We start from the raw sequence: 287817 nt of genomic DNA, 5'->3' as shown, positions 1-287817 counted from the left end.
TTATTTACATATATACTTCAATACATTATATACTTAAGTACATTATTTACTTATTTACATTATATACTTATATATATTATATACTTAAGTACATTATATACTTCAGTACATTATTTACTTAAGTGGATTATTTACTCAAATACATTATATACTTAAGTACATTATGTACTTCAGTACATTATTTACTTAAGTACATTATTTATTTAAGTACATTTACTTTTTTACATTATATACTTATATACATTATATACTTAAATACATTATATGCTTACTTACATTATATACTTAAGTTTATTATTTAATTAAATACATTATATACTTGAGTTTATTATTTACTTTAGTTCATTATTTACTTAAGTATATTATATATTTAAGTACATTTTTTACTTATTTACATTATATATTTAAATACATTATATATTTAAGTAAATTATTTACTTAGTTACATTATAAACTTAAATTCATTATATACTTACTAACATTTTAATCTTAAGTACATTATTTACTTATTTAAATTATATACTTTAATACATAACATACTTAAGTACATTATTTACTCAAGTGCATTATTTACTTAAGTACATTATTTACTTAAGTACATTATATACTTAAGTACATTATATACTTAAGTACATTATTTACTTATTTACATTATATACTTTTATACATTACATACTTAAGTACATTATATACCAACAATATGTATAGATTTCTCGCTATTAGAGTGAGCTAATAAACAAAACAATGTTTCTGTCGCTAAATTGAGCTTAACCGCTAGTAACATTAAAATTTATGACGCTTACCCCTCCTAGATATATCAAATTAACATGGATGGCAGTCGTTTTCGAAACGAGCTGCTTAAGCAAACTGCAGGCGTCGCGACGGGTTCAATAAACTCTTAAAACGGATGATCTTTAATATACATAGCCAAAAAAAGGAAAGATTCTTAATGCGCAACGGTTTTTACGGTTTTGAATCAAGAATAGACAAAAGTAATGTCATTGTCGTATTTTTTTTAAATTCCAGTACAAGTTAACTCTTGACTGCAATCTCACCTGATGATACGTTATGATGAAATCGAAGAAGCGGGCTAATTTCTACGCGACATCGTACTGTTATCATCATAACAACCGATAGACGACCACTGCTGCACATAGGTCTTTTGTAGGGAGTTCCCAATTCCACGGTACTGTGCAGCTTTGAGCCAGCGGCTACCAGCGACGCGCTTAATGTCGTCTGTCCTACTCGTTGGGGGTCGACCAACGCTGCGCTTACCAGTACGGGGCTGCCATCCCAGCACCTTAGGAGTAGGACCCAAACGTCCATACTTTCTCCGAACTATGTGCCCGGGCCATTGCCACTTCAGCTTTGCGACGCGTGGAGCTATGTCGGTAACTCTGGTCCTTCTAAGAATCTTTTCATTTCTGATTTGATCGCGTAGATATACTCCGAGCTCTCTCCATCGCCCGCTGTGTGACTCTGAGCCTTCTTATGAGGCCCATAGTTAACGACCATGTTTCTGAACCATAAGTCATCACTGGCAACAATGAATATAGTGACAACAACTGACAACAATGAGTCGGCAGTGCAAGAAGAAGGCACCAAAATAACATTTTTTTCCACTTGCCTCTGCTCTGCCTGCCTGTCTGTCTGTTTGTTCCAGCTAATTTCTAAAATGGCTGAACCGATTTTGACGTGACTTTTAATGGCAAGTTGACGTAATGGTAGTTGATGTAAAAAGGAGTAACTCAAGCTACGCTTATTTTAGAAAAAATCTTTTATATTTTTTTTTTTTTTTTTAAGTATATAGACAAGTGCTTGACTGCAATCACACCTGATGGTAAATGATGATGCAGCCTAAGATGAAGCGCGCTTGCCTAGAAGATGCCTATTCACTCTTGATTTGATGGTACCCAGATTATAGGTATCAGGGAAGACGGAAGATGGGAGGGCATTCCAGGCCTTTGCGGTGCGGATCAGAAAGGAAGAAGCAAAACGCTTCGTACGTGTTGATGGTATTTCAACCACGTAACGGTGCAGATTCTTTCGGTGCCTCGCAGTTCGATGGTAGAAAGGAGATGGTTTGACCAAATCGAATAGCTCCTGAGCACACTCTCCGAAATGTATCTTGTAGAAAACGGCCAGACAAGCAACCTTGCGCCGGTGTTCAAGGCTTTGAAGTCTACTGACTACAAGGTCGTTGCCAATGAGTCTCCTAGCACGACGATCCACCGAATCCAAAGCATCGAGCTGGTACTTGGCAGAGCCATCCCATAAATGGCTGCAGTACTCCATGCACGACCGGACCTGAGCTTGGTACAGGGTTAGAAGCTGTTCTGGCGCTTAACTTTGTTGAGGATGCCAAGTTTTTTGCCAGCAGTTTTAGCTTTGGACTCGATGCATTGTCCAAAGCTTAGATTGGACGAAATGCTGATACCTAGGAGCTCAATACTATTCGTGATTGGCACAGATACATTTCGGAAAGTCGGAGTTAGGGGGAACGGACTCCGTTTGGCGGAAAACAAACACGCTTGGGTTTTGGAAGCATTAAACTGTACCAGATTAGTGTCACCCCAATCGGACAACTCGCTTAAGGCCAGATTAACGCGTTCCACCAAGGCCTCTCTGAGCACAAGAGTTTCGTCTCCACTAGCTCGTGGACTGGACATGTATCTAACCGTCACAGTGCTGTCATCTGCATACCCAAAGATGCCGGGTTTTAACAGATCATTTATATGCAGCAGGAAGAGCGTAGCGGAAAGAACCGATCCCTGAGGGACACCAGCGTTGATGGCCATTAGGTCAGACGAGGACCCATCGACGACAACCCGAAAAAATCGTCCACTCAAGAAATCAGCGATCCAGTTGCAAAAACTAATGGGAAACCCGTAGGCTGGAAGCTTGTGCAGAAGACTTTCATGCCAGACTCGGTCAAAAGCTTTCGATACATCGAGTGAAACGGCGAGCGCTTCACCGTGCTTATCCATGGCTTCACCCCAGATGAGCGTGGCATACACTAAAAGATCCCCTGTTGACCGATTTCGTCGAAAACCGTACTGACGGTCTGACAGGAGTTCGTTGTTTTCTAGGTATGCCAGAAGTCTGTTATTAAGTACACGCTCCAGACTTTTACATAATAAAGAGGTGATAGCAATTGGTCTGTAGTTAGATGGGTCGGCACGGCTACCCTTTTTTGGAACGGGTTTCACGTTGGCAATCTTCCAAGCTTTCGGGACCTGAGTGGTTTTAAGGGAGAGGCGGTATAAACGTGTTAGAATAGGAGACAATTCGGGAGCACAGGTTTTAAGGACCACTGCTGGAATTCCGTCTGGACCACTGGCTTTATTCACATCCAGATTGCGGAGCACTTTTAAAACCTCACACTGTCGAATGCGTATCTCTGGCATGACAGAGTCACAAAAAGGTATGGTTGGTGGTGAGGCACTTCCTGAATCTAGCTGTGAATTAGCTGCAAACAGAGATCCTAAGAGGTTAGCTTTATCTGTTGCAGTAAAAGCCAGAGACCCGTCAGGTTTCAAAAGGGGTGGCAGCGAAGGACGGCAAAAATTCGTTTCGATGGACTTCGAAAGGGACCAAAAAGCTTTACTACCACGTGGATAAGAAGATAATTTTGCCCCGATACGTATGGTGCGACTAAAACGAGCTCTTTTTAGTACCTTCTTGTAGGACTTGGCGGCTAAGTTAAAAGCTCTTATATCATCAAATCTTTTATATCATCGTGAGATTAAAGAAATTAAGGACACCTAAACAAAACTTAATTGGAAAAGTTCTACTTAAAAACTACACCCGATGTTTTTACAAGCATACGCAACTTAAAACCCCGATTTGAAGACAAAATCAAACGCGGGCGAACTCGTGTGCAACAGCTAGTAAACAATGAAAATAAACACATTAATTTCATACTGTATATTCTTGACGACGAAAGAGCTTTTTTTACAAAAAGAAAAACTGACCTTGTTGTAAAAAAAAAACGAGAAATAAATATTTTCTACTTTTTCCACTAAATTTTCGTCGGTGCCACAGAATACACAATCGAACATAAAACCTCATCCTTTTTTGAAATCGTTTAAAAAGAAAACCATTTGTCAATGTTATCTGAAATTAAATTTACTCAGCTCGTGACGAGAGTTACTGAGAGCGTGCGGTAATTAGCTGAGACGTAGATAAGGACTGTTAACTTGTTGAAATTCAGCCCCGAGGCTAAAGACTTCAACTGCCCAAGTAAACTAACCTACTACAAATTACAAACTAAAGTATTAAATAGCTTTTGCCTGCGTTCATCGCCCGCGTTTTTACGGTTTTTTAAAATTCCCTGGAAATTGTTTTCTTTTCGCTAAATAAATAAAAAGCTCATGTTAGTGTCCTTCTTTTTACTAACCCTAGGCGAAAAATTAAGTTGAATGGCTGCTTATGGCTACTGCCTAGGACGTAAATGAAGGGCAAACAAACACACTTTCGCATTTATTACTTCATCACCGAACACCAACAGCCCCACTTATCTATCCGATCTACAGTAACTTATCCAAGATGATTGAAGTTTACTACAATAGTCTTAAAAAATTAAATACACTAACAATTGCATTCAGAAATTTGGAAGCAGAAAACGCCGCCGCACCTCACTGCTTACGCTCGATATAGGATGCTCCTTACTACACCTAACTTAACCAATTTACTTAGGCATTGTATTCTGTCGTTAGTGAAAACGGGCATATGCCCACAAATATAGGATTAAGATTAATTTAATTATGTTAACGAAATTATTTAATAATTGTTCCTATTTATTTTACCCCACCTATTGCCACTTCAGCTCCGCAACTCGTCGGGCCATGTCAGTAACTTTAGCAAATTGATATGTAAACGGAATTATAACCCCATTACGATGTAGTGACTCGTGTGGTAATTACGTTACCGCACGCCTTCTTAATAATGTCGGGAATTGAATCCGCTACGTAATCACTGCCTGGGTATCTTATACGAGTACTAAGTCTATCAATAGCAGAAAGTATACATATGACATTCTTATAGATTCAATTTTCGCAATTTAGTGGTGATGTTAGGATAGATAATAAATGAATATACCTACTTAGACACTTAAAGATTTGCACGTCGTAGACTGCAACTAAACATAATATTGTGTCATGTTTAAGCAAATAAATGAAATGAATAACAAATCGTGGTTACTACACGATTGATGAATTCCTTAACGAAAAGGCTGCTTGAAAACAGGCCACTCCGCTCTCATCTTTCAGAAAATAGAAAAATTCTAAAGATTGTTAAACTTTAAAATTATGTTGGAAAAGAGCAATCTGCTGATTTTCTTGCCGGCTCTTCTCAGTGGAATCTGCCTTCCGAACCGGTGGTAGAGTCACTACAAACAGACTGACTTGACGTTTCAAAAGTGCTTATTAGGCCTACTTGAAACAAATGAATTATGAATTTTGAATTTTTTTTTTTAATTTTAATTTCAATGTTTTTTTGACACAATGCACTGCATTAAACTGTAATAAAGGCTGAATGTGGGTTCTGTATTTTCTTAATTCTTTACCTTGTTATTATTTAACTGTATAATATGTGTGTCGTGTCTGTTAAATAAATACATGTACTATTAAGTTGCTAGTAAAGCGCAATACGTCACGAGCATGTCGAGGACATCGGAGACTCGGGCCCATAAGTGTTTTCCCTAACACAAATTGTTCAAAAAATGAAAGTATGGTGATGATAAGCGTGCAAATATTTTCCTATTTTCCTCGCGAAAGGGCGTTTCTTTACAAAACGCCTTAAAAGTGTAAAACTCGAGCGGGTCCGTTTCTAATAAAAGGCAAATTTTGCAAAATCTTTAACGAGTTTCCGAACAGTTGCAAGCTTTCGCGTTGTTCTTAAACTTTTGTATCGTATCAAACAATTGAATTTCAAATTTTTCCAACGCCTCGGGCGAGACCAGCTGCCGCAACGTGTTTTAACTTTTTCGACAATTGTTTGACGACTGCGGTGGAACAATTCGCTTTTAAGACACGTGCTTGATGTATCAATAAAGTGTTTATTCGTTAAGTAAACAAAGATACTATTTATATAGTGATACGATCGACCGTAGTAATAGGAAGTTCTTCCTACGAGAGAGTGCTCGTGTTCAGAGACAGGTCTAATCATCTTTGGAAGTTGTAACTGCTTCCTTGTATATACGAGTAAATACGAGTATATTTGAAATTTCAAAGTTTGTAAAATTGAATATACATTTCTTCAAATCCAAACGTGACATAATTCATTTGAGTTCACATTTGCAAGCTCTGAGAAACAAAGATAAACTGGTTTTAACGAGAGTGCATCAAACCGCACTATTTAGCAAAAATTGTTACGCTATGGCAATAAAAATCTATAATAAACTTCCATCCAAGCTCAAAACACTTTCAATAAAACATTTAACGCAAAAGTTGAAGAAATGGTTGCAAGCGAAAAATTTCTACTCCGATGATGATTTTTTTCCAATATGACAAAAACAACTGTTACATATTTATTTTATTTTGACATTGAACACGAATTTTCAATTAATGTTTCTGATTTTTAATTTTTTTTACTCTTATTATAACAGCATACGTAATAATACAATAATTAATGTACAGTATTAAAATTATAAATAAAATAAATAAATATATTACGATAATACACACATCGCCGTCTAGCCCCAAAGTAAGCGTAGCTTGTGTTATGTGTACTAAGATGACTGATGAATATTTTTATGAATAATATACATAAATACTTATAATATACAGATAAACACCCAGATAGGCTTAAGATCGTACTGCGAGCCTTAATAAGTTAAGCTGGAGTAGATGTCCACGACCTACAGCCACGAGGTCACGACAAAGAAGCGAGATAGATCTTTATTTGCATAATACACACGTTAAAATAGATGTCATTTAAATATCAATTACGAAGTCACAGTGTATTGCCATTAGCGTGCAAATATTACAAACCATTGGTTGCAATTAACACATAGAATCAAATTTAAAACATTTTTTTTTTTTATTTGACGTCCGACTGGCGCAGTGGGCAGTGACCCTGCTTTCTGAGTCCTGGCTCTTGGTTCGATTCCCACAACTGGAAAATGTTTGTGTGATGAACATAAATGTTTTTCAGCGTCTGGGTGCTTATCCATATATTATAAGTATTTATGTAATTTGTTCATAAAAATATTCATCAGTCATCTTAGTACCCATAACACAAGCAGTGGCATGCACTCCATACATTTACAAAAGCACTGCATACCCTAAAATTTATATAGTATAACTCGTATAAGAGGATGATTTTGCCGTTTTATGCAAATTTCCTGCTGTGTGCATACCCTGGTAAGAAACCCAGTGCACGCCACTGAACACAAGCTATGCTTACTTTGGGGCTAGATGGCGATTGGTGTATTATCGTAGTATATTATTAATCAATTCTACAGCTTTATCGATATTACCAGTGTTCTGATACATTCGAGAAATATATTCTATTTCGCTGTTAAAATATTTTTAGTTACAAACCGAGGTGAAACCGCGCAGGTTGAAGTTAGTCTACAATAATATTAAAAATGCACAAGCGAATGAGCAGATTTTTCTAAAATAGCTACACAGAACATAAGTAAGACATCGTATCTACTATACAATATCTTACTTATGACATCGTATCTACTATACGATGCCTTATGTTTTGAAATTCATAAAATTATTTAATTAAAATAAAATGTCTGCGTCCAAACTGGGTGTACATATGTTACATTATATACTCGTTAATAGATTTATTTTATTTTTTATTGTATTTTAAATGTAAAATTATGTATTGTGCTGAATAAAAATTTCCATTTCAATGGAAATTTTCTTAAGAAGTTCTTTTGTTAAGATAAATAGGTAAAGGACTTTTCAAGAAGTGTTAGGATGGAAAGATAGATTTCCAGCGCGATTAGAGTCTCATGTGGTAATTAAAATTCAATTTTACAAGGATACGTTTAAGGTGGATATTCCTTTAAGCCATGACAGCTCCCTACCCCCATACATTTGCTTGGGAAATCAATTCATTGTAACAGGATACCGGCTGTAGGTATAGATATGACCGCATAGATGGGTTGTGCAACCATCAAACTGGAAACATACGGGCTATGAACCTGTACATATTATAGACCTATATTTTCGTAAGAAGCACGGTTTTTATAGATTTTATTTTATACTTAGGTACCTGGTGGCATTAAAGCCTAGCTAAGGGAAATTTGTAAAAATTAAAAGTTTCCAAAATAATCAACAAGTCAAGATTTACCAATTACCAATATAATTGGTAAATCACTCATTTACTTTAATTACTACAAATTTTTAATGAAAAGTAGCAACTTCTGCTTAAAACTAAAACAATATTTAACTTTTTTAAAACTCGATCTTACTCTCGATGTCGGCCTTATCTACTAAAAAGGGTAAAAGACCTATAGTTCAAACTATCGAAAATTCAACTTATAATTTGTAAATTGGTATTTTTGAGATCAATAATCATACAAATTACCCGCAAAAAATTAGCTTCTGCCCGCGACTTCGTCTGCGTGGACTTCAAAACTGTTTCTAAAGATTCGTTCGTTAACAATTTTTAATCCCATCATTGGAACTATTCAGAGATCGGTATAGAAAGTACATGTCCTTTTCCATAGCATAGGTGACATGCATACCAAATTTCAAAGCTGTCTGCCCGCGGCTTAGGTCGTAAATAATTTAAAATTTTCCCTCAGGAACTACTTAAGGAATCGAGATAAAAGGTAGCCTATGTCATTTCCTTTGTCAAAGGCTACATGCTTGCCAAATTTCATCCAAATCCGTTAAGCCATTTTTGCGTGATTGAGTCAAAAGCATCCACACTGTCACATTTATAAATGTGTGTGTGTGTAATTTAAAATTAGTGGGATAATAATGCAAATGGCACGCCTGCACGGCTAGCCTGGGCAATTATCTTCCCGGGGAAAGGATAAAAAATTATCTTCTCCTTATCATCTCCCAGAGCACTGTGTGGAAATAATAACAATATATCCAAGTATGTTTCTTCTTAGTATGGTGGGATACGACCGGTGGGAACTGAGGCGTGATCAATCTAGTGCAGGGCAAAACAAGTGACTCCTTTATGTATGGGTCGATAGGTTTGTATGTACCGGATGGCTATGCCAGTGCGCGTCGTCGTCATTTGTTTGCTTAACCATGCTGAAGAACTAAATTGACCACGCACGCCCCACTGACTCGTGCGCTACGCTTGCTCAACGACGTAACTCATAGTAATTCGGTAACTCTCTTATAACATTTTTCCAAAAGCCAATTAAAATGTTATTAGATACAGAGTAGGTAATCTAAGATATTAATTATATGTTTGAATGTTTTGTTTTTATTATTATTTCGAATTTGAATTTTTGGTTATTGTTATTACTGTTTTATTTTTAATCTGAATGATATAAGTCTAATAATAAACGGGGGTAAACTTCTCCTATTATTCCCTCTATACAGGCCTCTTTTCTCATCGGAGAAGAGGTATTAAAGACCCACCACGATGCTCCATTGCGATTTGGCGGGCTTTGACCATTTTTATCACAATATATTAGTTAATAACTCATACTGTGATACAAATCGTTAACAGCTTATCGTGCACAAGGAGGCTCAGACTAAACCATTTTCCTAATTCCGGACTGATACTGAGAATTTCTAAACAAAAAACCGACAACTAATAATTTTTGTCCCGACCAGAAATCGAATCCAGGACCTCGTGATGCGTAATCCGTTGAACTTATTAACCAGCTCAGCAATTTAAATAGTCCAGGTAATATGAAAATAACCACATTTTCTCCTAGCGCATATGTATACGGCGTTGTTAAAGGAAGGTTTATTACAAAGTTAATGAATTTCTTTATGGCGAAGTTGAATACAAGCGTGTCCGCTTTCATCTCGAATATTATGTAAAATGTTCAGGAGTATTAGGTACTTTTAATTAAGTTAGGTACTTTTATAGAGAAGCTGCGTATTACATGAGGTTTGAAGGCCGATTGGCGCAGTTTTCAGCGACCCTGCTTTCTGATTCCAAGGCCGTGGGTTCGATTCCCACTACTGGAAAATGTTTGTGTGATGAGCATGGATGTTTTTCAGTGTTTTAATGTATATTACTATTTATTTATGTATATTATTCATAAAAAATTTCAGCAGTCATCTAAGAACCCACAACACAAGCTAGGTACGCTTACTTTGGGGCTAGGTGGCGATGTGTGTATTGTTGTAGTATATTTATTTATTTAATCTATGTATAGTTCATGACATGGTAAAAAAGATTTGCTATTCGTGAGATGAACAAAAAGTTTCATGTTCTGAGACAAGATTCCTAGCCTATATTATATTAGCGATATATATAGTATAGGGCCGTTTGATTTGCTGTCTTTGTTATTTCAGTTTCAATCTTTTTCTCAATTCATACGAACTGATCACGCCTTTATGATTCCTAGTGATTTTCTTATTGGGTATATTCTTTATATCTCCGATCAGATAAAAATAGCATACTATAATTCTAATATTGCCTTCCTGGCAGGTCATAGCAGGTTAAAATGGATACCCGTGTGTTTTCGTGACCCGATTTCATCGGAGTGCGCTTTATTGCAGTTTTTATACATACACGCGTCAGCGCGTGACGTCGGCTGGACTCAGGAGTGTCCAGAGAGTACTTGCGGCTATCTGTGGACGCCTTATTAGCGTAGTGGGGTTTTTTAAACGATGACAGAAAACACCATCTTAGAAACTATTGTACTGCACCTATAGGATAGCTTTTGTGCCATAAAACAGACGGTTCTCATCGGATTTGTACAAAATCTTAAAAAACGCGGACGTCAACAGCTAGCCCTTGCTAATATTATAAACCAGCTGTAGCCCGCGGCTTCGTAAGGCTTGGCTAATCAGGAATCCAACGGGAACCATAAATTTTCCCGGGGTAAAAAGCAGCCTATGTATATATAGGGTATAACCTAGCTCCATTCCAAAATTCAGCCAAATTGGTTCAGTAGATATTGCGTGATAGAGTTACAAACATCCATCCATCCATACAAACTTACACATTTACGTGTTGTTATTTATTGTGTTTTTTGTCTTTTCTTCGCGCTCTATCTAGGCAACCAATCAACTTGATTTTTGGCATAGAGCTAGTTGGAAAGACGGAGAGTAAGATAGGCTATGGTTTATCCAAGGAAAACAAACGGTTCCGGGAAAAAAGTCGGGATTTCTAAAAAACCATAATAAGTTTAGAAAAAGAACACACAACATCCAATAATAGAGCTGAAGAGTTTTTTATTGTTTGAACGCTGAAATCTCTAGAACTGCCTGTCTGATTTCTTACTGACTAGTTTGCACTGAATACTGCACGAAGATCCAATTGCTTTGAAGCCGAGCATAGGAAACAAAGGCTATTTATATGTCCCTCGGAAACGTTACCCAGAAGTTTTTCCGGGATAAAAAGTATCCGTTTCCAGCCAGCTTTGGTGGTGCAAAATTACATCAATATCAGCGCTGTGTTTGAGACAATCATAGTTAACAACAAACAGACAATCGGTCACACTATCCAATTAATAATATAAGTATGGGTTAACATGAATGAATGAATGATTGAATTAATGGATGTAAAAGAATTTAAAATTTACTAATAATTTATTTATTACAACAGTAATAAATAAACATAACAATAAACAAGAATATTTAGAGATATTTAAAAAACTTTGAATTTTTATTCACTTGGGCTATTCACAAATGATCCTTTTGAAAATATTGGAAATAAATAATCCTAATTGATTAGGATATTTTTGCCACCAGCTCGCGTATAAGTCAAGAAGCGTAGAGTATATGACATATACTTACGACCAATCAAATAATTGTTTTTTTAATAGCGGAAACCACACAGACGTCTGACGTAAGCGTTACTTCCGTTAGAAAAAATATCTAAGTTACTCCCTAGTGGCGCCTAAAAAAGATTTACTTCAAAAAAAAAAGAGCGTTAATGTAGAAGGTACAATTTTACGGGCTTATCGCTATATACCGATCTCTTCCAGGGAACCGAAAGCGTGAAAAAGAGGTTTATGATTAGTAAAAGGAATTGACGGCAGGCAAAGTCGCCGGTCGCAGTTAGTAAACAACACGAGCCCGCAGTAAGCTGACTAATAACTCCGCGTCGAGAGCCCTCTCTCTAATGAGAGGCCGGCGATGGACCTCGCTCCGGGGAATAGCATATTTTGTCTGTTTATATTCTACTAGAATACCAGAAACTTTATCTGCGTAGAATTTCTGTTATGCCGCGAGATTAAGAAATTCTCTCGAGTAATGTCCGTAGTAGTAGAGGAGCTTTTTGTGACAGTTTGTTTCTGCCGCCAAGCTACGTTCCTGTCTGAAGTGGTTGACGCTGTAGTAATAATAATATTTTTATTGCCAGATTTTAAGTATACAAGGTGTAGTATAGTCAATTTGAATTGTGCAATTTACAATCAGCTACACAATGGCATGCAATGGTTTACATAAAATTCCACCACAGTAAACAATATTTTTTGTCAAATTTATTACATTTTATAGTCTAGGAATATACATAATCATAATATTTTCAATTTTAATGTTATTATTACCAAATTATACGGAATTAATAAGTTTTAATTCAAAAAACTCTTTAAATTAAAACTTAATAATGAGGTATAATTTGTGTCAAATGTCATAAAAATTGTAAAACAACACTCAGGTTGATGGACAAAGGAAGGTACGTTGCAGGACTTGTTCCTTGCATACCCTGCGAAGTTTTTCTCCCTTTTATAGATTATGGTTTTCCATTTCCCACCAGCAGGCTTGAATGGGCAGGAGACAATCATGTCCGCGGGGAAAGCATAAAAATGTATCTTCTACCACAGCTTTATCAAATCTCAAAATCAAGTTGAAATAATATCCAAGTAATATATATGTAACTAGCGGACACTCGCGACTTCGTCTGCGTATGAGTTAATGTATGTGCGTATGTCTGATGCTAACATCGTAATCATCGTGGCTAGCTATGACTATGATACTGAGTTAGTAAGTTGTCATTGTTTTAGTTGATAAACATCCATCCATAAATCCATCCTCACAAACTTTCGCATTTATAATATTATGGTATGCATGTATTCGATCGTTGTCCCATATGCCTCGCTACTTGCTGTTATCTGTGAAGAGTTATGTCCTTTATCTCCGACAATATTTATCAGATTTTCATTAAAACTAGACACTACATGTTTTATAGTACACACTTTCAAATAAAAATAGAATTATTAAAGTCCGTTCAAATTTAACGGTGCTATGAAGTAAAAATTATAAAAAAAAATATCCCGTTTCCTGGAGGAAACTTATTGTTTATCGGGATAAAAGGTGTCCTATATGTTGACCCGGAATATCAGCTACCACTATACCAATTTTTTTTTTAATCCGTTTAGTACTTATCGCGTGATGCTCGGAAAGACAGACAGACGTACAAACAGACAGACAGACAAAAATTAAAAAAAAATCCTTTTTTGGACTCAGTATCGATTATAAAGCATCCCCCGGTCAAAATTTTCAAAATATATTAAATGTACAGAAATCTTCCAGTTACAGTTTTATAATAAGTATAGATATAGATAATAAACAGCAGTAAACTTCTCCTATTCCCTGTTCCCGAGCTTTAGCAGGTGGATGTCAGGGGATATAATCGGTGATATAATTTTTGTCCCCTGCCCGTCCTAGCCCTGCAGGTGAACCATCGGATTTGAGCTCTAATATTTACTGCATAAAAAAACAAACTATAACGAAAGCTAAAGCACATAAAAGTCAAAATACTTTTATGGATATAACTTGAACTATAAACTCTGTAAACTTTTCCCCATCGCGGGTGGAGTTTTTAAAACCTTGTGACATATGATTTTATTTTTAAACTATAGCATAATGCCAATTTTCATGAATACAACTTGGAAAATAAAGGACTCGCGTACAAACTTCCATTCCCCATCACAAATCATTATTATTATTAAATTATTTATTGCTCACACAAAAACAAAATACGAAAAGAAACACAATAGATATAATTAAAAAAAAAAACTAGTTTAGGTGTGCAAAGGTGGTCTTATCGCTAAAGCTACACACGCGGAACACATGTTACTTATTTCCAACCATAAGCTATTGGAAATAGGGTGGAATAGTCCTTGCAGAGGACTGAGCACCCGTCTGGCAATAGCAGGTGTCCCATCATTAAATATATATATAACCATAAGCTAAATTCTTGTATGGCTTTAATTTTAATAATACCAGACTTTCAATCAAGAATTCTTCCACTGTTAAACCCCTTTCCATTATTTTAATAAGGAACTGGGCTATTGGTTATCTGTAAGTCAGGACATAGCATTATATAGTCACATATAATATCTTTTGTTGAAAACTAGAACTAATCAACGAGCCATTTCAATGGTTGAATCATCGTCATCATCATCTCAACCACAGGACGTTCACTGCTGAACATAGGTCTTTGAATGAATACACTTTTATTATTCACAAAGTCAAAAATCGACCCCTTGTGCTTACATCACGAGGTTTCCTTTTTTACCTTTAAAACTTTAATAACAATAGATACGTATGTACCATATCCATCATCATCTGAAGCTCAGACCTTGAGTTATTATTATTTTAATGATAAACTTCGATGCGCGTAATTTATTCCTATCATTAAAATAGAGTGCTGTGGTACATCGAAATGGTTTCTTAATCAAGTAACTCTAATGAATAGTCTATGTGAGAAATTTTTATTATGCTTTTGATAATAATGGACTTTTTAATACCTTTGCTCCAAAAGTTGTAGTTTTTTTAGCTGTCTCTTGCAGCTTTTTACTAAGCTTTTTATTTATTAAATATACCGAGCCATATATCCAAACAAAGAGTTTGCATTCAACTATAGGCACTAATAAATGCGAATATGTGTTCGTTTGGCTGCCCTTCTTTCACGCAGCAATTGTCGCATTGGAATAGTAAAGTCGAGTAGATACTCAGTTGACGGTTCCGTCATACGATTGTGCGGTAATGTGATAAAATAATTGGCATCGGAATTACACGGAGGTAGGTGCATGCGTCAGAATCTCTATTTATATAATTTTAGTTCAATTGCTAGTCCGATTACGTCATAGAATCATCAATTAGATTTTAAAAAAGGAGACAATCAATATTTGTAGTTTTAAAGCTTTTTGTACAGAGCTCGTTGAGGGAAGTTTCTACTACCGCCACGCTTTTGCCTATAAACAGAGCATCACTTCACAGGTTATGAAACTTTCGTAGGTGTCAAATTCCTATCCCTATCCCTACTTCTTTATATATATATATATATAAAAGAAAGTCGTGTTAGTTACACTACTTATAACTCAAGAACGGCTGTACCGATATGGCTGAAAATTGGTGGGTGGGTAGCTTAGAGCCAGGAGACGGACATAGGATACTGTTTATCCCGTTCGACAGTGTTCCCGTGTGAGTTGACATAAAAAGTCAGTTACACCATTTATAAATCAAGATGGGCTGGACAAATTTTTATGATATTTGATTTTTTGGATTCCTCTTAGACCGGAATAGGATAATAAGTATTAAAATAATAACATTCATAAAAAAAAAATTATGCGCGGTACGAAGTTCGGCGGGACAGCTAGTATATTATAAATGTGAATGTAAGTTTGTTTGTTACGCTTTCACGCAAAAACTACTAAACCGATCCTCATGAAACTTTGTACACATATTTTTGGAAGTGTTAGAAGTAATATAGGATACTTTTTATCCCGACATTAAGCTCGGTTCCTTTGGGAGAGGGGATGAGTATTTGACGATTTTACACCATAACTCCGACAAATTATAACCAATTTAAATAATTATTTTTGTACTATAGAGGTTATAATATGTGTTTAATTTTGCCCAAACTGTGGTTGGAAATAAAGGACAGAACTCCTCAGCGGACAGCAGCAAACCCCTCATTTAGGGCTTAGCGATATTGAATACTTTAAATTTTTTTAGAACTACAACTAAATTTAATGCATCACTTGACGTTTCAAAAGTGCTTATAAAGTAGGCCTACTTGAAATAAATGAATTTGAATTTGAATTTGACATCAAAAACAAAATCAAACGTAGACGAAGTCGCGGGCAACAGCTAGTATTATTATAAAAAAACTGTTTATAAAGAGCTACCTCGTTGGTCTAGAAAGGATTTAAATAGTCACGATTAGATGGTATATGTTTTTTTCTTCCTAGTTTGTAAGTTACGAGTTATAAAGCTAAAGTGGTAATGGGCGGGCCACGGACCGATGGATGATTGGAGGTCCCAAGAAGTGGCAACCCCGCATTGGAAATCATGTAGTGTTGGTAAACCGTCCACCGGTGGACAGACAACAATTAAGTCGCAGGACACACCCATTGAGAGACCGTGTTTAATCAAAGGATCAACAGGTGCAGATTGCTCAAAGTAGAGCTCAAAAAGTAGGTAGTTTTAATCCAGCATTTGAAGCGGTGATATTGATATTGGGTAGGTATCGACTTCACTTTGGGGGGCCAACGCACGTCTTTCCTAAGTTATGTGCGTTTTAAGTAATTAAAATATCACTTGCTTCAACTGTTCTTTGCTATGGAAGAGTTAGGCTTCCTGACACAGGCATTTTGATGCTTACTCGGAGATCTCCACAAATCATTTACAATGTAAGAAACGAAATAAACGATTTTTATTCATTTTTTTTTTCAACGGTGAGGAAACCTGCATGGCTGAGAGTCCTACATAATGTTCTCAAACGTGTGTGTAGACCACCAATTCGCACTGGGCCAACATGGTGGACTACAGCTTTAACCCCTTCTCACTGTGGGAGGAGACTCGTGTCGGTAATGTTTTTATGTGAATCCAGCACTGCTAGATTTTTAAAAAAAATTTTTTATAATGGCTCTCACAAAATTATTTTTATTCAGTCAAGGAATTTTAAGTTCACAAAAATATTTGACTAGATATATATAGGTATACCGACGTTATAATTAATATTATGTATTTTAGTTTACCTTAATATTTGGACGTCGATGTGAACGACAAAATATCCGTCAAACACAACATGATAACATCTATATATATAGTAGTGTTTAAGTACCTACCATATTTTTTCCAAATAAAGAATTTGAACTTGAATTTGAATTTATTTCAACTAGGTCTACATTCTATGAGTACTTTCGGAATCGGTTTGGAAGGCAGATTCTACAGAGAAGAAGCCATTAAGAAAGTCAGCAGTTGTTCTTTTTGATCAATAATTTTTTACTTTATTTTATTCAGTTGCCACATATTATTTTACATTCACGGACTTTTTCATAGAAATGCGTTAAATATAGACCTATCGTGGTTCTATATTTTATAATGTTTAAGTTTGTTCGTTACTTTAATGGTTCTTGATAATTTATCTTTATGAAAGTGTGATTTACAGAAGCTGAAGTTTACAATCAATTAGATTATAACGGAAAGAATGCTTACACAATCGTGACACAAACTTTCATCCTAATGAAAAATCTTAACATTCTTTTTCATTAATAGGACGTAAATCATAGCATTCTTGAGTTTTTTCTATCTTGTGAGATGGCGGAGCCGGATGCCTCCAAGCCCAATCTTGTCACTAAAAAGTTCAGTAATTGTATAATAACCTCGCTGTAATAAATGTGTTTTAGCACATTGTTTAAAACTTATGCAGAAGTACAATAAAAGCCTGAGAATTTTTGAGCATCGCATTACAAATTGATGGCCGTGATTTCATGCGTTTGGAACTTTTTTATGGTTTGTCCCATATAATTTTCCGTTCTACGACCCGCCAAGTCTTACCAACTGCCCGTTGGTCAACTTGAAGGGACGTAGCGTGACGTTAAATTGCTTTTAGGCTTCGTCATGATTGAAAATAAAATTTCCAAAATCAACTGGTAAGTCCAGAGATTAGCAAGGTAATTTTAAAAAAAACATACTTATTATTAGTATAGATTAAAAATAAAAAAAAAACATAATATGGGTTCATTGAGAATTCTAATTATAACATAATAAAGGCGTACCTACGTTTCAAAATCCAGAGAATAAATTTCAAAATCTAATAATAACATAATAAAGGAGTAGGTATATTATAAACTACAGAAAAGCTACGAAATGACATCTCTAGTTTAGTTCATTCATTTTTGAAATAATATTGTTAGATGGCGTTAAAATAAGTACTATATTTGGTATGGTGATATTCCTTCATTGATACATGGCGGATTGTAAACCTTTAGTTGTTAATTTTTAACCATCACTTCACTACAGTGGGATATGTATGAAGATCATAAAATGTGTCCGTTTTAGGCCTATTTGAATAAAAAGCTCTCACTTTGAATATTTATCACTGATTAATTCAGTGACGTACACATTTAGTGAAGAGATTTAATTTAGAAGTCTTTATAGTGTTGTTTGTTGATAGAGTACCAGATGCGAGCTCTCAGGATTTCTTTTTTTAATATACAGTGGTGACTGCAATCAGACCTCATGAAGAACACATGCTTTATCATCATCAATATCATATAAATCCTTTCGTCTCCTTACAATGAGAAGGGTTTAGACCCAAGTCCACGACGCTAGACCGAAGTCCCAGTGCGGATTGGTGGACTCCACACACCTTTGAGAACATTATGGAGAACTCTTAGGCATGCAAGTTTTCTCACGATGGTTTCCTTAACCGTTGAAGCAAGTCATATTTAAATTTCTTAAAACGCTCATAACTGAGTACGTACAACGGACGGTTCCAGACCAACCAAGTGTGGAGAAGGCCCAGGAACAGAAGAAACTTAGACAAGTAAGAGGTACGTGCTGGGATTCGAACACGGCCCCCCGGAAGTGAAGTCGAAGTCCTACCCCTGGGCTACCACGGCTTCCTTTTTTTTTTTTTTTTTTCGCTGGGAAATGCGTTTAGGCATCCCTGCCGGAGGCTACGGAGTTAAACTGCGCAGCCTCCAGCAGGGTATGTGGGACTCACTGGCTGGTAAAACATCAGCCAGAATACCCACTAAAACCCAGCGGAGCCGCCTGCGCCCAAGTTGGGGCGTCAAAGGATTGCGGTCGCATGCAACTTTGACGCCCCGGCGCGCTCGTCGAAGGCACACGATGGTGTCTACGGGGGCGGCATCAGGTGCGCATATCTGCGCCTCCTGCCACCTGTTCTCCTTCTTCGGAGGGGAAGAGCATCAGCCGCCTGCTCTCTCTCCCTCTCCGAGGCCTCCTTCAAGCCCATTACGGCTTCGCAGAAGGAGGCGACAGTAGACCATCCTCCTCACTGCCGAGCATCAGATTGATAATACTCGGCAGCGAGAGGTTACCGTCCAGGAGTGACACCATCGCGTGTCTTTGTGGCGCCCATGACGCGCATAATGCCAAAGTGTGGAGCGCCGTGTCTTCAGGCGCGCCACACTCATGGAAGATCGGCGAGGCCTCCCTCCTCGCAATCCCGTGCAAGTATTTACCGAAGCAGCCGTGTCCGGTAAGCACCTGCACGAGGCGATACTACAGCGCGCCATGACGCCGCTTCAGCCACCGCTCCAAGTGGGGTCGGATGCCCTCCACCGTCCAGATGCCCGCTACTGGGGACTCGAGGTCTTCTCTCCATCTCTGGACCAGGACCTCCCTCCCGAGGGTACGGAGTCTCCCAATTTCCTCAAGTCCTGGTCTTTCCCCTCGAGTCCTCATGCTTGACCGGTAGCGGTGCACCTGTGCGAGCACCTCCGCCTGCAGGTCCCACGGCGGGTCGCCAGCGAGGAGTGTGGATGCCGTCCAAGACACCGTACGGTAGCCCCGGATCGCACGCACCGCGATTACGCGTTGTGGTCTCCGCAGGAGTGTGATATTCTGCGGAGTCAATGCGTGCACCCATATTGGAGCCCCGTACAGCGCCATACTCCTGACTATCCCCGCGTATAGACGTCTGCAGGCTGAGTTTGGCCCCCCGACGTTGGGCAAGAGCCTTCCCAGAGCGGCTGCCGCTCTAACGAGTCTAGGCGCAAGCAGCTCAAAGTGTCCTCTGAAGTTCCACCGGCCGTCCAGAGTGAGTCCCAGATACTTCATCTGGGCCTTTATTTCCACCGGAACACCTTGGACGGTGATTTGAGCACCTCGTGGGGGACCTCTGCGTGGGCCATGGAAAAGGAGGGCCTCGGTTTTGGGAACCGACACCCTTAGTCCCAACGCCTGGATCCTCCTTACGACAAGGGACGTGCCCACCGTAGCCAGACGGGACGCCTCCGCGAAGGAGCCCCCGCGGGCTGTGACAAGGGTGTCATCCGCATAGCATAACACCCCCATCCCAGGCAACACTGGGGCCCGCAGGAGCCAGTCAAAGCCGATGTTCCACAACACCGGCCCCAGAACCGAACCCTGCGGCACCCCATTGAGCACCTTCCGTCGATCTCGCTGGCCGTCACTCCCCGTCCAGAATACCCACCTATCCTGGAGGTACGACTCCAACAGCCTCCTGAGATATGGAGGCACTCCATGGTACCGGAGCGCCTCGAGAAGAGTCTCAAAGGGGAGACTATTGAAGGCGTTCGTGACATCCAAGGAGACTGCGAGAACGACGTCCCCCTCGGCAACTGCCTCATCCGTCAGGACATTCAGCGACTCAAGAGCGTCAATGGTGGAGCGTCCCGCCCTGAAGCCATACTGCTCCACCGAGAGCCCTGGACCGACAGTTTCCAGGTGCCCAACGAGCCGGTCAGCGAGGATCTTCTCGAAGACCTTCCCGATCTCGTTGAGCAAGACTATCGGTCTATACGCCGACGGAGCGTCCAGCGGTCGCCCTTCTTTTCGGATGAGACACAGCAGTCCCTCCTTCCAAGACTTGGGGAACTGTCCAGCCAGTAGACACCGGTCGAACAGCTCTCGGAGTCTTGCCTCGAGGAACTCCCGGGTCATGTATATGACCCGACCCGGGATGCCGTCCGGTCCAGGTGCCGTCTTCTTGGAACGGAGGCGGCCAAGGGCTACGTCCATCTCCTCCCCGGTAATCAGCGGGACAGAACCGCTATCAACCAGAGGGGCGGAACCCCTTGCAGCCTGGGGTACCAGGGAGGACATCGTTGGGGGGACATGTCCCCGGGAGTCCGGGAAGAGTCCCTCAACTACCCGCTGCAAGAGCTCCGGCTGGAGGGTCTGGGTTACCGGGGGGGCCCTGGTTACGGAGCTTCCTTCTCGCAACGCGATAAGGGCGTCCCCAGGGGTCTCTACTCAGGCCCTCCAGCAGTTCCTCCCGAGCCCGCTCCTTGGCGCTGCTTATCGCCAATTGAAGGGCCCTCTTGGCCAGGCAGTAAGCCTCCCGCATTTGCTCCTCCAGAACTCGGTCCAGTCCGTTCCTCCTACGGCACCGGACATAGTCCCTACGGGCTCGGTGACTGGCAGTTCGCAGGACCGCGATTTCGTTCGACCACCAGTACACCCGTTTACAGCGGCGCCATCCACGTGCCCTCGGCATTGAGGAGTCACAGACCTCGGTGAGGTCCACGCGCAAGCGTTCCACCTGCTCTCCCACACTAGTGTCCATTTCAGTTCTGGGAGAGGCCCATCGCCTGATAATAGAGGCCTCTCTGACCAACTCCCGGTCCATTTGAGTAAGACACCAGCGAGGGAAACGATTCGGGCCCTGGGGGGGCAACCATCGCGGCAACCGGGGATGTTGAGACCTCAAATCGGACATAGTTATGATCCGATAGGGTCTCAACCCCGTCTTCCACCCTCCAGTTGGCAACTCTGTCAGCAACCGAAGGGGAGGCAAAAGACAAGTCCACAATGGAACCGCCCTGCGCGCGGACACAGGTGTGGGCTGTCCCCCTATTGAGTAGGTACAAATAGTGTATAAAAAAAAAAACTCATTGTGCAGTTTACTAGGCTTCACAAAATTGATAATTCATTCAAGGGCAATTGTATATTATTTTATAACAAACTAGCGTACCCAGCCCGCTTTGCCGGGCTAGATTTTACTTTATTTTATTTAAACAATAAACTTACATCATTAAATTTTTAATTTAAGCCTCATAATATATTAAATCATTTATTTCTCTCCGTATTCATTCTCTTCTATTCTCTTCTCGAGCGGGTAAAGCTCATTATATACACCCATGTACACCCAAAAATAGAATATCATCATAGTAAATAAAAGCTGTAGTTGACAGTTTGACAGTTCAAAAATAGGAGTGCTCCGATCATCAACAAACTTTACAGGATTACTCGCCAGGTCAATCCGGAGATTCCCTGAAAGTTTCATTGAAATCAGTCCAGCCGTTTCGGAGCCTATACGGAAAATGCCCACACAAAAAAAAAATATCCGGCTAAGTTTGTTGTGGGCTCTTCTTAGACCAGGAAGCGTTTGGAACCCTCGTAGCTGTAGGTTTAAGTTGGCGTACGAAGTTATCACCATCCCTTTACAATTATGTAAACATATTTGTACGAACGCTTCATAAGTGCATGTGATAGACCTACATGAACAAACAAATTCAAGGGAAGAACCTACTACAACGGTGACAGGCGTGTAAAGTCCTCAAATGCGCACTGGGTCCGTGTGGTCTTCGACCTAAACCCTTCCCACTGTGGGAGGAGTGTGCCCTACAGTGAGCTGGTAATGGATTTATATGATGACTAACTTAAACTGTATCTTATATAACAACGAACCTTTATCAAAATAATAGTGTATAAAGTCAAAGTCAAATTATTCTTTATTCAAATAGGCACATAGATAGCACGTTTGATGCGTTATTATATACAAAATGTGTACATAGCAGTGAGTAGTGATGGCGATAACTACAATCGTAAACTTAAAACTAAAGCTACGAGGGTTCCAATCGCGCCCTGGTCTAAGAAGAAGCCCACAACAAACTTAGCCGGGTGTTCTTTTTGTTATCACCATCTCACATTGTCATTAGAAAATATAGTATAGATTAGTGAAGGCCCATAATTCCCATTAGCGGTGTTTATATTTGATAAGTCCACCAATCCGCACTGGGCCAGCCTGGTGGAATACGGCCTTAACCCCTTCTCATTGTAGGAGAAGACCCGTGGCTTGTAGCGGGCCGGTACTGGGTTCATGATACTTAATATAAATTCAACTATTTGAAGCGTCTATAACAACAACTAATGTTATAATAACTCATTTGATCTTGCCACACAAAACTCTAGCCTGCACAAGTTATTTTATTTTTACAATTTGTTTTAATTATCATAATAATTGTTTTGACTTAACAATTATTCATTGTAAAGTCAACATCTCCTGAGGATGCTCCGGTTTCGGAGCGAAACGTGCGTAGAGGGTATATTGCCGAAGAAATTATAAATTACACCACACAGATTCTCCTGCTTTTCGCGGAGTTTAGCAAATTAAGCTTAATTTTGATAATATATCATGGATTTCCGCAAAGTAACGCCTGCTTCTATCCAATATTTGTTTTAATACTGAGCGTTGTCTTGATAACATACCCTTCTCTCACGTGGCAAAAACAAACGATTGACGTGATTTGCATTGCGATTCTTTACAGAGCAGTGAGACATATAAACTACGTTTCGTATCAAAAAATTAACAGTTCATAGGATAGATACAAAGATAAATTATTCTTCTCTATGCTTAAATTATTAATAATATTCTAAATGAAGACTTACTATTACAGTCACTTTTTTTATGATAACTTCTGCCCGGGACTTCAGAAGTGGGTCTAAAGCTTCGCTCGTTAGCAATTTTTAATACGCACAGGAACGATTTGAGAGATCGGTATAGAAAGAACATGTCCTTTTCCATAGCATAGGTGACATGCATACCAAATTTCGAAGCTGTCAGCCCGTGGCTTAGCTCGTACACAATTTTCAATTTTCTCTTAGGAACTTCTTAAAGAATCGGGATTTAAGGTAGCTTATATCCTTTTCCATGTCAAAGACTACATACGTGCTAAATTTCATCCAAATCAGTTCAGCCGTTTTAGCTTGATTGAGTAACAAACATCCACACTTTCCCATTAATAATAGTTGCGGTTATCAGCTAGGTTAGGTTTTTTATTCCCACGGGAACTTTCTTATTACCCGGGATGTTCTTTTCTATATAAAAGGCTACATGCATGCCAAATTTCATCCAAATCCGTTCAGCCGTTTTTGCGTGATTAAGTTACAAACATCCAAACTTTCACATTTATAATATTAGTATGATACTAAGTAGAATTGAGCCATGCTAATGTTATAAATGTGATGTGTATTTATTTGTTTGACCTTTCTTTACGCCTTTACTAAGCAACTAATCAACTCATTTTGTAGCCTAGAGCTAGGTGGACGGAGAGTAGCATAGGCTTCTTTTAATCCCAGGAAAACAAACTGTTTTCACGTGATTCGTAAAAAACCTTATTAAAGTACAACAAAAATGAATAGCAATATAAAAAGTGACCCAAGAGCTGGCGCTTATGTAGCTTAATGAATAGCCTTGCAATTCAGAAGGGAAAAAGCGAGAGCAGCGTCTGGGGCACCTTGCCCTTAGGTGGCCATTATAATGGTGTATATGGAATAATGGTGTATCTTCATGAAAATAAATATATATATATTTATTTTCATGAAGTTATATTGTATATTTCTTGGCAATACGCAGCATACTTTTATCCAGAAAATACGTGCTAATAGTTTTTCTTTCACGCAGCAACTTTTGCAATGATAAGGGTGTAGAGATGCAAGCGGGCATAAAACACATAGTGTTTATGAACTATAAAAAATTTACGACTGTGAATTTCAATTTACATCGCTAATGAAATTCTACAAGTTTAATTTTTATGAACTGTTTATTTAATTTTAAATAAACGCCTGATATGTCAAATTGTAACTATTTTAAAGCTGATACGACTTTCTGCAAACACGGTTTCGCAATAAATGGATTACGAATAATGAAACTGAAAAAAAAATGAAATTTTAATTTAATTCATTGCTCATTTCTGCTCCCTTTTAAACACGACTTTGTCGGCGAGGATTCTTTGTTTAGGAGTAAAAACTAATCATGAAACTATTTCACTTTCTGCACTTTTTACTGTCTTTATGAAAAAAATATCACGTCAATCCGTTGCTGCGTGGAAAACAGACAACCATTCTTTACCAAACATTTCCGCATTACAATATCATTGTTAATTACAATTTTTATCACAATTAAATATGTAGTTATCCATTTAAACTTCAAATATTAATAAACCAAAATAAGGTATATATCATAATAAAACGAAATTTGTTATTTACCTTTTGAAAAATTAAACTAAATTAAATCAAAAATGTCTTTGATAAGACCGCAATTTTTTATTATCTTTTTTAAAACAGTTTTTTTATTATTCTGTCAAAATAACATAAGACTTTTTGGAACTAAATTAAACTACAACGAGACGTTTAAAGAAAATCCAAAGAGCAATATTTCGCAAGGATTCGCAGAAGATATAAGTTTGCAATGCGGATTTTTTTTAAGTTTTTTTTTAAATATAATTTAATTTAAGTTTGGATTAATTTAATATTTACTCACATAGGGTTGTCAGGAGGCTGATTAAAATCAATTAGGTCTAAGCACACGTTCCACACACAATACACTTCAGTTCTATCACTATATAACTTAGGTCCAATCCGTGAGGAACATATTGCGTTTCACTTGTCTACTACCGCGTAAAGCTCGCAAAAACCGCCATGTTTTTTAATTTGAATTTGGTATAGAACACGCCTTGAGTTAATTTTTTTTTCTTAATTATTTCTCTCCGCAAAGATGCACGCTATTTGGGCGGTCGGAACACACAGCGCCGTGCGCATATCCCAATCGTCACAAACTTCAGTCGGTCTCATCTGCGCATGACTACAACTTCAGGTCACAAGCCTGACCTCATTTTGAATGTAATGAATTATTTTCGAAATGGCAACGCACTGTACGCACGCTTTGTATCTCCTTTTATATAGGTTTTTTTGTTTTTACAAGCCGCCATGACAGACTTAAGACCTAAATAACGAAAGAATGTTTTCTTATAATTAATTTACGAGGCATCCGGCTAATTCTGATTTATGGCTTCGCGTTCATTGGAATGAGCCCAATATAAAACGGACACGTTGATTTTTTTATAAGATGTCTTCGTTTTATGTGTTTTAGACAAATCAATTAATTCTTAAATATTATAGATTAAGCGATATGTAAGAAATATCTTAGTTGTATTTATAAGGCACCAAAATAGCAATATTAATTAGCCTATAATTATATCAATGCTTGGCACAGAACTTTCTTGATAATAAGCGAGAGGGATATAGAACTTACAAACACCATGCTATTCTAATGCCGGTTGGCGGGCTTATGTCAAGAATTCAAGACTCTTTTTAAGGATTATTATAAAATGATTTTAGTAAAAGTCCACCAATCTGCACTAGTCCACCCATCTGTACTAGGAGATGGGCAGTGCCGTGCACTCCATACATGCACAAAAGCACTGCATACCCTAACATTGATATATAACTCGAATAGGAGGAGAATTTGTGCCGTTTTATACAATTTTCGTGGTGTATGCATACCCTGGTAAGAAACCCAATGCACGCCACTGCAGATGGGTGAACTGCGACTGCGGCCAAAACCCTTCTAATGTTTGGGAGACCCTTGCCCTATTGTAGTCCGGTAATGGTTTTATAAGATGATTTTTTATATAACTACAACTTAGTTCTTGCCTACAAACTCACCTGATGGTAAGTCATGATGCAGTATAAGATGGTGCGGGCTACCCTGTTAGGGAGTAAGCCAGTTAACCCATACCCCCAAATGGTTTGTACGCGATGTCGTACCGGAACGCTAAATCGCATAGCGACACGTCTTTGTCGATAGGGTGATAACCACGGCCCAAGACTTCCAACAGACCAGAACAGAGAAAATTCAGAAATTATAAATTCTGAAAGTGACACAGGGTGGCACCTGCTCCCTACGTGCCCTGTAAAGTGTTGCTCTGTGTATAGGCGATGGTACCACATACCATCAGGTGGGCCACCTGTTTGTCTGTCAATTATTATATACTATAAAAACGCAGATTAAGTTTTAACGTTGACCCTCTACGATATGCGTAGAGGCTCAATTTATGTTGTAGACGCCTACATTGCCTCTACGTCGTAGAGGAATAGTGATTTTATTTTTATTTATTTATTAACAGCACTAACAACACGCATTTTACACCTTTTTAAATATAGCACGCACACAAAAACATGGACTGATATGCACATCAATAACAAGTGCACATAGCATTGACAAAGCGTCGTGTAAACTTAATTTGACAAAAAAATTAATGTTCGGTGATTTAGAAGCTCCACAACAATATACACGTAGCAGAGAACCAAGTCTTGGAGGTTTTCAATGCTTGACTTGATTTTTTTATCCATATATAATATACCATTAGCTAGTACTTCGCGTTTTATATTTTAGTCTAGTACTAAAATATAAAACGCGAAGTAAAAAACGTACTACACAGCTAGTAACAGCTAGCTGTTACTAGCTGTGTAGTACGTTTTTTTTACAAATCAATTGGGTTTCCACGTGATTTGTAAAAAAACGTTAAAAAAAATTACATTTTGGTTTCCTGGGATGCAAAGAAGCCTATGTTACTCTCCGTGCTTTGAACTATCTCTATGCCATTCTAAATTCAAAAATCAAGTTAATCGGTTGCTTAGTTAGGGCGTGAAGGAAGGACAAACAAACATACCAACACTCTCTTTTTTTTTTCTTTTAATTTGAATTATTTATTTGGAACAATGAACTTTCACATTTGTTTTATAAATATAACCTTTAACACTCTCTCGCATTATAATACTAGTAAGAATTACCCCAGGAACTATTTGAGTTACCGATCTGAAAACTAAGTCTCCATAATGTGTCAAAGTCGAAGTCAAAGTCAAAAATATCTTTATTCAAGTAGGCCCAGGTGGCAATTTTGATGCATACATAAGAATTACACGGTAGTGAGATGATGGCGATAACCACATTCGTAAACTTAAAACTAAAGCTACGAGGGTCCCAAACGCCTATGTTTCTCTCCGTGCTTTTAACTATCTCTATGCCATTCTAAATTCAAAAATCGAGATAATCGGTTTCTTAGTTAGGGCGTGAAGTAAGGACAAACAAACAAACCAACACTCTCTCGCATTATAATACTAGTAAGAATTACCCCAGGAACTATTTGAGTTACCGATCTGAAAACTAAGTCTCCATAATGTAAAAAAGACCTACGTCTTAATATTATTTGCTAATAGTTGCTTTTGCTGCTACGTACCAGTTTTTGTGGTCTTAGAAGTGGAAGGTCCCGGATTCGATTCCCGGCGGGGCAACTTGGATATTTGAAGTTTCAGAGTTTTTGGTTTCAATCGGTCCGTGGCTTATTTACATCCTAACAACAAAGAGGTGCCGCCAAGCAATTTATCGTTCCGGTACTTTGCTGTGTCACAATCAAAGGTCACAAATAACATGGTCGTCGTTATCCAACAAAAGGATTTTATAAAAAACTAACATCCAATCCCTTAGCCAGTTGTATAAATATAAAACATGCATACTAGTAAGAAAAATACTTACCGAAGTCATACATACACAAATTACTTCTAAAACTAAATAACATCTAAATACGCGAAATAGGCATACATTAAGATTACCCAGGACTAAGTATGGCATTAAAATTATACAAGTTGAGGGAGCACTACTATACATTAGTCTACCTAAAGAGATTTTCTTGCGAGAAAACTTTTAAGTCATTTAAAATTAAGTTAAAAAAATAATTGTTTAATTTTTTTTTTAAAGTGCCACCTTTTATTTTATTTTACTAACGAAGCTGTTATTAGTTTAAGCTACTAGTATTGTACCACACTAACTATAAAATATGAGAAAATATAAGATGCATGTACTGCAACGAAACGGATGATGCAATGCACACAATTTTTAATTGCGTCAATTGGGACAAGGAAAGACGAGAAATTAGTGAGGAAATCGGAGAATTTAACGCTGAAAGTTTGGTGCATAAAATGTTGAAGACGGAAAAAAACTGGGTGACTGTCGCAAAGTATTTAGAGACTATTATACAGGAAAAGGAGAAAGAAGAAAAGAGAAGAAAAACAAGTCCATGAAACATTTTCAAAATCGTTGTCGTGTTTTAGGCCGAAAGGTGGGTACACGGTCAACGAGGTGACAGGGGGGGTTTTAGCCGGTAAAAGTCCGGCACTACCTAGCGCTGCGGGTGTCCATGAGGATTTCCCCTCCTGTGTAGGAAAAAAAAAAAAAAAAAAACTATAAAATATATTACGACTTCTTTATGTTAGTTTTAATTTCTCATTAAGCGAAACTGTTGTCTTTTGAGAATAAAATGTCTTAAACCTCATCAGAAATTGTTTAATGCAGACGAGGTAGCGGGCAGCCATTTGGTTAATAATCCGTTGTGAACTTGTGAGAGAAACTTCGGACAGCAAACATCATGGAGGCAAATAAGTTACGTAACATGCTATACAATTGACTAGATAACGTCTATCAAATTATACAACGAGATGGGTCTGTATATAATTGTGCCGTGTGGTGACGGCAGATCAGAATACAGTTGTCACCACCCCTCCTCCCCTCCCCCGGGTGGCGTACGAGGTGACTAAGGGAATATAATTCTAGATTACATAAAATTCATAATTCGTTTAAAGGAAATTGCATACAATTCTACATTAAACTACCAATTGACATCTTGGAGATGTCTCTTAAAAAGTTCAAAGTTTGTATTAAACGTGAGCTTATAGAAAAGTCCTATTATAGTATAAAGGAGTACGTAATCGATAAAAAAGCTTGGGTGTAAATTATTGCTCTAACCAGGTTGCTCTTCTAATAATTTTAAATAACATTGTGAGATGGTGATAACAAAAAAAAACACCCGGCTAAGTTTGTTGGGGGTTTCTTCTTAGACCAGGACGCGTTTGGAACCCTCGTAGCTTTAGTTTTAAGTTTACTAATGTGGTTATCGCCATCATCTCACTACCGTGTAATTCTTATGTACGCATCGAAAGTGCCACTTGAATAAAGATATTTTTGACTTTTACTTTAACGGAGAACGGGCAGCAGTAGTAGACCTTTTAGTAACAGAGCTCGTCCAGGAAATTACTACTAATAGTTTTAAAAGACAAAATGAGATGATGATAACAAAAAAAATAACAATCGGCTACGTTTGTTGTGGGCTACTTCTTAGACCAGGGCGCATTTAAACCCTCGCAGCTTTAGTTTTAAGTTGACGAATTTAGCTATCGCCATCAACTCACTCCTATGTCATTCTTTACATTTAATGTACGCATCAAAAGTGCCATCTATGTTAGGCACATTTGAATAAGGAAATATTTGACTTTGACTGTGACTTTGAATTTGATTATCATCATGCTTATTTCTACCGCTAAGGAGCATTGTTACAATGCTGGGTTCCGTTTTCAAGGGCGTGGTTGTCGATGAAATTACAGGTACTTGAGGCTTACCTTGATGGACACAGGGCCGCATGTTACAGGACATGCTGCTCGCATGCCCTGTGAAGTGGTGCTCTGTGACGAACGACTAAGACACCGGGAGGTATATTTGCATCGTTCGAGTCGATGTAGGACCGAAGCGTATCGATAATGCAGTCGTATTCATAACGAAATACCCATCAACTCAATGTCATGACCATTACTTATTAATCCCCACTAATATTATAAATGTCAATGTAAGTTTGTTTGTTACCCTTTCAAGCGATTTCTACTTAACCGATCCTCATGAAACTTTGTACACATATTCTCGGAAGTGTTAGAAGTAATATAGGATACTTTTTATCCCGACATTAAGTTCGGTTCCTTTGGGATGGAAGTGCTTGACGATTTTACACCGGCAAATTATAACCGATTTAAATAATTATTTTTGTACTATAGAGGTTATAATATGTTAAGTGGTTTTTGCGTGAAAGCGTAACAAACAAACTTACATTCACATTAATAATATTAAGTAGGAGTAGGGATAGGGATACGGATTAATAAATATAACATGTCAAAACTTTGTACACATATTCTTGCAAGTGTTAGAAGTAATATAGGTTACTTTTTATCCCGACATTACTATAAAGGTTATAATATGTGTTTAATTTTGCCCAAACTTTGTGCACATCTAATGAATATGGTTGGAGATAGAGGACAGAACTCCTCAGCGGACAGCAGCTAACCCCTCATTTAAGGCTTAGCGATATTGAATACTTTGAATTTTTTTTAGAACTACAACTAAATTGAATGCCACGTCAAAAAACAAAATCAAACGCGGACGAAACAAAATCAAACGTAGTAGATAATATAAATTTGTTATTTATTATTATTATTTGATTTAAATACTTGATAAGAATTTAATTGAATGAACATTGTAAAGACATAGTTTTTAAGAAATCTAATTTGCATGCCAATCGATGGCGATTCTAGCACTATTATAATATTGTACCTACCAACTATGTAACTCAATCTGCAAACAAAGAAATTGAAATTGAAATATTACTATACGCTTTGAAGCATCCGGCTCTACTTTCATCTCTTAAAATGTAAAATGTAAATTGTTGATGTTGAAAAAGAGCAACTGCTGAGTTTCCTGCCGGCTTCTTCTGGGTAGAATCTGCCTTCCGAGCCGGTGGTAGAGTCACTAAAAACAGACAAACTTGACGTTTCAAAAGTGCTTATATTAGGCCTACTTGAAATAAATGAATTTTGAATTTGAATTTGATGATGAATGATGTTACATGCCTAGCTGGCAAACCATACGCCATTTTTCTCAGTAGAAATGTAAGCTTTTTACAATTTACATTTGACTGCAATCTTATCTGGTGGTACTGGTATCTAAGGTAGACCACTAGTCTAACATGTTGGGGGTAGGGCAGTTACATTTAACCGAAATGGATTCCCGACAAAAGCTAAAGCTAACATCCATATGAAGATTGTTCGCCTCTGGTCCAACCATCGTGACCACACGAGAAATAATTCAGAAATAAAAATCCCAAATTGCCCCTGCAGGACATCGAAGCTGGGACCTTATGAAAATTAAGCTTTATTTTCATAATATAACATGGATTTCCGCAAAGTAACGCCTGCTTCTATCCCATATTTGAAGTTGGGACCGTATGGTATGGTTAGTGTTGCCCAAATGCAAGAACAAGACGAGACTTAGCCAGTCTTGGTCTTGGTCTTGCGCCAATACACCTGGTCTTGGTCTTGGTCTTGGTCTTGCGCTCCCAGTCTTGGTCTTGGTCTTGGTCTTGCAGCAAGAGTCTTGCAAGTCTTGCAATTACCTATTAGTCTATTACTATTTATTAAAGTTTACTTTAAATCTTAGAAAAACGTATTAGAATTGGAACATTGTGAGCTTGAATTAACATAGCCATAGTAAAGATCAAGCAGATTAATAAATAACTGAAGATTTGATAAGAAATTCGAAAAATCAACTGACCTATATGTCGTTTTCCATGGAAGTAACTGTTTCTTAATAAACATTTATGATTTATAAGCTTACATTTGCTAAAACATGTAAAAAAACAAATTAATTACAATAACTTGACTGTATTTTAAAGAACAATACTTATCTGTCTAGAAAGAGATTGAACCCTCAACTTATAAGAAATTTAATAAAAGAGTTTTACGATTTATCATTTATTTGAATAAAAAATAAAATACAACACAAATCAACAGCTTTATCATTAGGTTATGATACTTTATATCAATTCTTTTGACCAAGAATTAATACAAAGTAACCATCTGGCTGACTCATCACTTAACCTATTTCTATGTTTTCTAATTACTAATGATGCTTTAGAAAATAACCTCTCAGCAGGTACTGAAGTTGCAGGTATTGAGAGAAAATCACGGGCCATTTTCGATAAAATCGGATACTCTGTCTCATGCGTCCTCCACCAATCTAAAATCACCAATCTGAAACTTATTTATTCTTTGGAACACCTGTAGGTACTCTTAAAATTCGAAATTATTTTGCATGAATAGTGTCAAATGTTATGATTTCGGCGCGGCGGCAACGATTGTTTTAGATTTCAAAAGAAGCCGCCGGCGCGTGTATCATAACCATGTACTTCCGAAAAGCGGCAAATTTCTTTGAGAAGTAAGTACAAAACCTTTGATGCCGCATTATCAAAGTGCCGATGGTTAAAACATAACTATGCATGCACTCAGTTTGATTTTAATAGATATTTTTTTATTCGCTATGTTTATGGTATTAGTCGTAATGCGCATAGGTCCAGTTTTTCATATTCTTTGATATAGTTTTTTGCGTCTCATAGAATTCCTAAGCGTACCTACCTACCTATACACCGAACTGTTACACCTAACTACTCCGTGAAATAGCGCTAAGTCCTAGCTGCAAGACGCAAGAGTCTTGCAGGCTATGTCTTGTTCTTGCTCAAGTCTTGCACGGTCAGTCTTGGTCTTGGTCTTGCTAAAAATACGCGGTCTTGTTCTTGGTCTTGGTCTTGCAAAAACGCAAGAACAAGACCAAGACTGCAAGACCAAGACTGAATTTGGGCAACACTAGGTATGGTACATATAAGACCGTAGCGCTGCGCCAAGGAGGTCGTAAAAAATTGGAAATAAATATATGTGTATGTATTACGAGAATATGACTGGAATCGCCAGTCGAACCTATTTTTTAAGCATGATGATGGTAAATTTCTGTATCGATATTCTTCATTACAAACAGACTATTCGAGCAGCCATCAATCAAATAAATTGGGTAAGCTTCTAGTTAAACTGTTAGTTACTAGTATAAAACTATTGAAATATTAAACATCTGTGTTATTTCACGTAACGGCTCGTTAATTATAAATGTATGTACTTTTTCTATTTATATACCACTTCGTGAGAAATGAGGAATTATTTCTACAAACAAAACGAGCTTTTGCACGTGACTTCGCCCCCTTTTTTGGCCTATTATAAATCCCGCGGATTCCCTCTTTTTTGTACGGGCTAATAAACCTATTTCCGTTCCAGGATCACAGCTGTATGCAAAACTATTTTGGAAATTATTTTGTGTACCTATGCTTATATTTTGAAACTGACACCTGAACTGCCACTATGCAAAAATACGTTAATAATACAAAAAAACAAAAACAAATGTTACGAGAGCTGTGAACTTTTCCGGGATGGATGTAACGTGCTATCCCCTGTACAATATTTTATCCAAAACCATTCAGCCGTTCTGGCCTGATTGAATAAAAAACATCCATACAAATTTGCGTATTTATAATATTAGTATAGATTCAGATAGATAGATAGATATTTCTTTTTTGTTTTTTTTTTAACCTTTGTCTTCGTTAAACTATGATTAATTAGGAGTAAGGTGTACTAGATAGTTTTTAGTATATTCTAGCTTTAGGTACATGTTAGCTTTTTATAGACAAGCATTAACTCGCCAAATAAATGCTTAACCAGTTTGGTGACAAAAAAAATTATGTAACATTTGTGCATCTTTTGTTATATATATTTTTTTTTAATAAATAAATATACTACGACAAAACACACAACGCCATCTATTACTAAAGTAAGCGTATTATGTTATGGATACTTAGATAGCAGATGAATATTTTTTATGAATAATATACATAAATACTTATAATATAAAGATAAACACCCAGACACTGAAAAACATTCATATTCATCGTACAAATATTGTCCAGTTGTGGCAATCGAACCCACGGCCTTGGTCTCAGAAAGCAGGGCCGCTGCCCACTGCGCCAATCGGCCGTCAAAATTTCACGCATATAAATAGTTTGCTTTAGAAACCTTTTTAACCTGGAAAAATAAAGGGTTCCTGAGGGATGTACAACAAAAAAATTATGAAGACGATGTCACGCGCAACAGCTTTTATACTCGTATCTATAAAAAAGTAGCAAGCGAATAAAATACGGCGGAAGGCAGTTTTTTTTAATAAGGCTTGAACTATAATTAATACAAAATAACTTACCGGGTAATTAAGGCCACCATGTTCTTGACAACACAACACAAAACACAACGCTCCGTTATAATGAACCACTGTGAACTCTCTTGAAAAATCTTGAGCAAACTGAACGAGATTCCCGCAGATATTTTTTATAAACCCTCCGAATGCCTGCCTATACACTGATTCATAATTTGGAATACTGACAGAAATGTGTACACTCATAATGATAACATTTGTGCTAAGTCCGAAATTCCCGTATTTGTCATTGTTGAATCACCACAAACTTCAATTACACTTTGGAGTACACGCTTTTATTCTCAGAAAGATTTCACTATTATTTTATAAAATCATACTTCGTTAACGGTAAATGAACAGTTTTCAAAAACTTTACATCAATGTAATAGCTCTTATTTGATACAAAATTGTGCATTTGCTATTAACCTAATAAAATAATTTAATAGGTTTAAATAAAAGAAAGAGGACACGTCTTAAATTCACTGAAAGCTTGATTATTATATAAAATCCGGTATTGTATTTATGATATTTGCACAAGTGGTCTATTTTGAGAATAGTCTAATTCTCTGATGTTTTAGTTTAAGAATTTCTTCACCATAAACTGCTGCTGGTAAATATAATTCGTCTTGATTTCCTTTTTTGAGGTAAATTCTCAAAACACAGATATAATTCTGTCAACTAATATGACAAATGCTGTCCTTTAAATTCTACAATACTAACAATGTTATCACTCCAATTAATTCACTCTTAATGTTGATTCACGATCAATTGAAAGTTCGGATCACGGCTTGTGCACTTTCGGAAATTTCGCATTTTATTGTATCATATAAGATAATGAACTAGATACGTTAATTTTAACTTTACTATAAATATGGATAATAATTCTCAGGTTTTTTCACAACAGTTTTATCAACTTGTTTATTATAAGATTAACAAAAACTGTGCGATAGGTACGTTTTTAAAAAGAACTATGGTATCGTAATAAACCTCGTATACTAAATTGGGCGCACTATATCACAAGTGTAGTGAAAGTTTTCGATTCGTTTGTATCGGTCACTCGTGGAATATTTTTATATTGAATGCACGTCTATTTATAATGGCGGTGCTGAAGATCGGTGGTAGCTGGAAGCGGTGGTCGGAAATAAACGCGCGCGTGTCGCACCGCGCGGTCGAATGAACGCGATCGAGGCGGTAACACTAGAGACGTGATAGCTTGGTTTGTCGATAATTTTTTACGTCATCATCACCTAAATATATTAAAAATAATAGTGCAATAAAATATCGCAAAGGGCGATCTGGTTTTTTGCGCAGTTGGAAACTTGCAAAAAACCACACCATTGTTTCCAACGAACAGCATAAAGCTGAGATTTCGGCCATTGGCTGTATTATTAAATGATAAAGTTGTAATTATTTAGTGAAAGGAACTTAGGGAATGGCAATAAGCTTTTTTTATTATTATTTAAATGAATGTCCTATTGCTAACCTTAGTTATAGACTTCAGCTAGGTGTCATAAGAGATACATAAAAAAGTTGAACATGTCTAAAGTCTAAGAGCACCAAGCAACTTCATCAATATTTTGGTTGAAACATAATTATTTAATTTACATGAGGACAAGAAGATAATTGATTAATATTTGTTTCATAAATGTGTTGTCAAGAAAAGTGTAGTCCATTTATTCATCGCCAACTGTTCCCAAAAACAAAAAAGATAGGCGCGTGGTTACTAAACCCAAATAAACGGCTTTTTTTAATTTTTTTTTTTAGAAATAATGACTAAATCATGAAGAAATTTTCATTAATGATGAATACACTTTTATGGTACATCAAAGAAAAAAGTAATTAATTACAGAGATATAATAAGATACAATTTGGTGGCCTTATCGCTACATAGCGATTTCGTCCAGGCAACCAAAAGCGTAAAAGGAAAAAACCCAAATTGATATAATATATCATTCACAGAACAACAAATAGTTAATACTATTACTATACTAAATGCTAATAATGCTAATAAATTTTAATTAATTATGACAAATTTCTGAACAAGTTACGCTAACGGAAACATCGAAATGAAAGTTACGCTAGCGGAAACATCGATATGAAAGTTACGCTAGCGGAAACATCGATATGAAAGTTACGCTAGCGGAAACATCGATATGAAAGTTACGCTAGCGGAAACATCGCTATGAAGATTTATCGACATAGGTCCAGCTCTATTCCGTCGAAAGCTCCTAATACGTGGTTTGGTCATGCTACACAGTATTAATAGAAAACATAATTTTTTAACGGTGTAATTAATAGCGCGCAGTAATGGCTTGTTTTACCGGTAATCGGTGGATAAATCTTGTTATATTATAAAGAGGTAAAATTTATTTGCATATAATATTATAGGGGCGAAAGCCTAGTGGTACCGAACTGCGAGGTACCGAAAGAATCTGCACCGTTACGTTGTTGAAATACCATCAACACGTACGACGCGTTTTGCTTCTTCCTTTCTGATCCGCACCGCAAAGGCCTGGAATGCCCTCCCATCTTCCGTCTTCCCCGATACCTATAATCTGGGTGCCTTCAAATCAAGAGTGAATAGGCATCTTCTAGGCAAGCGCGCTTCATCTTAGGCTGCATCATCACTTACCATCAGGTGTGATTGCAGTCAAGCACTTGTCTATATATTTAAAAAAAAACTTGATTTTACGGTGAAGGAAAGCATCGCGAGAAACCCTGCCTGGAAGTTCCCCAGAATGTTCTCAAAGGCGTGTGAAGTCTACCCATCTGCAATTGGGCAGCGTGGTGGACTGCGGCTGAAATACTGTTCATTCGACGAGGAGTGCCGTGCCCTGTACTGGGCCGGTAATGGGTAGGTGATAATTTAAACAGGGAACTGGTCTCGCACTGATTATTTCATAACATACTCGTATACCACAGATATTCTATTATAGCGTAAGGACAAACATTTAAGAAAACAATATAAATGTGAATGTAAGTTTGTTTGTTACGCTTTCACGCGAAAACTACCGATCTTCATGAAACTTTTTATACATATTCTTGGAGGTATTAGAAATAGCATGGTATACTTTTTACATTGAAAAAAAATCTTACGTAATGTAAAAAATGTTTGTGAAAAAATCTCATATATTACTATAGGTGTAGACTATAAAGCAGTACGCTGCCTCGCAATATTACGCGGGCGAAGCCTCAGGGCAAATCTAGTAATATAATAAATAAAAAGAGCATAAAATCCGAAATGATGACCCGAGCTGAGATCCGAGAACTCGCAGGCCCTCGGTTCGATTCAATATCATCGAGCCCTAGGGCTCTTATCATACAAAGCTTTTGCGCTCGACCCATCTCCCGGTGACGCTTTTACAACCCTTAAGGAGGCTATTAGCTTCTGTCTTTCCGAAAAATGAAGATGATAAAAACTCAATGACAGAAACACGACGTAGTTCATGAGTGATGAAGTCAATGACAGAAACACGACGTAGTTCATGAGTGTTTTAAGAGATGGCGTTGAATTATTTGTTAGTTGAATTACAGCTAAATGTTTGTTTGAATAACTATATATACTTACTGATTTATATCGACTTATTGGAATCCAATAAGAATCGTCGATATAAAGCAAGCGTTAACTGCCAAACGATGTCACCTTATATATATTTTCTAGCACAAATTTGTAAAACCATCCCTTGATCTTATAACTGCCAACTCAAAGTTTTTGTTATTCACGTTTATTTATTAGATAAGTTAGTACATATTTTACAAGCTTTTATTTCGATAAAAGCAAACGTTACTTTGCGAAACTTCATGATATATACTACAATGAATATTAGCTTAATTTGCTTTATTCCGGACGAATCTATAAAATTGCATAAGTGTGTTAGAGCGTAACTTGCGTAAAGTATTTGAAGTATAGTGTAGTATATTCTTAAAGAAATAAACTTTTGAGTTTCATTTTGTTTGCTTCTTAACGATTTGGCTCCGAGAAAGAAATTTGTCGACGCCTCGTTTACGATTTCAACACGTTTGATTTCACCAAGTTGTAACTAATTATTGCCATTAAATAATTACACATCTCACAAAAACAGTGTGTTATACGTATAATTTACTAATTAATTTAAGGCGTATATGCGTTTCTTTTCTGCTTATTGTATTGAATTTCTCTGCTTCTCTATAGGCGGTAGATTGATGTAGTGGCCAGTGTCTTTGCTTTTTGAATATTCATGTAAGAGTATATTATTCATCTAACCATTCATGTAAATTATTGCTATAACCAGGTTGCTTCTTTAATAGTTTTAAGTGACAATGTGAGATGGTGATAACAAAAAAATTAAACAACCGGCTAAGTTTGTTGTGGGCTTCTTCTTAGAACAGGGCGCGTTTGGAACCCTCTTAGCTTTAGTTTTAAGTTGACGAATGTAGTTATCGCCATTAAGTCACTCCTATGTTATATTTTACATGTACGCATCAAAAGTGCCATATATGTGCCTATTTGAATAAAGAAATATTTGACTTTGACTTTGACATCAGTTATCTTAGTACCCGTAACACAAGCTACGCTTAATTCGGGGCTAGATGGCTAGGCCATAAACATGTTGTGACGTTACTACAAGATTAATTAATAAAGTATTGCTTTAGTAGTACTTTTTTGCTTTATTTAATTCATAATAATACCTATCTAAATATTTATTGTCGGCTCTTCTTGGTAGAATCTGCTTTCCGAACCGGTGGTAGAGTCACTACAAACAGACATACTTGACGTTTCAAATGTGCTTAAAAACATTAATGTTCATCACACAAACATTTTCCAGTAGTGGGAACCAAACCCTTGGACTCAGAAAGCCGAGCCGCTGCCCATTACGCCAATCGGCCGTCAAATTATAAGCATTTTCATATACTGTATATTATTTTATGTGCTTTTTTTAAACCAACGAAAAATATATTTTTATAGGGAAATAATAATTACAAACTAAAATTAATATTCACCATAAATATAAGCCGTCTAACTGTTCACTTATGGGCATGGTACCCAAAATGCTGGCGCTAATGCCCCTTTGAATTGCTAGACTTAGCCGTTGGGCTAAATAAGCGCCAGCTCTTGGGTCTTTTTGGGACACGATGTTAATAAAATTTTTCGTCTCCTTTGACCATGGGCACAGAGTCTCAAACGTAAGCGCCGCAAAAACGTAGTCATTAAAAATAACGGAGTATTTACGGCTCTTAAGCATTGCTTTTTGTGCTGATGCTGCTGTAATGTCTTATTTTCTTCGAACACACATCCTTATAAGATGACTAATTGGCGACTAGACGGCGACGTGACTGATGTGTGGGAGTGAACCCGAATATGTCCAACATGACAGATACTTTAAAAAATATGTATGTTTTCTGTTACCTAAATCATATCTAACAAGTTTTATAAAAAAAATATTAAAATTTTTCAAAGACATCAACGCCCACGGTTTGCTATATTTTTTGTGGCAATGAACATTTTCTGATGGAGTTTATGAGTTATGATAACGACGTCGCGGACAGATGTGACAAGACATACAAACTTACTAGAAAATTGAGTAAAATTCCTTCTAGTATAAGAGCTAGTGCAATGTCAGTAATCAGTTATCGGCATTGTCAAATATATCGCTGCTCACAACCTCAAAAATGCGGCACTAGGGTTTATTTTCTATTGATTATTTAAGTTATGTTTAATTTCATTTCGGCAACTAAAAGTTGCAAAAATAGTGCAAATCGAAAAATGCACTGAGCGGTCACATCGTGTATTAGTTTGTAATGTTTTGAAATCGAATCCAGTCATTTAACACTCACTTATGGGGCCACTCCGTCTCGCGTCCTGCGGCTAGCATATAAGAAGTAAGTGCAGGCTCTCGGACTATAAGCCACATTAATTTAAACAAAACCCCATTTCCTCTGAGATTGTATATAATGTATTTGATATACCTAATTATAAACTATAAACATCCTGTTGGCGGTCTTGCAGTTTCAAATATTTAGTTAAAGTACGAGTATATGATTTATATCACACTATTTAAACATGCTTTACTAAAACGGGCATTCACGACTACCATGGCGTAAAACAGTATTATTTTAATATTGTTGACGCTCTTTTTTCCGAATTATGATCCTTTTTAGACAGGCTTAAAAAAGCAATCTGCTGAGTTCTTTGCCGGCTCTTCTCTGTGGAATCTGCCTTCCAAAAGTACTTATAAACTGGGCCTACTTGATATAAATGTTTTTTTTAATTTTATTTTGGTTAAAGAGATTGAACTTTCGGATCCAAATCGGAAATGAAATGGACAGCGTTCTGAAAACTACGTGATATATTTTGGTCTAGAATACCTCAATGCCTGAAGACCAAAGCCTTCGGACAGTTCGTGTTGCCAGTGACGACTTATGGCTTGAAAACGTGGTCGCTTGCTATGGGCCTCATTTGAAGGCGCCTTTGACTGACATTTCGCGATGCTAAAGAGATGGTGCGGCACAAAGCTCGGAGAACCGATGGACGTTCGGGTCCAAAGATACTGGAATTGCAACCCCACACCGGTAAACGCTGCGTTGGTAGACTCCAGGTGGATGGATGACATCAAACGAGTCGCAAAGAGCAGCTGGACCCAAGCGGTATGAGTCAGTGGTATTTGAAAATCGCTACAAAACATTGGATAGAAGCAGGCGTTACCTTCCATGATATATCATGAAAATTAAGCTTAATTTTCTTTACTCCGCGAAAAGCAAGAGAATCTGTATGGTGTAATTTATAATTTAACTAGCTGTTGCCTGTAACTTCGTCTGCGTTTGATTTTGTTTTTTGATGTGGCATTAAATTTAATTGTTGATCTAAAAAAAACTTAAAGTATTCAGTATCGCTAAGCCTTAAATGAGGGGTTTGCTGTTGTCCGCTGAGGAGTACCGTCCTCAACCACAGTTTGGGCAAAATAAACACATATTATAAACTCTATAGTACAAAAATAATTATTTTTAAATCGGTTATAATTGGTCGGAGTTATGGTGTAAAATCGTCAAGCACTCATCCCCTCTCCCAAAGGAACCTAGCTTAATGTCGGGATAAAAAGTATCCTATATTACTTCTAACACTTCCAAGAATATGTGTACAAAGTTTCATGAGGATCGGTTAAGTAGATTTTGCGTGAAAGCGTAACAAACAAACTTACATTGACATTTCTAATATTAGTAGGAATAGAGAAGTAGGGATAGGGATACCAAACAGATCTTCGGCAATGTACCCTCGACGCACGTTTCGCTCCGAAACCGGAGCATCCTCAGGAGATGTTGACTTTACAATGAACAATTGTTAAGAATAATAATTATTCATTGTAAAGTAGGATTGAAGAAATTATAAATCACACATCCATTATAGAGAACTCCACACACCTTTTGAGCATTTTGAGCACTCCAACATTATGGAGAACTATATGATGTGCTCGGTGTGTGTACGGCCTTAACCCCTTCTCATTGGGGGAGGAGACCCGTGCCCTGTTGTGGGGCCGATAATGGCTTGATATGATGATGATGAGATACAGTCCGAGCGGAGCACTCTGCATTGCCCGCGTGTGTTCTATAGATAAGTTATGGCCCCAAAAGGTGGTCGTTTTGGAGCCATAAGCCAACAGCAATGTTCGAAACCCCTGACCTTAAAGCAAAACAAATGATATGTGATTTAGTGTTCCGGTGCAATGTCACGTAGGAACCGATTAGGGGTATGGCTACCATACTCCCTAACAGGTAGTGGCGTGCATAGAGGGTATGCACAGGGAATGCAGATGATATAAAATGAAGAAAATCTCCAGTACGAGTTATTAAAAACTTAGGGAGAGGCATTGTAAGAGTTATAGAAAGCCTACCGTTCTCCTCTTCCTCTCCTCTTCATTTTGTATCATCTGCATACCCTGTGCATACCCTCTATGCACGCCACTGCTAACAGGTTAGTCCGATACCATCTTAGACTGCATCATCACTTACCACCAGGTGAGATTGCAGTCAAGGGCTAATTTGTAATGGAATTAAAAAAGAAATTGAATTTTCATAAATTACTCACATAACTCCGATAAGTAAGAGATGCTTATCTAATTCATGGATCTAACTCGATCTAAAAGGGAAGCCCAGGTTTAAACCACAAGGCCTCCCCATCACCAGTTACTATAGTCGTAAAAATGTAATAGGCCCGTTTTGACATTTGTGCAAGACCATAGAATGTAACTTGGAACGAAACTGAAAGAAATAAAAAAATAAAAATCAATTACATACAGTGTTTTAAAAAATACGTAAATTTTTATGGGACGTTAAATAATACGAAAGAATATATCGCGAGTATTCTTTTTGCGCTTACTTCATAGTAGCATGCAATTTATAATTGTTGCGAAACGTTCCGAAAACAGTTACGTTCTCAGTCTTTTTTTTTTTTATACTAGAGCTGTAACCATTTTTTTACTGAATATCGAAATTAAGTATTGTGTAGTTATTTTTACTGCAACGAATGAGCTTGGTTCTCAAAAAATGGGTTCTAAATAATGAGTCTGAGTTGATGTATCTGACCAAGCGGCACATGACTGAAGCGTCCCCGCGCGCACTGCGCAGTTTTTCGTTCCTCATCTTGTAAAGTTGACTGTGCGCTCGTTTAAGTTTGATATATATTGTTTACTATAACGTTAACTATGGCTCTTCTATTTTGGACATTAATTTAAACATAGTGATTTGACTCGATTTTTGTGTTTGTTGTTATATAGTACTAACTCTGTTTCAACATGTTGAAAAGTGGACGTATAATCAACAGCCAATCACGCGTATTGGTTGTGAAGTTAAAGGAATACTTTGAACGAACGAACACTTTACAATACATAATAATATCAATCCAGTACTGATACAAACTTGAATTGATTTATCGTGAGTATCGAGTACAGTCTTATGGTTCCATAACTAGTTACGTCGCGATGACAAATGTCAAAACGGGCCTATTACATTTTTACGACTATAGTGTAGATATATTCATTTATAAGCGGAGTTCAATGAGTATACCAACATTTAGCATTCAATTAACTTGTTAACGCAAACAAGAAAACAGCAAGAAATAAGAAAACACACGCACGTGTAAAAGTAATGCCTATTGTAAATGTGCAATAAAACGCCGTGTGTAACCCGAGGGACGGTTTACAACTTAGTGCGCGCACACACGGGCGGCAAAAAGTCTATATCGGTACAATATATGTATATACGCACCACCTACCTATTTTCTGTATTTGTTTTTTTCGGCATTGGTTGCCAGGAAGAAATCGCTAGGAAGCGATAAGGCCGTCAAATTGTACCTAAACGTTGTTTTGTTACACTTTTTTTTTATATAAATGATGAAGATGTGTGTATTGTCATAATACACACATATCAATCTAGCCCCAAAGTGAGCGTAGCTTGTTTTATGAGTACTAAGATAGCAGATGAATATTTTATGAATAATATACATAAATACCTATAATATTCACATAAGCACCCGACCATGGAAAACGTTCACATTCACCACACAAACATTTTCCAGTTGTGGGAATAGAACCCACTAATCGGCTGCACTAATCGGCTGTAAATCGGTTATATGTACTTCTTGTGGTGTGCAATAAAGTATATTCATTTATTCATTCATTGATTTTAGATACCTGTCTTTTTGGTCTAGTAGTTAGCATTTTTGGCATTTTTTATTGCGTTCTCAAAAATTAAATATCTGAGACAATCGACTTAATAATAATTTTTTAAGAAGAATTTGATAACAAGTTAACACTTCTCTGCAATCTGTGGAAGGTGATGACGCAGTCTAAGATAAAAAAACGACTCTATCTTGACAAAAATATCAGGTTTTATAGCTTCCTGAACAATTGGCAGACTTTTATTTAGATGCCTCATTTTTTGTATTGAAACTGGGATGTAGCAACTTTTCGTCGCCGGATACGTCGCTTATGTGTACATTTACTTACAAGCGCATGCCGAGAATAGAGCGAATGTCTGTACATTCGACGATAGCTCATAAACCGTACAAACGACTTAATGGACGCCGAAATAAGACGTAACAGAAAAGTTTTACTGAGCGCATTCATATTATGTATCAGAAGAAGAAATATATTCAAAACCCGCATTCATAAGCCACAAAGTAAAAGATATTGTGAAGATACCTAAAAACTGCCACTTTGATCTAGTTGTTTGCGTGTTTAACCCAGGTTAACTTTGTCCTGGGTTGCATTCCCGAGGCGGGTCGAAATTCTTGGGTATTGGGTTTTTCGGTTTAGCCCGTGTGGCGACGGCAGATCAGACAGTTGTCACCACCTCTCCCCTAACGGTGGGTGTCGTACGAGGCGAGTAAGGGAATATAATGGAGTACGGGGAGCAGCTTTTTCAGTGCTACTACTACCATTCACTGCGATCACCAACCCCTCTGCCCAGCGTGCTGATAATGGGGGGGCCTTTAGTCCAGCTGTGGACTGTGACAAGTTAAATACATTTGTTCTCAAAAGAACCACAATAGTTCACATACGTCGAGAATCCCTATCCCTATCCCTATCCCTATCCCTACTAATATTATAAATGTCAATGTAAGTTTGTTTGTTACGCTTTCACGCAAAAACTACTTAATCTATCCTCATGAAACTTTGTACACGGATACTTGGAAGTGTTAGAAGTAATATACTTAGGATACTTTTCATCCCGACATTAAGTTTGGTTCCATTGAGAAAGGGGATGAAAGATTTTGACGATTTTACACCATAACTCTGACAAATTATAACCGATTTAAATAGTTATTTTTGTACTATAGAGGTTATAATGTGTGTTTAATTATGTCCAAACTTTGTGTAGATCTGAATGTGGTTGGAGATACTCCTCAGCGGACAGCAGCAAAACATTTAAGGCTTAGCGGTACTGAATACTGATTTTTTTTTTAGAATTACAACTAAATTGAACGCCACATCAGAAAACCAAATGAAACGCAGACGAAGTCGCGGGCAACAGCTTTTACAATAATAATAGGTTGGGGAAAAAGTCTTTTCGCATTATAGTATGTATGAACTTGTAATAAAATCTCTTTGGCTTTATGTATCTGGCTGGTTTTGGTATCATTAAAAGTTTAAATTTTAAAGAAGACAATTCCAAATTCAAATTAGGAGAATGTTTGATTTTATTTGTTTTTCGTACTGTAATGATGAGTGAATCTAATGAAGAAATTCGATAAATTTTAAAACTTTACTACAAAAAAGGTAAAAACGCAACGAAAAAAAATTGCGATGTTTGTGGACCTAATGCAGCGTCTGTGAGAGTAGCACAAATTTGGTTTTAAGAGTTTTCAATCCGGAAATTTTGGTGTCAAATATGCACCTCGCCCTGGTCGCCCTATTACGGATAAAATGGATGCCATTTTTGAAAAAGTGCCATTTTTGATCAGGTACCCTATAAAACCTGATAAACCCCATATTGAATATGGGGTTTATCAGGGTTGTATTTAATAAATGCTATTTGATTTGGTACTAACTGACCAGCGCAACTTCGTCTGCACCAAGTCGGTTACCATCGGTTTCAATATCTTAACAAAACCTAAAACCTAATTTCAGCGCCACCTACCGGGTCCAGTTTTATTTCCTTTTTTTTAATGCCTTTCAGGAACCTTTCCTCTTACACTTAAACTTTTTGGTATGGTATTAAAGTTCAAATTGACTTTTAATTATTATTACGAATCGTTCGTAGCAGTACAGAAAAGTGTTGTTTTAAGACTTTTTTTAGGGAAGTTTTCAAACTTTTCTCTGTGTAAGCACCATCTTCGTATTTCAAGGAATACACTAAAAAAATAATTAGCGAAATCGGCTCAGCTGCTCTCGATATTGGCGCATAACAACTTATTTAGCGATTCACTTGAGTAGTACTACTACTTAGTAGCAGAAGTAGCTAAAACTTGAGGCCAAAGTAAGATAGACATAGAAGATTTATTCCGAATATTTTCAATCTTCATCGTTAAATTGTAATTCATACGCCTTAACCCGTTTTAAAGAAAAAAAAACTCAACGGAAACGGAAACGTTTTCAAGTAACATCGCCAAAAAAAGGTTGTACTACCTCCCATTTTCACAATACAAACTCTTTGGTGATTTATTTCTAACTGACACCGGAAGCAAATATTTCAAACTGCAAGACATTCTTTTTGACGCCATCTCGCACATCAATCAATATCAAATTTTCCGTCCACAACAAAATCAAAATTTCCCTACAATAATTCAAGATTACTACAGTAACTTAAAATAAACCTTTCAAGAATTAATTGGTAAGTATCAAAATGCTATATATCCGTTAGAGTTTAGACTACATTGAAATCTTTCCCGCATTGTATGGGCAGGGTACTCGGCACACATAATATACTTTAAGTTCGGAGAGTGTTCTCAGGTCAGAACTGCGGGTGGTAAGTAGGGAAATCAAATGTATCATTATCTAATTAGTAATGTTTAAGAAGTATTTGATCTATGCAAAGTACTACTAAATAACAGATTAGGTAGAGTCACTACAAACAGACTGACTTGACGTTTCAAAAGTCCTTATAAACTGGACCTACTTGAAATAAATGAATTTTGAATTTTTGAATTATATTGCATTTGATTTTTCTTCTTACTACCAGCGGGGTCTTACGCACACGGGTTTAGGACGTAGTCCACCTCGCTGACTTCAAATGCTTTTGAGAATTCTCAGCAAGCATGTTTCCTCGCGATGTTTTCCTCCACCGTTAAAGATAATGATATTTAATTGCTTAAATTAAGAACGCACATAACTCCAAAATGTTACGGTGCGGGAGGTCAAACTCGGTCCGAAAGGAAAGCCCCCCACTAAACCCCTTTTTCCCATCAAATAAGTCTTTATTTGATTACTGCGTTGTTGAATTTGACCCATATCAATTGTTTCTTATATACAAAGGTGCCTTATCTTTTTTTTTACCTCAAGTCTGCCCCTGACTGCATTCTCACCCGGTGGTAAGTGATGATGCAGTCCAAGATGGTAGCGGGCTAACCGGTTAGGGAGTATTGTAGTCATTACCCTAATCGGCTTCTTCACGGTATCGCACCGGAACACTAAATCGCTTAGCGGCAAAGCTTTGTCGGTAGCGTGGTAACTAGCTACGGCCAAAGCCCAGCCCAAAAACCAGAGAGAAATCTAAAATTATAATAGCCGCTGCCAAGAACCGAACCCGGGACTTCCTACTTAAATTCACAGCGGTCACCGTTGCGCAAAGGAAGGGAAGTCGTCAAAGTCTTTACATAAGTTAATACCACGATTTGTAAATGAACACTACTAATTTCTCCAATTTTATCCTTCTTTTAAAATATAGGATTATTGATTTCCTCGCACCATAGATTGAATTCCTTAATGTGTCAATTTATTAGCAAAATAACATAACAATACCAAGTAAGGTGCATATTTTTTAATATTTTGAGCATTATGTCTAATTAAAAACATAGAAGACGCCCCGCGCACGTCTCACTTCACACCCGCGGAATGTTGCTATCACACGAACTTTTCCCATTTTCCACATTTTATGGTAAAAGTTAAGAACTTTAGAGGTAAAATAATTACTGTCAACTGGTAAAATATCCGTAATCTATAGATTTATTGTCATCGTTGTTATTGTCAAAAATATCCATACAATTTTTAACAAATAACAACTTTGCTAAGCAACTCATTACTGATATATATTGAATATAATTTGACGGCCGATTGGCGCAGTGGCCAGCGACCCAGTTTTCCGAGTCCCAAGCCGTGGGTTTGATTCCCGCAACTGGAACATGTTTGTATGATGAACAGGATTATTTTTTAGTGTCTGGGAATAATATGTATTTTAAAAGTATTTAAGTATATTATTCATAAAAAAAATATTCATCAGTCATCTTAGCACCCATAACACAAGCTACGCTTACTTTGGGGCTATGTGGCGGTGTGTGTATTGTCGTAGTATATTTATTTATAAAAAATATATATATATATAGAAAACGGACGCACTAAAGTGGAGTGACTTTTGATGATTTCATATTAATCGTGTACACGGTTTCTGTATGTTAATTCTCCGTCCCTACCTTTAAAGCGGACTTTCATCTCGAGGCAGTATCACTGGTGTATCGAAGGTACAGGTAGGTGTGTCCGCAGATAGCCGCCATGGTCTCAAGAGTACCATGGGCCTGATCCGATGTACTCTATTGCTGATATCCGCTGACCTCGCTTGGATTACCGGTGCTGTCGGTTGCACCAGGAAGGTGTACATCGCTTGCAGGGATCCTGCGCCCTGTGGGAAATAAAAAGTGGTGAGCTATCATCAGAAATCCAGCCTTCAACCGATCATAAATTGTAGTTTTTATTTGTTACCTAATCCATCCTACTTGCTTTTGTAATAAAAATGTATTCATTCATTCATTCTATTCCCAACTGATCTGAGCGCCAAAATGCGAATTGTTCCGGCTGCACCTTTCTTATTTGAAGTAAAATGTATGCCTTTTATCGTTCCTTCCCCCTCCATCCTCATTTTATTAATAACAAAAATAGCATAACATATTAAGATGTATTGTTATTTTGGGTACCCTTCAATTATAGCATTTTCCGTAAAAACTTAATAAAAGTCAACAGGCCGCTTAGAAATATTTATTTATTTACTATGAGAATATGCAAAACAATCTAAATCACAGAGGCAACACAAACTTCCACGGACTCGTTAAGTTTGCACTTCTGTGAGGTTTATTATTTTACATTAATTTATCTTTCCAGGTACGCCATGGCTAAAATCAACTGGGCATTCCTTTATTCGATGCTGATAGTTTTGCTCTCCATATTCGCTACTGGATCTGGTTGTTGTAAAAAGAATATCCCGTGTACGGGCAGAGCTCCTTGCAGGAAAGGACCGTATAGAAACTGAGCAGTTAGCAAATATCTCTACTTGAATAACCAACAGCTTCTGGTGAAAATCTACAGCAAAATATAAACCATTATGAATTCAGAAAGTTCAGAAACCTTTATGATATGAAAAAATGTTTAAAAATGAAAAGTATGGAACGAAAATCTCCCGTGCACATAATGTTACAAAACGATTTAAAATATATTCCGAACGACATGGCAATTAAAAGTGATGCTCACAATATTAAAATTAAGTATTTAAACAATGAATTCAATAAAACGGGAAATGGATTTTATACAATAAATGATAAAGATGTTTTGCAGCAATTCTGGAAAGCGGTCAGGAACAGTCACAAAGTTCAGGCCAGGACACAAGCCAAAAATGTTTAATAGTGCTAAAATATCTTTAGTTTTTATAGTAATACACTTTGTATCTGTAATGGACGATAAGGAATAAATTATTATAAGTTTTATATTAGCATTTTATTTTGTCTGAGTCCAGTGCTGTGGGTTCGATTCATCACCTGGAAAATGTTTTCAGTGTCTGGGTGTTTATCTGTATATTATAAGTATTCATATATATTATTCATTAAAATATTCATCAGTCAGCTTAGTACCCATGACACAAGTTACGCTTACTTTGGGGTTATGTTTATTATTATTGTGTAGTTGTATTATGTAATTGAGAAATATTGTTCTGGGTCAAATTCCACCTTTTTTGTGTTGCATTTTATTTTATACTTCTCAATTGCAGGTTATCTTCGTGGTGGAAGGGCTCAAGTCAATCTTTCTCTTTTACAGGCAACATCCAAGAAACAGAATGGATAAATTTTGAAAGTCTCACAATCCGGCTCGGCAACATTTGGAAATTGGTGCAGCTCGCATAAAAAGTTTCCTCGCTTACAACTTCTGAACAGCTCAATAGCAGAAGCAAAGTCCTAGATCTAAGTAAGTGTCGTTTCTATTGCCTTTGAAGTTTTATATTAGAGGTTATCGCACACGTATAAACTTCAACTCCATTCCAACGAACTCTAATTCTATCCATAAGCCATCAAACTGGCTGGATAAATGAAACAAACCTTCGATTAGGAGAGTACAAATCGCATAGAGTACAGGCGTCAACAGAACGCTAGATCGTTACCGCGATGAGAACCTCCGGTAGGTCAACTCTGCTGCGGCTCTTATGATCGCTGATTGGATTTCAGTGCTTCTTTTCCAGACAAGCAGATTTTTACCTGCGTATGGATGTAGTCCGCGTGCGGGCCGTCCGTACCCTAAAATTTTATTTATCTTTTTTTTACCGCACGGGCTGCATACATGCGGGACGTGTTTAATTCTTAAAGCGCGAACAGGCCCGCAAGCCGGCAGAAAACTGTATTATAGGAAAAGGATTTGTGTGATAAATATACATATTTTTCTATATATTATAAGTATTTACGTATATTATTCATAAAATTATTCATCGGTCATCTTAGTACCCATAACACAAGCTACGCTTACTTTGGGGCTAGGTGGCGATGTGTGTATTGTCTAAGTATAATTATTTATTAATTATATATTTCATGTGAAGGGTTCGCAAGGGTTGTTTGTACGGGGTTATTGAGAGGTAAGCGGGGGCGACCATAAGATGGTTGAAGTAACGTACGTAAACCCGTACCACTTTCGGTCCCGTTTTCTTTTGCTCCCATTTCACGTTGTTTTTACGATTCCTATTTGTGTCCGGGGGAGTGGGGAGTAAGGGGAAGAGTGACGATAACACCTAGTCAACCCAAAATGTCAACCTCACCTGCTCGTGGTGCTCCCTGCTAGACAACAGACGAGGCTCTGGCGACCGATCAGTGGCGGGATATCCATACTCCCGTCCGGGAAACTGGATGGAAGAGGCTGCAGCGGCCTTGGAGCTATAAATAACTCCTAAAATGTCTGGTGCAGAAGGCAACGGGAAACCACTGCACTATGTTCCCAAGAGAGAAATGGTAGATCGAGACTCAATGGTCATTTTGTAGTTGAGATCTCACCAGGACCACGATCTTCAGTGATGAAGGAACGACCATAGAGAGAGAGATTTGTGTCCGGTTACAATAGGAATACCTACTGACAACTCTAGTTTGGACGATGGTGATACGTTTCAGACGGTTTCAGAGTTGATGTATTCGCGATAACCTTAAGTTTAAGGATCAACATAACGTAGTCTTGGTTCAAATTTAAACTGATGTTTTGTCGGTTTCAGCCGTTGACGTATCATGCAAGTTTTGCGACGGCTGCTCGCAGTCCTGGCTTTCCTAGTAACCGTCCTGCAACTCGTGGCTGCTTGTGGAACGAAGAAGATCCCTTGTACTCCAGAAAACCCACCCTGCAAGAAATAAGGTGGACTGCTGATACATATAAACGAATAAAATAAATAAATATGCTACGACAATACACACATCGCCACCCAGCCCCAAAGTAAGCGTAGCTTATGCTGTTATGCTGTTATGGTAATTAAGATGACTGATGAAGATTTTATATAAACAATTTTATGTATAATGTATATATACATTATACATAAAATTGTTTATATAAAATCTTCATCAAATAAATACTTATAATATCCATATAAACACCCAGACACTGAAAATCATTCATGTTCATCACACAAAGATTTGCCAGTTGTGTGAATCGAACCCACGGCCCTGGACTCAGAAAACAGAGTCGCTGCCCACTGCGCCAATTAATATGTAGCAAAATGAATTTTGGAGAAGTTATTAAATCGTAAAATGTTACAATTTACTTTAAGCATAAATCATACCAATTGCATAATCCTGTGTGTTTATCTTTCCTTTATATCCTAACTGAGCAACCAATAAACTTGATTTTTGGCAAGGACTTAGTTGAAAGAACGGAAAGTAAGATATACAATTTCTTGTCCCAGGAAAACAAAGGGTGGCCACGAATTTATATAAAAACCGTTTGCCAAACACATATGGAAAACACGGGCAATAGCTAGTAATATAATCCTTACAAATATTTTAAAAAATTCATGTTTGTTCGTTCGTTACATATGCTTTACCGATTTTGACGATTTTTTAATAAGATAGCTTAGATCTTGGAGACGGAAATAATATTATAATGCTTTCTATCGACAGCCGTTTGGCGCAGTGGGCAGCGACCCTGCTTTCTGAGTCCAATGCAGTAGGTTCGATTCCCATAATTAGAAAATGTATGTGTGATGAACATGAATTTTTTTCAGGGCCTAGGTGTTTATATGTAAATTATAAGTATTTATATATATTATTCATAAAAATATACATCAGTCATCTTAGTATCCATAAAACAAGCTACGCTTTCTTTGGGGCTAGATGGCGATGTGAGTATTGTCGTAGTATATTTATATATTATTTTTTTATTTATCCACTGGCTACTATCAGTTCTCGTGGAATATTTGAAAGAAGCTAGTATAAGGTATAATTTATCGCCATGATCGTAGAAACCTGACGATATTGCTGTTTTTCAAACTTTTTTTTAGTTATTTTAGCCAATTCAAATAACATACGATATATTTTAATCTTACAAAAATAACATAAATAAATTTTGTTTATAAAAATATTCGTCTACGACGATATGAAAATTCGGTTCAGGTTGGTTTGAATAAAGGAAGCTTTGACTTGACAGCTGTGTTCATGCTATGGACAAGGCGTTCGTCCAAGAGTTGATAGTTCTGCTGGTGACGTTGCTGCTGTCGTACCTGGAGTCCTGCCGTGCCACCTCGTACACCAGCTGCACGGACCACGAGGCCAAGTGCAAGAAGTGACCTTCAACCACGCACTCACAATAAGGTGAAATTTAGCGTTGGTTCTAAACAAACGTGTTAGATGTAGATTCGGTTACCTGTAATCCGCGTCGAGACGTAAGGAACCGGGATCTGTATCTGTATTCGTACGCGTCCGCGGTCATATCAACCACGTAGGGTTGATATGACCGCGGACGCGTACGAAGCGCTTTGCATCCTCGTTTCTGATTCGCACCGCAAGGAATGCCCTTTCGGCTTCTATTTTGCCCAGTACTACAATATAAGTACCTTTCGAATCAAAAGTGAACAGCCATCTTCTAGGCAAGCGCGTTCCGCCTTAGGCCGCATCACATAGGATCAGGTGTGATTGCAGTCTAGCGCTCGTTTTGTCAAAAAAAAAATCAAAATTCATTTATTTTAAGTAGGCCTAATATAAGCACTTTTGAAACGTCAAGTCTGTCTGTGTGTAGTGACTCTACCACCGGTTCGGAAGGCAGATTCTACCGAGAAGAAGCCGGCAAGAAACTCGGCAGTTGTTCTTCTCCAATATCAACAATTTACATTTTACATTTTGAAATTCATTTTCCTATCTTGTGAAAGATGAAAGCGGAGCCGGATGCTTCCAAGCAACCTTTTCATTAAGAAACTCATCAATTGTATAATAACCTCGCTGTAATGAATGTGTTTTAACACATTCTTTAAACTTATGCATTGGCAGGTCCAAAATTACCTTAGGAATCATATTATAAAAGCGTATACCTACTCAATCCCACAAATGACTTCTGCACCTTTCGCAGACGATATGCAGATGTCACTAATTTATGACCATTTCTTGTAAGTCGACTGTTTATATCCACTTTTTGTTTATAAAGACTAATATGTTGTCGTACAAATACTATATTGTTGTAAATATATTGTGAGGCTACCGTAAGTATACCTATTTCTTTAAATTTTTCACGGAGGGATTCACGTGATTTAAGTTTATATATTGACCGTACAGCTCTTTTCTGCAATATGAATATAGTTTCAATATCAGCAGCTTTGCACCATAATAAGATCCCGTTCATAAAAATATTCATTAGTTATCTTAGTACCCAAAACACAAGCTACGCTTACTTTGGGGCTAGATGGCGATGTGTGTATTGTCGTAGTATATTTATTATTATTTATTTTAGTTAAATAAAATTGAAAATGTAAAAGCTGTTTAGACTGATAATAATTTCTAAAATAAGGGTAGGACTTCGGCTTTTGGGGGTCCGAGTTCGAATTCCAACACGTACCTCTAACTTTTCTTAGCTATGTTCGTTCACTCGCTTCAACGGTGTAGAAAAACATCGTGAGGAAACCTGCATGCCTGATAGTTCTCCATAATGTTCGCAAAGGTGTGAGGAGTCCACCAATCCGCACTGGGCCAGCGTGGTGGACTTCGGCCTTACTGTGTTCTCATTGTGGGATGAGACCCCTGCGCTGTAGTGGGCCGATAATGGATATGATGAGGATATTAATATGAATATTTAAATGTACCTGGCGAACTGTTAAATTTATTTTAATTCCAAAATTGAATACCTAAACATATCCAAAATACATAGGTAAGAAGCAGTGAAAGCGCAGTGGGTAGGAGCTCGACTTCACTTTCGGGGGGTTCAGTTCGAATTCCAGCACACACCTCTAACTTTTCTAAGTTATGTGCGTTTTAAGCAATTAAAATATCACTTGCTTCAACGGTGAAGGAAAACATCGCGAGGAAATCTGCATACCTGAGAGTTCTCCATTATCATCTTCAAGGAGTGTGGAGTCCACCAATCTGCACTGGGCCAGCGTTGTGGACTACGGCCTTAACCTCTTCTCATTGTGTAGTGACCGGTAATGCGTTGATGAAGTACGTTTATCTATATCGAATCGTTGTCCTTTTGACTTATAAAAGAAGCTTACGGTTGAAATCATCTAAGAACCCATGTTCGTTCAACCTTCAATATCCATGTAGAAGCCGGATTCCTCTGCCTAACAGCCACTCATTTGTAATGATATATTTCACGTGCACAGCGCACTTCCGCACCAAGATCAAAGCACCCTTTTTCCGGCTACGTGAGTAGTGGATGGACAAGAAAATGAAATATAATTGGGTATACTACCTACTACCGTTTGTTGAATCCCTAGTACCATTGTTTGATGACGGCAGTTCAGAACCCAGTTGTCACTACGTCTCCTCTTCACGCTGGTACGAGGCGACTAAGGCAGTATAACTTAGAACGGGCAGCACCGTCTTCAAATTCAAAGTTCAGATTCAAATTTACAGACAGTGGCGTCCATAGAGCGTATGCACAGGGTATGCAGATGATATAAAATGAAGAAAATCACCAGTACAAGTAATAAAAAACTTAAGGATAGCCATTGTAATAGTTATAAAAGCCTACCCTTAAGTCATACTGGAGATTTTCTTCATTTTATATCATCTGCATACCCTGTGCGTACCCTCTATGCACGAAGCTGATTATTACACGTGCAACAATTACAAACTATTATATTTTAAAGACTTAAGTTAATTATTAAAAACTAGTAGTATTCTATGCTCCTGTCATGCACAAACCCTCCACTTGGGAGAAGACTTTTTAGTCCACCTGTAGACTGTTACAGGCTAATGATTGATATACATTTGGCCCATCTAGGTGTGTCAAACTAACTATTTGTCACTCAGAATGCAGTTCCTGAACCCGTTTGTACTGGTGTTCCTGCACATTGCGGTGTCTATGTTGGAGCTGTCGCGCGGCTGCCGGCGGAGTCGCAAGCACTGTCAGGACGCGCACTGCTTCCCTTGCAACCACTTCGGCGGACCGAAACTACGAGCTTCCAATACCAAGGTGCAACAGAGGTTTTTGTGGCAGACGGTCAGACCAAGTCCGGGGAAGTACTATAGTCATTCTTATTTAGACAGCCGATTGGCGCACCCTGCCTTCTGATTCCAAGGCCGTGGGTTGCATTCCCACAACTGGAAAATGTTTCTGTGATGAACATTAATGTTTATTAGTGTCTGGGTATTTATCTGTTTATGATAAGTATTTTTATATTTATAAAAATATTGATCAGCTATCTTAGTACCCATAAACAGCTACGCTTACTTTGGGGCTAGATGGTAATGTGTAAATTGTTGTAGCATAATTATTTATTTATTTATTAGTATAAGTATATATTATAAGTATTTATGTGTATATCTTATATGTATAAAAGAGAAAGTGTGTGGGTATGTTCCGTATAGGCTCCGAAACGGCTGGACCGATTTCAATGAAACTTTCAGGGAATCTCCGGATTGACCTGGCGAGTAATCCTGTAAAGTTTGCTGACGATCGGAGCACTCCTATTTTTAAACTGTCGAACTGTCAAATACAGCTTTTATTTACTATGATGATATTCTATTGTTGGGTGTTACATGGGTGTAGATAATGATCTTCGCCCGCTCGAGAAGAGAATAGAAGAGAATGAATACGGAGAGAAATAAATGATTTAATATATTATGAGACTTAAATTAAAAATTTAATGATGTAAGTTTATTGTTTAAATAAAATAAAGCAAAATCTAGCCCGGCGAAGCGGGCTGGGTACGCTAGTAACATATACATTTAACGTGAGTTAAGCTTAAAAGTTACAGGTGCTTGCTGGGATTCGAACTCGGCCCCCCACAAGTGAAGTCGAGCTCCTACCAAATGGCTAGAAATCTTACCATTATTGAATTAATAGCTAGCGGTCATGGACCTTCATGTAGGCTTATTTGCAAGTATCGTTAAGTTTTACGTGATGGGCTTGTATGGAACATTCCCAAAGTGCTTTAATTTTTCCAACGGGCATTTAGGCCAGGTTATTCAATAGTTTTAAGTTACAGACAGTCAAAAGGTGCTATATGATTCATTCTCTGGTGTTATTACAGTAAACAAACAATGCAGTGGCGAAAAATCTTAATTTTTGCACTCCTCATACTGTGCCATTTGTGCACCACAGCAGAAGCCTGCGGCCGTAAACGGAAATGTCGGAAAGGATGCCTCGTACAAAAGACCCGTTGAGATTTTGAAAAACAAGTAAGTAGCTGATGAATAAGTATCTAGTCAAATATTTCCGAATTCGAGTCAAAACAGTGTTGTCGTTATTTATAAACATAGCATCACTTTACCGTGCATCCACAACGCAGTTAACTTTTGCAAATGTTACTCAGCAACATCGACAGCAAAAAGTTATTTATTGTTACTAGGTTGTTGCCGTGTGTATATGTTATTCTACATTGCCAAAAACAGTTAACATTCTCTAACAATGTTTAGCACTAACAAATACTTGGTTATTTGACGGCCATTCTCTAACAACTCGACTGGCGCAGTGGGCAGCCACCCTGCTTTCTGAGTCCAAGGCCGTGGGTTCATATATTTGTGTGATGAGCTCGTATGTTTTTCAGTGTCTGGGTGTTTATATGTATATTCTAAGTATTTATGTATAAAACAAAAATGTGTTAGTTACACCATTTATAACTCAAGAACGGCTGAGACCCATTTTTATGATATTTGATTTTTTGGATTTCTCTTAGCCAGAATAGGATAATAAATATTAAAATATAACAATTATAAAAAAAAGAATGATCCGCGTTGCGAAGTTCGCCGGGACAGCTCAGCTAGTTATTCATAAAAATATTCATCAGTCATCTTAGTACCCATAACACAAGCTACGCTTACTTTGGGGCTAGATGGCGATGTGTGTATTGTCGTAGTATATTTCAGGAGTCGGCTCCATTACACTTTTCTATAAGGAAGGCTAATGCAGCATTGAGATTTTCATGATTTATGAAGGCTAATCATAAACTTTGTTTCAGAAAAAGAAATGAAAATCTATCCGAACTTACATGAAAAAACTACCAATTAGTAAACTGTAACTCGTTTCACAATATCAATAAATATAATTTATACAACAAACAATCGTTATTTGATTTACAAATATCTTTAAGTTACCAAATAGAAGAGTATTATAACATCATCATCATCATCAACAACCCATTACCGCCCCACTACAGAGCACGGGTTTTCCCCCCACAATGAGGAGGGGTTATACCCGTAGTTCACCACGCTGGCCCAGTGCGGATTGGTGGACTTCACACACATTTGAGAACATTATGTAGAACTCTCAGGCATGCAGGTTTCCTCGCAATGTTTTTCGTTACCGTTGAAGCAGCAAGTTATTAAAACGCACATAACTTAAAAAAGTTTATAGTTTCGTGCTGGGATTCGAACTCGGCACCCCGAAAGTGAAGTCGAGCTCCTAACCACTGCTCTATTACCGCTTCATAGAACATGGCTTTATAAGAACATAGTAGAGTTTTATCCCCAATTCCCCGGGTTGGGTTCTAGCGTGTTGATAGCGTAGCTTATCCTTGATAAATAGGCTATCCAAAACTGGAAGTTTTTCAAATCGGACTGTTGGTCCGATTTCTTGAGATCATCGCGTTCGCGCAAGTAAACAAACAAAATCTTCTGCTTTATATATATAAGTATAAGATTAAACACATTATCACATGACTCTGGATGTAGGAAGATGTAGCGGTCTCCACATTACCGAACTAGATGGCGCCACAAAAATCCTGCATCGCGCTAGCGAAGTGTTCACAAAAATTGACTATAGGTATATACAACTTCCAAAGATGAATGTGCGGACTTCGGTCCCCGAGCACGATCTCCCGCTCGGAGGAAGATCTTCCTATTGTTACGGTCGAGCGTACAAAGAATTTAAAACCGACTCGTAGATCGTTCTCCATAACGTTCTCAAAGGCACACGTGTACCAATGCGAACTTGGTCAGCGTGATGGACTACGGTCTAAATAAAACCCTAAGAGGTGACCTGAGGGTAGGGTTAAAGCATTGTACGAATGATTAAAAGCCTATCTTAAAGTTTTTATAACTCGTTCTGGAGCCAAATAGGCGATATAATAATGCTTTCCAGTGTCTCGTTTTATTTCCATGAAATAAGTTAACAGGTAGACATAAACATACTACGACAATACAAACATCGCCATCTAGCCCAAAGTAAGCGTAGAATATAGCGTAGCTTGTGTTATGGGTACTTAAATGACTGATGAATATATTTATGAAATATAAACATAAATATTAATACTTATATACATATAAACACCCAGACACTTAACAATAGTAAAAAGGAGGTGGGCGGGGCACAAAGCTCGGGGAACCGATGGACGTTGGGGTTACAAGGCCTAGCGCCTTGGCGACCCCGCACGGTAAACGCAGCGTTGGTCAGCCCAACGAGGTGGACAGACGACATCAGGCGAGTCGCTGGGAGCCGCTGTAAACAAGCGGCCCAAGACCGTGGATTTTGGAACTCCCTACAAAAGACCTACGTCCAGCAGTGGACTTCAGTCGGTTGAAGTGATGATGGTGATGATGATTCTATTTAATATCATCTGCCCGCTTTTTTCATAGTAATAATTGACGGACCTAGTAGGGGGCTCACCTGATGGTCAGTGGAAAACCATCGCCTATAAACAGCAACACTTCACAGGGCATGCAAGGAGCACGTCCTGCAACATGCCGCCCTGTGTCCATCTATTTGAGGCTTAGGTGCCTCTAGTTCCACCGGCAACCGCGCCCTTCAGACCGGAACACAGCGTTGCAACAATGCTGCTTAGCGGCAGAAATAATCATGGCGATAGTACGTGACAGAGTAACGCGAGATCTACCTGAGATCATCAGCCACTATCCCGGAAGTCCTCAGCAACCTGGGCGGTATGCTGGGATTCTGGAATGAGCTTGGATGGCTGGAGTAGCGAGCAACAGCGGGAAATTTCTACGTACAACAAGCGAAGCGCTTACGTGCGGAAACTGCCCAGAGAGAAGAAGAAGAAGAAGAAGTACTTCCTTGGACGAGCTCTGTCACAAAATGCTCAACTACTACATATCCTGTATTTAGCACTGTGGTGGGTCTGTAATGGGTCGGCATGTTGTTGATTGACAGTTTTGAGTTGGTAACGTTTCGACAGATTTTCGTTTCGTCAGATTTTTGTTGCGACAGTAAGTCACAATCACAGGGAGCGATAGATTGAGTTTAAGAGATATATTTTATACAAGCTTTCATTTATTAACTAGCTGTGTCCTGCGGCTTCGCCCGTGTATGTTACGGGACGCAGAGGTGCTACATAGTACAATCTACCTCAATAAATGAAATACTAAACGTAAAGATATTTTTTAATTTTTCTGGTAGTGCCAAATATAAAAACCTAGGACGGCTTTGTGCCGCTTGCATCCAGCGATTCGTTTTAAGTAGTCTGTAGACTCCGTGGGTATTACGATTTCCAGTGAGAAAGCTTGAGTCGTTTCTGCTTTTCAGTTCTCAGCATATAAGAAAGGAATAATTGGAAACTAGCTGCTGCCCGCGACATCGTTTGCGTGGACTTCAGAAATAGGTCTAAAACTTCGCCCGTTTACAATTTTTGATGCTACCACGGGAACTATTTGAGAGATCGGTATAGAAAGTACATGTCCTTTTCCATAGCATAGGTGACATGCGTACAAAATTTCGAAGCGGTTTAGCTCGTAAATAATTATCAATTTTCCCTCGGGAACTACTTAAGGAATCGGCATAAAGGTTAGCCTATGTTCTTTTCCGTGTCAAAGGCTACATGCATGCCAATTTTCATCCAAATCCGTTAAGCCGTTTTTGCGTGATTCAGAAAGTGTGGATGTTTATCCACACTTTCACATGTATAATATGGCTAACGGAAAAGTTAGAATGAACAGAATAAATAAAATATAATAAGGCCAGTATAGTTTATTTACAATCCATTACAATAGAGTTTAAAGGCTACAAAACTATTATCTAAATAAAACATACATAAATGACGTTATAACAAGTCTTCATATCCTATAGCATCTCAGTATTATAAAGGTGACTTTGATTTTGTATGTATGGACGCGCGAATGGCCTCTTTACACTCACTATACGACTCAAATGATGTATTGGATGAATAAATACACTTGGATTGTATACCTACACCATATAAAAATAAACATTTATTTTTATGTCTTACAACTATGAGGCATACATTTCATATATATTTAATTAAATATTTCAGTCGTATTGTGTGTAAGGGCCATAGTTCAGCCAAAGATTTCAATCGTAGGTATGCTGTCATAGAAAAGCTAAAACTCTTTGTATGTTTAGTATCAGTCAGATTTGCTGAATTTATATAATTAGTAGTTCAAGAGGTTAACGCGTTCTAACACCATGCAAACAAAAAACAAACTCCTGCCCTACTTTATTAATATTAGATTGCCGGAGGCGTTCTTTTCAAAAACTTCACGATACACATACACATATCTAGCGATTTAAATCTATGAAGCCTAATACAAGATTTCTTCGCTCGCAATCGAGGAGTGTCGTTTTCGCGTATCAGTCGTAAATCACATTTTACAAACGTACTTTACGTACGTAAAAATTTAAGCATTTAATTGTATGCGAATTTGAGCTTTGAAAATAAGAACAATTTTACTTCGATGTCAACTATTTCCATACTCGAAAACGACACCTCTTGTACTACAGCTATTGGTAAAGGCACTTCAGAAGATCGATGTCGGTTAAATTCCTACAGACTCCGCAACTGTTAGTTAAATTCAAAGTCAATCTTTTAAATTGGACCAATAACAACCATTAAACTGTAAATTTAGACCAATCAAACTGCGCTCAGCTAATCGAAAGTATTTTGATCACAGCAGCACAAAACTCAGTTTAAAGTCCAAAATTATTAGTCAATCTAATCCAAAATCTTGAGATGGCAGATTAAATTTAGTTGTGCCATCCTTTTCCTAAACTTCCCTAAAAATAAGGATAGCATATTGTTCAGACTTTGCCTTTGCCTTCCCTGGGATTGAATTTGACGGTCTGTGTTCGATCACACGCATCTCAGCACCTTAAACCTTTTTAGTGTTATGTGCTTATTTAATTAAATCAATTAAATGCCACTTGCTTTAACGGTGAAGCCTTCATGCCTGAGAGTTCTACATAATATTCTCGAAGGCGTTGAAAGTACCAATCCGCCATTTTATAAATTTAAAATGCATATCATTTTCTTTTTCGGAACACACAGGATTTGAACCTGCGACCCTCTGGCAATCGCAGCCTGAACGCTTTAACCAATTAAGCTACGGCTCTCCTACCGTCGATGACGAAATTCGTAAATGCCTATTATATCAGTCTTATAGCGACTGTAGCGTCATCTAGTAGGAAACATTGCAGTTTCGATATCAAAGGTCCATATTACAGTGAGACACGTTTGAAACAAGAGATGTGCATTGCTTTTTTTATAATTTTTACGTTATTATTAACTTCGGCCTAAGCACTTTTTATTCCAAGACCAGATACTTGTAGTTGACAGAAGTAACAAGCCATTATCGAAGGGCTAGATACTTCTGATGACGATCTGAAGATTTTGGAATAGATTGATTGTTAATTGGTCGTGGTAAAACGAAAAGGATACAACTCTAATTTAGGTTCTTTGGTGTTATTTAGGGTCCCAAAAATTCCGTTACGCCGTTGACATGTGGACACTTTAACTCTAGTTATCTTACTTTTACAGTCCATTAGTTCGTGGCTTTTAGAAGGTTAGCAGTGGCGTCAAAAGGCGGCGTTAAATGTCTCAAAGCTACCAAAAAGACGTCAAAATTAGAACTTCATTATTGTATCTGTTAAAAAAAATGGTTAATTCATGGAAATTATACAAAAAAGAAATAGATGAAAAACTATAGAAATTAAAACACAATACCATACTTTACAAACTCTATGATCATATAATTCTCAACAGATTAATTCTAATTAATAATAACAATTGAATACAGTCGTCTTGCACTCGTCATATACAATGGTCATTCACCCCGCACAGTGGCGTGCATACGTGTGGTGCACGTATATGCGTATGCACAGGGTATGCACTGAGCGGTCAGATTGCTCGAACGCGTTGGATTGAAAAAAACAACTGGTGTACAACAAATATGGTGGTTTGACAGTCTGTAAACGCAAAACGTCGAAATATGAATGAAATTATTTTCTTTTGAACGAATTTGTGAATGATCTCAATAGTATTACGATTGCATTTAAAATTTAATCTCAAGCATGTACAATCTAGATTAAATGGACCAAAATCAGAAAACAAATTGCGTGATATTTGCCCCACGAAAATCTCACGTATTTTATGAACGCCTCCTAATATAAAATGGAAAAAAAAACTCCAGTACGGGTTATACTCCCCCCTGTGTCGTCGAGCCCTGGGGCTCTTCTCATGGCGGGCTTTCGCGCTCGCCCCACTCCCCCGGTGACGCCGTAGCAACCCCTCAGGTGGTTGTCGGCAAGTGTCCATCCGAAAATCGAGTAGAAAATATCGGGTTATAAAAAACTTAAGAAAAGGCATTGACAGAGGTATAAAAAGCCAACCCTTAAATATTTATAACTCGTACTAGAGATTTTCTTCATTTTATTTCATCTGGGTACCCTGTGCGTACCCTGCATGCACGCCACTGACCCCGCATCATCATGATCTGACAATACAGTGTTCTTTTTCACAAAATATTTCTATCTTGACCCTTACTACCATCGCTTAAAACAGTATTACTTTGAAACGGCAAATTCCTTTTACGTGTTTTGTTCGCCGTGTTGTAATGACACATCAGAATACAGTTGTCACCAACCCTTTTCTTCCCGGTGTCGTACGAGACGACTAAAGGAAAACTACCATCTACTGCGATCTCTAACCCGTCCACCACACCACAAACAGCGTGGTGATTCTGGGCAAACCCTCCCATGTTTTTTATAGGCTATTGATGAAGTATTTTTTTAAGCAACATAAGGTCAGCCCTTAACAGAGATGCAGTCTAAGATTGTAGCGGGCTCACCTGTTAGGGGTACAGTAATATTAAACTTAATACCCAACATTTCTTAAATATAGTTCGGGCGGAATCTGACTACCGGGTAGTCAATTTCTGCCCGTGACACCCAATTTGACATCTCGTACGTACGCAGTCCGGTCGTGATTACGATCCATGCAACTGGGTCGAAATATCGACAAATCCAAAAATATTATCGTGGTAAATACCCGTTTATCTATGTTTAAGAAATGTTGATTAATCACGAAAATTTTAGTTTAAAATCTATAATTATACCCCAAATCGGTTTGTACGCGGCGTAACGGAACGCTAAATCGCTTGGCAACACGCCTCTGTCTGTAGGGTGGATAACTTGCCACAGCCAAAGCCTCCCACCAGACCAGACCAGAGAAAATTCCGACATCTCTACCCTCCCACTCAAGACCTCAGCGATACCGCTGCACCACACAGGTCGTATAAACGTCTTAAGAATATGGACTATTATAATTCAGAAACAAAACATCAGCAATATTAAAATAATAATAATTTAAGCGTTCGTAGTAAGGCACTTGTTTTAACGTGACACTACTTTTAGGGACTGTTTCTCTTACATTTGAATTATCACTATGCACCTTGGAATCGTATTGCACCTTACTCCAGGACAACGGGGACTTTGGTCTGTACTCTTACAAGATTTATTACTCTGTTTACGCATATCAAAACACTGTAGTGGCAGCGTAAACTGGAACTTATCAACCTTATGTTAAAGCTCAAATTCGACAACAAATATTAAGGCAGCTCTCTCAATAGAGTTGGTAGGATTAGCAACTCTAAAATAAGTAAAATAACTTTCAATTTACTTTGACGTGAAAGCACAGTTTTTTATATCAACCAGGAATTGTTTATTAACGATCCGTCAACATGGCTCTCGTCATGGTCTTCTTCACGCAGCGGTGGGTGAAGAAAAGGGTTATCGCCATCATCTCACTAATATGGTCTTCATTTAATGTACTCATCATAAGTGCCATCTATGGGCCTACTTAAATGTAGATATTTTTGACTTTGACTTTGACTTTAAAGCTGATTGATAAAGGCGTTTCTTTCTTTTAGTTTAAAAATAAGCATAAAATTTCGCTTCATATTGAAATATTCATCTTCATACCAAAATACACTTAATATCAATCACGTTAGAGTCGCTAATTGTGTACTACCGGTTTTTTATTTACAAACAAGAAGAACAAATCTATACTAGGGCAAGCTAACATTACTCAGGAATAAAAAAATATCATAATAATTTTTATAATAATGATATAGTAACGTTGTTATTGTCAAACAATATCCATACAATTTTAAACAAATAACAACATTGCTTAGCGACTTATCAAGATATTACCGTTAGATTTAGTAAAGAAAATGACCGTAACGCAATAATATGATTAGCTCACTTATAAAAAGATGGAGGATCTTAAATCTGTGCGTTAATTTTTTTGCCGATTTCGCGTAAACTATTTTGGTTATGCACGGAGAATTGACAAAAGCTTTTTGTCCTCTTATCCTCTCCCCGGGGTGAAAATGCAGCGTGGGACAGGAGACCATTTCCTTCCCGGGGAGAGGATGGGATTCACAGCTTTTTTCAACTCTCTTAGAATTAGCGCACGTGTGGAAATAATATCCATATAATAAAATTGAGAAATAATAAACGGGAGTAAACTGGTCCTATTCCCAGTTGCCTAACTTTGGCAGGTGGAAGCGTTAAATATATGCCTTGTCAGGGGATATAATCGGGGGATATAGTTTGTTCACACCACTCGCTCGACGCTGTCGTATTAAATAGCCTAGTATTTAAAGGTCGAGTACCTCGATACATCCTATAGGCTTAGCGGGTAAGGAATGTATCTTAAGGCGTATCTGAATAAGATCTATTTTTCTAATATTGCTATCTCGCTCTAACGTATGATGGCGTCCCTGTCACTCACCAGAGCCTGTGTATCGCGAACCATAGAGTATAGACTTGAATCGCACCAAAGTTTGATTTTGCATCGCGTGGTGTGAAAAGTAGATCATTCAACTCGGAGTTAAAGCTGCCTTCGTTTTGGGCGCCCCTAAACCGTCGCTACACTCGGGATTTATCCCGGCGCCCTTAAAGTGAAGCAATGTCGCTTTAACCCCTCGTTGAACAATCTACGATTGTCTCCCGCCCACGCTAGCTGTGCAGCGGTGAACTCCAAAGGCCGGGGATGGCGGTTGGAATTGAGCCCGTAAAAGTGGTTTCGCGTGTCGGCAAGTCAGTACAGCGGGTGCTATAGAAGCGCGCGGATCTCCTTGTGTATGTGGCACAGGTAGTCGACGTAGGAGGAGCTGCCGTCGACGCCGCGGTCCTCCACCAGGAAGTGGCGCAACACCGTCTCCAGCTTGTCGTGCTGGCGCATCACCGTTAGCTACAACAAGTACAACTCGTCATGACCACCGCGGAACGGAGCGGTGACCGCCGGTAGGACTTCGACTCCACTTTAGAGGTGGCCGTTCGCAGCACCTCTTACATTTCAAAGTTACGAGCGTTTTAAGCAATTGAAATGTCACTTGCTTCAACGGTGAAGGAAAACGCCGTGAGGAAAGCATGCCTGAGAGTTCTCCATAATGTTCTCAAAGGTGTTGCGGAGTCCAAACAATGTTTGTCAAACGCTTGGAGGCACGTTGCTGTAAGTACAGCGGTAACTAGACTAGACACCGCTAAAGCCTTACACCAGACCAGACCGGAGAAGATTCTAAAATTATAAGTTAACAAATTGCCTCTGTCGGGGATCGAACCGAGAAACTAACGCTTAAAACCACAGCGCAGCACCAGGGAGTTCCTCCAAATATGTAAGGAAATATCTTTTCCTCAAAGTAAAAAACCACATTAACACAATTATGAAAATATTAAAATGTATGCACGCTTCCAAAGTGACTTTGAGTTTTATATTTAAATAAATAAATAGTTTAATTTTGAAAGCTGTTATCTTTTAAAACCGAATACATAAATTAAAAAAAAAACCTCAACCAACCACCCCAAAAAACTTATTCAAACAAAATCAAGCCTGAAGCATTTGTGATCCAGCATTTTGACCCATTTTCCATTAACCCAAAAAAAAACAACCAAAAATCCGGCGTATGAAACGAATAATGCGTCCCGACGTCTGCCTGATCATATAAATAATATTGAGTTGACATAACTTTGTGACAACGCAGTATGGAAATTAAAAAAAATACTTTACTTTCTTATTACTTTAAAATTTAAAACAACGCGATTGAATGGACGATATAACAAAGTAACATCATCCATTAAGTATATATGAACGCATTTTTTGATAAGGAAAATATGTTCTTTAGACAATTCAAGGTCGCATACAAATATCGAAGCGGTGATAGCTCAGTGGTTAGGGTTTCGGCATTCTTTTCGAAACCGGGAAACGAGTTCGAGCCCCGGCACGCACCTCTTAACTGTAAAGACTTATGTGCGTTCTAAATTTAAGCAATTTAAATATCACTCAATATAACGGTGCAGAAAAACATCGAGTGGAAACCTGCATCAAAAATACTCACTCCAATTTGCCCAGCAGTGGGACATTAATGCTGATTACAATGGTGATGATGATGATGATGGAAAACACTTCGGATGTGCATTACGCTATCCCAAAATCAGAGTTCATGCAAAAGCCACAAGTCCCAGAAACCCGGAATACAAACGCCTACATCATCTTCTGGACAGCCTTATGAATGCTCATCAAATGCTCAACATAGGACTCGGAGCCGTCCAGGCCTCGGTCCTCCACCAGCAGCCGCCGCGCCAGGGCCTCGTGCTTATCGTACTGGTGGACTACCGACAGCTGCGTGCATGCCAGCGCGTGCAGGCGAACCAAGGTCATACGCAAACATGTCAAACAATACCATACGTGTAAGGAGCATATATCAATCATATATATATAGCAATCAATCATTTACTATGAATCCCGTTAAGTTTTGTATTCTATTCCGGTAAAATATAATACGGGTAACCGATATCCGGTAAAATATAATACGGGTAACCGATATCCGGTAAAATATAATACGGGTAACCGATATCCGGTAAAATATAATACGGGTAACCGATATCCGGTAAAATATAATACGGGTAACCAATATCCGGTAAAATATAATTCGGATAACCGATATCCGATAAAATATAATACGGATAACCGATATCCGGTAATATATACTACGGATAACCGATATCCGGTAAAATTTAATACGGATTGGTTCGGAACCACTCACTGAATACGACGCAAAGAACAAATCATGCCTGAACTGAAAAAGTGCCCATTTCTTGCGGTTTCCTCACCGCATCGATTACTCAATCGGCCGGTCGATTTGAGTCACAATATACTCTTTGCACATATGATAAAACAGTACTCTTAAGTTAAGGCGTCCAATCAGAAGATGCGTCGGTTAGAGCGTCTCTTGTGATTGGTCGCTAAGCTTTGCACGTTAGCATTCGTTAAATTCGTTTTGGTGTATAAAATCAGTTACGTCACAGAAATCAAGACCTCATGCTCCTTATTTTAAAGTCTAATATTCCGTACTAGTGGCTTTACTCCGACTTTACAATCTATTTATCCGCAACAAAATCTTGGGTGCATCATCATCAATCTCCCCGGGGAAAGGATGAAAAATTTTCTTCTCACATTAGCTTCTTCAACTCTCAGAGCGGAAATAATATCCAAATAACATATGTGTAATAATAAACGGGGGTAAACTTCTCCTATTCCAAGTTCCCATGCTTTAGCGTTAGTTATATTCCTTGTCAGGGGATATAATCGGGGGATATATCGTGTTGTGGGTATGAACAGGATATACAGATGATATAAAATGAAGAAAATCTCCAGTACGAGTTATGAAAACTTTAGGGTAGGCTTTTATAACTCTTACAATGCCTATCCTAAAGTTTTGTATGTCCTACCGTAGATTTTTTTTATATTTTATATCATCTGCCCGCTTAGTGCATACTGGTGCTTATTATGCAGTCTAGGCGTGCATTTTTTTACCGGGACATGCATAGAGCCGAAAAATGGCAGATAATTGAAACATCCTTCTCCTATATGAGTAATTAGGGTATTTTTAATGAGGTTATTAAATTTTATACACCAATTATCTGATTAGATTTTATATATTTCACGGTTTACAATGCCAAGTGCCAAGACCCAAGTCCAATTCAATGCAATTGCCGATTTATTTATATTTTATTTAAACAGGAATATAAACGGCCTTGGCTTCCAGTCATTTTATTTGACATCTCTACTCGCCCATGAGTATACAATCTAAACAGATCTCTAATAGTCATAAGTTTCACTTGGTTATCCTCATATATTAACTCCGTTTTGAACTATTTCTGCTAAATAAATAATAAAAATAAAATAAAAGTAATTAAAAAAAAAAGGTATGCAGTGCTTTTGTGCATGTATTAAGTGCACACCACTGAGTCCAAGATGGCAGCGGGCTTACCTGTGTCTGTCATAAAATGACTTACCCTCATTGCATTCTTTCTTTTGATCCTCGTTTGGAGCACGAGGTCTCTGACAGCGACGCTCGTGGGGTTGTCGAGTTCGGGCAACTCGCACACGTGCGTGTCGACGTGCTGCGGCGACGCCACCCCAAACACCTCGCTCACCCACTCGCTGGACGCCTGCGATCCCACCCATATTAGCATGTGGACGCCATTTTCTGCGGGACGGAAACATACAATACAATTAAACAATGTGTAAAACACATTTCATACAGCGAGGTTACATATTACATGTATATTAGATGAAATTCTTAATGACAATGATGATGGAAAAGAGCAACTAATGAGTTTCTTGCTTGAATAGAGTCGCTACTAACAGACATACTTGACTTTTTAAAAGTGCTTATAAATTAGGACTAATTGAAATAAATGAATTTATAATTCTGTTTATATTGAAAATAAATAGTAAAATCAAATAAGCCTTTTTTGCGAGATAGATAGACATAGGTTACAGAAAGTACAAAACAGCAACATCAATTGCACCGGCTTACCAAGTAAATACACACCCATCTCAGTCAATATCAACCCATCTGGCTCATAACCTACACATCTCGCTCATCAACCACACCAACTCACACATGGAATATATACCCATCTCGCTCATTACGCGCATCAATTAACTCAGTAAATATACACCCCTATCGCTTATCATCCTTCACTAACTCACTCAGTAATAATATACAAACGCACACATTAAATATTCACCCATCACGATCATCACCAGAAAAAACTTACTCAGTATATTATATCAACCCATCTCGCTTATCAATCTAACAAACTCACCCAGTGTGTATATATATCCAGATGGATATATATACACACTGGGTGAGTTTGTTAGATGAACTAGATAGTTCATGAATCCCATCAACTCACCCACTTACGCTCACTCACTCATCATACGCCCCAACACCCGCACCAAGACCCATCTTGCTAGTCACCAGCACAAACTCACCCAGTAAATACACACCCATCTTGCTCATCACCAGCACCAACTCACCTAGTAATTTTCCACCCATCTCGCACATCACCAGCACAAACTCACCCAGTAAATATACACCCATCTCGCTCATCTTATCGACGGAGGCTCGCAAGGGTTGCGGCGGCGCAGACGGCAGCCCGTCGAGCGGCAGCAGTCGTGGATACGTGTACACGAGCGACAGTGACACGTCGGCCGTCAGCGCGCGGTACATCGCGCACGAGCGATCGTCGCACGTTATGTCTTGACCTGGGTGAAAGATTCATCAATATAACCACAGTTAATGCCCTACTGCTAAGCATTGACTGATGGGTAATTGAATATTTACTATTAGATTTTCGATGCATACCAAAGAAAACGTACAACGTGCCCAAGAGCTGGTTAAACTATAGGATATGAAAGTAGATACGCAATTTCTATTTGGAACATATTTTCTGGCATACCTCCCGCTATAGCATCTGATCGTAGCACACAGCTTGTATACAGCGGTAGCAGTTTCATGGATTCCGGCAACACCAGCTGCCCCACCGACGACGGAGAGGCGCAGTGTCTTCGGTAGGCAGCCAGAGATTTGGCACATCTACTCGTCAACCCTTCCCTCACTTGTCTTGGAGTGGCTTCCCTGAGCGCCCAGACAGCTGGAAGAAACAATACAATATGATGATGTTTTCTGATACCAATTTTCTGGCCATGTCCGGCCTGATTGGCCAGAAATTCAGAATTATAACAACAAACCAAAGACAGCAAGTCAGAATAAATAGATCTCAAGGCATTTCAAGGGGCTTCCGTGGTCGATCTATAAATATTGCAATCCGTGCCTTCTTACCAGTTGTTGCGTATGAACTCACTCGACTCACTTCACTTTCGGGGGGGCCGAGTTCGAATTCCAGCACGCACCTCTAACTTTTCCAAGTTATGTGCGTTTTAAGTAATTAAAATATCACTTGCTTCAAATGTGAAGGAAAACATCGTGCGGGAACCTGCTTATGTATCAATTGTGATTAAAGTTTTGTAGGTAAACAAGAAAACCTCGTGATGTCAGCACCAGGGGTCGATTTGTGACACTGTCGGTGGATAATGAAATGATCTTACCTTACTTGCTTTATGATTGGCTGCCACTATTCCATTATTGAAGCGTTGATAGCCCAGTGGGTAGAATTTAAACTTAACTTTCGGGGTGGGCGAGTTCGAGTACCAGCACGCATCTCTAACATTTCGTTTTAAGTTATTTGCGTTTTAAATTATTTCAATATCACTTGCTTCAATGGTGAAGGTTCAAAAACATCGTGAGGGAACCTGAATGCCTGAGAGTGCGTGCGTGCGTGCGTGCGTGCGTGCGTGCGTGTGTGAAGCTACCTTGCTTAGTGAGGAAGTTGATGCAGGTGTCAAGCTCGGTGGCGCGGTACACGTCGGCCAGCTGGTGCGCCACGGCCAGCGCCAGGTTGAGCACGCGCAGGCGGCGCTGGCCGCTGCGGTGCGTGTACAGCAGGGCGGCTTGCACGTACACTCCGTCCTCCGCCGTCAACTTGTCGTCGTGCTTTATTTCCACTCCTATCGCCTTGTCAGAGTCTGTTGACAGTTGAATTGTACTGCATTTATTTCAGACAACCAAGGTCCGTGTGTTAGTAATTCACAATAAACTTAATATCTAAAGCTGACATCCAGTGTGCTTTAAATGCACTATCCTGCCTGTCTGCTAAAACCGTCAGATCAATATTTTAGCTGCTCTCGATCCTACGATTGAGGGACAGCGAAGAACCCGACAACTCTGTTCTCCGCAAACATATCAGACGCAGTACGGTATCGAGGCAGTCCCAGCATTATCCTGAAGATATTATTATATTGGACTCGAAGAAAACTCACCGATAGCAGCCAATTCGACATCAGTTGTGTTAGACATGAAGAAATGGCCATAGAATTCCGTAGCACGCACTCCCGTCGACGTGCGCACGCGCATGACCGCGTCGTGGCCCGTGGGCCGCGTCACCGTGCGCTTCACATCCCACGCGAGCCGCGCGCCGTCCGTGTCTGCCTGGATACAAGAGTAATTACCATACTGATATATTTACCTTTGCTAAACATAATAGGCATGATGACAATCAAATAAAATTACAAAAATATTGTGTTTATCTAATAAGACTCATGTATGTGGAACGTATTTTTATTTATATTCCAAACCACCGTGGTATTTTTTTTCAATGAATAAAACTGTAAAATCTAGCAATCATTTTGAAATTTCTGACCTTTAATTTCTGCAAAATAAAATTTCTGGAAATGCTTCCGAAGATCATAGAGCAGTTTTTCAAAATTAGTTATCATGCCTACTCTGGCTCAGAGTCATAGAGACAAAGCCAGTCAGTCTATATTTAAGTTAAATGCGTATTGTTATTTATGTATTTTTATTGTTTAAAAATCACACATTTTTGTATAAAAGTCCCATTAATTTGAATGCTATCAATTTTCGAGGTATAAAAGAGTATAGTGATATTTTAATTTCATAAAACGCACATAACTTAGAAAAGTTAGAGGTGGCCTTAACCCCTTCACAGTGTGGTAATGGGTTAATGTTGTTGATGATGATGATGATGGTGATGGAGGTAGTGGTGGTGTTGGTGGTGGTGGTGGTTGCGGTGGTGGTGGTGGTGGTGGTGGTGGCGGTGGTGGTGGCGGTGGTGGTGGTGGTGGTGGTGGTGGTAGTGGTGGTGATGGTGTTGGTGGTGGTCGTGGTGGTGGTGGTGGTGATGATGATGATATGCACAAACACACTCACCACGAAGTACGTGTACTTGTGTAGCTGTCCGCCCGTGAGGCGCGGCAACTGGCCCAGCGTGGCCGCGTCCGCGTACGCGTTGTTGCACACGAACAGCTGCACGCACACGCCCGCCGCCGAGCACGACTGCCCCAGCTCGTTGTACGCCGTCGTCTGCGGCACTGCGGGGAAACGGGCGAGTTTTGTTCATTAATAAAAAAAAAACGTGTTAAAAAAGTTATAACTCTTTGGCGTAACAAGCTAAAAATCTTTTAAAAATTTTTATCTTACGCCTTATTCTAAGTTACGTTAAAATATATTTTAGATTCCCGTGCTGCACTGGTTTCTTCTAGCTATATATAACTACCTGCTCCCCGCGGTTTTATCCGCGTTGAATCATTTCGTTGCTTCGTAAGGACGTAAATGAAGGTTGATATTTGATGCAAAAATACGAATGTTCATAAAATGCACTGTAACTAATATAAGTCATAAGTGCCATTTAAATATTACGTAAGCAGATTTATTACAATTATTGACCTTCCCCCCCCATTTCGTCAGCAAAAGTAAGGAAAGCTTTTTCTCCCTCTTCCCCTACTTACATAAATATTGGTTATACATTTTTCTTTTAATGTGAGTTGCAATGAAACGTTGCTGACGTGCATCATCTACATCAAAGACCTCACCCCCCTCCCCCCACCCATAGTGCTTACGTATTACTCGTATGCCCCCATAGTAGTAATAGACTAACTCAATATCTGCTTCTCTTTCTCCGTTCCCAGTAGTTTCCTGTCTTCTCTGTTGATCAGCTTCCCCGGCGCGTTGTACGTGGGCAGCGACGTGTGGAACACCAACAGCTGGCCGGACGTGTCCGCCGCTTTGAGGGCTTCTAGACCAGCCTGAGGACATATTGATTTTCTTTTTGCATCATATTGATTTTGTTTTTTTTTTTATTATGTTGTATATATAATATAGTACGACAATACACACATCACCATCTGTTATGGTAACTAAGATGACTGATGAATATTTTTATGAATATTTTTTTGTATATAAATACTTATAATATACATATAAACACCCGGACACTGAAAAACAATCATGTTCATCACACAAACATTTATTTTTTTATTTTTTCGAGTCGTGGGAATCGAACCCACGGCCTTTGACTCAGTAAGCAGGGTCGCTGCCCACTGCGCCAATCGGCCGTCAAGTTAATATTGTTAAGTTATAAGGATGTAGTGTTTGTATTATATTTGTTATTTATCAAAAACTTGCCCATAGAGTATACAAACACTACGTCAGACCATGTCGCTGTCTGTCCGTGAAAACCGTGTCCCTACTGAAAATCAGCGCTGCAGTATTCCTTGGCAGTTACTTACTGCCATGGTGCTGTGGCACAGAGCTAAGTAGGTGACCCGTTGACCGCAACGAAGCAACAGACTCCTAAATTATTGTATTTTTTGTAGTATGTTGTAAATTATTTGTTGTGGTTAATAAATATTTTATTATTATTACCATTTATTATTATAGGTAAGAATAGGTTACGTCAATGGATACCTGCACAGCGGGTAACAGAATGGTTTCCGTTTCCTTATTGTTCTGGAACATGACCGGCAGTTGCTGTAGCAGAGCTTGCAGCACTGGCCCGCTCTCCTCCGCGGTCTGCAGGAACCCTTCTAACAGCGGCACAAACATGTCACCCACGTCGCCGACGGATAACATTTGCGGTTGCGCCAGCGTACCCTGAAAACATATTTTTATGACAACTTTTAATTTCATTTATTCAGAATATTGGTAAGGGTGCAGAATTGGTACAATAAACATGGTGCCGCGATAACTGTTGCAGTAGTATAAACTGCGTCGCAAAAATTAAAGCCCACCTCCAACAATAAATGTATGGTACAAATAAAACAAAAGTCGAACATAGCAAATGCCAATAAAAAAACAGAAATAGAGTCAATTAAACAAAGATAAATAAAAACAATGATTAAGTTTCAAAAACAAAAAAAAACAATAAAAACATGCAGCGACTTATTTAGTGTGCGTGTGTGTACATGTTGCAGTGTGTGTGTGTGTGTGAGTGGAGTGTGTGTGAGTGTGTGTGAGTGTGTGTAGGAGTAGGAGGAATCATTTTATTATCTTTTCTAATATAAACTTACAAAAGAAGAGGTTATCGATTCGGATGTTAAAATTTATTTTAGTGTATGCAGAGCATAACTCCGCCATATCTGACCATTCTAATAGGTACTGCTCATCAACCACGCAAAAAAGACGGGGTGTAATATTTATTATCTATTTCAAGTAGGCCTAATATAAGCACTTTTGTCTGTCTGTTTGTAGTAACTCTACCACCGGTTCGGTAGGCATTTTCTACCGGCAAGAAACTCAGCAGTTGCTCTTTCCCAACATTAACAATTTACATTTTACATTTTATCTAATATATATAACTAATATATTTATCTAATATATATAACTAATATATATATATATATATATATATATATTTATATATGTTTTTACAAAGTATTACCTTAATATTATAGAAGTGCACAGTTGTACTGTATGTGATAAATCCAACGCGCGTCCAACTCTTGCCCGTCTGTTCGTCTTTCGGCATCGCCTGTAAAAAAAAAAACATTATTTTATTATAGACTAGCAGTTTCCAGTGGTTTTACTCCCGCTAACTAAAGGTTGTAATGTTATATTGATACTTTTTTTTTGATAGCAATAATTGACGGGCCAAGCAGACGACCTGCGTGATGGTAAGTGGAAAACCATAACCTATAAATAGCAACACATCGCAGGTGTCCGTCAACCAGAGACGTGGGTGTTAAGTCTCATGTGCCTGTAATTACACCGGCAACCACCCCCTTCAGACCGGAATACAGCATTGCAGCAATGCTGCTTAGCGGCAACAATTTTACGACCTCCCTGGCGCAACGGTGAGCGCTGTGAATTTACGTAGGAGGTCCTGGATTCGATTCCTGGCAAATTGCGAATTTATAACTTCTGAATTTTCTCTGGTCTGATCTTGTGGGAGGCTTTGGTCGTGGCTAGTGACCACCCTACCGACAAAGATGTGCGTTAAGCGATTTAGTGTTCCGAAACCGATTAGAGGTCTGACTACCACACTCCCTAACAAGTTAGCCCACTACAATCTTAAACTGCATCATCACTTACCACCAGGTAAGATTGCAGTCAAGGGCTAACTTGTAGACGGTTAGAAAAAAAAATTTATACATTTTTTTTTTAATAGCTTCAATTAAACTCGACATACCTCGATGATATCCATAATGTTGTCACATATTGTTTGCACTAGGCCGTTCTTGATCGCGTTGTAGGAGACGTCGATCACGAACACGACGGCAGGTGGGTTTGGTAACGTGTTATTCTGGGGAACATAAAGCAAATATAAAAAAAAAAAATTGGATGAGAAGACACAGATGGGTTGGTAGGATTTCCCTTCTTTTACCACTATAGTCGTAAAAATGTAATAGGCCCGTTTTGACATTTGTGCAAGACCATAGAATGTAACTTAGAACGAAACTGAAAGAAACAATAAAATAAAAAACAATTACATACAGTTTTAAAAAGTAAGTAAATTTTTTTGGGTCGTTAAATAATATCGCGAGTATTCTTTTTGCGCTTACTTTATAGTAGCAAGCAATTTATAATTGTTGCGAAACGTTCCGAAAACAGTTACGTTCTCAGTCTTTTTTTTTTATACTAGAGCTGTAACCATTTTTTTACTGAATATCGAAATTAAATATTGTGTAGTAATCTTTACTGCAAATAATGAGCTTGGTTCTCAAAATGGGTTCTAAATAAAGAGTTGATGTATCTGACCCAGCGGCACATGACTGAAGCGTCCCCGCGCGCGCGTTTTTCGTTCCTCATCTTGTAAAGTTGAATGTGCGCTCGTTTAAGTTTGATATATATTGTTTACTATTACGTTAACTTTGGCTCTTCTATTTTGGACATTAATTTAAACATAGTGATTTGACTCGATTTTTGTGTTTGTTGTTATATAGTACTAACTCTGTTTCAACATGTTGAAAAGTGGACGTATAATCAACAGCCAGTCACGCGTATTGGTTGTGAAGTTAAAGGAATACTTTGAACGAACGAACACCTTACAATAAATAATAATATCAATCAAGTACTGATACAAACCTGAATTGATTTATCGTGAGTATCGAGTACAGAGTCTTATGGTTCCATAACTAGTTACGTCGCGATGACAAATGTCAAAACGGGCCTATTACTTTTTTCCGACTATAATAGATGATGCAGCTTACGATAAATAAATAAATAATTATAATAATATACAACGACAACCTTAACGCACCTCTATCTTTTCCAAGTGATGTGCGTTTTAAGCAATTCAAAATATCACTTGCTTCGATGGTGAAGGAAAACATCTTGAGTTCTACATAATGTTCTCAAAGGTCAGGTTTATCATTTAAATTTCTTTATAACATGTCTGTCCTTTTGTATATCATTGTATCTCTTGTTTTGTTTGTTTACCTACCTTCATTTTAATGTATTTTGTTAAGTTTATTTTAATTGTAATGGCAGAGCGGAGTCTTCTGACACAGCGGTAGTAATACTACTCTTAAAAGAAGGCTTCAGCGATATATTGATGCCACTTTGTTTCATACCGAAATAAACTTTTTTTTTTTTTTTTTAAAGGTACGTGGAGTCCACCAATCCGCACTAGGCCAGCGTGGTGGACAACGGCCTTAACCCCTTCTCATTGTGGGTGACCCATTACCGCCCCACTACAGGGGTAGTGAGCCGGTAATCGCCATCTAGCCCCAAGGTAAGCATAGCCTGTGTTATGGGTACTAAAACGACAAATGAATACTTTTATGAATAACATACATAAATACTTATAAAATACAGATAAATAAAGACAATAAAATTATATTCTATTCTATTCTATTCATAGATATGTAGTCTCGTATTGAAAATAATTCTTCATATTAATAGCGTAGCGCCATCTTGTGTCGAAATGCAGAAGATTACGACGTTTAGCGCCATCTTGTATCGATGTGCAGTTTTTAGTAAAATGTATCTATTATTGAATATAAAGTTATAATTTTCAGTTCAATCCTAATTTCTGTGCAAATAATGTATAACTTTATTTTTTGTAAGCAACGATTCGCTTAGATGGCATGTCGAATACTAGAAAAAATGTTTTTGGACTCGATAAACACAATGTCAAGCGCCATCTTGTATCGGAAAGCAGAGTTATTTGGTTAAACTTTTCTTGTTTTTCTCATTGTTCAGGACATTCAGAAGCCTTTTTATAGAATATACCAACATTCATTGCTGCACATTGATTTTAATTTCCTTGAAATTTATTAAACAGGAATTTGATGAGGGATCGGCTGGCGGCTTTAGCTCTATTGTAGATATGAACAAAAAAATATATGTCGCAGCGGGAAATGAGTACGGACACTAAAATGAAACGCAAACGCGCCAGCTAGCGGCTATCATGCATCAACAGTTTTGGCGCGCTTCGACAGAGTCACGGGACTGTCCTACGTTTCTCTTAGTGGTTATTATTTTAAAAGTTTGCTATTACGATATTAGTTAAATGTGTCTACACTGATGTAAGAAGTTAAATTCAGTGTTCGAACAAAGCGAGTCAAATTTAAAGGTGTTCTTATTGCACGATACCTGAAAATTGCCCACACGATGTCGGACGGATCAATTTAAAATCCGCCCGATCCTACATATATAATCAACTAGCTATTGCCCGCGCTTGTTTTGGGTTTTAAATATATTTTGGGATACTAAATCATAAATTAATATTATAAAAAATTGATATCCAATAATTTTTTTTTTTAGGTGGACCATCCGTGTCACTTAAGGTTTGAAAAAAATAGTTTACGACCGATTCTCAGATCTACCGAATATGCAGAATATCGGTACAGCCGTTTTGGAGGAATGTGTCCCCGAACACTATGACACGAGGATTGTATAGATTACAAGAAAAAACTTACCCGACAGTATTCTTTGGTAGCGACAATTTCGTAAGTCCCGAGCGCCATTTCAGCGGGCAGGCGGCCGTACTGCTGCATACTGTTGACGTATTGCGTGTACTCCATTGGCACTGCGGAAAAATTACACTTACATTAGATTTACACTTATATTTTTGAAGTGAAACATCTATAGGCCATCTATAGTAAACCTGATTTTTAGCGTGGCGACACAGGCCGTGGCGACGCATCGCCACGATATATCACTATATGATTGAATTTTTGTATTTCGTATATAGCTGTAAAAATTAATGTTAGTTTTGTAATAAAACAGTCATTATTAACCGACTTACAAAAAGGAGTGGTTATCGATTTGGTTGTTTTTTTTTCTTTTTTATTTGTGGAACACATTTGGAATACAGAAAACAATTTCGATGTTTCACATCTGCCAGGCGTCCCATGACGGCTCACACGTTTTTTTTTTATTTTATTTGTGTATATTTTGTTTATGTATTCGTATGCAGTTATTTGAATGTAGGTACATAATAATTTTACCACCTATTTGTTCTCGCTCTTGTTGTCCTAATCCTGGCAGAGATCGCTTTTAAGGCCGCCTTTTGTATTCTACTCCAGTCTTTGTGTTTCTCTCTATTCGTTCTTTATTTTCCTAACTGTGTAGTGGTGTGCAAATAAAGAGTTTTAATAAATAAATAAAAAATTTACAATAAGCATAAAAGAATGCAAAAAAAAATTAATTTTTAAAAAAATATGCACTGCTGGAATATTACATTTAAATTACAAAATTATTATAATTTGGAAGAAATCGCTATGAAGCGATAAGGCCGCCAAATTATATAAGTTGGTTGGTTATACTTTCCCTATTTTATGTACTTTTTGTGGTGTGCAATAAAAGTATATTCATTCATTCATTCATATATTTACTCTCGTTAATTAAAATATTAAATGATGAAAAACTCAAAGGAAAGACTAGCATATCGAAATTAGTATTTTTTTGTGTGTAATTCGTTGTTGAAACTTGTTAAACATATTTTGCCTGGTGGGATTTAGTGTTTACAACTGGAAAATGTTTGTGAAATGAACATGAATGCTTGTCAGTATACTATAAGTATTTATGTATATTATTCATACAAATATTTATCAGTTATCTTAGTACCCATAACACAAGCTACGCTTACTTTGGGGCTAGATGGCGATGTGTGTATTGTCGTAGTATATTTATTTATATATAGATAGATAGATAGATAAAGTCTCTATTGCACAAATTAAAAGTGAAACAAGAAATAAAATATATATATATAAAATTCGCAAAGGATAAGACCATCCTTTTTTTAAAGATTTTGTTATGTTGTGTTCTTTTATGTTGTATTCTGTGTACGGTAGTGATACTCTGCGAATATTGAAGTTTTTAAACTAAGATTTTCTTGGTTAATCAACATTTCTTAAAAATAGTTCGACGGGTATATACCACGATAAAATTTTATGGATTTGTCGTCCCGTACCGTCGTGACCACGATCCATGCATTGCATGCATGCATCCATTTGGGTCTAAATATCGACAAATCATATTTATTATCGCGGAATGTACCCGTCGAACTATACTATACTATCGCCGTAAGGTGTTGGAACGGCGACCCCGCACCGGTAGGTCGGCCCCCAACGAGGTGGTAGCTGGGAGCCGCTGGAGCCAAGCGGCCCGGGACCGTGTATTGTGGTACTCCCTACAAAAGACCTATGTCCAGCAGTGGACGTCAATTGGTTGACATGATGCGGCTCACCCTCGGAGGTGGCCTTGCAGAAGGCGCACTTGAAGTGGCGCGCCGCGTCCAGGAACTTCATGTTGGGGCACATGTAGGCCTTGCAGCGACAGCAGCGCACGGGGCCCATGCCGGCCGCGCCCGTCAGCGCCGCGAAGTCCAGCAGCGGCGGCTCGGCCTCCGCGCCCACCGGCTCCGCCAGCGGGGAGACCTGGGCGGCGGGACAAGGCGTTGGACAACGATCAGCGAATCCACGATATATTATGAACATTTTATTTCTATGGTGGAGTGGAGTATAGTGTTACAGTAAATTTATAAAGTGGGTAAATAATTAAACTTTTGATATTCGTGACATTGAGTTAGTGGGTATTTTGATATAACTGCATTATCGATGCACCTCAGTCCTACATGGACTCGAACGATGCAAAGATACCTCCCGGTGTCTTAGTCGGTTATCAATAGTCAGTGGCGTGCATAAAGCAGTTACATGGCATAAAATTGAAAAATGCCCTCCAATACGAGTGATATAAAATAATTTGGGTATGCAGTGCTTTTGTGCATATATGAAGTGCAAGCCACTGAGTATAGTGGAGTATTTGGTGTGGAGTAAAAGGATTGAAGAAATTATAAATAACACCATGCAGATTCTCCTGCTGTTCGCGGAGTATAGCAAATTAAGCTTCATTTTCATAATATATCGCCGGTAGAAACGAAAGTGCGTTACATTTGTATCGCAGTATTAATTCTTATGAAAATAAATAGCTTTATCATCAAGGGTATTTACATAGCAAAAAGTTTTTAATTCATTCCAATCGGAATTTAGAAGTTATAAAAATTAAGGACTCCACTGAAAACAAAAGTTCTTTTTAGATAATTTATGATTTTTAAAGAGAATTTTAAAACAATCTTGAAGAATTTACAATTTGAATTAATTTTAAAGTGAATTTGAATTTACTCAGATAAAATATTTGGGGAACGTCCACATTGAATGCCTCACTTCTTTCAAATAAATTGCTTTAAAAATAAAAACAAACGCGGAAGAAGTCGCCGGCAACAGCTAGTTATATTATATAGAGGTCTACACCTAAACAATACTTAATTTTAAATTTTTTTTTTTATAAACTACACAAGATTTTTTTGACCTTACAAACAAAAACAAATGCGGATTGCGGACGAAGTCGCAGCACCAGCTAGTCGTTTATAAAGAGTTATTTGTTACTTTCAAAAATAACTACATCCAGTCGATTTAGCAAAACTCAATCGTAGCTCCTACAACCTTTTTTAAAGTCGGATAGAAAAGCGCACATTCGCAATTTATAACTTCCTAACTCTATTTTTAGCTTTATATTACTTTGAAGGCACGTATAGCTAAATACGTACACTTGTAAAAAAATATTTCTGAATTGACTCAGGTCTAGTAACTGTTATGGACGAGTACGGCATATATAGCCATTCTGCGAGAGACAAACGATAGCGCGAGACAGGCTTCGTAAAGCGCCATCTGTCGGACACTTAACGAATCAAACGTCAATACATGTTTGATAAAGTTAGTATTTTTAAAATTGAAAAAGCTGCGGGCGTTTTACTAAACACTACATAATGATCGTTTCCATAAAAATATGTTTTTTTTAATACTTAATGTTAATTTTTAACGAAAAATAATCATGTGTTTTAGTAATACTGTACCTGTAGAGACGAAAATACTTTAACATTGGTTGGAATAGTTCAGCACACTCCAAAATGTATATTTTAAAATAAATCTTTTATTCTTCATTTTATTAAGAGACAAATTTAAAACAAGGTTAAATAATGAACACATATGTAAAAAAAAAAATCATTTACGTAGTTATGAAAATAGACTGTAACAATATGAATAATAGAAGGAAAAATAAACTTGTAGTGCAGTTTACTTGGATACATGAAATTGGTTATTCGTCTCAGGAAATTGTATATTATTTTATAACAAATTACCAGATGCATTCTTTGAGATGTCTATTAATAAATTTAAAGTTTACATATAACGTAGGCTTACGAAAAATCCTTTTTTAATATTAAGGTAACGATAAAAAACCTTTGGAGCTGAATTTTCTTTGGCTGTGAGATGGTAATGACCAAAAAATATACAGTTAAGTTTTTTGTGGACTCTTAAATAAAGCATGGATAATGTTATAAATTAACGATAGTTACCACAATAACTATCGTTCTATTGAACTGTTGCCCGCGACTTCGTCTGCTTTTGTTTTTAAAGCAGTTTATGTGAGAGACATGAGGCATACAATTAAGGAGAAGTTCTTCTGATTTTTCTAAGTAAAAAAAATCGGGTATTTATCTGTGTATTTTAAGGAATTATGTATATTATGCTTATATTAAGCCTACTGTAATAAATTAATTTTGAATTTGAATATGTGTATTAAGATAGCTGATGAATATTTTTATGAATATAATACACATAAATACTTATAATATACAGATATACACCCAGACACTGCAAAACATTAATGTTCGTTACACAAACATTTTTCGTGGGAATGGAACCCACGGCCTGGGACCCAGAAAGCAGGGTCGCTGCCCACTGCGCCAACCGGCTGTCAATGACCAAAACATATACGCATAAAAGCACTGCCTACCCTATTTTTCTAATATCGTATGGGATGACTTTTAGATTTTATGCCATATTTCTGGTTTATGCCTTCCATGTTCCCAGCATGCTATGATACTTACAACTAAGCAGAATGGCATCGTGGTCTGCTTCAGGAGATCGGCTGTAACCGGCACGCTGTACATGGAACTCCTTATATACCTTGGACCTGAAATAAACAATTTTAAGTGAGTAGATAAATCAATGGAAGCGGTGATAGCGCATTTGGCAGGAGCTCGACTTCCCTTTAAGAGCTGAGTTCCTCAAGTTATGAGCGTTTTGAATAATTAAAATATCACTTGCTTCAACGATGAAGGAAAACATCGTGAGGAAACCTGCATGCCTGAGAGTTCTACATAATGTTCTCAAAGGTGTGTGGAGTCCACCAATCCATACTGGGCCAGAGTGGTGGACTACGGCTAAAACCCCTTCTCATTGTGGGAGGAGACCCGTGCCCACTATAGTGGGCCGGTGAGATAAATCAATAGAGACAAAACCACGGGTATTTTTTTTATTGTAATAATTGATTGACAAAGCAGATGGCCCGCCTGATGATAAGTGGAGAACTATCGCCTAAGAGCAGAGAAACATTTTTATAAATATAAAATATTACCATTTATTTCAAGTAGGCCTATTCATTATCTAGTTAAATGAAGTTTAATTACATATCACAAAGAAATATTTCTACATAATTAAATTCGGAATACTAATAGACTCATTATCGGACAACCGAGTTTCAGTCAACATTCAAATTTGAGATTTATGTACAATTAAATCACCCGAATGTGCCCGCAGACTTTGACATTTGAAAGTGTCAAACCTTATAGCTAACTTCAAGGTGTCAGTTTTTTGTGACGGTGTGCGCGCGCATCGTAAACATATACTCTCATCATTTTTCCCTCGCGCGTCAAAAGAAGTATAACTTCAAAAATTCCGGAACACAGGATTTGAACCTGCGACTTTCTAGCAATAGCAGCCCGAGCGCTTTGACAACTAAGCACGGCTCTCTTAAAATTAAAAAAAAAAATTATATTTTCTACAAGTGTAGGTAAAAACACTATAAAAATTATAAAATTAACGGAGTAATATCTTAAAAGTTCTGCCATTACGATATTAGTTAAATTCAGTGTAAGAAGTTAAATTCAGTGTTCGAATAAAGCGAGTCATATCTAAAGGTGTTCTTTAGAATTGACTCGCTTTATTTTGATGTTTGACGAAATTGCATGATGTTGGACGGATCAAGTCAAAAACCATGGTCGTGGGTTCGATTCCCACAACTGGAAAATGTTTGTGTGATGAACATGTTTTTCAGTGTCCGGGTGTTTATCTGTATATTATAAGTATTTATGTGTATTATATTAATAAAACAATATTCATCAGCTAACTTAGTACCCATAACACAACCTACGCTTACTTTGAGGCTAAATGGCGATGTGTGTGTGTGTATTGTCGTAGTGTCGTAGTACATAATAACACCGGCAACCGCGCCCTTCAGACCGGAACACAGCATTGCAGCAATGCTGCTTAGCGGCAGAAATAAGCTTGGCAACAGCACTTCAACGGACGAGCTCTGTCACAAATAGATCTACTGCTATGAAAAATTCTGTTTATCATCATAATTACAACCAATTTACTGAGTTAATAAAGCGCTGTCGTTTTATTTCGAAGGTCCCGGTTTCGATTTCCAGCAGGGGCAATTTGGGAATTTATGATTTCTGTATTTTACTCTCGTCTGGTTTGGTGGGAGGCTTCGGCTGTGTCTGCTTACCACCCTACACAAAGAGCCGCTGAGCAATTTATCTTTCATGTTATGGGTTTAATATTATAACTGGCATATAGCAGCGGTTTAAAATTCAGACCTCTGCATATCAGACCAAAGCCTGGTTTCTTTGCTCTGATATGCCGAGGTCACTGCCACTGCACCACGGAGGTCATCAAAATTGATTGACTGCACATACTGGCATTTCCCTTGTCGTCTACAACGAAGTCGGTGGTGACTAGCGGTGGCACCAGACCCTTGTCGTTAGTCACGAACACTCCCCCGCGGTTCTGCTGGTCATCTGCCATCACCTGGATCTGGAAAATATTACCATCCATATTAGTATAACGTACATTAAAAAGTGAATTTGTTTGTTGGTTTGTTACTCTTTGTGACAGCTCGTCCGGGAAAATACTATAGTCAGTGGCGTGCATAGAATGTATGCGCAGGGTATGCAGATGATATAAAATAAAGAATATCTCCGGTAAGAGTTATAAATACTTAAGGATAGGCACAGTGGCGGTACAAGCCGAAAAGCCCGGCTTGCGTTACAATAAATCTCCTATAATAATTCATACTTGATAGTAATGAGGAAATAAAAAAGTATGAACTTTGACTCAATAGTGTATTACAATGGGCGATTTCCGAACGCAGCGGTACAGAAATTTCCGAACGCAGCAAACTTCCGAGTGGCGGCGATGGAATGACAAAATATCAAGGTCGCGCACGAAGACCTCTCGCTGTGTCTCACTCACTCTCGTCGGCTTGCATGGGGCTTATTTTTTACTGCTTCCACCTATAGAAATGTTAGTGTTTTTAGCAGAGACAATCTAAATCATTTAATAATTTATATGGACATAAAAAGCAACATTACGGGTTGAACTTCGTCAGGATGTCAAATTTGAACAACTTCACACTTCTCCGATAGAGTGTTGTGATTCATAGTTTGAAGTTTATTAGTGTTTGCTTGAGTTCGAAAAAGTGCATTTCATTGTTTTTTTTTCCATTATTAATTAGAGTAAATTTTATTAACAATGAGTTCAAATTGTGTGGAAATTGTTTCTTGTGGCGGGCTCAGGTGTGTGCAAACGTTAATTCATGAACAAAAGGTAAATTATTTAACTTTTTTGGAAAAAAAAAACAGCTAATAACATCACCGAAACTTTTTAAAACTAGTAAAAATCGTTAGAGGCAATTTAATAGATCGTTAAACACTCGTTGTACTCGTTGGGTTGTAAATTATATTGTCGGTATTGCATATTTTTTTCTAATGAAAAGAACGTTAAGAACGCGGCTGGTTACAAAGATTGAAATAACTTTTCAGGTGCTATAAAAAGACACCAGATTTACACATAAACATTTGAGTGCTGTTATTTTTTTTTTTTTTTCGGCAAACAGCGCATAGATACTTATTTATCCCACCAATTATCAATTGAAATTTCCAATCATAATTCGCGTTTTGACCATAATCGTAGTGATTTTCAAAGATTATTTGATATTGTTTGTCATTTGGCAAGAACTACCTTTTAGAGGTCATGACGAGTCCAATAGTTCATTAAATAAAGGAAATTTCGTAGAACTTCTCTTATTTTAGAAAAACATATGCAAAATCAACTAAGCGGCAAATCCGAGCCGAGTTGTTTATTTAATAAAATTCAAAATGATATTATTCATTCCGTAGCTGATGTAATTAAGTCTCGCGTCGATTTTAAATTAATTTGACATCACTTGTTTCGGTTATTATCGATGTAACTCCCGATTTTAGCAATAGAGAACTCTGTTAATGTGTCTGAAAGTCGTACGTCGGACACACTTTAATATATTTTTTTAGGGCTTGCCCATCTTTAAAACCCTAGGAACGCATTAAGTATTTATAACTCGTATTATCCATTTTTTTCATTTTATATCATTTGCACACCCTGTGCATACCCTCTATATATATTATATGTATATATTTAAGTAATGCAATATGTATTTTATGGGTATATGTATATATGCACTACCTAACTTTTTTCCGTAACTGTTTTTTATCTTCGCCATTGGTTGCCTGGAAGAAATCGCTATGTAGCGATAAGGCCGCCAAATTGTATATATTGTGTTGTTATACCTTTCTTTTCGTTCTATGTATTTTTTGTGGTGTGCACTAAAAGTATATTCATTCAAATATAACGGAAAACAAGAATACATTGAGCAAATTAGATAGAGGGAACAGTTTGGCGGTGTTATAGCAACATAGCGATCTCTTCCAGGCAACTCTAAAGAATATATGTTACATTTTTATTCTGTGGTTGTCTTACCGGACTCGGCATTTGGTCAGGGTCGAGTCTCTTCTGCTGTGGCTGCTGGTACTGCGAGTTGTAGCTGGGCTGCTGTGCCGGGAAGGGCGCGTAGCCTTGAGCGGCCATTGGCTGTGGAGGCTGTCCCGGCATACCTGGAAATTCGATACCTGTTTAAGAAATCATCAGTATGCCTGGCAGATTTGAAACCACGATACTATTTTGTACAAAGAATAAAATTTCATGATTCAATAAATTCATTTATTTCTAGTAATAGTAGTTTAGGTATAAGCTTCCATACCTAACATTTGAAACGTCAAGTCAGTCTGTTTGTTGTGGCTCTACCACAATCGGTTCCCAAGGTAATTGTAAAAAAACCGTTATAAACGCGGAAGAAATCAGGCACTAGCTAGTAAACAGTGGCGTGCATAGAGGGTATGTAAAGGGTATACAGATGATATAAAGTGATGAAAATCACCAGTACGAGTTATGAAATCTAAAGGGTAGCCATTTTGTAACTCTTATAATGCCTCCTTAAGTTTTTTATAATTCTTACTAATAATCCCTACTAATACCTACTAATATTATAATTGTCAATGTAAGTTTGTTTGTTGCGCTTTCACGCAAAAACTATTAAACCGATCATCATGAAACTTTGTACACATATTCTTGAAAGTATTAGAAGTAATATAGGACACTTTTTATTCCGACATTAAGCTCGGCTCCTTTGGGGGAGGGGATGAAAGTGTTTGACGATTTTACACCATAACTCCGATAAATTATAACCGATTTAAATAATTATTTTTGTACTATAGAGGTTATGTGTTTAATTTTGCCCAAACTGTGGTTGGAGATAGAGGACAGAACTCCTCAGCGGACAGCAGCAAACCCCTCATTTAAGGCTTAGCGATACTGAATACTTTTATTTTTTTTTAGAACTATAACTAAATTTAATGCCACATCAAAAAACAAAATCAAACGCTGACGAAGTCGCGGGCAACAGCTAGTAATATATAAATAAATATACTACGACAATACACACATCGCCATCTAGCCCCAAAGTAAGCGTCGCTTGTGTTATGGGTACTAGGATGATTGATGAATACTTTTACACAAATACTCATAATAACATTCAGATAAAAACATACACTGAAAACATTCATGTTCATGACACAATCATTTTTCAGTTTTTGGAATGGAACCCACAGCCTCGGTCTAAGAAAGCAGGGTCACTGCCCATTGCGCCAATCAGCCGTTTGGAATGGAGACATATTATACCCCGGATCAACAAATTATGGGTGGCGTATTAAAACTATAGTTTATTTAATTAAAATTTGACTGTACAAATATAAATCTAGAACTTACCAGGATAACCTGCATGTTGCTGTGCAGGGGCCCCATATCCAGGCTGACTTCCCGGGGGAGTTTGGTACTGCATCTGCTGGTTTAATGGTGGTGGCATATGTGGAAGCCCAGGCATTGGTTGATGCTGATTGTACTGAGAGTTTGGTGGCATTCCTGGCTGAGGCGGCAAGCCAGGCTGTTGCATGCCCGGTTGTGGGGGTAGACCAGGTTGGGGCATGCCAGGCTGATGTTGCATGCCAGGCTGCTGAGGCATACCAGGCTGAGGTGGTAATCCGGGTTGTGGTATACCAGGCTGAGGCGGCATGCCATGCTGATGTGGCATGCCCGCCTGATGTTGCATTCCGGGCATCTGCGGCATACCATGCTGAGGTGGTAATCCAGGTTGTGGCATGCCAGGTTGTGCCGGCAGACCTGGCTGTTTTAAGCCTGGCATTTGACCTGGCTGAGGGGGTAACCCAGGCATTTGTCCTGGTTGAGGTGGTAATCCAGATTGAGCAGCTTGGCTAGGGTGTGGAGGTAAACCAGGTTGACGCTGGCCCATTTGGCCTGGTTGAGGTGGTATACCGGGCTGATTAAAGCCAGGCTGAGATGGCTGACCAGATTGAGGTAAGCCAGGTGGCGCACCAGATTGGTTTGTAGTTTGCTGCGGCGGAAAACCAGACTGTGGCCTGAACTGACCAGCCTGTTGCATACTAGGCTGGGTAGGTACACCTCCAGGTCCAGGTGGTAATTTTGCCTGTTGCAAAGGCTGAGGAGGTCCCGGTTGGCTAGGCATTGGCCCAGCTTGTGAAAATCCACCGGGAGGGCCCGCCATTTGTTGAGATTGGCCTTGATTAGGGGCTGGTTCTGATGGAGGGCCTTGACCAGGCATTTGAGGAGGTCCTTGAGGTCCACGACCAGGTCCGGGAGGAAACCCTTGAGCAGAAGGTTGTTGCATCCCTGGTTGACTAGGGCCTCTCATTTGACCAGGTTGAGGGCCTTGGAATCCCTGCTGTGAGCCACCCATTTGAGGAGGCATACCAGGCTGTTCGGGTTGACCAGGTCTTTGAGGCCCAGGGGGCTCTTGAAATTTGGCACTACCTGAAGTTGGAGGAAATTGCCCAGGTTGGTTAGATTGGCCAAAACTTGGCTGAGGGCCTGGACCAGGTGCTGAAGAAGGAGGAAGCACATTTTGATTAATGGTAGGGGGGAATTGCTGATTGCTGCTTACTGGAGGCCTACCTTGAAAAGGTTTGGCTCCTGGAGGCAATTGGCCAGAGTAATTGGATGTTGGAGGAAAGTTAGGAGGGTTTTGACCAGGTGGCAGCTGAGATACAGGGATATTGGGAAACCCTTGGCCTTGAGTTTGCCCTTGTGGTCCATTTATGTCCATGTTCTGCATCTTTCTGGACATATCCAGTGGCCCGTTAGGTGATTGGCTATACACATTCGCGTTATGGACACCATTGTAGTCTTGAGATGGTGGGAAGCCCAAAGGATTGCTTGGAGCATTATTGTTTTGCCCAGGTGGTGGGTACTGTGGATTCATCATCTTGAGCGAAGCTTAATTATCTGGAATGGTATAAATTTAAATATTAATAAATAATAAGTATAGGAGAAAAGAATTACTTACACTTTGCACTAATGAGACTGCAAATCTATCTATATTTTAGCATCCTACTACTGAACACAGGTCTGAGAGGATTTTAGAGCACCAACCCGCTTTGCTTCTCCAATTAAGTTACATGTGGGCTTTAAGGATTATTATCATAGTTAGTGATAATAACAGAAACAACAACTGCTTGAATTGTTCCCTGAGGCACAAAGGTTAACACCACCAATTTTGTATCTTCAGGGTGGTACAATACCTAACCCAGACCAATGGGACAGTTAAATTTGTGAATAGGTATTATAAAAATCAACTTAACAATAGGAACAAGTATTTCTAAGTAGGCCTATCTGAATAGAGAAAGTGTACTAGCAATCAATTAGTTGAACAGGAAACATAATCATTAATTAATTAATCAACCACAAAACTCTATAACTTCAAAGATTTGAACTAAAATACAGATTATGCGCCTTGAAAATAAACATATTTACTTCAGAATAGCGATTCAGTGTTTTGCACACTCTGACATTTGAAAGGTGCTGAAGAGTGAAAAAACACTGAATACCTATTCTTACATTATACAACAACTCACAGGCCTGTGAATTGTTGTATAATGTAAGAATTGGTATTTATTTCCAAGAAGTTTTTCAAAGCAATTTAAGCCATGCTGGTAAATCTCTACGGAAACTATCCAACTATGCGGGAGATATAATAGGCAGTGCCAGTAGAGCAAGTGCAGGGCCTGTAGCATATTCTTTCAAAGAGCCCTTGATCTGCTCTGGGTTTGTATGTATGTGACCCTCTTATAATCTCTATTGAGCTCTTGTTTGATTGTCCTAGTAGCAGACGTTTCACGTTTTTGTGGCATCAAAAAAACTTTAACATACCACATATTAATAAGTTTCACTCAAAAAATTACACTCAGGCAAAGATGATGGTGCGGGCCCGTAGCATTTGCTACTCTTGCTACCTCCGTACTAGCACTGATAATAGGGCATAAATATTAACACAGGTAGAGTGCACCTATGCCTTGTCTCTCATAGTCTGATCAGATCGCAGATCCGTTACAACCATAAAAAGATCAGGCCAGGACCTATGGCAACATGCTGCCTAAGGCACAGAGCTGAATCACCACCAATTTGCAAACTTTAGACAGGTACTCCGAACTTCTTGATAGAAATCCCCTATACTCATTCATTAGCGGACCAGGGGTCCAAACCTAGGGCCTTGAGATCCACAGTCATACATGCTAACCATTAGATTGACAAGGCAATTAATATTGTAATAATGGTAATATAAAACACAGCAGTTTCATTTACATCTCATCACTCAACCAGTCTTAGGAATAGGGTCCCAAACATTATGTTAACAATGGTGTCTTTAATGATGTTGCAAATCAGTCTCTAAGCTTAACATAATATACAGGTGTAAAAGAAATGCTGTCTTCTTACAATATTTCCCTGCAGAAAACGATATGTTAAAAGTTGTATATACAACATAAATGATATTGTATATTGTATAAGGAAATAAATGATAACCAGATTTGTTATTTATAAACGTATTTAAGAGTTTCTGAACTACTGACACAACTGATATCAACAATTCATTTTAGAGATAATAACAGTTTATTAACATATCTTTATGTCACATATTATAAGGAAAACTAAACACACGTCGATGAAATATATATAGGCTACTGCGTATGAATGTTAATTGAATAAAACAGTGCTACATCATACCAAATATATCGTCCTAACCGTAAGTTGCACTTAATTAGATGACCTATCAATCCATCACGATTATGCATTCAAAAACCCTTTCTAACACAAAACTTCGGATTTGATATGGACATGTACTATTATTCTCACTAATTACATACGTAATTGTGTGTAATTCAAACGCAATTGAAATAAAATTGCGAAAAAATATAAGCACAACTTTGACAGCTGCTGTCCCAATTTTTGATCGTGAATTACGCAAAAGTAAACAATGATTGTGATAATTATTTTAAGCCAAATACGAAGAATATTATGTTAAGATTTTGTACTTACTGTTTTTCGGTTATTTTTTTACGAAATTAGACAATAAAAAATATAAACAACACACACACATCTATTGCAAGGAATCACGGGCCACGTATTCTTATAGTGTTGTCAGCGATAGACCGCTTATGTGGAACTTTTCAAATTTGACAATGACTGCGTTTAACGAAACGTAAATTTGGGATTGTAAAACACTCAGATATTAATTTACTGTGTTTAAATGAGTGTCATATAAATTTGTATCTAAACCCTTTGTCTGAATTAAACTAAAAATGTGTTTTGTTAATATTTTATATATTTGTTACTAAAATATCTATGAGTGTAAGGGAACGGTTTTTGAAACATGGCAAGTTAAAATTGGTCTGTCAATTATTGTGTTTTGGTTTCAGAGGAAATTAAACTTTATTAAACGTAATGATAACGTTCAAAATGGTTTTTTATTATAAAGGCTGGTGTACATTGCTATTGAGAAATTATTAACTAAGGAAGATTGAATCATTAAGATGCGTTCGACACCTATTGGAGTCTCATTAATAAATCTAGTACAATGAAACCATGTAAAAATTCTGGATAGGCCAATCTATGTTTTCTCAAATACTTTGTTCTAGTTTTTAGGAAAAGGAATATTAAAGTATTTAATTTAAATATTAATCAACAAGCCTTCGCTAGTTGGTATACGTCGCGTCAGCCGGCAATTCCCCAAGTAGATTCCTTGGAGGCCTAGAGACACGCCCCTTGTTCTACGCATGCGCGAATAAACATTGTCTAGTGATGTGAAGATAATTTAGGCTAGCTATGAAGTTTCAGAAAGTATAGACTTTAAGGTAATAACGATCATGTTGATCGAAATGAGAACCATCTGAACGTATTGGACACGGGACAATCGCGCTAATGTTACGAACTTACCTGTTAGGGGTATATCAGTTATATAAAACCAAACTCCAACTATTATCCCCCTACGAGCTGAAGTCACTAATGCGAAAGAGTACCGCGTTGAAATCCTATACCAGATTGGTAAACTCCATCCTAAGTGACCTCAAGCGGTTCAATAATACATAAGCGTTATAATAAGAGTACCTATCAATTAAAATCTCTTTTTTTATTTTCATTTATCATATAGATTTTGTAGTTTCAGTTTATTATTTGGTAATGATAAAATAAAGCAATACCCATCCTGGCACGCAACTCACTCAACAACATTTTTATTATTCATAAAATGCCTACATTTAAAATGGGGCCAATAAATATAAATAAAATAAATATACTATGACAATACATCCATCGCCATCTAGTCCCAAAGTAAGCGTAGCTTGTCACGATGAATAATTTTTATGAATAATAAACATAAATACTTATATAGATAAACACCCAGACACTGAAAAATATTCATGTTCATCACATAAAATATATTGTCCAGTTGTGGGAATCGAACCCACGGCCTTGGGCTCAGATAGCAGGGTCGCTGCACACGGCGCCACTCGGCCGTCGAATAACAATAATAATTATTCACACACGCTGATCTCTCTGGCGCAGTGTTGAGCGCTTTGATCCGATACGAAGGAGTTTATTTTTTATTAATTATGTTTTCTCACTTTTTTATATAATAGGTGCTATATTAATAATTTAAGTTACAATTTTAGAATAAGAACAGCCCTGCTATTGCGATTTGATACATCAACGTAAATGTTCTTCCTTAACACACTAACTCCTGAAATACCAAAACTATTTTAGACACCCCAAAATGTTATCGATACGGTCGCGGTATAAAATATATTTATACCCTATCGATAACATTTAGTCCACACAACACTGTCCTGAAACTCACCCTCTATCGATTCGCCCCGGCAGAGCCTAATTTAGTATATTTGCTGAAAACTGTTCGAGCTTTTACAACTTATTTTATAATCGTTTCACTCAAAACTATATCTTAAAATTTAAGTAATAGAAATCAGTTTTAACTAACGGAAAAATGTTTATACAGCTTTTATTTCCAATAGCCGTTGTGTAAGAAGTATTGCGTGAAATCAAACATTGTGCCGTAATGTTAAAGTAGTAGAGTTCATTTTAGTATAATAACCGCAAACGGATAACTTAGACCTGTGCGGAGCTGAGGTGGTAGGAGAATAGGACGATATGATTTTGAGGAAGTGTTTTTTGATGTTTAATTCGTATTTTTTATGTATCGTGAGGATTTTGTGACCGACAAACTGTGAAAGCGTGTAATAAAATATTATTTTACAATTATATACTAAGTGTAATGGGAAATATGAAGATGTCAGGTGAGAACCATTTTTGGCTGAGTAGGTACCTGGTAATTGATTTTGCAAATATTCTCGTAAGGAATAAGGATCGTACTTATGTCAACTTAACTCCTCACGAGAATTACATAGTTATGGGATAGAAGCAGCCGTTAATCTGCGGAATTCCATGATATAGTATGAAAGTTAAGCTTAATTTGCTATACTCCGCGAAAAGCAGGAGAAACTATATGGTGTCTTAAAAATTAAACATTGTAAAGTCAACATCTCATAGGATGCTCTGGTTTCGGAGCGAGACATGCGTAGAGGGTACATTGCCGAAGATCTGTTTGGTGTAGAGTATGAGGATTGAGTTGGACTATGGAGTTGTTGTCTTCTGGAAAGACAACAACTCCATAGAACGCCTTGTTTTGCAGGGCAAGGTAGAAGGCACTGGAGCGCGCGGTAGGTTATCCATGCGATGGACCGATCAGATCTAATCTGTAGTGGGAGGTCAGGTCATGAGTGTATCAGACTATCTGCAAATGACCACTCTGGGAAGAGTGTTACGACAAAGAAGAAGATATGGATTGAAGAAATTATAAACTACTGGATAGAAGCAGGCGTTACTTTGCGGAAATCCATAAAATATTATGAAAATTAACCTTAATTTGCTATACTCCGCGAACAGCAGGAGAATCTGTATGGTGTAATTTATAATTTCTTCAATTCGTATATGTACCCTCTACGCACGTTTCGCTCCGAAACCGGAGCATCCTCAGGAGATATTAAGTTATGTTAAGTGAACTTAACAATGTAAAGTCAACATCTCCTGAGGATGCTCCTAGTTGTTGAAGTTGAAGTCCTACCGGCCTATCACCGCTTCTTTATTACGTTGATTATTATTACACCTACAGATATTATTTTGGTATTATTTCCACTCGCTCGCTTTGCTAGGAGAGTTGATAAAGGTGCGGGGGAAGACAAACATTTTGTCCTCTGCCGGGGGATAAAAATATCTCATGTTAGCCGTTCTGGGGAAGTAAGAATGCTGATCGCTAATTGACACGTTAAAACCGGAATCAATTGTGAAAGTTTTTATCTTAACTAAGGGGATAACTTCTGGCCCTCTCGCCTTGTTGTCGCCAAGAGGGTAAAGTAGTGTCTTGCGCACAGCATAACTTAATTAAAGCCGGGTAATTAATACTAAACGTTGGTGACGCTTATTTCAATGCCAATTTGGAAATGACGGATTAACGTGACGCAGAATAATATTTGTAATTGCACTGCACAGAAGTAGATAAATGGCGAACACCCTGGCACAGTGATGATCTCATACGTCGGAGATTCATCTTTGTGAGTGGTAATTTCAGAATATTCCCTGAGCTGGTCTGTTAAGAGGTTTCGGCTGCGGCTACGGGACCTGCCGCTAAACGATTTAGCTACTAGTACGAGGCCGCGTATAGGTTGATAAGGGTTCTAGGTTTAAAAAGCCAATAGCAGAAAAGCCCGCTACCATCTTAGACTGCATCATCAATGAACACTAACAGTGAAATAAAAAAACTTATTTTCCAGCTTTTCACCCTCAAATCCTCGTCACCCTTCTGTCACTGAGCCTAGTAACAGGAGTACCGCAGAAGCCAAATCTGGACGCTATCTTGAACCGCCGCACTGACGTCTACATCGCCGGATTTTTCCCCTTCGGCAAAGGAGTCGAGAACTCAAATACTGGTATCTTTAGATAATGCATCTAGCGTGTTTATTTATTGCTACGGTCAGCTAGGGACTTACTAAAAATAAAATTGTAAAGTTTATTCTTATTCAATACAGTACAGTAGGTAGTTACACAATCAAGGGTCGTCACTATGGATCAAGTCCACCATTGTCAACCCATTAAAGACTTCATCACTTGTCTCCTTACAGAATGAAGAGGGTTTTGGGCCATATTCCACTACGCTGCCCAAGTGCGGATTGGAAGGCTTCAAACGCCCTTAATAACATTATGGAGAACTCTCAGGCATGCAGGTTTCCTCACGATTTTAAGGGGGGATCTAACTCCGTACCCCCGAAAGGCAAGCAGAAGCCTTACCAAGTGGTTTATTCAGCACAGGCAAAAGATATTCCAGTTTAGTATTGTACATATTATTTTCGATAGATTTGTATAGTTTGCTACTATTTTAACAGCTGTCCACTTTAATTTAACTATATTTTGTTCACTAAATTGGTATCATGATAACACAACATACATTGTGGCAACCCTCGTCACTATAAGATGCCATTATAACTAGTAGATTATTGGAAGAGCTAAGTACCAAAGCTATGGTAAAACCGCTGTAGGTCGAGGCGTGATGCCGAGCGTGAAACTGGCGCTAGACCACGTCAACGAACACGACTCTGTGCTGAGGAACTACCGGCTGCACATGTGGTGGAATGATACAGAGGTGAGAACTGTCTGGTTTTTTTATCAATGTTAGCTAGAATACAATTTCTCTTTAACAACTAAGTAAGTAAACTGCTATGTTAACATTTGTAGTAGTAGAGCTTTATGAACAGAGCTCCGCGGGGAAGTACCCAGCTTATTTCTGCCGCTAAGCAGCATTGTTGCAATGCTGTGTTCCAGTCTGAAGGGCATGGTTGCCTGTGTTATCACAGATAGTTGTGGGTTAACAGCTACGCCTCAGGTTGGTGGACAATAAGGACGTGTTCCTTGCATGTCCTGCAAAATGTTATTTTTTAGCGGTAGTTTCTCACTGACCTCCAGTATAAAATATAATATATCTAGATTTAACTGTCTTGAAAGCCTCAAATAATAGCATCCCTTGCTGACAACCCAATCTATCATAGCTAGTGAAGCTCCAATTCCTGGATGAATATTGATGATCAAGAGAAACGAAATGATGGAGAGAGATGGTATCTTTTCACTTACGAAATAAAGAGACTAGCACGGAAGTTTCAAGAAAACAATATAGTGATCACAGTGCTTTCTGATTTTGTACTTTTCCACTATTAGCTTGAATGTTCCATTTGGGAATCCATAAATCAGGCAATAAAAATAACTGAGATAATCGCCATATAATAATTACAAGTTCAGTGCTCAGCCAAATGCTGTTCTGTACTCTTTAAATGTTAAAGCCTACATCTAGAGGTAATTTTAAGGACTTGATGGAACAAAATTTGTTAACAGTGCAATGCAGCAGTAGGAGTCAAATCGTTCTTCGATATGATGCACAGCGGACCACACAAGCTCATGCTATTTGGAGCTGCCTGCACTCACGTCACTGACCCAATAGCAAAAGCTTCTAAACATTGGCATTTGACACAGGTAAATATGAGTTTATCTAGATCTTTTTTCTCAGTGGGTAATTGGTTAACAGGCTTCTTGTTTTTATGTATGGCTCTATTTTGGGTTATTTCTGGGTTCTGTTTTTCTTTTTCGAAGACTTTGCCTTTATCAGAGGATGTTTCTGAGATTATTATGCTTAAATGGGTATAACTTAGAGTTTTAACCATCGCAAGGCATGTTCCATTGGTAAATTTTATTGACTTATGCACTAGTTAGATCATGTTCTACAAGCTAATCCGAAATACCGAGACCGAAATATTCGTGCTGCTTCTGAAAAAACATTTTAAATTTAACAAATTCGAAAAGTTAAAAAATGGGTCATGATTAAAAAGTTTAATACAATATGCGCAACATTTTGTTGCAGTAGCTGGCCAACCTCCTTTCGTTACCAATTCGAGTTAATGAAGCTTTCAGACTCTTTATGCCTATGTGGTTTAGAAAGGTGACCTGCATCTAGCAGTGGGATATTCATAATACTAATGATTATGTTTTTGACAGTTAACAGTTGTCCATTTGTTCATTTAACTCGTATACTTACAGTTATCCTATGCTGACACACATCCCATGTTCACGAAAGAAGCATTCCCAAACTTCTTTCGCATCGTACCGTCAGAAAATGCTTTCAACATGCCGCGTATCAGATTGCTGGAACACTTCAATTGGACAAGAGTTGGCACGATCTATCAGAACGAACCTAGATATGCTTTGGTAAGTCAAAAATTCAAGTTTAAAATATTATTTATGTTTTACACATTGCAGAACATTGATTTAATATGTTACGCTGTTATGGATGCACTTAAATATGTTCTACGGTAATTTTAGAAATTAGATCGTATACTATTATTTGTCTCTAAAAGTTCTCTAAGAGTTCCACTGGGCTCAGTTTTGTGACCAACATTGTTCATCCTACATATCAGTGATAATATGTTGTTTATTGGCTGTAAACATCACTATAATTGTTACAATGTGTATAGATTGAAAGGATAAGAATAATTATTATGATGTCACATATATAATTTAAGTAAGTTTTACAAATAAAAAAATCTACGCCTGCGAAGCTGAAGCTCTGCTGAAGAAGTAGAGAAAATCGCATGATAGTCATTTTTTTATAAGTAATTTTTTTTCTGGGTGATTTCGCTCAGTGATCAAGCTGCCATACGATTATTTTATTTAGCAAGATTAAAAGAGATTTAATAACTTTATTTTACAGGCACACAACCGTCTCCTATCTGATTTGGACGCTGCTAACTTCATAGTAGATGAATCTCAGAGTTTTGCAACTGAAGTAAAGACGGCACTGTCTAAGCTGAAAGAGAAAGATATCAGAATTATATTGGGCAATTTCAATGAAACTTGGGCACTGAAGATATTCTGTGAAGCGTACAAGTGCGTATTTTACACTTTAATTCCAAATAGTCAGCTACAAAATATTTCGTTTCCAATAAGAATTTGAATTCCACTGTTTATTCCCTTTGATTTAAAATTTTGGATAAATTGTAAAGTAATGTGACGAAGTGCTCATATTTATAAAGTCTTCATATAAAGCGCAGCGCTAAATCATATCAGTTAAGAGAATGAGATTAAGGCAAAAAACGGAGAATGAAAAGGATAGGACGATGAAGGAGATTTTCTTCAGAAGTTGGAATTTTAAAAGAGATATCGCGATAAAAATTCTCTGTTTTTTCAGACTGGAAATGTACGGCCGCGCCTATACTTGGCTCCTACTGGGTACTTACAGCAGTAAGTGGTGGACCAGACGAGCTCCGTGTTCACGAAGGGAGCTAAGCGCTGCCCTTGATACCACCATCCTAACTGATCTGCTGCCGCTTTCCACTACCGGCGAAACGACCGTTTCAGGAATTGTAAGTAACCATTTAACATTTATCTGTTGTCTCTGTTAATACGGCATTTTGCTGCTGGTTGATTTACTGTTCTCAAAGTTATTCCAAACAATGTATCTCTTTAAAAACTTATATTTTAGCAGTTCCTTTTTCCCTCAATCCAGTTTTTTTAATTAGTCTATATTATGTACACGGATTCTGCGGAGACCGTAATTTCTATAAAATAATTTTGTGATTCAAAACAAGCCACAAGAGTGGGCATATTAAAAAGATATAAAAATATATTAGCTATATTATTAATAGACTTCTAAAATATATTTTCAGACTGCAAAAGACTACCAAGTTGAGTATGATCGGAGAAGAGGAGTAGAATATTCCAGATTCCATGGTTATACATACGACGGTCAGTAGTGCCTATATTTTGTTAAGAGTGACTAAAACTACTGTCCTCTTTTAATACTAATTATTTGAGTACACAAGTCAAAGTCAAAGTCAAAGTCAAAAATATCTTTATTCAAGTAGGCCCATAGGTGGCACTTTTGATGCGTACATAAGAATTACACGGAAGTGAGATGATGGTGATAACAACTTTCGTAAACTTAAAACTAAAGCTACGAGGGTTCCAAACGCGTCCGGGTCTAAGAAGAAGCCCACAACAAACTTAGCCGGGTGTTTTTTGTTTTTTTGTTATGTATCAAAAAAAACAATCACTTGTTTACATATAGTGATAGCGAACGCAGGAAAAATGAATTAATGTATAAGCCACATTCCACAGCGTTATTTGGGAATAGTATTTTCATTATGGCGCCTAAAATATACAACAAATTGCCAGCGTCACTAGCCAACAGAAACATAAATCTTGTAGATTTTAAAGATAAGATAAAAAAATTACTTATTGGGAAATGTTATTATACCATCCAAGAATATTTAACAGACACAATATTATAGGTTTGACATTTACAGTGATTATAATTTGACATGAATAATAATATTTGTACTTTTGATATCACTCTTAAATTTTATTCTTATTTTAATAATATCGATTGATTTAAGATAGTATTATTATTGTATAATTATTGTACGATCATATATATTTTTTGCATGCCATCTAAGGCGGATTGTTTGTCCCTATGTTTTGTGTACCTACTAACAATGTAATACCAATCTGCAAATAAACGATTTGATTTGATTTGATTTGATTTTGTTATCACCATCTCACAATGTAATTTTAAATTATTAGAAGAGCAACCTGGTTAGAGCAATAATTTACACCCAAGCTTTTTTATCGATTACGTAGTCCTTTATACTACAATAGGACTTTTCTATAAGCTTACGTTCAATACAAACTTTGAACTTTTTAAGAGACATCTCCAAGAACAAGTATAATTTGTCTCGTTGCCAAATACAAATTAGACTTATAAAAGAATCATAAAACGATACGTAATTAATGCTGTTAGTTTCGAAATTTAAAATTAAACATTATTAAGTATAAATATAAATAACAGTCTAGCTCACTATAAAATAAATATACTACGCCAATACACATATTGCCATCTAGCCCCAAAGTAAGCGTAGTAAATTAAAGTTTCAATCCCTCGGTTTTGCCCGAGAATAATGTTTAACCGCAGAAATATAATTAACTTTTTCAAATTACATATCGATAGATTTAGTAGTTAGTGAAAAAATCGGCTGTGACAAAGTTGGATCATAAGGATTCCATTGCTGAATTTTGGTGCGGAAATCTAAAAACGACGTGATAAATGTTTCAGGCATATGGGCGATGGCGCTAGCAATCCAGACAGTAGCGCATCGTGTGAAGTTAAAGTATAAAGAGAAGACAGTGCAGGACTTCAGGTATCGAGATAAAGAGTGGGAGCAGCTGTTTCTGGACGCGTTGAGCAACGTCACCTTTGAGGGTGTAACTGTGAGTTTCTGTTCTTTGTGGCATGTTTTGATGTTTTTTTTATCTGATCTTTCCTTTTAAATTTATGAGATTTAATACTGAATGATAGATGTTTAACGGCGTGTGACTAAGGAAATATAAAGGGGAGCGGGCAGCAGCTGTGCTACTACTAGCATCTACTGCGGTCACCAACCCATCTACCCAGCTTGGTGATTCTGGGCAAATCCTCCAGTTCCTCCAACTGCTTTTTGAGGACCTATGGTCGACTACACCAATTTCTAACCTAATCTTTCTAGTTTATCTTCAGACATAATATTTTTAGGACCCTTATCTCCAAATATTTAAGTATATTCTTGTTATCTGGATTATTTCAGGGTCCAGTACGTTTTTACGACAACGAGCGCAAAGCGTCAATTCTACTGAAGCAGTTCCAAGGAGAGCAGATCGGGGAAGTGAAGGTCGGAGAGTATTGTGCGGAACGGGATCGACTGGACCTTGGCAGCGGGGACCCATTCAAGTGGGTTGGAAAGTAAGTGCATCTTAATAATGCTCCATACTTGGGCAAACTCAGCTCTTATGCGAGTGGCTTCTTAGGAGATGAGGATAAAAATAAATACCATGCTGATGATGAAAGCTGATAGAGATCGTTTACAGATTATACAATGTGACCCATAATTTGAAAGTTAAAAACTGCTATAAGGATATTTAATATTTGTATAAGTTGAATTTGATGGCACTGATTTAGAATACGTAACTGAAGAAAATGTTGAAAGCAAAGAGTTATCCATACAGTTAAATTATCTACGCAATTGTTACCAGAACAATCAAACTTGTGCCAAAAAGGCAATGCCCATTTTTTCAATTATTTGAATTAAATGTTTAAACTGGCTTCATCTTGGAGACATTTTAGTTCTTCCCTATTTACATAGCAAGTTTGCCAGATTAGCCGTAAAAATCTAACAACACAAATATGTTTCAGGAATCCTCCAAAAGATCGCACTCTTCATCTAATCGAGCATACGCAAGTGAACATCACACTGTACGCGGTGGTCGTGTTTTGCTCCGTGCTTGGCATCTGTCTTGCTACTGGCTTCTTAGCTATGAACATACATTTTAGGAATCAGAGGTTACTATGAGTTTTTTTTATCAACTATTTGTACCCAGTGCCCAGTAAATCTGGGTCCAATTATTTTCAAACCTTTCAGAAACCCATTGAAATATATACGCAAAATTTCATCCAAATCAGTCCAGCCATTTATGAGGAGACAAGTAACGCGGGCCTCATAAGAGGGCTAAGTGTCACTCAGCGGGCGATGGAAATGTTTGTCAGGAGACCCGTGGCAAGAGGCGGGGTGGGGACAACCATCATAACCATAGCCATCTTTGACCTGGACATATGTGTGTTGTAAAATGTACTTAAATTTAATAGAAAATCAATTTCGAAATGTATGTTATGTAATGTAATGTTTTTTTTCTAGATACATCAAAATGTCCTCTCCACACCTCAACAATTTGATCATTGTGGGATGTATGCTCACGTACCTCAGTGTTATCTTCCTCGGCCTTGACTCCAGTCTCAGTAGCATCGGTATGTGCATTTTTTTATATTCCTTAGCCTTTTGCTATTTTCAATCCTGTTTTCATTCAAAAATATCTTTGTGTTCTTTCTATCTTGTATCGGATCGAAGGTAACATTTGAAGTTAATAATTAAAACTGATTTGTTATTAATCTAGCTGTCCAATCCTTAACGATTGGTTCCTAAATAGTTAATATTAAAAATTGAATTAAAACTTAGCACTTTCGATTCGCATGATGCTGGCACTTCGTCACGCTCATAATCTCATCGTATTCATTAATTCTTAGGTCTTTCTCAGGAAATACCACGAGGAGGTAATAGCTTGCACCACCCACTCCCAGCTTGAGCTTCGACCCCGGGCAGAATGGAACCCGCTAACCAAATTTTGGGAACTAACCCCCTGTTTCTTGTAGATTCTGAGAAAGACCTAGGCTTTTTTCTAGGTCATCGGAGTCGACAGCATGTTTCCAAGTTTTGGTTTCTTTTCCTTCTATCCATCGCTTTTGGTGGTATACGTGATGATTTTCGTATTGTTCGTAGCTTTGCCATCCAGTGTTTGTAAGTACTTTGATGTTTTCGCTTTCTTTTTACCTCTGTATGTCTGTTTTAAAGTGGCATTTACATATTCAATCATCTCTGGAATCACCTCAGTTGAATTCGCTTTTGCTAATAACTTGTATCAATCAATAATAATGCATGTTCATACATACTAAAGAATTATATAAATGTATTGTTTATGTGTTTAAATTTTTTACTACCCAATTAAAGATCGGTTTAGAGGACTAACGCTAAATTATTTTATACAGCGGCGTTCCCGTACATATGCACCGCTCGCGCTTGGCTATTGATGGCTGGTTTCAGTCTGGCATTTGGCGCGATGTTCTCAAAGACCTGGCGCGTCCACTCTATTTTCACAGACGTCAAACTTAATAAAAAGGTACGGAATGACATTAAGTTTTCAATTTTAGTTTAAAATTGATCCCTAATTGGATTATTTTTAACCATACTAAGTTCATAACTATAAAACGTGTAACCGAATTACGAAGTAATGCTGAAGGATGCATGAAAGTAAAAATAAGAAGCATAGGTATTTATTATTCCACACAAACGAATTCAAAACATTCTAAGAGTTTACTTTGGCAGCCCTAGTAAATTAAAACACCAACACGCGCACAGTACCGACGCTATACTACTCGTACCTAATAAAGAGACAGGAGTCACTTTATTTTAGTTTTGCATGTGATGTTAGGGCTGTATCTGATTTCTTTAAGAAAAAAACTATGATAGCGGTTTACTCAAAATTTTGGTTTCGTCTTTTGTCTTTTGGTTTATCTTTTTGTTTCATAGATAAGTCTCAGTGACACTGCATAATGTAGGTATCCTTAAAGCCTGTGAAGTATTATTTCGGTTTTCATTTACACTTTGTATAACTATAATGAATCTAATTCAATATCTCCAGATAACAGAATGTATTTAGTAGTGCGATCCTTTTCCTACTCTACCCGTTTAATAAGGAAAGAACTAATTAATTTAATAAGCCATCTGAAGATTCTAGTATAGAATGATTATTAACATCGAGCTTAAGTAGAAATCCGACAAGATCTTAAAAATAAATTTGTTTTTTCAGGTAATAAAAGATTACCAGTTGTTCATGGTGGTGGGTGTGCTGTTGTGCATCGATCTGATCATCATGACCACTTGGCAGATATCTGATCCATTTTACAGGGCCACTAAACAAATGGAAGCATACGTAAGCATACGATTACGAATAATAAATCTAAAGAGATCGTTTTTTTGTTAAGCGAAAGGGCAAATTTTGAGAACTACCTACCATCAGAAGTCCAGCAACAAGACAAAAAAATTTACAGCAACAAGACAAAAGCTGTTATCAGGACAGCTTGAACCCCCCCCCCCCCCCCCAGATCGTAGAGAAGCTTGTATAGTATTGGGTAGCTAACGGGAGGGTGGGCCTAGAATAGTAGATGAAAGGTTGTAAGAGAAATTTTGAGGAACCGATTGGTAGCTTTACAAAAAAGCTCAGATCTAAATTCAATTTCGTAATCGTTTTTTTTTTGTAGCCTCATCCCACAAGCGAAGACATAGTCATAGTGCAAGAGAACGAGTACTGTCAGTCAGAGAGGATGCCAATATTTATAGGAGCCATTTACGCGTACAAAGGTCTTCTTCTGGTAAGATTGACATTGAATTCTAAATCTCACTAGCTCAGTACCGATAGCATACATTTACTTTGACTACTGTTTAAATATTGTATAATTCTTTAACTTGCACTCTCCATCATTATCTGAAAGCTTATCCATTTCTTCATGTCTCTAATATAAATTTAATGAATTCAGGTTTTCATTGCATTACCCACTATAAGATGTATCATTGTAATCTTAGGACTGATTAGGTATTATAAGCATGAAAGCTAACTTTATTATCACACCCACGGCTAGCATGGGCAGGAGACAATTATATCCACAGGTAAAGGATAAAATGTATCTTCTCCCACAGCTTTATCAATTCTCAGAGGAAGTGTATTATTAAACGGGGGTAAACTTCTCCTATTCTATGTTCCAGCGATTTAGCAGGTGGGCACGCTAATTATATTCCTTGTCAGAGGATATAATCGGGGGATATAATTTTTATCTCCCGCCCGTGCTAGCCCTGCTGCTGGTATGGCTAGTCACCTTTTATTTTATATATTATAGAGGCGTGAATTTCTTTATCTTTTTGATTTACCACTTTATGATTTTTTTCTTTTCAGGTATTCGGAGCATTTTTGGCATGGGAGACTCGACACGTATCAATCCCCGCTTTAAACGACTCGAAGCACATCGGCTTGTCCGTTTATAACGTGCTTATAATGTGTATAATGGGCGCACCTTGCGCATTGGTAAGACTTCGTGATTAACTTTCATTTGAAGATAAACCTTAAATAAGCCTCAATCCTTTTGCATCACTTTCACACATTTGTCAAATTATACGGGTATAAAATATTTTATGTTTTGGCTCAAAAGTTTTATTCTTGCACTAGCGTAAGCGTTCATCCGCGTAAGAGTCCACCTTAAAAGGTAGACATATGTTGTCAGGGATTTTGAGACGAACAATTCTGTTATAATTTGTTTTTATTGATACTCCGCTACTATTTGTCGTAGCGTGATGTTGTTTATCCTATAGCCTATCGATAAATGGACAATCTAAAACAGAGTTTTTTTTTAAATCGGTTCATCAGATTACAACTTACAACCTCACAAACTACCTCTTTGTAGTATTTGTATAGATATAAATAAGTTAAACATTTTTTATTCCAGTAAAAATTAGCCCTTGACTGCAATCTCATCTCTTGGTTACTGGTGATGCAGTTTAAGTTGAGCGGGCTTACCTGTTAGGGAGTATGGTAGTCAGAACCCTCCAACCAGCCCATATCAGAGAAAACTCAGATATTATAAATTCCCAAACTGTCCCTGCCGGGAATCAAACCCGGGACCTCCTACTTAAATTCACAGCGCAGACCGTTGCGCCAGGGAGGTCATCAACACATTATTCAAAAGAAACAAGACAACTGGTCTCTGAGAAGCTTATCTTCCCCGGCACTAAACCTGCGTTATGTGTGACAGGAACCTATTCTTTCTGTTTCTTTCTAGGTGCTGGCCGATCATAAGGATGTTTTATTTGTGCTGATCGCAATCTTCATCATTTTCTGCACAACGGCTACTCTGTGCTTAGTTTTTGTACCAAAGGTAATTCTTAATTTTAACTATTGCTAGACTAGCTGCGCCTCGCGGTTTTACCCGCGGTTAATAAGTCATTTAATTGCTTTGTAAAGGGAAAGATTTTTTTGTGGTTCGCTCGCTGAGTGATTCTGAGCCTTCTTATGAGCCCCATAGTAAGCGACCACGTTTCAAATCCATAAGACTTCGGATTTCCTATCAAGGGCCGTATCCTATATCGATAAATGGACAATCCAAAACAGAGTTTTTTTCCAATCGGTTCCTCAGATCCGTAGATTAAAACTTACCATCACACAAACTTCCTCTTTGTAGTATTTGTATAGATACAAATAAGTGTAACATTTTTTTTTATTTGAATTTATCTTGTAGTGGAATAAAAAAATAAAACAGTGTGTGTGTAACCTTTACGCGCGATTGTAGTAAAACTTTTAATATTATTTGTTGATGAAAGAGTAAAATGTTCCTGGAACTCCGACATTTCATTTAATACTCCCTTTTTCATTCTATATTCTATTTAAAATTCATTAATATAACTTTCACATTTTATAAATATTTTCATTTTTTAAATAGAATAATTATTGAGAGTAGAAAATTGAAGCACATGTCAATATAACCTTGTCATTAAATATTGTAGAATGTCGCAATCGTCAGAAAATTTATCAATAATTATTTATTACAAAAGTAATAAATAAACAAGTTTATTTAGAGATTTTCAAAAAAATTAGCAATTTAAAATATTTTTTTGAAACTGTTTTTATTCACTTTGCTATTCACAATTGATCCGTTTGAAAATACTGGAAATAAATAATTTTAATTGATTATGATATTTGCCACTAGCTTGCTTATAAGTCAAATAGCGTGGAGTATATGTCATATGATCATCATGTCAAACAATCGACGTCCACTGCTGGACATAGGTCTTCTGTAGGGAGTACCACAATACACGGTCCCGGGCCGCTTGGCTCCAGCGGCTCCCGGCTACTCGCCTGATGTCATCTGTCCACCTCGTTGGGGGCCGACCTACGCTGCGCTTACCGCTGCGGGTTCGCCATTCCAGCACCTTAAGACCCCAACGTCCATCGGTGGACTGTATGACATATAGTTACGAGCAATCCAAATTATTATTTTTAAAGAGCGGAAACTACACAGACGTCTGACGCAAGCGTTACTTCCGTGAGAAAAAAAATCTGAGTTACTCCCTAGTCGCGCCTAAAGAAGTTTTAGTTCAAAAATGGAATGGGCAGCTACAACCGTTCGCAGCTGCTGGAACTGCGGCGCAACGGCTCCGGCGGCACGGGCGGTTCCCGCATCCGCGCCACGCTGCGGCCCGCCGCGCCGCACGACTGCCGCGAGCCCGGGCCCGAGCTCGAGCGCCGCCTCAAGGAGCTGCGCCAGCACAACAACCGCTACCGCCGCACGCTGCAGGCCAAGGACAACGAGCTACAGGTCCGGGCCCCTCCTCCGCACTCAGTGATTGCGCTTGGATAGAAGCAGGCTTGACTTTGCCAATATCCAAGATATTTTATGAAAATTAAGCTTAATTCGCCATACTCCGCGCAAAGCAGGATAATTTGTATAGTGTAATGAAACAAATAGATCTAGGCAATGTATCCTCTACGCATGTTTCGCTCCGACACCGGAGCATCCTCAGATGTTGACTTTACAATGAATTGTTATTCATTTCTTCACCGCCCGCTTAGTGACTCTGAGCCTTCTTATGAGGCCCATACTTAGCGACAATGCTGCGGAACCATAGGTTTAACCACTGTTCGACTGTTCTTTGGTTTTAAGGATATAGACAGAAGAAAGGCAAGACATAGTAAATATAGAAGTACCTAAGATTATTTTTTGGCGCCTTGAAAAACTTATTTGAGTACTAGAGTTTTTAATGACAAAGCTTGACTACTAATTCATATTCTTGTTTCCTCTAGATGCTGCTAAGCAAACTGGGAAGTGACGCTAGTTCAGAATCATCGGTCAGAGATTCAAAGTCTCCAGCCACGCAACGGACACGATTGCCCATTCCGAGAGAAACCGTCAGTCACCCGGGTAAAACTTGTATTCTGATGCTTTATTTAGCTGTGGGTACGCACATGAATAGATCTGTAGATAACGGATAGATTGAATATTGAAAATGGACACTAGTCGCCGTAGAATACCAAGGTTTGCAGGTTAAACCCTGCTTTAAAAATACTAAAGGGTTACCGACTATAATATCAGACAGTATAGGTAATTCATGATTATTTTCTCATTTCAGAAACTAGTGATATAACGTCAGTGTGCAGCCTCAGCGCATCAGCTGGCGCTGAAACTGAATACATCGGTTTGCAGAATCATCACTCAGTGGAAAAGTAAGTTCAATAATTATATTTATTTATTTATTTATAGCCTTTTCAAGAATCTTATCTTACTGATCATTTACTTATCGAGACACCGGTTACGCTTGATTGTTTTGCTTTGCATAGGCCTCCCCAGGTTCTTCCATGCTTCGCGATCATAGGTTTTCCTTGTCCACAGAGGTCCTGCTGTCGCTCTCAAATCATCTTCCCACCCTCGGAATGGTCTTCCCCTTCTTCTCTTACCGTCTCTAGGATACCGCTTTGTTATATCTTTAGCCCAATTTTCTTTTTCCCATCTCATTAAATTTAATATACTTAATTAATGACAATAATAAGATATATAGCACAGGAAAAAAACCGTAGTAATGGAGCATTTTGTGACAGAGTTCGTCCGGGGAAGTACTATCGCCATGCTTGTTTCTGCCGCAAAGCAGCAATGTTGCAACGCTGTGTTCCGGTTTTCCACTTACCAACAGATGAGCATAAGGCAGTCGACTTACTCCGTCAATTATTACCTCAAGCTCACGGATAATCAGGAATTCTACACCGAAAAAGTCGCGGGCATCCGCTTAAGTCACCCTTAGGTGCACACAATTAATATCCTTTTCTTATAGGCAGATTTATATAACAGTTATTGTAAAAACTTCGCCTTTATAAATCAAATGTAGCATTATGTTATGGATAGTTATGGAGAGTAGGAATGTATTTCTGTCTGACTGAGACCTGATTACGTATAAATCGTGGAAAAGATTTTGGGAACCTGGAAATAAGCGCAGACGGTCCCGCGATTTATTTTGATTTCATTTTCAGGGCAAATCAAACTTCATCGCGGACGAAGTCGCGATCAACTGCTAGCCTAGCTAGCTAAAAAAAAATAACAGAAAAAAACCAGTAGGACTAATGGAATTATGAATTTTAAAAAACTTGCCTCGACTTTATTGCTTAATCTTAAGAAAAGCACGAATTTTAAAATTAACTGATTAAACGTTTAACATCCAACTTAAAATCTCAAACTTAATTTCAGGCTAAAGCCAACTGCTCCCCCAGAACCCGTAAAAGAAACACTGAAAGAGCCGCTGAAGGAACCCAGAAAGGAGCAAACCAAGAATGTTTCCTTCAAGAACCACCTGGACTACACGAGTCCACCTTCTTCGAAAGCTGTGCCTGAGAAGGACCAACTTGCCAAACTGCCTTACGGATGGTCCTCTGAAGTAAGCGACTATTTAAGACATTTATGACACCACCTGAATCGTATATCCTTACTAATATTATATAAGCGTAAGTGTTTTTTTTTGCTTTTTTGTCCATCCGTCCTTAAAGTCAATAAACTGTATTTTTAATCTTGATATTGAAGTAGGGTTAGTGTTTAACTACTAATAAATTGCCTTGAGTTGATTAAGTTGTTATGTTTAACTACGTATTCCTGGGTTGGAATCCTGGTTCGGGCTAAAAACTTTTATGTACTGTGTTTTCTGTTAAAGAGTTTTCAGTAGATAATTTTTTTTTTTATCCTTTCCCTGGGGAGAAAATTGTCGCCTGCCCATGCTAGCCGTAATGTAGCGATAAAGGCCAAATTGTAAATTCTTTCTATGGTATTTGCATTTTATAATTATTTCTATTTTTGTTTTCTGTGTTGTGTACAATAAAAGTATACTCATTCATACAATTATTCTTGAAGTTGCTGTCTTATAATATACGGTTATTGTTAACTGTGATCCGGTTTCAAATGAGAACTGGAATTTCTTCTAGGAACCATCAGAGCCTCCGAAGCCGGTGGAACTAGCTAAAGCAGAAGCTAAGACCATTCCAGCAATCAAAACCACTGAAATTCCCAAGTCGATGCCAGCTAAAGTGCAAGAACCCATGTACTCGAAGGCAGCGACTCCTAAAGTAAATAAGGTACTTAGCTCTATGTACAATTACATTTAGGTACCCAGCTGCATGTTAGCGGTGATAGCCTAGTGGGTAAGGTATCGGCTTTCCTCACGTGGAGACCGAGTCCGAGTCCCGGCACGCACCACTGACTTTTCAGAGTTATGTGTGTTTTTAATTTAAGCAATTTAAAAATCACGGTGAAGAAAAACATCGTGAGGAAACCTGCATGCTTGAGAGTTCTCCATAATGTTCTCAAAAGGTGTGTGGAGTCCACCGACCCGCACTGGGCTAGCGTGGTGGACTACGGCTTAAACCATTCTCATTGTGGGAGGAGACCCGCTGTAGTGAGCCGGTATTGGGTGATGATGATGATGATGACCCATTGCCTAATCTGTACCCAAAACTGTAATCAAGATTTTACGTGTACATTACCTATGTACACGTAAAATCTTGATTCTTCTCTACGGCATGTAAGAAACAGTAAATACACATGAAATGGATAATTAAGAACTCTTTAAAATTGAAGGACACTTAACTTCCTGTGAGTCTTTTTGAGGTACGGCGGTGAGCAGTGGCGCGCACTCCATGCGTGCACAAAAGCTCTGCCTACCCTAAAATGTTTGTATAGGTCATAAATGCAAAGGATTTTTCCATTTTTTGGCATCTTCCTTCTTTATGCATACCCTGGTCAGAACCCTGTGCATGCCACTGGCGGCGAGCCGAGCAGGGCAGGGGAAAATCGGGAGTTTTTAATTTAGAATTTTCTCTTAGACACCCGAAATGCAGAAGAAACAGACAAAAGCGAGCGACACGAAGCCGCCGTACAAGACGGCTCCTCGCGGCCACCGGCGCATGTCGAGTGTCAGCGCCGGGGCCTTGCTGGCGGAGCTCATGCACGTGCCCGTGGACGAGCACGAGCCGCCCGCGCCCGCTGCGGCGGAGCGGAAGGCCATAGGTATGAGGATGAGAAGAACCATTACGTTGTGTCTTTTAAGTTTTATGCACACTAATTGTTTTTTTGACGGCCGATTGGCGCAGTGGGCAGCGACCCTGCTTTCTGAGTCCAGGGCCGTGGGTTCGATTCCCACAACTGAACGATATTTGTGTGATGAGCGTGAATGTTTTTCAGTGTCTGTGTGTTTATCTATATATTATAAGTATTTATGTATATTATTCATAAAAATTATTCATCAGTTATCTTAGTACCCATAACACAAGCTTGACTTTGACTAAAAAATACTGTTTCCGATGCTCTAAAATAGATCCACTTTTTGTGACAGGCTCGTAAAGGGACTATGGCTATGATTCTGCCGCTAAGCAGCATTGTTGCAATGCTGTGTTCCGGTCCGAAGGGCGTGGTTGCGATGTAATTACAGACACATGAGGCTTAACACCTACGCCTCAAATTGATGGGCACAGGTCGGCATTTTGCAGGACGTGCTCCTTGCATGCTATGTGAAGTGCTGCTGTGTTTTTAGGCGATGATTTTCCACTTACCATCAGGTGCGCCATCTGCTTTGTCCGTCAATTATTACGACAAAAAAATTCGGTCCTCTAAAAAAAAGTTCGTTCTTTTGCTGTAAGTCCTATCTACAAAGGTTGCCTGTAAGAGGTTGCTTGCAGCAATAAGGCCGCCTTTGCATGTCTACTTTGTGTACTGTATACTCCTTACTGTTTCTTTTCCTGTATGTTATACGTGCAATAAAGTAAAGTGTTTCTTCTTCTTCTTCTTCTTTTTCTTCTTCGGTCCGAAGGTCCCCCGATGTCATTGAGCCCTGGGGGTCTGCTTATGGCGAGCTTTAGCACTCGCACCAATCCTCGATGACGCCGCTCCAAACCTTAAGATGGTTATCAGCTGCGATCCTTCCGCATGGCGTGGTGGCCAGTGTAATTACAGGCATATGAGATTTAACACCTATGCCTCAAGTTACACACACAGAGTGTCACATTAATAAATAATAATAATAATAAATAAATATACTACGACAATACACACTACAATAAATAAAAAAGATTGGCTATCAGGCATAAAGCAGGAAGATGGCTTAAAATAACAAAAATCCTCCTCCCAGACGAGTTATACAAGCATTTCGGGTATGCATAGTTTTTGTGTATGTATGAAGTGCCCGCCACTGGCCATCAGCTTGGTACTGTATAAAATACATTACATTGATTTGGAGTTTCTAAATATTGTCTACCTAATTGTAAACTTACTAAACCTATTTTTAGGTCAGGAACGTGATCCACCTAAGCCGAAGCAAGAGCTAGAAGATATTCTGGATATAGACCACGATTACTCATCAACGGAAAGGAAAAAATCATGTACGAAATTAGTTATCCCTAGAAATAAAAACATACAGAACCCTCGTTCAACTACTTGGACACAATGTTATTAAGGGCTAACATTGAGTCCAAAACCAGTGGAAACGCCCCACGCACGTCTCCACACACGCCACACCCGCGGAATGTAGCTAGTTCAAAAACCTTTCTTTTATTTTCACATGTTATGGTAAACGTTTAGAACATTGGAGGTAATATGGATAGAAGCAGGCGTTACTTTGCGGAAATCCATGATATATTATAAAAATTAAGCTTAATTTTCATAATAACGTAGAGGTAAGACTGTCAGTGCTAAATGAATGAAATGATAAACCGCCTGTGCGAGTTACACTACTAAAGAAGAAGGGTTTTGAAGCTTCAATATCAGTCGTGTTTCTGTATGTTCTTGATTCTGGGCCTATATCATTATTTTTGTACCAATATTCTTCACTCTCTATCTATAACAACATGATAATTTTATTAAAACTTAAACCATTAGCTGAGTTTCTTGCCGGCTCTTCTCAGTGGAATCTGCCTTCCGAACCGGTGGTAGAGTCACTACAAACAGACTGACTTGTCGTTTCAAAAGTACTTATAACTAGGCCTACTTGAAATAAATGAATTTTGAATTTGAATTTGAATTTGAATTAAGAATCAGCTAAAGTAAACGCAAAGAATGTTTGACTTGAGTAGACTTAAATGTAGTTTCACTAATATTTTTGGGGACCTGACTTAGAATAGCAATACAATTAAATTTCGAAATAAATAATATCCAGATTTTTTACGAATTTACATAAATAATATTGACTGATCTAGATAATATGACTCTTTTAGGTCAAAGAAGAGATTCGGAGAAGAGGAAAAAGGAGAATTTCATTGTTGTACAAAGTGACTTGTGGGACACCAACACATTCCAATACACTTGCCAAAAATCCCCGCCAAGTAAGTTGATGTGTTTTAACTTTAAAACCCGATTGTTCTTCAAAATTTTACTTTAATTTTCGCGGGTAACAATTTGATTAAACGTGTATATAATCAAAGTTTGAAACAAGTTCTACCACACGTTCCCTTGATTCTTTCGGCTGATATTATTAAAAAGTTCAAACGATGCATTGGATTAAAATATGCGTTACCTACTGGAATGAGACAATATATGATGAAAATGAAGCTTAATTTGCTGAGGAGAATCTGTATGGCATAATAAATATTATGCCATACAGATTCTCTACAATCTTTTACACCGCACCATCATGATTGCTAAAATTTACTTTACAATTATTGATTGTAAAGTCAACATCTTCTGAGGATGCTCCGGTTTCGGAGTGAAACGTGCGTAGAGGGTACATTGCCGAAGATCTGTTAGATTACCAGCAAACCAGTCAAGTCGCACTGTTGACAAGTTTTATTGTTAAACTATTTTATGAATATTAAGGTTACGGAAACAATTACTTTTCAACCGACTTAAATAAAAGGAGGAGGTATTCGACTGTATGTTTTTTTAAGAATACACAAGCATGTTTCATTTTAACTTGGGAGCATTCTCAGCAGATATTACTAACTCTTACAGTAACTGCTTTAGCTATTGAGAGTTGTACTTGTACCAATCAAATATTTAACTCGACTCTATGTTGAAGGTCACGCCCATTCCCCCATGCAGAGGAGTGTTTCGGAGAAGAGTCGTCAACAGTCATCATCATCACCTCACCACCAAAGGCAAGATAACTCTTAGATACCCAAAAGATTAAATTACAATCTCTTTTGACGTGACAACGTTTTATAATTCGATGAAGCCGGCTGCACGCACGAAAAAACATGACGTATGCGGGGTTACCTCGTTCTGAGGCGTTCCATTCAAGCCTTGAAGTGCAAGCGAGAGCGCGGAACGAGCGACAAAGAGGCACAGTCGGCCTCCGCGTTCGACATCTGTCTCTCTCCTACTTGAGTGAGCGATGCGTCCGCGTGGACAGCTTCTATACAATAATACATTTATATGTTTTCGGCAAGGATGAAGTGCAGTGAAAAATGAATGTGGTGTCAATTGTTTATAGCAACGATAATATCTATCAAACAAATAAAATTAAAATTTTCTTTTGAAAAATGCAACCATTCCATCAGTATTTTCTTACGACGTTGTCACGTTCAACTATCGTCAGTAACCCGACTTTACAGACAACCAAATTTTTTTCCTGATTGTAAACCTTATGCAATATATTTCCAGAGAATCTGATAGAACTTCAGACAGAAGAGCTTCTAACACCTCCATCAACCATGGTAAGAGTTCTATCTTCAATGTTTATCGTTTATCTAACAAAGAAATTCAGCTAACTGGAGAATTTCGATGACCTCCCTGGCGCAACGGTGAGCGCGATGATTTTAAGCAGGATTCGGGAATTTATAATTTCTGATTCTTCTCTGGCCTGGTCTGGTGGGAGGCTTTGGCCGTGGCTAGTTACCATCCTACCGACAAAGACGTGCCGTTAAGCGAATTAGTGTTCCGGTGCGATTTTGCGTAGAAACCGATTAGTTTCATGACTACCATACTCCCTAACAGGCTAGCACGCTACCATCTTAGACTGCGTCATCACTAACCACCAGGTGAGATTACAGTCAAGTAACTAACTTGTAGACGAATAAAAAAAAATCTCTCAATCTTCTGATCAAGATGTAAATTAAGTATCATCATCAAGAGTAATCGTATTCATCTGTTTTTATAGCTGGTGCAGTGAGAGTTGGCACTCCAGAAGGCTATCGGGAGTCAGAGACACTTCGTATGACAGATCGACTTTCTAAGGTAATTATCCTTAGTCATATTATAAGCGCGAATATTTGTTTTTTCTTCACGCTTTAACTAAAAAAAAATATATAAAAAACGTGTGTGTACTCTTGTACACGCTTTAGAATTTATACTTATTTGGCGTAACAAGATAAGTCTTTTAAAAAATTTTATCTTTCGCCTTATTGCAATATATTTCGTGTTTGAAGTAAAAGTTACACTTACAATAGAAAAAAGGTATTGTTTGAATTATTGAATGTTAACTGTCAAAATTTGTTTAGAAAAACTAACATGTTGACTAGAGCTAACTTCATTGTGGCGGCTTTTTGTGACGGTGTGCGCACGCATCGTAAAAATTTACTCTCTCCATATTTCCCTAACGCGCCAAAAGAAGTATAACTTCAAAAAAAATATTTTTGGCATAGAGTGTTTTTATCCCTGGAAAACAAATCATTCCAAAGGGATTCGTAAAAAAACCGTAGTAATAAACTGGTAATATAACAATTTAAGAAGAAATTTCTGAAAATCCAGTGCATAATGATAATTAACAACATTCAATATTTATAGCGTCGAGGTTCAGAATTCCCGCAGCCCGTTAGTACACCTCCTCATCAGATACAAGCTAAGAGAAGACAGTCTTCTGCTCAGGTATCTAAAAGTTAACCTTTATATTTCACTGACTTTTGCATGTTCACTTTTTTGTAATGTCCCATATAATAATGATTGATTAATAATTATATTATGATTTTAAAATTTCAAGAATGCAGGAATTGAATATTTACCTAAATAGTCGTATTAAGTCAATAATCTTAAAGGTAAGTTATTTGTAAACATCCATGATTTTATTCATTATATATTTATGATGTTTTTTTTAGTAACAATTTCTACAGTTAGTTAAATTACAAACAATCCGACAATCAACCCTTTGCCGGCCCTCTACAGGGCACGGGTCTCCCACGGGTCTCGTCCCACAATCAGAACGGGTTAAGGCCGTAGTCCACCAGGCTAGCCCAATGCTTATTGGCGGAATTCACACACCTTGGAGAACGCTCAGGCATGCAGGTTTCCTCACGATGCTTTTCTTCATCTTTGACCTAAGTGGTATTTGATTCCTTAGAAAACGCACATAACTTAGAAAAGTTAGTCGGCCCCCCGAAAGTAGTGTCGAAATCCTACTCACTATCACCGTTTAAAAAAAAACATTTATGTCTAGTATAAAATAATACGTTACACGTCTCTTTTCCGTGATTTCAGATAAGAACATATCAAGAAGAAATGGAAGAAAATGCCGAAATTGCACAACGAAGGCTCGAAGACCTGCCCAAAAAACTAGTATATGAAAAATCTATACAGGAATCCAAAGAAAGCATAGACAGAAAACCTGAGCCAGATATCATACGGGTTTCTAAAAAACAGGAATCTCCGAAGAGGGTGGTTCAGGACCCTGATACAATAAGGGTTACTAAGGGACAAGAATCGCCCTCGAAACGGTTAAGGCAAGAAGCAGAACCTTTGAAAAGGGCGAAGGGAGTGGGAGATTCGCCGAGGTTGACGCAGGCCACTCAGAGCCGGCCTGATCATCACAAGAGCAGTCCTAATGTTGCTTCGAGGCACAAAGTTGGTAAGTTTAAAAACACCAATCTTTTCAACACATTTGCATTGTCAGGCTATTTAGTTTTTCCGGATCATCTCGAATACTACAATATATTTTTATTTCTAGCTAATCAAATGAGAATGACTTTTCCGAATGTAACGCAGGGCAAAAACAAAGATTCCTGCAATGCAAAACTTTTAACTCAAAAGTTGCCATTTTTTTTTTGTTGAACCTATTCAAGCGTGTAAATGTCAAGTAGCTTGATTGAGACTGACATTCGTTCGCTAGACGACTAATATTTTTTGTGGGGAATTTTGTCATTCGGACGGATTGATGAGGTCTTCTGCGTAAATCATTTCAATATTGATTTCGACAGTCACCAAAACTTCGTAGCTATCTAAGTTTAAACCATGATTCCCACACGAGTTTTTTTTTTGCAGTTTCACCAGGCCAGAGAGACGAACGGAAATCAGCTACATATTCCCGAAAGGATTCCAAACGACAAGAGTCGACAGAAAGAAAGATGTACACCGCTAGCTCAGAGTCTGAGTTATTCGAGTGCGCAATCCTGCCCATCTTCCACAAGCTCCTGACCGAAAGACACAAGAGTCAGCCGCATGGACTGAACCTCAGCTACGGGGTCAGCTGCCCAAACATTTCCATCAAGTGTGATATTGTGGAATATTTATAAGTTTCAAATGTTTCTACTCGTACCGGTAATAACAGTGTCTAATGTTTTTAAGTTGTGGTTTGTTAGGCAATGGCGGACCCGTGCAGAAACATTTTATTTACAAAATATTTTCGGTGCCCGCGCCACGTCCGTAATTTGTCTCTCCGTTTGTGTCTCCGTCACCGGCCACATATGCTGTTTGTATCATCTCTGCTCCTCTACGTTTATGATAGGCGGGGTTATGCTGTAGCTACTTTATAGCATTTAACAAATCACGGCAACTAGAACGATCGATCAGCACGACATCATTTCGAGTGTTTGCCAAAATGTTATTTTTTTATCAGATAACATTTTATTGCAGAGTTGCAAATTTTCATACTTGTATTCATGAAAAATTTAAAAAATTTAAATTTTTGTGGCAATCAAGCAGCAGTCCTGATAAAGTTCGAGAAACTGTCTCTCTAAAATCTCAGAACAAAATGGACTTAATTTACCTCGCTTAGCTATAATAATAGTAAAAGTAACGTAAAGATTCGCGACCTTTGCGTATAGGTACCATGCTGAGAAACATCGCATGGATTTAAGTTTTTTTTTTATAATTCCTTAATTTTTTTAAGAGTTAGTAAGCGATCAATGATAGCCATTAAGTACCCAGACACAATATAATTTTAACAAACAAATAGATTCAGCGAGAATAAGCATAACGAGTGCAATTTTGTATAATATTACCTATTACCTCGCTCACTCCATTTATCATGAAAAATGTATATTGGTGAGCCTAGGCAGTAAGATTGGCCTTTAAACCGTCACAGTAAATGGAGGTCTATATGCTCCCTTAACGTAACCGATCTCCACAACTTGTTGATGTTTTACATCTGCCGTGATGAACAATGGTCTGAAGTTGCTTTTATGACAGATTTTAGGTCATTTAACTCTATATTTAACTGAACTGGTAACTCATACATTACTTCTACCATCCCACTACGCTGCTTCTCACAACACCTGTTGGTTAAAATGCGATAAGGCTAAAATTCAAGTTTTCTATAAAAAGTGAATACATACTTTAGCTAATTTTACGTCTAAATTAGTACGTATTTATTTCATCAGTAGGTCAGTCATTCCCGGTTATTAGTACTTACACTTGATAGTATCTAATCGTTGAATTACGCAAAACCACATTACAGTTAGCGTTTAAAGTCTAAGCTGTAAATCCGATGTCGATCCTATATCCATGTCCGATCGCTGCGCTGGGCCTTGTGCCCAGAAGTTATACATGTCAGAGATGACTGAAAGGCTTATTATTAATAAACTGAAAAAAAAGATGATAATTCTCATATGGGTTTCCTAGGAAAGGTAAGTTATTTATTAGTACCTAATGAATAATTCTAAGTATTCAAAACTGATCTCAAAACTTTTAGATAGTTAAAAGAACATATGCACAAGTACTTTGTTTCAATTAAATCTATTTATTTAATTTGAATTTTAACGACCTTCTTTTGATAACACTGTTAATATTATAAACAGCATAAAAAAAATTAACAAATGTTTCTTGTTAAGTAGATAAAATGTTTGTGCAAATTGTTTAGATTATATTTATATTGAGAGTTAATTTGTTGTTGTACAAGTTATATGTTATGATTTTAAGCCACTTTAAACCGAGTACAGATAGTAAATGTTAAATAAATGTTAGTGTATTAAATTATTTTATTATTAATGTGTACAAGCGCCAAATTGGCTCTCATTAATTTGTTTAGTTTAGTATACTGTTACCTTTTTACTGTTCGCACGTGCTAAAGACTTAATAGAATGTATCTAATTTATTAATTATTTAAGAAACAAATAAATTATTTGATTACAATGTGTATCGTATTACTTAACACACTCTGTGATAGTGGTTTGAGCTTCAGCTTCCCTTACCGAATTCTTTCCTGGCACGCACCTCACGCACGCACTTTAACATTTGTTTTAGCGGTGCAGGAAAGTTTTCAACAGTGTTCTCAAACGCGTTTGAAGTCTATCAATCCGCCAGCGTGATGGACTACGGCATTCTCAGAGGAGACCCGTGCCTTGTAGTCTGCCGCATCGCAGTAGTATGTAGCCCTAGCGTCAATTAAATATGTATTTTATATGAACTTTTAGGACTTAAAAATATACTTTGTCGGTCTCCGAAATACAATATGTCTTTGTTCTATATTACGTTAATAACAGTTCAGCAGTTGAGCCAAACAGATACGGAGCCAACATATACTACAGAATAAATGGTTTATGAAACCCGTAGGAAGGCTTTTTTCCCGTAGTACCTACCTAATAATTATCCTATGTCCGTCTCTATCTCTGACCAGCAAGCAATCAATCTGTCAAATTTCATTACTATCAGTGCAGCGCAGGTTGAGCTGCACGTAGGTACCACAAAAATAAAATAAATAGACACTTTGACATTTGTCTTTGGTATAATGTCTCGGTTTTAAGAGCATTTATTTATTTAAACTCTTTATTTGTATACCACAACATTTAAAATATAACAAAAACAGAAACATCGAAAGAAGTAGTAATACAAAAGGCGGCCTTATCGCTTAATAGCGATCTCTGCCAGGCAACCTTAGAATTAGGAAAAAAAAAGAGGAGAATAGACTGCTGGTGGTACAAATATTAAAATACATACATGCAAATAACTACATGCTAATACATAAACTAGTGTGCACAAATAGATAAAAAGTAAATAATATAATAAATAAATAAATATAAAAATAAACTAATATATATAATAACAACACTTACATAATTAAATACTTTTAACATACAATAAATGAGTAAGTACATATATACATACTATTAAAAGTCGTAGAGCATAATATCTCCTATATTTATTAATCAAAAAGTAAATGAATCATTTATAAACTCCATATAACTAGATTTCAAGGTGAAGAGTTCAGTGTGAAACCAGTGGGAGTGCATGGGCACTCATACTAGGGAGGCCTGTATGAAGAGCACCGTGAAAAAAGCTCCCTGCATCGGCCTAGCAGTGGGACGCTAATGGGCTAATGATCAAATGCGCAAAGCTCAACATCATTTATGAACAAGAGTGCCATGAATTGCATTTAACCTATCCTTAAAGATAAATTTTTTCCTTATATTATCAATTACTATAGTCGTAAAAATATAATAGGCCCGTTTTGACATTTGTGCAAGACCATAGAATGTAACTTGGAATGAAACTGAAAGAAACAATAAAATAAAAATCAATTACATACAGTGTTTTAAAAAATACGTAAATTTTTTTGCGACGTTAAATAATATGAAAGAATATATCGCGAGTATTCTTTTTGCGCTTAATTTATCGTAGCATGCAATTTATAATTGTTGCGAAACGTTCCGAAAACAGTTACGTTCTTAGTCTTTTTTTTTTTTATACTAGAGCTGTAACCATTTTTTTACTGAATATCGAAATTAAATATTGTGTAGTAATCTTAACTGCAAAGAATGAGCTTGGTTCTCAAAATGGGTTCTAAATAATGAGTCTGGGTTGATGTATCTGACCAAACGGCACATGACTGAAGCGTCCCCGCGCGCACTGCGCAGTTTTTCGTTCCTCATCTTGTAAAGTTGACTGTGCGCTCGTTTAAGTTTGATATATATTGTTTACTATTACGTTAACTATGGCTCTTCTATTTTGGACATTAATTTAAACATAGTGATTTGACTCGATTTTTGTGTTTGTTGTTATATAGTACTAACTCTGTTTCAAAATGTTGAAAAGTGGACGTATAATCAACAGCCAGTCACGCGTATTGGTTGTGAAGTTAAAGGAATACTTTGAACGAACGAACACTTTACAATACATAATAATATCAATCAAGTACTGATAAAAACTTGAATTGATTTATCGTGAGTATCGAGTCCCGAGTCTTATGGTCCATAACTAGTTACGTCGCGATGACAAATGTCAAAACGGGCCTATTACATTTTTACGACTATAGCTTTCTCAACAACAGCGCTGGTAACCTCTTTGTTGACAACACGTTTACAATACCTAACTACCTAATGATCGGAATCGGCGGAGTGTTTCTGTATCTTTTTTGGCAATTAGTAAATTTTGCATAGTGGCAAACCTCTCTGCAATTGAGGTGATAATAATATCATCACCTTTCATCTCATAGAAATCCGCCAAGTTTACAGACAGTTAATCTGTCAATAGGAAAGTTTTGTACGTGATGATTTGATGACAGTCTGGTTGTGGATAAATCTTACAGCATAAGCCCATCCTGCGTTAAAACTGACATTGAGTATATTTGACACCTCACTGCAAATGTCAGTTGATGTTTTTTGACGTTTGAATTTTTGATGCAGTAATTATTACCTACAGTATTTTTCTGTCCGTATTGTGTTTTGGTTGTGTTTTTATATAATTTGTGTTGTAAATTATTTTCGTGACCGCTGTGTTGTGCTACTTTTCTAATGTTATTTAAGTGTTAAGAACATCCAATATGCCGGTGTTTCACACAAAGATTATCGAGAGCATTTTAGAGCCAGTGGCTCAACAGGTGAGTCATACTATTTTTAGAATTTAAACCGATTTATTCTAATTAACCCGATATTGAGTCCTAATTCCATTAGACTACGAAGAAGTAGCATTTAGACACAGTTAAGAAAAACTTTTAGTTCCTTTACGGAGGAGTTATTAAACTTTTACAATTAAGTTTTTTTAATCGTTAGGCATAGTACTTTAGAACCCGAATATCATACTCCGATAAGAAAAAAAACCATATTTTAATTAGGAATCACTGTAAAAGTAATAGAAAGAGACTTTTTAACTGCAGGTTTGTTAGTGTATTGTGTAAAAGTTCATAAAAATGTTATGTTTACATTTTACGATCTTGATCGCGTCTGATATTATGTCATCACTGTAAAATGCTTGTGAGGGCCACAGTAATACCTAAATGACTATATTAGGTATTGACTCACTGAGTGGCTGAGATTTTACCAATACAACTTTGTATTTTATTAATATTCACCCGTAACCTCACTCTTAGTTTGCTAAGGTTAATATTATACTTGAAATAAGCATTTCTGACAAAGTTTTAATGTGTGTGTCTTACTGCAACAGTGATAGATTTGGTAAAGCAATGTTGACATATTAGGCATGTTGATACTAACCAAAATTTTTTTTTTGTCGATTTTAAACAGACTCAAAAATGTATCAAATAATTTTAGGAACATCAGGTATAACACCTACACCTAAATTTGACGGACACCGGACTGCATGCCCTGTAGATTGTGTGTGAACTTGCTCTGCTTATAGGTAATGGGTTTCCACTTACCATCAGGTGGGCCGTCTGCTTGGTCCTTCGTATTTTAATATGAATTTGGTCTTGGTATTACTATTGTCCCTTTTCTCATAGATAGATCACATCTAAGGCCCCGCAATTGTATTTGTTTCTCAATAGTAACGGATAACAAACAGCACTAACAAAAAACAATTTAATGATAAATTTTTTTTTTATTCCACTACAAGTTAGCCCTTGACTGCAATCTCACCTGGTGGTAAGTAACGATGCAGTCTAAGTCTTACCTTACTTTAGTGGTTCCTCATTGACCACTGACACACAACAATTTAATAAAAGTTTGACTGGCTATCGCTGAACTAACTAAGCAAACAGACATTTATTTATCTCGTCGAAATAATTCAACACTCTAGACAGGAAGCAACTATACAGCCAATATTTATAATGAAGTCATTCAGTCACTTAGACAATGAACAGTGTCTTATGAACCGTAACTCTTGACTTGTGTTTAGTTAGGTAACAATTAGTCATTAATTATTAGTGATCCGAATTATATAATATGTGGATATAACTAATTGTGATTGCCTACAACAATTGTTGTGGTAAACATCCCAATTATTATTTATCCTTATTAAACGTAAGCTTATAGATAAGTCCTATTATAGTATAAAGGACTATGTAATCGATAAAAAAGCATGGGTGTGAATTATTGCTCTAACCAGGTTGCTCTTCTAATAATTTTAAATGACAATGTGAGATGGTGATAACAAAACTAAACACCCGGCTAAGTTTGTTGTGGGCTTCTTCTTAGACCAGAACACGTTTGGAACCTGTACATAAAAGCGAAAGGTCACTGACTCGCTAAACACAATGTCTAAAAACTACTACGACATTGTTAAATGTTAGCTAGTTAGATTATCAACTCATATGGGGGTGAAATGGTGGTTGGAAGATTGTATGTAAATGTATGTTATAAGTAAAGTATGTATTGTTGTAAGTAAAGTTAATAAGTTAAAGTCACGAATAAAGGTATTGACATTGATGATAGGAAATTTAAATTGGTTTTTTTAAGTCACCTTTTAACAAAGAAGCTGTTGCAGGAATCGTGTTCTCAGCAGTGTCAATGTCAAGAATCAATGTGTCCTTCATCCAGACCAATGCGGTCTGGATGAAGGACACATTGATTCTGTCTACTAATGAAATAAGCAATCAGCCGTCAAATAATGAAATAAGCATGTCATGCATGTAATACGAACGAACTGTCACGAAAACATGTGAGATACGAGTGTCTTTCGACTCCCCAACTTTTATGAAACTGTCATCTAAATTTGAGTTCTTTGGAGATCCTTATTCTTCTTCTTTTGATATATGGTTTTCGTAGTGCCGAAACAGCACACTGTACTTTGCCAGTATCAAGTTGCTTGGAGAAGGCACTACATAGAGTAGACAGTTAAAAAAAGAAATGTCTATTTTATAGCTTCGTTCCGCAATAGTAGTTGTTAGTGAATAAAACAATCAATAAAAAAATAAATAGGATCATAGTTTTAATTCGTTAATTTTAATAAATTTACATTTATCTATTTAACACGCCAACTATATACATAGATTAAAACACACTCAACATTTGAGGAGAAATAATCAATCTATAGGAAACAAACAAAATCACAGATTCCTTCAAAGTGTATTAATAAAGATATGTGATGTCTATGGTTTGAAGTTAAAAACTAAATTGAAACAGTTTTCTTTATTAACATCTGTGAAACATTAAAAATATCGCAACAGATTACGAAATAAGTTTACGATTCCAATTTTAAATTTGGGCGCCAACATTCGTCCGGAAACCGCTTTGTAACAGAGGTGAGTCAGTGTTTAAAATTAGCGTTCGTTATTATGAATTGTATCACCTGGCTGTTTTGTTTGCTATGAAAAACCTACATACTTTGAAAGCGTGACATTGAAAATTATAAATTTTAGATTATTTTAACAAATTTTTCTCTACTTTGTATTCTTTTTGTCATCCTCGGCCTAAATAATGTCACGCTGTAAACAACTACTCCAAGCCTCCTTGCTTATAGAAAAGAAGAATATTATATAGCATAGAGTAGAGAAGGCTGTGGTATTATAAATGGAATATACCGGGTTTGAACCTCGCCAGGGCATTAATAAATTCTGAATTTTCTCCCGAAAATGAGTTTTTTTGTTTGTGACCCATTTTCGGTTCAACCACTGCACCAATTTTGATGAAACTCATCACACCACATTTATAGCTTGCATACTGGAGATCGATTTTGGATAATTTTTATCCCGGTAAGTCACGAAGGTAACGTGACTGAGGGATTAAAGAAAATAGCCTTTCCTTCCCATGGACGGCTTTACAGCTAAAGCTAACTTCGCGCAATTTTACAGAAAGATAGCTTTCGCTACGAAGTTGTCCATCTTATTACAAATGAATGCAAAAGTTTGGATGGATGTTTGTTACTCGATCAAATCAGAACCGATGAATGGGTCAATATAAATTGTACGTTTATATACCTCGTCTGGAATATCACAGGCTATTTTCCCGGTTACTGTATCCCGCGAAAGAACCCGACGGATTTTCGGAAGCGAGCGGCGGTTAATATCACATAATATGACACTTTTCATCCCGGAAGGCCGTAAGCTTTCCGCTAAGAATAATTAAAATAAAAAAATTAAGATTTTCAAATTGCCACGGCATTAACCCAAAGCTTCCACCTACTGTGACCTCGAAGGGAGTGACTAACCACTCGAAGGGCGACAAGTACCTAAATATAAACAGTTATGGAACCGTCACAAAGTCAACGCGTAACGGTAATTAGCCCATAGTTTTGAGTGGGTTATTTGCATTACTGAATAATAGTTAAAAGTAATTTTATTAAAAAAAAAAAAAAATTAAACAAGCTTATAACCGGCTTAATTGTTAAGACCTTTTCACCCTCTGGCACTCAAATACCTATGAATACATAGACAGCGACTTCGTGCCTATATAGGCTCCAGAAAACCAGCTACAATTAAATTGTTTTTTCGTTATCATATTTTTAAATCAAAGCCGAAATGCCAATTTTCGTGATATACAGTAGAACTCCAATTATCCGAATTAATGGGGACCGGGGGATTAATTATTCGAATGGGTATTCGAATAATCAAATATTCGGATAATCGGATTTTTTAAAAAAAAATTGCCATTGGAGAGAATAAAAGCTACGTTTTGATATTGCACTATTTTTTTATTGAATTAAATGAAAGAAACATGAAATTTTCACATGTTTTAAATATAAATAAAATGTACTTATGTACAAGTTTAGAAATAAAAATCATTGTTTTTTAAACATCTCCGTCAATGTAAGCTGTTTTGCGGTCTTCAACCGTTTTCGGGCAGCCAGGTCACGCATTCGCTTGACGGTGAGCAGTTGCAAGTGGTCACACTCGGGCTGACGCTCCATCCACTTCAAATATTTTTGTGATTCGGATAATCGGCGATTCGGATAGTCGGAGTTCGGATAATTGGAGTTCTACTGTAATTTGAAAAATGACGGACTTTCATCCGTACAAATTTTCTTTCGCTATCAAACCTATTTGAAGGTATTATTTTAAAAACTGTGACAGAAATTGCTTCAACTAAATTGCTTTGCTTGCTGCTGTCCTCTGCTGTTTAAACCCTTTGGGATATAATTAAAAAAAATCTTTCAGATACACCTATAGGATGCTGAAGGAATACTTTCTCAAATTTTCATATTTCTAAGTTCAGCCGTTTGTGCTGAAGGTCTTCTGTTACAAAGCTGACTATGGATATAGCCTTTTATAGTTACAGTTAAAATAAATATACTATATGACTGTATACTATGTGTGTATTGACTACACACATCGCCATCTAACCCCAAAGTAAGCGTAGCTTGTGTTATGGGCACTAAGATAACTGGTAAATATTTTTTATGAATAATATCCATAAATACTTACAATATATAGATAACCACACAGACCCTGAAAAACATTCATGTTCATCACACAAACATTGTCCAGTTGTGAGAATCGCACCCACGGCCTTGGACTCAGAAAGCAAGGTCGCTGCCCACTGCGCTTCCACAGCTGGAAAATGTTTGTGTGATGACCACGAATGGTTTCCAGTTTCTGGGTGCTCATCTGTATATATTACGAGTATTTATGTATATTATTCATAAAAAAGTATTCACCAGTCATCTTAGTACCCATAACACAAGCTACACTTACATTGGGGTTAGGTAGCGATGTGTGTATTGTCGTATTAGTAGTAGTAGTAGAAGTCCGTGGTTGCCATTTAAATTACGTAGATTATTTGAGGTAAAATAATAACTGTCAACTGGTACACTAAATGGTATGAAGTTACTAACCACATGTTCGAGAAACACTACTAAAGTGGAGTGGTATTTGATGCTTCAATATTAGTCGGCACACCTACACGGTTTCTGAATGTTCTTAATTCTGTGGTCGGTGGTTACTTATACAGTTATCATGCCTGTAGTGAAACAAGGGCCCAATTATCTGAATTGCCTCCCCAACCGGTCGCGTCCATCCGCACCGGGAATAGAACTGCATCGCTGTGCGCTAAATAACTGAAAATAGACACGGACACACCGTCGAAATACATACACCTATTTATCCTATTATAATATTAATTCAAAATTCAAAATTCATTTATTTCAAGTAGGCCTAATATAAGCACTTTTGAAACGTCAGGTCTGTCTGTTTGTAGTGATTCTACCACCGGTTCGGAAGGCAGATTCTACAGAGAAGAAGCCGGCAAGAAACTCAGCAGTTGCTCTTTTCCAACATCAACAATTTACATTTTGCATTTTAACATTCATTTTTTTATCTTGTGAGAGCTGAAAGCGGAGCCGGTTGCTTCCAAGCAACCTTGTCATTAAAAAATTCATCAATTGTATAGTAACCTCGCTGTAATAAATGTGTTCTAACAAATTCTTTAAACTTGTGCATTGGCAGGTCGAAAATCACCTTAGGAATCATATTATAAAAGCGTATACTCAATCCCACAAATGATCCCTGTATCTTACGCAGACGATATGACGATATGATTAAGGATTACATGTATGATAAAAAAAGCTTGGGTATGATTTGCTCTAACTTCGCAGCTCAGCATTAACTGGACTGTGAGATGGTGATGAGAAAAAGAAACGTGCGTGTGCTTATGTACACGCGTTAGAAGTTATACTTCTTTGGCGTAACAAGATAAAAATCTTTTCAAAAATTTTATCTTTCGCCTTATTCTACGTTTGTAGATAATACGACACTAACAATAGGAAAATGGGTAATACATTGAAAGTTTTATTACAATGCATTATCTAGTTAAATAAAGTGTATTTAAATATCACAAAAGAAATATTTCTACAAAATTAAAGAACACATAATAAATATAATTAAATTTGGAACACTAATAGACAGTTAGTTATCGGACAACTAAGTTTCACTCAACATTAAAATTTGAGATTATTATACAATTGAATCAATTATATCACCGGAATGAGCCCGCAGACTTTGACAATTCAAAGTGTACACTGTCAAACCTTATAGCTAACTACAGGGTGTCGGTTTTTTGTGACGGTGTGACGGTGTCCAAGCGCATCGTAAAAATTTACTCTCATCATTTTTCCCTAACGCGCCAAAAGAAGTATAACTTCAAAGAGTAAAAGTGACGTTTGGCAGCAAAGATTGCAAGATGTAATGACGCCTGTCGCAAGCCTGACGTGAGACACGTAATCACCCTGCCGGTCTTTTAGAATGAGAAGGGCTTATTCCGTAGTCCCCCACGCCACGCTGGCCAAGTGCAGATTGGTGGACTTCACACGCGTTTTGAGTAGAACACTGTGATTAACTCTCAGGCATGCGGGTGTCCTCGCAATGATTCCATAACCGTTTAAGCAAATTATATTTGTTTGCGATTAGTTCCGGGGTTCAAACTCGGTCCCTCCGAACCGAAAACTTAAGTTCTAACCACAAGGCTAATTGAAAAATTGAGTTTATTAGGAACTCGAACCCCCGATTTCCGCATCGTCTCCAGAGGCAAATCATCAAGAGCCTGCTGAGCCGGAAGATAGCGATTACCCCCCATACAATAGTTCCCATAGGTCATTGTGAACAATTGCAGTCATTATCGATTCTTGTCTGTGCCTTAGTACAACATTAACGCGCTCGTAATCGAGGAGTCGTTTTCGCCCATCAATCTCTATACCGTTAAAGGAAAATGCGCCTTAAGATTACGCATTTTAGAGTCGCAAATCCTTTACGTCTGATTTTAATTTTAGAATGCATTGATATTATACTACAGACATTTGTGGGCATGCTCCAGTCGATTTCTCAAACTATCCGTATCTTGTGCCCATGTCCGCCAGTTTCGCATGCCGATGGCTTGTTCATCTCGGTCTACTCCATCTATTTAAAGCAATTTTGGCCTCCGGATCGATCTCGGCCCGTCACGCTGCGACGTAATAATCTTCTTTGGTTGGCGATAATCGTCCATGCGTTGAATATGCCCACTGCAGTCTCGGGATTTTTATGTGCTGGACAATGTTTGGCTCCTCAAAGATAATAGAAGATTTAATTTTTTGGAAATAACGTTTCCAAGATTTAATTTTCGAAACGTTTTGCCAAAAGCTCTAGCTGAAGAATTGTTGGCAGATTGGAGCTTTAATTGAATATAAATAAGATCCATTTCACTCCGGTGTTCAAGTATTTCGATACCGTTAATCGACTCCTCGATTGCGAGCTATCAAATCTTGTACTAAGGGTCCTGACATCTAAGTGCCTAGTTATTTGGAGTAGTTGGGTCTATCTTGTGGACTCTTCAATTATTCCTTTTGTAAGTTTAGTTATTTAATACAAGTGGCTTTTCGCGGTTTTGTACGCGCTTTTATGTTTTTTCATAAATCCCGTGGGAACTGTTAAAACTGTAGCCTATGTGTTTATCAAGGATTCAGTAGTTTTTTCTTGAAAGAGCAACAAACTTTCGCATTATACATACTACACATACATATATTACACTACATACCTATAAAAAAGGTAAAAACTAACGTTCCTTACTTGAACGACTTTCGCCAAAGGTTGTCTGGGAGAGATCGCTTTAGCGATAAGACCACATTTGCACACCTAAACTAGTTTTTTTTTTTGTTATTATATAGAATTGAATAATAATAATACTACAGGTTTAAACGGTGTTGGTGTGAATGTAGATCAATGATATTTTTCAATGTTTCACAAGTCACCATTGAGATGAATATTCATAACATCGTTCGCCGCCATGGCCACAGTCTACACGTACCTAAGAAGTACTAGCTGCTTCCCGTAGTTTCACCCGTTCGTAAGTAGGAACGTACTGAAAAATAAATAAATATATTAAACACACTACGACAATACACACATCGCCACCTAGCCCCGAAATAAGCGTAGCTTGTGTTATGGTTACTAGGATAACTGATGACTGTTTTATGAATAATTACATAAATTCTTATAATATATAGATAAACATCCCGACACTGAAAAACTTTTAGGTTCATCACACAAACATTTTCCAGTTGTTTGAATCGAGCCCACAGCCTTGGATTCAGAAAGCAGGGTTGCTGCCCACTGCGCCAGTCGCTTGTCACTTATATGGGCTACGTGCGTACGTCCCGTCATATATTTATTTACATGATACTTGCGTACCCAGCCCGCTTCGCCGGGCTAGATTTTGCTTTATTTTATTTAAACAATAAACTTACATCATTAAATTTTTAATTTAAGTCTCATAGTATATTAAATCTTTTATTTCTCTCCGTATTCATTCCCTTCTATTCTCTTGTCGAGTGGGTGAAGATCATTATCTACACCCATGTACACCCAACAATAGAATATCATCATAGTAAATAAAAGCTGTATTTGACAGTTCATAAATAGGAGTGCTCCGATCGTCACCAAACTTTACAGGATTACTCGCCAGGTCAATCCGGAGATTTCCTGAAAGTTTCATTGAAATCGTTCCAGCCGTTTCGGAGCCTAAACGAAACACACCCACACACTTTCTCTTTTATAATATATAGATTAGTTTTTTCTACAATAAACGTAGCCTAAGTTACTTCTAATTACATCAGCTACCTGCCAATATAAGTCTCGTCAAAATCGGTCCAGCCATTTTAGAGATTTGCCGGAACAAGCAGACAGACAGACAAAAATTGTAAAAAATGTTATTTTGGTGTATGTTCCTGTATATATATTAAGATACCTACATGTATTAAAAAACGATTATTACAATATTACAAACAGACACTCCAATTTTATTATACGTATAGATTACGGCCCTTTTTTTAATCTCTTAAAGAACAGTCAGTACTTGTGTTACGTGTAGATTATAAAATTGTTTCGCTCAAAACAAACAAATAATTCCTCCTATAAGGAGGAATTATTTGTTATATATTGAGTACTAGCTGTTGCCCGCGACTTCGTCAGCGTTTGATTTTGTTTTTTGATGTGGCATTCAATTTAGTTGTAGTTCTAAAAAAAGTTAAAGTATTCAGTATTCTAAGCCTTAAATGAGGTGTTAGCTGCTGTCCGCTGAGGAGTTCTGTCCTCTATCTCCAACCACATTCATCAGATCTACACAAAGTTTGGGCAAAATTAAACACATATTATAACCTCTATAGTACAAAAATAATTATTTTAATCGGTTATAATTTGTCGGAGTTATGGTGTAAAATCGTCAAACACTTTCATCCCCTCTTCCAAAAGAACCTAGCTTAATGTCGGGATAAAAAGTATCCTATATTACTTCTAACATTTCCAAGAATATGTGTACAAAGTTTCATGAGGATCGGTTAAGTAGTTTTTGCGTGAAAGCGTAACAAACAAACTTACATTGTCATTTATAATATTAGTAGGTATAGATGCTACAACCTTACATATAATCGTAATAGGAAAAACTCAACAGCTCGCCATATGGCTTTCACCCACGCTGAGGGGGACTTGGCGAGGCCCCATTGTTTCGTCACGTAGGAACAGTGAATTCGAACCGTGTGACACTTGTCGGTGTGCTATCATTATCCCAGGTTGTTATCTTTACTTGCAGTGATACTCTGGTCGTAGGTTCCATTTTTTTTGGCGTGGTGGAGAAGCATCATGACCACCTTCGTCCCTTGGGTGCATTATTTAAGTATTTGTAACTCGTACTGGAGATTTTCTTCATTTTATATCATCTGCATACCCCGTGCATACCCTCTATGCACGCCACGTGGGATTCCATCCCGTTTGAAGGGGGGTATACCAGGAATTATAAACCATGCCGGCATGCCCCTCCCGTCGGCTCTACTAATCGCCCCGGGAACCTGTTGTATACATACTTCACGGACGCCTATTGATCAAATGTATGTTTTCAAATATATAAATGAGATTACGAATTTTGCCCAGAAAGCCAGTTATCTATCTTTATGAATCTGATATCTGTCTGTTTATTTTTTCTTCCAAAATTGAAAATATCAAATCTTCACAACTACGCTATAAAAGTTCCACAAATGCATGGTGAACTGGAAGAAAATGCCTCATACCATCAAGTTCGCCTCGGTACCTAGTTATACCACCTGTAACCGAATTACGAAATAATCTCGAGAAGGATGTTTAAGTATATTTCATAAGAAATCACCCATTAAAAATATTAAATCAAAAGGAGCATAATCATTTTTCCATACAAACGAATTCAAAACATTCTAAGTGTTTACCTATGACAACCCTATTGAAGATAAAAGACCGATACGCGCATAGTACCTACGCTACGCGACGCTCGCCCAAAAAATGACAGAATTCACATGATTTTAATTTTGCTTGTGATGTTAGGGCTGAATCTGATTTCTTTCAGTAAAACTATGGCAGACGTTTACTCAAAAACTATTAAGTTTTCGGTTTCACATATAAGTACATAATATACCTCTAAAGCTTGCGTAGTATTATTTCGGTTTTCATTCACACGTTGTATAGTTTGCTAATAAATAATTGAAACAAACAATAACAAACAAGCTAAAATCAAACGTCAATACTATATTTTAGTTACTAGAAATTGAACTTAAATCCTACATAACTTGAAAAATTCAATTCTTTCCTACAAAAATATTTCCGTTTAAATTCTATGAGCGATTTCAAACAGACTGGCTTTACTTTATATCCCTTGCAATAGAAATGCCATGCCCTTTCGCTGTGGCAGTTTTTGCTCACGAGCTATGTTTACGAATTAAACTGTGACCTTTGAGCCAGACTGAGTCGATGCTTCACATCTATATGGATATTAAAATAGGCACGGATGACCGATATTCGGGCTGTAGGTAGATACAGGTGAGTGCCCAATGTTTCCAACCGTAGATATACCGGAAGGGTTACTTAGTGAGGCCATTTTTAACCGGTTTCAAAAAGGAAGAGATTATAATGGGTAATTAAAAAGATTTAAATATATTTTTAGTGCTTAGATCTGTCATATAATATAGACTAACTGGAGCCTTCGCTTTTCGTCCGTGTTGAAAAATAACACCGTACCTACAGTTTCTCGGAATAATCTAATAAGTATATCAAATTAAGGCTAATGCAGAGTAACTTAATTAAAAAGTAAACCCCGTCATTAAATTAATAAAAATAGTATCTACAGTATTATACTAGTCAAGCCATTTCATTTGATACCCATATTGAGGGTGTTGTGAAAAATTATGTTATACGCCATTTTGTCGCGTTTTTGACATTCTCTTAAAACATAGCTAAGAATACTCCCGACTAATTTATCTTCAAAAAAAAAACAAATCTAAATCGGTTCAACAGTTCGGAAGCTACGATGCCACAGATCGATACACGTCAAGTTCATAACACCCCGGCTCGGCGCGACTCCGGAATCGCTCCCAGGACCAACCTAAGGAACTTGCTGCCCACTAAGCCGTCAAGATATTCCTATGGAGTTAACCACACACCCGTTACATAATTTCCATGCAGTATCAACCCCGATGCGCCCTTGAAGAAAGCGCTAAAGGTGGGGCTGTCGAAGGTGCGGCCCTAGTAATGTGTTTAGCTACCATCACTGTGGACTGATTTCACCGTTCACTTTGGAAACCACGGTTATACACGCTCAATATTAATACACGTAGGGATTATAAATTATTATTTATATTATTTATTGTTTCAACTGTAATTTAATTTATAAAATTTTAAAATATATAAGTAAAAACTTAGGGTAGTTATTACCTAAAGGTAGATCTAAATATAAATGAGAACAAGTTTTGTTCTAAGCTAAAACCCAAACTATGTGTACACAACTAAGAATTAAATTAATCAAAAAGTGTTAACCAAGTTGTGTAGGTACTTTGGGTTTTAGCTTAGAATAAAACTTGTTCTCATTTATATTTAGATCTACCTTTAGGTAATAACTACCCTTATTACCTAATAAAAATAAATAAATAAATAAATACTGCACTCATTAACAAAAGGTAGGTAGTAAAGAAAAGAAAATCATTGAAAATATCTTCTATGATACTCAGGAGATGTGGACTTTGCAATGCTAATTAAGTACTTAGTAATTGTTCATTGTTAAGGTTCGTTGTTTTTTAATACATTGTCTCCTGGGGATGCTCCGGTGTCAGAGCGAAACGTGCGTAAACAGTACATTGCGGAAGGTCTGTTTGGTGCGGCATATAAAGACTGATGAAATAGTATTGTTCATTGTATTAGTGAGTTTAGCAAAGTAACGCCTGATTTTATCTTGAAAACTTATAACAGCATCATAGCATTCAAAACATATTGACCATATCACAAAAGATAGAGAACGGAAAAAAAGATATTTTGTGTGTTTTGTAATGTTTTGTATTTCCATTCAATATGTTAAGATATGCCAACCTTGGTTAACCTAACCTAATATTATACCTACATGCGAGAGTTTGTAAAGATGGATGGATGGATGTTTGTTACTCTTTCAAGCAAAAACCACGGACCCAATTTGACTGAAAATTGGAATGGACAATTTTGCGGTGATAGCCTAGTAGGTAGGAGCTCGACTTCACTTTTGGGGGGCCAAGTTTCAATCCCAGCACGCAGCTCTAACTTTTCTAAGTTATGTGCGTTTTCAGTAGTTAGAATATCACTTACTTCAACTGTGAAGGAAAACATCATGAGTGCGTGAGATTTCTACATAATCTCAAAGGTGTGTGGAGTCCACCAATCCGCACTGAGCCAGCGTGGTGGACTACGGTGTTAACCCCTTCTCATTGTGGGAGCCGACCCGTGCCCTGCAGTGGGCCGGTAATGGGTTGACATGATGAAGATATAAGTATAGATAACGCCCATTGCATCACAAAGGTTGAAACATTGCAGCGCAGAGCAAAGGCTGTTATCTTTGCGGATGTTTATCATGCTGCGGCGCCGGGTCGCAAAAGCTCGAGAGAGATACTACAGGCACGTTCGCCTCTTGCCCCCGTTTCGTACTTCCTTAGGTAAGACACGTAAACATGAGATGATCTAAGAGTATGTCTAGACTAGGCGGTTCACGCGCGCGTTTGAACTCTATCGCGCCCGTTGCAGTAAATCAACAAGTTGTCACTACCACCTGTCATATCTAACCGTGACCCCTAACGCTCTTCTTGGAAGCGCTTAGATGCAGAATATTCCAGAATGAATTTTTGAAGAACTTATACTTTACTTTATTCTTTCACCGTTGAAGCAAGTAATAATAACTTTGTTAAAACGCACATAACTTTTAAAAGTTTAAGGTGTGATTAGAACTCGACTCCCTGAAGTTGAAGACGAAGTCCCACCCACTGGGCACTTCACTTTTACGATTATAACGACCCTAGCACAAATTTGCAATAAGGCTTTCCTAGATATTAATTGAAATTTTGAGATAATATAAAAAAAAGATTTTCTACTGATTATTTTTAATATTATAATTTGCAACAATAAATAGAAATTGAAAGTATGGAAAGACAATGTAGTATTTCACGTGGTTCAGTTTTCAACTTATTCTAATCGAATCATGTCACGCTCTTTTGGGTCTGTTCCGGAGCCTAAAGTAGAAAATTGTACAAAAATATTAGAAATCGGCTCGCGCATACTGATGCGGATTTCTAGGCACGTTACATGATAAGTAGCGCAAGAAACGCCGCATCTCTATAAGTCCTAAGTTTGATAAATAAAATTTTTATAAAAAAAAAAATGTTGGTTTATTGAAAATAATTCTGACATTTCAATTTATAATTTATATCATAATTTCACAAGTGATTGATTCTTGTCGATCGACGATCGGCCCACGTCACAACGTTTTAGTGTTCGAAGCGCCGGCATTGGCGCCGGTGCTACCGTACATGGTGCGCGTACGCAACATTCCTAACAGCGTTGGCACATTCATTCATAACTTTTGTTTTATACTTTTTATGGTTCGATATAGACTCACGTGGGTATTCTGTTACTTAGAGACTTGCGTCATACGAGATTTTTTTAAGTTATTATTGGAGGACCAAGCAGATGGCCCACCTGATGGTTAGTGGAATGCCGTCGCCTATAGACAGAGCAACACTTCACAGGGCATGCAAGGAGCACGTCCTGCAACATGCCGCCCTGTGTCCATCAATTTGAGGCGTAGGTGTTAAGCCTCATGAGCAACCACATCGTTCAGACCGGAACACAGTAATGCAACAATGCTGGCAGAAATAAGCATTTATTTCTGCCGCTAAGCAGCAATGTTGCATAGAATGGCGTAGATGAGGTGCTGGAGGAGAATATTGCGAAGTCCGTGGACGGCACGCAGGACCACCGCATCGATATTGAGTCAGCTTAAAATTACAGGAACGCTATCAACCACCTGTCTTGAGCAGTGGCGTGTATAGAGATATGCACGGGGTATGCAGATGATATAAAATGAAGAAAATCTCCAGTACGAGTTAAAAATACTTCTGGGTAGGCTTTTAATAACTCTTGCAACGCCTATCCTTAAGTTTTTTTTAATTCGTACTGGAGATTTTCTTCATTTTATATCATCTGCATACCCTGTGCATACCCTCTATGCACGCAACTGGTCTTCAGTGGATTCTCGAGTATTCTCGATTCGGTCACATTGCCGGAAGAGATGGAGACAATCTTGAAAAGTTAGTGGTCACTGGCAAAGTGAAAAGAAAGAGACGGACGTAGCCCGAGTCTTTGGTCTTGATTCTAAAAGCCGAGTCAAATTGCAGGACATAGCCCGAAAGGTTGTAAGTGGAAGGGGTCACGACCCTCAGCAATGAGGAATACGAAGTAGAGAGAGAGTATTTCCCACACCGACGACACAAAAACAACGACGATTTCTTACGTCACCTTGACGTGGACTCAATCCACGGCCACGGGGACGTACGGACTAATCACCGTCCGATGAGGCCTCCAAATTCCGACGTCCGCCTAAGCCGAGGTCCGAGTCTCGCAGGAGACGCCCCTAGGTAGACGTCACCCCGATATTCCTCGAGCCCTGGGGCTCAAAACTATTCGTCAGGCGACGCTTCGCGCTCGCCCCGACCCACCGGTGACGCTGTTGAAACCCGTAAGGTTCACAGCTAATAACATTTCGAATCCACACACAACGAGTACTTCCCCGGACGAGCTCTGTCACAAAAAGCTCTACAATATTTAGATGTATATATTATACACATTCTTGTTTTTAAAACTTGATTTTGTGTTGAACACTTCACTCCTCATATCACTCAGTCGACGCATCAAGGTTTCCGGATATTATCCTAGGCGAGTATTGGCAGGTTGCCAAGTTTAGCTAAGCTATTGTGCACCCTTCAAACAGAAGTGGGTTAGATAACACTACGGGAATCGTTACTTTTACGATATATATGTACCTAATTATTTTTAACTATTTAACTTGATGATCTCCCTGGCGCAGTGGTGTGCTCTGTGGTAATATAATTTTTGAATTTCTCTTTTCTTGTCTGGTAAGAATTCAATAATTCAAATTCAATAATGTTTTATTCATACTCAGTAAGGTCTACTTGAATAAAACATTTTTCACTTTTCACAACATCACAGGCACTTATGAAGTGTTCATACATTTAACATGTTACACTAATTTTAGTGGTGTTATCATTTCAAATTATCACAATTTTTTTTTTTTGGTAATAATTTTATTTATCAAACTTAGGACTTATTGAGATGCGGCGTTTCTTGCGCTACTTATCATGTAACGTACCTAGAAATCCGACTGAGTATGCGCGAGCCTATTTCGTATATTTTCGTACAATTTTCTACTTTCGGCTTCTTTAGGCTTCGGAAAAGACCCAAAAGAGCGTGACATGATTCGATTAGAATAAGTTGAAACTAAACCACGTGAAATGCTACATGGTCTTTCCATGTACTTTTAATTTCTATTTATTGTTGCAAATTATAATGGTCAAAGTAATCAGTCTATGCAATTGCATTCGTTAACTTCTCTATAGGGTTCCAAACGGGCCCTGGTCTAAGAAGAGCCCACAACAAACTTAGCCAAGTTTTTTTTTGTCACCACCATCTCACAGTCGAGTTGATGTTAAGCTATGAAGTTAGAGCAATTCAAAACCAAGCTTTTTTATCATACATGCATGCGTTCCAGTGCGATGCAGCCGCGTCGAAACCGATTGCCCCCCTAGGCATACCCGAGCTGGGTAGTTAGGCTAACTTCCAGTGAAATAAAAAATAAATTAAAAAAATATATTATTAGTTTCATACGTTACTCTTATTATAAATGCGAAACTAATATTGGTCTTTCAAATTTAAAAGTAATTTATTTCAAGCGGGACGTTTCCAAAGTGCCTACACTTTGAGACGTTTTAAAAGTCTGTCTGGTTTGAACTCAGCATTCGTGCAACAACGTATTGGAAGACTTGACTAGAGATTGACATGGGTATTATCTACCTATCCCTCTTTTCGGCAGGATGTTAACTAGCTCCAAGAACCAGACAAGAGAAAATTGAGAAATTAAAAATTCCCAAATTGCCCTTGTCGGCGATCGAATCCGCTACCTCCCATTTACAAATTCCACGCTGCACACCACTGTGTCAGGGTGGTCGACATATAAACGTGTATAATCATTTCATTCCATTGCAGTACACTTCGGCCGCACAAAGGCGTTTAATTTTTTCTTTTTGCGGCATTGCGGCATTTTTTTTTGATGCAATGTGCACGCATAGGCGATGGTACTTATGTCAGACTCAAAGGGTTATGATCACGAGCAGAGCCTCACAACAAAAGGCTATTTATTTTGTATCTTTTTTTTGAGTCTTGTCCAAAAATTTATTGCTATCCTTGAATTGTTGTCTCGATGATTTCAATAGCCAGGTACGTTTTCTGGAACCTCAAAACGTCGACATATGATGAAAAGTCGGTTTTCGAAAAACGACGTGAAACCAATAACTTACCAACTTTTGAAAATTTTTAATTTTCTTAGCGGGACGTTAAAAATCAAATTGAGAACCTCCTCCTTTTCGATTAAAAAGACGGTTAAAGATTCTAACTAGGATTTAGGAAATTTGCGTTTAAATTGATGTTGAAAAAGAGCAATCTGCTGAGTTTCTTGCCGGCTCTTCTCCGTGGAATCTGCCTTCCGAACCGGTGGTTAGAGACACTACAAACAGACTGGCTTTTCGTTTCAAAAGTGCTTATAAAGTGGGCCTACTTAAATGAATTTTGTATTTAGAATTATGAATTTTAGAATTAAAATTTTGAATTTTGGCTTTTAGATTCCTGAACCTCACAGCACTGAACTGCTATTATCAATAACTTGTGATAATCCAAAACCTACATTAAAGGCAGCATGGTGGGCTTTTTAAACCCGTGTCTCCTCTGATAGATAATAATGATGACGAGTGTATGATTCCGCATTAAAAGTCCGTACCCCACTCAATCTGTTTAAAGTATAAACAAAATACCGCATTCCAGACTTTTACAAAACAAAATAAAAGGTTTTCGGCTTAAAATGTCGAGCGTTATTTCAAAGTGAATGCCGGTATGTAGACCGTGGTATTTCGCGGAGTGAGCGAAAGAGGGAACCCACCCTGGAGTGGGGGGACGCTTGGGGGTTGTTTTAGCGAAGTAATAAATTGGGGGAAATGTTTATTTTAGTCGTGAAATAAAATATATATATGTAATAGCTGGTGCCCACGTTCTTCGTCGGCGTTTATTGCGGTCTTTTACAAATCCCGTGGGAACCGTCAGTTTTCCTAGGATATAAAGTAGCCTATGCTACTCTTATGTCCTTTGATCAAGTTGATTAGTTGCCTGGTTATGGCGTGAAGGACGGACAAACTAATAATATCTATAGCGCCATATATCTGATACTTACTCAATCCAGTCAACTGACTAGCTTACACCGCCATCTGTAAGAATCTTATCGAACTAACAGATAAATATTATGACTCTTTGTCAAATAATAAACAAATGATTCGCAATAAAATAACATTGCAATTGTAAATTTAGATAAAAACTATCGTATCTCTCAGTCGGAAAGCACACATAAAAAAAAGTAACGCAGATCATCCTCGAAAAATATTGTGACACTGGAATTATATACAATCTATATATATACGAGCTGTTGCCCGCGACTTCGTCTGCGTCTGATTTTGTTTTTATCGAAGCCTTAAATGAGTACATGTGACTGTGAATTAATTATAGACAAATAATTTGCAATAAAATAAAATTGCGATTATAATGAAATATCTAAGCTATCCTATCTCTTAAGTTGGACCAGACTGCTCACGGTGTGCCAATTTAATTTAAAATCGGTTAAGTAGTTTAGGAGTCCATCGCGGACAAACATCGTGACAGGAGATTTATATATATTAAGATAAATGTTATGTTGGTTTGTGTTCAAAAACTCAAATAGTTCTGCACCGATCGAGCTGAAATTTTAGCATGATAATATATAATACGCATCAAGGATTGTTTTTATCTATTTTTCTCAACCATACACTCACAATGTGCCACAGCGAAGCGTGGCAGGGTACAACTAGTAGATTATAGATTGGGATATAAGTGCAATTAGAGAAAAATACAGTCGTTTTTAGTTTCGAAAAGTCCTTGACTTTCATATATCTGGAGTAGAGCATACAACGCTTCGCTTATGAGGCGTGCAATGTGAACTATTTTGCCTCTTAAGTTCGAACAAAACACACATAAAAAAATTATAATATCGGTTCAGTAGTTTCGAAGTTCGTCACAGGAATCATATTTAATAGCCAGATAGAAGTATGTATGTACTCGTTTATATGTAAATACTATCTCTCTCTAGGTCTCTTTACTATATGTAGTTTTTATCGCTATTATACATTTCGGCAGTGGATGAAAAGGTGGATATTGTTCGGTTACAACCAACATAAACCCTTTGCCGGCGCAGTATAGAGACGAAGCGGTGCTGCGGTAGCTTAGTGATTGGGTCTTCGGATTTACTTTCGGCCGGCACGCACCTCTTAACTTTTCAAAGTTAAGTGCGTTTTAAAAATTAAATATCACTTGATTTAATCGGTGAAGGTGTCTATTGACAAGGTTGCTTGGAAGCATCCGGCTCCGCTTTCATCTCTCACAAGATAGAAAAATGAATTTTAAAATGTAAAATGTAAATTGTTGATATTGGAAAAGAGCAACTGCTGAGTTTCTTGCCGGCTTCTTCTCGGTAGAATCTGCCTTCCGAACCGGCGGTAGAGTCACTACAAACAGACAGACTTGACGTTTTAAAAGTGCTTATATTAGGCCTACTTGAAATAAATGAATTTTGAATTTTGAAGGAAAACCTGCATGCCTGTGAGTTCACCATAATGTTCTCAACAGCGTATGAAGTCTATCAAACCGCACTAAGTCAGCGTGGTAGACTTTACCGATCTCATTCTGAGAGGAGACGCGTGGGTAGGCAATAATAAATAATAATAATAAATATACTACGACAATACACACACCGCCATCTAGCCCCAAAGTAAGCGTAGCTTGTGTTATGGGTACTAAGATAGCTGATGAATATTTTTTTATGAATATAATACACATAAATACTTATAATATATAGATAAACACCCAGACACTGAAGAACATTCATTTTCATCACACAAACATTTTCCAGTTGTGGGAATCGAACCCACGACCTTGGACTCTTGGATGATTACAGGCCACGGATCTCCGAATCAGAGGGGTTCAGTCCGTAGTCCACCAAGCTCAGTCCGGCAAAAGTCAGTGGTGGATGCTGGGGCTCGAACTTGGTCTCTACTAAAGGAAAACCGAAGCCTTACCCACTAGGCTATCACCGCTTCTAGTTATTTATATGATAGGGATATTACTGAGCGAAAAATGCGGTAAATGCCCCTCGGTCGTCGTTGTTCGTGGGAGCCCTTTTCTAAGAAACTCGCCCTCCGATAACAAGGTCATTGACGGCTGACTCATTAGCATAGTCACTTATCCTACAGCATAAGTGATTAAGCACTGCATAATATGAAACAAGTCGCTGTCAGCTGTCTGTCTGTCCCTATATATGCTTAGATCTTTTGATACGTTTTCTTTGAATATATAGAGTGATTCAAGAGGAAGGTTTATATGTATATTACCCGCATGGTATAGTTTAGAAACACTGATAATTTTAGAGATTTCTAATTGATGTCGTAAACAAACTATTTTTTTTGCGCTCACATAGCAAACGCCGCTGGGGGAACCCTTCCCTAGCATAGATCAAAATAATTACAGTATTGTACAAAATTCAAAATTAATTTATTTCAAGTAGGACCAGTTTATAAGCACTTTTGAAACGTCAAGTCAGTCTGTTTGTAGTGACTCTACACCAAACAGTCTACAAAAACATCCGCAATGATATACCTCCAAATGATTGTTTTCTAAGTTATTTGCGTTTTAAGCAATGAAAATATCACTTACTTCAACGGCGTGGGAAAACATTGTGAGGAAACCTGCATACCTGAGAGTTCTGTTCGTTTGTGAAGAACCACTTTGTAATACATAATTTACCCAAAATTTTAGCCGTTTACGCAGCGCACGCAGCGGAAGCTCTCAAAGGTGAAAAAAACCCCCGATTCTGAAAGATTCCCCATTGGTGCTATTTGTGCTCGTTGTGGTCTTAGCGTGATCATATATTATAGTCCTATAAGGCTTCCTCGATAAATGGGCTGTCCAACACTTCAAAGAATTTTTCAAATTTGACCGGAAGTTCCTGAGATCATCGCATTCAAGTAAACAAACTCTTTAGCTTTGTATATCTTTAGGTATAAGATTATTAACGCCTGGACCTTTGTATGTGTCTTAAATAGTCCAATAAAGTCCAAAAAAAGCCTACGCCCGCCGTAAAAGAGGCTTGGTATGTGTTTAGAACTTTACATGATATTTAGGTAGTTTCATGGTCACGCGTAGGATCGTATAGTTAACTAGTCTTTACTCGCAACTTTCTACATATAGAGCGTTAGCACACCTCCACCGCGAAACTGTACCAAACAAGCTTCACCGGTATAATTTAATAAATAAGTAAATAAATATACTAGGACAATACACACATCGCCATCTAGCCCCAAAGTAAGCGTAGCTTGTGTTATGGGTATTAAGATAACTGATGAATATTTTTATGAATAACATACATAAATACTTAAAATATATATATAAAAACCCAGACACTGAAAAATATTCATGCTCATCACACAGATATTTTCCAGTAGTGGGAATCGAACTCACGGCCTGGGGCTCAGAAAGCAGGATCGCTGCAAACTGCGCCAATCGGCCGTCAAATTTGTACTTTTATCATGTTTAACATACAGTTCTCCACTGTGATTTTGTAGTTGCATATATATATGACATGTGGTGAGACCGAGAGTATCTTTTTTTTTTTTTGACTTACTGGGCAGGACACAGGTTATGTGGGACTCGTTTACCCAAACTAAAAATCACCACGGCATGCCCCGCTCGTTGGCTTTACCAGAGGTCCGGGGAAAGATTGCCAGGGCTACTACGTTATGGAGGAGGGGATCAGGACAGCTTACCTCAAATGATTACGATTATGATTACCTTAGATACTTAAAATGTTTTGTTTTCTTTCCAGGTTTCCCGGCTGGTGATCCTCCACGAAGAAGCTGAAGATGGCAACGCTATGCCAGACCTGGCGCGCCCCGTGCAGGCGGTGTCGCTGGCTGTCAATAACTTAGTGAAGGTAACAGTACTGGATACCTTTTTCATTATCATCACCATCAAAGCAGTGATACTCTAGTCGGAAGTCGGAAGGGAAAAAGAAAAGAAATAGAAAATCTAACTAGCCATTTTGAAAAGTTGCCACCAAATAGCCTGGTAATTCCCGTAATAAATTTCATCAATTTTGTCTAGTTAATTAAAAAAAAATTGGAAAATCCAAAAGTGCACGACTCATAATGCTCATTTAATTATCAAATATTGAAAAAAAAAAATAAAATTAAAACAGCTGTACTAGGAAAGTGATGCACAGGCGCCCCTGGTGGAATAAAATGTACATAATATCTATAGATATAGATATATCACCATCCATGTTAATTTTACATGGATATATATAGATATACAGTCTTGCAGTTTTCCTTTTTTATTAATTGCAATTAAACTACACTGAATTAATTAATCATTCGCATTCAGTGACCTACAATCGTCGATTAGAATTTTTAAATTAGAAAAAAATTTAACTGTAATAATGGATTTTTTCACAAGTTAGAGTGTTTTCGGGTTTCACATATGACGGACAGGAAATTTTTTTGACCTATTTTGGTGTTTTTTTCCAATTCTATTGCAGTAAATCAATTTTTTAAAAGTATGGAATTAATCTCCATTAAATTATCTCGACAATAGTATGCAAAATATCTTGATTCCGTGAACTAACAGGGCTATAATAATAAAAATAGCCGCCGAAATTAGGCGAAAAAAATTTTTCGATCGTAAAGCACTCTCTGATGCTTCGCATCATGAGTCGTGCAATATCACTTGCTACGACGGTGAAGGAAAACATCGTGAGGAAACCTGCATGCTTGAGAGTTTTACATAATGTTCTCAAAGGTATGTGGAGTCCACCAATCCGCACTGAGCCAGCGTGGTGGACTACGGCCTTAACTGTTGTGGGAGGAGACCCTTGCCCTGAAGTAGGCCGGTAATGGGTCGATGATGATGATGATCATGATGATGATTTTGGTAGGAGGCATTGGTCGTGGCTAGTTACCACCCTACCGACCAAGACGTGCCGCTAAGCGATTAAGCGTTCGCGGAAAAAACGGTTAGGTGTATAGGTTTAATATAACGTCTAAACCATTATTATAAATTACGAAATTGTAACTGCCAACTGAGTTGAAATTAAATCATATGGACATTAAGGTTTCAGAATGCAAAAAAAAATTTTTTAAACTACGAGTTATCCCTTGACTGAAATCTCACCTGGTTGTTAGTGATGATGCAGTCTACCGTGGTAGCGGGCTAAACTTTTAGGGAGTACGGTAGTCATAACCCTAATCGGTTTCAACGCGCCATCGCACCGGAACACTAACTCGCTTAGCGGCACGTCTTTGTCGGTAGGATGGTAACTAGCATGGTCAAAGCCTCCCACCAGGCCATACCAGAGAAAATTCAGAAATTAAAAATTCCCAAATGCCCCTCTCGGGAGTCGAACCCGGGACCGCCTACTTAAATTGTGTAACTCAGTGCTCACCGTTGTGCCTGGGAGGTCAAAATAGTAGCGGGCTTACTTGTTATTGGTATGGCAATTTTTAAACCAATACACTTATCCGATCTCTTCGTGATATGCGGAATCGCTTGGCGGTCCTCGTGTCGGTTATGTTATGTCGGTTACCTGCCAGATCAGAAACAATAAATTTTAAAATTAACATTCGGGACCTTAATACTAAATATTACTTACGACACATACTTCAGACACAGCTCACCGTTGCGCCAGAGAAGACGTCAACATTAATATCTCTTCAAAAAATAATTGTATGTCGTTCTCACCCAGGTTGGACATGAAACGATAGAGTCCTCCGACGATGCGGTCCTACGCGCGGACATGCCGGGAGCCCTGCGGAGGGTGGAGGGTGCAGCCACCTTACTGCAACAGGCCTCCGATATGCTAAGGGCTGACCCGTATTCCGGACCTGCCAGGTAACTTATACAACGTGTAACGAAATAATGTTGAAGTATAATATAAGGATATCACCCTGTAAAAATATTCTATCAAAAGATGCATTTTTTTTTCTATATAAAGGAATTGAAAAACATTCTAAGTGTTTACTTATGACAACCCTATTGAGGATAAAAGACCGACACGCGCATAGTACCTACGCTATGCGACGCTTGCCTAATAAAGTGACAAGAGTCACATGATTTTCATTTTGCATGTGATATAAGGGCTGTAGCTGATTTCCTTTAATAAAAACTATGGAAGTGGTTTACTCAAAAACTATTAGGTTTTCTGTTTCACAGATAAGTTTCAGAGAAAGTACATAATATTTAATTATTTATTTTTTAACTTAAGAACCTAATATATAACCTATTAATAAACCTCTAAAGCCTGTGAAGTATTATTTCGGTTTCCATTTAGACATTGCATTGTATAGATGAGGGCAAACTGAGGCGTCAAAACTGCATCCGAGGTCGAGTTCAAAAGAACAACGGCTAAAAAATTATAAAATAAATAAATAAATATACTACGACAATACACACATCGCCACCTAGCCCCAAAGTAAGCGTAGCTTATGAAGTGCACGCCAGTGACACAGTGACTTTTGCCGTAGCAAAGTTTAGCCCTTATCAATTTCTTAATGCAGAAATTAGTGTTTTATTTATTTTGAATATTGCGTAGAGTAACTGTAGATCGGATAGATTGAAGGGGCTGTCGATGTTCGACGACAAATAACCCTTGGTATAATCACACATGCAAATTGGTAAGGCAAAATCTTAAAAAAGAAAAATTAGGGTACCTTACGGTACTCTGCAGTGCACGTCAAGTGAGGAAGAGTTGTTTCGTCGGGTAGCGCTGGTCTATCAAAACTGATTGTGTCACAACAATTTTTCGATTCAGAGATCAATTCGCGAAATATCAGACTTAAGTGCTAATTTTGGTTAAAGGCCTGGTTTTTGCTTGAAAGCCCCAAATCGGACGGTCATTTAAGTAAGTTTTTTTTTCAAATTTTATAGAAAAAAGCTGATCGAAGGTTCCCGTGGGATCCTCCAGGGTACGTCAGCCTTGCTGCTCTGTTTCGACGAGTCGGAAGTCAGAAAGATTGTCAAAGAATGCAAAAAGGTAAATTGTCATAGTCTTACTTTTACGCATCCCGGCCGTTACATAATATGTTCATTGCCCATTGCTTAGCTGTTCTTATTAAAACAGATATCAAAATTTAATATTCATTTATTTCAAGTAGGCCTAGTTTTGACTCTACCACCGGTTCGTCCCGGAAGACAGATTGATAACAAGAAGAGCCGGCAAGAAACTCAGCAGATTGCTCTTTTTCAACATTACTTTTAACAAGGAATTATCAATTAAAGCTTCGAATGAAAATGATTCGTATTCGGTGCATTAAGAAACACCGTACCATGGACGAGCGACATGGTGAGGTGATCATGACCAAAAAACTTTTTTTTCCATTTCTTTATCAAAAGCGCGTAGGCGCGTAGGTCTGTCCAAAGATCAAACAGCACAAGACAGACACAGGACAGGACAAGCGTCACCTTGTACAACCATAAACTGGCACGACCAGGAGAATTTTCCTACGTTCTGAAACTATGCATCTCTCGGAGCACCAGCAAATATTCATAAAAATATTCATCAGTCATCTTAGTACCCATAACGCATAAGTTACGCTCACTTTCGAGCTAGATGGGGACATATGTAGTGTCGTAGTTTATTTATTTGCGTCACATAAGTATGTTTTGTTTACAGGTGCTGGATTATCTAGGTGTAGCCGAAGTCATAGACACGATGGAAGATTTAGTCCAATTCTTGAGAGACATCTCTCCTGCTCTGTCAAAGGCCGCAAGAGAGGTAGGTTTGTAATGTGTATATCAGCCGATAGACGCCCACTGCTAAACGTGGTTCCTTTGTATTGAGTGCAAAATTGTATGGTTTTGTGCCATCTTTATCCAGCGGCTCCCTACGACTAGTTTGATGTCCTCGGTCCACCTCATCGTTTACAATGCGGAATCGCCATTCCAGCACTTTGGGACCCCAGCGTCTAGCAGTTTTCGTCGACATGGTAAATAATTGTCTGACTTTGGGTATATACAACGTGTTACTGAATTATGAAATCCTTTTGAAGGGCGGCTAAGCAAACATTTCATATCACCTTGTGAATATATTAAATTAAAATAGGCCTGTTTATTTTTCCATACAACCCTATTGAAGATAAGAGACCAACACGTGCATAGTACCTACGCTGCGCGACGCGTACCTCATATAGTGAAGGGAGTCGCTTAGTTTTAATTTTGCATATGACGCATATCTGATTTCTTTCAGTAAAAACTATGGCAGTGCTTTTCTCAAAAACTATTAGAGTTTCGGTTTCACAGATAAGTCTCAGAGACAGTAAATAATGTACCTCCAAAGCAATCCAACTGAAATAATAAAGTATTATTTCAGTTGGATTGCTTTGGAGGTAGCCTTTTATTGGTTGCCTGGAAGAGATCGCTATGTAGCGATATGGCTGCGTATTCGAATTTATTTTTTTGCATTATGTTTTTTTTTTTTTGTGTAGCGTAAAATAGAAGAATAAATTTTATAAATTTAGAATGCTTATAAAAGTTTTCGGAATCGACTCTGGCAATCGAGGCCTTAGCGTTTCAACCATATGAAAAAAATTATAAAATAGAAGTATATACTCGTATATAAGAAATATTATAGTAATTTTTTTACATTTAATTGTGTCAGACTCTGAAATTCCCTACCTGATGACAAACGTCAGGCTAAATCCTTGCCTCTTTTTAAAAAACTTTATGCATGTTAATAAATTTTTTTTACGTATGTATATGTATGAACAATATGTATTATTTATAATAATTACTAGCTGTTGCCCGCGACTTCGTCTGTGTTTGTTTTTTGATGTGGCATTCAATTTAGTTGTAGTTCTTAACAATTTAAAGTATTCAGTATCGCTAAGCCTTAAATGAGGGATTTGCTGTTGTCCGCCGAGTTTTTCTGTCCTCTATCTCCAACCACATTCATCAGATCTACACAAAGTTTGGGCAAAATTAAACACATATTATAACCTTTAATACAAAAATAGTTATTTAAATCGGTTAAAATTTGTCGGAGTTATGGTGTAAAATCGTCAAACACTTGCATCCCCTCTCCCAAAGGAACCGAGCTTAATGTCAAGATAAAAAGTATCCTATATTACTTCTAACACTTCCAAGAATATTTGCACAAAGTTTCATGAAGATAACAAACAAACGTAAAAGCGTAACAAACAGACTTACATTGACATTTATAATATTAGTAGGGACTAGTAAGGATATGTGTAGTATTAGAATTTATAACATGTAGTTTAGTTTGCAATATTTTTATTTTGGTATAAATTTTTATTGCCGCACCAATCCGTTCGTTATAACAACTACTTTCGCCAAAGATATAAGCGATAAAAAAAAAAAAGTTTGAAAAGTATTTTTTTTTTATTATAATCTTTTGTGTTTTTTTTTAAATAATATATTTACGTTTACGTGGAGGTGGCGGCGCGCGCGGCCGAGCTCACGCACCCGCCGCACGCGGACACGCTGGCGCGCTGCCTGGACGGCGTCAAGCGCCTGGCGCCCGTGCTCATCTGCGCCATGAAGATATACATCCACATCCTGGCCGAGGGTACGTGCCCTCAGTGGCGTGCACTTCATACATGCACAAAAGCATTGCATACATTTTTTTTTTTTTTTACATAATCTTCATTAGAGGGACATATTCCCATTTTATTTAAAAACCCTGTGCAGGATAGGCATTGTAAGAGTTATAAAAAGCCTACCCGTAAGTATTTATAACTCGTACTGGTGATTTTTTTCTTCCCCTTTATGCACGTGTTAGGAAATAGGGAATTACAGTACTTTATCTATGATAAACCCGAGGATTATATTAAATATATCAACAAACCATTGTATGCTTCTACCCACTGCGCTATAACCGCTTCACTACACTTGTTACTACTCTGTATTGTAACATCGGAAATAGTCCTTTTTTTACAGACAGAATGCCCGACGCTCCCATTCCGTAGGGGGAAACGGAGTAGTCATGTGGCACTTGCACCCACTAAAAACTCTGTGTGCCCCTCGATAGACCTATAAGTGAGAGCACGGGGTTCACTTGCGTACCTTACGGTGAGATGGTGATAAAAAATAAATTACCCGGCTAAGTTTGTTGTGGGCTCTTCTTAGACCAGGACGAATTTGGAATCCTCGTAGCTTTAGGTTTTAGTTGGCATACGAAGTTATCACCATCCCCTTACAATTACGTAAACATGTATGTATGAACGCTTCATAAGTGCCTGTGCTAGGCCTACATGAATAAAGAAATGTTGAAAATTTAGAATTTGAATTTATTCACCGCACTCTTGGGCAACAGTCCCCAAAAAAAACAGCACGTTTCGCTCCGGAGAATCCTTAAAAATTTCTCCGCACACTTGCATAAATACAAATGTTTAAAATTATTTTTTGTTGCAGGTGGCAAGGGAATCGAAGACGCCGCCGAAAACAGAAACTATTTAGCGCAGAGGATGGCTGACGAGATACATGAAATTATTCGGTATTTTTATTATATATACTTATCTGTACTGTTACTTATCTTTGACGGCCGACTGGCGCAGTGGGCAGCGACCTTGCTTTCTGAGTCCATGGCCGTGGGTTTCCCACAACTGGAACATGTTTGTGTGATGAACATGACTGTTTTTCAGTGTCTGGGTGTTTATCTGTACATCATAAGTATTTATGTATATTATTCATAGAAATATTCATCAGTCATCTTAGTTCCCATATTGCCCGCGGCGTCTAGCGTTTCGATGGAAAGGTTAGGGGGAAAACTAGATCAAGCAGTTATTGAGCACACTCTCCGAAATATATCTTATAGAATACCGAGAGGCAGGCAACATTGCGACGATGCTCTAAACTCTGAAATTTTTGTACACTACACGTCCAGACGTGCCCACACCCAAGGCCACGCCCACCCCCACTCAGAGGCGTGCTCAGACGCATACATTCATTCCAGTTGGAATGAAACGGAAAAGTCATGCAGAATAAATTTTCCCCAGAGTGCTCCAGTTGACGTCGTACGTGGAAGACGGCGGTGAGAAAGACAACGTGGCGGTGCTCAAAGCGCTGCAGAACATGATCCACAACAAGACGGGCGCTGCGCACGAGTTCCTCAACGTGAGTACTCGCACTGAGCTAGCTAAACCTTGATCATGAGCCGATGAGCCAAAAAGCGTTGCCCAACTTGTTTCGCAACGTTCATCATCTATTGCTTTAAAATAAATGTAAAGTTATTAATCGGGAAGTCTGGTCTCTCGCCAGGACCCAGAAGCTCTCCGCAACAGTTACGGCGAGAGGGCGTTACGATCGGTGCTGACGTCCGGACAGCGCGCAGCGGAACACCTCGCGCCCGGACAGGCCGACACCTTGAGAAGAACTGTCAGGTAATACATCCGGCTCGAAGGACCAACGCCATGAAACTTCATAACAAAACACTAGACTTGCTCTTTAGCACTAACAATGAACAAGGCAATGCCTAAATAAGTATCTTAGGAGATTCCTAGGCATACTTCAACTGCTCATCAATAGTTTTAACCTAAAAGATGATGAATCCATTTTTTTCTATAGACATTGCCTTAATCATTAGACATTCTATAGAAGGATAGTAAACACTCGTCGTCTAACGACGACTCCCAGCGGCCGTGCCACTATGCGTACGCGCACGCGATGGGATTCATGTATTTCAGTAATAAAATATCTCATTGTAATATGGACCTTTGAAAAAGTAGATCGAAACTGCAATGTTTCCTATTAGATGGCGCTACGGTCGCTATAAGACTGATGTATAAGGCATATACTAATTTCGGCATCGATGGTAGGAGAGCCGTTGCTTAATTGATTAAAGTGTTCAGGCCGCGATTGCCAGATACTCGCAGGTTCAGATCCTGTAGGTTCCGAAAATTTGTATATGCATTTTAAATTTATAAAAATTGATAATTCCTCCAACAATACAATCTGACTTGATTTTAGGCATAGAGTTTGTCAAAACGATTAAGAGTTGGATTTGTGAGAAACCGTAATAAACGGGGACGAGAAACGCGGGGAACCACTAGTATATTAAAAATTACGACCTAAGGGCCTCATGTGTTTCGAACGGAGTAGGGTTAGGTTGACGTTTGGATTTCTGTGTACGGACTAACCTGCACCTACTGCCCATGTCCTTGAAATGCCCATATATGCAAGGTTAAATAAAAAAAAAGTTGTGTGTACTTATGTACACGCGTTAGAAGTTATACTTCCTTGGCGTAACAAGTAAAAATGTGTGTGTTAGCTCCGACGCACGACTGGAGTTTACTCCTTAAGTACGATGGTCGAAACATACACAAAAAGAGCTTATTTAACTGAATAAAGATTAATACCATATGAAAGGGTAAATTAAAAATCCTGTGCAATTTATTCACACACGGCAGAAGTGTAACTTCTTAAAAGTAGCCTACGGGAGATCGAGGTGGATGTAGAGTATCAGAACTATTAGGATAAATGTAATGTTTATTATTTAGTTTCCACGGTAACAAGAATAGGAAAAAAAATGTGTAATGTTTTCTATCTCACTCTGTCCCATACATTTATGTGTTTGTTTCTTTACCTAGATAATATTCGGTTTCCTTGGTAACTTAAATAGGAAAAATAAGTTAATTAAACGAAAGCGACGTTGCATGTTTGCGCATCACAGTTGCCGGGCATGCAACGTCGCAAAGCGAAAACGTAACGAGGTCATTCATCAGTAGATTTCGCTCCTCACATTTTTCTCATACCGGGCGCCTTATAGGAAAAGGAAAATCGATTCTTAAGGAGTAAACTCCAAAAATCTTTAAATTTTTTTATCATACGCCTTATTTTTTTGTTAGTTTGTAGACACTTACAATAGAAAAAGGTATTCAATACATTGATTTTTTATTATAACACTTAATCTTACACTTACTTAAAAAGAACATTACTTAGAAAAGTAATGGGTGCATACTGGGATTCGAACTCGTCCTCCCGGAAGTGAAGTCGAAGTCCTACCCACTATTTCACCCATATTTACTGAATATTTAATATTTCACAAACTATCTAAACTATATATAGTTAAGAGAAAAAAGTCTTCGAACAAAAGTTGTTAGTTTTAACGTAAACAATTACAGGCCGAGAGCTTTCTGGTATATTTTTTTTCTAACCCTGTATATATTTCTATATAAATTTATGACAGAAAAATATTTACAGGTCCGGTGGAATCAATGCAGATTTGCTGTGCGATGAGAGGCAGTATGGCCACGGCAGAGAACCAAAGGTGAACTTTTATTTATTTATTTTGTCTATTACCTAACAACATTAAAATAGAACAAAATTTCAATATTTTTAAGAAAAAACTTAAAACCTTTATAATTGACAAAATCTGAGTGCGGTCCTGGCTATGTATGACAGTATGAAGTAATAATTTTACCCTCAAGATTTTTAAATAATTTCTGATTGTTTTTTACGTGCCGTTGTTTGTAGTTTTAATATTACCTACATAAAATAAGTTGTAAATATTCTCATTGAGTGAAATCGTAATTTCTTTTGCGAAAAATAAACGTCTTTAACCACATAGCCGCAACTAATAGCATATGAAGTTTTAAGGTTGGAAATAACCTTAAAACTTCATTTCATTTATTTTTTATTTATTTATTTATACTTTTTATTTGTACACATGTGGTGTAAAAACATTCAGAAAAAAAACGGCTGTGTACTTTATGTACACGCGTTAGAGGTTATACTTCTTTGACGTATAACAAGATAAAAATCATTTCAAGGCCTTGAAGGACATGAATCCATGGCGGTAAAATAAAAAAAATAAAAAAATTCGCCTTATTCTACGTTTGTAGAACAAACGACACTTACAATAGAAAAATGGTACTCAATACATCGAAAATTTTATTATAACGCATTATCTAGTAAAATAAAGTTAATTTAAAAATTCAAAAAAAAAAAAAATCTGCCTAAATAAAGAAATCGACATAATAAGCATAATTAAATTTGGAACACTAACTCATTATCGGACAAACCAAGTTTCACTCAACATTATAATGTGAGATTTTTGTACAATTAAATCACCGGAATGAGCCCGCAGACTTTGACAATTGAAACTGTTCACTGTCAAACCTTATAGCTAACTTCAGGGTGTCGGTTTTTTGTGACGGTGAGCACGCGCATTGTAAATTTTATTCTCGTTTATTCCGTAAAAAAAGACCTAGGCCCAGCCGTGGACGTCGATTGGTTGACATGATGATGATGCCCTGATAAGAAACCCAGTGCACCCCATTGCTAACAGGTTACCGAAGTAATTACAGACACATGAGACTCAGTTAGGCGGTGGATTCCCCCTTTACTCAGATCTCCTCAATTATTAATACCGACAAAAAGGCAGCCTACAAAACCAGTCGATGAGTAAGAATTTGTATACTTTCAGGCGCAAAACCTGGCGTCCGAGCTACGCGGTCAAATCAATGAAGTGGACAGCGTTGTCAATGAGGGCGTCCGCGCGGCTGAGAAACAAGGAGGGAAAACTATTGCGGCCAGGTAATCCATACTAAGCGGCGATAGCGCATTGGGTACGAGCTCGCCATCAAAATTCAAATTCAAATTCAAAATTCATTAATTTCAAGTAGGCTTAATATAAGCACTTTTGAAACGTCAAGTCTGTCTTTTTGTAGTGACTCTACCACCGGTTCGGAAGGCAGATTCTACCGAGATGAAGCCGGCAAGAAACTCAGCAGTTGCTCTTTTCCAACATCAACAATTTACATTTTACATTTCAAAATTCATTTTTCTATCTTGTGAGAGATGAAAGCGGAGCCGGATGCTTCCAAGCAACCTTATCATTAAGAAATTCATCAATTGTATAATAACCTCGCTGAAATAAATGTGTTTTAACACATTCTTTAAACTTATGCATGTGTTATTTACACATTCTTTTAACTATGTATGTCCAAAATTACCTTAGGAATCATATTATAAAAGCGTATACTCAGTCCCACAAATGACTTCTGCACCTTTCGCAGACGATATGCAGATGTCACTAATTTATGACCATTTCTTGTAAGTCGACTGTTTATATCCACTTTTTGTTTATAAAGACTAATATGATGTCTTACAAATACTATATTGTTATAAATCACCTTCGAGAGACCAAATCCCAGCACGCACCTCTAACTTGCTACAACGCTGAAGGAGAACATTATGAGGAAACCTGCATGCCTGAGAGTTCTACATAGTGCTCTCAAAGGTGTGGAGTCCATCAACCCGCACTGGGCCAGCGTGGTGGACAACGGCCTTAACCCCTTCTCATTGTGGGAGGTGAGCCGTGCTCTGTAGTGGGCCGGTAATGGGTTGATGTGATGGTGACACCTTTATAGGTTAGCCGGCTACCATATTGGACTGCATCATCACTTACCACCAGGTGAGATTGCATTCAAATGCTAACTTGTAGTTAAACAACATTTGCGCAAGATACAGCAGTCCTTTATGGGATTGAGTAGAGTATATTAAGACACTAGTATGCTTTGCACGCTCATGGCGGAATTATGCGAGCGAGCCGCGAGCTTGATAAAACAGTGTAGCACCAGAGTTTAATGATTAATGCATTAGTTTTATACTTAATATAATTGTGTCTAGTCTTAACGAAATAAAGACATTAATTTTATGGTGTTCTGTTTCAGACTGGACCAAAATTTCCCTTTATACATTAATTTCGAAATGTTAAAACCCTTTACTTTACCTACCATATACCGTCTATCCCAATAAAACTGGAATGGAAACTTCATTGGTTTATGCGATATAAAAATAAGGCATTACTCTTATGTGTAATAGTACTGTTTGTTTGAAAAGCTAATAAATAAATAAAATAAACTAAAAAGTTTTTAACATGCGAAACGAACTTTTTGCGGAGTATAGCAAATTAAGCTTAATTTTCATAATATTATCTATTATGAAAATTATATATATGGATATCCGCAAAGTAACGCCTGCTTCTATCCAATGCTCCAGGTTGGAGACGGCCCACAAATGGTTACTGCATCCAGCTGCCGATCCTTCCACCAGGATCGAGGGGCAGAAGGCTATCAACAGCATCGTATCACAGGGACAGAGGGTATGTGCCATATATATAATTAATTTGAATTTGTACGTCCGTAGATATTTATTTTGACCAAAAAATCCTACGTGAGCGCTTTGAACTTAAGTAGGAGGTTAAGTAGGTGACCCGTATCATCATCATGAACCACCACCATTACCGGCCCACTAAGGATACGGGTCTCCTCCCACAGTGAAAAGGGGCTAAGCGTAGTCCACCACGCTGGCCCAGTGCGGATTGGTGGACCTGTATCGTGGGATCCAAATTTTTACTGATCTTAAAATTGGTAACCATAATAATATGCGAAATACTTAAATAATATATATTGGAGTTTACTCCTTAAGAATCGATTTTCATATATAAGGCGCCCGGTATGAGAAAAATGTGAGGAGTGAAATCTACTGATGAATGACCTCGTTACGTTTTCGCTTTGCGACGTTGCATGCCCGGCAACTGTGATGCGCAAACATGCAACGTCGCTTTCGTTTAATTAACTTATTTGTCCTATTTAAGTTACCAAGGAAACCGAATATTATCTAGGTAAAGAAACAAACACATAAATATATGGGACAGAGTGAGATAGAAAACATTATACATTTTTTTCCTATTCTTGTTACCATGGAAACTAAATAATAAACATTACATTTATCCTAATAGTTTAGATACTCTACATCCACTTCAATCTCTCGTAGGCTACTTTTAGGAAGTTACACTTCCGCCGTGTGTGAATAATTTGCACAGGATTTTTAATTTACCCTTTCATATGGTATTAATCTTTGTTCAGCTAAATAAACTTTTTTGTGTATGTTTCGACCATCGTACTTAAGGAATAAACTCCAGTCGTGCGTCGGAGCTGACACACACTTTTTATTATTAGTCATCGTCATCGTCATCATATCAACCGATAGACGTCCACTGCTGGACATAGGTCTTTTGTAGGGAGTTCCAAATTCCACGATTCTGTGCCGCTTGGATCCAGCGGCTACCTGCGACGCGCTTAATGTCGTCTGTCCACCTCGTTGGGGGTCGACCAACGCTGCGCTTACCAGTTCGGGGCTGCCATTCCAGCACCTTGGGACCCCAACGTCCATCCTTTCTCCGAACTATGTGCCCGGCCCATTGCCACTTCAGCTTCGCGACTCGTTGAGCTATGTTGGTAACTCGGGTTCTTCTACGGATCTCCACATTTCTGATTTTATCGCATAGAGATACTCCGAGCATAGCTCTCTCCATTGTCCGCTGAGTGACGCTGAGCCTTCTTATGAGGCCAATAGTTAACGACCAAGTTTCTAAACCATATACCATGGCACTGGCAACACGCATGGTTCGAAGACTTTCGTCTCGAAGCACTGAGGGATTTTTGACGCAAAGATTTCACGAAGTTTCCCGAACGCTGCCCATCCGAGTGGGATTTGGCGTTTCACCTCCTGAAATAGGCTCGGTAGGAAGTGAACCGCCGAATTATTAGTGAATAATCACTGAGAGTAAACAGTTATTGCAATATTAATAAATAATACTACGACAATACACACATCGTCATCTAGCCTTAAAGTAAGCGTAACTTGTGTAATGGGTACTAAGATGACTGATGAATATTTTTATGAATAACATAAATAATTATAATATAAATATAAACACGCAGACACTGAAAAACATTCATCCTAATCACACAAACATTTTCCAGTAGTGGGAATCGAACCCACGGCCTTGGGTTCAGACAGCAGGGTCGCTACAAACTGCGCCAATCGGCCGTCAATTATCTTTAAGTGCAAGTAAAATAATAATAATAATAATAAACTTTATTTAGGCCAAAAATAGTTTGTACGCAGAGTTCTAGATTAAGTATATAAAAAAAAACATTGCGTTTATGATTTATAAAGAAACAATACTTCTTAAAACATAAGATTTGGTTGCTGGTGCCTTCATCAGATTTCACAGTTTTATAAGTACCAGCGACCTTTAAACCAAAAATAATACCTGCTTACATAATAAATGAGGTTAGTAATTGAAAATATATAGGAATGTACAAAATGTTTGTAAGACCAGGTTCCAGTTACGCCAACTCCTGTACTAGTTAAAACTGTATCACAGTGAGTTGCCATTCCTCGTGCCCAAGTACTTACTATAAGTCTATACTATTTATTCTATATTATGAATAGGTAAACAATATGTGTGCAGTTTTAAGATAATATAATAATAGTAATAGCGGGTAGGTGGCTAAAATCTTATGAGACACGTTTAACCATCCACCCGCCACTTCACTATTGCTTTGGCAGTATATGGCAAAGTTTAAGAATGTAAGTATTGGTTAGTATGTAATTGGTTAATATGATAATCAGTAATTAATGTGATATTTTACAAGTATCAAAGTATTATCATACTACGATAGTTTGTTACAGTTTTTAATAAAAATGAAGTGCATCTAATTATGATATATTATGGATGGTTTTTTTTTTTTTTTGTGAGAGTGAGTGCTAGTGCGTGTATTATGTGTGTTTAAATGTGTCTGTGTGTTAAAAATTATGAGTGATGGTGCGTGTATTATGTGTGTTTAAATGTGTCAGTGTGTTAAAAATTATATAATTTTTTTCAGAAGATCTTCTACTTCGTTATAATTTTGGGTAATAAGGTATTTAATCAGCTCTGTTTTACATTTATAAGTAGTATAATTTTTTAACATTAAATTTCTGCTGAGTGCATTATTTAATTTAGGACCAAGGTAATAAGCAAATTTTTGCGCAAATACTGTTTTTAACTTGGGTAAGTTAAAAACTAAATCTTTTCTACGTCTCGTCATGAACGAAGGTCGTTTTTTATGTTGCGCAATAACAACTTGTTTTATAAATAATTTCCTGACTGAGAGTACGGCTAGTTCGGAGTATAACTGCTTTGTAGGGTAAGAGTATGTCTTGAATGCCATTACTTTAAGTATAGAGCGCTGTGCTCTTTCAACTGCTAATAGGGTAGTTTTAGAAGTACCTCCCCAGGCATTAATTCCGTACATAATAATAGATTGGCATAGTGCAAAATATGTCGTAAGGAGTAACGAAGGTGAACATATATGCCTTAGGCATTTAAATATATAAATAAGTTTCCTAATCCTACTGCTTAATTTAATTATGTGCTCTTTCCAGTTTAGATTCTGATCAATCGTAATACCAAGATATTTAATAAAGCTTGTTTGTTTAATGCAGTAACATGCGCAGTCTATTAAATCATTGCATGTGTGAGCTTTTATAGACATAGACCCATGCTGAGGTTGAGTTTTGTTATCCAACCACGTAAGTAAGTTGTTATCCAACCACGTGGTTACCATTGTGAGACCCTTATTTGCCAAATTATTAATTTCTTGCCAAGACTTTCCACTAAACAGCAGCACCGTATCATCAGCAAAAGTAATGATTTTTCCCTTTAGCAAAGTCATGTTGCATAAATCATTGATGTAAATCAAGAACAAGGTAGGACCAAGAACGCTACCCTGAGGGACACCGAATTGAATACATTCTTCCTGGCTCTCATAATCATTGATTTTTACACGCTGCTGTCTATTGGAAAGATAGTCTGTAATCAATTGGAGAGGTAGTCCACGTATGCCAATATATTCAAGCTTCCGTATTAGTATGGGGACAGATACGGTGTCGAACGCCTTGGCTAAATCTAAATAAATTCCTAGAGTTTTGTGCCCATTGTCCAATTGCCCTACCACGAAAGAAGTTAATTCATGTAAGGCATTGTCAGTTGATTTGTTTTCCCTGAACCCAAATTGGTTTTGTGAAAGAAGGTTATTTGACTCTAAGAATTTCTTTAGCCTTACATTAATAATTTTTTCTAATATTTTTGCAAGAACAGATATAAGGGAAATTGGTCTATAGTTCGACACCGCATTTTTGTCTCCAGATTTGTATATGGGAATAATAATAGACTTTTTGAGTAGCTCTGGAAATACACCGTCATTTATACATTTGTTACAAATTATGGCAATAGTTTTCGAGAAAATATTTACCCCTTTTTTAATCAAAGATGTAGGAATTCCATCCGAGCCACATGATCTACTAGATTTCAAGTTTAAAATTATGTGTTTAATTTCATTTTCGTCGGTTGGCAGAAGCAAAAATGAATTTACAGGTTAACCTATGGTTTGAATATTTTGCTTTCGAGTAAGTTCTTGTTCACTTTTTTGTAGTCTAGTCAAAATATTATTAGATAAATCACTGCCGATTTGAATAAAATAATTATTCACGTAGTTGAGTGAGGCCGTAGGTATAGGCTTTATATGTAATAGCTCTGGAGAACTATTTTCTTTATTATTTAAAGGGTTTTCTTTTTATTATTTATTTCATCTCTATAGTAGTTATTTTTAAGTGTCTTAAGTAATTTATTACAAGTGTTACGATAACGTTTGTAAGTTATTTGAATTGTATGATTATCTGGATCTTTACGGAGCTTTTTATGAAGATTATCACGATTCCTCATGCATCGGCATAGTCCCGGAGTTATCCAAGGTTTTAAATTGGTTTTACGTCTAGATAATTTTAAAGTAACTGTATATTTATTCATTGTTTCTTTGATAAGTCCCACAAACATGCTTGCCATCGCATTAGAGTCAAGATTAGAAAGAATTTGTGACCAATCTAATTTACTTAAGTCTTCTAATACGGCATTAAAATCAGTTTTTGTACGTTTATTAATATGTTTAGTAGTTTTAATGTTTATTTTACGCATTGATGTCAAAACACAATAGTGGTCCGTTAGTGATGTATTACAAACAACAGTAAGAGTGTCACTTCTCGTTCTAATGAAACTATGATCTAAACAATTATTTTGTCTCGTAGGAAAATTGTGAGCTGATATGAGTCCATGCGATGCTAAAAGGTTTACGTATACTGATGGCTCTTTATTAATTAATTGTTGCTCAGATATATTTATATTCAGATCACCCATTAACAGAACACTTTTGTATCTTCTAAGTTGGAAAAGAATTTTGTCCAAGGAGTCTAAAAATGGTTCTAGGTTTTTAAAACAGGGTGGTCTGTATAAGGAAATTATTGCCAGTTCATTATCTATAGTAACAACCAAACAGTTAGCTTCTTTACAATAATTGGGTTCAATAACAGTACAATGTATATTGTTTTTGATGTAAATGACAACCCCATCGTTTTGATTTAGGTAATTTTTAGTAGAATAAGATAAATAATTATTCATTTTTGGTATAACAGAATTTGTAGTTAGCCAACATTCAGTGAGTATAATAATATCATATGAAATATCGAAACGTTTCAGCAGAACCAGTAGTTCGTCATGATTACAAGATAAACTTCTAATGTTTTGAGTCAAAATGTTAAAAGTACCATTAAACTGATCAAATACTTTCCTACATTGCTCTGGCATATCCACAATCACAGCTTTGCCGACATTGATAGTATCATCAATGTCAGCAACTATCTTTTGTATATTAGCCATGGTCAACGTTACAATAATTAAAAGTAATCATGATATGAACGAAATAAGCTGCGATGCCTTTTGAAAAGCAAATTGTGTTTACCAGGATATTAACGAAGTACGATCTGAAAAAATAATATTCAATTTTTATTAGTATGAGCGTGTGTGATGTCTTGTGTAAATGTGGCATATGAGTGCGTGTATTTTGTGTTTGGAGAAAACTATTACAAAAAATAACATAAGTCACTAGGTTAGTAAAAAAAAGAAAAACATTGAAAAAACACCAATAATATTTAAATTGTCTATAAAGGATACCATTTTCACTATTACTTGCTGGCTGGTTATATCTCGCAAGTCTAATTGGTAGTCACATAACATTATTGTTAAGGCTAGAAGAATTTTTATCTGAGTCACCAGTTACTAGCTGCTCAATTTGTTTTTGAGATTTTATCGGCAACACCGGATATCCTTCCGATTTTCTTAGAAATATTTTACCTCGAGAAATCCAACAGAATTGATATCCACACGTTTTCTTTGCTTGTCTCGCCAAATAGTATAGTTTTCTTCCGAGTGGAGTCAGTGCTTCCGAAATGAAAATTGGACGCTCTTCACCTGGGAACTGGATCAACTTGGTATTCAATTTGCCCGATTTGTTTGATTTATTATATGTTTTAACAGCCCTTATTACTGCCGAACTGGTTTGTTCTGATTTATATTCTACAATTATGAGACTTTTCTGTTTAGTTATTTTAGTTTGGATTTCATGAATCGCATCGAACATGACTGGTACGTTAAGAACTTTGTGTATGTTAGTCACTATTGATTTAAGATCATCATGTTTATTAATGGGCATATTAATTTCAATACGTGATGCAAGCTGCCTTTGGAGAACATTTTCCATTTTAATTTCTAATTCTTCAATCCTCTCCTGAGTATCTTTGTGTTCAAGCATAATATTTTCGAACTTTCGGTTTAGGTCGTTATACATAGTCGTAGAAGTTTCAAGCGCACTTCGCAAATGTGAATTTAGTTTAATTAACTCCTCGTTTTGGTTTTTCAAATCTCTTATCATCTCATTAAGTGACTCAAATTTTTCGTTCTGGTCACGTTTCAAGTCTGTGATGAGAGTCTTAATTTCTGTTTGGAGGTTTCCTAATTCTTGCGAGAAATCATCTTTTGGACTGCGTACTTTGCGTTTCCTGCTCGTAAGTAGATCTCGCTCATCACCTGAGCTCGCTTGTGATGATGTCATAGCCACTTCAAGAGATCGGATCATGTTTTCTCCTTTATTCTTGCATATACTGCCACACACTGCCACACACTATTGCACGGTTTGTACGATTGATTTGACGCGTCCGCACGGTTCGCAGCGGAGCGAGGAATTAGGAAAATAAGTTATAGATAGATAGATAGATAGATAATATTTTAAATGCCAATGTAAGTTTGTTTGTTACGTTTTTGCGCAAAAACTGCTTAACCGATCCTCATGAAACTTTGTACACATATTCTTGGAAGTGTTAGAAGTAACATAGGATTCTTTTTATACCGACATTAAGCTCGGTTCCTTTGGGAGAGGGGATGAAAGTGTTTGACGATTTTACACCGTAACTCCGACAAATTATAACCCATTTCAATAATTTTGTATTATAGAGGTTATATATGTGTTTAATTGTGGCCAAACTGTGGTTGGAGATAGAGATAGGAGACGCTTAGCGATACTGAATACTTTTTTTTTTTTTTTTAGAATTACAATTAAATTTAATGCCACATAAAAAAAACAAAATCAAGCGCAGACGAAGTCGCGGGCAACAGCTAGTAAGTTATAAATTAAGTTTTCCTGTCGCCTTCTCGCAGATAGCTGATAACCTCCAAGGTCGCGAGAAGGCAGAAGTCATGCAACTGTGCGCGGAAGTACAGAGGCTGGCCGACCAGCTGGCAGATTTGTGTATGAGCGGCCAGGGTGATTCGGAAAAGGCCAGGAATATCACAAGGTCAGTGTTTTTTTATTGTGTTTCAAATGGTCTTTTTTTATTCCACTAAAAATTAGCCCTTTACTGTAATATCTGTCGTAAAGACGCGTTATACGAGAGTAAATCTGGGTACCTTCAAATCATAAGTGAATAGTCGTCTTCTTCACCATGAGGTGTGATAAAAGTTAAGTATGAGTTTATATAAGAGAAGAAAACTACAAAGTTTTTCTATAACGCGGAACCAATCTACCGTGTTATAGGGGGAGTACTGTAATCTGGAATGAGTTTCAAGGTCATTCGCCCTTTCTTTTGTCAATAGGGATTTAACGGACAAACTGCACGAGCTCAAGCGAAGCATGGAGCGGGCGGTAGTCAATCGAGTGGTGGAGGACTTCATTGACGTTGCGGCTCCTCTGAGACACTTCACCGATGCGGTCAATGCTCCCGAAGGTAGGATACATGCCTCTTAACTCACAGGAGAACAGGAATTCTTATTATGTAAATCAAACTTTATTTGCTATTCTCCGCGAAAAGCAGGAGAATCTGTATAGCGTTAATTATATTCTTTTCAATCTCTATACTCTACACCAAACAGATCTTCGGCAATGTACACACCAGACCATCCTCAGGATATGATGACTTTACAAAGAATAGTTGTGAAGTGGCACTTGAAAATTGTTTATTGCAAAGTCAACATTTTCTGCGGATCTCCATAATGTTCTCAGAGGCGTGGACTCCACACGCCTTTGAAAACATTATGGAAGACTCTCTGGAATGCAAGTTTCCTCGCGATGTTTTCATTCACCGTTAAAGCAAGTGATGTTTTATTTGCTTAAAACGCACATTTTTATTTTATTTTTTTCAGTATTGACAACTACAATCAGTAGATAGACATTGTGTAGATTTTTTGTAATTTGTAGCCTACTTCCTAACACTCAAACATACACACATACACACAAACATACAGCACTTATATTTATATCAATTATTTATTTTGGTGGTTATTTGTTATAGGAATAGGTAATTATAATGTTTAGGTTATTTTTTAAAAAAAAGCTTCACTATCGCATTAGGTTTAAGTATTCTGTAATGATAGTGTTAGAATAAGAATATAAATAAATAAATTATAAACTATGGGCTACAAGTTCTTATTGACTTGTGTCTAGTGTACTCAAGTCTAGCACTTCTGTCCGCTTCAGACGTCTGATCCTTTCCACAGTCAGTAGGCTGTGTGCCAGTGGATTGGGGTGTTTTTTTTTTTATTTATATACTTTATTTGTACACCACAAATAGAAAAAAAAAACAATGGACACAACAAAAGCAAACTTAAAAAGTAGGATACAAAGGGCGGCCTTGTCGCTTAGTAGCGATCTCTACCAGGCAACCCTAGGATTAGGAAAACCAAGAGAAACCGATTGGTGGGGTGTATTATTATTATATACATACTTACCAACAATTACACACTAATAGTTATCCAAACACACATAAAATACTAATAATAATAAATATAAAAAATAATAAACTAATGTATACTATAAAATACGATACATACTTAAACATGAGTAAGAGTTTATCACTGTCGTCTTTATTTATTATTTATTTATTGTTGCTCAAGATAATGAGCTTTAACAGCATGTTTGAATATGTCTAGTGACCTTGATTGTCGTATGCGTTTTACCAATCGTTCCCGATATTTAGGGCTATATCTAAAACGCACATAACTCGGAAAAGTTAGTGGTCATCGCCGCTTGTGTACCTAAGATACCGGAACATTGCTAATTGTGTTAACCTCTGTGTCCAGGAACCCCCGGGCGCGATGCGAACTTCCAGGACAAGTCGTCCGCGCTGGCCGCGTTCAGCCAGAAGGCGGCGGCCGCGGCCGGCATGGTGGCCGCCGGAGTCCGCCACAACAAGAAGCTGGCGGACCAGCTCATCCACAACGCGCAAGAGGTGACCACTCTACATATCAATTCTAAATTCGTTTATTTCAAGTAGGCACACTTTTTAAGGGCTTTTGTACGCTTCTGTACATTAAAACTGTTGCTGAGTTGGTTGGATAGTAGTCGCAAAGGAAAACTCCAGAGAATTCTTCTTGTTTCTTTATTGTTCTTGTTTCTTTCTTGTGTTACCGCTACCGCCTGCCGTTGGGAACTGACCCGGCGTACAACCGGGTGCGGTATTCATACGAATTTTGCCACAAATGTACAGGCCCTCTGATTGGTTCTGTTTCTCGGCCAATCAGAGGGCGTTATTTCGATCCAATCACAATGGGTTACATTTTAGGCAATTATAGTTAAATATGCTATTTTCTAAGTGCTATTACATATTAAATTCTATTATATACTATAAAATAAAACTATTTACAGGTTAGATTAAAATTAAAACACACGAAATATTGTCTTTAACGAAATAAGTGGGTGACGTCCTGTCTCTTTCCTGCTTACGCCTATCGTCCCGCACAACTTTTGAAACGTCAAGTCCGCGTAAACAGCAAACTCCGCGTCGACAGCCGGTTGGCGCAGTGAGCTCTCTGCGTCCAAGGCCGTGGGTTCGATCCAGTGGCGTGCGCTGGGTTTCTTACCAGGGTATGCATACAGCAGGAAAATTGCATAAAACGGCAAAAAGCCTCATGCTATACGAGATATATATCAATTTTAGGGTAGGCAGTGCTTCTGTGCATGTATGAAGTGCACGCCACTGGTTCGATCCCCACACTGGAAAAATGTTTGGGTGATGAACATGAATATTTTTCAGTTTCGGGTGTTTATCTGTGTATTATAAGTATTTATGTGTATTATATTCATACAATTATTTATCAGCTATCTCAGCACCCATAACACAAGTTACGCTTAATTTGGGGCTAGATGGCAATGTGTGTATTGTCGTAGTATATTTATTTATATATAGATAGATAGATAGATAAAGTCTCTATTGCACAAATTAAAAGTGAAACAAGAAATAAAATATATATATATAAAATTCGCAAAGGCGGTCTTATCCTTTTTTTATAGATTTTGTTATGTTGTGTTCTTTTCTGTTGTATTCTGTGTACGGTAGTGATACTCTGCGAATATTGAAGTTTTTAAACTAAGATTTTCTTGGTTAATCAACATTTCTTAAATATAGTTCGACGGGTACAAATTTGCTAAACTCCGCGAAAAGCAGGAGAATCTTTAAGGTGTAATTTATAATTGCTTCGATCTTTATACTCCACACCAAACAGATCTTCGGCAATGAAACCTCTACGCACGTTTCGCTTCGACACCTCGGGGGATGTTGACCTTACAATGAATAATTTTCAAGTCACTTAACAAACATTCATAAATCATAAATCATGGGATTCCACAAAGTTACGCCCGTTTCTATCCAACGTTAAATCAGTCTGTTTGTAGTGACTCTACCACCGGTTCGGAACGCAGTTTCCACCAAGAAGAGCCGGCATAAATCAGCAGATTGCTCTTTTTCAACATCATTTTACAGTTAACAATGTTTAGAATGATTCTATCTTGAGAGAGATGAGAGCGGAGCCTGCATCCAAACAGCCTTGTCGTTAAGAAATTCATCAATCGTATAGTAACCAGGACTTATTTAACCCGAAACCCTCATAAATCTGATACTTCTAATTAAAATCCTAGCCCGTTAAAAAACAAAGTCAAAAATATCTTCATTCAAGTAGGCCCATTACTTTTGATGCGTACATAAGAATTACACGGTAGTGAGATGATGGCGATAACCATATTCGTAAACTTAACACTAAAGCTACGAGGGTTCCAAACGTGGTCTAAGAAGAAGCCCACATCAAAGTTAGCCGGGTGTTTTTTTTTGTTATTACCATCTCACAATGTCATTTAAAATTATTAGAAGAGCAACCTGGTTAGAGCCATAATTTACACCCAAGCTTTTTTATCGATTACGTAGTCTTTTATACTATAATAGGACTTCTCTATAAACTTACGTTTAATACAAACTTTGAACTTTTTGATAGACATCTCTTAAGATGTCAATGGGTAGTTTATTGTAGAATTGTGTGCAATTTCCTTTAAACGAACTATGAATTTTATGTAACCTAGTATATTGCACTGTAAGTTTATTCCTACTTCTAATGTTTAAATTACTGCAGTCACATTTTTTCTTATATTTGGAAATGATTTTATGAACGTACTTTAAATTTTCAAATATGTACTGACTATACACTGTCATTATTTTTCTCATTATTCATCTTTAAATTTATTTCTCAACAAATGCTCTGATTTGCTTATCGATGATTAATGTATTTATTTTTTGTGTTTTAGGTTGAGAAACTTTCTCCTCAATTGATCTGCGCTGGCAAAATCCGTTTGCATTATCCGGATAGTAAGGTAAGCTCCTTAAAGATCATCCTCACACTCACATCGACCCATTACCGACTCAATACAGAACACGGGTCTCCTCCCACAATGAGAAGGGGTAAAGGCCGTCCACCACGCTGGCCCAGTGCGGATTGGTGGACTCCACACTCCTTCGAGAACATTATGTTGAACTCTCAGGCATCCAGGTTACCTCACGATGTTTTCCTTCACCGTTGAAGCAAGTGATATTTCAATTGCTTATAATGCACATAACTTAGAAAGATTAGAGGTGCGGGCTAGGATTCGAACTCTACCTTCCGAAAGTGAAGTCGAAGTCCTACTCAGCCCTGTCCTGTCCAGGTCCTATCAGACCCAGTCCTAGCCCAGTCTATCACAGCATAAATTGCTTAAAGATTCAAATTCCAATTTCAAATTCAAAACTCATTTATTCCATGCAAGTCCTTTTGAAACGTCGAATCTGTCAGTTTGTAGTGACACTACCACCGGTTCGGAACCGGATCAGATTCTACCGAGAAGCCGGCAAGAAACTCAGCATTTGCTCTTTTGAAGCATCATAAAGTTATTAAAGATTTTAAACTAAGATTTTCGTGGTTATTCAACATTTCTTAAATAAATTTCAACGTCGAGACCACGATCCGTGCAACTGGGTCGAAATATCGACAAATATTATCGTGGTATGCACTCGTTGAACTGTAGTTAAGAAATCATAAGGTTATGTTTTTTACGATGGTCGTAAATCTTATATCACTAACATCCCGCTAAGCGACTTAGTGTTCCGGTACGATGACCCGATGGAACCGGTTAGGGGTATGACTACCATACTCCCTAACAGTTTAGCCCGCTACCATCTTAGACTGCATCAACACTTACCATCAGGTGAGATTACAGTCAAGGGCTAAGTTATCCTACTATAATATAAGTACAAATATAATATCATACATGTGAAAGTGTTGATGTTTGTTACTGAATCAAGCAAAAACGGCTGAACGGATTTAGATGAAATTTGGCATGCATGTAGCCTTTGACATAGAAAAGAACATATGCCACCTTTTATACCGATTCCTTTGGAAGTTCCCGAGGGAAAATTGTTTACAAACTTAACCGCAAGCAGACAGCTTTGAATTTGGTATGCATGTCACCTATGCTATGGAAACGGGCATGCACTTCCTATACCGATCTCTCAAATAGTTCTCGTGGATTAAAAATTGTTAACGAGCGAAGCTTTAGATCCGATTCTGAAGTCCACGCAGACGAAGTCGCGGGCAGAAACTAGTAGTAGAATAAAAGAAAGAAACTCACTTTTTCTCTCTCTCGATAGGTGGCGGAGGAGCATTTCAACAATCTCAAAAACCAATACGCGGACGCTGTGCTTCGCTGCAGAGACCTTTGCGACCAGGCCGTGGACCCCTTGGACTTCGTCAGAACTGCTGGTGAGAGTTTCATCATCCTCATCATCACATCAACCCATTACAGGCCCACTACAGAGCACGGGTCTCCTCCCACAATGAGAAGGGGTTAAGGCCGTAGTCCGCCACGCTGGCTCAGTGCGGATTGGTGGACTCCACACACCTTTGAGAACATTATGGAGAACTCTCAGGCATGCAGGTTTCCTCACGAGAATTAGTCAAAGTCAAAGTCAAAAATATCAAGTAGGCCCATAGGTGGCACTTTTGATGCGTACATAAGAATTACACGGTGGTGAGATGATGGCGATAGTATATGCCTCTTACATCAGTCTTATAGCGCCTGTAGCATATGCTAATTTCGGCATCGACGGTAGTACGTAAAACGTAGCTTAATTGATTAAAGTGCTCAGGCCGCGATTGCCGGATAGTCGCAGGTTCAAATCCCGACGGTTCCGAATTTTTTTTGTATGAATTTTAAATTTATAAAATTGATTATTCCTCCAAGTGCTTAAACACTAATAAAAATTATAAAAATGATATTTTAATTACTTAAAACGCACATAGCTTAGAAAAGTTAGAGGGGTGTGGTGGGATTCGAACTCGATCTTCCGATGGTGAAGTCTAGCTTCACCGCTATCACCGCTTACATTTGATTGAAATTCCTTTTTATCCACCCGTCCAATCTTGAGGTCAAATACTTGATGCGACTATTTAATTATACATTATTTATTTTATTTTTATGTAGTTTATATTAAAACTAAAGCCAACGGCAGGTATGACGTTACAAAACAATCTGAAATTACATAAAAAAACCTGAGGGTAAATTTATGAATATTTCGAAGATAGTCTTAGGTTATGTCAATTATAAAGGTTTTAAATTTTTTCTGAAAAAATATTCAAATTTTATTCTAGTTTAATGGAATTTAATGTGCCTTCAAAGTTTATGTCCGAAAAACATCTTCAACATTCAAAATTCATGCAATTTAAGTAGCCTTAGTTTATAAGCACTTTTGAAACGTCAAGTATTGTATTGTGTTCGTAGCGACACTACCACCGGTTCGGAAGGCAAATTCTACCGAGAAGAGCCGGCAAAAATCTCAGTAGTTGCCCATTTCCAAAATCATCTTATAGCCTTACTTACTGTATTATTAAAAAATATTGTTTTTTTTGCAGGCGAATTGATGCAAAAGCACACATACTTATGTGAAGATGCAATCCATAACAATGATTCGCAGAAAATGGTTGACAATACCTCCGCCATCGCCAGGTAAGGCTGCCAAATTGAAACGCATTTTCATTCATTCATTCATCCGTTATTTGTCCATTCATTCATTAAGACCATAGACGCTAATTCAATTTTCAAATGTGTGGATTTCTCATAATGGTTGCCTGGAAGAAACCACTGTGAGAGATAAGGCTGCCTTTGTTTTTTTATTTTTTTTGGGGCAATAAAGTTGATTTGATTGATTTGCACGAAAGACAAAAAACACGATTGAATTGTGTGGAATTCTGAATAAAAAAAACTATGTTTGGGATTTTCAAAACGTAAAATGAAAAAAAAAAATTTATATCTCAATTTCATTAAAAAAAACAATAGGCATTAAATATAAAATCTAAATAAAATCTTAAATGAAGGTACCATTTAAGATTGAAACAACGTGTATTTGGCCTCGCTCTTTCCGATACAAAGTTTATAACTTATAAAACTACTACAGACTTGTCACGATTGTCATTTTTGACAGTTCAATTTTCACGCAGTCCAAATTCTAAATGCAAATTAAAAAAAATCTTTATTCATGTAGGACTATCACAGGCACTTCATACATATATGATTCACCATCATCCCCTATTATATCACCATCCCCTTACAATTACGTAATTGTAACGGGATGGTGATATCTTCGTTCGCCAATTTAAACCTAAAGCTACGAGGATTCCAAACGCGCCCTGGTCTACAAAGAGCCCACAACAAACTTAGCTGGGTTTTTTTTGTTATCACCATCTCACAGTAAATTAATATTTAGCTATGAAATTAGAGCAATTCATACCCAAGCTTTTTTATCGTTTAAGTAATCCTAAACATTACGTTCAATGGCGTGCATAGAGGGTATGTACATGGTATGTAGATGATATAAAATGAACAAAATCACCAGTACGAATTATAAATATGTAAGGGTAGGGTTTTTTATAACTCTTTAAATACCTATCCTTAATATTTTTGACGTGACAACGTCTTATAAATTGGTTTGCCGGGTGACACTACAAGAAACTGCGTTACGCTCCGCTCACGTTATGCGCTCACAATGAGAGCGAGTGAGAGGCACGCGTCCCTTCCACTCGGGCATGGTTAGTCCGCCTAAGAGCGAGAGAGACAGACATAAAAAGTGAAAGGCACGCGTCCCTTTGTAGTAAACGCTGTTTCATTGTACGCAAATGTATTGCAAGTTATTGTATGTATATTTGTATATAAATACGTATGTATGTGTAAAGGTAAAAATAAAATTTTGTTAATATGAAATTCAGTGCGAGATTCTTTGTATAAATTAATGTTTTAAATATAATTCTTTGTATAAATAAATGTTTTAAATTGTTACTATTATTTAATCCTTCTTCCTACTATACGAATGAATATTCACATTAAAATTATTTTACCACTCAAAGTCGTCGTCACGTAAAACTTTCGCCCGTATACCGACTTTACAGGCAACCAATTTTTTGTTTATACTTGACTTTACAATGATTGTGTTCCTTGAACAGATTAGCGAACCGGGTGCTACTGGTCGGCGGCCTGGAGCGAGAGAACACGGAGGACGGGGAGTTCGCCGCCGCCATCGGCGCTGCGCAGCAACGGCTGCAGGCGGCCATCGCGCCCGCCGTGCGCGCCGCCAAGCGGGTGGCGCTCAACGACCGCGCCGCCGTGCCCGTCTGGCGCGCGGCCAACAGCGACGTAAGGCAGAGGGCTCGCCTCTATCCCACTATACACTCCATGGCGCAACGGTGAACGATGTGAATTCAAGGACCCCCCCTCCACCTTCCCCCCGCATCAATTTTCAATTCAATCATTTCCGGCCGTCTTGATGGCCGATTGGCGCAGTGGGCAGCGACCCTGTTTTCTGAGTCAATGCCGTGGGTTTCGATTCCCACAACTGGAAAATGTTTGTGCGCTGAGCATATGTTTTTCAGTGTCTGGGTGTTTATCTGTGTATTATAAGTATTAATGTATATTATTCGTAAAATTTATACATCAGTCATCTTAGTACCCATAACACAAGCTACGCTTACTTTGGGGCTAGATGGCGATGTTTTCGTAGTATATTTATATTTATTTATTTGCTGATTGGTTTTACATTGTTGGTAGATAAAATCTAAGGACAAACTATCCGCCTTAGATGGCATGCAAAAAAAAATATGCTTTTACACCATTTACTAGTTTACATAATTATACTATGTTAAATCAATTATTAATTATTTTTCTCTGGTCTGCTCTGGTGGGAGGCTTTGGCCGTGGCTAGTTACCAATTCGATTCAAATTTCCTTTTATACAAGTTGTATGCAGTTTTTAGGGTAGGCAGTGCATTTGTGCATATATGAACTGCCACGACACTGGTGGGCATTAAACCCTTCTCATAATGGGAGGAGACCCGTGCCCTGTAATGGTTCTATATGATGAGCACCTACGCTTGATGGACACAGGGCGGCATTTTTTTTTAATTTTTTTTTGGAGGTAATGTAGCATAACCGTCACCTTTCGGTTCAGAAGGGTAAGGTTGTAATACCGTTGACATAGTTTATGAATAACTAGCGGTCCATCGCGACTTCGTCCGCGTATAAGTCAACCGCAAAAGGTGGAGATAATCTGTTGTGGTCTTTTTTTGAACTTTTAAAGGGCAATAATTTTGACATATATGATATTATCGCAACTTTAACCGTTTATACAGCGCACGCAGCGGAAGCTCTGAAAAGGACCAAAAAACCCCTGGTTTTAAAACAATCTTCATTGGTGCTATGCTCCTATTCGTTTTAGCGTGATGATATATAACCTATAGCCTTCTTTGATAAATGGGCTATTTAACACTGAAATAGTTATTCAAATCGGACCAGTAGTTCCAGAGATAATTTATATACTACGACAACGCACACATCGCCATCTAGCCCCAAAGTAAGCGTAGCTTGTGTTATGGGTACTGAGATGACTGATGGGTATTTTTATAAATAATATACATAAATACTTATAATATACAGATAAACACCCAGACACTGAAAAACATTCATGCTCATCACAAAAACATTGTCCAGTTGTGGGAATCGGACCCACGGCCTTGGACTCAGAAAGCAGGGTCGCTGCAAACTGCGCCAATCGGCCGTCCAAATATCAGTATAAGATTAATAAGTTAATTATTTTACAGATAATCAAAGCTGCAAGCGGTGTGGAAGAAGCCCTGTCTCGCCAGTACGCCCCGCCGCCGCCGCCGCCAGCCTTGCCCGAAGCCCTCACCTCGATGCACATCCAGCCGCAGAACGCGCCGCCCAGGCCTCCGCCCCCCACCCTCAGTGCGCCCCCGCGCCCTCCGCCCCCCGACACCGATGACGAGGGGGAGGATATCTTCCGGAGGCAGCCCCACCCCAGCCAGCCTATACTGGTGAGTGATATGAGCTACAGAAGGGCCACTATCCCGAACTGTCAGCCCATAACTCCAACCTACTGCCCCTAATGTAATACTTCCATTCAGGAAGTTAGATCCATCTAGAACAATTTTTGGCACCAAGTTAAATGATAAGTGATTTTCTGGCCATAATTGATATCAAAAAACTAGACTGATAATATTATGACCCTTACTCCAAGAGGGCTTATCTAAACAAGTAGTAAGCGATAAAGGATCTCAATTTGCCTAATATTTATTTATAATAATGTTACGTGCTAGAGTTCGAAGATTTGGTTTTGAAAACATTAACTCGACTGAGAGATAGTGATAAAAAAAAACCCGGCGCTACGTTTGTTGTGGGCTCTTCTTACACCATTACGCGTTTGGAATCCTCCTAGATTTAGTTTTAAGTTAACGAATGCAGTTATCACCATCACTCCATCACTAAAAGTAGTGTTAACATGTTAAATGTATGAACGCTTCATAAGTGCCTGTGATAAGGCCTAAATTGAATTAGAATTTTGAATAAGAAAATAAGATGACTCTTGTAAGACTAATCTTTTCTTCAATACCAAGTTCCAGAACACACTTCCAGTCGCAGGACAATCGTAGTCTAGAACTTATTTCACTAAAACTGACTCAGGCGTGACGGGCGCCAGCTTTAATACCGCTTCTTCTAGAACCTTCTTTACTCGGAAATCGTTAACAAAAAGAACGATTTACAATTGTTTCGAATTATGCCTATTCTCTGAATTACTTTGTTGTATCGTTATTACTTGGATTATGAGTTATTTTTTTTATTAGCGATAGGCCAGCGCTTGACGACAATCATGCCCGTTATAAAGCAATGATGAGGTCTAGGTTGGAGCACGCTTGCCTAGAAAGAGCCTATTCACTCTAGCCTTGAAGGTACTCAAATTAAACGTGTCAGGAAACACGGTAGGTTAGCGGTACGTATCAGAAACGTGGATAAAAAACGTTTCGTGCGTGTTGATGGAGTATCAACCACATAAGGATGCCAACGCTCACGGTGTCTCGCTCTTCTGGTTGAACGGGGAAGGAGAAACAAGATTGTGAAGTTCCTGAGCACACTCACTGATTTTAAAGAAAGTCCCGAATAAATAAATAATTTAAATAAAAGTGTGTGCGTGTAACCTTTACGCGCGATGAAGTAAAAATTTTATTATAATTTATTGATGACAAAATTAAATGTTCTTGGGACTCTGCCATTACATTTAATATTCACTATTTAATTTTATATTCTATTTAAAATTCATTAATATCACGTACACATTATAAAATATTATAATTTGTTTAATCGAATTATTGAGAGTAGAGATTGAAGGTTAGATCATCACATGTCAATATAACCTTGTCATTGAATATTATGGAATGTCGCAATCGTCAGAAAATTTTTAAGTGTTTTTTTAATTACTTTTGTAATAAATAAACAAGTATTTTTAGAGATTTTCAAAAAATTTACAATTTAATTTTTTTTTTAAGTGTATTTTTATTCACTTTGCTTTTCACAATTGATCCGTTTGAAAGTATTGGAAATAAGGTCAAGAAGCGTGGAGTATATGACATATACTAACTTATTATATAACTACACAGACGTCTGAGGTAAGCGTTACTTCCATGAGAAAGAAATCAGAGTTACTACCGCGCTCAAGAAGTTTTTTACTTCAAAAATAAAACAAAAAAGATTCTTCGCAGAACTAAGAAAGAAAAAGTTCTTGAGGTGAGTGAGTTATAAACGAAATTGATGTTTTTTTAGGTCGCTGCGCACAATTTACACAAGGCTGTTCGCGAATGGTCCTCCAAGGACAACGAGATCATTGCTGCGGCGAAGCGTATGGCGATACTCATGGCCCGGCTCTCAGATCTTGTGCGTTCTGACTCTAAAGGTATGTGTTTTAAGTTTATCTCAATAACAGTGGCGTGCATTGGGTTTCTTATGAGGGTATGCATACACCAGGAAAATTGCATAAAACAGCACAAATTCTCCTCCAATTCGAGTTATATATCAATGTTAGGGTAGACAGTGCTTTTGTGCATGTACGGAGTGCACGCCACTGCTCAACAATGCTCTATTGTAAATATTTGTAAATAAAATAACGCTTTTGACTTTTCTAATACAAATCAGTAGCCTATAACAGTCCAATGCTGGACTGCCTATATCACCACGCTAGGTATACGGGTTGATTGGTCCTTTAGTCGCCTCGTACGACACCCGCGGGCACTGGTGACAGTCATGCCAACTGTACATTCTGATCACAGATTTAAGAACATACAGAATCCTCATTCAGCCATTATTGTATGCAGCGCATTGTCTCCAAAAACAATGGAAACGCTCCGCGCACGTCTCGCTTTACACTCGCGGAATGTTGCTAGCTCACAAACTTTCAAAAAAATTCAAAATTCATTTATTTCAAGTAGGCCTAATATAAGCACTTTTGAAAGGTCAAGTCTGTCTGTGTGTAGTGACTCTACCACCGGTTCGGAAGGCAGATTCTACCGAGAAGAAGCCGGCAAGAAACTCAGCAGTTGCTCTTTTCCAATATCAACAAATTACATTTTAAATTTTAAAATTCATTTTTCTATCTTGTGAGAGATGAAAGCGGAGCCGGATGCTTCCAAGCAACCTTGTCATTAAGAAATTCATCAATTGTATAATAACCTCGCTGTAATAAATGTGTTTTAACACATTCTTTAAACTTATGCATTGGTAGGTCCAAAATTACTGCACCGCACCGCAGACGATATGCAGATGTCACTAATTTATGACCAAACTTTTATTTATATTCCCATTTTATGGTAAAAGTTTAGAACATTAGAGGTTAAATAATTACTTTCAACTGCTAAATGGTATGAATGAATGAATGAATGAATACACTTTTATTTTACACCAAAGAAAAAGTAGCTACAGAGATATGAATACAGAGCATTAGAGTACAATTTGATGGCCTTATCGCTACATATCGATTAAGTATGCGGTATGAAGCGACTAACTGTTTGTTCGAGAAAGAACTCCAAAGTGGAGTGGTTTTTTGTGCTTTAATATTAGTCGTGTACACGGTTTCTGTATTTTCTTTATTCTGTGATTCTGATATTGACGTCAACGCAAAGAAAAGAAAAAGCATACACAAGTCCCATTATACTTGTCTTTTAATTTTTTACAATATTTTCGAAACTTTTTAAGTATATGTCTTAATTTTACATTCTTAAAGAAAATATATAAATATTTTGCTTTTGTATATATACACTAAAAAGTAATAAAAATATGTCCCACACTTGAATACAGGTTAGAATTAAACGTCCACCACGGCCTCACGCAACGCTTCTAACGCTTTAAAATATAATCTTGCTAATATAAAACTATTTTATGCTTGTATCATTGACTACTCTTACATTTGAAAAGTTTTTTTAAATTATCAATTTAAACTGCCTTTCCGTAATTTTGCAGTTGTGTGGTGGTGGTACTAATTTTAAAAATAATATAGTGTAACCAATTCTACGTGACGGGGCAAAAGGGGCGAGGCGCAGGAATTATAAGACACGTGTGAAGAACTAAGTTGTATTTAGAATTACTTGACAGTCAAGAACAATGTCCCTGGCTAAAGTCCCACGCAGTGGAAACAAAGCTGGAAGCACGTCCTGTAGGTTTCACTAGCAAGGTTCCTAACTACAGCGTCCGGCAAGTGTCTGCGAGAGGCAAGGCAGGTACCGCTAGTGATTTACAATGGCGGAGTGATCGACGATGGTTGGCCGTGGCACCGTCTTGTACTAGTGGGAAATAATCTCTTTAGCGCGATATACATTTCACGCAACTACAACTAACGCCATCTAGTGTTAGCGGGCAGTATTGCGTTTTATTGTAATGTTACAATAGTGATTTTTAAGACCTCCCGGGCGTAACGGTGAGCACTGTAAAGTAGGAGGTCTCGGTTTCGATTCCCAGTTGGGGCAATTTGGAAATTATAATTTCTGAATTTACTCTGGTCTGGTCGGAGGCTTTGGCCGCCAAAGACGTGCCGCTAAGCGATTTAGTATTGCGATGCGATGTCGCGTAGAAACCGATTAGGGGGATGACTACCATACTCCCTAACAGGTTAGCCCAGCTACAATCTCAGACTGCCTGATCACTTACCACCAGGTGGGATTGCAGTCAGAGTCTTACTTGTAGTGGAATAAAAAAAAAATTACGAGTTGTTTCTGGTTTTATTATTGTTTGTTGGACTTCTTAGAAATATGTCCGGTAAATAAACGTCGATATCACCGCACACATAGATTTCACGTTTATGTCATCTAAATGAAATACCCATGTTACTTTACTGATTAAATAACCTTCCGATGTTGAAAGCATTATTAAAAGCGGTTCAGTAGTTTTAAGTCCATTAATTTTACGAAAAACCAAGCAAATAAATCTTTATATATAGCTATAAATAAAGATGTCGATGTTTTAAAGCATAAATAATATGAAAGATTCGTCAATGATACCATCATGTGAACGCTATTTACCGCATTATTGAATAATATGTCTGTCCGTTGCTTCTCTTGGATTTAGAAGTCGCTATGAACCTCAGCGGTAAGTTGTACATACACTTAATATGTTTATATGTTTGTGTGTTTAGTGTAAATATTCATTAATATGGAGCTAGTTTTTGAGACCGGTATTTTTTAGAAGTGTTTTGATTTTATATGAGTAATAGGGTGGTAGGACTTCGACTTTACTTTCGGGGGGGCCGAGTTCGACTCCCAGCACGCCACGCTGGCCCAGTGGACTTCACACACCTTTGAGAACATTATGTAGAAAACTCAGGCATGCAGGTTTCCTCACGATGCTTTCCTTCACTGTTGGAGCAAGTGATATTTTAATTGCTAAAAACGCACGTAATTTCGAAAAGTAAGAGGTGCGTGCTGGGATTCGAACTCTGCCCCCCGAAAGTGAAGTCGAGCTCGTACCCACTGCGCTATCACCGCTGCTGTGGTAACTGTATGAATTTAAAAAAAAATACTTTTCATTGAAGCCGCGTTTCACTGCCAGAACTCCAGTTACTACCAGTTTTTTTTATTATTTGTATATAATAAAAAAAACAGGATAGATATACTTAGCAATGTGCGATATAAGGTTACTAGATAGATAGATAGATAGATCTTTATTTGCATAATACACACGTTTACATAGATGTAATTTAAATATCTAGGACTGGCTGTTTTAAATTTTTATAATTATTAGTGTTTCTACCTACACTTGGAGGTGGAGGAGGTGGTTGGAGGTGGTAACAACACTAATAAAAATTATAAAAATATAAAAAAGCAATTTTTCATCTCTTGTTTCAAACGTGTCTCATTGTAATATGGAACTTTGAAAAAAAAAATGTAGATCGGAACTGCAACGTTTCCTACTAGATGACGCTACAGTCGCTTTAGACTGGTGTGAAAGGCATATACTAATTTTGGCATCGACGGTAGGAGAGCCGTAGCTTAATTGCTGAAAGCGCTCAGGCCGCGATTGCCCGAGAGTCGGGCAATTCAAATCCTGTCGGTTCCGAAAATTTTTATATGTATTTTAAATTTATAAAACTGGCTGTTTTAATTTGAGCAGTAATTTCTCATTAAAGAATTTTTCCATACAGTATTAATGTTATGGGTGTAGATAAAGGCTTGTGTGCATCTGTTGATAACTAGGTATTATACAACAGTTGCATAAATAAATGCTATTACTGCTAGGTTCCAAACAATTGGTAAATTTAATAATGTCGTTCATTTCATAATAATATGTAAGCTACCTAGCCTTATCACCTGCTACGAGTGTATCGCTGACAGAGTTGTTGACCAGGGCAGCCATAAAGCCGGAAGATGGTATAAAATGAACATTCCTCCGCCTATACGTGTTATAAAACGTGTAAATGAAAACCGAAATAATACTTCACAGGCTTTAGAGGTACATTATGCCTCTGAGACTTATCTGTGAAACCGAAAACGTAATATTATTACTTTCGTAGTTTTTACTGAAAGAAATCAGATACAGCCCTAACATCTCATGCAAAATTAAAATCATATGAGTGCTCTAAACTTATTAGGTGTTCGTTGCGTAGCGTAGGTACTATGCGTGTCAGTCTTTTATCTTCAATAGGGTTGTCATAAATAAACACTTAGAATGTTTTCAATTCGTGTATGGAAAAATAAATATGCTCCATTTCATTTAATATTTTTACCTTCAATATTATTTCGTTATTCTGTTACACGTTTTATACAAATGGAGGGTAGGCAGTGTTTTTGTGCATATATGAAGTGTCCCTATTGAACCGCTGCAAAAAGTGAGCTGCAAGCGGCGTGAGCGGTAATATATGAAACTAGCTGATTTCTGCGACTACGTCCGCTTTCCTTTCTGGTTTTTTAATCTCATAGTTTGTTTTGCTAAGATTAATTTACACGATGACACGATGTCCTTACACACGATGCAACCGATGTCCTGGCTAAATTTTATCGAAATCCTGTAGTTCTAGTCTAGTTCGGCTAGCAAAGGTATACAAACGGATTTACTTTTAAAATATCCAATGAGGCTTAACACCTTAGGTCGATGGACACGGCGTGGCGGCACGTTGCATGACGTGTACCTTGCATGGCCAAGTGTAGCTCAAAACAAGAACTCTATGTTGTATTTTTATTGGTACGCCATTGGAAAACATGTTGAGATAGACTTTGTGTGTTATAGGCAGCAAGCGTGAGCTGATAGCGACTGCTAAGGCGATCGCCGAGGCCTCTGAGGAAGTCACCCGTCTTGCCAAGAAGCTCGCCCTTGAGTGTACAGACAAGAGGATAAGAACTGTGAGTACAATATACCACGTTTATATACCACCACAATGCACACATCGCCATCTAGCCCCAAAGTAAGCGTAGCTTGTATTACGTGTACTAAGATGACTGATGAATATTTTTATGAACAACATACATAAATACTTATACACATACATAAATACATGTAAACACCCAGACACTGATATATAAAACAGTACATATATGAATTAATACATAATATGAGAATTTACGTTAGTTTTAAGCAATTATATTTAATTTGCTTTAACGGTAAAGGAAAAAATTGTGAAGAAAGCACGCTGACAGTTCTTCATATTGCTCTGAAAAGCTTGGAAATCGTAGTAGACTGGGGCTTAACCCTTCTCATTTTGATAGAAACCCCTTTTAGTTATGGGGAGCAAAATGAAAACACAAGTAAAAAGTAATGATGCAATAGTTTTACGCACAGTTAGGGACAGACTACGAAGAAATGGACTCAAAAATATTAATATACAAGTTAAAATATAAAGATGGCAACGTATTAATCGACGAGCTATCGGTTTGTACTCGTACATTTAACAACGCTAGCGACGTGTGTGCGAGAGATCGCTACTGTCGGCTGAAGATATGCGACGTAGCCCACATCCTGTACTAGTATTGGGTTGATAATGACGAACCAGGATTAAGCTGCAAGTGAATCTATGGACATTGAAATCAAAGTCCATTCCTATCCTCGTTCTTTCTTTTTCGTCGCAAGTGTGATAAAAAACGTCGTATAAATAAATATAGAAAGTTAATACACACATCGCCATCCAGCCCCAAAGTAAGCGTAGCTTTTGTTGGGGATACTAAGATGACCGGTGAATATTTTAATGAATAATATAAATAAAAACTTATAATATACTAGCTGTTGCCCGCGACTTCGTCTGCGTTTGATTTTGTTTTTAAAGTATTCAGTATCGCTAAGCCTTAAATGAGTAGTAGTATAACATGTGACTGTCAATTAATTATAGACAAATAATTTGCAATAAAATAAAATTGCGACTATAATTAAAGATCTAGGCTATCCTATCTCTTAAGTTGGAGCAGACTGCTCACGGTGTGCCAATTTAATTTAAAATCGGTTAAGTAGTTTAGGAGTCCATCGCGGAAAAACATCGTGACAGGAGATTTATATATATTAAGATAGCTATTGCCCGCAACTTCGTCTGCGTTTGATTTTGTTTTTAAAGTATTCAGTATCACTAAGCCTTAAATGAGTATAGTATATATATATATATATATATATATATAACATGTGACTGTCAATTAATTATAGACAAATAATTTGCAATAAAATAAAATTGCGACTATAATTAAAGATCTAAGCTATCCTATGTCTTAAGTTGGACCAGAATGCTGACGGTGTGCCAATTTAATTTAAAATCGGTTAAGTAATTTAGGAGTCCATCGCGGACAAACATCGTGACAGGAGATTTATATATATTAAGATTAAGATATAGATACACCCAGCCATTGAAAACCATTCATGTTCTTCACACAAACTTTTTCCAGTTGTGGGAATCGAACCCACGGCCTTGGACACAGAAAGCAAGGTTGCTGCTGCCCCAATCGGCCGTCAAATTACTAATGCACTCTCGGCTTCTTTATCGCCCCGACCTAAAGAAAATTACGTTTAAAGAAAATTGCTTTAAATTTTTTAATAAACTACCCATTGACATTTTGGAGATGTCTCTTAAAAAGTTCAAAGCTTGTATTAAGCGTAAGCGTATAGAAAAGTCCTATTATAGTAGAAAGGACTAAGTAATCGTTAAAAAAGCTTAGGTGTGAAATATTGCTCTAACCAAGTTGAACTTCTAATCATTTTAAATGACAATGTGAGATGGTGATAACAAAAAAGCACGCCCGTTCAAGTTTGTTGTATGCTTCTTCTTAGACCAAAGAGGCTTATGTCACAGCCTGATGGATCTTACAGCTTATAAGTACTCTCATGTCTTAATCGTTTTTTCTCCTTCTAACTGACAATATAGTTTATATTTGCAAGTTGTGGCAGTCTTTAAGTGGGTCTACAATATTACATTTATATGTTTTTTCATATTTTGTTTAGTTTATAAGAGTTGTTGTTTTAACCTGTTGATTGTCCCTTAAATATATAAATAAATAAAATAAATAAATAAATAGACCAGGACACGTTTGGAACTCTCGTAGCTTTAGTTTTGAGTTTAAGAATATGGTTATCGCCATCATCTTTCTACTGTGTACACATTACTCGTGTATTATACGCATCAAAAGTGCAATCTATGGGGCTACTTGATTAAAGATATTTTGGACTTGACTTTAAATTTTTATTCGTATTACACCATTGAAGTATACGCTGATAAGTAAACTATTTGACTTATTCGTTTAATTATTAATATAAGGTTGACGATGTAATTTCATAATTGTATTGTTATTATTTTTTTTGGATATTTTTATGCCTACTATTCCTTTAACAGAATCTGCTGCAAGTGTGCGAAAGGATTCCAACCATCGGCACTCAACTCAAGATTCTGTCTACCGTCAAGGCAACTATGCTGGGTGCACAAGGTACGTTATCAACCATTATTTTTAATGTTTCTTTAATAATAAACTTAACTATACATTTAATTTCTTTATGATAACTATGGTTTTATTAATTTCCTAGATTGTTTTTATCTATTTCCACAATATAATACCGGAGATAACAACGATAATGCTGTATACACCTATAAATGATTATTGTAATGGCACTAGACAGAATTTGTAATTCTAACACATAATTTCTTTTTTTTTTATGAATGTAGTTACAATTAATTGCTGGTGTGTCTTATAAATAAATAAATATAATAACTCCTTTGGTCTTTGGGATTGCTTTGGTACTGTAGTAGCAAAATGAGCAACCGTTTATTTTTATTATTAACTTAAAAGTTCACAGTAAACTAAGATGTCCCGCCAAGAGATTTAGCGTTCTAATACGAAAATAGCCGTATAGAAACCGATAAGGGCTATCCAAAAAATACCAAAAAGCTCGGCCTGTAGTTTTTAACTTTAAACTAACAACTTTTGCCCTACGTCTTTTTTTAACTCGAAGTTTGTGAAATATTAAATACTAGCCGTTCCTCGCGACTCGATCCGCGTATAAGACAACCTTAAAAGATAGACATATGCTGTCGCGAACTTATTTTTAGAACTTTTAAAGGGGAAACAGTTTTGTTGTCCATGATTCTATCGAAACTTTAATCGTTTACGCAGCGCACGCACTGGAAGCCCCCAAAAGGAAAAAAAACCCCGATTTTGAAACATTCTTCATTGGTGAAATCGGCAACATCGCGCGAACCACGACTCGATCGTGCGGTCACTGACCCGACTACGCGACGTTGTCGAATCACATGTATTTGGTTTCACAGTGTAATGTCACTTTACAGAGATAACATGATTTATTAAATTATTTGTATGAAGTAAAATAATAATTAATTTTCAAAAGTCGTAGAACAAAAGTTGTTTGTTTTAATTATAGGAACTAAAAGGCCGAAAGTTTTCTGGTATTTCTAATAAACCCTGTAAAACTGATACACCCTTATCAGGTTAGCCCGCTACCATCATACAGTACAGAGTCACAGTGGCAGAGTAAAATGGAATTTATCAACCTTCCATTAAAGCTCAAATTAGTCTACACTTTACTCTATGAGCAAAACTGGCAACTGGATTTGCGATTATAAAGCGATTATAATAAGGTCCAGTTTGCATTGTCTAGTTACCTTGTAGTAGATAAAAAAATAGCATCACAGTTGCTTGGGCATATTTCTCATCGCAGAATCCAGCTTATTAATCTAAACTTTCTTTTAATAAAATTAGAGTACTTTATACATATTTAACTCTAGATAGCAAAGGTTTATACGCTTTAAAAGGTTTTTATATTATAGATATACTATGCTAATGTTAACCGCTGTAACACTGATTGTATTTTTTGTTAACGCCTCCCGTAACCGCTTAACGCATCATTTCCAGTTGGAATGCCGGACTATAAAGGTATTATATGGCTTTGCTTTTATATGCTTAGGCACTTCTATTCGAATATTTTTTATGAACGTCTCATATTTTGCACTAAAGATAGTATCTTTCTGCCATTCTATTGATATATGTTTGTATCAAACTGACAATATAGTTTTTATTTGCAAGTTGTGGCAGTCTTTAAGTGGGTCTACAATATTACATTTGTATGTTTTTTTTCATTTTTTAGAGTTGTTGTTGTAACCTGTTGATTGTCCCTTAAATAAATAAATAAGTATCAAAAATTTTCAATATCAATAATTTTCAATCAATAGAATGGCAGAAAGATAGTATCTTTCTGCCATTCTTATTTCGCAAGATAATACGATTTAACAGCGTTTTTGAATATATTAAGAGATTTTTCCTGTCGTATGTTCGTATTGAGAGCATTCCAAAATATGATAGCTTTATCTTGATATTAAATGATATACGATGTTTACAAAAGAAGCAATTAAAATTTTAACTTCAAAGCGCGCGGGCGGGCAGATAGATTGATCATCAAAAGTTGAAATCCAACCAACGAGCGAGATTACTCTCGACATTTGGGCGCCGTCATCACACGTACATCATGCTGATTCAGTATACAACGTGTAACAGAATTACGGAATAATATTGAAGGATGCATAGAATATTTCGTAATTAATCATACTGTCAAAAGAAGTATATATATATTTTTCCATACAAATGAATTCAAAATATTCAAGTGTTTATTTGTGACAACCCTATTGAAAATAAAGGACCGATACGCGCATAGTACCTACGAGATTTTAATTTAGCATATGATTTGGCTGTATCTGATTTCTTACAGTAAGAACTATGGCAGTGGTTGACTCAAAAACTGTTAGGTTTTCGGTTTCACAGATAAGTCTCAGAGAAAGTACGTAATTGTACCTCTAAAGCCTGTGAAGTATTATATCGGTTTTCATTTACACGTTATCCATGTGTACGTAGATAGCGGAGCGTTGTAATCGCATTGTTATACTTTTCTTTTTGTTCTATGTACTTTTTTTGGTGTGCAATAAAAGTATATTCAATCATTCATTCATTCATTGTTCGCGATACACTGTGTACTCAAAAATTACAAAATCGTCTACCCTTAATTACCGACGTAAATGGTATTTATATTTTTGCGAATACGTAACTTCTTCGCATAGTTTTAGAGCACAAAGAAAATATACACTTTATTCACTCGTAAATAATGACACCCCATTAACTGTTCGACCGACTCCAAAAAAGAAAGCCACATTCGTTCTATATTTGTTTACTGATGTCTTTTCGAAAAGGTTTAGAAAACTACATATAACTCTTCCTGTCGCCAAGTCAGGATATGACGAAGTGTCACGTAGAAATCTAAATAAATGCTTAAATCTTATAGCCAAGTTAAGGGTTGAAGCGTCGCTTCGTCAGATAAAAGTATATTAATAATTGTTAAAATCAAAATTGAACAATGAATAAACGTAAAGTTAACATTTCCTGAGGATGCTCTGCTCTCGGTGCGCAACGTGCGTAGAGGATATATTGCCGAGAATCAAGATTAAGATATTATAAATTACACCATACAGATTCTCCTGAAGAGTGTAGCAAATTAAGCTTAAGTTTCTTAACATATGGAATTTCGGAAAGTAACGCCTGCTTCTATCCAATAGTTATAAACGTTATAGATGTTCAAATTCTTGGTAAGGGAGAATATTTACCCATCCTCGTTCTATTTATCTGTTACAGGTAGCGAAGAAGATCAAGAGGCGACCGAGATGTTGGTCGGCAACGCGCAAAACTTGATGCAGAGCGTAAGTTTCAAGTTTTGTACTTTAGAGAAGAGTAAATATCCCGCGAAAAGTTATTTTAACGAAATAAATGCTCATCTGCAATAATCAGTATTGTTGATCGGTATTTAATATATAGGTAAACGTTAATTATACAACGTTTAACTGAATTACGGAATACTGTTGAAGGGTGCGTAAGTATATTTTATAATGAATCACCCTGTAAAAATATTAAATCAAAAGTAGCATATTTATTATTCCATACAAACGAATTCAAAACATTCCAATTGTTTACTTATGACAATCAATCTATGTAAAGCGGTGATAGCCTAGTGGGTAAGGCTTCGGATTTCCTTTCGTGGAGAACGAGTTCGAGCCCCGGCACGCACCACTGTCTTTTCGGAGTTATGTGCGTTTAATTTAAGCGATTTAACTTGCTTTAAACGGTGAAGGAAAACATCGTGGGGAAACCTGTATGCCTAAGAGTTCTCCATAATGTTTTCAACGGCGTGTGAAGTCTACCAATACACTTGGCCAGCGTGGTAGACTACGGGCTAAACGATTCTCATTCTGAGAAGAGTGGACCCGTAATAAAAAAAAAACAAAATACGAAATTCATTTATTTCAAGTAGGCTTAGTTTATGAGCAATTTTGAAACGTCAAGTCAGTCTGTTTGTAGTGACTCTACCACCGGTTCGGAAGACAAATTTCACCGAGAAGAGCTTATAAACCTTGTCTTTAAGGAATTCATTATTTGTGTATTAACCACGATTAATTAAATGTGTTTTAATTAATACATTTAAACTTAGGTAATGGTAGATCTAATATTATCCTCTGTATCATTCTATAAAAGTCTAGAGGTAATAATGTCCCGAAAGGAGGAGGCCCGAATACCTGCGATAATCCTGCAAAATTCATTGTGGAGCAATACCCGCTGGAATTTATCTTTAGTTTGTAACAATTTTTTTGTCCATCGCCAGGTGAAAGAAACCGTCAAGGCTGCCGAAGGAGCCTCCATCAAGATCCGTTCGGAGCAAGGCGCGTACCGTCTACGTTGGGTACGCCGCTCGCCGTGGTACCAGATCTAAAGCGGAACAATCTCACAAACATACATGTACACACCCTTTTACCACATGTGACCTTGAATGTACTTGCTTTTACTATTCAACGGTCTTCCAATCAGGAATAACAAATTGGAGTTTCTGAAACACGTACAGATACACATAACAGATCATCCAGGGTAATATAGAAGGACATGAGAAAAAACACATCCTGGCTTAAATACCAGCGCTAGTTTGGTTTTATTAAACTGTCTAGATTCAAAGCTTTGCATGGAAATGAAAGATTTTAAACTAAGATCGTGGTCACGACGGGACCACGATCCGTGCAACTGAGTCGAAATATCGACAAATCCAAAATATTACCGTGCTATGTACCCGTTGAACTATTGCATGAAAAGTTCATGCAGACATATTTAACGCAGATCTTCGTAAGACACTTAAGAAGATGATTATTTGATTTCACTATGTCTTGTTTAGTTTTTTTTCCATTCTAGAAATTTTATAATGCATATAAAAGTGTCAGAACAGACAGGATCAATGAGAGCAATCGAGGGCCTGAACGCTTTTCCACTGAGCTACGGCTCTCCTGCCAAAATTAGTGCCTGCCGTGCCTTTTATATCAGTTTTATAGCGACTGTAGCGCCATCTAGTGGAATCCCAATGCATTTTTGATCTACTTTTCAAATGCTAGTAATGTTTCATTTGCATATTTTAATGTTTATGTCACTCTTTCTTTACGTCAAAGCCTTACATTCTATTGCCAACTCAATATGTTTTTCTTGTTCTTCTGGATGTCTTCTTCATACATGAAGACAGGTAATCATGGGTGGGTTTAAATGCACAACGCACTTATAAAGATTTAACTACAAACATCAAAGCTTCGTTAATTGTAATCAATTAATTTATCCAATTGCTATTGCGTTGTGCTCTAAGATTGAAATCGTTAGATGTGCTAATGTATTTGATAACGAACTCACAAATATAGCGATTTGGATTTTATCATATACACTATAGTTATATATATTATTAAAATTTACATAACATGCTGCATTGTCGTATTAGGATAACTTTTTCCTGTAATGACAAAAATGTAAGATGGGAATAAATAAATAAATAAATAAATAATGCGACATAGTATCTCATGTGAAGTAAGTGCAAGTCAATGGTGACCGATATCATAAAAAAGTACTTGCAGAAAATTCACTTGTTCAACACGGTTTCAATGAAATAGCAACTTTAACCGTATCGCATTAAGTTGAAATTGGCTTGAACCCCGTTGCACGCAAAACTTTATATTAATTTTAAATATGATTATGCGAAACTTTTAACAACATGTTGTGAGCCTCACGTTATAAAGAAGTCAGGCGTGAGTATCTACTTAGGCTAATTATTGCTACAGAAATGGTGTTCTGTGTACACTACTCTAATCTGTAATAACACTTTGGTCCACAATTAGGGCCCTTACTGAGTTATTGATCCATTTATCGTTCAGAGCAATCGCACTTCACTCGCGTATGACGCTGCTTGCACCATTACCGCGCTAGCCGTTGCTATCAAAACTGGTATTAAAAAGAAAATGATCTTTTAAACCATTATTAAAACATTGAATAGGATATTTCCAAAAACGCGCGTCGCTGTGAGTAATCGAAAATCAATTAAATCACTACGCTCTCACAGCAAACTCGATGGTTTAGTCATACGAATCCTTAGTGCAAGCATCGACGATCGAGTAAACTCAAAAGTCAAAGTCAAAAATACCTTTATTCAAGTAGCAGATCGAACTTTTGATGCGTACATTACATAAAAATGTGTACATGGTGAGATGAGCGGACTAATGAAATATAGACCTTGTTGCTTTACGTTATGATTTATATTATAAAATTTTCTGCTGATAATTATAAATAAATAAATAAATATACTACGACAATACACACATTGATGCGTACATTATATAAAAAATGTATACAAGGTAGTGCGAATAAATTTAAATTTACTTTCCTTAGTTGGGTTAAAAAAAACAGTTATCGAACGGTTCAAATCTTCGCAACTGCCTTAATAAAATGAAACGTGTGTGATTATAGAAAGAAAGTGCCATTGGTTAGTGCTTTATACGATAGGATAATATTTAATATTGATAAAAATTCAGTTACACAGATACAGTACAAGACTAAAACTAAAATTAAATTTAACTAAAATTATCGGTACGATGAAGAGCGTTGCGTACGAGGGTCACGCGTTGTGTAGACGGATGGACGGACTGACAAACGGACATGGTAAAACTCTAAGGATCCCCCGTTGTCTATGGAATCCTAGAAACTATTAGGTTTCAAATCGAATAGGATACTGGTAATTTGGATTTATTTTAGTTTTAGTTTTTTTATATAACGACTTGGTGTAACTGTATAATTTAAGAGAGTAACGCATAAATAAATATATTTTAATACGAATCAGTAATAATAAAATTTATTACAATAATGTTTTTAATTTATATAGATAACAAACATTTTGTTTTATACAAAAACTAAATTGTGTGTTATATGTCTTTAGTTGCAATATTGTAAGTGCGGTGCTAATTCAGTTGTACACAAAATTGAAGACCTGTATTACCGGTGGAAATCTACCAACACGTTGACGTTTCATAAATGCTTAAAGAGTACAAAAATCTTTTTTTTAGTTTTGTTTTAGAATATTAATAAACCGACATCGAACTAAGAACAGGTTATTAAATACGTTTTTAATTATATCGATATTTGGGACTTAACTAAATTTCCTTCCAAAATTTTGTAGTGTTTACACTACGTTTTTCTAATACAAGACTAAATTAAGGTAAATGTTCATGGTTCCGCTATAGGCTATTTGAATTTTGTTGAAAATTGACTAAAATTACCGCAGGACTTAATTATCGACTAATGAAAGCATATAAGAAAAAATACATATATTTTCCAATTTAGTTTATCTTAAAATTGACCACTAATTTTAGCTTTTAGTTTAGTCGGGTTAAAGGGTTACAAACCTACCGGTAAATACACCAATCAGAGGGCATCGTGACTTACCATCAAGTGAGATAACATTAAAAAGTGCTAAAGTTTTATCGAATAAAAAAAATGTGTACAACTGAATTAGTGCTGCTTTGCTTCGGCTAAGTCCTAACGCATACGCAAGCTCGACGCAAAAGCTATTTAAAGCGCATAGCAATAAGATTCTAATTTGCTTGAAAACGACGAGCATGTATAAGTTTAAATACCACTTTTGTAAGTAACATCGACAATATTCGTTAGACAGAAAAGATGAACAAACTATAAGCACTAATGAAATATAGACCTTGTTGCTTTACGTTATGATTTATATTACAAGATCTCTTTCTTCTATTAAATTATAAATAAATAAATAAATATACTACGGCAATACATCGCCATCTAGTCCCAAAGTAAGCATAGCTTGTGTTATGGGTACTAAGATGACGGATGTATAATTTTATGAATAATATACAAAAACACTTATAAAATACAGATAAACACCCAATTATATGATAAAATCATTACTGTGAATATGCTCTGGACGCGTAAGACTGACAAATACATGTGTAGCCTGCTTATTTCGGTTTTTCACTTCGGTCCTGTTGGACCCATTTGTTTTCATGGGATTAAAGTAGCCTATGTTACACTCCGCCTTTTCAACTAACTCTATGCCAAAACCCAAATTGGTTTCTAGTATAGTTAGGGCGAGAAGGAAGGACAAACAAACAAACACATTTTCGCATTTATAATATTAGTAGGGATTGGGAGGTTACTTATAATAGTGGCGTTTTAAGGACGTAGTTAACTTAAGTCGCGCGAATTTGATAAATGTTGTCTAAATATTGATATATAAAAGTGATATATATTTTTGTATGAGTGGACGATTGATAAAGGAACACTAAAAACTAAAACTAATATTCTAGCTGTAATATTACCTAATCTTATGGAAAAAGTGTAGCTAAATATACATAACTTTTTTGCTTTATCGATGTTTTATAACATGATTACTTTTATAGTCTGTAAGTATGTTTGTTTGACTGTATGTAACATTTTATAGCAACGATTTTACATTTTTATTTTTTTTGTTTATAGATGTTAGTTTTATTTATTTTTTAATAAAGCTTTTTATTTATTTTTGGGGTTTTTTTTATTTTGTATGTATTTTTGTTAATATTGACGAAAGTGAATTATTGATAAAAAATTACCGCTTCTTCTTTTATAAGTCAAAAGGTTTATTTGGTTTACTCTGAATACTTTAATAAATCATTTATTTGCTATTTTGTAGGTAAGTCAACCGAAAAAGCATCAACCATGTATGTAAAATTTTAGTAGGGTAAAGATACCTATTACCGCCACCCCAGCGGTTAATGGGTCGTCGGGCAGTGAACAGATATCGCCTTATTGTTATTATTAAACCTTTGATCAAGGGTTCGACCACGAGCGCATATATCTGACTATAACGCTGAGATGTTAGATGTCCACCCAAAAATCTTTCTCTCAAAAGTTAAAACTGAATACCAGAAAACTGGTACTAAAATATCGTGATAAGTCTGGAATACTCGTAGAAACTTGGTTGGTTACTATTGGTACTTATGTCGGTACCCTGCTAACGTACAATCTTTTTTTTTCATATAAGGACAGAGTACAAGGAGATTCGTGGTACTTGGTGAGTGACGCTAAAACTGGTATGTGTACCGAGCCTGACATCTCTAAACTACTCTCGTACGGCGGCACTAATAATGTAATAAGTCAAAATTTTTAAACTAAATTGGTCGTACTAAAAGATATTCCTTAGTTTTTCACTTAAATAAGTTGACAGGGATTTTTAGTAAGTTCTTCATAAATTAAGAATATTTTAAGTTAGTGAAATAAATAGGATCCTGTAAAAACACTTTTTACAATGTAGGGCTGTGAATTTAAAGCTATTAAATCTATATATAGAAATAGAAATATAGTAGGTATGTGTGTTTGTATGGACAACTCAGGTATTGTACATAATCTGAACTTAACCTAAGTTTACAAATGCATAGTTAAGTTTTAGTTGCTAAATCAGTAAGGAATTTGATATAGGGTTAAAAAGGAAAAGGAAGTAATAGCCTATAAATGGTAAAGGTTTTAAATATAAGAAATCCTGAATATCCATCTAACCCTATAGAGGACGTAGCTTGTGATTGAAATTGGGTTTAAATATTCTTCTTCTTCTTTTGATTTATTGATGTATTATTAGTATTGAGTGACAGAAAATCGTAACAAAAACTATTTTTTTTTTAATTTAACAAATAGCACAGAACTTATTCAAAAACTCACAGAGTACTTAAAGTACAGAGCCATGGGATCACTACCGTTACTATTTATTCTGTGCGGTACGGAAGTCTGTAAGGAAGTTAAGCAAAACATTAAGAGAAATTAAACCTGCGTATCTTTCTTCTTCTATCGTAAAACATTTTTTTATTATTTACGTAGGTACCAAGTTGAAGTTACTAGCTTATCAAAATTCTAATTCTTGAATTTAAAAAATCATCTAGATTGTCTATTCCGGAACGTGTACGCTCTGTACGCTCCGTGTGTGATCTCCGCCTCAGTGGAAATGCAGCCTTATACCTTAGCACCTAAGAATAAACCTAGCTTTAGTTTATATTTGGCCTTAATAAATAAAAACTACCTAATAGATTTGTACTAACGTGTTTTTTATTTACTTACCTCCGCGAAATGTCTGCTGTCTGCAGTGGCGTGCATGCACAGGGTATGCAGATGATATAAAATGAAGAAAATCTCCACTACGATTTATAAATACTTTGGGGCCATCCATAAAGTACGTCACACGTTAATGGGGAGGGAGGGTATCACCGAAGTGTGACATCGTGTGACAAGGGGCATGGGGGGGCAATACTTTTGTGACGTCACATGTTAAAATTTAAAATACTAAAACGCAAAGTTTGGATGTGAATTAAAAATTTTGATTTTATTAGATTATTATTTAATAAAAATAAGTAAAAAATGAAAATAGCTGTTTTCTCTCGATTATTTTTAAATACATACATAAATTTAGAAAATGTGTGACGTCACATCAGGAGGGGGGTTATAAAAATGTGACAACCTGTGACAAGGACGGGGGGAGGGGTTCAAAAGTCCTAAAATTCGTGTGACGTACTTTATGGATGGCCCCTTAGGGTAGGCTTTTTATAACTGTTACAATGCTAATCCTTAAGTTTTTTATAACTCTTACTGGAGATTTTCTACATCTTGTATCGTCTGCATACCCTGTGCATACCCTCTATGCACGCTACTGGCTGGCTGTTTGTTTGTGTCATTGTAAATTGTACCCAGTCAAACGCATTGGATCGATTTGACCAAACTTTCAAATGAAATATGAGTTAAATTAAAAGTAGGTAAGCAAATATTTTACGAGGTGTAGGAGCAATGAATATAACGCTTAATTTCCTATAATAATTTCCTTAATTTTATTTAATATCTGTATGGTGTAATTAATATACCTAATTTTTTCAATAAATATTACACTCTTCCGCAATGTACTATACGCACGTTTCGCTCAGACCCGTCCCCGGCATTCTCGGCATCTCAAATTATTGTAAAGTCAACGTCTACGTGGAATTCCGCCATGTGACGCCTGATTAAATAAAATAAATAAATATACTACGACAATACACACCGCCATCTAGCCCCAAAGTAAGCGTAGCTTATGTCATGGGTACGAAGAAGACTGATGAATATTTATATTAAAAATATACATAAATACTTATAAAATACAGATGAATACCCAGACACTGAAAAACATTCATGTTCATTACACAAACATTTTCATCATAAATTGGCCTTGGACTCGGAATGCAGGGTCGCTGCCCACAGCGCCAATCGGCCGTCAATCGTCGGCAAAAGTATAAATTCTTTAAAGTACACAGATCAACGTTTTCTGTTATATATTATATCAATGACACAGATATTCCAAAATTCACTGTCTTTGCACGTTTCGTTTTGAAACCTGAGTATCCTAAGGAGATTTTAACTTTACAATGCACAATTGCTAAGTGAAAATTACGCTAAGTTTCGCTGCTCAATCGACTATTTATTTATTTCATATTTTTCGCTTTTCAATCGTCGGCAAAAGTATAAATTCTTTAAAGTACACAGATCAACGACTTCTGTTATATATTATATCAATGACACAGATATTCCAAAATTCACTGTCTTTGCACGTTTCGTTTTGAAACCTGAGTATCCTAAGGAGATTTTAACTTTACAATGCACAATTGCTAAGTGAAAATTACACTAAGTTTCGCTGCTCAATCGACTTTTTATTTATTTCATATTTTTCGCTTTGATATCAACGTAGATTGCGGATGGGGGTAATGATATTTATTTTATGATAGGTTAAAAACTGTGGTCTAAACTAAATAAAAACGTTTTTCAGATTGTAGATATGAAGCTAATAAAAAAATACCCTCACGTGTGGTATCCCACTTAACTTAAAAACCACCAAAGAGCCGTCTTAGTAGAAATACGGTTCAATTTAATAATTTTGATAATCATTTAGGTTCAATGTAATTCGATCCAATCATACAATCCAAAAATAATTCGATTAAAATTTCCTTGTTCGCGGAAAACAAAACATTTTTAGCGCTAGCAACACTTTTTATTAGCGTCAACACCGGATAACGGATCGATTGACCGCGCGACCGCCCGACTTTAACCGAATCCGACCGACAAAGCTACAAACGTGTTACGTGAGTGGAGTCGTGAAACGATCGCGGAACGACGCGTACGATCGGCCGTCGAGGCGACGTTGTCAAACCGCATTCCAAATACAAACAATGTTATTCCACGAGAAGCTAGACATCAAATTGATACGTCTAGTTAAAGAAAATCTTGTGTTATACGACCACAATCATGCGAAATACATGGACTTCAATGCGAGGGAAGTGGCTTGGCAGAAAATTGGTGACGAGCTAAAAAGATCCGGTAAGATAATTTTGCTTGCTTTTAGAATTTACGACGCACAATATCGAGTGTCCCCCTACTATTTGTTTCTGTCAGAAAGATCGTGTTTTGAAGTTTCAATGAGTTTTGTATTTTCGAATCTCTATGAAGTGGAAAATATTGAAGGAGAAATTGGAACTCAGGTTATTCTATTTTAAAATAGGCATGGTATCAAATTATGCAAATTATTATTTATCTAAATTATTCTCGGAAACAGGATTTTAAAAGAAAGCAAAATACAGGAATAAGAAAGCATTATCACTGCTTTAAAATGTATTCATTTGGATACAGTCTTAAATTATATTGTTAATCAGGTCTAAAAGTAATTTTATAATCTGAATATTATCAAGAGCTTTCAATTATTTAGTTCAGAGTTTTGTGTACTACTGAATTAGGGCCAAAATTTTAATCCAAAAATGTTTTATTCATATATGTATGTTACCATTATTGTGAGGTTATGGTGATAACTACATTCGTTAACTTAAAACTGAAGATAGGAGTGTTGCAAAACTTCCTAGGGTGTCTAAAAATATCTTGAGAGAGACGTATCTTTAAGATGTGCTACATCTTCCTGGTTTTATTTTTTCTACTACAAGTTAGCCCTGGACTCCAATCTCACCTAAGATAGCGGGGGCATCTTAGGTGGCCTTAGGCGGCAGGGTGGTAACTAGCCATGGCCGAAGCCTCTAAAGAGATAAATGTTTCTATTATTATTTTATATATTGTTTCAGCTGCGGATTGTAAAGTGAGATGGATTAATATCAGAGACGTGTACAGACGTATCTTAAGAAAAAGCTTAGAGACAGGCCAGCGTCAGAAACTTTACAAATACGAAAACGAAATAGCATTTTTGAGGCCATTCTATAAAGATGTGTCCCTCCAACTCGAAGAGTTCGAATCTGATGATCGAAGTAACCAAGGAAATGATGATTGTGGGGACGAGGGTGCAGCTGAAAGTGACCATTCCGACGAACCAGAACGGAAACCGAAAATAAGTATGTCAAAATCTAGCGCGAAGAAGAAAAGGAGAAAGAGGTTTGCCGAAGCAGTTGTCGACCCAATGAGTACACCGGCCTTCGCTGAAACAACAGTGCCCGCGGAATTCGACTCTTCAGATCCAGTTGACGCCTTTTTATTGAGCATTGGTGCAACTTTAAAGACATTTTCACCTTATCACTTGAATTTGGCTAAGAGCAAGATATTTTCGGTTGTCCAGGAACACGATTTGCAGCAAATAGTCCAAAAAGACCAGCACGGTGAGGGGACGCCACACGATGTTAAAATTTCTGCAACGGAAGCCATTTACATGCAGTAATAAAATGAGAGATCGAAAGTGTCAACATTAGTGGCGTGATGATCAAACACAGCAGTAAGCTGGTCATTCAAATGGGTTTAATTCGTTTTCCGTAGAATATTTTACTACTGAAAAGATAGTTATATATGTATAAAAGATAGTTAGATAGTGTATGTTGCAACTTTGACTTAATCTCGACATTTGAATGGTGAAATGTGTACTGTCCTTGAAAGTTGTAAATAAAACTTTTTAGACTTTTAGTTTTAGTATCCTTACGAATCTACGTAAGGGAGAGATGTTATTTTTAGATAGGTACATATCTTCGTTAGGAGAGACGAGTCTGTATAACAAATTAAGTTTAAGACATGAAAAATTTTGAAAAAAAATTATACGTACCTTAAATATGCAGAAATATTAAATGTTTAATATATCACTGTAAATATTAAACAATAATACACTATTTGTGCTAGTTTCAATTTTGTTTATATACCGTTTGAATCCTTGGTTTTCCGGGTATAGAAATGATCCTATTAGTTTGCAGGCAAAAGGTTAAGATAGGTATATAGGTTAAGTTGTAGGAAGCGTGCAATGATAATAAAATAATATATGCATACTCTTGCATTTATAATATAATGAAGTTTTTAATAGCAATATATTAATTTAAATTTGTACATCTCTACCTCCAGTATTATTGCAGTCAAGTTATAGTATATTATCAAAGTCAGTAAAAAAAAAAGAAAACATATGCCATCATCATCATCGTCATCACTCCAACACATTGAAGTATTTCTCCTGGATATAGCTCTTTTGTAGGGATTTACAAAATACACGGTCCGAGCCTGCTTGTTTCCAGTGGCTCCCAGCGACTCGTTTAAAATATCGAGTGTTGCTCATGAAGTGAGTAACATAAAAATTATCTATATTTTCAGAAGAGCACATAACTTTACAAACAGGCTTATTTGTCTTTTCACAAAAAAGTAGGTACGAAAAATAAGGCATTTGTAATATTCATTTCGTAAAACTTGATATTTCCCATAGCTACTGCATTTATCAAAAGTCACTAAATTTCAGTTATTTTTATTTTCTTTGCGCCCGTCGAAATATGTACGACTACGTTATCGTGTGACGTAAATGCCGAGGTCGAGCGCACCGTGGTAGTGGCTCCGTAATCGCATTGAGTAATGTCGGCCGTCGTCGGAACGACCGCACACCGAATCGATTGCCGATTCGTATCTCTCGCACACAGACAAACGTTATCTTGGTGCTAAAACGTATTGCCATTGAGTTATATGAATAGAGAAGAGACTCATCACTTATGCCTCGTTCCCACGTTATGTCTTAAGCCTCGTTCGCACTATGCTAGTAGTTTAGTTTAGTAGCGAGTAATTTAGTAGCTAATCGTGTCTGAACATCAAATAGGTTAGTGAGTTGTTAAGTCGAGTCAACCCATGTCATTCTATTTTTTTCGGCCGAGTAGCCCCATCACGCGTCCGTGCCTACTGGTCCACCGGCTAAATGCATCCGAACTTGTTGATTTGATCGAGTTTATTAGTTGCAGCAAAATGACTTTATATGCGTTGTAGGCTGTTCATCTTGTCAAACACCACTCACTTATAAACTGGACTTTATTATTGTGCGTGCGATTTTTTGGCAGTAGCTAGGGAATAATAATCTTATCTCTGAATAATAATAATAATATAATACTCTCTTAAAGGTTTAAGCCTAGTTATTTAAAAAACAAAGTGGTAAATTTAAGTTTAAAAAATAACAACAAAATAATCATTGTAAGCAACAATAAAAAAAAATTATGTAATACCTAACCTTCATCAAAAACATTGCAATTTATTTTTCTATTCGCCTCATGGTACACCGATAGCCAGTGCTTGAAAATCGAACAGTCCAGCGGGACTGGACTGCCAATGTGCAAAGTTATTAAATTAGGTGCTAGTAGACTAAATTACTGGCATAATGTGAATTAGGCTTCAATTATTTATTTATTTATTTATTTATTACATTAAGTTTGCAAAAAAATAAAAAATACTTATAGCAAGCATCAGAAAACCACCCAGGTTTGATATATTATATGCTAACAGAGAAATCTTATTTGCAGCGAATTTTAGTTGCAGCGCTGCAACTTTGATATATTAACATGCTAACTTTTTTATATTTGTTTAATTTTGTTATTTAAGTGTTAAGTTTTTTTTTAAAATCTAAATCACCAAAATAAATAAAAGATATTTTAGAAAAGTTACGCGCCGTAACGCGGGGCCAGCTACATAGCTACAGAGCTCCAGAAAAAATGAGGGGTAACGAACGGCGCGCGGAGAGAGGCGCGGCGTGTGGACTCACTGAGGCTAATTGTGTCCGTCGCGGTTAATAGTTTTACCTGTAAAATGTAATGAGTTGGGAAATATAAGTTTTGCTACATGCATGTGTTTGACTTATCTCAATAAGTACCTTACTTTTTAATCTTGACGACTGACTTGACGTTTCAAAAGTGCTTATAGTAGGCCTACTTGAAATAAATGGATTTTGAATTTTTGAATGGGCCGCAGCTTTGTGGTCAAAGCGCTCCGGCCACGATTGCCAGAGAGTCGCAGGTTCAAATCCTGTCGGTTCCGATATTTTTTATATGCATTTTATATTTATAAAATTTATATTGTGTAGGTTTACAGCACAATTAAAAAATATAGAATTATCAATAAGCTACGTGTCATCGATTTTAATATCGATATTGATATCGATTTTAATATCGATATTGATATCGATTTAGATATCGATTTTAATATCGATTTTAATATCGATTTAAATATCGATTTTGGTATCGATTTAGATTATAAAATCGATATTGAAGTTGATTTTGAAATCGATATTGAAATCAATTTAGATTTTAATACCGATTTAGATATCGATTTTATTATCGATATCGATTTAGATATCGATTTTAATATCGATATTGATATCCATACTGGTGTTAGACATATGTGAAGTAATGTGGTCGTCAATTGTTACGCCAAGGTATTTAACTGTGTTCGCTTGCATTAATGAACTGCAATATGCAGATAAACTTTAAACTATAACTCTTTTTTTTATTTTATCGTTCCTACCCTACTCTGTATCGCCGGTTTGTGTAAGAAATTTCTCGACCCTTACTCTAGTAGTACAGTTGAGTTAAGTTGTGTGTCAGCCACTGCAATGCTGCAAACATTTTAATATCCACGTACAATTTCATAAATGGCAATTATGACTCAGCTTAATTTTGATACTACCACGTTCAAAGTCAAAGTCAAATATTTCTTTATTCAAATAGGCACATAGATGGCACTTTTGATGCGTACATTAGATGCATATAGTACTTTAAAATCAATAAGTTCCACTTAAGCAATATGCAATAGTAATATTTGCCATGTACAAATAAATAAGTGACGAATTATACGCTTAAGAGTAATTTTAATTGCCTATAATTTTACTTTTCTTATAATATATCACCTAAGAAAACTTTCAAGGCTTAATGTTAAGTAGAACATGAATACACATGGGGAATACATAGGGGAATTTAAGTAGGGGCCGTCGATATTATAATAATCAATTACGAAATCGATTATTATTACACATATTGACACCGACACCCATTATTTTTTCTATATATATTCGATGGCCGATTGGCGCAGTTTGCAGCGACCCTGCTTTCTGAGCCCTGAGGCCGTGGGTTCGATTCCCACAACTGGAAAATGTTTGTGTGATGAGCATGAATGTTTTTCAGTGTCTGGGTGTTTATATGTATTTTCTAAGTATTTATGTTTATAATTCATAACAATATTCATCAATACTAATCTGTAGTACCCATAACACAAGCTACGCCTACTTCGGGGCTGGATGGCGATGTATGTATTGTAAAAAAAAATTAGATAAAAAACTAAAAATTCATTTATTTCAAGTGGGCCTACTTTTGAAACGTCAAGTCAGTCTTTTTGTAGTGACTCTACCACTGGTTCTGACGGCAGATTCCACTGAGAAGCTTAACGCCAAGGCTATGGAATTAATCAATCGTGCAGTGACCACGATTGGTTAAATGCGTTTTAATATATTATTATATTAAACCATAAATATATTATATATATCGATTTCTTTATTTAGCTAAAGGTATTACCTTCGGTATCATGTTATAAAATTCAAAATTCAAAATTCATTTATTTCAAGTAGGCCTTATTAATAAGCACTTATGAAACGTAAAGTCTGTTTGTAGTGACTCTACCACCGGTTCGGAAGGCAGATTCCACTGAGAAGAGCCGGCAAGAAACTCAGCAGATTGCTCTTTTCCAACATCATTAAAGTTTAACAATCTTTAGAAGTTTTCTGTTTTGTCAGAGATGGGAGCGGAGTGGCCTGCTTCCAAGCAGCCTTGTCGTTTAGGAATTCATCAATCGTGTAGTAACCACGATTTATTAAATGTGTTTTAATATATTGTTTAAACTAAGGTAAAGGTAGATCTAATATTACCTTCGGTATCATGTTATAAAAACATATACCCATCCCCACAAAGGATTTCTGTACTTTTCTCAGACGATATGCAGATATCACTAATTTATGTCCGTTTCTAGTTAGTAGACTGTTTATATCGACTTTTTGTTTATAATTACTTATGTTTTGTTAAAGATAATATTATTATAAATATATTGAGAGGCTACTGTAAGTATACCTATTTCTTTAAATTTGGTACGAAGGGATTCAAGTGATTTAAGTTTATATATCGATCTCTTTTCTGTATTATAAATATAGTTTCTATATCAGCAGCTCTGCCCCATAACAAGATCCCATACGACATTACAATATGAAAGTACGCAAAATAAACATCTGTTTCAACATCTGTTAACTGTCTATTTTTTCTGACAGCATAAGCAGCTGAGCTGATTTTACCCGCTAGTGTCTCGATATGGGCACCCCACTGTTGCTTAAAATCCAAGGTAACTCCTAGAAAAACTGTGGAATTTTATGACAAAACCTCTCAAATTGACATTTCGACCACCCAACACAGATTTAAATACTTTAACTTGGCGAAATATTGTGGTTAATATACCCAACCCCAATTAACTAAGGATATACAAAGGTGAAAGAAAACATCGTGAGAAAACCTGGATGCCTGAGAGTTCCCCATAACGTTCACAAAAGTGGGTAAAGTCTATTAATTCATTCTGAGGGTAGACCCCCTGATGTGGGCCTGCAATGTGTTAAGAATAGCTATAAATATAGTAGCTGACCTGGTTTCTTTTTTTTGATACACTTTATTGTACACCAATAAATAATACAAGCTAATAGCAAGGCGACCTTATCGCTAACAAGCGTTCTCTACCAGGCAACCTATCACAGAAAGGAAAGAAAATTTACAGGTTAGGGTTAGGTTGTACACAAAAAAAAAGTAAGGAAATACGAAAACAAAACAATAAACAACAATAGATAATCTTCTCAGATTAGTGTATTGCCATCGGTCCTCGATATGTCTACAAAGTTTGAATCAAATCTGATCGTTCAAACTAGGACAAAATCGAGCTCAAAGGGGTCTGTTACATACAAACATACATACAGGTGAAGCTAATAAAAGCGTGTTAAAAAGACTCTAGTTAGTGAAACTGTCTATCGCGCAAACAAAGTGAGCGGCAGGTAAGTGTTGTTTTTCGAGTATCGAAATACTTGAACATCGAAGTAAAATGGATATTGTTCAATTAGTATTAAAACTCAAATTTGCCTACAATTCTTGAGATCGGGCTTTCGCAAATCCTTTATTTTAAAATTAAGGATTTGCGACTTTAAAACTATCACAATATAGAGTTTGATATGTGAACACGACTCGTCGATTGCGAGCGATCATGTTTTGTACTAAGGCGACTATATCGTTTGTTAAGTAAAAATTAGAAGTACAGGGACTTGCGTTTCTACAACGTGTAATGTTCATTTTACTTTGATGATACATTCAGTTATTTTACAGAGAACGACTCAATTGCGCGCGAGCAAATTGAACAAGGCAAATGTGCTAATCGTATCGAATATCTTATAACTTATCATTCGTCAAATACATATAATACCGAATACGTCGTGCATTGAAAGATACATGCAGAATCACAAGAAAATAAAAGTAACGAAACTAACTTGAATTGTCAAAATATATAATTCACTCGATGGAATATGTATTAAGGTAGCCTTTTAGTTTAATTTTTATAGGTAAATCATAGGATTGGAATTAATTTTCACCTTGTATGTCTTAGACGCCCGCGCAGGCTCCACGATCTTGTGATCTACTGAGGGTCCAACTGATGCCAGAGCCCATCAATATATTTTACTGTGCGATATTGGTATTACACGACGTCAATTAGAACAGAATTTGGGAAAAGTGTTAATAGTTTTTGCCTGGGATTAAATTACAAAACTTGTGCATTTTAATGCACATCGTGTACAGGGAGCGATTTTCTTTTCTTTTTGTCTCGTACCTATTGATCTGCTTTATTGTAATGAATAAAAAAACGTATTTTTTCTAGATTTCGGCGACCATTACTATTTTAAAAATAGGTAGGTAGGTACAACATTATTTTTCATTATCTGTTCTATAATAATTATAAAAACCAAATGGCTTGTTTGATAAGCTATTTCTGTGGTTTAGTGGTTAAATTAAGTTAACGAATCTCGGGTGCCGGGTCTTTATATTTTTTTTTTTAAAAGTTCCCCGGCGGATTAAAAGCTTTTTGGTAGATACTTAATGGTTTTCTATCATTAAGTTAGAAAACTGGCCATGTTGTGTGACCCCGTGGCTCGTGCCCGGTTCAAAACTTGTAATTCGTCTGTTCCAGTTGTTATCCTCTATAAATTATGATAGTTAAAGCCCGCAAACCCACATTATAAAAGCATGGTGGGCCTTTGTTCTACAACCTTTAAACGAGAGGCCTGCGCTCAACAGTGGGATCACAAACCCCAGGTATTTATTTGTACACCACAAAAGGAAAAAGATTCATTGGTCAGGAAAAGATATAGATTAATACCGCCGAGGTGGATAGGTTACCATCTAAAGTACCAGGGCATCATAGTTCTACGGTATATCAAAGTCGTCGTCGCATTCTTCACGTGGCGTGGCCGCTAGCGATGGGATGCGATGCGACGTTGCCGTCCCGTCACCTCAGCCGTCACGTCGCGCGGCGGCCGAGCGCCGCCATTATCGGTGTCAGTGATACCATTGCACAGACAAATACTAAAAATAGAGGAAACATTACGAACTAGTTCGGCCCGCTTATCTGTACTATTAGATAACGTGAATATGACTTTCATATGGTTAATAGGTAATTGTTTAATAATAATTAGCGGGCGATTAGTTTTACTTCACACACTTTATAAGTGCCTGCTGTAATAGGTCTTTATGAATAAAACATATCGTATTTTAGGTGTTTCTTATATGGGCCTAGTTGCCTTAAGGAAATATATAAATAAACCGTATCACACTTCGTTATATAAATTAAAAGTGTAATAAAAAGTGGCTTTATATAGTGATTAGGACTTGAATCTCCTTTTTGGGTTGATAAAGTTTGCTGAGAGATTAAGTTTTGAGATGAAAATTGGAAACCTAATTTTCATCCTGTTTTTATGATGATGATAAATATATGATAAGATGATACGTCACGAGAAGATTTTCGCGTTTGTGATAGTTAATTCGATCTTAAGGTCAAAAGTTTTAAACTATTTTGAGGTATCTGATTAGATTATTATCAAATAGGAATGTATATCTTTCTACTACTACTTGAATGGTAAATAAAGTAAAATTCTACTTTACAACTACAAAATGGGGAGTTTTTTTCCTCACGTCGGGCAGCCCCGAGGCCGGATCGCAGTCGTCTCTCACCCGTACCGCGCACACAACGACACGATGCCGTTGCCCTTTAACAAGACTCTAGATTTGACTTTACTAAAGCTAGTTAAAGAAAACCCAATCATTTACAACTCCAAACATCCCAAGTACCTAGATTTTGACACCAGAGAGGTTGTTTGGCAGAAGATCGGCGATATTTTAAACCGGCCCGGTGAGTTTTTTGTAAATAAATAATATATGGCGGCCATCTTGGCGGTCCGCGATTGCGCACTATACAACTTTCTACTACGCATTAACTTTAGCGCGCGGGAATTTTGAAAAAAGTTTTACTTTAGTCAATGATAATAATAATTTGTTCACAACAATGTAGGTAGCTGCTTTGTGATTTTATAATATTAAATAGAATCCAGTAGAATCTACAAGTCGGTATATGAATATTTCACATTATCAAAAATGTAGTATTATGTAGTATTTATTAGTAGTACCTAGTATTATTATTTATTAAACGTAAGCTCACAGAAAAGTCCTATTATAGTATTAAGGACTACGTCAACGATAAACGATAAAAATGCTTGAGTGTAAATTATTGCTCTAACCAGGTTGCTCCTTTAGTAGTTTTAAAGGCGCATTTTCACTAGGCGACATGTCGCAGATACTTGTCGCTCGACATTCACGTAGTTGTCTCTGCAAAAGTTGTGGGACAATGTCCCGCGACATATGACTCGTTCACATTGGCCAGTCGTGATCAGTATGTCGCCCGAGGAAGTAGTGTTGTTCAGTGCAGCTTACATAATTATTCGGAAGACATTAGCAAAACGTAAAAAAAAGAGGTGGTGGGTCCGGGAATATTTGCTCCAAAGGGAAAGTTCAAGTTTAATAACCAGTCTTCGAATGCGCGATGGATCTTTCGAAAATTTTACTAGAATGTCTAGAACCGATTTTGAGATACTTTTAAATATGGTTGGGCCGGCCGTAGTCAAGCAAGATACAAAGTTTCGGAAATCTATCGACCCTCACATCAGACTCGCTATAACATTGAGATACTTGGCAACTGGCGATAGTTATGGTTCATTGTCCTATACTTTTAGAGTGTCAAAATCAGTAATTTGTCATACTATACCAGAAGTTTGCAAAGAATTGATAAAGGCATTAAATTCTTTTGTTAAAGTAAGTATTTAATATTATTTAATCTCATGTACCCTTACTTACAGTAATAATACCATAAACGTTTACCGTAAGTAAGGGTTACGGTAAACTATATTGGTATTTTAAATTTTATATTGATACTTAATATTGTATGTTAATTTATTAATATTATTCTTGTATTTCAGACGCCAACCGATGTAAATGAATGGAAAGAGAAATCTCGTAATTTTGAAATATTATGGAATTTTCCTCACTGCATCGGAGCGATAGATGGAAAGCATGTGTTACTAGAAGCGCCACCCAATTCTGGCAGTGATTATTATAATTACAAAGAGAATTTTAGCTTAGTTCTCTTAGCAATTGTGGATGCTGAGTATAACTTTGTATATGTTAATTGTGGTGCAAAAGGGAAGTCGTCTGACAGTGGAGTATTCCAGGAGACTACATTTTATAAAGCACTTAATGAAGAGCAACTGAATTTACCAGATCCTGAGCCACTGGTCCAAGGTGGTCCGAAAATACCATACGTTCTAGTGGGAGATAGTGCATTTGCACTTTCTGAAAACATGATGAGGCCCTACCCCGGCATTCATGAAAAGGGAAGCTTAAAGCGGATTTTCAACTACAGGCTGTCAAGAGCAAGAAGAATTGTTGAAAATGTTTTTGGCATTATGTCTGTAGTGTTTCGCGTATTTCGTAAAGCTATCCCATTACGTCCAGTAAATGCTGAATTAGTTGTAATGGCTTGCGTGTACCTACATAATTTCCTGAGACGTAATACAACTTCAACCGCGAGGTATACACCAAATACCACATTTGATTTTGAAGACGCTGGTCATAATGTTGTGGAAGGTTCGTGGCGAAGGGAGTTGACAAATAATAATATGAGGAACTTAAGTAGGCAAGGCAGACCTCCTCCTCAATCCGCTCAGACAATAAGAAACCTCTTTGCTGAATATTTCTGCAGTGCTCAAGGAAGTGTCCCATGGCAAACTATTCAATCATAGGCTGCAAGAAATTTGAATGATGTTTTTTATAGCTTTGGGCTAAAGACCAAGGAATAAATGATAATAAACTTAGCATCATATAAAAAAAACTACTAACTAATAAGTTTTCATTATTTTTAAGTATTTATTAACTATTATTTTTTAAAAATCTATGTTTAAGTGACAGAAAATCAACGTTATTAGTATTATTATAAGTATTATAATTATTCTTTGTTCTGCGTTTCTGATTCAAAGTGGGAAACTAGTTCTTCAATATTCTCAATTTGTCGTAATTCTGTGAAAGTTGGTGCAGTTGGTGCTTCATTATCATTATTAACATGAGAAGCATTAGCAGTTACTATATCATCATTAACAGAATTTGTCGAATAGGATGACTGTTGAGGAGCAGAACGGTATCCATAACTTTGAGTATGGCTTGAATTACTTCCCGTTTGGTATTCTGCATAGTTGTATTTTCCCATCCTAGCCTCTAATAAGATATTATTAATAAAGTACTTCGCCTGTAGCACAGCATGTTCATTCTTTATATTTCTTAACTCAGAAGCTACATAGTCGGCGTAAACTTGAAATTCGTCTTTTGGTTGATCCATCCTGGCTTTTGCGCTCTTCATTATTTCATATACCTCACTCAGATCATCTTTTTTCCTTTTATTTTGAGTATTTGGAAGCGGCACCGGTATTGGTTGAGTTGGTAATGGCGGCGACGTTGATGCCTCTGGTGGTTGCGTTAATACTTGCGATGCCACTGGTATTTCTTCGAGTGCCACCGAACTTTCGGATGACTATAAAAGGAAAAAATCAGTGTAAAACAAACATTAAATCACAGTTTCGCAGGCGAAGAACAAAAGACAAGAAATAAAAATAAATTGTATAAAAAACTACAGAGATTTTAATTGTGCATTTATTACCAAAGGAAGATTATCTATAGAATATAAGCTGTATTTTTATACGACTGCTTGAAAAAAGGAGTATATTGTTTTCAGGGTTCAAGTATGTATGTATGTATGTGAGTTCCTATATTCCACCATAACTTCTATACGCCTGAACGGTTTTTATGAATGAGGTATTGTTAGAATCCTTAGCTTATTACATAGGCTAGTAAAATTAAAAAAAAATTGATGGGGTGACTATGGTCCCGCATTAAAGACTGAAGTTGAAAAAATTTTTCGAAAATGAGATTAAGTATACTATCATCAACTAGAAAATGATGAGTAGATTCCAAAAATATATAACACTATAGTTCAATATCCAGTGATGCACAAAAAAAAATGATTTGTAAACTGGTACAAAATAAAAAAAATAGAAACAATATTAACGGGAGCTTACCTGAGTATTCATAGTGTCCATACTGCCTGAACTTGTCGACCCTTTTACTAGGAAAAGCAGCGAATCATACGCAAACCAGGTACTTTTGTGAACATCCCCACTTCCACTTCCAGTGGATTTTGAGCTTGCAATTTTTTTTCTCTCCCTGAGAAACTGAGACCTTAAGTTATGCATTTTTCCCTCGACGTCTTTTCTAGGTATATCTAATGTAGTCGCGATAGATTCCCATGCATCATTTTTTTTAATTTTGTTTTTATAATCACGATGTGAAGTGTCCCACAATAATTGCGAATTTTGATACATCTCGATCAGGGTCAATATATTCTCGTTGGACCACACTACTGCCATTTTCGCAACACAAAGCGACACACGTTTTCACCACTCAAAGCCTGTCCGGCGACTGTCGAGGGACACGAAAGTCGCGCGCGTCGACGCTCGCAGACCATCGACTAGCGACAAGTTGCGCGACCCGTAAATGTCCCAAGCGACGTCGGACGACGTCGGGCGACATCGCGCGAGACACGTGAATTTCGTGTCGAGCGACAGAGTCGCGCTACAAATGTCCCCTAATGAAAATGCGGCATAAAAGACAATGTGAGATGGTGATAACAAAAAAAAATGACAACCAGCTCAGTTTGTTGTGGGCTTCTTCTTAGACCAGGGCGCGTTTGGAACCCTCGTAGCTTTAGTTTTAAGTTGACGAATTTAGTAAACGCCATCAACTCACTCCTATGTCATATTTTACATGTAATGTACACATGACTTTGACCTATTATGAGTTACCTAAAAACTTATTGTTGAAAAATACTAATTCGTTTGTGTTTGTGTACATAAAGGTGTTATATAAACCTTTAACTATAATATTCAATAATAGCAATTAAACGCGGGTTTTCCCGCGTTTTATTTGTTGATTGGTAACGTAGGTAGGTATTTGACGACCTCCGTCGCGCAAGTTTATTCCGATTTATTTTATTTATTTAGTTTAGTGCCAGCTTCGATCTTCGGTAGGCAATTTGGGAATTATAATTACATACCGAATTTTCCCTGGTTTGGTCTGGCTTGTAGCTTCGGCCGTGGTTACTTATCACCAAAGATATGTGTTATGTCTGTGACATCGTATTTCCCGAACAGACCAACTGATTTCGAAGTTGTTTTTTTTTGTTTGAAAGAGTAGGTTAGAGTGTGTTGAAAATGTTTGTTTGTTAAAAATCGGACCGCAGCCACAAAATGGCGGAGTACCTACATATTTTTTCACAATTCAATATGGGTATTAAATGAAAGGGCGTGACTAGTAGAATAATGTACGTTTTATATTATTCACAGCCAATTGGCGCAGTGGGCAGTGACTCTGCCTTCTGTGGTTTCCATTCGCACAACTGGAAAATGTTTGTGTGATGAACTTTAATGTTTTTCAGTGTTTATCTGTATATTTAACGGCTGATTGGCGCAGTGGGCAGCGACTCTGCTTTCTGAGTCCAAGGCCGTGGGTTCGATTCCCACAACTGGAATATGTTTGTGTGAAGAACATGAATGTTGTTCAGTGTCTGGGTGTTTATATGTATATTATAAGTATTTTGTATATTATTCATAAAAATATTCATCAGATATCTTAGTACCCATAACACAAGCTTTACTTGTACTTTGGGAATAGATGGCGGTGTGTGTATTGTCGTAGTATATTTATTTATTAAAAATATATATGTGTTATATTCTAAAAAATATTCATCAGACACCTTAGTACCCATAAAAGAAGCTACGCTTACTTTGGTGCTAGATGGCGATGTGTATTATCGTACAAGTCAAAGTCAAATATTTCTTTATTCAAATAGATATATAGATGGCACTTTTGATGCGTACATGCGTTGATGGCGATAACTAAATTCGTCAACTTAAAACTAAAGCTACGAGGGTTCCAAACGCGCCCTGGTCCAAGAAGAAGCCCACAACAAACTTAGCCGGTTTTATTTGTTATCACAATCTCACATTGTCATTAAAGAAGGATTGGTTAGATTAATTTACACCCAAGCATTTTTAGTATATCGATTTAATTATTGCAGCACAGGTCGCAAAGCAAAGGTGGATAAACATCCGAGACATGATGCGTCGGAAGATCAGAGACCGCCTGCGGAACCCCAACCACCGCAGCTACAACTACAAATACGAGGAAGAAATGTCCTTCATGCTTCCCTATTTCAAGGAAACTACATCAAACGCGAACGACGAATACAGCGACTTCTTCGACGAAAGCCCTTGCGAGGTTGAACTGCCAGAAGTATTCACCGAGCAGTCAGAATTCAGCCGAGCGGACCCGAGAGACGTAAAACCCAATCTTACATACAAGAAACGTCTGGAAGATTCAACATTTAACGACTCTAGGAATGAATTCGGTCAGGACCTGAATCCCGCCGATCCGATAGACGTTTTCCTTATAACCATAGGTTCAACTTTGAGGAAGTTTAGCCCATATTACTTGAACCAGGCGAAGAGTAAGATATTCCAAGTTGTGCAAGACTACGAACTGCAGCAGATAGTTGATAAAGAACAACCCAGCGTCAGTGATACTAATAGATAAGAATAAAATATACTACGACAATACACACATCGCTATCTAGCCCAAAAGTAAGCGTAGCTTGTGTTATGGGTACTAAGATAGCTGATGAATATTTTTATTGATATAATACACATAAATACTTATAATATACAGATAAAAATCCAGGAAACATTCGTGTTCATCACACAAACATTTTTCCTGTTGTGGGAATCGAACCCACGGTCTTGGACGCGGAAAGCAGGGTCACTGCCCACTGTGCCAACTGGCTGTCTAAGAATGGTTAAGTCATTAGTTTCCTGGGTTATCAGAACGAAGTTATCACCATCCCCTTACAATTATGTAAACATATATATATGTAAGAACGCTTCTTAAGTGCTTGTGATAGGCAAGTTTATAAAGAAATTTTGAATTTGAATTCGGTGATAACTCAGTGGATAGGAGCTCAACTTCACATTAGGGAGGTCGAGTTCGAATCCCACGCACCTCCAACTTTTCAAAGTTTAATGCGTTTTAAGAAACTAAAATATCACTTGCTTCAGCTGTGAAGGAAAACATCGTGAGGAAACCTGCATGACTGAGGGGTATTTAAATGAAAAAAGGGACGTGAAAACATCGTTATTAAGTATAAGATAATAAAAAAATACACTATGACGAAACACACATCGCCACCTAGCCCTAAAGTAAGCATAGCTTGTGTTATGGGTACTAAGATGACTGATGAATATTTTTATGAATAATATACATAAATAAATAGCAATATTCATATATACACCCAGACACTGAAAAACATTCATGCTCATCATACAAACATTTTCCAGTAGTGGGAATCGAACCCACGGCCTTGGACTCAGAAAGCAGGGTCGCTGCAAACTGCGCCAATCGGCCGTCAAAATATAGCAATTGTGTTTATTAATAATCGTTGTTTGTCCTCTGTGCTATTATTACCATCTAATGTCAACGTGGTGATTATTAGCAAACCCTTCCGTTGGGAGAGGCCTTTAGTCCGTTAGGCCTTTTAGTCCACTAGTGGACTGTTATAGACTATTATCAATGATGAATAGACTTATCACCTTAAATAAGAAGTACAGGTTTTTATACCCAATTGTTGTTGTCAAAAGTTTTAGTATATGAAGAATTGTTTGGAGTTAAATAAATAAGACCAATAATACTATATATACTAACTTTATTAAGTTTGGTAATAAAGAGTTTTACATTAAAACGGTTGAACTTACTTTACCCTTGTTTCATAAATGCATACAAATATTCAGTCACTACAAACAGACAAACTTGTCGTTGCAAAAGTAGGCCTACTTGAAATAAATGCATTTATTTGAAATTCGATAAAAACTGCACATGCAAGAGACAATTATATCCCCGGGTAAAAGATATAAATATATCTTCTCCCACAGCTTTATCAACTCTCAGAGCACTGGCGCACAAGTGGAAATAATATCCAAATAAAATATGTGTTTTATTCCATGTATTGGTGCTTTAGCAAGTGGACACTTAATTTATATAACCGGGGGATGTATTTTTTGTCTCCTGCCTGTACTAGCCCTGCTGTTATTATAAATATTCTGTAAGTCATCAGTCATTGTTGATATCAGTAATAGTTCCTCCGGACCCACTTCATCCGGGACCCTCGCTGTGACATGATCTTCACGGAGGCGCTGGCGGCCGCTTTCACCACCTCTTGGATCTGGAATTTATAAGTAAAGAGTTAAAACCTTTTGTTCCGTATATCAAACGTTTCCAAAGTGCAAGCATAAATACTTCACGTAGTTTAGCTAGTTTTAAAACGCTTTGTTTAGTTTAACTTAGTTGAGTTAAGTTATTTAACTACTACGCTACAACAGAAAAGCCATTAAGAATCTAGATTCACGTAGTTTAGCTTGTTTAAAAAGCTTTGTTTAGTTTTTTTTTTTTGTTTCGCACTCAGTTATCCTCTGACATGGTGTCAGAGACCTTCTTTATGCGACTTTTGCTCTGAATAAGTGTCAGCTCACGATTGTCGTGATATGGTTATGCTACATTGCTTTGTTTTTTTTTACTGCCTTTTAACTTTCCTTCTACTTTCTACTTATGCGTGAATGGCGCTGTCTTCAGTAGCCCTGAGTGCTTTGTCAAATGTTATGTTTATATGTTTATAATGTAAAATGATTAATTAAATTTGGTTAGTTAACTTTCTTGAGTTAAGCTTAGTTTATAGTTACTTTACTTAAACGATGTTTAGTCTAGCTTGGTTTAGTATTATTATATTGAGTTCTCACACTTGTCATGAGGTTTTGGGCGTTCCCCACCAGAGTATTCATCGCTTCCTTGTCCTCTTTACTTCCTGCGAGATAAAAAAAATCATATTAACTTGTTTTTAATTGTATGATGCAGCATCCCATACCATGCGATATGCACATATGCACATATGCACAGGGTATGCAGTTGATATAAAATGAAGAAAATCTCCAGTACGAGTTATAATAAACTTAAGGATAGGCATTGTAAGAGTTATAAAAAGCCTACCCTTAATTATTTATAACTAGTACTGGAGATTTTCTTCATTTTATATCATCTGCATACCGTCTATGCACGCCATTGATACCATGATAGTATATCATATAATACTAACGGTACTTCGTGACATCTTTTCGTCAAAAATCCCTCAGTGCCTGAAGACCAAAGTTTTCGAACAGTTTAAAGTAATTCTATAATTGTAAGTTATACATAAAGTTTTCAAAGGTGTGTGGAGTCCACAAATCCGCACTGGGCCAGCGTGGTGGACAGCCATAACCCCTTCTCATTGTGGGAGGCGACCCGTGCTCTGGTAGGGGGCCGGTAATAGGATGTTTTTGATGATGATGATGACTTATTTGGAAAATCCCTCTGGAGATTGACTACCGTGGCCCAAATCGATCAGAGAATTTTTTGTACCAACCTTGTCCAAAAGATGAGCCCTTGACCGTGATCAGCATTTTCAACTGCCCACTAATTGTGGGTATCTGCTCACAAACTTGTAGGAGATTCTGAAAATAAAACATTAAATTACGAAAAAGATAAATCAAAAGTTCTGGAGCATTGTCGAAAGTTCTGGAAAGTTTCTTATGGAACGAGCTAGAACATCTAGTATATCGCCGCAGCTGAAGCTCGAAGCTGCTGTAAATAAACTTATCTTCTAGACAGAGAAGTTTCGAGTTTTGTTTACCATACGGCTAAAGTCCTCTCATAATCAGAAAGGTTTCAGTAGTCCACCAACCTGGCCAAGTGCGGATTAGTAGATTTCAGGCGCCTTTCAGAACTTTTTGGAGAACTCCAAGGCATGCAGGATTCTTCACAATGTTTTTCTTCACTGTTAAAGCAAATATTAAAATTGCTTTCGATTAAAAGCGCATATATTTTTGAATAGCTCGAGGTGCGTGACGGCTATCGGACTCGGTCCCCCAAAAAGGGAAGTCGGAGCCTTATCCAGTAGCTTAGGCTATAAACGCTTCCAATAGCAATGTACAGTTTAAAAACAAACTTTTTCTGTAAAAAAAAAGCAGCTTACTTGCTTTGAAAAGCACGCTAAGCCTTCGGTCCTGGTTAAGCTAAAAGCGGCTCGCTATCGAAAGTAAATGGAGAGAGAGAAAGAGAGAGTGATATAGTACTTACAGTCCTTATCCTCATATCTGTACACTCCAGGGCCAGCTTTTTGGCCAGGGCCGCGACTTCCCTTGATTGCGACACGATGGACTTTGACGTGTGGAGCAGCTCCCGTTTGTTCTCTGATCAAATAAAACAGAAATCTAAATATGGAAATATATATAAATACTTATACTTATTGTCGTTACTTTATTCAAAAATTAGCTTAACTTTATGTGATTTCTTTAATATAACTAATATAGCCGTTAGCCCGCTACTATTATAGACTGCATCATAGCTCACCATGAGGTGAGATTGCAGTCAAAAAGAAGGAGTATTATGAAAATTAAGCTTAATTTGGCTCCGCGAACAGCAGGAGAATCTGTACCGGAATTAACAATTATTCATTGTAAATTCGACATCTCTTTAGGATGCTCCGGTTACGGAGCGAAACGTGCGTAGAGGGTACATTGCCGAGGATCTGTTTGGTGTGGAGTATACGGATTGAAGAAATTATAAATTACACCATACAGATTCTACTGCTTTTCGCGGAGTATAGCAAATAAAGTTTAATTTTCTTAATATATCATGGATTTCCGCAAAGAAACGCCTGCTTCTATCCAAAAAGAACCTTGACCTTGTTAGACCTTTTCTTACACTTACTGTTATTTAGTGGGTCTAACAGGTCGCGACTAATGTTCAAGCATCAAAAACAACTCCACTTAAGCAATATTGTCCGAACGGGCGTTTAGTCACTTAACTCCATTCAGCAGTTGTAATTAATTTGCCTGTAATGTTCTAAACATTTAATGGCTTAATGAGGGTTCTGTATATTCTAAATTCTTTGCTATCAAAAAGGCCGAGGACAGAACGGGATGGAAGGCTGTAATTAAAAACGCTACGAAGGAACTTGAATCGGGACACGACTCAGTTATCCTGAATTTTTTTTTTTTTTTTTAATTTGTCGCTTGCTACGGATTGTAATGTGACGGTCCGCACAGTTTACGGAGAGCTTAAACGATATGCAGAGTTGTAAGTACCTGTGTTCATATAGTCTGAGAGCCGGGCCATTGATACCGCCATGCGCTTAGCGACGGCCACGATTTCGTTATCGCGTGCTGACCACTCCCGCACTGCCGCGTGTAGGTCAAGAGCTGCCGCCTGGAAATAAGAGGAGCTTGAGATGTTATTTTTTTTTTATTCCACTACAAGTTGACTCTTGACTGCAATCTCACCTGGTGGTAAGTGATGATGCAGTCTAAAATGGTAACGGGCCAACCTGTTAAAGAGTATGGGTAGTCATACCCTTAAACGGTTTCTACGCGACATCGCACCGAAACACTAAATCGCTTAGCGGCACGTCTTTATCGTTTAAGTAATCCTTAACGTTCTAATAGGATTTTTCTCTAAGCTTACATATTGTGAAATTTAAGCTTAATTCGCTACGCTCCGCGAACAGCAGGAGAATCTGTATGGTGCAATTTATAACCTCCTTAATCCGTATACTCCAAACCAAACAGATCCTCGGCTATGAACCCTCTACGCACGTTTCGCTCCGAAACCGGAGCATCCTCAGATGATGTTGACTTTACAATGAATAATTGTTAAATTTTTATAATTTTTATTAGTGTTTTTACCTACACTTGGACGAATTATCAATTAATATCAATCAATTTAAAATGCATATAAAAATTTTCGGAACCGACAGGATTTGAACCTGCGACTCTCGGGCAATCGCGGCCTGAGCGCTTCCACCAATTAAGCTACGGCTCTCCTACCGTCGATGCCGAAATTAGTATATGCCTTTTATATAAAAAATTAATGTGTCATCTATAGTTTCAAACGTGTCTCATTGTAATTTGGACCTTTGAAAGAGTACATCGAAACTGCAACGTTTCCTACTAGATGACGCTACAGTCGCTACAAGACTGATGTGAAAGGCGAAATAGGCCCATATAGATTCACTAGCGGGTAAACTAAGCTCGGCTGCCTACGCAGTCAGAAAAATTAGACAGATTACTGACGTTGAAATAGCTAGGCTAGTTTATTTTGCGTACTTTCATAGTGTTATGTCCTATGGAATCTTGTTATGGGGTAAAGCAGCTGATATCGAAACTATATTTATATTGCAGAAAAGAGCTGTACGGTCAATATATAAAATATTAAATCACGCGAATCCCTCCGTGAGAAGTTTAAAGAAATAGGCATACTTACTGTAGCTTCACAATATATTTATAACAATATAGTATTTGTAAGACAACATATTAGTATTTAAGTATAAACAAAAAGTGGACATAAACAGTCGACTTACAAGAAATGGTCATAAATTAGTGTCATCTGCATATCGTCTGCGTAAGGTACAGGGATCATTTGTGGGATTGAGTATACGCTTTTATAATATGATTCCTAAGGTGATTTTGGACCTGCCAATGCACAAGTTTAAAGAATTTGTTAAAACACACTTATTACAGCGAGGTTACTATACAATTGATGAATTTTTTAATGACAAGGTTGCTTGGAAGCTTCCGGCTCCGCTTTCAGCTCACACAAGATAGAAAAATGAATGTTAAAATGCAAAATGTAAATTTTTGATGTTGGAAAAGAGCAACTGCTGAGTTTCTTGCCGGCTTCTTCTCGGTAGAATCTGCCTTCTGAACCGGTGGTAGAATCACTACAAACAGACAGACTTGACGTTTCAAAAGTGCTTATATTAGGCCTACTTGAAATAAATAAATTTTGAATTTGAATTTTGAATTTGAATTTGAAAATTTTTATATGCATTTTAAATTTATAAAATTAATAATTGTTAAGTCAAAGTCGCTTTACAAAGTTAAATAATTGTTGAGTCTAGTAGCGAATTAATTCGATTCGATTCGATTGCGATTTCCGCAAAATAACGCCTGCTTCTATGCAATATGTAAGCTAACGTTTTATATAAACTTTGAACTTATTGAGAGTTTTATTGAATTCAGAAATATACAGTTATTGCCTTTTACCAATATTATTGTTGATTACAAATACATTGCGAAGTGTGAGATCATAATATTCAGATTAAGTGGAATATTTTTAAGTTGACTAAGACTGTTGATGTTCATCAATACCAATCGCATGCTATGTGTGTATATATATTATTTTTTTTTTCAAAATTCAAATTTAAAAATGTTATTTTCATGTAGACCTTATTACAGGCGAGTACCTGTAATAAGGTCTCACGCTTCATAAGTAAATAAATAAATAAATAAAGATAAAAATAGTTGTCAGAAGTGTGTCTGAAGTGTCAGAAGACTCCGCTCTTCATTACAATTAAAATAAACTTAACAAAATACATTAAAATGAAGGTAGGTAAACAAACAAAACAAGAGATGCAATGATATACAAAAGGACAGACATGTTATAAAGAAATTTAAATGATAATAAAAACAAAATAACAACCTATAATATACAAAATAAGTATGCGTGTTTCTGTGTATGTTTGTGTGTGTGTATGTGTGTATGTGTGTGTGTGTGTGTGTGTGTGTATGTTTGTGTGTGTGTGTCTGTATAATTGTGTGTGCGTGATCAAAGTTTGTGTAAGACAGAATTTGTGAAAATTCACGACTGATAAATTCAATTTTATATAAAACGTTCTAATAAAGATTCCACCTCATCATAATTTAGTGATAAAAGGTACTTATTTAAAATAAGTATGTAGCGTTCATACATTTAACATGTTAACACTTATGTTAGGTGATGGTGATAACTGCATTCGTTAACTTAATACTAGAGCTAGGAGGGTTCCAAACGCGACCTGGTCTAAGAGCCCACAACAAACATAGCCAGTTTTTTTTTGTTATCACCATCTCACAGTCTGGTTAATGTTGAGATATTAAGTAAGAGAAATTCAAATCCAAGCTTTTTTATCATACATGTATGTATAAAATGTTTTACTTACGTATATAGGCTGATCGGCATTCGCTTGCTTGAGGAAGATATTCTCTCCGCCCAGCGCTGATTCCACTTCACTGGTCTTTTTCATTATCTGCAATTTACAAGTATGGAATTAACGGTGAAAGGAAATATGAGGAAAAGTGGAGTTCTAAAATGTGTTTAATTTTGCCCAAACTGTGTAGATCTGATGAATGTGGTTGGAGATAGAGGACAGAACTCCTCAGCGGACAACAGCAAACCCCTCATTTAAGGCTTAGAGATACTGAACACTTCAATTTTTTTTTAGAACCACAACTGAATTGAATGCCACATCAAAAAACAAAATCAAACGCTGACGAAGTCGCGGGCAACAGCTAGTAGGTATTAAAATTATAACTATCTCGTGACACGCCTGCCTCTCAAATCTGTGCCTATCGGGATAAGCACTTCCGACGAGTGACAACCTGTTTTTTTTTATTTCTCCACTAGTTTAGCCCTTGACTGCTGCTGGTGAGTGATGCAGTCTAAGATGGTATCGGGCTAACCTGTGACGGGGTATAGCAGTTATACTAAACCAATACCGCTAGTCGGTTTCTGCACAACATCGCAGGTACTGAAAATCGTAATAGCATCCGAAAATGAAAATAAATCATTTTAATTTTATATTTTAATTGAGTTATGGATTTAATGTCTGTAAGTAAAGATTATTTAAATTATTATTATTAGTATGTAGTTATTCGTATATATTTTTTTCTTAATAATTCACCGCCTGCAGCCTGTTTCCCTCATGTTTTCCTAATCCTAAGTTTGCCTGGCAGAGTCGCTACTAAGCGATAAGGCCACCTTTTAAATTCTGCTTCTGTCTTAGTTTTTCTATTCTTCTTTTGTTTCTTTGACTTGTAGTGGTGCGCAAATAAAGATTATAAATAATTAAAGCAACTGTCTCTAGCCCAGAGCGCCAGTAATCGTTGTAATAAAGACGGTTAAATTTTCGAATTAATGATGCAATCTTTACTAAATGCTTGAGTTTTGATCCAAATTCCTCGTTTTACGATATCAGGTGACACATAGGTAGAAATACATATTGTAGTCTATATATAGTTTGTCCGAAAAACTTAACTGGCTAAAGGTCTCCAGACGGGGCGATCTGAGAATTACAAATGCAATACTTTGAATACGACGGATTGTCCCGTAGATGGAGACTTTTGCGAAATTTTGCTGAAACAATACCTACTGTTATTTGCCTGGCCAAAGATAATATGAGGTGCCTCACCTCAGCCATAACGTCCCCCCAATCAGCTTTCCTTATGTCCTGATACTTCGATGTAACCGTCTGGTCTATCTTTGCCAGGGTTTCCTTCAACTCGGGGTCGTTTTTGACCAGCGAGGATTTCATGCCGGCCCTTACCACGCGGTTTCCAAGTCTGTGAAATTACTTATTTGATTACAGGACGTTTGAAAAGACAGTAGTATTAATTTTCATAATAATTATCTGGTGAAAGTTAAAAAGGAAACAGTATCAAAATTATGGGATCATGCTCCCTAATGTGCGATGTATGCCGAAGATCTGTTTGGTATTGACTGTAAAGATTGAAGAAATTATAAATTACACCACACTAATTCTCCTGCTTTTCGCGGAGTGTAGAAAATTAAGCTTAATTTTCATAGTGGATCAAAAATAGTTGATACACAAATGAATAAATTATCAAGTAACGAAAATTATAGTTTAATATGAAGACTTTTCTTTCTTTACTAGTTCCGAGCAATGGGACAATCAAAGGTCGAGAATATCTATCTAGGCAATTTTGCCATTTACCATCTAATAAACTTACTGACTATAACTGTGTATCTTCTTATTACTGTTGTATTCGGGTCTTACTTACTTCAAAATAACTTTGGATGTGTAAACACTTTTCTGCGGATCCTTGCTAACTGCGATGTCTTCTTTGATGCGATGCATTGTTTCTCCTAAAAAGGAACCCATTATTTTAAATATATTTTGAAGTATCTCCGGCTGCTACCAGTGCCGAGAAGGCCAAGAGGCGTTAATATGAAAACCTTGACACCAGTTTCATTTTTGTGCCTTGTGGAGTAGACCCTTTCAGACCGTGGGGACCGGGGGCTCGAGCTCTTTTTAAAGAATTGACAAAAAGGGTTAACGATTCTACCGATGATCCAAGAGCGGACAGAACCTACCTTGGCCAAATAATTAGTTTGCTATTATATTAACTTTTAATGAAAGAGGTATATTTTTTTTTATGTGAAAAGTTTCTTGTACAATGTTCATAAATGGACTACCGCCAAAACCCTTCCCACCGGCACGAATGGCTATAACTTCACACGGTATGAATTGCTATAACTTCATAGCTAAACATTAAATCGACTGTGAGATGGTGATAACGAAAAAACCCTGGCTAAATGGCTTGTTGTGGGCTCTTAAACTGAGGCGATTTTGAACCCTAGTTTTAGTTTTAAGTTAACGAATACAGTTATCACCATCACCATTGGTGGTAAATGTATGAAAGCTTCATAAGTGCCTGTGATAAGGTCTACATTAACAAAAGATTTTTGAATATGAATTTGAATATATTATAAAAGGTATTCTCACCTGCAGCCTGAGCGAAGTCGATAGGATCAACAGCTTGGTCGCAGAGCTCTCGCACTTTGGACAAAGATTCAGCATATTTTTGTAGCAGATCCTCATAACGCTGTATTGTATTCTGAGGGTCAGATAGAGGGACATAGTTAGTGTTATTATGAAAATTGTTAAGTCTTACATAAGAATAAGTGTTATTTAACAATTATTCATTGTAAAGTCAACATCTCCTGAGGATGCTTCGGTTTCGGAGCGAAACGTGCGTAGAGGGTACATTGCTGAGGATCTGTTTCAGGTGGAGTATATGGATTGAAGTAATTATAAATTACACCATACAGATTCTCCTGCTGTTCGCGGAGTATAGCAAATTAAGCTTAATATATTATGGATTTCCGCAAAGTAACGCCTGCTTCTATCCAATATTTAATATTTATTAGCGCGTCTTTGGTGCCCAGGGTGCGGGTCGGATCCAACATGGTTCTGAAGATGATCGCAGCTAGACTAAACTGTCACTCCCTCCGGCATTGCTGTGATAGACACGTTGGAACTCCAATGCCGCAGAGACGTACGTATTCCTTTATATTTTTTTAGTTCTGTTATTTAATTTTTATTTATAATTTTGATTTAATTTAATTTTTAATTTATTTTTTGGACACCCACTTTCTAAATTAATTAACTAATTTTAATTCCATTTTATTTGTAAATTATTTAACTGATGTACAATGTTTAATGTTTAATGGTTGTTAATGAGAATGGTTGTATTTGAAATATATGATTATTATTAAAAAAAATTCAAATACAGTCTCACGTCAAAACTAGATGGCCGATTGGCGCAGTGGGCAGCGACCCTGATTTCAGAGTCCAAGGCCGTCGGTTCTATTCCCACAACTGGAGAATGTTTGTGTGTTGAACATGAATGTTTTTCAGTGTCTGGGTGTTTCTATGTATATTATAAGTATTTATCTATATTATTTTTATATAATAATATTCATCAGTCATCTTAGTACCCATAACACAAGCTAGATGGCGATGGGTGTACTGTCGTAGTATATTAATATATTATTTATTCGATGGGCTTCACGGTTTTACCCACGTATTCTAGCTAGCAAGGAAACAACAATCCCGCAGTTATAACCATTTACGGGATAAAATTGAATTCACCACCTGCTAAAACATGGTGAGTAACAGGGAAAATGAGGAATTTATATTCAAAGTTTATTGTGGTGGTGACAACTGTATTCTGGTCTGGCGTTACCACACGGCACACAGGTTATTAATTTGGTCATTACATAATAGGTACCTGGTTAGCGGGACCTTCGATCCTGTCCTGAGCCGCTTTGACCAAAGCTGGCGCGAGAAGTTGAACCTGTAAACCATATCATTATCTCAGTATTATCCAAATTACCGGTGATACATCTTCTAAACAGTAGTCATAGGAACGGACCACGTAGTTTTTTTTTTTAATTTCTCTACAATTTACCCCTTGACTGCCAGTGGCGTGAATAGTGGGAATGCACAGGGTATGCAGATAATATAAAATGAAGAAAATCTCGAGTACAAGTTATAAATACTTAAGGGTAGGCTTTTAATAACTCTTACAATGCTAATCCTTATATATGATTTTATAATCCTTAAGTTTTTTATAACTCGGACTGAAGATTTTCTTCGTTTTATATTATCTACATACCCTGTGCTTACCCTCTATGCACGCCACTGTTGACTGCAACATCACCTGGTGGTGTTGCAGTCTACGGTGGTAGCGGGCTAACGGGTTAGGGAGTATGGTAGTCATACCCCTAATCGGTTTCTACGCGACATCGCACCGGAACACTAAATCGCTGAGCAGTCTTTGTCGGTAGGATGGTAACTAGCCACGGCCAAACCCTCAGAGAAAATTCACCAATTCCAAAATAGCTCCTGCCGGGAATCGAACCCGGGCCCCTCTGCTAAAATTCACAGCGCTCACCGTTGCGCCAGGGTGTTCGCCAAAAAAAAGATGGCCCATAGTAAGCGGAATTCCATCGCCTATAAACAGAGGAAGTGTGGTCTCATGTCCGTTAACGTAAAGCGTAGGTGCCAATCCTTATGTGACTGTAATGACACCGATGCAGAGCAATGTTGCTTGACGGCTTAAAAAGCTCTACTAATAATCATCATCCTCCTCATATCAGCCCATTACCGGCCCCCCCAGGCCACCGGTCTCCTCCCACAATGAGAAGGGGTTAAGGCCATAGTCCACCACGCTGGCCTAGTTCGGGTTAGTCTGATTGGTGTAACTCCACACACCTTTAAGAACATTATGGGGAACTCTCAGGCATGCAGGTTTCCTTACGACCTTTAGCTTCACTGTTGAAGCGAGTGATATTTGAATTGCTTAAAACGCACATAACTTAGAAAAGTCAGTGGTGCGTGCCAACTGAGCTATCATCGCTATGAGTTTGTTATGCTCTTGATTATTAAAGACTCTTGAATATTACCTGGTCAGTAGAACTGCTGAGTTCTAGTTTGGGCGCGTTGCCGGTGTCGGCAACGAACCTGGCGGTCTTCGTCACTCGCCCCAGCTGTGCCAGTAGCTCAGCTATCTTCTTGTCCAGTAGGAATTTACGTTTTCTTGGATCTGTTGGCGAGCATGTAAATATATCTACAACTTTACCCTTGATAGGATCTTCACCTGGTGACAAGTGTTGATGTAGTCTAATAGAGGTTTAAGCCAAATCGGTAAGGGGGTATCGATTTCTAAGTTGCAAAATTCTAAATTCATTTATCTCAAGTAGGCCTAGTTTATAAGAACTTTTCAAATGTCAAGTCAGTCTGTTTGTAGCGAATCTACCACCGGTTCGCAAGGCAGATTCTATCGAGAAGAGCCGATTGCTCTTTGCCAACATCGTTTTATAGTTTAACCATCTTTAGAATTTTACTATCTTGTGAGAGATGCTTCCAAGCAGCCTTGACGTTAAGGAATTCTCTAATAAATTAAATGTGTTTTAGTATATTGTTTAAACTTAGGTGAAGGTAGATCTAATTTTACCTTCGGTATCATGTTACAAAAGCATGATTTCTGTACTTCTCTCAGACGATATGCTGATATCACCAATTTATTTCGATAGCATATATCGACTTTTTGATTATAAATACTAATGTTTTGTTTAATAAAGGTTATATTATTATGGCTACTGTGAGACGGCAGCTTACCGGAACACTAACTCTCTACGATTAATTTTTTGTCGACCTCACTGACGCATCCGTGAGCCCTGTGATATTACAAGTGGGAGATTCCTGGTACTATCCCCAACGGGGGCAATTTAGGGCAATCATCACATCAACCCATTACCGGTCCACTAATGTACTATGATTGGGTAGTGACAACTGTTCTGATCCCGTTACCACATAGAACATTACACGGTTATGTAAACCCATAACCCAATTGGTGTCTACTCGTTATTTTAAAAGAAAACTTTTTCAATAACATATACTGGAACAAAGTACAACATCCTGTATGCACGCGGGCCGTCAGTCGAGGCCGGTTATACACTTCGGGCGCGTTCAATAGGTATGGCGAGCGCACGAACGTTTACCTAGTTCCTCGCCTTATTAATGAATTACCCACTGATGTACGAGACAATATTAATCCCCGTAATATTTAGAAAAAACTGAAGTCCTTCTTTTTAAGTAACTTATGATCATTTTTTATACACAACATGGTAAACTGGTAATAATGTTCTGTAGTTAACGTACCTAGACTTAATTCTCTGTTAGCATATATTACAAACCTGGGTGGTTTTCTGATGCTAGCTATAAGTATTTTTTATTTTTTTGGAAACTATGTAATAAATAAATAATAATTAATTAGATGGAACGCTAAATCACTTAACGCCACGGCCGAAGCCTCGCACTAGACAATACCAGAGGAAATTTAGACATAATTAATTTTTGGAAAACCGAGATGAGCCGGCTAGTAACTCAGTATTTGCTCTTTTCCAACATCAACATTTCCAATAATTATTCTATCTTGCGGAGATGGTTGCTTCCAATTGTCATTAAGAAATTGGATTGCATAATAACCTCAGAATGCTGAGAAGCGGTGATAGCCCGCCGAGGGCCGAGTTCGAATCCCAGTACGCAACTCTAAGTTATTTGCTGTTTAAGTCATTAAAATATCACTTACTGCAACGGTTAAGGAAAACATCGTGAGGAAACCTGCAAGCCAGAGAGTTCTACGTCATGCTCTCAAAGGTGTGTGGAGTCACCAATCCGCACTGGGCCAGCGTGGCCGAATTTATCCTTAACCCCTTCTCATTGTGGGCTAGTAAAGGGTTCATGAAAATGATAAGGATGAATGAAATGTGGGTATAGAAAATTGTAGTTCCACGTTGAAATGAGGAAAGAAAGGATTCAATTACCTGTTTCTTGCTGCAGATTATCCAGGCTGTCCAGAGGGATTTCGACAAGGAAGTCTTCAATAACTCTTGTAACAACTCCCTTCTCCAGCATCTTACGGAGTTCCTTCAGACGCTCCAACAGCAAGCTGGAAAGTACCCAGATCGAAAACATAAAAAGCTCAACAGATTCGGCTTGATATCCGTCAGTTCGTGGGTTTCTTTTTATTTATCGCGATGATTTCAATAATAATTCACCAGTTCAGTTTGTTAATTTAACTAGTTCACACACACGCGCATACTCGCCTGTAATAGTATATATAAATATTAGTATTTTTTTTTTTTTTAATCCTGCTTGTTAGTAAACATTTGTTAAGCGCTGAGCTAATCTGCAACTAAATCTCTCGAAGGAATTACTCTCTGCAAAACAAGTTTTCCTACCGCAAATGGCAGGGCATTCAAATTTCTGTAACCAAAAATTCTCAAGCTTGAATAAATCATTATTTTTATTATTATTTTAAATTTTCTTAACAGCAAGGCTGCTTGGATGCAGGCTCCACTCTCATCTCTCACTAGATAGAAAATTCTAGAGATTGTACACTGTAAAGTGATGTTGAAAAAGAGCAATCTGCTGAGTTTCTTGTCGGCTCTTCTCGGTAGAATCTACCTTCCGGACCGGTGGTAGAGTCACCAAAATCTTTACGTTTCAAATGTGCTTAGAAACTAGGCTTAGGAGGACAAAACTATTGCTATCTATTGTTATCCCAACTCTCAAGTTCATTAGCTACATTCGCAAAGGTAGCCTGGAAGAGTTCATTAGTAGTGATAAGGTAGCCTTTTGAATTTTAAGTATATTTATTTTGTCCTGTACTTTTTGTCCCTTTTTAAGCAATAAAGTTATTTAGATAAATAATAAGAAAACAATATTTCGTTTAAAAGCCAAAAATCTCTTTAAACAAAGCATACACAATTATGCAAATTCATCAAAATCTTTCAGTATTTTTGGAAGCTTATTCAAAATCAAATTACAAAAGAATCCTTACTAAGCTTTATCACTGTTGTATTTGACAGTACAATCGCCCAGCAGTTGCTTAGTTTCTGTAACTATGTGTCTCATTTCTTCTTTCTCAGGACCTGTGAGATCTTCGCACATCTGCTCAGCTAAATCCACCACATGTTCTGCAGCTTTCACTCCTGCGGCTTTGTCTTTTTCCTTTGAAGCTGGTCTTCGCAGCCAAGAATTTACCAATTCAACTCTAAAATTATAGAAATAGAGTTTACTTGTCTGCAGATTTTATGAATCATAGAATTGATTTATTTAATTTAAACCTTCTAAGCATAAAATTTCAAGTTATTGTAAAATGTTTTTTTACAAAAGTAAGATTAAAACTTTACTTTATTAATTTCATATCATAGTCAGAACCCACTTTGGTTTTTATATTATTGGTAAGATATTAAGGAAAGTAAGGTAAATCTACTTTCCCTAATATTATACCGATGACACTTACTGTTTTTGCACGACGCTCTTGGGAGGTAAATCTTGATCCTGAAACAAGACTCCATTATACTATTCTGGATAAAGAATGAATTATGTTAATTTGCTAAATCTAACAATGCTTTACCTCTACATTTTTCAATGATTCAATGAAGCCAGCTTCGGCGCCTTTTTCTCTGTAAAAAATAACTATAATATAACGTTTGTTGACAATTTTAGATCAAAAACATATATGAACAGAATTGACTTTCAAAGCCAAGCCAAAGCCAAGATCTTCGAACAAGATCAGTTTTTTTTTTGACAAATTTTTTTAGTAATTTCATACATAGCGAAGTAGATTAAAGCGAAGGAGACCGAAAACTTCTTAAATATTTAACTCGTGAAACGATACAAGATGTCATCCAGATTAGTACAAGCCTAAAAGTTATCGCTGATGCATACGTTCAACCAAATATGCCACGTATTGCATCTATATAGAAATTTAAAGTTGTATTAATTATCAATTTTTATATTTTTTTTACTTAGCTTACTACCTTCTCTACTTTATTATACATATGTAAATTTAAAATTTTTGTGTTTCTATTTTAGATTTTCTAGATTGTTGTCTAAAGATCTGTGATAGGCATGGTAAATCTTTAAGACAACAATTGTTTACATTGCGTTAAGCAAAATTATATTAAAATGGGAGAGTAATAAATCTTGTTACCGGATGCATGTGACGAGTGCCTCAAACGCCTTGATAACGTCACTGCTTCCAAACATCGTCCAATTCATTACGCTTTGTTCGGAGGAGCTTGCTTTCTTTACCAACATCGATGTGCTAGTTACTAAGCTCCTGAAAACGATTGAGGAAATTATACTTTGATGTACTATCATGTTCTTATTCCTAAGAATCCGGAAGGTACCGTATACTAATATTAATTTATTTTTAAAGAAGGCATTTTTGATGAATACACATAAGTTTAAATTGAGGTTACAGTGACTCGTTAACTTAAAATTAAAGCTACTAAAACGCTCATTACAAGAAAGTTTAAATTTTTCTTTTTAAATTTTATTTCTTCAATTTATTCTTACTTGGTATGATCTATGACATCAGTAGCCATACTGGTCTTCTTAGGATCCGTGTCTATTTGAGGTTGCGGCAATTTTTTGATGATGGCGTCAATCTTTTTTATACTGTCTATATATTTCATTATCTTCAATGTAAAGTCTGCCTCCTTTGAAGAAAATATACTTTATTGATAAGCAAATCTTAAATATTAGGGCGTTTTTAAGTCGTTTAGTATAGACGATGAAAAATTTTAATTGGAATTCGTCCCGGAGGGGAATTTACGTCTGTCAGTAGCGTACCTGGACAGCTTACATAAATTAATAATAAATTTATGTAATGATTTGTTCTCTATTTTCTTTGAATATGGGACAATAAATAAAATATCATAAGTTACATTAAATTAGTCTAAATTTCTGCTGTCTCACATGTAAAATTACAATAAATTTATTAAAAGTTCTTCTCTAGAACATTCATCATCTTTACAGTACATTTAAGTTACCGCTAGTTTAACTAAATACAAATAATAATAATTATTATTATCATAGCTATCGTATAAATAATTACATTAAAAGTTACGTATATTTGTGATATTGAGTTATATGCAGTAAATGATCTTGATAATTGTTGCACTAATATCTGTTATTTTCTTTTTCGAAATTCCTATAAATATACGTGTGAATTATATTAATAATAATTAAAATGTAGAAACACAAACTAGTTATAAAATAATCAATCAACGATACTTTTTGCGGGTACATCTGTGCGGTAGTTTTTTTATTGAGGGTGGGAGGTTGTCATACGATGAGGCGGTCGGACGCGGCATTAGACGATATTTTGTGAGCACGGTAGAATTCCAAAATATAAGATGTGTTAAAATCAGTGTTGTGGAAAATTATTTAAAGTTCCTGTTTCCTGGTGCTAGGCCTTCACTGTATATTAACCTATGTACCAAAACAACAATTAAATAAAATCCAAAACGTCTTCGAAACCACTGCAGCGAGTCATAGTACCTAAGATGCTGGCAGCATTGCACCTTTTAATGGACAAACTAATTCTTTGGCCAAGGTAACTGCCAGCTCTAGGAGCACCCTCTTTTTGATAATTCTTTAAAAAGACTTCGAGACCCTGGTGCCCACAGTCCTAAAGTCTCTAATCCAAAAGGGAAAAAACTGCTGCCAAGTTTGTTATTTCTGCGCTTCTTGGCCTGCTCGGCACTCGTAGCAGCCGCAACCATGTTTCTATGTGGTATACAATAAAAGTGTGATAACGACTAAGACAGCGGGAGGTATCTTTGATGTAGAACTGAAGTGTATCGACAATGCAGTCGTATTTATATCAAAAAACCCACAACTCAATGTCATGAACATTGGTTATTAATCAAATACAATTTTAATTGTTTCTTGAATACAATTTATTAACTACTAATTTATAATTGAAATATGAATTTATATTTATCAAAAGTTTAATTATTTACCCACTTTATAAAATTACCGTAACAAGTGTATTCATACAAAAGAGTTACCTTAATAATTGTAGGTTGATGCAGTCCTTTCCGTAATACTCCCAGCGCATTCTTTAGTTCGCTGGAATTGGCATTTATGGGATGCTTAACGTTGTCCTTAACTTTTTGAGATGCCTCGTCTATAGCTTCTTGTAATTGTTGCACTTGCTTTATTAGATGACCATTAAGTTCTGTAGCCTGTATACATTTAGTTTTATAATACAATGATGATTATTGGCGACAAGATTATATTTGGACCAGTCGGTTAACTCTTCACATTATAAATGTATGACTGCTTTATCTATCTGTGTATCAATGCAATTCAAAATCTCAAACAGATGTAGTATTGAGGAAAATCGGGATAAAACAAACCTGTTCCCCTGGGCCAGCGCAGATTAGCTGGAAGCACGTGTCCTCTACAGCCTCAATCACATTGTATAAACGTGATAAATCCATGACACCTTGTTTCGCCAGATTTTGCTCCGCATCAGTTAGTGATAGCTAAAAATATAAGGGAATTTAGGGGGAAATCGATTCTATATTTTTTATTTTCTTTTATTCTTTCTTTCTATCTATTCTTTTCTTTCTTTTCTTATTTTTTTACTTTCTATTGTGTTCTTTACTTTACTATGTTTAAACATTTTAGATCTTTTTGGAAAAATATCCTCAGTTGGCACTGAGGCTGTTGTTCGTTTGCCCATCTTCTAGATGCTTAGAGTGTTTTAAGCCGTTGGTTTTGATTATAAAATCTTATATTATTGTGATAATAAACTTTAAATTGAATTCGAATTTTAAAAGCTCACTAGGCTGTGTTGGAGTTCCATGCTGTTAAAATACAAATTTACAGGGACTTTATAAGCGTTCACACATATTTGTATCAATTATTGTAAGTTAATGGTGATAACCTATAGCAGAAGTTATCTACTTTATGTGGAAGAGCTCATCCGGATAGGATCTGCCGCCATGCTTATTTCTGATGCCAGCATTGCTGGGTCCGGTATGAAGAGCGTGTGTGCCGGTGATGATACCGGTATATGAGGCTTAACACCGAAGCCTCAGGTCGATGGACCATTAATTTTGACGGCCGATAGGCGCAGTGGGCAGCGACCCTGCTTTCTGAGTCCAAGGCCGTGGGTTCGATTCCCACAACTGGACAATATTTGTGTGATGAACATGAATGTTTTTCAGTGTCTGGATGTTTATCTATATATTATAAGTATTTATGTATATTATTCATCAGTTATCTTAGTACCCATAACACAAGCTACGCTTACTTTGGGACTAGATGGCGATGTGTGTTTTGTCGTAGTATATTTATTTATTTAATTGAAGAAAAGATAGCACGTTACCAAATGAGCACTTTGAGCTGCGAACTCTGCACTGTTACACACAGCGGACGTCACATAGCGGAGAGAAGTGGTCATATCTGAGCGTGGTATAGGTTCTTCAGATCTGAGCTTTTCTGAAAAAAAATATTCATCTGTTACAATCACAGCAAACTTACAATGTAGGTATTTGTTATATAAAGTTCCAGTGAATTTTTATTATAACTATAATTAATAATAATCAAGTTACATTAGAAGTTATAGAAAAGGCGTAAAAACATTGTTCCTAATGGAGGCCTACGACCTTTTTTCTCTCAAGAAACTTTATAATGACAGATTCAACGAAGCTTTCTTTAATATTTTTTATTGGTTAGCAATTAATAATAATATTTTTATAAAATTATTCAAAGTCACAATTATATGACACTGGCTGATGCGTTCTCCGTCCACGTTTATTACGGTTTTTTCCAAATCCCGTGGGAACCGATTTTTCCTGAGATAAAAAGGAGCTTATGTTACTATACAAAGAATACTATGCTAAAAATTCAATTGATTATTTGCTTAGTTAGGGTGTAATGCAAGGCCAAATAAACACTTTCGTTCTTGAATCAACCTTTTAGTAAGAAAAGTAGAGAGAAAGAGGAAAAGATGACGTCCGAGATTGGTTTTAGTGGGACAAATAAGACGGAATACGGAAGATTGTGGTGGGATATAGAAGTGGAAGAGAAGATAGAGAAGGATGGAAAAGGCTCAACTGACTTAGCACTTAAGTTAAAGAAGAAGAAGATCAGTAAAAATATGATTCTGCTTGTAAAGTCAAATTCAAATATTTCCATCTATGAGTTTACTTTATTCAAGTAAACATATAGATGGCACTTTTGATGCGTTTATTGCATACAAAATATGTACATCAGTCATCATCATCATATCAGCTCATTATCGGCCCAGTTCAGGGCACGTGTCTCTTAATGAGAAGGGGTTGAACTAAAGCTACGAGGGTTCCAAACGCGCCCTGGTCTAAGAAGCCCACAACACTCTTAGGGTGTTATTTTTGTTATCACTATCTCACATTACATTTGAAAATATTTAAGAAGTATCTTGATTAGAGAAATAACAAGAACCCTGGTTAAAGCAATAGTTTGAATTGGTAAACATAGTTTCCCTAAAGGTTACTCGTGTAACTATGAACTAAAAGGAGTTCTTTACAATTATTTACTGTTAAGTCAATATATCCTGAGGATGCTCCGGTTTCGGAGCGAAACGTGCGTAGAGGGTACCCTCTATTTTAGGCGAGGGTTTATTGCCAAAAATCTGGTTGGTGTGGAGTAAGGATTGAAGAAATTATAAATTACACCACACGGATTCTCCGGCTTTTCGCGGATTATACGTTATGCTATCTTTTAAAAGGCACTTTCCTTACGAGTTTTATTGGAAATACCTGCGACTTGTACATCCTTTAATCCAGCTATTGATAAATAGACTACACAGTCAGATTTTTCCTAGAGACTGGCTTCTGTAGGTTTCAAACCCCAAACATGCAAATGTCTCAATCAATATTCATATTTTTAAGGTTCATATAATTAAGGGTGCCTTTTGCCTCTATTTTTTTTTTATGAATTTTCTTAATTTATCCTATACCTACGCAATAACGACGTTTAAATAAAAAAAGTAAAAACAAGCTATAGTTGTGTGAGTAATGAGGTACTCTGAGAATATTATTAGATAAAGCAAATTGAAGTTAATTTTCATAATATATCATTGATTTCCGCCTTCGCCTGATTGTATCCAATATCATATACTCAACGGAGTGTCAATGCTGAAGTAAGAGCGTACGTATAACATCGTTCTGGTTGTTCAGAGCGTCCATGCAGTCTGTATAGCTGAGCGCACAGGTCGGAGTGCCGGCTTGCAGGAATGTCTGCTGCAGCTGGAGGTTGCGGTTCATCTCGCAGCATTCGTTCTTCATCTTATCCGACGGGAACGCAGCACGACCCTACAGAAAACAAAATACAGAAACCAATAACATAAGGATACCAACGATCAGGGCTTGGCCTCACGCCATTCCGGCCTCTAACAAGTTAACGCGCTACCATCTTAGACTGCACACTCAATTTGACGACCGATTGGCGCAGTGGGCAGCGACCCTGCTTTCTGAGCCAAGGCCGTGGGTTCGATTCCCACAACTGGACAATGTTTGTGTGATGAACATGAATGTTTTTCAGTGTCTGGGTGTTTATCTATGTATTATAAGTGTATATTATTGTGATGTATATTATTCATCAGTCATCTTAGTACCCATAACACAGGCTATGCTTACTTTGGGGCTAGATGGCGATGTGTGTATTGTCGTAGTATATTTATTTATTTACTTACCACCAGGTGAGATTTCAGTCAAGGGCTATCTTGTAGTGGAATAAAAGAAAAATAGAATCTGTTTAATTCCGAAATTGCCTAATCACGAATCTGTCGAGTCCAGAATCTTTCCAGTACCAAATAAATGCCTGACAGCCATTCCCTACGTAATAAGACTATTCATTCCATAGTTCTCATTCGAAAGGCGACTTTAATCTTAAATATGTCTTTTATAGCAGTTCTATTTATACAAACTCCAATATAATACTTACCAGTTTATTTATTGCTTCGTTCAGTAATCTACACGCTTCTAGCAGTCTTCTTCTTGAATCGACATGATTTGACGACTGTTGAAAAGAAATTCATACTCGTATCAAAACATGCTTCTTGAGATTTCAAAAAATACAAGAATAGTTATTGCGTTAGCTAAAGTTTTAGTTTGGGCTTCTAAAGGGATAGGGCAGAGATATTTGGATTCTTTAATAATCGTAAATGGTTTATTTTCAGTTATCCAAAAGTACTCGTTTTTTTCTCTCTTAGTATTTATTATATTAGTTATTAAAAGTATTTACTATAGTGTGTAAATTTATGTATTATTTTTATGTAATTGCGATTTCCTGTCTCTCATGTCTCTCCTATCCATTTCTAGTGATATGGTTGCATTTTGCCTCTAATTTATTTTATGGATATTCTTAATTTATCCTATACTAAGCAATAAAGATGATTAAATAAAAACAAAAAAAATAATAACAAGCTATAGTTTTGTGAAGTATGAAGTACTCTGAGAATTTTGAATGACCTTGAATTCAATATTCGCAGAGTACCTACTACTATACACTATATTAATATAATGTATTTTATAACGTATTATATATTTTATGTATTTTTTATAGTTATGTATTAATAAAAATTATATTTTATTTAATAAATACATCACACTTTTATAACGTTTAAATGTCATCTTTCATTCATTTGTGTTATAGTTACCCATAAATTAAATCAATCTACGATCTATAGTGTCAGATGGCAGTACGATTTGAAGCTCACGGAACCGACTCCTATGAGAATGTTTTCGGAAGTGGCTGGATGAATGGAATGTGGTGTTGGCAGATCGCGTACGGTGCTGGGCTCTTCGACAGGCGTCCCCAAAAATGAATACATACAATAACTCACATGACAAGATTCTTCCGATGTCTTCAACAAATTGAAAGTAGCTACGCTCATTTCTTGTACAGCTTCTTCTATTCGTTTATTCTGTACAGGGTCCTAACAAAAAATAAAAAATGTACAATAATTATTATGACATGATGTAGCGGTGATAGCGGTGATAGGTGATACCCAATGGTAAGGTAATGAAATTAAGCTTAATATGCTATACTCCGTGAAAAGCAGGAGAAGCTGTATGGTGTAATTGTTAATTTCTTAACAATTCATTGTAAAGTCAATATCTCCTGAGAATGCTCCGGTTTCAGAGCGAAACATTGCTGCAGGTCTGTTTGGTGCGGAGTATAATAAGGATTGAAGAAATTATAAATTACACCATACAGATTCTCCTGCTTTTCGCAGAATACTTATTATAGCAAATTAAGCTTAATTTTCATAATATATCATGGATTTCCGCAAAAGTAACGCCTGATTATATTCAATAGTGGGCAAGGCTTCGGCTTTCCTTTCGTGGAGACCTATTTTTTAAAGAATTAACGATAGCTACAAGTTAGCCCTTGGCTGCAATCTCACCTGGTGGTAAGTGATGATGCAGTCTAATATGGTAGCGGGCTAACCTTTTAGGGAGTATGGTAGTCATACCCCTAATCGGTTTCTACGCGACATCGCACCGTAACACTAAATCCCTTAGCGGCACGTCTTTGTCGGTAAAGTGGTAACTAACCACGGCGAATCCTCCCACCAGACCGAGTTAGAGCCCCTGCCACTGACTTTTCGGAGTTATGTGCGTTTTTAATTTAAGCAATTCAAATATCGCTTGTTTTAAACGGTGAAGGAAAACATCTTGTAACTCTACATGCCTGAGAGTTCTCCATAATGTTCTCAAAGGTGTGTGGAGTCCACCAATCCGCACTCGGCCCGCGTGGTGGACTACGATCTAAACCCTTCTCATTTTGAGAGTATTTCCGTGCTCTGTAGTGGGCCGGTAATTAATCGATGATGATGAATTATTAAGAGAGTTTCACCCGTATATATAATACAAATCTTACTATAAACGTATGGAAGGTTCACTGAGTTAAGAACGTACAGAACCCTCATTCAGGCTTTATTGTATGCAGTGCACTGTGGCCAAAAACAGTGAAAACGCCCCGCGAACGTCACACTTACACCTGTGGAATGTCGCTAGCTCACAAACTTTTCCCATTTTCAAAATATTGACATTTAACTGCCAAATGGAGTGCAGTGACTAACCGCCTGTTCGAGAAGCACTGCCACACCACCCTACCGCTAAGCGATTTAGCGTTCCGGTACGATGTCGTGTAGAAACCAATTACAGGTATGGGTAACTAACACGTGAGCCCGGTAATATCTTAAATTGCATCACGATACGTCGTCTGCTACGTGAACTGCGTCACGGGCTAACTTGTAGTGGAATAAACAAAAATATATCAAATCTTCTACGCTACCTACCTCGCTCTTTATTCCTCTGGCTATAGCTGCTAAGTGTTGACCGGCGTCCGAAGTGGCGTGAAGACTTCTGCTCAAGGATTCGGGTTTGTGTAAACTGAGCGTTATGGTGCCAGATATAGAATTCAATTTTTGGATTTGCTGTTGCAGTTTATTGCTAAGTTCCCTGAAAAATATGTAAGAACGTTCACAACTTGAAACTATAAAAATCATCATTATCATATGAACCCAATACCGGCCCACTACAAAGCACGGTTCTCCTCCCATAATGAAAAGGGGTTAAGGTTGTAGTTCAACACGCTGGCCCAGTGCGGTGGACTCCACACACCTTAGAGAACATTACGTAGAACTCTCAGGCATGCAGGTTTCCTCACGATGTTTTCCTTCACCGTTGAAGCAAGTGTGATCTTAATAGCTTAAAACGCACCTAACTTGAAACATTACAGGTAAAGTCGAAGTATCACCGCTTCACTAAAATTAAAAAGGTCATGAAGCGCTGAGAGCCCAGTGTCTAGGACTTCGACTTTACTTTCGGAGTTCGAATCCCGGAGCGCACATCTAACTTTTCTAAGGTGCGTTTTATGTAATTAAATAAATATATAAATATACTACGACAATACACACATCGCCACCTAGCCCCAAAGTAAGCGTAGCTTGTGTTATGGGTACTAAGATGACTGATGAATATTTTTATGAATTATATATACATAAATACTTAGAAAATACATATAAACACCCAGACACTGAAAAACACTTAATGCTCATCACACTAACATTTTCCAGTTGTGGGAATCGAACCCACGGCCGTCAAGTCGTCGGCTTAAAACGCACCTAACTTGAAACATTACAGGTAAAGTCGAAGTATCACCGGTTCACTAAAACTAAAAAGGTCATCCAGCGCTGAGAGCCCAGTGGCTAGGACTTCGACTTTACTTTCGGGGGGCCGAGTTCGAATCCCGGAGCGCACATCTAACTTTTCTAAAATATCACTTGCTTCACCGGTGAAGGAAAACATCGTGAGGAAATCTGCATGCCTGAGAGTTCTCTATTATATTCTCAAAGGTGTGTGGAGTCCACCAATCCGCATTGTGCCAGCGTAGTGGACTACGTTAACCCCTTCTAATTGGAGACACGTGCCCTGAAGTGGGTCGGTAATGGATTGATATTAAAATTATTATTAATTAATAGTTAAAATAAAAATGCCCCAAGTGGTTTTTTTTAAGCATTGAGGTCGATTTAAGTTTTGGACGATAATGGGTTTCTTTTATTCTACTTACATTTGACTTCCTGTTACAGTAGATTCGCTTGGTGTGAGTAAATTTTTGGTATCACTGTCTCTCAAAATTTGTACTTGAGTTGAAGATCCTTTCTGGCTATGGTTTTGAGATTGCTGTACTTCATCCGCAAATGATTTTAATTCCTATAAAAACTGCACTGTCAGTATTACCAGGTGAAATTATGATTTTTGTAAAAATAGCTTCTGCCCGCGACTTCGGCAGCGTGGACGTCAGAATTGGGTCTAAAGCTTCGCTCGTTAACAATTTTTAGTCTTACTACGGAACTACAAATATATTTGAAAGATCGGAAAAGAAAGTACATGCCCTTTTCATAGCATAGGTGACAATATGCATACCAAATTTCAAAGCTGTCTGGCCGCGGCTTAGCTCGTAGGCCTAATATAAGCACTTTTGAAACGTCAAGTCTGTCTGTGTGTTGTGACTCTACCACCGGTTCGGAAGGCAGATTCTACCGAGAAGAAGCCGGCAAGAAACTCAGCAGTTGATCTTTCCAATTTCAACAATTTTACATTTTACATTTTAAAATTAATTTTTCTATTAATTTTTGCCAAATTTCATATTGTATGATACAATCGTAAATTATTTATATGGTTGTTAACTTTTAATTGATTTTATATTTATTTATGCTTTCATTTTTAAAACATTTAATTACTTTGCATAAAATAACGATGATTTTGTATTAGTTTAACTTATTCGTACTATAATTTGTCCATTCTGAAATGAAAATGATTTTTATTCTATACATTACCTCTAAAATTTTAATGTTTGTAGCAATTGTTTCAGGACCTTTAGCATCTTGCCATGTTGCAACACGCCGACAAATCACAACTGCGTTTACTTTCAGTAAATCCAGAAGTCTTTTGATATGATCTTTTAGCCTAAAATATGGAGATTTAGCTTTTAAGAGTTTTTTTTAATATTATAAATAAGAACAGAAATATATTGAAATAGCCCAAGTTCCGGAAGTAAACCTTCCTGCATAATCATGCAAAAAGGTCTACTTCCGGATATATAAGTTTGTTTAATTTTATGAAATTGGTGTCGCGAAACGTAATGCATGGTCACAAGTTCTAAATATTTGTTAATGTTTTATTGCAAGTCTTTTAAACAATCTTAATTGCACAGCGGTTATTTATCTTCAGCTTAGATATAAATATTCAAATAACATGTAATCAAAACATATCTAAATCAAATAGAAAATTCAAGCACAATTAGCAAAATACTCCTAAGCTAAGTTATCATTGAAACAAAGATAAAATGGACTCTTACTTCAATTTGTGATTACTGACGCCAATACATTTCATCTTCACAGCATATTTTGCCAATGCTTTAGGCAGCTCGTTTTCATTGTTCGCTGCTACCGCTGTAGCCATAGCCGTCTGTGCTGCTTGTATTGCTTGCATGCTTACCACTTCATCAACCTAAAATAATAGAAACAACGGACATTATTACACGTAGGGTTGGCTGGATTTAAAAATTCTAATTTTTAACCTTATTTATTGTACATTTTATATTTAATAATAAGATCTCATGTATATGTTTTTTGATTATTAGTAAATAATATTTTGTTTAACACCAGTGTTGAAACTGAAATTGGATCATAGTTGCTATAATTAAAAATATATTTTGTAATATTATTATTTTTATAGAAGCAGTTTATGATAACATTATAAGAATTATAATCGATATTAACCAATATAATTTCAATCAATTTAATCAATATTATCATATTATGCAAGATGCTAATGATGGTTTTGTTTGTTTCCTAAATATTGGTCAAAGGCAAGAAAAAAGCATGATAAAAATTCTATTTTTATTATTTGAAGGCCGATTGGCGCTGTGGGCAGCGACCCTGCTTTCTGAGTCAAAGGCCGTGCGTTCGATTCCCACAACTGGACAATATTTGTGTATTGAACATGCATGTTTTTCAGTGTCCGGGTGTTTATATGCATATTATAAGTATTTATGTATATTATTCATAAATATATTCATTTTATTATGTTATGTAAGATGGGAATAAATAAATAAATAAATAAATATTAAATCTATTGTCTTTCGAATGTTGAAAAATTATATTAGGGTAATTATCTTACTTCAACGTCATTCCCTTCATTAGGTATTAATATGATGTCAATTTTCTTTTCGACATCTTCCAGATTCTGCAAACCTTCGTCAAGTGTTGCACTTGCGGCACTTGAAATGCTGCTCTTCGTTGCAAATCTTGTAAAAAAAAAAGTTTTTATACATTGTACTAATCAAAAAGGGTTAGATAAAAAAAAATGTACTAACCTCAATAGATCACAACATCCTGTTAGAGACTGTAGCTTATCACGAAGTATCTTTCTTGATTTATCATCGTTAATTTTAGACACAGCTAAATCCATATGTTTAATACGTTGTTCGCAATCCTGTAAAAAAAATGTGGAGTATTTTTTATATTTATCATGAATTTAATGTGGTAGTAAAGTAAAAAAGTAATCAACCTTTGCAAACTGGTCTATTTTAAGCATGTCGTCTATAATATTTCCGTCTGCTAGCTGTTCTTCTTCTAAAGTCAATACTTTTGTTGCATTTTCTTTTATGGTTTCGCAAACGTTCTTAATATCCTACAAAACATATACACGATTATTATTTTTTAAATAATTCCATTTATTTTTAATTTTTAATATAACTTTAATGCAACCTTTACCATTAATGTTTCTTTTCCTTGTTCATGTTTGATTCCATCAACTGTTTTAGACACATCATCAACGCCTGCTATTACGTCATCAATGTAGTTCTAGAAACATAAAGAAGGTATTTCTGTAAGTTTTTAATCTTAGTATTTTTTTAATCTTAGTTTAAATTGACGTAATGTTCTTACCGTTAAATCAACGATATTATTTTGATCTCCATTATTACGCCGTGATAGTAAACATATCTGTTGCAGATTCATGATTGCATTTTCAAGGTCTTGACGTTTCTTTAAATCCTTTGAACAAAATTTATCATCACCATCAACAATTTTGAAATCTTATATTATGTCTAACAAATTTCTTGAGTACAAACAAGGGTATCTTTTTAAAATAAAATTGCTTACCAGAGGTGAATTACGACATTTTGCGTTGGTAATGTCGAATGATTTGATAGCACCCTGTAATTCCTTTGAAAACGCGATAAGCTCATTTTGTTCGTTCGGTGAAATATGGTGAGGTTGTAATGTACCGGAATTTAATTTCATCTAAAAATTGAGAAAATATCATTTAAGGTGTTTTGAACAGGTATTTTTAAATGCAGTAACATTTGTAAACTAGTTCTTAAATAATCAAACCCAACATTTTTACACGAAATAAAATTAAACTTAAATGAACAAGGTACTCGTATCTGACAGTAACATTATTCTCTTATCAATTATACAAACCATGACAAAATCCAGTATTTTTGATGCTAAAGTCCTTAAAGGATTATCTTCAACCGTTAGTCGTTCTGCAACCTTGTTGTTATCCAGTGCTTTTTCTTCATTGACATTTTTTTGTATATCTTCAAGTATTCTATCAATATTTTCAATATGGGATTCCTGAGAATAAAATATTTTTTTATTGATCATAATAAAAATTATGGGTTATCCTTACTTGCAATCTTAGTAATTCCATAAATTTTATTACCTTGGGTTTAGTATTAAAGCATTTTTGTTGTTGAACTTCCTTTGTAACTTCTTCTGCAAATTTAAAATACCAAAGTAAGGTTAGTGGCTCAAACTATAAGATCTGCTATACATATATACATATTCAATTATACAGAGAAACGTATCTCGAAGGGCGTAATTAAATGAAAAGTTGAAGTAGGAATAGGCGCAACAAAATTTTATGCTACGTGTTTTATCTAGAATCCGATATACTATCAAGAGATTTTGAAAAAAAAAAGACTAAGTATTCGTTTAAAGTATTAAGGCCAGTCAACTATTTTAAATAGGTACCTGTATCATCTTGGCACGCTTCTTTAAGTTTATTCAATTCAGTTAACAATAAATGAAGGTCTCTAGAAAGTTGCCCTTCAATTTCCTTATGCTCTGCACGTCGAGCTACTGGCATCCAGCACTCTTTGAGATCTTGAACATGCTCAGTTAGTGTGTTAACCGTTGACACTAATGCTGATTGACAGTTCTTTTCGCTGATGGAAGGTGCTGTAATCTAAAAATGTTAATATTACATTTATTTATTGACTTGCCAAAAATGGTTCTAGAATACTTATTAGTATTGGAGTATTGGCACAGTGCTGCATCTAAGCTATTTTTTATAATGTAAGAAATCAAAAATTTAAGTTTAAGTGGGGTTTGTAAACACTATAAGTAACGTATAAATTTACAATTAAGACTTGAATTCTTGATTGTAAACCTATATGAGTACTCATTGACTTGCTACGTTATGTCCATATTGATTAAGTATTCCGTGATTAATTTTACGTTAAATTACTTTTTACACTTGTATTATTATATGTGACTGTGTTAGCCACACCTCACCACCTTAGAGTAGCGTTATTCCAAATCCATATTTTTAATCTTAATAATAAATTAAAAAAAAATATTACCTGCGCATTATTTAGCAAAACTTGAGCAGCATTAGCAACCTTTGCTCCAGAGTTATCGAGGTCGATTCCTTTTTTCCTCTCAATAGATTGAGCTAGACGTGACACTCGAGAAAGCATCAGTGATGTCCTCTCACAAGCAGATTTTGACATGTCTATTATCTTTGAAATAAAATATTTTAGTAAAACATTAAGAGTCACTTTGTAGGTGGTAGATAGCTAGGCTAGGAGAAGATGTACTCTGTGATCAAAAAAATGCGGAGATCCGTGGATGAGCCAGAGTTACCATGCCAAATTTGGTTGGGAAGCTATAATGTCAATAATCAATTTTATAAACAGAATTATCATCAGTTGCATCGGACCACATCACACCACATCATTTATTATAATTCTATATTCAAATGTTAATGTGCGTATGCATGTTCTACATGTAAGCCCGTATGTGAACTTCAAATCTAAGAGTACATTGTAAAATATCTCTCCTTATGTTTTAACGTGAGTGTACAATTTTACCTGTTCTACTACAAGAGTTATGAATAGCCTTACCTTTTTCTCTTTATTAGGATATGTGCGAGGGCTGATGATGTAATGTAACTTCCTTGAAGTTTGAGCATATTGAGAAGCGGCATTGTTAAGTTCCTGCAATCAGAAGAATCATTTATACTTTTTTCTATAAACTGAGTATTAAAAGATTATTATTGTGAAAAAGATGTAAAGACAACATACCTCAATGCTACATTTGCCAACACTATCGCACACTGCTTGGCTTGCGGTGCACAAAGCTTTCGCTTCGTCAAATAATATTTGGCGGGAATTGTCATCTACGTTTTTTTGTAGAGCTAAAGTTTCTGGAAGAAATATCATCGTCAATAGCCTATTAACGTGGCGCGCTGCGTCTTAAACATAGTCATCTCGTTTGAAGTTAGAAAATCGTCTAATTAATGAGCTACATTTATGAATTCGCAATTTTACATGTATAATAATTTTTCGAGTAAATCCTCAGCGTTACTATTGTTAACATAAATATCACAAAATATTTTTCTTACGTATTTCTGGTTTAAATTTTTGAGTACAGAATCTAGGTTGCTTTTTTGTTGCCCCAACAATCGGTTGGGGTGGTTGGTAGACGTCCGGAAGGTAAACAATGGGTTCCCCGGGCGTCTAACAAAGCCAACAAGAGGGGCATGCCGTGGTGGTTTTTGTTTCGTGTTTAATTATTAGTATTTTATTAATTTTAATTATTTTTATTATTATTATTATTATTGTTAATTTAATTTGTGCTTCATTTTATGTTATTTTTAAAAACTGTTAAGTGCACACTATATGGGCTATGCCTGAAATAAAGTTTATTATTATTATTATTATTATTACCCCGTTTAGAGGGAGGAGTCCCACATAACCTCCGTCCTGCCCAATGGGTCGGAGGAAGCAATAAACTTTTCCACCACGCCAAAAAAAAAATAAGTTGCTTTTTTCACTTTAAAACATAGTAATGAGTAACTAGTTTCAAACGAAATTCAAACAGCCAGAAGTCAGTAACACGTTAATCTTCGCCGTGTATATTAAAAAGGAGAAAGCAAAAATCTTTGCAGATTTTTCCATGCCTTGGTTCAGTGAAAGGAAGGCAATAGATGAACTATATCAAAATGATAATTCTCGAGTACACTCTTTGATTTGATATACATTGTACATCTCGTACAATCTCGATAGAGAGACAACTTAGCGCAATCATTGTTATCTTCAACCATAACCTTATGTAATTGAATATTCTATTAAAAAATAAATCTAATAAATACTAACCTATAATAACTTCTGGAGAGAGGTTTGAAATGACATCTACGCTTTGTTTAACCCTTTTCACATTATCTGGATTTTTGAGATCTATAAAAATGCCATGAGTATTAAGTATACATTGTACTATTTAAAAAATATATATAATATAAAACTTAAGAGTTTTTTGATTGATCCTTAACTTTTTTTTTGTTTTGAGAACAGATGTTGAATAATATTTTAAACTTTAACATAACTCGAATGCCACTGGTATAAGAAGATCTCGCAGGAAATTATAACTGTTTATGTCAATCATATAGCTAGATTAGATATTACCTAACATAGCTTGCAGAAGTAGTGCCATAGCCTCATTCAGGGCGCCTATTTTGGATGATATTTGCTCTCTTTGTTCTGAAATTGGTTTAATAACTGTTCCCGGCTTCTCCAAACCCTCATTGGCTGGTAGTTCAGCCATTTTATCTTCTAGGAACAATTTTTCTGTTTCTTTAATTTTATTTTTAGCAGATTGTACATTTATATGCGTAGGCACCGATTGCTCTGAAATGTCTATAAATGAAAGTAAAGATATTTTATTAATTGAATTTATAATACTCTGTTTAACCGATCAACTTACCAGAATCTTATGAAATATACTAAAATGATCAATCTGCGTAAAATAGAAAATCATATACTGGGTTGGTTTTTCCATACTTTTTATAAAAACTAGTTCTTGATGGCTATCCTTTCATCCTGAAGGATGATTACACCTGGTGGTAAGTGATAGTTTAAGATGATAGCTGGCTAGCCTGTTAGGGATCTGGCAGTTATATCAAACACATACCCCTTATCTGTTTCTACATGGTAAAATGCTTTTTTTTCATTCCGTTACAAGTTAGCGCTTTACTGCAATCTCGCGTAAGGTAAGTGATGATGCAAGTTGGTTTCTAAGCGATATCTAGCCGGAACGTTGAATCGCCTAGAGTTTTAGCCACGTTTTTATCGGTAGGATAGTAACTAGCCACGGTCAAAGCCTCCCACCAGACCAGACCAGGGTAAAATCAGAAATTATAAATTCCCAAATCGCTTCTACATATGTTCGAATCCGGGACTTCTCAGAGGTCAAAAGCTGGAACGGAAAGTTTCAATTGACACTTTCAATTGGCAAATTGTCCCTGCCGGGAAGCTATTGAAAGACCTTGCATTAATAGCGCTTCCCAAAGCGCCGGAGAGTTTTAGGAACACATCACGATAAAGGAATTTTGTCATCAAAAATAATCGTAAATCCATACCAGGATCTTGGCATGCTTTTCTTAAACTCTCCAGAATATTATGAACATGTTTCAGATTTTGTTCAAGTTGATCACCGGTTTTACGAAGTTGCGGAGCTTGGACTACTGGCTTCCATATTGCCTTCAGTACTTCGGAAAGGCTAGACAGTTCATCTACAGATGATAGAAGGGTTTCTTGGCAGTATGAATCACTTATAGTTGGCGCTAATATCTGTGGAAGTTAAATACAATTCTATAAAATTTACTAAATCTTGAAGCCATTATTAAGTTTTTATGGTTTTTAGATTATCAAGTTTAGTGTGCGTATAGTGAGAAATAAATCTAAAAGATATTAATCAGGCATATGTAAAATTTATTGGAGCTAAATAGAGAAGATAGCCGCAGGAGATAAACTTGTATCGTCGACTTGTCATGTATAACTGAAAACAACAAGCGGTCGTTCACGTGACAGTACGTGCCGTATAGCCGTTACACGATGCCGTATATAGTTCATTCATGGTCATTGGTTATTCATTAATGTAGCAGATGACCTTTATATATTTCATAGTCGATTCAGTATTTTTTTTTATTCGCTAGACCATTTATTTATTCATATTGATGTCATCAGCAATAAATAGTTTCACCGGGTCCGGTGATCTCGTGATAGAGATATCGTCATAAAGGATCTGTCGAAGTCTCAAACGTAATTGAATAAACGTATACAATAATCAATACCTCAGCAGTCTTTTGTAGTATTTGAGAAGCTCTAACAACTTGGACTTTTGTATTGTTCAGTTTTTTGCCCGCGCTTCCACCTATTTTATCTGCTAATTCATGCACATCGGACATCATCAAAGAAGTCTGTTCAGCAGCAGATCTAGAAAGATCCAGGATCTGAAAATGAGTATTTATTGTTGTTCTGGTCTATTTATGTAAATAAATGAGTTTTAAAGATACATGATCACTAAAAGTCAAAGCTTTAGAACAGTAATGCCACAAAACGATTGTACGTAAACTGATTGATCAACAATGACATCTCTTTGAACACAGTTCACTCCTGTTTACCTGATTTTCCTTTTTCGTATTTGGTAGTGGATTAAACACGTAGCTCAACCTGCCAACTGATTGCGCACATCTAAATGCTGCTTCTTTTATTTCCTGTAATTTATTCATTTGTAATCTTTATTTGCACACCACTGCATAGTTAAGGAAATAAATGAAGAATATTTTTTCAAAAAGAATGTAACCTAGGTTTATGCCAAAGAGGAATCTTTGGCATAAAATATTCCTCCGAATGAATCAAACAAACAAAAAAAAACGAATTTTAAATATAAACTTATAAATACCAATGTATTAATTTAAACTGAAAGAAGAAGTACTTTGAGTTTAAATTAATGCTCTATTGATCGATAATTTCGTGTTACGAAACTGAGGTGAGGTCCAGAAAGGTGGATTTAATTCCCGTTAGTTCCAATTTTTAATATTCATAATGATTATAATTGATATAAATGTTTTTCTTAAAATGTACGATTATCAATAGTTTATCTCAGTGTATTGGATAGAAGCAGGCGTTACTTTGCGGAAATCAATAATATATTATGAAAATTAAGCTTAATTTTCATAATATCTCTTAGTGTACTAAATTCTATTACAGATTTGTCTATTCCGCCAAAGTTAAAAAAAAATCTCTTTAGCTTCTGTTTATCTTTTTTTTAACTATATCATAGACCAGTTTTGTAAAAAAAAGGTTAATATAGTTGATAATAAACTTTACAAAATTAATAATGCAATTATTATTTTTAGATAATAAAACTAAATAATATTAGTTAAGGTTAATTTAACTCATTCTTATTCATACCTGAGTATTGTTATCTTCAACGTGCCTACAAATTCGTCGCGTTGTAACAACAACTTCATTAAGATTTTCATCAACAATTTTGCAAGAGTTATCGTCGATATTATTTTTAATCGATTTCACATCTAAAATTAGAAATATGTTAAATTTTCTTTGATTCATTAATAGTTTGGTTTAATTTCAATCGGTTAAAATATTGGCTTATCGTTAATATATTTCATGGTTATGAATATATTATATGCTTCTTCTCAGTTAGGACTCATTGGATTAGATACGTTAGCTTTATGAAAGTAGCTGTGCAAAATGTGCATTTAATAATCAAAAACCAATTAGTTTAGAAGGTAAAATAATTAAATTAATCAATTTGTATCATTAGTTATTATGATTTTTTTTTTATTAAATTTTTTTTTTACTAAAGACAAACAAATAATCTGAAAAATAATTGTTATTTGGTTAAGTAATATTTGTTGCATTGTTTATACTATACATGACTTGACTTTAATCTTAGTACACGTGCTTTCTGAGATTTAATTAACTGACCCCGAATTTGTTCGTTATTGCACTTGTAAAGTTGAATTAGAGTTACCTTTTATGACAGCTGGTGTAAGGCGAGATATGGTATCAATTGAGCGTGTTGCCATATTATAATCAAGTTTATCATCATCTGTAATATCAATATTTAATTTTAAAGAATACTGGTCCCTACGGCTTGACTCAACATTAATCATGGCCAGCAGTGCATTGAGGAAGTAAAGGAATCTGGATTTTATTTTGGTAATATTATGTGTCCGATAGCTGTATTATACATCAAAGTGGTCTTAAAGTCATAATCTATGATAATGAGACTATATAGCAAATCAAGTTATTGCAAGGTTTTATGCTTATGTATCATCATGATCAGCGCTTTACCGGCACACTACAGGACACGGGTCTCTTATCTTAATGAGAAGGGCTTAGGACACGCTAGCCAAGTGCAGATTGCTAGGCTTCGCACGCCTTTGAGAATGCAGGGTTTTTCACGGTGTTTTAAATCACCGTTAAATCAAGTGATATTTAATTACTTATAACGCACTAAGCTCCAAACAGCTAGAGGCAGATACAATAGTTATATCAGGGGGTCGGCCCTAAACGAGGTGGGCAGACGACATCAAACGAGTCGAAGCAAGCGACCCAGGACCGTGGATTTTGGAACTCCCTACAAAAGACATATGTCCAGTAGTGGACTTCACTTGGTTGAAGTGATGGTGATGATGATGATCAGAGAGTCGTCAGAAAAATTGCATTGCAGTGCTAAAGTATAAAATAATAATAAAAAAGCGAAATATATTAAATACCTGTAGTAGCTAGAACTAAAGACGCTAAAGTGGATAATAAACGTGCCAGTCGTTTTGATAAAGAACGTTTCATCGCTGGAAACTCGGACATTTCTAATGGCTTCACGGGCTGTGGACAAGATTACAATCTTTTTTCTAATCCTACTTCCAAAAAATAAAATGAACAACATCAAATCAATATTGTTTTTATATATATTTGTATATTGTTGAGATATACTTTAGATCGGTTTAATTAAATAGTTTTATTAACCATCTTCGAGCCAGTAACAGCAATTTGCGTTTCCAGTTCTATTTGAATGTCCAAGTAAACAAATGTTTGAATATATTTAAAAATAAAACTTATCACTTACTGTTTTGTCATTCATCTCTTTTTCAGCCTCTATCATTGATTTCTCAGCTTTCAATGCAGTTGCTATGAACATCAGTCGTTGTGTTTCCGGGTGCTTTATTATTTCAGTACCTTTAAAAAGATAGTACTCTAAAAATATTCATAGTGAGATTTAAAAAAAATAAATGTAAAGCTGCGTAAAATATTTAGACAAAAATCATTTCCATCTTGCTCAGTTCTGTGTGGCTATGTTTGTGTTAAATCTTTATACATATATTAAGTTACAATAATTATAAATAGGTACAAAGTTTTGGTAAAGTAAAGTTAATTTAGGCGTACAAGATGATAAATGAAATGATGTAGATTAAAAGGTACATCTATATCTAGGTCCTAGGTACCTTCTATACCTGGTCTGCAGCTAACGATACGTAGCTAAAAATTTAAGGTACTTTCTTTAAACAAGAACAGTAACTGTAGCTGAAAGAAAGACGCCTTTAAAATCACACTTTCAGTTAAGTGTTAACCAAAAATTAAGCATCCGTCTAGCAAAACAAAGAAACGAATTGTTTTCGATTTTCTTATAGGTTAGAATTAAGTTAAAATGTTTGCTATAATATTCGGTGAAGTCACAATTGATGGACGGCTAAAATACGCTATAATATAATTATTAATTACCGGTATCATCTTGACAGGCTTCACTTAATTTCTGCAGCGCGATTTGAATCAGATTTAAATCACGATTGAGCTTATCTCCAATCCGCTGATGTTCGGGTGCTTTTATCAATTGTTTCCAATTGCCCTCCATATTCAGTATTTGATCAGAAACACGTCCAATAGCTGCTAATAGAACTGTTTTACAATTTAAATTAGCAATGCTTGGTGCTGTTACCTGTGAAAATAAACTTTCATTTTACTTATCTACGAGCTGTTGCTTGCGTTCTTCGTTCGCATTTATTACGGCTTTTTTTACAAATCCCATGAAAACCGTTTGTTTTCCAGGGCCAAAAATGAAGCCTGTGTTAATCTCCGTCTTTTCAACTAATTGAATGCCAAAAATCAAGTTGATAGGTTGCTTAGCTAGGGCGTGGAGTATAGGGTATACAAACGAATTACACACTTTCAAATTTCAATGTTCATAAACAAAATGGTTTGCAAAAGGCGGACTTAATGCTAAAGCAATTTTTACCTGCCAACCTTGAGACGTGCGAAATAAAGTTTGGGTGTGGCAAAAACAAAACTCATGATATTATAATGAATAACAGGTTATGTACAAAGATATTTAAAATATTAGTTAACATTTGGGGTACACAAATCTAGAACTTTTTTGTTGATTAGCGCATATAACTTGTGTATTTTCAAAGGAAACATCTTCTAGGTAAGATTGAGTGAGCGTGACACCACATTCGCAAAACGCGCTGCACGCATCAGAAATGGAATCAATCATAATAGCGACAAGAATTGAAAATATTTTTTTTTACTTCACTTACTATAAAAGCGAATTCTTAACCACTAACGAAGCGTTGCATGAATCTTAGGATTAAATCCTAAAGGACTAATTACCTCAGCAGTTTTAAGTAATTGTTGTGAAAAATCAACTACTTTTACACCAACGTCATCAAGCTTTTGTCCTTCCGCATTATCGACTGATTCAGCGAGTTTATAAATATTGGATAGCATTCGAGAAATTTGTTCGACGGCAGATCGTGACAATACCGAAATCTGTAGGAAATAATATAATATTTCTTTGAATCATTTACGTTTCATATAAGTGCTGACTGATTATTGTATATGCAAAATATGTATGTTATATTCTTTTTAAATAAAATTAAAATATGTTTAAAAAATCAAAGTAAACACAAAAAAATGTAAATAAGATGGGAAGATATCTATCGAGTAAAAAAAAATTGTGACAAACCTGCTCTTCCTTTTTAGGATTTATACGTGGGCTGAAATTGTAGATTAACTTGCCAGAACATTTTGCGAACTTGGAAGCTGCATCATTCATTTCCTAAATATCACAATTATTTATTATTATCATTTTTTTTTCAATATTATTAAGCACAATATTATGATATTTACCTTAATATCACCCTCTTGGGAGATTGAACAAATTTCACGTGTTGCTCCCAAAATAACTTTAAGATTATCTGTTATTTCTTTCCAAGATTTCTGGTCTTCACTTCCATGCAAATATCGTGTATCTGCAAAAAATATTTAGATACAAGATATTGTTTTTAATTCATGTTCAGTAAGATTAGTAGCAAAGAAAACGGCTAACCTTCAATTATACCAGGAGTTAATTTACTAATATTATTCATTGCTGTTACTGCATTTCCGTAATCTGGTTTATCAAGTTCTGTAAAAAAATCACCATCATTATCATCGTTTAAATAATATTTCTTATCAAAACTTGTAAATAGTCAATAATTGTACAAGAATTTACCAGAACTAGCTACCAACAAAGTTGCAGTTATTGCATTTAGCTCTGCTAGTTTTTCACACATACGCCGTTTAACTTCCGGATTAGTATGGCTTTTATTATCCACGGGTTCCTGAAAATGTAACGTTTTATGAAAAAAATTGAAATGCGTGTATTTAATTCACATTTCCAAAGTACAAGTAAAGAACTTTGACGTGCTAGTATAATAAAAGTTACCTTTGACGTGGGGTTTTTCATTATTTCTTCTAATTGTTTATCAGCATCAGAGAGAGCGTATTTAACGGCAGACTTTGTAGTAATAAATTTGAGACGGTTTCTTTCTTCTATTTCGGAAGAACCACTGTTATCATTTCCTTTGAAAATTAGAAACAAATTATTTTTAAGAAGAAATATTATCAAACTGATGAAAACCTTTAAAAAATGGGATACAACTTTTTATAATGAAAATATTGTGCCATGTTTACCAGTCTCCTCCTGACAAGCGGTTTTCAAATTGCTAAGCACCATTTGAACTGATTTCAAATCATGTTTCAGCTCATTTCCAATTTGATGATGCGCAGGTTCGTCTACTAAAGGTGTCCACGTATTTTTCATCACATGTAGTTGGTCAGAAAGACGGTCAATTGCTGCGAGTAAAGCTGTCCGACAGTACGCATTAGCAATGCTTGGAGCTGTAATCTGTAAATAAACAAAAAACACATTTTATTTTATCCGCAGCTTATCATTAACGTTACATGTAGGTACATGACACGTTAATTTTTTTTAATTTATATTGTATATTTTATTATTATGTTTGAGAATATGAATTAGCAATTTCGGAAACAAAATCAATGCATATCCGAAGAAAGTGTATTATTAAGTTATAATTTTTCATTTGAGTGAAGAAAGTATTATAATAGAAAACGTAGTATCGGTCGAGCCCCAACGTTTTGGATAGACGACAACTAATGAGTCCAAGGAGCCGCTGGAAACAGACGGCTTCGAACCGAGGATTTTTGTACTCCCAATTGAAGCCCTATGTCCAGCAGTGGACGTCCATCGGTTAAGGTGTTGATCATGATGATAAATAGTTAAAATTGGAATTTATTAGAATACAGCCATTACCTCAGCAGTTGTGAGTAGTTGTTGTGCAACATCAACAACTTTAACTCCAGTATTGTCTAACTTGTTACCAGTTTCACCTTCAACTGATTTTGCAAGTTGGTAAACGTGGGACAACATCCGGGAAGTTCCCTCGACCACTGATCTCGACAAATCTGAAATCTACGCAGAATTTATTTAATTGGTTATTTTTTAATTAAGAAGCTAAATTAATAAATATTAATTCACCTTTTCCTCTTTCTCTGGAATTTTGCGAGGATTAAGCATGTACGTTAACTTGCCAGAAGATTTCGCAAATTTGGAACTCACGTCATTCATTGCCTAAAAGAAATAGTATTGAGTATTATTATTTAACAGTTTTCTGTGCCATAGGGCAAAATAATGGCATTTACCTTAAAATCACCCTCACAGGAGTTTAAACAAATCATTTGTGTTGCCTCTAGAATAGTTTTAAGATTATCCACTATTTGTTTCCATGACTTATCATCCACATTACCGTGCAAAAGTTCGGTATCTAGAAGTAAAATATATACAGATTTTAGATAGATATGCTTGCAGTTAATTTTTAATAACAAAAGTAACCTAAGAATCTTTTTACCTTTGATAATAGCCGGAATCATTTCACAAATAGTATTCATTGGCATTTCTGAATTAGTCACTGAATTACGACTATCATGATCTAGAAAAATAATAATTTGGTGAAATTTAAGTCCATAAAAAATTAAAAACGTAAAGTACCAGTTATTAAAGTTACCAGAATTAGCTTGGAGCAAGTAAGCGATTGCTGCATTTAACTCTGCTAGTTTGTCAGATAAACGAAGTCGAACTTCTGGATTGCTTATATTATCTTTGCATTTCTGGAAACGTTTCACAAATATTAATATTGACAATACTTTAAAATTAAATAATAATGTAAATTTCCACAGAAAAAATTAATCATTACCTTCGGTATAGGCTTATTCATTAGTTCATCTAATTGTTTATTAGCATCGATCAATGCATTTTTAGTTGCTGACTTTGCAGCCATAAATTTGAGTCTAGTTCTTTCTCTCTTTTCAGTAGATACAAAATCATGATTTCCTATGAAAATATGTAGAAGGTTAATTAGTTGAATGATTTTAAAGTTAGTTCCATTTAAAATAGTTATATTTAAAAAAATAAACAAATGAAATAAATAGTTTTCCAATAAATTTTAATGATATGGTGTTGGTTAGACAAAATATTAATCTTTTTATACGAAAAGCTGATGTGAGCATATATATCTGCATATTGACAGTAAAAGGTACATGCGCCTTTCGTGGTGTTGAGTATATGCTTTTATAACATGATTCCGAAGCTTATATTTTTCGCACCTACATCACACTTAATATGTCAGTCAGTCCTAATTTCATGTTGATAATTACATTAATAGTCACTACAAATAGACTGAATTTACGGTTTAAAACTGCTGCGCCCTACTTGAAATAAATAAATTATGAATTTGATTTATAAAACATATTTACCAGCATCATCCTGGCAGGCATTTCTTAAATTATCAAGCACTTTTCCAATTGATTTCATATGATCTTTTAGCTGATTTTCAATCTGACGATATTTGGGTTGTTCTACTACAGGCATCCATGTATTTTCCATATCACGTAGTTGGCCAGAAAGCCGGTCAATTGTTGAAAGTAGTGCATCCCGACAGTGGGCATTAGCAATGCTTGGAGCTGTAATCTACATTGAAAAAATATTAATAAAAATAAATAAAAAATTAAATGCCAGACGCTTTGAACAAATTTTACACATCTATTTCAACTTCCAAACTAGAACTTTATAAGATGTTACCTCAGCAGTCTTGAGTAAATGTTGCGCAACATCAACAGTTTTAACTCCAGCGTCATCCAGCTCGTTGCCGTCTTCACCTCCAACCGATTCGGCTAGTTGGTATACTCTCGACAACATTTGAGAAGTTTGGTCGACAGCAGATCGCGATAAAACTGTAATCTAACAAAAGGTTATTAATGTAATATGATCTCATATTAAAATAAAAACGCGAAGTACAAGTCATACTCTTGTACAGAGGATTCCATATCTTGGAAGTATCTTTTAAGAACTCGAAACGCTATTTAGATAAAAATCTGGGGTGGTTGATAAATTAGTGATGGTGTACTTAGGTTAGAGGTCCCGGGTTAGATTAACTTCACCTTCTCCTTATGCGTGAGTGGCGTGGCAGTGGCAATTTGGGAATTTATAATTTCTGAATTTTCTCTAGTATGATCTGGTGGGAGGCTTTATAAATAAAATAATAAAGTTACCACCCTACTGCCAAAGACATGCCGCTAAGCGATTTAGTGTTCCGGTGCGATGTCGCGTTGAAACTAATTAGGGGTATGACAACCTATGCATAGTATGCCTAAAAGCTCTTTTATTGACTTTATGTCTTTCAATAGTTTAAAGCAATTCAATTTATGTTACAACCATAAAAATAAAATTCTGGATTTGATCTTAGCTATTGAAGAGGTTACAGTAAGCAAGTGTGATAACTCAATTCGACAGATAGATAATTATCAACCCCCTTTAGGAATCATTATACCACAACCAATAATGAAATCTAAAAATACAAACGAATCTAAAAATTCTCTTAATTTTTATAAAGCTGACTACGGAAAAATAATAAAGGATCTAAACGCTATTTCATGGATTGATGAGTTTTCTGGGTACAATGATATTAATTCAATGGGGACTAAATTTTATAAAATTTTACGCCGTATTATTAGCAAACATGTTCCAATACTCCCTAACGGGTTAGCCCACTCCCGTCTTAGACTGCATTATCACTTTCCACCAGGTGAGATTCCAGTCAAGGGCTAATTTGAAGTGGAATAAAAAAATATATATATAAGAAGGGGAATGATGTGGTAAAAATTAATACATCGTTTAGGACCTTTAAAATATGAAGTCTATTGAATTTGGTACAACACATTTGCCAATTTTGTAATAAAAATGCAATTTCATTTGCAATCAAATGAAACAAAGATTACAACCATAAACAAAAGTTGAAAGCATTATTGATTACCTCTGTATAAGATTGCGACAGACAAACAAAATATTGCACTATAACTATACTACACTGATCGTTCTGTAACGAAACACTAAAAACACTTCTTTTAATAATGAATATAAAACTTACTTGTTCCTCTTGTTTTGGATTTTTGCGAGGATTAAAAATGTACGTTAATTTGCCAGACGATTTTGCAAATTTGGAAGCCACATCGTTCATTTCCTACATGATAAAACATTACTCATTATTATCAACCTTTATTTGTTAATTACAGCAATGTGTTAAATTATTTAAGTACCTTCACATCACCATCTTGAGAGTTTGAACAAATATCTTGGATCGCATTGAGAATATCTTTAAAATTTTCTGTTATTTCTTTCCATGATATATCGTCCACACTTTCATGCAAATTTTCTGTCGCTAAAAATTTGTATAATAGATAATGCTTGGCATCGATTATTCATTGATAAATATAAATTATAATATTTTTCCAGTTGAGAGCACTTTAATAAGTGATTTAATTTGAAGAATAATAGAAAACTTATTACCTTTGATTATGGCTGGAGTTATCTTACAAATGTTTTTGATTGCCATTTCAGCATTATCAGGATGATTATAATCTATAAAAGGAAGAGATGGCCACTTAACTTCGGATATTTTAAAATATTATGTAAATTGTAAATTTGTATGATGGTAAAGTTACCAGAAGAAGCTTGTAATAAAGTTGCAATTGCTGCATTTAATTCTGCTAACTTCTCAGATAAAAACCGTTGTACTTCAGGATTCGTTCTGCAATTATCATCCTGCGATTTCTAAAAATGTATAAAATGTATAAATAAGAATATTTCAGATTTTTTATCTAAATTATCGGTGTGCAAAAAAATCATTACCTTCGAAGGTTTATTCATTATGACTTCCAATTGCTTATGAGCATCGATCATTGCATTTTTAGCTGCTGACATTGTAGCATTAAATTTCATTTTATTTATTTGTTGTGTTTCATCTTTTTTAATTTTAGAATAGGCTGCACTTTCGTTACCTTTAAGAATTAAATATAAGTATTAATTGCTAAATGGTAATAGCCCACAAAATCGGCTGCAACGACATATTGTAATATGTTTACCAGATTCATCCTGACAGGCGTTTCTTAAGTTGTTAAGGATCACTTCAACTGATTTCAAATCCCGTTCGAGGTTATTTCCAACCTGACGATACTTAGGTTCGTCCAGTAGAGGCAACCATGTATTTTTCAATTCATTCAGTTGCCCGGAAAGACGGTTAATAGCTGAGAGTAAGGCTTCTCGGCAAGGAGCATCAGTAATGCTTGGACCTGTTATCTGATAAATTACACTTTCTATTAACATTAAGGCTTAAAAGTTAACTTATCCAAATGCGCCACTAGATTATTTTTTAATGTTCACTCAGTTATCCTCTGACATGATGTCAGAGATCTTCTGTATGCGACTTTTGTTTTAAATAGGTGCCAGCTCACGATTGTCGTGATATGGTTATGCTATATATTTTTTTTCATTTTAACTTCACCGTCTCCTTATGCATGGCGAGTGGCGCTGTTTTCAGTAACCCTGAGTTTACAGTGCCCTGTAAAACCGTACTTTTTTCAAGTGTTTGTAAACATCCACTAATAAAAGTACTACACTAGCGTAGTGGTTCAACATATAATTATAAACTATAAGTTAGAATTCACGGTACGCTGCGTTGTTTTGTCTTTTTCCTTTATTTTTTCTGTTCCTTTTGTTTGATGCAATATTAACCTGATGGTTAATAGAAAAACGTTGCCATAAAGCTGAGGCATCGGTGTTAAGCCTCAATTGTCTGTAGCAGCACCGGCAATCACGGCTTTCAGACACAAAATTGCAACAAGCGGCAGAAAAGAGCATGCTGCCTAGTAAGAGTTCTGTCACAAAAATCTCTACTACTTCAAAACTCAAATTCAAATTCAAAATTCATTTATTTCAAGTAGGCCTTATATAAGCACTTTTGAAACGTCAAGTCTGTCTGTGTGTTGTGACTCTACCATCGGTTCGGAAGGCAGATTCTACCGAGAAGAACCCGGCAAGAAACTCAGCAGTTGCTCTTTTCCAACATTAACAATTTACATTTTACATTTCAAAATTCATTTTTCTATCTTGTGAGAGATGACAGCGGAGCCGGATGCTTCCAAGCAACCTTGTCATTAAGAAATTCATCAATTGTATAATAACCTCGCTGTAATAAATGTGTTTTAACACATTCTTTAAACTTATGCATTGGTAGGTCCAAAATTACCTTAGGAATCATATTATAAAAGCGTATAAAATATAATACAGTATGATTTGCATATAAACGTATGAAATTATTAAAGTGCCGGACACGTTATTGGTTAGAGTATAATTTTGAAATTGATCGATACTAATCATCAGAGGCAACTGCAGGCCACTCTCATTTAAAAAATTTTATATTTTATATGGCCTTTTTATACCTTTTTATATTTACATAAAAAAAAAATGTTACCTCTGCAGTTTTGAGTAGCTGTTGTGCAATATCTACAACTTTAACTCTGGCGTCATCCAACTTGCTGACATTATTGCCTCCAACTGATTCTGCAAGTCGGTATACATGGGACAATATCTGAGAAGTTTCCTCGACCGCGGATCTCGACAAATCTAAAATCTACCCAAAACGTTGTTATGGAATTGACTTATTTTTACAAAACAATAAGATTATAACGTTAAACGTACCTGTTTTTCTTTTGTCGGATTTTTACGTTGGTTGAAAATGTAGGTTAACTTGCCGGAAGATTTAGCAAATTTAGATGCTGCATCGTTTATTTCCTGAATATCGTAATATTATCAATTAATTAAATGTTTACTTTACTATTATGTTAATGTATTGCGCATAAATATACTAAGCAAAACTTTAGAAACAGCAATTGTATACCTTGGCATCTTCTTGAGAGTCAGAACAAATCCCTCGTGTTGCATCTAGAATAGCTCTAAGATGTTCTACAATTTTTTTCCATTCGTTGCCGTCCATATTTCTCCGCAAATGTTCAGTATCTATGAAATTTTCATAAAAAGCATCTCATTTTAAATATTCTTCATATGGTATTATTATTTTTTATTTATTTAGCAACGCACCCCGTGAAGATTATTTCATTAATATACCATGTAAAAAATACTCTTACCTGTAATCATATCTGGAGTTATTTTACAAATCTTATTGATTGCCGTTTGTGCATTTTGAAGGTCAGGATTATTTTTATCTACAAATAAAGGAATGGTTTAGTTCCATAGTAAATAACATTTTATTTTTAAATAATTTAAATAGTTTACCAGTGCTAGCTTGCATTAGCATAGCAACCGCTGCATTTAGCTCTGCTAGTTTTTCAGACATACGATGTTGAATTTCCGGATTCATACTTTGAACTTTATCCTTGGATTGAGTCTGAAAGAGTCACAATCGGTTTTAAAAGTATTTTAGTTATTGGCAAAAATAATTTAGATATCAATACAAGGTTCACCTCCGATAAAGGTTTCTTCATTATTTCATCCAAATATTGGTCTGCGTCAGTCAGTGCACTTCGAGCAGCTGTTTTTGTCGCAATAAACTTCAGCCTTATTAATTCTTGTTCTTTAATTTTTATTGCTTCGGCATTCTTTGTATTATCTTCATCTATAATAGTGAATATTACAATAGTATGTATATATAATATCGGCATTATTATTGCTTTTTCTTGAAATAAAACGTAAACCAATGATGTGTGTGTGTTTGTATAGAGAACATTTTCTATTTTTTGTTTCATTTTAATTTGAAATTTTGTTTTAGTTAAATTTAAGCAACGCGTTGAACCCCTTAACCTCCAGCATTTAAGTTTGAGAGGTACAGCCATACGGCAGTTCCTCTGCGCAGATGCACTAGCTAAGAATACATTCACAAAAAGTTTTATACAGTTTCATTAGCATGTCTATAACTATGTTCAAACCATGAAATAATAATACTAAGACCCGTATCAGCATGTTTATTAAACCTCTTCCCTCGGGGCAATAGTGGAGCTGTGAATTAAGAGAACTGTATCATCAGGGAACATTATTATATTACGATTACTAATTTTTTGTTACACAGTTCGTTAATGTGAATTAGAAATAGTGTAAATCCTAAGCTGCTACCCTGTAGAACTCTATAGACCAACAATATATATCACTTATGGATACTTCAACTCTCACTTAATAGTTCTATTGGTAAAGTAGTCTGGAAACCAATCAAGTGGCAAACCTCTTATTCCACAGTTCTCCAACGAAATGGCAAGTTTGAAATAGAAACAGTATCAAAGGCTTTCTGTATATCTAGGAATATACCTACAACCTTTTTGTTTCGATTTAATTGTTGCGTGATAGAAGAAGACAATTTTAACACAGCATCTTCGGTTGATTTGTTTGTACGACATCCGTATTCATTTATTAAAAGCAGTTGGATCTTTTTATAAATAAATATACTAAATATACTACGACAATACACACATCGCCATCTAGCCCCAAAGTAAGCGTAGCTTGTGTTGTGGGTACTGAGACAGCTAATGAATATTTTTTTATGAATAATACACATAAATACTTATAATATACAGATAAACACCCAGACACTGAAAAACATTCATGTTCATCACACAAAACATTTTCCGGTTGTGGGAATCGAACCCCTGGACTCAGAAAGCAGGGTCACTGCCCACTGCGCCATTCGGCTATCTTTTTAATATACAGACTTTGTCTAGTCAAGATTTCTTATTCATTGCATTTATCGGTTGATTTTTATTAATAAATCACTCAATTATAATTTCAATTTAATTACGAGCGGGCGATGAAATATGGGAAAAAGGAATTTCAATTTTTTGGGCATTCTGAATAAACGTAGAATAGTTTTTTAGTTATTTATCACGCCCCGATATTGTAAATATGCTCTCATTTAAATGTGCCAAAACCCTCCGTAGCTATTTCTACGTTATATCACGTTTATTTTGAAGGTCTTTAGTTTGTTTTGCAATTTGAAATTACTCACCAGTACTATCTTGACAGGCTCTACGTAACTTTTTCAGTCCAATTTGTACTAGATTAAGATCACGGTAAAGCTCATCTCCTACTTGACAAAAATCAGATGATTGCACTAAAGGCTTCCAAGTTCGTTCAAGCATTCGCGTGTGATCAGAGAGAGAGTCAATTGATTTAAATAGAGTTGCTTGACACTGTGGTTCTGCTATGCTTGGTGCTGTTATCTAAACAAGGTGGTTCCGATTATTTTCAAATTTTTGTTTATCTTCATTTTCCTTTTACAGGAGAGAGAGAGTCTTAAAGGAAAGATCCCCGGTAATAAATGAGACCAATGGCTTAGCGTGCACTCCGAGGCACTTCCGCCATTACCAACTGATTATCGGGTGGGAGCAGAACTATCTCAGAATGAGAAGAGTTTATGGCGTATTTGTAGGCTTCACACGTTAAGAACATTATGGTGAACTTTAAGACATACAGGTCTTTATATTCGATTTATTCATTGATTTAGATTATATAATTTAATTCTATTTTGATTTACCTCAGCTGTTTTAAGCATCACTTGTGCAGCATCTACAACTTTAACTCCTGCATTATCCAGGTCATCACCAGCTGTCCCCCCAATTGTTTCAGCAAGAACATAAACATTTGAAAGCAACTGGCTAGTGTCTTGAAGAGCTTTTTTCGACAAATCTGTAATCTACGAAAAAATAATAACTCCCGACATTTAAATTTTATTTTATTCTTGTCCAACTTTTATTACTTTATTAAGTTAACTCACCTCCTTTTCTTTACTAGGATTTTTGCGAGGATTAAATACGTATACTAATTTCCCTGAAGAATTTGCAAATCTGGATGCAGCGTTATTTAGCTCCTGAACATAAAAATAACAACTTTGTTACTAACATACACCACTCCATAAGTAAGCCCTTGGCTACAAATGTAAATGGATTCAACGTCGCATCGTATGGGAATGCTTAATTGCTGAGGGCTACAATAAAGGGGTGAAATATTACCTGTATGTTATTATCTTCAGAATTTTTACAAATACCTCGAGTCGCTTCGAGCATATCCTGGAGAGTGGATAACGTATCATTCCAGGAATTCTCATCCATTGTATCTTGCATGGGTTTTGTTTCTAAAACATGACTTTTATATTAATCAAATTCACATAAAGTTAATTCAAATGTCAGTTGTAACAATAACACATCGAAAAGTGTAATAACTTCTTTAAGAGATGAGAGACGAGAGTTCAAGAGTTAGTATGCCTAAATGTACAGAGCTCATGGGACATAACAAGAAAGTGTTAAAAATACAACCATATTGAGAATTTTCGCTTTTTTTAAGTTGGTTGACAAATAAATCAATAGAAAACATTTTTGAACTTAAGATTTTAAACTAAGATTTTCGTGGTTAATCAACATTTCTTAAATATAGTTCAACGGGTACATACCACGATAATATTATAGGATTTTTCGATATTTTGACTCAGTTGCATGGATCGTGGTCACGACCGGACTACGGAGGTACGAGATGTCAAGTTGGATGTCTCTGACTACCCGTTTTCGTCCTCTTTTTGATGGTATTTTCCGAACTGTTTGGCATATTATACTGACAAAATCTCTTTTAAATTGAGAAGCTGTACGATGCTTTCTTGGTTTGCATAATTCTACCACTGGATTCCACACACTTGCTAATTTTAAATCGTCCTCACGATTGAAGTTTTAGTGATTCCTAATTTCAATCGCTTCACGAACTATTCTTGGAATATAGTGACAGTCGGTTGAGGGAACTTTATGTTCATGTAGCTTTATCAAGTGCTCGGTGCCCCCTTGTAGAATATGACAACAAATGAACACGAAAGCGGGTATTCAGATACTGCCCGTGACATCCAACTTGACATCTCGTATCTCTGCAGTCCCGTCGTGACGATGATCTATAAAGCTGGGTAGAAATATCGACAAATCCCATAGTATTATCGTGGTATATAGTTATGTACCCCTTGAACTAAATTCACGAAATTTTAGAACTTATATTAGTAAAGGTTAAAAAGCTAAAGCTTAGGATAAGTTACGAATAAAAGCTTAAATTGCTATCAATGATAGTATTCTTACCTTTAATTATATCTGGAAGCAGTTCACAAATTGTCTTTGTTGCGGTTTTCGCTGAATCATAGTCAGGGTCTTCTTGGTCTTTAAAATAAATAATAGAACAATATAGATAGATTATAAAACTTACTACCTAGCATCAAAATAAACAAATTATATTATTATTACCAGACGTAGCTTGTAGTAAAGACGCAATTGCAGCATTCAGCTGAGCTAGTTTTTGTGATAAAAGACGTTGAACTGCTGGATCTCTATTTCTGTGATTAGATTTTGCATTCTGAAATTATACGATATTTTATTATATTATTTACAGTTTAGATTTTTCATTATGTTTTTTTGCGCAAAGGATCAGCCTGGCTGTTTAGCGCGTAAATGCCATCATTCTTGGCACCATTTTATGCATGACATATAAAGTGATTAATTCTTAAAAAAAATGGTTTCTTTATTGATAAGCTATTAATAAATAATATTGAGTAAAGATAACAATTCTTAGAAAACCATATTTTAGACTGCATTTTGTTGCATCCTCCTTAAATTCAGGTGTTTCAAATCGTTCAATAAAAGAAAAAAGATTCCAGTAAAAGATTTGTTAAGTTCTAGGAATCGATTTCGTGACTTAAATGTTGATGTCTGGCGAACTGAACGGTCTGTTTTTATTTTACGATAGTCACATATTAAATAACTTATTTACGTAACAATATGTGGTTAAGAGCTTGTTATGATTAGAACTTTACCAATGGCACTGGATTATTCATCATTTCCAGTAACTCTTTGTCCGCATCCATAATCGCAGCTTTAGTGGCAATAAATTGAAGTCGATTAGAATCTTGTACATTTGGTTCTTCAGAAATGTCCATCTCTTCTGGTTTCGTCCCTAAACAGCAAGAACACAAATTGATGTAAGTGGTTGTCTAAATTGTACGGGATTCTAATTACGCAATTCAACGTCATAGGATAATAATTGAAACACAATAGCTTTTGTAACAATTATGGAGGTGATAATATCCTCTGTGTATACAAGGAACATTCCCGATGTAAACTGGGATATGATTAAAATTGAACCTTGGAGAGGGTTTAGAAAAATGTTCAACTTTCAACTGTTTCATGATATTATGATATACTAACATAAATTATATGTTATGGTAACTGGCTTTAAAGATGATGATTATAGTAAGATATGCAGTAACCACTCTCGCAGATGGTGTAGGAATTTCAGTCATAGAATTAAAAGATTTATCGATCAAGTTAATGTAATATTAAATCTATCATGGTTAGGCCATAAAAGAAATTCTACGATCAATTCTATTCTACTATCTGATATCTTAAATTATAGTACTACAGCATGAGTATATAGAGAGAATTACCATTAATATTAGAGTAGTATTCCTTCAACCTATCTAATGCTTTTGCTAAATTAATTGATCCATCGGATAGTTTATGTGAAATATTATGCCGGTTCGGTTTCTCGACTAGAGGCTTGCTGCATAACACTAGGTTCTGTGCTGATGATGAGACGTTTTCAACTGCCGCAGTCAATGCACTTTGGCAATGAGGCTCGTGGATTGATGACGCTGTCAACTGTTAAAGTCAAAAATAAACAATTAGATGATATACATTCGTGCTATTCGTTGACTCTTGTTACGATACCAAAATGGATATTGCAGGGACAAATTATTATGATAGGTAAGTTTTTATAACTTAAAACAAAAACTATTCTTACTGTCTTATTTTACTTTACTTAAAAAAAAATGTATCACCTTCTCAAAATATTCAATGAAGTCATGCAATTCGGTTATTACGTCAACACTTACGACGAAGTCGGTATAGACGACAATGGTATAGCTGCGACAAATTAAGGTTTTTTTTCATTGCTCTTGTAGGATCCAGAGAGGAAATAGGGGAATACGGAGAAAGAAACCCGCCTATACTTTGCTTTTAAGCGCAGCAATTTAACGTAGATCTGAAATCACCGCTCCAACGCGTTTCTAATTGGTTGGTGCTTGGATTGCCGCTCGATATGAATGTTTCCGCTTAACGATTCGCTTCAGACGAGAGTCGAGATGGACTGTTTAACGCTATTGAAGCACAATACAAGTCTACAAACCTTAGCACAAACTAGAAGAGATTTAACAGCGTCAGAACAGTCCACTTCCGCTGCATCCAGATCATTTGTACGAGGATCGTTTTGCTCCAAAGCTTTTAACTCCTTGGTTTCCGACAGCAGCGCAGAAGCTTTCTCTTCAACGTCCTTGACGAGGGCTCTTATCTGGTATATTAAAATAAGATTTACAATTTCAATTCGTTATGATCAATTATTTTAAAAATTTATTGAATGAATTATCTGTTGGGCGTTGCAAAATTATTTTTAAAAATATTAAAATTTATTAAAAATATATCTTTATGTAGTCTGTATATATGTTTATTGTATAGTGATGGATTTGCAATGCAATATTTAAGTATAAGTGTATCTACCATTTGATTATTATGTAGTTTTGGTTTATTATTGTGAACATAGCCCACACACCTGCATTGAAGCAGCTATATATAGGGTATATGCCCTAAAATGCTCTGTCTTATCGGCTGACTCGTGATGTGATTAGTGACTGACTGCTGACTCGTGTAGATTAGGTTGATAGTGATTTTGCCAATTTTATATAACCACCTAATTAATGCATAATATAGTCGACGACCTTGAGCTCATCTTTGGCCATAACTTGTTCTCACTGGTTCTCATAACCTCTGGCATTTTATTGCTTTATATCGATAGCAGCTCAAGTTATCAATGACATAAAATCAGACCTCACCTTGTTCTCCTCATCAGCCATGGGAGTTGCACTAGGCTTACAGTAGGATCTACTGAACGTGAATATAAGTTTTCTGGCTACATTTGCGTACTCATCCCCTTCGAATTGCATAGTCTGTACAATCAAAACATTATTCAAAGTTTATTATAATAGAAGTCTGCAGGTGCGTAATGATATGATTCTCTGTATGTCTATTTATCTGTACATACGTTTATTGGTTTTCCGGTAATTTCTGCTACGCTCTTTTGATTTTTAATATTATAGGTACTTCAAATAGCAATATAAGTGGCGAGCTAGTACATAACAATTGAATCAAGGGAATTTTAAAATAATAAATTCTAATTTGCTTCGTAAGTAAGCTTGGTTATTTAGCGAAATAACTAAGAACTGAGTATTTGAAATCAAAAATAAGGTAGTTGTGAAGCTGAATTCCATTATCATACAAACCAAATCCTATGTCAAGAATGAAATAGGTGTAATTTTGATAAGAAAACTCTTTGTTAGTTATCCTATATGGAAATACGTTGCCCAAATTCATGTTGACAAGACTTGCGTTGTCCATCAGATGAAGTAGTTTACAAAGAAGATACTCCGAAATGTACAACTTCACCTCAATATCAGCAGAACCAGTGAGTTTGCAGATAGATCCAGTACGATTTAAAAGATTTCCTATTTGTTCTCGTAGGGCCCTTCCGGAATTGCTGTCTCCAATACCAGTTAAAGGTTTCGAATCTGAAAGATATAGCATTATTATTATTGGTACTGTTGGACAAAGGACTTGGGTCCTGGTGATTACTTTTATATGGCTAAAGGATCAAGTAAATGTTTTACATGCGTTCCGAGTTAGGGGGTTAGCATTGCCAGTTAATTTACGATGCTGGTCCAGAACAGAATGGTGGACTCCACATACCTTTGAGAACATTATGTAGAATTCTCAGGCATGCAGGTTTCCTCACGATATTATCCTTCACCGTTGAAGCAAATGATATTTTAATTACTTAAAACGCACGTAACTTAGAAAAAAAGTGCGTGCTGGGATTCGAACTCAGCCCCCAAAAGTGAATTCGAGCTCCTACCCACTGGGCTATCACCGATTACACATTGGAAGCTCTATGCTAATCGATTATTAATAGATTATTCCATCCACTTGATCGAAACCATCGAATTGATCAAACCCATCCAACCGATCCAATCGATCAAATCCATTCAATTGATCAAATACCTTGTTATAATTCTTACCTTGAACAAACTCCGGCATAATTTCATTAATTGTTTTCATTGAATTAACTGCCATTTCATAGTCTATGTTCTTTGGATCTGCGAATATTTATAAAATGATTGTCAATATAACAATATATTATAGCAAATCAACCATTGCGAGATGGTAAGTTGGCTTTCCTGCGATTCCTTTTATTTGCCAATTTTGAAGTTTTTTTTTCTATAAAGCTTATTGAAACGGATATCACCTGCATGAGCATTCAGAAGTAGTGCGATAGCAGCATTCAATTTTCCCATTCGGTCAACCGCTTTGCTCTCCAGTTTTTTTAATTCATGATCGCTAAGAATAGGGCCTTTGTAAATCTGGAAAAAGAAGTTTGTGTGTGTGCAAGTCACACACGGTAGAAGTGAAACTTCTGAAAAGTCCCTGATTAAATAACTTATTGAAATAACTTTTTGACGTGCACGAAATTTTTAGACACGTTCCGTAGAACATTTTGCGATTTTTTTAATATTTTTTTGAAGTGAAAACTTCTTTAGCGGCGTTGAGCACTTTTTCTGTAATGGGTATAAAATCTTAAACTCGCGTCAGGACACGTGACCTGATCGAAAAAGCGTAAGACGGATTTGTCAAAACTACTATTGATGCGGTCTTTATTAGACATTTAAATAGGTTCGAATCAAAACTGTTCGTTTCTTACTTCAGCTACCATAAACCTATCGTATCAGTTTTAGAGATTGGCGATGATAGTTCTGGTAATGATGATGGTGAAAAAGTCGTTGAAATTATGGATGAAAGTTGATTTTTCGGAGAGATAAACTTTTTAATGTAAAATAATTGTAATAGTTTTAAAGTGTTAAATTTTTAATGTAATATAAATTGTCATGTTTGTGTACGATAGCGCAATAAATGAATATTGTATTCTACCACATAAATGATAGTACTTTTATACTGATAAAGCAATTGGTGCAAAATTATTCCCTAACCATTCCAAAATATCAAACATGCTCAACGTTAATTAATAATCAAGTTTTCACTTCTGCCGGCACTCCCGGAGTGCAACCCGTTTTTTTTTCCACCAGTATTCACGATACTTTTCAACTTTAGCTTTTGACATAATTTTAAAATTAATTTATCAAGGAGATGAAAATATTGACACAAACAAAAATTCATCAACAATCAACAAACTTATAATAAAACTTTCAAATACGCAGATGCAAACACATGCATTAAACATGGAGTCCCAGAAAGTCTAATGTGTTTTATCTCATTCTCTCGCCAGCCGAATCCTATACATTTATGTGTTTGTGACTTATTTTTTCGCGTCATCAAGTTTGACACAACGATTCTAAAGAAGTTTCACTTCAAAAATGTTACAAGATAATTATTTTGCTAAAAGGGTTTAAAAGTATTGATACATCCGCCACGCTTTTTAAACGATTAATATGTCATGTTAGTATCACTAGCACTAGTGATACTAACATTACATATAACTACTAGTGTCAGTAACTAGTGTCAGCCTCATTATCCACCCATCATCTGCCCACTACAAGTCACGGGTCTCCTCCCAGAATGAAAAGGGCTTAGGCTCTACCGAGCTGGCCAAGTGCGGATTAATAGACTTTACACACCTTTGAGAACGTTATGGAAAGCTCTTAGGCATTAAACGTAAGCTTATAGAAAAGTCCTATTATAGTATAAAGGACTACGTAATCGATAAAAAAGCTTGGGTGTAAATTATTGCTCTAATCAGGTTGCTTTTCTAATAATTAAAAATGACATTGTGAGATGGTGATAACAAAAAAACAAAAAACACCCGGCTAAGTTTGTTGTGGGCTTCTTCTTAGACCAGGACGCGTTTGGAACCCTCGTAGCTTTAGTTTTAAGTTTTCGAATGTGGTTATCACCATCATCTCACTACCGTGTAATTCTTATGTACGCATCAAAAGTGCCACCTATGGGCCTACTTGAATAAAGATATTTAAGATATTTTTGACTTTGACTTTGACATGTTGGTTTCCTGACGATGTTTTCCCTCAGCTTTAAAGCAGGTAATATTTTTAACTTCATTAATATAAAAAAACCTATAAAGCCTCACTTGATCCAATTCCTCTTTGGCTTCTTCCAATGCTTGCGAAGCGTTGTCAGCAGCGTTGATGAAGGAAGCCCGTCGAAGCGATGCTTCAGTCTTTTCATCTTGAATGAAGCTGTTACGCGAACGCTTGTGAAAAAAAATTTTTTTTTTAAATTCCACTAAATTTAATTATAAAAATATAATTCATAAATAATATAGATAACTACATTATTTATAAAAATATTCTTCAATCATCTCATAACTCAAACCACAAGCTACGCTTACTTTGGGGCTAGATGGGGATGTTTGTATTGTCGTAGTATATTTATTTTATTTATTATCACGATCGTATTTGGTCATAGAGGTTTGCCGATATTATTGTTAAAATTAACCATATTCTCTGCAAAAAGTAGGAGAATCGTATGGTGTTATTTATTATCTCTTCAATCTTTATACTCACCAATTAGATCTTCGGCAATGTACCCTCTAATACACGCCTATCGCGGAGTATAGCAAGTTAAGCTAAATTTTCATAATCTAAATACTTCTCAAAAAATTTAAACTTCTAATTAAAACTAGCTTATTTAACCTCTTTCATCTTTTAGATTACTTTATTATCTAAACCTTGCAGTAATTAATGCTGAATGTAATACCTTGAGTAGAGTACTACGTCTTTTTATCTTCGGGTCCAAAGAAAAGCACATCTGGGTAGAAACTTCTGCAGCCTTTCTAGCAGCATCTTGCGCGGTCATTAAGTTGTCGGGATTGCTCTGGTTTACCACAAAATGAAAGTATTTGGATAAATTTGATAATTTTTCTTGAGTAATTTACGTTTAAAAATCCAAAGTCTGTAGCAAATGCTTTGCATGAAGTTCGCCTTTCGTAATTTTGTACATTGTATTTTTTCTTGTGCAATAAAATTTACAAAAACAAAAGATTTCTTTAAAAATATTTCTTAAATTTTAAAATTATTTTGCTGTTCGAATGTGCATCATCATATCAACCTATTACCGGCCCAACACAGGGCACGGGTCTCCTCCCACAATGGGAAAGGCTTAAGGCCATAGTCTACCACGCTGGCCCAGTGCCGATTGATGGACCTCACACACCTATGGGAACATTATGTAGAAGTCTCAGGTTTCAAGCAAGTGATATTTAAATTACTTAAAGCGCTAGTAGCTAAGAAAAATGAGCAGTGCGTGCTTGGATTCGAACTGGGCCCCCGAAAGTGAAGCCGAAGTCCTTACCGCTGGGCCATCACTGCATCATTCTTTCAGCCTAATGCTATAATGCTATGTGTATTTACACTAGCCACCACTTGCCCAAACACAGTTTTGCAACAATGATGTTTTGTGGAAGAAATAAACATTTCTTTTTCTGGTAGTACTTACCCGGAGAGCTGTCACAAGTAACTCAACCACTTCTAAACTTGCTTAGGTATTCAGCTAAAGTACTTACAAGATCGCTTTTTTGCGTTGTAGCGGATAATAAGTTCATATAATTGCATAGCTCGTCTAGTTCTTCTAGAAGTTTCTGCGATGCATCACCATGTAAGTTCTTAGCAACTTCTTTGATACCTATTGAAAATATATTTAATTATTTCGAACCACTGGGAAAATATACTCAAATTGTTAACATAATGAATTTAGTATATAATGTACACAGTATTAAAGGGTTTTTTTAAATTCAAAAGGAGAATGCCGGAAAACGGTTTCGTTTGGTTCCTCATTTAAATTGGTATCAAAAATTAAGTTTTTATTTTAAAAAAAAAATCTCTTAAATCCCAAGCCTCGACAGTTAAAAAATCTTTTAGTGAAATACATTAGTGGTTCTAATATATTGTGAGTAGTACCATCAATAGGTAGGTATAATAATCGCACGTGTCAAAAATAACCTTAATTAAATGAAGTACGCGAAGTACTTCATTTGCATGTAACTCTGAAATCCGGCGAACTAAGTAGAGTTTTAATGTTTTTAGTAATGTATTGTTATTAAACCCTTCAAAATTAGATAAATTCCAAGAAGGCAACTGATAAGTACTATGTGAAACCAAATCCCATACTACATCCCGCATTCTCCTTTCTTTATTAATAAACCAACGAAAAATATATTTTTCTAGGGAAAAAATAATTACAAACTAAAATTAATATTTACAATAAATATAAGCCGTCTAACTATCACTTATGGGCATGGTACCCAAAATGCTGGCGCTATTGCCCCTTTGAATTGCTAGACTTAGCCGTTGGGCTAAAAAGTGCCAGCTCTTGGGTCACCAGACGAAAGAACCCATTTTGGGACACGATGTTTTACCGTAATTAGTTTGCAATTTCTACCTTTTTGTATAACAGGTATGGCGTCATCCATATTATTTGTGATTTTCCTTACTTGCTGAATATTATCCATTGTAGGGTCTGCAATAAACAGTAAACTATAAATAATTTAGTCTCATCTTATTATTTTAAGCAAATAAGCTTAAAAAGCTTATTTTATCATCATAATCATCAACCCTTTTCCGGCCCACTATTTCCACACACAGGGTACGGGTCTTAGACGGGTTAAGGCTGTAGTCCATCACGCTGGCCCAGTGCGGATAGGTAGACTTCAAACGACTTTGAGAACGTTATGGAGAACTCTCAGGCATGCAGGATTCCTGCTTCACAGTTAAAGCATGTTAAATTGAATTGCTTAAATTGAAAACGCACATAACTCCGAAAAGTCAGTTGTGCATGCCGGGCTCGAACTCGGATCCCCGAAAGGAAAGCCGAAACCTTACCCACTATGCTATCAAAGCTTATTTTATGCTCTGTATAAGCATAGATTTTAAAATAAGATTTTCGTGGTTAATCAACATTTCTTAAATATAGTTCAACGGGTATATCCCATAATATTCTAGGATTTGTCAACATTTCAACCCAGTTGAACTAACTGGACATCTGGTTACTACGTTGAAATATCGACAAATCCCATAATTTTATCGTGGAATGTACCCGTTGAACTATATTTAAGAAGAAGAAGTAATACTTTATTGCACACAAACATCAAAATATACATAAAATATATAATAAGCAAAAGAACAAGAATTGTAGGCATGCAAAGGCGGCCTTATTGCTGCAGGCAATCTCTTACAGGCAACCTCTCGCAGAAGGAAAAGCTGCAAGAGAGCAGGATAGTGCAATTATATATACATATATATTCGAAAATAAATAGACATACATAAACATAGATATAAAATAAATATATATATATAAATACATATATATATTTATATAATTATATAATGAAAGAAGAAGAATACAAATAATACACTACGAAATTATTAAACCATGTTTGTTTTTATGACAGAAAAGCTAATGCCAATGAAGCACAGATATGGAAATATAATTACTTGATAACAGGACCACGGTCTTAACGCATTCGGAATTAAGGTGGTTAAGCCGTTTCCCAAAGTCCTGAGTGATATTGCCACGCATGCAAATTTCTCCTTGCTGAAACATAACACTTGCTAAGATTTCTTCTTATTGCAACTCTTGCGATCGGAGGAGAATTGCATTTTAAAAACGGGAAGTCTCTAAAACTAACATTTCTTGATTATAACACAATTGGCCGCTGATAAGTTTTCTAAAATATCTGCATCAATCTTGATGAAATTTAGCGCAGAGATAGCCGCTTGCATCGTGGAGGCCGATATAGGTATCTTTTTATCCAGGAAAAGCATCCGGGGATCGTTGTCAGGGTAATTATATATGAAATATTTTATACCTATACAACGTGTTACCGAATTACGAAATACCATAAAAGGTTGCATAACATGTATATTTCATAAGAAATCATTCTGTAAAAATTTTTAAAACAAAAGTAGCTCATTTATTTTTTCATATAAACGAATTCAAAACATTCTAAGTGTTCACTTATGACAATCCTTTTAAGATAAAAGACCGACACGTGCATAGAACCTACGCTACGATTTTAATTTTGCATGTGACGCTGGCATTGCAATAGCATATGCTGTTAGCATTGCATAGCATTCGCTGTATCTGACATCTTTCAATAAATACAGTGCCAGTGGTCTAATCAAAAACCATGAACCATGAGGGTTTCGGGTTCACAGGTGAGTCTCAGAGGCAGTACATAACGTACCTCTAAAGCACGTTGTATGTATATACTTAACAGCAAGCCGATCTTGAAAAAATTTGCTCAACTTTCTGAGATAACTAGCACCATTCAGAAATTATAGCATACTTTTAAGCCCAGGAGAATAAACCGCTACGGGATTTTTAAAAGTTTTTTTTTATTTTATTAACGATGGGCCAGCGCTTGACGACAATCATGCCCAATAGACAGCAATGAGGTCTAGGCACGCTTGCCTAGAAAATGCCTATTCACTCTAGCCTTGAAGGTACTTAAATTATACGTGGCAGGAAACACAGTTCCCGGGAGGGCGTTCCACATCTTAGCGGTACGTATCAGAAACGTGGATAAAAAACGTTTCGTGCGTGTTGATGGAATATCAACCACATAAGGATGCCGCCGCTCACGGTGTCTCGCTGTTCTGTGGTAGAACGGGGAATAAGGAACAAGCTTGTGAAGTTCCTGAGCACACTCACCGAAGTATATCTGGTAAAAAACCGATAAACGGGCAACATTGCGTCAGTGCTGGAGACTATATAGTTTCGCCTGTGTTAACGATTTGTCACTTATAATTAATTAAAAACGCCGACCAAGTCTCAGACGCACAATGATATTTCCCGAATTGGCTGATTAGCGAAGTTTTCTTAGTTAATCATAAAGAATTTTATAGTTACAAAACTATGTACAATGCAGTGCAAAAACCGATTGCGGATAACATCTGATAGGTAGTTTATCATAAATTTCTTACCATTGGTTGTTGGCTCTTGTTACCTCTAATACTTGTTATTATTTGCTGTACTGTCACGATTTGCGTTCCTTGTTGTGACATTTGACCTAAAAAAAAACAAACATAATATCCATAAAAGTTAACCCAAACACTATCAACGTATTTTAATCCTAAAAATTATAAAAAATAAATGTGTCATCTCTTATTTCAAACGTGTCTCATTGTAATATGGACCTTTGAAAAAGTAGATCGAAACTGCAACGTTTCCTACTAGATGACGCTACAGTCGCTATAAGTGAAAGCGATGTGAAAGGCATATACTAATTTCGGCATCGACGGTAGGAGAGCCGTAGCTGAATTGAATAAAGCGCTCAGGCCGCGATTGCCAGAGAGTCGCAGGTGCAACTCCTGTCGGTTCCGAAAAATTTTTATATGCATTTTAAATTTATAAAATTGATAATTCCTCCAAGTGTAGGTAAAAACACTAATAAAAATAAAAAAAATATTTAAATCCTCATTATCAATAGCAGTAGTGGTGTTTGCGTGTGTGTATTGTGTGGGTGGGTGTGTGTTTGTGTCTCGGATGTTAGTTTTATTTATGTTAAGCTATAAATTCTACAGTACTAATTTATTATGTAATACGGTCTTCCAGCATAAACATTACCTTGATTTACAGACAAAATTTGACTCGGTCCTACGAGAGAGTGTTCGACTAACTTTGATGGTCCCACCGTCTGAACCACAGTGGCTCTGAAACAAAAAGCAAATATCCAAGGTCTTTTAAGGTTTTAAATTATATACTAGCTGTTGACTGTGACTTCATCCACGTTTCTGCATAGTTTTATGTGAAGCCTTGCATAGGTAACAAAGACATTTTTTTTTATATCCCCGTGAAACGTTATCGGGGTTTTTTTACTGCATCCGGATCCTATATCCATCATCAAAGCGGTGATATCGCATTGAGCAGGAGCTCTGCCTCACTTTCGGGGGGCCGAGTTTGAGTGCACGCAGCACGCACCTCAAACTTTTTTAAGTAAAGTGAGTATTAAGTAATTCAAATATCACTTGCTTTAACGGTGAAGGAAAACATCGTGAGGAATCTGCATGCCTGAGAGTTCGACATAATTTTCTCAAAGGTGTGTGGAGTCCAACAATCCGGGCCAGTGTGGACTACGGCCTTAACACCTTCTCACTATGGGAGTAGACCGTGCTCTGTAGAGGGCCAGTAATGGGATCGCATAAACGATGATCGGGGGATTGTGAACTCGATTGTAATGTCATCAATCTATTATCTATAAGACTTTTATTATAATTAAAGTTACTGGATGATTCATGTACATAAAATATTTTTTCATGATATATTTTTTCATGAAATGTAATGTCCCCAACCTGAGGCGCAGGTGTTAAGCCTCATGTACCTATCACACGCAACCACGCCGTTTAGACCGAAACATAGCATTGCAAAAATAAGCATAGTGCTAGGACTTCCTCGAACGTCTGTCTGCCATGTCATCTGTCACAAAAAGCATATAACGCGGAAACGTTATTTAACCAGCGCAATCGATACTTGGTGCTGCTACTAGGCAACTATCACGGGACGGTCATTTACGATCGGCAATGTTAACGTGATTGACGGTTTCAATTAGTAGCTTTATCATGCTCCACGACCAAGAATGGCAGAAGAGCAAGAAAATCGTATTGTGTGCTGCGAACTGCAGTTTAAGGGTTTAAAACAAAAATAATATTATACTGTACTTTGATGATTCCACCATGTCTTCGCACATGGCCTCTCCAACCACGTGGGTGGTGTTAAAAGGCGCTGCCAGCTTCTTGCGAATAATGTCGATGTAACCCTCCAGGATGTCTTTGATGCGTGTCGCATCGTTGGTTTTCACTATGTAGCTCTTATCACTGAAACAATAATATTCTTAATGACAGGGTTACTTGGAACCAGGCTGCTCCGCTCTCATCTGCCGCAAGATAGAAAAATGATTGCAAAATATTGACGTTGGAAAAGAGAAACTGCTGAGTTTCTTGCCAGCTTCGTTTCGGTATGATCTGTCTTGCAAACCGGCGGTAGAGTCACAAACAGACAGACTTAACGTTTCAAAAGTGTGCTGTAATTCGTTGGGTTTAACGCATTGTTTACACGTATGCATTGCTAGATCCAGTCTTCTTCTGGTGGCGGCTTTGGCCGTGGCTAGTTACCACCCTACCGACGAAGACGTGCCGCTAAGCGATTTAGTATTTTGGTTCGATGTCGCGTAGAAACCTAATTAGGGGTCAATCTCCCTAACAGGTTAGCCCGCTAGCATCTTAGACTGCATCATCACTTACCACCAGGTGTGGTATCAGGTAAGAGCTAACTTGTAGTGGAATTGAAATAAGCGATTTGCGTGTCTGTAACTAACCTATAATCACCAAAATTCAAGGTAAAAGATTCGTTTCCAGCTGTGTAGCTCTTCACTTGGGTAAGTTGCCAGGTCTGCAGAATCTCCTTCGTTTCTTCGTTGAGCCGCAGAATGGACTCCGAGTTGATCCCCAGCAGGCGAGGCACTAGCTTCTTCTTGCCTTTTTGTTGTTCCTTGGTAAGAAAAAATACATAATACTCATAAAAAAAGACAATACACACAACCCATTCAGCCCCAAAGTAACCGTAGCTTGTGTTATGGGTATTAAGATGACTGATGACTATTAAACGAATACTATAGTACAATATAGTATAAATACATATAATATACAAATAAACACTAAGACTCAAAAACATTTGTGTTCATCACACAAACAGTTTTCCAGTTGAGCGAATCGAACCTACATCCCCGGACTCAGAGAGCAGCGTGACTGCCCATTGCGCCAATCGGATAAATAAAACTAACAATGATTGCTTGACACAGCTGAGGCCAATTTTTTGAAAAGTTAAGCTTGTAAGGCTTGGATTCAAAATTTTTTACACGAGAGTAAATCTCATACTCTTGACGTACATTTTGCGCCGCTAAAACCGTTTGAGTTTATTGGTATAAAATAACTGCCATATTAGAGTGAGTGTGTAGTAGTATGTTATGTATATGCAGTAGTATGCTAGTGTAACATCTCTTACCACCACGTGGGATTACAGTTAATAGCTAACATGTAGTGTTTAAAAAAATATAGCACGGACTTCTGCAAATAATGCGTTTAAAATAAGTCAACAGTGTCGCCCGAAAGGTCTAAGAATGGTTGCAGTATGGAGTACTTTACTTGCGCGCCGGTACTCCCAATGAGTATACAAAAAACCACTATGTACGCCTGCGCGGCTAGCATAGGCAAAAAATAAAACTTTGGTTCCCCGATGATATCCCATGGCAAGGGTAAAAAGTAAAAACCGTGTCAATCTGGGTACCTTTTATTACTAAACGTCCCTATATTATTTGGATATCAACCTGTCCAATGATCGAAGATTTGATAAAATTTTGGGATAAGATAAAATTTTATCGTTTCCCTGGGGAGATAAACGTATCCTGTCCATATAAACAGGACAGCTCATATGCGCAGGAGACATGTTTGCTTTGGCTTGCTGCCAATATATACAAAAAACTGTACGCACCTTTACCAAGAAGAACGTGACGCCATAGGTTGGCAACTCTCTCGCGGTCTTCGTGTACAGATTCTTGGCGTCAATTTCGCTCAGGCCGGTGTACTTCTGATGTATCTTGATTATTTTCTTCTCGATACCCCACGAACTCGCGTATTGCTCTGGCACGAACTCCTTCAAGCTGTAATTTACAATCATAGTTTTTTTTTAGTAAACTTAATCATACTTTTTTTTTACTAAACGTTTGCTGCCATTACGTAAAACAACTCGCTTATAAACATAATCATGGCAGGTTAATTATTCTTATTCATTTTAACTTACTTCTCAATGAATCCTGGTTTGTGTTTTTTCTCCTGGAAGTCTCCAAACTGAATCTGGCATTGTATTCCGGCAAACTCGGCCGCTGAAATAGTAATGGTGAATTTTGAGATAGAGAGAGTGTTTAATTGCTAGAACCACTCAGCACTCCTTAATGATAGGGGATAACCCTAAAGCTTACAGCGAAAAACTTTTATTCTATCTACCATTTCTATATAGTACTTAATCATCGGTATTTCTTGGTTAAGCAACTACAGTGCTTTTTAATATTAGTGCCACTGCTTCGTTTATTCACGCCCCTAATCAGAAGGTGTAAAAATAAATAATAAAAATAATAGTTGTCTTAAGTGTAGTAAAAATAAATAGTAAAAAGTACCTCTCTCTTCAGTCACAACCTGTCTTCCTTCCAGGATAGCTTCCCTAGTCTGTACGTACAGCAGGTTCAACTGCACGGGGTCCCTTGACCCGACATTTCCATCGCTGTAGTAGAGGCGTCGCTTGAATAGCAAGGTCTCTTTGGGGTCTACATTCAGCTCGCGGAGGGTTTTGCGCTGGTCTAACCATTCCACTATAATAAAAGAAATAATGATGAGGTTAGAGGAACAAAAAGGGGGCGCGTTTTAATGAATGTGTTGCCAAAAAAGAATTTTCTTCTCCTTTTTTTACTAGTGTTAAATGTAAGCATTGGCCACGAGGCCTGAGGCATCGAGATATGCTCTATTAAAAGTATAAAATTAAAATTATAAAACACTTAGGAATAGAATGTATATGGGCTAATAGGACCACACTTCACAGGCCTATGCCACATGATAACAGCTAATCCGTGCGATTCGTTTTATATCGACTGTCTACCTAGTGTCGGATCACCCAACATTGCGCTTTCAAATGCGGGGTCGCTTCAGCACCTAGGGACCCCATTAGTCCAATACGTGCTCTCCTTTTGCCACTTTAGTGTCGCAACTCGTCTAGTTATTTAGGTGTCTTCGGTTCTTCTATGGATATCACCATTTCTGATTTTGTCACGTTAAGCAAACCGAGCATACCTTTCTCCATTGTCCACTGAGAGTTTCTGAGCCTTCTTGCCTTAACCTTAGCTCATACCAAAACTTAAAGAAAACAATTATACTTACCATTGTCATCTGTTTTCAGCTTCTTGCTCAGATGTTGAAGGAGAGCATCCTTTTTCTTTTGTATATCCTTTCTTTTCAAAGTCAGTGTGCCAGTCATAGGTTTTGTAGTTTCTGATACGGCTTCTGATTCTTCGCGGCACTAAAATTTGTCAAACATCCAATTAAACGGTACTAGTATCTTGCCCGTTGTTTATTGTTATATGTAAAAGCAATAATTGGCATGCACCAAGATAAACTAGACGATTTATAATATTCTTATTGTATTTTTAGAAATAGTAAAGCTTTTGAGACGAGCCTATCGAGCTTTGTTCGGGAATGTTCTGTCATCATGCTTATTTCTGCTACTAAGCAGCATTGCTGTGTTCCTGTCTGAAGGGTGGGGTTGCTTGTGTAAACACCGGCACATAAAGCTTAGCACCTACGCCTTAGGTTAATGGACAAAGGCAGCCTACTGTAGGATGTGAACTTTGCTTGCCCGGCTAAGTGTTGCTATGTTTACAGGTGATGGTTTACCACTTTCCATCAGGTTGGCCATCTACTTGAACCATTAATTATTACTAAATTGCTACTGACCTAGCATCCTTTAACTTTATTTAATATAAGCGTATCAATCTCCCACTGCTGAAAGCAATCCTTCTCTCGGAATCATAAATAGAAAATCTATTGAAGTTTTGAGTTTTCAGACTGAGGGAAAACTGTCGGTCATAGCTCTTATAGCTTAAAGTGGTGTACCATGTTGCCCCACTTCCTAACTTTAACTAAATAAAAGCTGTTACTATATTCAAGCTAATGAAACAAATAAATATACTACGACAATACACACATCGCCATCTAGCCCCAAGTTAGCGTAGCTTGGGTTATGGATACTAAGATGACTGATAAATATTTTAATGAATAATATTCATAAATACTTATAATGTACAGATAAACACCTAGACACTGAATAGCATTAACATCATCACACAAACATTATCCAGTTGTGGGAATCGAATCCACGGTCTTGGGCTCAGAAAGCCGGGTTGCTGCCCACTACATTATCTGATTCCCAATTAGGGTATCATTACTAGTTAGTTAGTTAGTTAGTATATTAAATATTATTTACCAGACTATACTCTTCGTGGTTTGCGGTTCCAATTTTTTCGCATATCACAACCATTAATTCCTCGATTTTCTGCGATTCATCTACTTGTAGTGTCTTGACAGCACCTGACAGAAATCAATAATGGAGATATATGTAAACCTTATGAACTCATCACTTCTTCGGTCGTCCGTTGCAGGACGTTTTTATCGTATTATTGAGGGTGAGGGAATAAGATGCGATCAATTGATCGTTCTGGCAAACAACGACCCAAGTCCGATGATTCTCTGGATGCTAATAGATATTCATGTTGTATCTCACTTCGCGGCCGGATGCTGTGCAATTTTGCATGCTGCCTTCGGATATGATTCGTAAATTTATTTAACCAAAAAAATACAAAATTACCATAGGCTACTCTTAGAAGGTACATACAAAATTAAAATAAAGGAAAATAAAGGAAGGTAAATACAATTTTCGATCGATTAATCGGTGTAGAGTTAGATTCTAAAGGCGAATGCCGCAAGGGAATTAAGTGAGTATTTAAATAATAAAAATGGTACTGATTGGAACGATTTTCTCTCCCAGCAATAGTTAAGGGTTGAGAAACTTGGACAAATACTTCAACAAAACTAAAATATGTGAGTCTATTTAGAAGTCGGTGGTACATGCTGGAGAGTATCAACCTCGTCTGCTCTAGCTGCTGATGGAGAAATTGGCTCGGCTCAGGCGAGCAAAAGATGACGGTATAGACCTCTAAGACTCATAATTCATTGCAAGTTATGTAATTAAGTAAGATCTTAGTCCAATCTATTGAAACCTTTAAGAAGATATCCTTACGTACCATCCAGCATCCGCACTTTAAGGTTCCGCAACTTGGGCAGATAGAAGAGAGAGTCTCCGTCTCGCAGCATGTAGTACTCCAGGGTCTTGTTCTCAAGCAGCCACACCCCGGAAGAGTCATTTTCCACCGATGTTAAGAAGAAGCCATATTCTGTCGAAGTTAAATCATATGTACCAACCAAATATACTTAAATATATTAGTAGTAGTAGAGCTTCTTGTTTTGTTGAAGATTTCCTAGAAGAAAGAGTTAGTTAAAAAAAATATGTATATACTAGCTATTGCCCGCGACTTCGTCTGCGTTTGATTTTGTTTTTTGATGTGGCATTCAATTTAGATGTAGTTCTAAAACATTTAAAATATTCAGTATCGCTAAGCCTTCTGTTCGGAGGAGTTCTGTCCTCTATCTCCAACCGCATTCATCAGATCTACACATAGTTTGGGTAAAATTAATTACATATTACAACCTCTATAGTACAAAAATAATTACTTAAATCGGTCATAATTTGTCGGAGTTATGGTGTAAAATCGTCAAACACTTTCATCTCCTCTCCCAAAGGAACCGAGCTTAATGTCGGGATAAAAAGTATCCTATATTACTTCTTACACTTCCGAGAATATGTGTACAAAGTTTCATGAGGATCGGTTAAGTAGTTTTTGCGTGAAAGTGTAACAAACTACTATTTTATAATTTAAGCAATTAAAATAACACTTCCTTCACCGATTAAGAAAAACATCGAGAGAAAAACTGCATGCCATAATTTTCTCAAAGGTGTTTGGAGTCCACCAAACCGCATTGATGGGTCAGCGTGGTGGAATACGGCCTGATCCCTTGTCATTGTGGGAAGAGACCTGTGAACTGTACCAGTAATAGGTTGATACGATGATGATGAAAAGATTACTTGCTTCAACAGTGAAGGAAAACTTCGTGAGGAAATCTGCATGCCTGAGCGTTCTCCGCAGTGCTCTCAAAGGCAGGTCTAGGCAGTGTTTAGTCCAACTCCAACTCTAAGTCCACTATGGCTTTAATCTTTCTCATTACGAGTGGAGACCTGTGACTTGTAGTGAGTCGGTAATAGGTAGTAGGTAATAGGTTGATAACGAAGATGATGAGTTCAATACAATGAGGTTCATACGAAGAGGTCCGAGGAAACTGTCTAGACAAAGCGACACTGAAATCTTTAAACAAGAGAATATTTTCAGTTCTAAAACAAGTGCTATCCTGTTCTGAAAATAATATACCTAGTATGGCACGTATTGGACCATTACACTACCGGCTTGCATCACTAGTTGTTTAAAAGGTATTTTTGGTGCCCATTACACTACCACCAGATAGTGTTGTACCATTTGAACTAAAATACAAACTAGCAGCAATTTAAAAGGGTAAAATAGGGCCCATTGGCTGGCTGGCTGGGCTGTCGATGCACAGTGTGTATAAAAAGAATGGCAAATTTAAATTTAGGATTTTAATTTAAGTGCGTAGATAAAGATTGTTTTACCTTATAACTATGATACAGTGTCGTAATAAATAAATTTATATGTTACATATAAATTTATTTACAGGAAAATGTATTAGTATTTTAGAAGCCAGTATAACTGAAATTTTAAGGAAACTTTAATAAGGTAAAATAAATTAACACCAAAAATAATAAATATGAAATTTACTGAGATCAGGAAAAAAACTAAAAAAGACGCTTGATATACAAAATCAAACTAATTAAAACAAAATCTTCTACCTGTTAATTTAGATTATTTATTTAAAGAGTTTTTTTTTAGTTTGCAAATGTAAACTATAATTTTTATTAGAGCAAAAATAATCGGTAACCCATTTTCCAATTTGTTAACAAGGTAAAGCTAATAAAAATTAAAAATGCCCTACTACGTATTTTCTTAGTCTCGTTTTTGCGTCACGTTGTGTAGGTACCACCCGTTTTACTTGTATCAGTAATCAGTAAAGTGATTGTTTAACGTTGTTCATACTCGTAGTAATAAAGGTAAGGATAATTTAAACAATTATTGTTAGTATAGTCGGCATAACATTAGTTATTCGTCATGGATTGTTATTGACAAATTCGTATCGTGTTATTGTACATTCCATTCACACACACTGTAAAGTACATTTAATAAAACTCCTGAGGTTATTATAATGCATTAATTTGTTTTTCCAAATGTTTATTTAGCATATATTATCAAAATTAAGCTTAATTTGCTATAACCTGCGAAAAGCAGGAGAATCTGTGTAGTGTAATTTATAATTTCTTCAATCCGTATACTCCACACCAAACAGATCTTCGGCAATATACCCTCTACGCACGTTTCGCTCCGAAACCGGAGCATCCTCAGGAGATGTAATAATGTTAATCTATAACAATTATTCATTGTAAAGTCAGCATCTACACCACACAGATTCTCATGCTTTTCGCGGATTATAGCAAATTAAGCTTAATTTTGATAATATATCATGGATTTCCGCAAAGTAACGCCTGCTTCTATCCAATGTTTATTTAGCTTCTATTAATGAGAAGGGCTTAGGTGGTACGCTGGCTTAGTGCGGATTAGTAGACTTTGCACGCCTTTGAGATATGAACAGATAACCAAGGCATGCCATTTTCCTCCCAATGTTTTCCTGCGCAAATCGTTCAAGCCAAAAGTGTTTAAAAGACACATAACTCTGAAAAGTTAGAGGTCCGTGCCGGAGATCGAACTCTGTAGGTACCTCTGCAGAGCAGGAGGCAGGCAGGAGACAAAAATTATAACCCCCGATTATATCTCCTGACAGCGGATATAATAAGCGTAACCATCTTCTTTAGCACGGAAACATATAATAAGAGAAGTGGATCCCTGTTACACACATATTATTTGGATATTATTTACACTTGTACGCTAGTTCTCTGAGAGTTGATAAAGCTGTGGGAGAAGATGCAATTTTATCCTTACGCCTAGCCGTGGAGGGGATATAATTAACGTGTCCATCTTCTTAAGCACGGAAACATGGAATAGGAGAAGTTTTTCCCCGTTTATTATTACACATACATTATTTGGATATTATTTCCATTTGTGCGCCTGCTCTGAGAATTGATAAAGTTGTGGGAGAAGATAAATTTTTATCATTTCCCTGGGGAGATAATTGTCTCCTGCCCATGCTTCGTACGTGCTTATATGTTCCAATGCGTTTTTATACAAGTAAAAGTAAAAAAGATTTACCTTTAGCAGGGTCTAAGGTAAGTATCTTGTCGCGGACAATTCTGTGTGCTTCCTGGATCTTGGTGGTGGTGTCGAACATCAGGGTTCTGGTGACAGCTCCCTCGTCAAGCACTATCTTCAGCGATAGTGGCGCCATGGTGGCTGTGCAGAGAAACTATTATGTTAGCATGTTTGACTGCACACTACGAGGTCCCCGAGTCGGGCCAATAATTAGTATTGGGTTTGGAGATTGAACATGTCTCCTCCGACGGCCCTGCACCTAATCTTTTTCGGTTCATGTCGGAGCTGCTTTCCCAGCGGACTACCGGACTGAGTGAATGGAGTTTTTTTTTTATTTAATTTTATTTTCAGTAACAACTACTACAGTATGATAAATAACAAACATTCCGTCAAACTGAAGAACAGTTTGTTGAAGGGGACGGAAGTGCACCTGTGTTAGCAAAATCTCTCTGGATATTGGTCGCCGTGACTGTAATCCGTCAAGTCTGGTTTGTACTACAGAGATTGAAGGCTGGATGCTGAGCGCGGTTAAGGTCATTTAATATACCAAACAATTTTTTTTTTTTAAATAAACTTGCTCAAACCGAAGGATCATTGTGTGGTATTAAATAGTCTTTATCGTATGGCTATCATTTAAAAAAAAAATATTATTTCAATTTGACTGTTAGTTCAAGAATACTTCAATTTTATTATTAATCACCCAGCGGGCGATAGAGAGAGCTAAGCTCGGAGTATCTCTACGTGATCAAATCAGAAATGAGGAGATCCGTAGAAGAATCAGAGTTACCAACATACTCGTAACTCTCATAATTATCTATGTAATTGAGTATTATTTAAGTTTATAATAGCATAAATATATATCATATATATCTAATATAGTATATATAAATTTATATCGGTATTTGTGTAGTTAATTTTTAAATGTAGTATGTATATGTTCATGTAAGTTTATTTTATTTTTTTGTAACATACTTTATGCACCATCCACTTTCCACTTTTTTATCGGCTTCATACGCTCAGGTTGCCTTTAAAAAATCACTCTTAGTGATAAGTCCGCCTTTGCACCCAAGCACTAAGTACTATTACTGTTTTCTTTGTATTTTTCCTATTGTGTTGTGTCGCAATAAAGTTTTTCTATTCTATTCTATTCTATAACTCAACGAGTCGCGAAGCTGAACTGGCAATGGGCGGACACATAGCTCGGAGGAACGATGGACGTTGGGGTCCCAAGGTGCTGGAATGGCAGCCTCGCACTGGTAAGAGTAGCGTTGGTCGACCCCCAACGAGGTGGACAGACGACATCAAGCACCTCGCAGGGAGCCGCTGCAAATCTCTCTGGACCCAATCGACACAAAACCGTGGAACTTGGAAACGACCTATGTCCAGCAGTGGACATCTATCGGTTGACATGATGATGATCATCAATAGATGGTAGGATAGGATGGTTTGCTATCACCACGATGGACGGACGGGTTGTTGATCGTAATAGAACGTAGTAATAGTACGGAGGGTTTTTCTGCCCGTTCTGGTTACAATCCCTAAGTCGCCTCGTACGACATCCATGGGAAAAGACGGCACGTATTAAAAGTGCATCTATGCTAAAAGAAATAAGATTTTTTTCGATAAGGAGGGAGGATTTGTTTTTTCCCCGTTAGGTTCCAGAACGAATGAACCGATTTTAACCATTTATATACCAATAGAAAGCTGAATTATATCGAAGTAACAAAGGCTTATATTTGTTTCAAATAATGAGAGATCCTTAATCATTTTGCAATCATGTAAAAATGTTGTCCTTAGCATTCATTATATTTTGCTTAATGGTGGTGGACTTTTAATGATTATACATAAAAGTTATGTACTATATGATTTAAACACACGATAACGTACAGAAAAATCCCCGGGAAAACTGACTGTTCCCGCGCGAATTTTTATAAAATCGCAATTAACAGTTTGTTTTATGTAAAAAATAAAGTTTAGTTTGCTCAGCGAAAAGCAGGAGGAAAATCTGTATGGTGTAATTCATAATTTTATAAATCCTTATACTCCACACCAAATAGATCTTCGGCAATGTTCCCTCTACGCACGTTTCGCTCCGATACCGGAGCATCCTCATCATATGTGGACTTTACAATTCATAATTGTTAAGTGAAAAATTCGATTCGATTTTCGAATGGACACTTGCCTATAACCACTTGAGGGGTTTCAAGGTTAGGTTATGTTTCGTCACAGGGGGGGTTGAAAAAATTCGCCAAATGCAGCCTTTTGTACCCCACCTCATCTCTGTAATATATCATGGAACTCCGCAAGGTAACGCCCGCTTCTATTCAATATTTAAAGAAAATTTAACACTTCTATAATAATTGAAATATATTTAAATAAGTTTACCTTTAAATACCCAGCCAGTCCACTAAACCACCTTATAGTTAAAGCAAAACTGACCATAATATTATTATCCTGTTCGTCGGCAGTACAGTAATAAGTCGTGAATCATCGACTGCGGTTAGATAGCAAGCTTATCTGCGCGCGCGAGGTGCCTAACCGTACCGAGGTTAATGATTTAAACTTATTGCTTAGTCGTTTTTTATCATTGAAAGGAGTTTGCTTGACTTCGATATGCAAACTTATAAGGAGTCAGAGATACCAATGTGAGATGGTGATAACAAAAATAACATCCGGCCATTTGTTGTGGGCTGCTTCTCAGTGGCGTGCATAGAGGGTATGCACAGGGTATGCAGATGATATAAAATGAAGAAAATCTCCAGTACGAGTTATAAATACTCAAGGGTAGGCTTTTGATAACTCTTACAATGCCTATCCTTAAGTTTTTTGTAACTTTTAATAAAGGTTTTCTTCATTTTATATCAT

At 36.8% G+C, this 287817-nt stretch overlaps 8 protein-coding genes and 2 long non-coding RNA genes across 13 annotated transcripts; 7 read left to right on the top strand and 3 right to left on the bottom strand.

Moving 5' to 3' along the window:
• The first annotated feature begins 47255 nt into the window (after positions 1-47255).
• LOC120634527 lies at positions 47256-53699 on the top strand. 2 transcript variants are annotated; one of them, XR_005659246.1, is made up of 4 exons: positions 47256-47364; positions 50769-50915; positions 52198-52334; positions 53619-53699. It is a non-coding gene; the product is annotated as an uncharacterized LOC120634527 (long non-coding RNA). The 2 variants fall into 2 exon arrangements; XR_005659247.1 differs by lacking the exons at positions 50769-50915; positions 52198-52334; positions 53619-53699 and adding exons at positions 49230-49384; positions 49842-50197.
• LOC120634528 lies at positions 53695-57802 on the top strand. Of its 2 annotated transcripts, XR_005659249.1 has the most exons (3): positions 53695-53782; positions 56432-56594; positions 57655-57802. It is a non-coding gene; the product is annotated as an uncharacterized LOC120634528 (long non-coding RNA). The 2 variants fall into 2 exon arrangements; XR_005659248.1 differs by lacking the exon at positions 57655-57802 and having other exon boundaries at positions 56432-56621.
• A 7321-nt stretch (positions 57803-65123) lies between these two features.
• LOC120634566 (protein transport protein Sec24C-like) lies at positions 65124-93467 on the bottom strand. Its single transcript, XM_039905266.1, is given in 19 exon segments — positions 65124-66993; positions 66996-67062; positions 70167-70360; positions 71245-71427; positions 71622-71816; positions 72535-72747; positions 73042-73210; positions 73949-74109; positions 74676-74823; positions 75485-75670; positions 76458-76547; positions 77205-77318; positions 79939-80048; positions 81711-81900; positions 84411-84496; positions 86286-86403; positions 88384-88517; positions 89728-91278; positions 93367-93467. Coding segments are annotated over 18 exon segments (4077 nt in total). The 5' UTR covers positions 91259-91278; positions 93367-93467; the 3' UTR covers positions 65124-66805.
• Positions 93468-95496: 2029 nt separating this feature from the next.
• Positions 95497-120388, top strand: LOC120634601 (gamma-aminobutyric acid type B receptor subunit 2). The gene is made up of 31 exons (XM_039905330.1): positions 95497-95636; positions 97170-97325; positions 97932-98035; positions 98779-98916; positions 99478-99645; positions 100148-100323; positions 100625-100799; positions 101103-101181; positions 102548-102702; positions 103056-103210; positions 103661-103807; positions 104160-104269; positions 105065-105195; positions 105886-106008; positions 106337-106447; positions 107026-107154; positions 107906-108001; positions 109253-109438; positions 109924-110041; positions 110250-110343; positions 111356-111542; positions 112081-112230; positions 112978-113161; positions 114436-114528; positions 115360-115467; positions 116160-116238; positions 116744-116796; positions 117240-117316; positions 117866-117946; positions 118553-118919; positions 119333-120388. The coding sequence occupies exons 1-31, from the start codon at positions 95615-95617 to the stop codon at positions 119581-119583; spliced, it is 4203 nt and encodes a 1400-aa protein (XP_039761264.1). The 5' UTR covers positions 95497-95614; the 3' UTR covers positions 119584-120388.
• A 3526-nt stretch (positions 120389-123914) lies between these two features.
• On the top strand, positions 123915-190721 carry LOC120634437 (vinculin). 2 transcript variants are annotated; one of them, XM_039905004.1, is made up of 26 exons: positions 123915-124103; positions 145921-146028; positions 147835-147980; positions 149016-149121; positions 149761-149862; positions 151539-151671; positions 152517-152598; positions 153101-153218; positions 153363-153484; positions 155304-155370; positions 156529-156638; positions 158106-158208; positions 165484-165620; positions 165919-166049; positions 167401-167549; positions 169892-169957; positions 171267-171378; positions 172528-172621; positions 174112-174301; positions 175761-175994; positions 177775-177904; positions 180565-180585; positions 182719-182831; positions 185294-185384; positions 188589-188653; positions 189610-190721. In XM_039905004.1, exons 1-26 carry the CDS (start codon positions 124047-124049, stop codon positions 189715-189717), a joined length of 2895 nt encoding a protein of 964 aa, XP_039760938.1. In that variant the 5' UTR covers positions 123915-124046; the 3' UTR covers positions 189718-190721. The 2 variants fall into 2 exon arrangements, with proteins under 2 accessions (XP_039760938.1, XP_039760939.1); XM_039905005.1 differs by lacking the exon at positions 180565-180585.
• A 6733-nt stretch (positions 190722-197454) lies between these two features.
• Positions 197455-199420, top strand: LOC120634650. Its single transcript, XM_039905381.1, has 2 exons — positions 197455-197684; positions 198434-199420. The coding sequence occupies exons 1-2, from the start codon at positions 197537-197539 to the stop codon at positions 199015-199017; spliced, it is 732 nt and encodes a 243-aa protein (XP_039761315.1). The 5' UTR covers positions 197455-197536; the 3' UTR covers positions 199018-199420.
• A 7456-nt stretch (positions 199421-206876) lies between these two features.
• LOC120634673 lies at positions 206877-212944 on the top strand. Its single transcript, XM_039905427.1, has 2 exons — positions 206877-207053; positions 212379-212944. Exons 1-2 carry the CDS (start codon positions 206900-206902, stop codon positions 212891-212893), a joined length of 669 nt encoding a protein of 222 aa, XP_039761361.1. The 5' UTR covers positions 206877-206899; the 3' UTR covers positions 212894-212944.
• Positions 207550-209084, top strand: LOC120634671 (protein ANTAGONIST OF LIKE HETEROCHROMATIN PROTEIN 1-like). Its single transcript, XM_039905425.1, has 2 exons — positions 207550-208009; positions 208174-209084. Exons 1-2 carry the CDS (start codon positions 207560-207562, stop codon positions 208993-208995), a joined length of 1272 nt encoding a protein of 423 aa, XP_039761359.1. The 5' UTR covers positions 207550-207559; the 3' UTR covers positions 208996-209084.
• On the bottom strand, positions 209096-210903 carry LOC120634672. Its single transcript, XM_039905426.1, has 2 exons — positions 210322-210903; positions 209096-209777 (listed from the first exon to the last, which is right to left on the bottom strand). The coding sequence occupies exons 1-2, from the start codon at positions 210667-210669 to the stop codon at positions 209199-209201; spliced, it is 927 nt and encodes a 308-aa protein (XP_039761360.1). The 5' UTR covers positions 210670-210903; the 3' UTR covers positions 209096-209198.
• A 1096-nt stretch (positions 212945-214040) lies between the features above and the next one.
• On the bottom strand, positions 214041-287354 carry LOC120634674 (talin-1-like). Its single transcript, XM_039905428.1, has 106 exons — positions 287338-287354; positions 284953-285093; positions 281752-281901; positions 280935-281038; positions 279833-279971; positions 279079-279270; positions 278706-278787; positions 278397-278565; positions 277225-277397; positions 276569-276724; positions 275478-275563; positions 274835-274920; positions 273344-273443; positions 272292-272369; positions 271417-271535; positions 270612-270728; positions 269983-270105; positions 268132-268246; positions 267905-267982; positions 267276-267397; positions 266666-266779; positions 265966-266127; positions 265226-265439; positions 264596-264735; positions 264030-264138; positions 263868-263945; positions 262770-262891; positions 262535-262627; positions 262295-262453; positions 261767-261980; positions 260238-260389; positions 260050-260161; positions 259902-259979; positions 259655-259773; positions 259456-259548; positions 259229-259387; positions 257841-258054; positions 257608-257756; positions 257421-257529; positions 257266-257337; positions 257016-257137; positions 256847-256939; positions 255502-255660; positions 255177-255390; positions 254618-254754; positions 254429-254531; positions 254273-254353; positions 254067-254188; positions 253903-253995; positions 253678-253836; positions 253038-253251; positions 252790-252926; positions 252577-252685; positions 252412-252489; positions 252213-252334; positions 252049-252141; positions 251694-251852; positions 250809-251022; positions 250156-250265; positions 249806-249914; positions 249058-249135; positions 248475-248596; positions 247682-247774; positions 247352-247510; positions 246638-246848; positions 245685-245915; positions 245379-245459; positions 244305-244426; positions 244125-244217; positions 243582-243740; positions 242971-243184; positions 242660-242712; positions 242416-242571; positions 242095-242235; positions 241879-241986; positions 241705-241794; positions 241499-241621; positions 241305-241423; positions 241109-241235; positions 240285-240436; positions 239764-239893; positions 238995-239137; positions 237721-237883; positions 236260-236352; positions 235359-235433; positions 234568-234727; positions 232759-232871; positions 231782-231910; positions 231431-231607; positions 229932-230074; positions 229564-229692; positions 228985-229033; positions 228871-228908; positions 228406-228618; positions 227387-227511; positions 225464-225603; positions 224287-224352; positions 222999-223110; positions 222274-222358; positions 221664-221814; positions 220416-220502; positions 217525-217645; positions 216515-216627; positions 215802-215889; positions 215143-215207; positions 214041-214571 (listed from the first exon to the last, which is right to left on the bottom strand). Exons 2-106 carry the CDS (start codon positions 285086-285088, stop codon positions 214476-214478), a joined length of 13251 nt encoding a protein of 4416 aa, XP_039761362.1. The 5' UTR covers positions 285089-285093; positions 287338-287354; the 3' UTR covers positions 214041-214475.
• Positions 287355-287817: the final 463 nt, after the last annotated feature.

This window comes from Pararge aegeria, chromosome 24 (genome assembly GCF_905163445.1).
Source record: "Pararge aegeria chromosome 24, ilParAegt1.1, whole genome shotgun sequence".
Lineage (NCBI taxonomy): Eukaryota > Metazoa > Arthropoda > Insecta > Lepidoptera > Nymphalidae > Pararge > Pararge aegeria.
The sequence above is the reverse complement of the archived record's forward strand: the minus strand, read 5'-3'. Positions and strand labels throughout refer to the sequence as shown.

Bases quoted from the DNA above. Each gene is read 5' to 3' on its own strand.
- LOC120634601 (XM_039905330.1), top strand. From the start codon at position 95,615: ATGGGAAATATGAAGATGTCAG. The intron at 103,211-103,660 runs GTAAGTGCATCT...AATATGTTTCAG, and splicing joins CCATTCAAGTGGGTTGGAAA to GAATCCTCCAAAAGATCGCA. The intron at 112,231-112,977 runs GTACTTAGCTCT...ATTTTCTCTTAG, and splicing joins CGACTCCTAAAGTAAATAAG to ACACCCGAAATGCAGAAGAA.
- LOC120634437 (XM_039905004.1), top strand. From the start codon at position 124,047: ATGCCGGTGTTTCACACAAAGATTATCGAGAGCATTTTAGAGCCAGTG. The intron at 146,029-147,834 runs GTAACAGTACTG...GTTCTCACCCAG, and splicing joins CTGTCAATAACTTAGTGAAG to GTTGGACATGAAACGATAGA. The intron at 180,586-182,718 runs GTAAGTTGTACA...TGTGTGTTATAG, and splicing joins AGTCGCTATGAACCTCAGCG to GCAGCAAGCGTGAGCTGATA.
- LOC120634650 (XM_039905381.1), top strand. From the start codon at position 197,537: ATGTTATTCCACGAGAAGCTAGACATCAAATTGATACGTCTAGTTAAA. The intron at 197,685-198,433 runs GTAAGATAATTT...ATATTGTTTCAG, and splicing joins TGACGAGCTAAAAAGATCCG to CTGCGGATTGTAAAGTGAGA.
- LOC120634673 (XM_039905427.1), top strand. From the start codon at position 206,900: ATGCCGTTGCCCTTTAACAAGACTCTAGATTTGACTTTACTAAAGCTA. The intron at 207,054-212,378 runs GTGAGTTTTTTG...TAATTATTGCAG, and splicing joins CGATATTTTAAACCGGCCCG to CACAGGTCGCAAAGCAAAGG.
- LOC120634671 (XM_039905425.1), top strand. From the start codon at position 207,560: ATGACTCGTTCACATTGGCCAGTCGTGATCAGTATGTCGCCCGAGGAA. The intron at 208,010-208,173 runs GTAAGTATTTAA...CTTGTATTTCAG, and splicing joins CATTAAATTCTTTTGTTAAA to ACGCCAACCGATGTAAATGA.
- LOC120634672 (XM_039905426.1), bottom strand. From the start codon at position 210,669: ATGGCAGTAGTGTGGTCCAACGAGAATATATTGACCCTGATCGAGATG. The intron at 209,778-210,321 runs GTAAGCTCCCGT...TTCCTTTTATAG, and splicing joins TGGACACTATGAATACTCAG to TCATCCGAAAGTTCGGTGGC.
- LOC120634674 (XM_039905428.1), bottom strand. From the start codon at position 285,088: ATGGCGCCACTATCGCTGAAGATAGTGCTTGACGAGGGAGCTGTCACC. The intron at 252,490-252,576 runs GTAAATTCTTGT...ATTTTTTTACAG, and splicing joins TTTGTTGGTAGCTAGTTCTG to AACTTGATAAACCAGATTAC. The intron at 239,894-240,284 runs GTAAGAGTCCAT...TCCATATTTTAG, and splicing joins GTCAGTAATCACAAATTGAA to GCTAAAAGATCATATCAAAA.